This window comes from Arctopsyche grandis, chromosome 12 (genome assembly GCF_051622035.1).
Source record: "Arctopsyche grandis isolate Sample6627 chromosome 12, ASM5162203v2, whole genome shotgun sequence".
Taxonomy (NCBI): Eukaryota; Metazoa; Arthropoda; class Insecta; order Trichoptera; family Hydropsychidae; genus Arctopsyche; species Arctopsyche grandis.
The window spans coordinates 2,250,940-2,539,297 of NC_135366.1; the positions used below are offsets into that span (position 1 = coordinate 2,250,940).

The 288,358-nt window shown below is 33.3% G+C and overlaps 5 protein-coding genes across 5 annotated transcripts; 2 read left to right on the plus strand and 3 right to left on the minus strand.

Annotated features, from left to right (window-relative positions):
* The first annotated feature begins 10,625 nt into the window (after positions 1–10,625).
* Positions 10,626–185,544, plus strand: LOC143920195 (uncharacterized). Its single transcript, XM_077442934.1, has 16 exons — positions 10,626–10,778; positions 31,733–32,024; positions 40,369–40,594; positions 46,783–46,871; positions 56,679–56,823; positions 58,637–58,784; positions 58,861–59,060; positions 61,420–61,451; positions 79,374–79,564; positions 163,901–163,979; positions 174,988–175,141; positions 176,617–176,827; positions 176,907–176,974; positions 179,229–179,556; positions 181,193–181,404; positions 184,153–185,544. The coding sequence occupies exons 2-16, from the start codon at positions 31,839–31,841 to the stop codon at positions 184,428–184,430; spliced, it is 2,547 nt and encodes an 848-aa protein (XP_077299060.1). The 5' UTR covers positions 10,626–10,778; positions 31,733–31,838; the 3' UTR covers positions 184,431–185,544.
* Positions 160,561–163,010, plus strand: LOC143920196 (uncharacterized). The gene is made up of 2 exons (XM_077442935.1): positions 160,561–160,636; positions 161,716–163,010. Exons 1-2 carry the CDS (start codon positions 160,622–160,624, stop codon positions 162,775–162,777), a joined length of 1,077 nt encoding a protein of 358 aa, XP_077299061.1. The 5' UTR covers positions 160,561–160,621; the 3' UTR covers positions 162,778–163,010.
* LOC143920152 (D-threitol dehydrogenase-like) lies at positions 184,454–194,610 on the minus strand. Its single transcript, XM_077442870.1, is given in 7 exon segments — positions 184,454–184,494; positions 185,889–185,997; positions 186,722–187,116; positions 187,216–187,364; positions 194,147–194,365; positions 194,459–194,538; positions 194,602–194,610. Coding segments are annotated over 7 exon segments (1,002 nt in total).
* Positions 194,611–195,553: 943 nt separating this feature from the next.
* Positions 195,554–197,683, minus strand: LOC143919800 ((3R)-3-hydroxyacyl-CoA dehydrogenase-like). The gene is made up of 7 exons (XM_077442332.1): positions 197,503–197,683; positions 197,265–197,402; positions 197,007–197,191; positions 196,680–196,788; positions 196,526–196,610; positions 196,333–196,448; positions 195,554–196,262 (listed from the first exon to the last, which is right to left on the minus strand). The coding sequence occupies exons 1-7, from the start codon at positions 197,549–197,551 to the stop codon at positions 196,171–196,173; spliced, it is 774 nt and encodes a 257-aa protein (XP_077298458.1). The 5' UTR covers positions 197,552–197,683; the 3' UTR covers positions 195,554–196,170.
* Positions 197,684–198,518: 835 nt separating this feature from the next.
* Positions 198,519–201,112, minus strand: LOC143920617 (estradiol 17-beta-dehydrogenase 8-like). The gene is made up of 7 exons (XM_077443564.1): positions 200,914–201,112; positions 200,530–200,667; positions 200,259–200,443; positions 199,937–200,045; positions 199,782–199,866; positions 199,598–199,713; positions 198,519–199,524 (listed from the first exon to the last, which is right to left on the minus strand). Exons 1-7 carry the CDS (start codon positions 200,960–200,962, stop codon positions 199,433–199,435), a joined length of 774 nt encoding a protein of 257 aa, XP_077299690.1. The 5' UTR covers positions 200,963–201,112; the 3' UTR covers positions 198,519–199,432.
* Positions 201,113–288,358: the final 87,246 nt, after the last annotated feature.

Consider the following 288,358-nt stretch of genomic DNA (forward strand, 5'->3'; position numbering starts at 1 on the left):
CTTTGTCTTTTTGTTTTTTGTTATATATTATATTATTTTTATTATTTCATAATTTTTATCATATTATTATTCTTATTATTTTGATATTTTTATTATACTGTTATTTCTATATTTTTCTTTTTGTTTTCTCTAACTATCTTACTCTATTATCATTTTTGTTTCTTATTTTAAATGTTTGAGCTTTTCTTTTTTTTACCTATATGTGAAAATTATTAATGGTTTACTTAACATAATTATGTTTTTTTACTATCAATCTATGTAACTTAATAAACTGTAAATTTTCCAAATAAATAAATAAATAAATAACAAAATAACAACAAAAAATTATAAATCATCTTCCACAAAGGTATCCATAACACCCTTCAAGAAAGCATCAATGTTATTAGAACTTCTAATGCCTTCAGGAAGGGCATTATACATTTGAACACCTCTGTGAAAAACACCTCCTGCAGTTTTAGCTTTCTTAACTCTACCTATAATTAATTTATTCCTATTTCTGGTTTTATAATTATGTATATCTCTATTCCTAACTATATGATTATTAAAATATTTGGGTAATAGATTCTTATCTACCTTATATATAAACTTTAAAGTGCTTACTTTAAGACTATTTCTAATGTCCAACCATTTCAATTCATATAACATACTTCTTATATTCTTACGTTTCCTCACATTCAAAATTGCACGCATTGCTCTATTCTGCACTTTCTGCAATTTATCAATACACAAACCACTAAATAGATTGAGCACTGTAGCACAGTATACAGTATGAGGCCGTACAATACAATTATATATCAATATTTCACTTTTTATACTTAATAAATTTCTTAACCTACAAAGTACACCAACTTTTTTTGCCATTGTTTTAATAATATAATCTGCGTGCACCTTAAAACTTAATTTACAATCCAAATAAATGCCTAAATACTTAATATTATCTACTACTTCTACCACTCTCCCATCCATAATCACGTCACTCACAACTCTTTTATTATTCATCCACTTATCATCTTAAGTTCACTTTCAGTTTATTCTCTCATAACCAATCACTTAAATACTGTAATTCCCTAGATAAAATATCACTCATAACTTGCACATCATCACCTACAATATAAACTAACGTATCATCCGCAAACATATGAACTTTACATATATCAAATACTTTCACCAAATCATTAATATATAGAATAAACAACAGAGGTCCGAATTTAGAACCCTGTGGTACTCCAAATGGAACAATCAAGCTTTCAGAAACTTTTTCGTTGATTTTTACATTATGTCTTCTATTATTCAGATAACATTCAAACCAACTTAATACTTTCCCACCCAATCCTAACTTACTTAATTTCTCTATCAATCTTCTCCTATCTATGGTTTCGAACGCTCTTTTGATGTCCAAGAATACAGCTGCAACCACTTTATTAGAATCATCTATCACTCCCATCCAACTAGATATGATCAATTGAATGGCCGTTTCAGTTGAATGACGTTCTCTAAAACCCGATTGTCCTTCAACCTCGATTGTCGCCGACATAGTACCTGCAAATAGCCAATAATTTGCAGAATAGCCAATAATTTGAGACATTTTTCATCTGCGCAACATTGAAAATGGTATGATTTAATTAAACTTGTGCGTTGTTCTTATGACATAACACTGAGCGAATAAACGGTAATGAACACGGTCAATAAATATGACCGAGGCTGTTCTTGAATCGTTTGTGTATTCGTAGTCATAGCGATTTGAGGAATCCATCGATCGGAGCAAACAAAGATCATCAATCAGTATGGCCGAGCAAATATTTGCTCGGAATGTGTGTTTATCATCTTCGCACGGTGAATTGTAATATTTCTTCCATTGATCCGATCGAATCTGTCGGAGTTTGTTGTTGTTAATTTTTTCTTTTAAATAAATCCTCGCTCGTCGCAGAACGTCACGTAAATGATATTTTTTTCAATTTTGTGTATGTTATCCTTTTATAATCTCTTAATGCCGTTTCATTTCAATATTCGAAGTGTATTATTATATACATATACACACGTGTATTTGGAGTTGAGATTATAGCAGTGTTATGTATATCGATTTAGAGTTGTATTATCATTGTACGGCATGTACAATTGTACAAAGTCATATTGATAGTATCTCGATGATGATAATTTTGTCATTTACGAATGTTATATATCTTAATGGAGATCTCTACTGGCTAAGTATGTGCAGTTTTCCTGTTAAATTGATGGCTATTAATAGCATTACTTCACTCTTCACTTAACACTGTGCAAATATTGTTTCAAGGAATATATGTATTGTAAATTTAATATATAATATAAATACATGTGTACAACACGGTTGAAAAAATATTGATTTTTATAAGCATCTAATTAAACATTTTTGAATGTTGGTACTCAAAAATGAATTTTGATTAAATTATACTAAGCAACAAAATATATAAAACATTCATTAGACTTTTTTTTTGATCCAGAGACGATATATGACTTTTCTTATAGATATATGCCCAGTGAATATGAATCTGGTAATAAAAAATGTTGATTCGCTTGAGATTCGGAGATATATGTGTTTTTTAAATTGCGTGATTTTTCTATATCTTGGTGTTGTTCGGTCTATGTCTCAAAATATGTCAATTTCCTGTTCAAAATGAATATTGGAATCTATAGTCGGGTATTTTATCTTTCATTTTTAGTACTTTTCAGCTTTCAAATATCTTTAAGTAGTCGTCCAGTTCAAATCAAAAGTCAAAAGTACGTCTTTTCACTTGGAATTTTTTCCCACTGTTAATACTATTTTATATCGAGTATTTTCTATTGAAACACGTTTATTGGGATAGTGTTCTGGCCAAACTATTTTTTTTTTCGTTTAAAAGGGTTAATTGAAAGTGTACTGAATTTTAAAACAGTAAAATTGCGAGCTCAAAGCTCGTACTAGTATTTACTCGTATTTACACGAATCTGAATGGAATTAATAGGCATAATATATTAAATTGTATTTATATGAGAATTAAAAAAAATTCCACTTCAGAAAAATCATATTTCGACTCTTCTTGTAGATAACTATTCGTTTATTTTATCGAGGTAAGCCAGTTATCAATAGAATTTTTATTATTAATCCACAAGAATAGTCGAAATATGATTTTTCCAAGTGGAATTTTATTTAATTCTCATATAAAGACAATTTAATATATTATTTTTTACTAATTCAATTCAAATTCGTGTAAATACGAGTAAATACTAGTACGAGCTTTTACGAGGGACTTCGAATCCTTTGAATCGAAAAAAATCGAATCGACGCCTATGAATCGAAAAAAAATAAATCGTATGTGTTATCTACGAACCAACCAAGGTTACATACATATATTCAAAGTCTCTTTCGAAATCATCTATTAGATATAACTTTGTTTTAATTCGTGTATCAATTCCTTTCCGAAGTCACCCGTTGAAATCAACGGACACAACACTAGTATATTATATAATATTTACAAAATGCCTCTGTGGCTTTTAAACTGTCCTTTTCTTGCCGGGGCTAAATTTGATAATCTGAAACTCATTACAGTTTGTAATTAATTACATAATTACGTGACTTTGCGTTCTGTTATCTATCGTAATCGGGGCTTGTAATATCTACCGTAATTGAGGTCTGTAATTAGCTTGTAATGTCTGATCGATGTATGATTATTTCCGAGCTGTTCAACGTGTAATACCGTTTAGAGTTTTGGTTTTCAGGCAATTAGAGGTAAATGAAAAATAAAGTAAAAAACGGCATTTATTTCGTTTGGTTTCTAACCTAATCTTCTGGAGCGTATCGAACAAAGACTAAAGTTATGGGTCTATGCGCCTTTTTGTTGCTTATTCAAACAAATTGAGCAGATATTCTTATCCCTGGATTTTCATAGATATCGGTGGTTCCGTGAATTTGGATGGGGAAAAAATTCGCCTGCAGCATTTTTCCATTTGAACAAGTACAAGAAATTTATACATGATTCCGCGCTTTGTTTTTTTTTTTTTGTTTAATTCTACAGAAATTTGAAAGGAAGATCATTTACCACTCAGGGAAAAATGGCTACTTGTTTTTATAAATCAAATGCCCGTTTAATTATTTTTTTAAAAAGAAAAAAATCGCCTGTAGCATATTGTATTGTTTGATCAAAAAAATATAAGAAACTTTTACTTGTTTATAGAAAATTTCTCCTGTTGGACCAACAAGTGCTCAAATTGGGCGCTTGTTATTCCTTTCGTACTTTCGGAGTACAATAGATAGCGTTGAAAGAGGTGCAGCACCTATCTGCCGTACGAGATCTATAAAGTATGAGGTTTGTATTTTTATTTTATATTGCACATATTAACCGCGTAGCTGCCCAAAGCGCCTTAAGGCGCAAACAGCCGTATCTATTATACGCTCAGCGCGTCGGCTGGGCGTCTAAGCGGTTAAGGTCCATTTAAATATACCTATAAAACAATCGTGACATGAAAATGTCAGTAATACATATGTACATTGTCTATGGGTGTGTTCACGTTAAACTTGTAATATAGGGAATGCCGAGCATTGCTCGGTTAAGAGGCGATTTATTTGCAACGTACATAATTTTTGGTACTGGTGAGCGAAAAAGAACAACTGCTATTATCTAGACACGTTCGGACCTCACTTGACAGGTTCCGACATATCCGAATGTTACAATATTTTATTTTATTTTATTTCATAGAACATAAACACTCGCCTTAACAGATCGCTTCAAAATGACGAGTGTAAATATACATACAATCAATATACATGAGCATCTTATACAATGCAAATTCATCCACAGTGATATTATATGGAAATTTTTTTGCAGAATTTTATAATAAAATTGGCGAGCCTCAAGACGCTGAACAACTTGAGATTAATAAGAGAGATTGGAAAGAAGATGCCAATTTTTACAGGAACCATTTCAATGAAAATCAGGAAAATTTGAAAACTCTTATAAGAAACGACCGACCTGGAGTCACAAACTAAGGTCTCGCCAGCAGCGAGATTCGATAGTGGGATTCGAACCCGTGACCACTCTGCTCGAAAGCATAGTATGCTAACCACTAATCTACGCCGCTGGTATGTTATTAGATTAGAGCTGCCAGATTTATTGACATCTGAACCGGTACATTATTTTAATTTGTACACTTTTTACTAATCTCTTCTTAGTTCAGAATAGATTTTGTCGTCTGACGAAGTTTGGTTTCTTATCCGATCGTTTTCAAACTTTTCCATTTTGCTCGGTTTGGTCATCAATATAAGTGGAAATGACGTCCGTCATTACCATGGTGTATTTACAACTTTATAACTGTATAAATGCATCATGAGAGTTGTCATGATCAGCTAGCAGTTCATCTGAAACCGAGACTGTCCTATTACTACATGGCTCTTGTGCAGTGAAGTATTGTAGCTACTACTACTACTACTACTCAAAGCCTAGCATACCTTGTAAAAAGGAAGTGGGAAAAAAGTGGGGTAATATATGTATATATTTCCTCATATAGAGGCATCTAAGAAACTTTTTTTATCAAGAGAGAAAATTTAATTTCAGTGAGACTCCAAATTACAGACCCAAACTCTAATATGCTCCGGACAAGCTAACAATAAAGCAACAACATTATACTTGAATCATGGAAGTAGTGAGCATTGCGCAAAACAGCCAGCAGCATAGCTCGGTCGTTAACCCATTTGAACCCAGAGCTCGCGTGAAAACACATGTCCCATGTGCCCAGGACTATTTTTTCGTTTATTTTCCAAAATCTTTGAGTTATTTCATGGGAAATATTTTTTATAGGATAGGGATGGATAATTAATTGATTTTTCAACATTTTTAATTTTTTTCAAGGTGGTGTCGTGAACGACCTTTGGGGCTAATGAAACATGTTTTTTAAAATAAAACAAAAATCACAATGGAGTCACATAATCAGTTATAATACTTTCTCACTGGTTATTTGTAATTTTATTGTTAAGAAATTTATAAAATTAATTTTAAAAATAACAAACACGCATCTCTTCGATAAAATGATATTTTCAAATCGCATAACATAACACACGTAGGTAAATATATTGTGACATATACACATCGTCAACAAAAAAAAGGGTGCACCCTTTTAAAAGAAGAAATGTCATAAACGAGATTTTGGGTTCAAAAGTCGTAAAAACAAAATACATGAAGACAAAATAATTAATTATTATGATACGGTACAAAACATTTGTCATGCAATGGAATTTCACAGTTATCACAAGCGGAAAACGTTTTATTTTTACAGTGTCCACAATTTCTCCTTTTCTGTTTGACCAATATCAAATGTCTTCCAACTTCCTTTTGATTTTGATTAACTTTGCCGGGTCTGAATGGGACCAATTGTTTTCGTTTTTGACCATAACACTTGCACAACGTCTCTGTTACCTGTCTGATAAATCCTAATTTATCAAATTTACAACCAAAACTTTTGCTTAGAATCCAAGCGTTATTCACAGCTACATCGATGTTCCAAAACAGAATAGGCATGTACCATTTTTTCCCTCTAATACTTATGTTATAGTTAGAAATATGGTTATCCATTTGATCAACCCCACCCATATATTTATCATACATATTTATACTAAATGGTTGATTGATTTCCACCCTACTTTTTTCTTTAACCGAATATCAGTTTCCAGGGGTGGTAATATGTATGTATGTGGAATCCGGAAGTTGAGACTCGTCCCAATTATCAATTTCTTCCCGTATCTCTGCAGTAGTAAAATTGCATTCTCTGGAAAAAAATATGTGTTATTATCCCAAGGAGTCATATACGACTCCGTCGACTTTTGATTTTTTTTCCAGGAATATGAGATATATAAACGCAATTTCTCTTATGCATATTATACAATAAGTCCTACTGTATTAGAAACATAAAGATAAATAAAAAATATGTAAAAATAAAAAAACTTACGTATGTTTTCTCTTCGACATATCTGCAAGTCGAAAAGCGCTCGATGTTATTCCCTCAAAACTCCAAAAGGAACTGATTTAATTTCGTGTGACTTTCTTAAATTTCATCACCAACATCTAACCAAGCGTAACGAAAGGTTTTACGGCCGGCCTGAGTGATCCCTTTATTTTACGACGCAAAATTGTAAAATGCCGTGAATGACCGCGCTGTCATACATCGTGTAAGTTCATAACTGACCGCGTGGGTTCAAATGGGTTAAGCTTCTGCTTAACACCGAGAGGCGCCGTGTTCGATCCCATGACCTGACCTCTATTGAAACTAATTTTTCTGTGTACATCTGTAGTGCTTCTGGTCAGACTTGAATATTTGGGACTCCAGGTCGATCGTTTCCTATCAGAGTTTGCCAATTTTTCTGATTTTATTGTTGAAACGGTTCCAAATTAAAATTGGCTAAAAAATCCTTCCCACCTACTATGTATGTCACCACTATTTGAGTATGATGAATGTACAATAAAATTTAAGTACAATTCATAGATGTCTCGTTAATTTTAGAGTTTTTCAGTGTATCGTAATTCAGCAACTTGTATAATAAAAATGCTGCATTGTTTGTGATTGGCTAGGAAGGCACATTGAGGTTACCTGTAAGGCCTTCCTTGTATATGTATATGTTAAAAAAAAATATATATATATATATATATATATGTTTATATAAATCCAAGCTTTTTGGTAGCCCTACAGCACATATGGTAGCGTATATAATTAGCACCACTGAAACCGAAGGTTCGAGTCGTCAAACTGCTGGTTAGGTTTGGGGGTTTTGTGACTCCAAATCGATCGTTTCTCTATCAGAGTTTGCCAATTTTATCTGATCATTGCTGAAACATTCGTTTCCTGATAAATTGGTATTAGATCATTTCCTGTTGTCACAAAAATCTGTGTATAATTTGTAATAATTATGCACAGTAATCTGAAATCTATAGATATCTCTATAGACATCTCTATAATTTCGTATTTATTATTTGTATAAAAAATTGTACACAAAATCTGAAAATAATCCATAGATGTCTCTATGATAATTATTTCTGATTAATTGTTATATAATTAATTGTTATATGCTATGTATTCTGGTTGTATATGTATTATTGTATTTCTGATTTCTGATTGTATATGTATTCTGTATTTCGTTATAGTACACCCGTCGCATTGGAGCGATTTGTAATGACGAGTGTATATTGATTGTAACAATAAAATAAAATATCTGAAATGTGAGTTTCCATCATGCTCGCACATAGATAGTTTTGCGTGTGTGCAAGCAGGATGCAGGATATAAATTTCACAGTTATAATGTCGATTTCACCCTCTATATAAGGTTTCTCTAAGTTTATTAATTAAGTAAGAAAAAATAAGACAGCTGGTGGTGTTTTTCACAGGGGTGTGCTCATGTACAATGCTCATGTACCTGAGTGCGTCAGGTCTTCTATTCTTGCGAGGTGCGAGGAGACACCTCTGTGAAGGACAGTGCATATTAATTTATAAACCATTTTAGAGTTAATTAATTAAGAATATATTTTTAAATTAGCTAGATAGCCAGTGGCGGCTCGTCCATACGCACTGCGGTACTGCAGCACCCCCAAGAAATTTGAGAAAAATTTAATATTATTATATACATAAATGTATGTATATTATATGAAAATATCAATATTATTTAAGCGTGTACTAAGCTCGCCCGCACACCGATACACCCAATAATGATCATACATCGTGGTAATAATATCAGAAAGTGAGGCATCGTTTATGATTTTGTGCAGTACGGTTTTCGATGGAATATGCCGAGTGGGCGAAGGAGGGGCGCGGGGGCAGTTAGAGGCTCGGTCCGTACTGCACTCCCAACAGTATACACATTTCTTTTCGTCATTTCTTCTGAACCTTTTGCCTTTCCTTCTACACCTCTTACACTTTCTACGTTTCTACACTTCCTTCCACACGTCACTTTAAGTATTTAAGATGGTATCAAAATCAAGAGAAGCTGAGCCAATGTTTTCAAGAACTTAAATATTCTTCCGAAAATACTGATGAAACAATAACAGATTCTTCCAATATACTGAATACAATTTTTTATTAGTCAGAACTTTTTCCCAAGTTAATTCCGCATGTAGAAATTATTTATAACCAGATGCAATCTAGTAATATCGATGCATTTTCAATTAAAGAAAACTTAAAAAGTTTTACTAATGTCATTATACAAATACGAGATTCTTATAGCGAATAGAAACCAAAAATATGTGATGCATATATTATATGCATATATTATTGCACATATTATAGAATCCAAAAATATGTGCGATGTTATTATTAAGGATATAAAAGCAAGATATACTTTTTCTAATGAATGAAAATCTGTGATATTATTTAATAAAGAAAATTTTGAAAATTACTGTAAGAAAATGCCAATGGAAGATCTACTACTAACCGTTGAATCATCCAATGCTAGACAAAGAAAAACTTCAAACTGAATTAGAAGTGTTTTACTCAAGGAAAGAAATGCATACTATTAAGAGGGCTGTACACCTGAAACCTTAATTTTGTTACCATTCCTTTCTTCGATATATATATTGAGTGTATGTATATATTGAGTGAATGCGACAATATATATCAATATATATATATTGAGTGAATGCGACAGTTGCGCTTCGACCAGATAAAACATATTTTAAATTGACAAAATCGAGGTTTCATATTCTACTATTTTCTCCTCCAAAACTGGACCAATTTTTAAAAAAATTTCATCATCGGTATGAGAAAGATACTTTCTGTGCATCTATCGGCGTATTTTTTTTTAAATCGACCGTTAAATAAGCACGCTGGACTCGTTTCGTGGGTGTAAAAAAGAGGCGATTTTATAGATGTTTGGCGGCTCCTAGCTCATATAAAAAATAATTAATCAAAAAAATAAAACGATAGATGCACCCCAATGGTGGATATCCATGGCATATTAAAAAATAATTTCTCTAGTGCCATAATTGAGGAAGGGAGAAGTATAGTACGTTTGTATGGACAAGGCGCTGCTGTCCAGCCCTCTTAATGATTTATTAATATTTTTCAAACTTATTTGTGCAATCAATGTATGCAAAGTTCGTGTGGAAATAACAAAACTTATTCAAATTCTGCTTACAACTTCAACTACCTTTGAGCCAGAACGGAAGAATCAATTTTAAAATGAAATAAAATACATATAATGTTTAATTGTGATAATTTTGATGTTAATAGTAAAATATAATCCAAATAAACATTTTTTTTATTTTTAATCAACCGCAGCACCCCCAGATATCTTATCCACGAGCCGCCACTGTAGAAAGCTAACATTATATAAATAAATAATTGTGACTTTTAAGCCCGAATTGGGGGACGGGAAAATACTCGGCAAAATCGTTACATTCCGAGACAAAAACTAGAACCGTTTAATAATATAGGATAGGATATGATGTATGGAGCCATAGAACATATACGAATGTATATTTTCCAGACATTTAAAAAAAATTTTGTTGAAGAAGTCTGTAATAGAATATGTGTCAATAATGAATAAAGCAAATCCATTGCGACCGAGACCTTGGGATAGCAAAGTCAGACGTATAAAACCGGGGGCCAGCAGCCCTGATAAGAGCCGATCCGACCTCAGTTGACGTCGGGACGTCGCGAGGCCCGCACGGAAAATCGCGTCGCGGAAAATTCGGGAAAATTGCGAGCCATATACACGCTGGGCCGCGAAGTGAAAACTCGCCAACTTTGCACGAACGACCGTACAGTGCCGCTCATCGAAAAGCCAAAGGGTAATTTTCACCGAATGTGGTGTCTGTCAGAAAGCGTGAAAATATTGTTGTGCCGTCGCGAATGACACTTTTTTAATTGATTATTTATCTGCTTATATGATAAGAGTGTGATATCGGTCTGTGATAAGTGCCCGTTTGTATCGAAATAGATACAAACACTGCATATAATGCGTATTAAATATACGTCTATGCCGAAACGTACCTACATATGTATATATGATCAGTGTTATTGTTTGGATCAATTCAAATAGTAGCAAAGGATACGTGAACTATTTCGACACGTGAATTTATCAGTATAAAACTGTAGGCTTTCATAAAGGATTTCCTCAAATTAAAAATGATTTTTGATTTTTAAATGTTTAAGTGATCGCATTTTATACGTCTACATATATTACACATTTTTCTTGTTATTATTTTTTTTATATTTTTGTGTTGATCTTTAAAGAATAATAAGAGAACAATCTCAAATTTAGAATTTCATGTGATGATTTCCAATGTGAATCGTTTTGTTTGGAAAATTTAAGTCGCTTTTATACCATCCTTGATTTTCGCACATGCACCTGTTGCATCTGCTTAGTTACGGCTCTGCAACATCAAACAGTTTTCGTTTGATACATTTTCTTGTATTAAATCGACCTTATTTTCCAAATTGAAATATATTTTTCCAAATTGAAATAAGGTAATATATAAAATTTTTTTTATTTATATTTTTTAATTAAAATAAAGGCATGCTCCAGCAGTGAATAACTATTTGCATTTTAAATAGACTTTAAGCAAATAATCTAATATATAAATTTGAAAGAGACTTTGTATGTATGTATGTATGTAAGGTTTGTTGGTAATCGAAAAACAAATCAAAGTCTCTTCAATGACGATTCGATATGTATGATCAATTTAATAAAAAAAACAAATTAATATTATTTACTATTAGATTCGCCATGTTTAGGCTGTTTATATTACAAATACTGAGCGAAGCCGGGTGAAACAACTAGTTAAAATATAAATTAAAATAAAACAAACACGGCAACGGTATCATTCTTCGTCACGACCCAATCCAGGACAATATTTCCACTAAAATGATTTGTTTTTAACTTCAATTTAAAATAATTTAATAATAAATTTCTAAGCTAGCTATATTTTAGGCTAGGTGATAATTGCCCACAAAACGCTCGCACAAAAATCATTAAAATTTCTATAACGTAAAATCGAAAAGTCCATCATACTAACGATAACTATCACACTAACGAGAACTCGAGTGCCAAATATTCCGTATTCGCGATTTTCATGGCAAAAATTGTCTTTTGGACGATCGCAATGTGCGTAATAATCCAATTACCCTATTTTACTAAGCATTGAATAACGGAAGTAAACTACATTTGAAGTTGCAAAAATGATTCTACGACAAAAATAGTTTTCACAACTTCAAATTCCATTTATACCGGGTTGACACGATACCAATAACCCTAAACCAAGTCAATCGGACGTTATTCGTAACGTGGCAACGTCCGAGTAACGACTGTGTGAACAAATTAGCATTATGTACTCTTAACTTATTTCAATATCACTAATTCATAAGCGAAACTCAGGAGGTTAATCTTTTAGATTTCAAATAATTTCAAATAATATAATAATAAAGAGTTTTATTGTTATAAAATGTATGATTTATTGTTATAAAATAATTATATATGAAAATTGAACCACGACAATGAATGGTACTGTCAACGTAGAACTTATTTTTTAATTAATATTATAACTTAATTTTATCCAATATCAGTATGTATGGATTTTTTCTATATACATACATAGTACACTAGTGATTTTACCCGGCTTCGCTCGGTATTTGTAATATAAACCGCTTAAACATGGCTAATCTAATAGTAAATATTTAAAAAAATTTATTCGAATGGTTTTATTTATTTAAATTTATTTGACTATTCATTTGTTTTATCTACGAACCAAGAATAGTTACATACAAAATCTTTCGAAATTATATATTAGATACATGTAATATATAATTTGGAGAGAGACTTTGTATATATGTATGTATGTATGTATCCTTCGTTCGTAGAAATCCGTGACGTCATCGAAAAAATAATTCGCTTTTTTCCGATTCAAAGGATTCGAAGGTCCCGGGGGCGTAGGCACCGAGGGCGAAGCCCTAGGGCTCTGCCCCTAGAGGGCGAAGACGCCGGGGTACATATAATATTTTATAAGAGACTTACTATATATGTTTGTTTGTTTGTGACAGTCAATTTATTAAAAAAACCAAATGAGTTTTAAATAAATTTAAATAAAATAAAACTATTCAAATAAATTTAATAAAATGTTTACTATTAGATTAGTCATGTTTAAGCGGTTTATATAATATTAAAAATACCGAGCGAAGCCGGGTAATACAGCTAGTATACAATATACGTACGTACATATATATTTGATCTGAAAGGGAGGATTCTTCAATTCAATTCCCAGGCCGAGATACCATAATAAATAATAAATTTAGAGAACTTGAAAATAGCTGGAAAATAGTGATAAATTTATGATCTAAAGGCGGATAGGATATCTCTTACTAGATATAAATTTATACGGTTATAAATTTTATATGAAACGGTAGCTACAATATGTACATAGATATATTAATCACAGTAAAATCGTTTCAATCTGATGTTTTATAATCTGTTTCGCGTTCCATCCAAATGAAATATGTAAATTTTACACTTAAATCTATGTAATTAATTCATTGTTTTCGAAGACATTTCGGTGGTGCGAAAAGCAGTCGAGATATTTTCATTTCCAACGCCGTTTTTCATATTTTGTTCAAGATAAATATTTTGCTTCGCTGGATATAGCAGTCAGTACATATGTTGATTATTTTCGTACGCCATTATTATTTGATACGCACTCAATCAAAAAAACTAAAAAAAATCATCGAAACGTTCGGAAAATGTTTATGGAAAATTTGAATATTTTCCGTTGGTTTTGTCGAAGTAGAAATTTAATTATTTTACTAGAATTTGAAGTAAACGTCAACGTTGTTTTAATAAAAACCGTTGCAGAATTGAATCGGAGAATTTTCATCGGAGCGTTCATCGGATTGCCCGATCAATTAAGGTATATTTTTGACAGCTAGAAAATCATATCAAATATGCTAATACTTATTCGATGGCAAACAAAGCGTTATCAGCACTCAAAGCGATAGTGTACCTTTCAATTAATTAATTAGTGGCTACCTATTCACAGATTAACTCATCATATGCATAGTATAAGAATTTTTTTTAAGAACAACTGCGGAAAATTTTATTTTATTTTTACATAGATATATACCAGGAAGGCCTAACAAGTAAATCCCAATACAGCATTTTTTATTATATAAATCACTGAATTTTGAGATGCCGTAGAACACAAAATTAACAATTAATTAATTAATCCGTAGATACATCCATGGAGTTAGAATTTTTACATATTGTACATAAATTCAGGTATTTGTGATATACCGGGTTGGATGTTTTTTGCCAGTTTGATGGAGGAACTGTTTCAACAATGAAATCACATATTTTGGCAAATTCTGATAAGAAACGGTCGACTTGGAGTCACAAATATCCAAGTCTGACTAGCAGTATTAAAGATTTGTACTGGATCGAACCCGGTGACCTCTCGGTGCTTAACATAAATGCAACCACTGAGTTGTGATTATGTGATTATGATATTCAAAAATTTTATCTCGAAAAAACATCGAAATATGTATATATTTTTGATAGCTCTTTATATATTTATTATATGTACATAATAATAAAAATAAAATAAGGTTGAAGAATTGCCTCGACTGGCAGATTATAGTAAAAACCGCAAATATTTATAAAAGGCAAAGAGAATGAATTTTTAATTTGTGATAAATAATTGAAAAATTCAAAAAATTGATATGTCTTTAGTGCCTTACTTTATTGACTACATATAAACAGATTAATGAAAATAATATCGCTCTAGAATAAATCAATGGATAATTTTTTTTTTTGTATTGTTATATATTCCTAGGACATTAAGATGCCAAAACTTCAAGAAATTGAGGAAAACTGGACGATTATTATCAACAAGCAGAAAATGATTATATTTTTATAACATACATTTCTATCATAGTCAGGAATTAATCCAAGGCCACACATATGATAGTCGAAATATTTATTTAATTCTAATATAAAGACAATTTAATATATTATCCCTATTAATTCAATTCAGATTCGTGTAAATACGAGTAAATACTAGTACGAGCTTTTAGCTCGCAATTTTGCCGATTTAAAATTCAGCACACTTCCAATTAGCCTTTTTAAACGAAAACAAAAAATAGTGTGGCCAGAACACTATTCCAATAAACATGTTTCAATAGAAAATACTCAATATAAAATAGTATTAACAGTGAGAAAAAATCCCAAGTGAAAATACGTACTATTGACTTCTGATTTGAACTGGACGACTACTTAGAGAGATTTGAAAGCTGAAAAGTAATACAAATGGAAGATAAAATACCCGACTATAGATTCCAATATTCATTTTGAACAGAAAATTGACAGATTTTGGGACATTGACCGAACCACACCAAGATATTGAAAAATTGCGCGATTTAAAAAACACACATATCTCCGAATCTCGAGCCAATCAACATTTTTTATTACCAGTTTTGGTTTCACTGGGCATAGATCTATGTATAAGAAAAGTCATATCTCGTCTCTGAACCAAAAATTTGAGTAAGTATAATTTGAAATATTACAGTACAATTATACATATTAGCCAGCAGTATGGCTCGGTGGTTGCGTTTATGTTTAGCACTGAGAGGTTCCTGGGTTCAATTCCGTGCTATTATTTAATGCTGCTGGTCACACGTCAGGATATTTGTGACTACAAGTCGATCGTTTCCTATCAGAGTTTGCTCATTTATCTGATTTCCTTGTTGAAACGGTTGAACTATCAAATTGGCAAAAGCCATCCTACACACTATGTCACCAATATCTAAAGTTGATTTATGTATAATATGTAAAAATTTATATATACAAGTCTAAATGTATAGATGTCTATGTGAATGAATGAATGCATTCATTAATAGTTAATTAAGTGTTAATCAGCATATTAATGAATTAATCCATAGAGACATCTATGGATTTCGACTTGTGCATGAATTTTTACATAATGTAAAATTAATGAACATAGTGGGTAATATGGTTTTTGCCAATTTGGTGGAGGAGCCGTTTCAATAATAAGAGCAGATTAAATTGGCAAACTCTGATAGGAAACGATCGATTTGGAGTCACAAATATCCAAGTCTGACCAGCAGCATTAAATACTAGCACGGGATTGAACCCGGTATCCTCTCGGTGCTTCACATAAACGCAACCACTGAGCCATACTGCTGGCTATACATATATACATATGTACATATTTAATTATGTACTGGCTGGAGCGAAAAACGCGAATTTTGGATTTTCATCGAAGGACCTAATTTGATTTTTAAATGCTTTTTATTATTACAAAATTTTGTTCACAATACATCTTATATCTATTTTAATAGCTACTAATCTACTGATCATTTTCTATTTTACAATTTTAATTTAATTTTGTTAGTAATCATAGTATTATATTATTCTAATGTTAATGTACAGCATAATAGGAAAAAGAGCTCAAAAACCTATATACAATTCTTATAAATGCTCCTAATATAATACATAATATTAATTAATCTTCGTATCAAGGGAACGTTATATTTAAAAAATAATCATCGTTTTATACAATGTCCTGTGCCTCCGACCGATCTCTTTTTTTCAAGAATAGTTTACATTTAAATAATAAACACTCAATATTCACCTATTGAAGTTTATTTGAGTCGATTATGATAAGTTTTGATTAATTAACTAGAATTCAAAGTCACAGTTTCGCTCGAAGAGTCCCCATACAAAGCGCGCTGCGTTCGATATAGGTGTTCACTAAATCATAATTTTTTTCATGTATTCCGTAATTATTTTGAAAATAAAGTCGTTGAGAGTTTCCTTTAGTATATACCTTCAATCTTAAGATAAAAAAAATTGAAAAATATTTCAAATTTTAATAAAAGTAAGCAGGTCAAAATGACCTGTTTTGACTTAATACGTGACATTTTGCGTTAAAACAGATCATTTTGGCCCACTCATATTTCATGAACTTAGTCGATTTTTTGGGTGATTTTTGTATTAAAATTATAGCTATAACACCCAAGATAGTTCTCAATGACTTTTATTTACAAAATTATTACGGAAACATGAAAAAAATGACGATGTAGTGAAATAAAAACGCTTTCCCCATACAAACACCCATTGCGAGTGCGGCGGCGCTTTGTGTAGGGATTCTTTGAATTCTCAATCACTCTAAACTTAACATATTCGACTGAAATAAACTTCAGGATTTCAATATTGAGTGTTTATTTAATTAATAAAAAATCTAAACTATTCTCGGAGAAGAGATATATGACAAAAATCTACTTTTTCGAAATTTTTGTCGAGATTAATCGATTGGTTGGAGAGGCACAGGACATTGTATATAATCAATATTTTTTTATTTATTTAACATTTCTTCGATACGACGAAAGTTTTATTGTGTTTGTTGCTCTGGCTTAATATACAATACATTATATATTTAAGGAAACGGCCCCAGTCTCCGTCAGGTTACGACAAATTTCAACTTTTCTTTATTCGAAAAATTTCCTAGTGATCTGTTTATGGAAGCATTTGTAGAAAATAACTAGCTTTGTCTTTTTTAACCCAAAATTTTGTTTTTTTTTCATCAAAAGGCGTTCGAATGTCCATATCCTCGTCACCTATGTAAATCTACATAAATTGGTCGTCACATTTTTGTACGATTTTGTACGAACTTAAACGATCTTAAAACACTGAAATATGTACCACAAATCTGGATCATTTTCAGATAATCTTTTTTTCAGGACTTTTGCAGCTTCAGATAGAGATTACTCCCACTGTTCATTTTTTTATTTGCAATGTAGTACAAGATTTTTTGTTACTTTTTTATCCAACTTTTTCAAAGAATACAATTTGGCTTGTTTAAATAATTTTTTTAAAATTCAAATTAAAATTTGTTCTTTTGTTATTCTTTTCATTGTTCGCTTTTCTTCGTTTTATTTTGAGCATATTGTTTAGGCTACATATTTTACCTTTTATATTTACATGTTTAGACTTCCGATCCATTCAACAATATTTGAAGTAGTGCTCTGATTGATCAAGTATGTATAATATTATAGTTTCAAGTGTATATGTCTATAATATGTAACAGGTATTTGGTCTATTTTTTGTAACATACATACATAACCTCGATATTATGTTTCGTACAATATTTATAAAGTTCCTTTTCGTCGTTTATAATATCCGGCGACTGGAATTTTCCCGTCGCGAATATCGCATACTTCTTTTGCGCATTTGTGTACAAAAGAACGGAAAATCTACGTCTCCCATGGAAATAAGACGGTTTCCCGGGAGGAAGTTAATAGGGGAGGGGGTGAATGTGAAGCTCAGGAAAATATTCATGTTTCATTTGAAATCGTTCGTCCTTCATATTTATTTATTTATTTATTATTATTAAATAGAAAATTGATAATGAATTATTTCACAATTAACAGTTTTAAACTAAAACTAACAACTATAATATAGCATAGTTAACAAAATTAACAAAACTACAATTAGTAACCTAATAAAATAATATAATATAATTCCAAACAAAGCATTTTATTAAACTTACATTTATATTATAATTACGTCATCTTCTACAGAGGTATCCATTAACACCCCTCAAAGAAGCACCAATTTTACTAGCACCTTTAAGAGGGCTGTACACCCGAAACCTTAATTTTGTTACCGTTCCTTTCTTCGATATATATATTGAGTGTATGTATATATTGAGTGAATGCGACAATATATATCAATATATATATATATATATATATATATATATATATATATATATATATATATGTATATATATATATATATGTATATATATATATATATATATATATATATATATATATATATATATATATATATATATATATATATATATATATATATATATTGAGTGAATGCAACAGTTGCGCTTCGACCAGATAAAACGTATTTTAAATTGACAAAATCGAGGTTTCGTATTCTTCTATTTTCTCCTCCAAAATTGGACCAATTTTTAAAAAAATTTCATCATCGCTATGAGAAAGATACTTTCTGTGCATCTATCGGCGTATTTTTTTTTAAATCGACCGTTAAATAAGCACGCTGGACTCGTTTCGTGGGTGTAAAAAAGAGGCGATTTTATAGATGTTTGGCGGCTCCTAGTTCCTATAAAAAATAATTAATAAAAAAAATAAAACTATAGATGCACCCCAATGGTGGATATCCATAGCATATTAAAAAAATAATTTCTCTAGTGCCATAATGGAGGAAGGGAGAAGTATAGTACGTTTGTATGGACAAGGCGCTGCTGTCCAGCCCTCTTAATGCTCTCAGAAAGGGCATTGTATTATATATTTGAACACCTCTGTGGAAAATACCTCCTGCAGTTTTTGCTTTCTTAACTCTACCTATAATTAATTTATTCCTATTTCTGGTTTTATAATAATGTATATCTCTATTCCTAACTATATGATTATTAAAATATTTGAGCAATAGATTTTTATCTAGCTTATATACAAATTTTAAAGTGCTTAATTTAAGACTATTTCTAATATCCAACCATTTTAATTCATCTAACATACTTGTAACATTCTTACATAAATTTCCTCACATTCAAAATTGCACGCATTGCTCTATTCTGCACTTTCTGCAGTTTATCAATACACAATCCACTAAATAGATTGAGCACTGTAGCGCAATATATGTACAGTATGAGGCCGTACAATACAATTATATATTAATATTTTACTTTTTATACTTAAATACATTTCTTAACCTATACAGAGTACACGAACTTTTTTTGCCATTTTAATAATATATGTAATCTGCATGCACCTTAAAACTTAATTTACAATCTAAATAAATGCCTAAATACCTAATATTATCTACTACTTCTAACACTCTCCCATCCATAATCACATCACTCACTCACAACGCTTTTATTATTCATCCACTTATCATCTGAGTCTTACTTAAGTTCACTTTCAGTTTATTCTCACATAACCAATCGCTTATGTACATACTGTAATTCCCTACATAAAATATCACTCATAGCTTGCACATCGTCACCTACATACAATATAAACTATCGTATCGTCTGCAAACATATGAAATTTACATATGTACATCAAATACTTTCACCAAATCATTAATATATAAAATAAACAACAAAAAATATCCTAAATATCTTACGCCAATGGATTCTAGCCTTTTTTCTCTCACACACTCTTTAGCAGACGATTAAACAAGAATGTATGTAGTAGTTAAAGCATACAGTCGTTGGCCATGCTAAGGTCGTTGTCCACTTGGATTTTAAAGATAAATGATAAGAAACTTATAATATTATTGATTATCTTTTATAACGTCAATGTTTACCGCAAAGTTTGTGTTAATGCATTACTTGACTAGAAGCGGCCGACAATTTTCACATGGCCAATAACTATAGCATGTACTTTATTACCGTATAAAATAGTAAAACTACAGTGCAATACATATGTATATAATCATAATTGTATTAATTTCCATCAGTTTGCCCTTCTTATCACTCACTCTACCTAAGTTTGTACTGTAATATTTAGTTTTCCAAACAAATTTCTAATATTTCTATAAATTTATATATTTCGCAATTCACATTTTGCACCTAGTCATTTTGCACAATCTGTTATGTGAATTAAATGGATAATTTCATCCTCGATTCTGATTTTTATTGTGATTTATCTCAAAAGCTCGATAGCGATAATATTGGATTTCTTTTCGTGAATGGAAACATATTATAAACGACGCTATATATAATTGTTCCATTTGGATCGAAATTGAACTAAAAAGATTTTTTTTTTCGTCGTATTTTTATTCTTTATTATTTCCCATTGAGAAACGTCAAACGCAAATGGCAAACACATCGCTAAAAAATCTCTTCTATTGTTTATTTTACTCTTGAGAAAATTTATCCTCATATTTGTGAGTGTGATAGCGTTCGATTCGAACACTCGTATTGCCGAACAAACATTTTATCGTGATTTTAAAGATATTTTCTTTTCCAAAGCCTTTATTTTTCAAATTGACAAAGCCGTCAATGCCGCGTCGACATAGCCGCGCAGGATAAAAGTAAATTCCTACGTATAATATTTTGTTTGCAATGAAATTTAAACAGACTCATAATTAGACGCGAGTCACTTGATTTTTAGTAACAGGCGCCGACGAATGATTGGAAATTTAAAAACAACATTTAATCGGAATTAATTTTAAGTTTTTCATTTAGGGGAAATATATTTTCAAGGATGTATTTTCAGCCCCCTTTCACAAAAAATATTGCATATTATTTCAAGTTTTGAAAACCAGCTTATCAAATTTTACATATAACCTGTTTTTGAACTTTTGAAAATATAGTAGAAAACCCGATTTTCAAAAAGCAACGAACTTGAAAGTATATTTTTATTGATGAGCAGCCTGCAAAATCGAATAATACTAAAAAAAAACTTATCTTTATTTAATTTTGCATTTATATTCTGCGCGGCATTGTCGGCGCTGGTTTGTCGCTGCGACATTGACGGGTTGTTTTGCGCGGGTATTTAGTCGCGCGGCTTTATCGAGTCACCGCATAATAAGCCAAAATATGGAAATTTCATTTATCAAATATAGAACACGAATTTTTGCAAAAAAAAAAAAATTTTGCACGAGAATAACACAATTCTTTTTTTATTACAAGTGTAAAAGTATATTACAATATTTTCATACAATCTCATCGCATTTTTAGTATAAACATTAAATTTTAAGGTTTTACTTTTGAAACATTTTACACATATTTACTTTTTATTATAGGAAAATGCACATTTTCAAATTTGAAAGAAAAACATTCAATTGATTTTTTCGATTTGTTTTCTTTGAAATACCTACAGATGTCACTGATTCTATTTCAGTATTTATAATTAAAAATTCTTTTTAATAAATAAAAATATTGTTGATTTTTTTAGCATCCTTCACAATGACTTCTTTCTTTACACCCACACTTTGGGAAGCCTCTATTCCACCTTTTCTCATGGTAGAAGATCCACTATCAATTAATTCCTACCTGTTGTTTTAACCTTCGTCAACATGTCAAACCGAACTCGATATTTGGCGTCAAAATTGGCTACTTATATACATACACATTACATATGTACATATATATGTGTATGTTATTAAATATCTTATATAAGGGTCTTGGAAAATCTTCGTAGTCGTTTGATCTTCGAAATACTACCAGGTAGAATACACGTGTTTTATCCAAGATTAATACGGACAGAAGTTTATTAGTAATTGTCAAAAGTACTATATAAATTTATTTTTTAAGTCTTGATAAAGGTTATAGTGGAACTTTTTCTTAAATAAATTCATATTGCATGAGCAAACATCGTATTCGTTTACAAGCGATTGTATGAATTCACTTCACTGCCATTATTGATTTTCTTATGTGGCTTAAATTGAATGAAATGCATGTAAATCACATCCGGTTTCAACAAAATAGCGCCATATCACACACAAGTCAGCAAGCAATCATTTTATTGCGTTGTGAATTCATAGAAAAAAGACGAGGTCTATAGGCTTGGGATCATTGTTTATGTTTTTTTGATTTTTATTATTACGAAATTATGTTCACAATATATCTTATATCTATTTTAATAGCTACTGATCTACTGATCATTTTCCATTTTACAATTTTAATTTAATTTGGTTAGTAATCATAGTATTATATTATTATAATGTTAATGTACAGCATAATAGGAAAAAGAGCTCAAAAACCTATTTACCATTCTTATAAATGCTCATAATACATCTAATACATAATATTAATTAAAGACTCTCTAAAGTCGATGACCTAAAGCAGATTGTGTTTAGGTAATTTGTGTGTTATACCTGAAGGGTATAGACATTTTGTTGTAATCACCGAGACTCTTCACAAGTGTGTTGTATGTTTGGTTATTAGTGATTCTGTCATAGAATCTACTGGTTAGTTTGTTAGTAATGTCTGTAACAAACGGAATATTATATATGGCATGCAGTTTTTATATATGGGTGTATTATAAATTATTTATTGTTTATGTAAAGTGTATACTTAGCTATATATAACGTTTAAAATAAAGTTATAAATGAGGCCGTTGTGGTCAGGTTAGGTTATAGCTGCCATTACTCAATTTTTTAGGTAGATAAAGATTTTCGATCGCCACCAATAAAATGTGTGTTTTATCTGTTTGGTCACTGATTACATTAGAAATGATCATAGAAAGGTGTATTTTCCAATTTGTATTTAAATTTTTGATTAAACGGATCAAAAGCTACTGATCCATTAGCTGTTTATGGGACCACCTGTTACATATATATATGTATGTTTCTATGTATGTAAATATACATACAGGCCGAGTCAAATAAACCACAAATGTTAGAAATCGCTCGTCAATTTCACAAGCTCGTATGTTTTGCATTTTTGTAATATTTGAAAATAAATATACACCCCATCGCCGCACAGTGTTGCGAAAACTGAATTTAACTAGTCAATGAATGAATTTAACTAGTTAATGAATAAATTTAACTAGTCAATTAATTAATTTAACTAGTCAATTAACTGCTCAATTAGTAAATTATATTTCAAGTGAAAATATATTTTCACTGACGTTTCAGTGAAATCATAACTAGTTACATTTTCAGGGTTGTTTTTATTCATTTAGGATTAGATTTTTAGGGTTGGTATAGGTTTCGATAGGTTAGGTTAAGTAAGGGTTGGCCCTGTCTATTTAAGGTTGGGTTGTTAGGGTTAATTTTTTTGAGTTAAACGTTGTAAATTCATTGTTTTTGATACATTTTCACCGCTTGAATTGGTGAAAATACATTTTCACTAGTGAAAATATATTTTCATTTGAAATATGCTTTCACTGTAACATAACAGCATAGCTCGGTCGTTAAGCTTCTGCTTAGCGTCAAGAAGGTGCCGGGTTCAATCCCTGAATGAAAATGAATTTTTCAGAGTATGCTGTTGGTCAGACCTGGATTTGTGACTCCAGGTTGATCGTTTCCTATCAGAGTTTGCCAATTTTCTCTGATTTCATTGTTGAAACGGTTCCCGGAAAAAAAATTGGCTAAAAATCCTTCCTACCTACTATTGTCACCACTATTTGAAGTTTGATTGATGTACAATAAAATTTATGTACAATTCATACATAGATGTCTCGTTAATTTGCGAGTTTTTCAGTGTCCCGCAATTCAACGACTTGTAATAAAAAATGCTGCATTTGTATTTGTAATTGTAATTTGTAAATGGCCAGGAAGGCGCATTGGGATTTACCTGTAAGGCCTTCCTGGTATATATGTAAATAAAAAAAATATGTTTGTATGTTTGTTGTCTGCTATACAAATCCACCTGTTTTAATCTTGAGATACAATTTCATATAATATCTCAAGATACTCTAACTACGTTCTTAGAAGGGTTTTCGTAGGGTTTAGAGTCGGGGATCGAAGGACTCCCATACAAAAAATTCGGGCAAGTGATTTTATCATTGTTGCATCAAATATAAATTTTCTGTGAAAGTCTACATACATATGTACGTACATAGGTACATTAATTCGGTTTTCGCAACACTGTGCGCCAGTCCGATAGCCTCCACGTAGCCTCAAGGGGTGGATCAAATTCATTTTGGGAACAAACGCACGACATAACCTCCCCTAAGGCGGTACACGAACATAACGTTTTTCATTTGTTCCTGCTGACTTATATAATATGTATTATATTTATATGTACTTATGTGTGTGTAGGTATATTTATGAGGGATATATTGAGTTCAATGGGTGAAGGGATGAGGAAAAATGGAATTGGGGTGGGGAGGAGGGTGCTAATAAATTTCCCGAAGAAGTTATATCCTTGTCAATATGTACATACATATGTACATACGTACGTCAAGTGACTAGTTTTTATGAAAATATATACATTGTATATGTATGTATCGTTTCCTTAGATCGTAAAGGGGGAATTGAGTCATTAGTGCAGTTTTGTTTCTGTTTCATGAGCATATTGTATTAATGTAATCAATGTACTACAGTTTTAAGTTTTAGCGTTAATTTCAAATTGGATATCAATTCCTTTTCAAAACTAAGCACTGACTTTTAGCGGCCAAAATACTAGTAGAAAGCAAACAACGCACACACATAATTTTTTTTTAAAACGTGATCCGTGATAGATACTGCATACAAATCAGTCAAAATCACAAGGTCGCGATCACAAAACTTCATCTATTGATACTTGATCAAAGAAAATTTCAATTGAAAGATAGATAAAATTTAAATTAGCCAGCAGCATAGCTCGGTCGTTAGGCTTCTGCTTAGCGTTGAGAGGCGGCGGGTTCGATCCCTGGGCCCGAGCCTCGAATGACAATGAATTTTTCAGAGTATGCTGTTGGTTAGACCTGGATTTGTGACTTCAGGTTGATCGTTTCCTACCAGATTTTGCCAATTTTATCTGATTTCATTGTTGTGCCACGGTTCCCGGGAAAAAAATTGGCTAAAAATCCCTCGTATATGATATGTCACCTATAATTTGTTATTAATTAATGTCTCGTAATTCAGTGATTTATATAATAAAAAAATGCTGAATTGTAATTTGTAAATTTGTAATTGGCCAGGAAGGCGCATTGGGGTTTACCTGTAAGGCCTTCCTGGTATATATGTAAAAAAAAAAGTGCCGAGTATAAAAATGATAATTTTAATCTTTAACGATAATCTTTAAAACGCTGCCTTGAACATTTAGTTGTGATCTTTGCGCTCCAAGGACGCAACATATACATACATTAATATATGTATATGTGTTCTAGATATATAAGTATGTACATATATACTTAAAATTAATGTGTGTATGTTGTCTGCCATACAAAAGCACATGTTTTCATCTAAAAAACCAAATTACCCTAGCTTAGATCCTTGAAGAGTTTCAGACGAATTCGGAGCCAGGAATAGAAGAACTCTCAAATAAATTTATCACTTTTTATTGTACATAGATCCGCCAAATTTAAAATTGTTATATGATATTGAGCAGAGCCGAGCATTTTAGATGGCATACTGTGCATATGTATGTATGTATGTATATATTTTACACAGTCTTCGTACATGACATTCGATCAAAGATCGACGTTTTATCGTCTTCCGGTTGCCATGAGACGGAGGCCGGTAATCCTCACTCTTATGTGTTGCCATGTCTTCCCCCACTCCCTGACATTGTTGACAACGGCCGACTACCCCCCCCCCACCCTCCCCGTCCTTCCTCCCTCCTCACCCTCATCGCCCACTTGATTACGACGAAATTCGATATTGCGTGTTTATACGCCAGTTGTTTTCCACCTATAAGTGTTCTCGTCCCGTTTTCCAGCGCTGTACGAATTTAGCGAACGCTAAACTGTGGCTCGCGTCGATGACCATGGAGCCGCATAACTAGGCTAACGCTCGAAGGCATCCAGTCTAATATAGGGCGAAATCACACAGGAAGAAATGTGGCACATGGTTTTTTTAGATACTTTTAAACATGCGAAAAAATTGTGGAATTCCTTGCACCACACCGTCCCAAAATCACCCCCTGGAGTGTTTTCGGTAAAATTTTATCCTTGCTTGACAGTGATCGATAACGGTGTAACCCATATTTGAAGAAATGTAGGAGAAACCCCACAGCGAGGAACCATGCACAATACGTGCCGTCCTTCCCTGTGTGATTTTACCCATATATATACGGTTCTAGGACACTTACCCCCTGGACACTTACCCCCCGGACACATACCCCCGGTAAAACCCCTTGGTCATTAATTCCCCGTGCAAATAAAATAACCCCCCGCCAAGGATAAAAATATTTTATAAAAATTGACAGTATTTTATTTTATTTTATTTTATTTTATTAATTGAAAAATCAACAGACAGGATGTACATAGATATGTATAAAAAAACAAATAGTAAATAAATAATATATGTAACATCCGAGTCCAATAATAGATTTTTACAAAAATGAAAAAGATAAATATAAGGAAAACAAATTAAAAAGTAAAGAATAAAGGCATGACAAAATATGTAGAACATTGCATAATTAAACTATAGTATTAAAATATTTGGAAAAGGTTATAAAATAGAATATAAGAAGAAATTGAAATTTACAAATATTAAAAAATGAAAAAGGTAAATACAAAATAAACAAATGAAAAGGAAAAGAATGAAAGCTATAATATGATTAAATAGCACAATACATATATATTTACACAATAATAGTATATTTAGTAAAAAGTCAGTATCAATATCAATACTAATTTATTTCAGTCATAATACATACATATATCGGATTCTTTATAAATAATCAATAATCAATAATAAAAAATCAGTCGGATAAAAATACAAATTCATAAGTAGGTACAGATAATACTTTTATTAAACTTTACGTTCGATACCACAGAAAGCAAACGCCAACTGATGAATGAGATCTTTTAAATTTAAATTTACTCTACATATCTACAATAATAAATTTAAATTAAATATTGTATATAAATTGAAATCAAATATTGTATATAAATTGAAATTAAACATGCTCTACCACACTTAATTTATTCTTATTTATTACTTTTTAATTGTTTATTATTTATTACAATTTTTTATCCATGGCGGGGGCTATTTGCACGGGGGGTTAATTACCAGAGGGTTTTTGACTGGGGGTATGTGTCCGGGGGGTATATGTTCAGGGGGTACATGCACGGATACCATCTATACATGTGCATACATATTTCACGCTCAACGCTCACAACACTAAAAAAAAACACGCACTACTTGAAAGTCTGGGGGAAACTGACTTTAAAACTTTTTGGCAACAATACGTTGAGGTATGCTGAAAACAACTGTAAAAGTATAAAAACAAAATTGCCAGAAATTGAGATCCAATAGGGCAAAAAATGGGCCATTCCGGTAAAATTTGTGACTGATAAGCTTCGCTTTGCGCTGGGTGTACATTGGAAGCTGTTGATGTTAATGACCTAATTATGATCATCAGTTCATACTCACTCACAAAAAAATTACATTCGTATGTTACAGACTGTAATCACGCTGAGCTATCCAAATATATAATCGACTCTTTGAAGTTGGTGGCGTGAACGGAACAAGAAGAAGATTTAAATATAAAATCTGCGAAAAAAGGTGTATTTCTACAAATAACTATAATATGATTTTATAGAATAAACATTGAGCGTTTATACTACATATGTACATATGTATATTATCAAAGGTAAATAAACATCACTAAGACACGTGTCCCTTTGACCTTATTTTCAATACAGATAACGTAATATAAGATAAGATATGTGTATTAAAGAGCGTCGTAGTTTTTAGTCGTGGATGATTTTTTCAAGCATTGTATTGATTACCAAGGCTAGGTTCAGCGTTTTCAATAATCGTATTTTTACATACTTCCTTTACGTTTCACATGACTTTCGTGTTAGTGGTCATTTTTATCTCTTATCCGATCGTTTTCATACTTTGCCATATTGCTCATTTTGGTCATCAATACACGTTAATGTATCGTCTGCCATTACGTTGGAGATAAAATATCGTATACATAGCGTTTTAAAAACGAGGCCCGTAAACCTTCCTGACGTTTAATAAGCGTTCGTCCCGTGTCTTCCGACCTGTTCGCCTTGATATGGCCATATAAGATTTTAATTGTTTAAACGCCTATAATTCACTCTATATTTTATAAAATTTGCTCTATAGGTTATCTCTAATATTTAAATATTTATAGTTTTAACTCTCATATGTATATATAAATTTCAAATTTGGTGTCTAGCTTCATGTAATGTAATACACGATATATATATATATATATATATATATATATATATATATATATATATATATATATATATATATATATATATATATATATTGATTTTTGGCCAAATATGTCATTATTTTTGACTTTCACCGGTATTGATTTATTTGAATATTCGATTGAGAACCCTAGCTAAGTTACACTTTTGCATTACATTAGCAGGTTGTAATTACATTAGGGCTAAATTTTTACGTTGTTGTTCGTATCAAACTCGTCTGAATGAAAGTTCAACCACACACTGTAATTGATTTTTATTTATTTTAAAAAGTTTTTACCATTGTGGCATTACGTGTAATCCTATTGCGCTAAATTGGTCAAAGTAAACACATATCTACATACATACATACATACATACGTACGTTAAGTGAATCGAGTTTATAATAAATAAAAAGTCGAAGTCGATGGATAAAATTTGAAAATAAATTCCAGTGTATTATTTAATCGATAGCCTATTTATTATACGTAGAAAAAGTTATTCCAGTCTGTAATTGGTTCAAAATATTACGAATGTATCCAATGTGGGGTGGGATGTACATACATACATACATATTTACTCAACGGTTTGTAATCATCTTGTAACTAACACAATTTTATGGTTGACGGAATAGATACTTGGCCGACAGACATTTGGATGAACGGACATTTGGCCGAACGGACACTTTTAATTGCTTAAATTCGTCAAAAAAATAAAATTTCAATGATAAATCGAGGTGATTGTATTTGTTTTTAGTGAATTTTGAGTAATTTAAATACACGATCAATCAAATGTGGTTCGGACAAAAGTCAGTCGGCCAAGTTTCCATTCGGTTAAAGGTCTGACCGCACTATGCGACAACCGAACGATCCGACACTTCACAACAGTACGCGACCAAATATTGTTTGTATGCAATTGTATGAGACATAACGCACTGCGCGACAGTCGCATGACGTAGAACGACACCGTGCGTCAAAGTTGACTTTCCGACCAACTTTGACGCAAGGTGTCGTTCGCGACGTGACGCAAGTGTCGTTGAGTGGGGGTTGCCTTGCGACAATTATTCTCCTTCTTCATATCTTGACTTTGAAATAGCATGTAGCCATACATTTTTTGGTTTTTCTCAATTGTCCTTCTTCCTCGCATATCAAAGATATTATAATAGCGTCCGTTTCGTTCATCTTGCTCCGAGGTACTGAACGAATGATTGACACAATATACTCCGTAGTGTCGCATCGCTGTCGTTCAAGTGTGGTTTACCTAATATTGTCGCACACTGTTGTGCAGTGTCGGATCGTTCGTTTGACGCATAGTGCGGTCGGACCTTTAAAGTCCGCACAGACAATTTTATAAATTAGCCGTGCACGTTACAAGCTGATATTTTCGTCTGTTTACATCTTGACGTTACAAGTAACATATTTATTGCTTCAAAACGCTTATACGTATATAAAGCAATCACAGTTTGTAATTGCAATCAAGTATGTGTGTATTAATATTGCTCACATTTAACTATTTAAGAATAGTGCAATTATAGATTGTAACAGAATAGACTAGTGGTTAGCATGTAATGCTTTGAACAAAGTGGTCACGTGTTCAAACTCCACTGGTTACTGCTGGCCAGACCTTGGATTAGTGACTCCAGGTCGATCGTTTCCTATCAGAGTTTGCCTATTTATCTGATTTTCATTGAAACGGTTCCAAAAAATCGGCAACCTTACCCATTCTCACGCAAATCTCGAGTTTTCAGCAATCTCGAATTTCGCCGAATTGTATAAAATGCTGCAAATTCACAAATTTAACCATATACATATGTCTCTGTGGATGTTAATTGGTATGTATTTACTTTTTAATTTATTTATTTAACATATTTGGGGGAAGTGGCAAAGCCGATAGACCCAAGGTGTTTGATTTATACTTATTTTATCAATTTATACATATTTGTAAATTAAAATACATTTAAAATGATAATATTAAAATAAAAATAAGACGGAAAACAAAAGTAAGCAAGAAACAGACATAATAATAATAATAATTTGTATAATACTGTTACGTACGCCGTGGATTGAGCGAATTGCACATAGACCAACGGATATCTGTTATCGGATTAACTAAGTGCATGCACTTACTTCCAAGGATTATATCTGGACTCTAAGTGCATTTAGGCTAAACAATGACCGTTATTAGTTATTTCTCAGAATCGGTAAGGGGAGACCCAATGTCGTGGAAATACATATCCGAATACGTGACTATACAACAGGTAAACAGATTAGGCGTCCTGAGAGATCTACCCTTTATAAGGCGGTACGTAGGTGATATCATGTAATTCTGTACTGAGCACTGCCAGTGCGTGTATCTCCTTAATCATCAATAAATGCTGTGAAACGACTGTTGGCCTTTTACTGGAATCCTCCACCCACCCCTACGCAACAATACTAATAATATTTGTATCAAATGTGCAATGTTTTTGGCCAGGAAGGCGCATTTAGGCTTCCTGGTATATTAAATTAAACAGAAAAAGGGTTTAGTTTAACAGCTTCATTTTTAGTTGATGTCCTTATATGAGGCTTTGAATCTACCTATATTTTAAACAATAGTATAGTTACATTTTGAAGCCACGGAATTGTTTTTTTTTTTTTAACAATGGGGGCGTTAAATCATGTAGTGTTTGCAGAAAACTCTCACATCAGGTCGTCGACCCCTCGTATTATAAAACATATTATATAATATTTTTTGAAACATGTTTGTGAATACGCCCCATAACGGATTATATAATAATAATAATTTATTCATCGATTTTTGGAGATCCTTTGTGTTTGTGCGGGCGTTAGTTATGTCTGAGTCCTTATTAATGCTTCTATAGGTAGATCTTTATTGTATTCTAATTCCAGCGTTGCTAATTTGTTTAATAATGTATAACTTTCAGAATAGAAATGCGGTCGGTGGAAGTGAACTCGAAGATTGATACAATTCGAGTTTCGATGTGAACGAAAAGGTTGAGTTGCAAGGTGGGGTGTGCTGGCTATGTCAATATGGACAGTTTAATGGAGGCAATAAAAGCCATTACGGGTTTCAAGATGAAAAGGAAGAAGTTGGACAAAGTTTCGAGGAGAAGACGCTTCATCAGCGTCTGTCTGTTCAACTATATCTGCTGTCAAGTGGTGGTGTACGGCCACGCCAATATGGTCACCGGAAAATTAATGCACGAGTCATCCCCGGTGAGTACACCTGCCCATTTTTTATTATTATTAATCTTTTTTTTTGGTTCAGAGATGAGATATGACTTTTCTTATAGATCTACGCCCAGTGAATACGAATCTGGTAATAAAAAATGTTGATTGGCTCGAGATTCGGAGATATACATACATGTGTTTTTTAAATGGCGCGATTTTTCTATATCTTGGTGTTGTTCGATCGATGTCTCAAAATCTGGCAATTTCCTGTTCAAAATGAATATTGGAATCTGTAGTCGGGTATTTTAACTTTCATTTGTAGTACTTTTCAGCTTTCAAACCTCTCTAAGTAGTCGTCCAGTTCAAATCAAAAGTCAAAAGTACGTATTTTCACTTGGGATTTTTTCCCACTGTTAATACTATTTTATATCGAGTATTTTCTATTGACACATGTTTATTGAGATAGTATTCTGGCCGTACTATTTTTTGTTTTCGTTTAAAAGGTTTAATTGGAAGTGTGCTGAATTTTAAATCGGTAAAATTGCGAGCTAAAAACTCGTACTAGTATTTACACGAATCTGAATTGAATTAATAGGGGTAATACATTAAATTATCTTCATATGAGAATTTAATAAAATTGCACTTAGAAAAATCATATTTCGACTATTCTTGTGGATTAATAACAAAAATTCGTTTATTTTATCGAGGTAAGCCAGTTATCAATATAATTTTTGTTATTAATCCACAAAAATAGTCGAGTGTTTCTCAGAAACCTTTCAATGTATTGAACTAAAATTTCATATCTAGAAGTTTAATTTTAATATCAAGCTATTTTTAAAATTTGGTCAACATCCGTCAACCGGAAGTGGCAGTTTACTCTTATTCAATTTTTCTTCCACTGTTTTTTCGATCCATTAAATGTGTGTGTTCTTCACGAGAAAATTCAAGTATACATACGTAATCCTTGTATCAATGTGATGGAAATAATAAAAAATCTTATATTTCTCAAATATATATATATATATATATATATATATATATATATATATATATATATATATATATATATATATATATATATATATATCTTAATATATATATTTATATATATATATATATATATATATATATATATATATATATATATATATATATATATATATATATATATATCTTAATCAAAACTTGCAAGCAAATGTGCAAATATTAATAAATTCGGACTAGCCAAATTTGCAAACTCGTAATCACCCGAGATTTAGGCCCACAATCTTTCTACTGGTAAACAATTGCTCCGGAAGGCAACGAGAAACTATTGGAGATAATAATCTTCCCCAAAATAACTTCACCGCATGGCAAATAGTAAAAATCAAAGATGTATTTAAAATAAATCAAAAACAAACTTATTGTATATAAGAAAGGTAATTATTGAAACATTATCCAATTAAATAGAAATATAATTGAGTATATGTATGTGGTTTATCATACATATTTTCCTATATAAAGATTACTTTTTTTGTTTTCCTTTAAACAAAAATTTATTTTCGATAAACTGAATCAGATATCTTGGTTTTAATCTTAAATATTGTATGTATTTATTATCATTTGATGACTTTGAACGATAAAAATGACAGAATGTTCCATTTCCACCTTTTTCCTTAGTTGTTATTAAAATGCTTATCATGAATATTTATTATTTATACAAGATCTGATATACAGAAAATTGGTATAATAATATAGAAAATAATACATACGTATTGTTTTCTATTGATGGACATATCGAGTATCATTAAATAACTCTTTAAAGTAAATTAATTTTTCCTTGGGTATACGATACGTAGTCGTCAAATATTAAGTGGGTAATATCGAGCGCTCATCGAGACCCATCCCTCGACTGAGAAATCGCATTACATTTTCCGAAGCTGTCGTTATTCAATATTTTCTCATTAAATTTGAATTAAACGCGGCGGAAAGTCGACACGGAGTTTCTCCTTGAAATAAAATTTCATTTTATTTTCGTACTCATGTTTAAATCTCATTTGATTAATAGATCACTCGCAAACGTTTCATCCGGTTTTACGCCCACCGTACGAGACTTTGTATCGAAAATTTGCAAAATGTGTATACGTATTGCGCGATAATGTGCCTCTAACAATGCAAATATTCATTACAAAATGAATTGGAGAGCTCTTAAGATTTTCTCGATCGTTTTGTAAATATTTGAAAGCACTTATGGGAGTCTAAATGATCTATTTCGCAAAATATGAGAATAACCTTTGAACGAGGAATTCACTTTTCTATTAATAAATAACGTATTCAATGCTTAATAAAGGGGCTGTTTTTCGACCTTGTGAGATATCAAACAAAAATATTTTGTACGTATGTCTATTTGATATAGAATTAATGACAATATTATGGTCATTGTCATCACAGTTGGATTTTTCGTATCGAAAAACGCTCGTATATTTTCCTCGTTTCATTCAAAAGTGAACCAATACGGAATTGCGTGCACTCGGTTGTATTTGGTAACCTTCAAATTATGTTATTTGTAGTTAATTAGCTGAATCCGCTAACCGATATAATGCATATATTTAAGGCAATCAAACATTTGGAAAATAGTAAATAGAGCAAATACATAGTATTGATACAAATATGTATGTATGTACGTGAGGCAAATGGTCCCGGGGCAAATGCGTATTGTAGCAAATGAACATTATTAGGAAAAAATAATTATGGCAAATGCAAATGAACACCGAGGTTTATTAATAATATTGTCAAACATTAGTCGAGAAAATAAATTTTGGTACCAATATACATATGAGAAAAATGTATCGCGGGCAAATGGTTATTGTGGCAAACGCGTATTGTGTTTTTAGTAAAATTAATTTTGGGGCAAAACATAAGACTCATTTGGATATTGTGACAATCGGACATCACTTAGAGCTAACAAATACTGTTACAATTTAGAGTCACTAACGTAGATACATACAAATGTAGGTAAACAAATATATTCATATATGTACATACATATGTACATATGAGGCAAATGGGTATTGTCGCAAATATTCTTGTATTGTAGTAAATTAGCCCAGCTACGTACTGTTATTGCATGTATGGTATGAACACTGCTCTGTATCAAACGGACGTCCAGTTTCAAGATAGAGTTTATTTCATTTTGGAATGTTAATTTGCCTCAAAAAACAAGTTTTTCGTAAAAGTAAGAAATAAATTATATATCTACATATGAATTTTTTCGGCCAAAGCAAACAGTACTTAAATCACGACACGCTATTCATTCTCAGTAACAATCTCCTCATAAAGGGCACATTACCATTTATATCTGTGGAAAATATTACGGTGAAAGAGATTAGCTATGCTCGAGAAACCGTCGGCGCCCGGGCTATTTTAAGGAACGAATTTTCTTTGCGAAGAAAATGTCAAAAGCACAACATTTGTTGAAACGACGACTGGAAAAATATTACGAATTGAAACGGCGAAGCATGAACGATAAAAACGGGCAGGGGGGGGGGGGGTCAGATAAAGGATTAAATGCGGGATCATTGTGGTAGTAGACCCTTTACAAAGGGTAATTATTACAACGGGCGCAAAAGCTCTCCACTGCCTGGAATCCTGCCTTTACCGTTGAAAATTTTATAGTGGTAGGTACTAATTTAGTTGACAAATGACGATATGTTTTTCGAAAGTGTTATCTTCTTCTGTCTTTTGTTCGGTATGAATCTTGAAGATTTTTCTGTAAATATATAAATTACATACATACATATAATATGAAAATATGTTACCCCGATTTTTTCGTGACAGTTAAAAGCGCCCCGACATTACACTAATGGATTATGCTTCAGTTATATTAATCAAATCGAAGCAAAATTGATATTTTAATTTTTGTCGCCAAGCGCTTTTTGCTGGGGTGGTTTTGTCGCCGCGCTGTAATGTCGGGGCGGCTATGTCGGGGCGCTTATGTACCGAGTGGTTTTGATTGGCTACCGAAAATTATTAGCGCCATTATCTTAATTTTACAATATAATATGCGTTTTTATTAATAATGTTCATTTGCCTCATTTACTGTTACAACATTATTTGCGCTATTTTCCAATTTTTGTTTCAATATTGCCTGTTCGTCACAATATTACTTTGTGAGTTAAATAATTTAGCTGATTACTCACGGACTTGGTCAAAGCCAGGGGCTATGTGGGTGCCACCCCCCCTAAATTTAATAAATATTATATTATAATTGTGACAATTAACTTAGTGTATAAATGTTTCATCCGTTTAAAAATAAAGAATAATTTTTAATAATAAAATTTAAAAATTGCTATATTATAGCATAGATATCTATTACATAGATATCTGTAAAATTCATTTTGAAGAAAATCTAATTTCTTCATGAAGAGAATGGAAACATAAGAATTAGATTAAATACTCATATATTATATTCATTTCGTGATGTGGAGATTTCTAATGAAAATGTTTAAACTTTTTCCCTGAATCTCATGCCAGGCGTCTTCAGTGTCTTCAGATTTTTTAAAAGTAATTGGTACATTTTTAAAAGTAATTAATATATGTTTATAGGTGTATGGTAGGGTTTCAAACAGGTCTCTTTTCAATAGAACTTATACAATACTGTATATAATTCACGTTACACTATTTTGTAAAATAAAACGCTTCTCAATAGATAACATTATTCTAATATGAGATTTTCAGAACTAGTAAAAAAATTCGACTGCGACGAAATTAAACTGTACATAAGTACATTTTTCATAAATTAGAGTTTGTATTTAATTAAACTGGCACTTATCTATATTAAAACCTATTTTTTTTCATTTTTAAACTGTTTCGTGGTCTGAAAGGCTGGTGTTATTTGTTCTGAACGATTTAAAATATACATATGTATATGTGTGTTAAAACTTGAACTAGATCTGTATGTCGAGGATTTTTTAATAAAATTAAATATTTAAAAAAATGTCAGTTTAGTTTCCAGTGTCTCTCATTAAAAAAAAATGAATAAAATTATTATATTAAGGAAAAATCATCAAAATATAAATTTACAAATTTTTATTTAAAGTCAACGCTTTTTCCGAATTCCGAATAAAAAAGTATTAAAAAAACACGCAATTTTCGTTAAAAAACACGCTTGGGGGGGGGGGGGAGGGTGATTCTGTGTTTCAGCCCCCCATCTCTAAAAAATCCTGGCTACGGCCATTCCCACGGATAATATAATTTCAATAGAAGTAAGATTTTATATATTCTTATAAGCCACAAATTACAGAATTGGTTCACTTTTGAATGAAACGAGGAATATACATATGTAGTACATACATATACTAGGAATCCAGCTGTGATGTTAACGACTGTATATAATATTTTTTCTCTTTATATATGTGTGTTTTCTATTATAACTGTATATGTACATATGTTACAGTGAAAGCATATTTCAAGTGAAAATATATATTCAGTAGTGAAAATATATTTTCACCAATTCAAGCAGTGAAAATGTATCAAACAATGTATATACAACGTTTAACTTTAATAAATTTAACCCTAACAACCCAATCTTAAATGAATAGGACCAACCCTTATTTAACCTAACCTATCCTAACCCTAAAATAATACCAACCCTAACAATCTAATCTTAAATGAATAAAACTAACCCTGAAAATGTAACTGGTTATGATATCACTGAAATGTCAGTGAAAATATATTTTTACTTGAAATAAAATTTAACTGTGACATACATATACATACATATGTATGTATTGTAGCATATGCTCAAAGGGGCCGCCGTTTTAATTGGTTTTCGAGAATTATCTATAGTCTTAAGTGCAGTCGGCTAACAATGGAGACCCCCGAATTGACTGAGTGGTCGGTAACGGCATTCGGTCACTTCCCGGTAGAGTTCTCAGAACTGACAGCGCGAGACCGTGGGATTGCATATCTGGTACGTGACTATAACAATAGGCAAATAAAAAGGCTTCGAGGAAGATGCAGTGAGCGACCTGCCCTTTATAAGCAGGTACTTGGGCCTTATGAAGGGATTCTGTGCTTGGATCGGTGCTTGGATCTCCTTAATCACCCAATAAATGCTGTGAAGCGACTTTGGCCTTTTATTTGGATTCTCCATCCACCCCTACGCAACAGTATGTTTGTTTGTCCGCTATGTAAAGTACAGTTTTCAAATTAAGATCTAACTTATGCAGATCATTGAAATAGTTTAGAACCCTTTGTGGGCTTATTGTCTCAATGTTCAGCAACCACTTTATTTATGCTTCTTTCATAAATACTATACATTGTATATCTAAATTGATGGTAGCATTTTGATTATAAATCTGATAGTTTTATCTCATTCTGTTTTGAATTTGAGAGAAATTTGAGCATCAATTTATTGTACTTATCGTAATCACCATGCTTTGAATCTTTCATTGCTCGTTTTTCGACATATTTTTACCGTCGTTCAAATCAACATAGTCCAAAATCAATGATTGCTCGAGCGATAATATTTTATTGTTAGCGAGTTTTCCCCCCCACTCAAAAAAATACTCTCGTCCAATTTTCCACTTTTCCTTTACCCGGCCGAATTTCCACCGTCCGTTTCATTTTATTTCTGCGCACAAAGTTCATCAGTCGTTATCGAATTTGAATTTTTTTCGCTCGACATGACCGTAAGGACAGGACAGATACTCAATTCAACCGATCGTATTGATTTTTGCAATTACGGTTTTCCAGCCCGCCGGGCAAATCTAATTATTCCGTCATTGTCTCTAAGTGGTCACGGCAATGTTTGTTTCTCACTCTGTCTATTCGACGACGCCAGTGCTTCTCATCAATTTCTGATCATCCGTATTCGATCGATTTGTATGATGCATGTACATAGGTACATGTGTGTGCATGTGTATGCGCATATTCCAAATAGCCGTTCTATTAATATTCATCATGATTTTCTGGATCGTCAAAACAATGAATCAACCGATTCAAAGAATTCAAGATTTATCTAGTTAGTCAATAGGAAGTTTGCATACTAGATTTCTTGAATTTTTCATGGAAATTTATCAATAGTTTACCAAATGATGCTGATTCTGTTTTACATCATTTTTTCATACATCGCAAACCGGAAATCCTCCCATCGAGTCTTTTGACTTTAATGAAGCTCACAAATTGTTTAATTTGTCTTAAAACGGCATAGTTGCAATTGATTAATTAATTAATTGACCAACGGCGTGGACTAGTGGATAGCATATTATGCTTTCGGGCAGAGTGGTCACGGGTTCGAGTCCCACTAGAGTCCCGCTACTGGCCAGACCTTGGTCTGTGACTCGGACTTGAACTTGAATGAATCCACAAGAATAGTCGAAATGTGATTTTTCTAAGTGGAATTTTATTTAATTCTCATATAAAGACAATATTAATATATTATTCCTATTAATTCAATTCAGTTTCGTGTAAATACGAGTACGAGTTTTTAGTTGGAAATTTTACCGATTTAAAATTCAGCACACTTTTAATTAATCCTTTTAAACGAAAACAAAAAATAGTGTGGCCAGAACATTATCTCAATAAACATGTTTCAATATAAAATAGTATTAACAGTGGGAAAAAATCCCAAGTGAAAATACGTACTTTTGACTTTTGATTTAAACTGAACGACTACTTCGAGAGATTTGAAAGCTGAAAATTACTACAAATGAAAGATAAAATACCCGACTATAGATTACAATTTTCATTTTGAACAGGAAATTGACAGATTTTGAGACATCGACCGAACAACACCAAGATATAGAAAAATCGGGCGATTTAAAAAACACATATGTATCTCCGAATCTCAAGCCAATCAACATTTTTTATTACGAGATTCGTATTTACTGGGCATATATCTATAAGACAAGTCATATCTCGTCTCTGAACCATTTTTCGTGTCGAACAGTGTAATTGGTATTAGGTGTTTTAAAGATTTAAAATATCATTAAATAATGTATCGGAAGTCTTACGTAGATATACATTATATAGATGGTGCATAAATACAGGAAAAACTATACCGTTTTTTCAAACATGAGAGGGAGCAGTCAATTACATAGTTGAGCAATTTTCTAAGTAGATTTCTTGCACATTGATTCGTAGCTAGAAGCCATTAGGTAGTAGGATTTTCAAAGACAAAATGTTGAATAATGGACTATATATGTATATGCTTTAAGTTTATCAGACTTTTCTTTGAAATATAATATTTTGTAAACAGGCATTATTTTTATATTATACCGGTATTTTAACGCAAGCAATGCCAGGAACTTTCGCTGTTAGTTTGTAGGATTTGTTAGTACGTATTTACCATTTGGTAATATTGTGTGTGTGTGTGTGTATTGAATTAATTGAAATTTTTTTTATACAGGTTCCAGCGTTCATTCAGAACATCATCCACAGATCTTCGTCGAGACCACCGTATTCGAAAACTCCTGAAGACATTGACTTCAAATCCTTCGGCAGCGCTTCTGAAAACTCTGACACAGAGAAAGTGACTCATGCCGGAGTTGCGACCAATTTGTCAGCCGTCGCCATTGCCAAACCTCATTTTACGGATCTTTTACAACTGAACGTGTCGTGGACTCCTCCAAAAGGTGAGACATATGATACATAAATTGTCCACTTCATAATCGTTCTGAAGGAGGGTATAGTCAAGAGTATAATGCTTCTTATTACAAAAGTTCGTTTCATGTTGAGCGTCATTTTGTGTTTAAAAACCAGAGATTCTTAGGGCGAAATCAGACAGCGGTGAATGTGGCACGTGGTTTTTTTTAGATAGTTTTAAACATATAGAAAAAATGTGACGTTTATGGCACGCGTGCATGGGATAGTCCTTTCAAAACTACACACTTTTGAATATGAGTAAAAATGGCGGTGCATCAGAATTAAACGGTTGAAAAAAAATATGCGTGGACATAATTTTTATTACAAATAAATTAAAAATAATTAATTTTAAAAAGATAAATACATATACGGAAAAACTAACTCAAATTACCTTCAACAAAATGGAATTTATTTGATGTAAAATCAATTAATGTGATGCCCGGATTTTGCAGACTTCAGAAATATTAGGTCGAATATTTGATATAATATTTCTCCTTTTTTAGTTTTTATATTGGTTATTGTTGAGAAACCTAGCTCACACAAATGTGATGTTAAAAACTGCAACAAAAATTTGATGTAGATAACTGGATATTCCTCTTGGACAGAAATCCAAAATTCCTCCATACTCATTTTGGAAAATAGAATTTTTAATGAGACCAATTCTTCTGCTTCTGGGTACAGAAATCCACAACTGAATGTATCAATCGTAGCAAATGGATTTCGTATCCAGTCATAATTTTCTATATTTAAGGAAGGAAAATAATGTGCTATCTTTTCGTTTAAGTTAAATGATCTATTACAACAGAAATAATTCCCTCGGCAATGTTTTCGTTTCGTGAAGAAAACATACCTACTTTACATATATTTCTCTATTTTTCGATTTTTCCAAAGGGTTTTCCAAAATCCTCTCAATTTAGCGGTGGATGTCAAAAAAATAGTTTTTTTCTTGAACCCTTGTGTTAATGTTATTTAAGTAATTAAACATTTTATTTTAGCACACTAATCATTTTACAAAATCATCCATACCTTCATTTCTGAAAAATATTAACAATCCATTCTTAAATTCTATGAATCGGCATTAAACTTAGCCCCTAGGTGGTTGCCAGCTGACTTCAGTATGAAAAAGCAAACAGTCGTACTGTGTTTTTTTAGAGGTCTCAATTTGATGAAATTTACCATATTTACAACATGGTCTAGTACAGGTTTTGCGCGCACTTCTGCGCGCGCACATTAATACGGGAGGAAAAGCCTGTTCCTCTTGTTCCTGTTGTATCCTGCTCGCGCAAATTAAGTGAGTATGTACCGTTTACTATGCACCATTTTTTTTTTTGATCTTTCGACTTAAGATCTTTCGATTTTCGATCTTTGCCTTCCGATATTTGCGTTTTATGTAATTTAAAATTCTGGCTCGTCACGAAGACCGCTCTAAAGCACCTCTAATGCTCTCAGGAAGGGCATAATACATTTGAACACCTCCTGTGGAAAACACCTCCTGCAGTTTTTGCTTTCTTAACTCTACCTATAATAAATTTATTCCTATTTCTAGTTTAATAATAATGTATATCTCTATTCCTAACTATATGCTTATTAAAATATTTGGGCAATAGATTCTTATCTAGCTTATATATAAACTTTAAAGTGCTTACTTTAAGACTATTTCTAATGTCCAACCATTTCAATTCATCTAACATACTTCTTATATTCTTACGTTTCCTCACATTCAAAATTGCACGCATTACTCTATTCTGCACTTTCTGCAATTTATCAATACACAAACCACTAAATAGATTGAGCACTGTAGCACAGTATACAGTATGAGGCCGTACAATACAATTATATATCAATATTTTACTTTTTATACTTAATAAATTTATTAACCTACAAAGTACACCAACTTTGTTTGCAATTGTTTTAATAATATAATCTGCGTGCACCTTAAAACTTATTAACAACCATTTCAATTCATCTAAAATACTTGTAACATTCTTACGTATCCTCACATTCAAAATTGCACTCATTGCTCTATTCTGCACTTCTGCAGTTTATCAATACACAATCCACTAAATAGATTGAGCACTGTAGCGCTTCTAGTTTAATAATAATGTATATCTCTATTCCTAACTATATGATTATTAAAATATTTGGGCAATAGATTCTTATCTACCTTATATACAAATTTAAAGTGCTTAATTTAAGACTATTTCTAATATCCAACCATTTCAATTCATCTAAAATACTTGTAACATTCTTACGTGCATTTACTTGCTGCAACAAGCTGGCATATCTCTTAAATGACAGTGGGCCAACAGAAATTATTGTCATATTCGAATTCAGTGGATCAAACTTAGTAAAGATTGATTGGTTTCCGCTTCGGCAATTATTTTTTTTTGTTGCTCAGTGCAGTCCATCAGAAATGCACCCTTACAAAAGTGTGCAGCATTCACAAAGCATACCCATAAGTAGGTATGTGTGTATGTGTAACGGGAATTCAAACGGTCTGGAGAATGCTCCAAAGTTGAACAGCAGGTGGAGGTGGAGGCGAAGGCTTTGACGAAGGGAGCCCCGGGCTCGGAAATACCCTTCACTCCCCCCATCTACCCCCATCTACCAGCTACCCTTACCATCGTCCTCTCCGCAGACGGAGGAATCACGTGCCGGTAGCGAAGGGACGGGGAAACGGGTATGAGGGGGTCTCCGAGCCCCCTTTGTGCTCCGCCCAGCAGCCTACAATGTTTATACGTTTTTCCGTGAAAGACCCGACCATTTCCCATAACTGGGTGCCCCTCTACTCCAGAATTTCCACGACGGCCGCCTTTGACGGGGAAAACCCGCAACGACCCGCAGACAAAGGTCGATTTCAAACATCTCTATATACAAATATAGTACATATGTATATACGTGTGTATGTGTGTGCCTATACTATACTTGCTCAGCCACGTGTAGTATACCATAGGATTGATTATCAAGTAATAGTAAAGGATCGTGGTTCGTTTGCCAATGCGCTCGGAATTTTTATTACATTGTTGACGTTTGCTCGCGAGGATACTACATCCACGGAAAGTGTTGCCTTTTATTTTATTGTCACAATCAATATACACTCGTCATTACAGATTTCTCCAATGCGACGAGTGTACGATAACGGTCAGAAATAAAATAATACATATACAATCAGAATACATAGCATATAACAATTAATCAGTACAGAAATAATAATCACAGAGACATCTATGGATTATTTTTAGATTTTTGTGTACAATTATTATTACAATTTTTATGCATATAATAAACACGAAATTACAGAGATGGCTATAGAGATATCTATAGATTTCAGATGACTGTGCATAATTTTTACAAATTATACACACAGATTTTGTGACAATGGAAATGATCTAATACCAATTTTCAGGAACCGATTCAACAATGATCAGATAAAATTGGCAAACTCTGATAGAGAAACGATCGATTTGGAGTCACAAAACCCCCAAACCTAACCAGCAGTTTGACTAGGACTCGAACCTCAGTGGTGCTACCATTAAGCCAAACTGCTGCTTTTAAATGAAATATAAATTCGAGATAATCTCTCGAATCTTTCGATGTTCTTGAATAGAGCGAAAATATTGGGAATTCGTTGGCCTGCTGATTTACAGTCATACTGCTGCAGTGTCGCTTTGAAGATATGCGATAAATGTATGAAATTTTATATATTGTATATTTATTTAACGTTTTGGACCATTGGGGCATTACAGGAAGAACCTAATGCGCCACAATGGCCTACATAATAAAATAAGAGAGGGAGAAAACAAAAAATAAAAAAATTAATAGATAGAACAAAAAATTACAAAAAAAAGAAAGTTAAAAAATAAAACAGCATTTAACACAATCATAAAAAACTTTATAGTAATAATTAAAATTAAAATAAGTAAAAGTACAAAGAAGGGAATGTCTTGCACTTGCAGCCTGTTCCGATAAATAAGAACAAGCTACAAATACAAAACATCCCTGCGAGGCCCAAATAAGTATTATTAAAATTATATTATAATTATCTTATTATTTTAATTTTAATAATCAAATATACATTGTTTCTGGCTGGGAAGGCGCATTGGGGTTACCTGTTAGGCCTTCCTCGTATAAATTAAAAATAAATAAATAAATGTAAATATCTTTGTGAAAAGGTATTTTTTCGTTATTTTTATCACATCTATCGTATGATGAATGTGTCATCTCTTTATGGCGACTTGATTATTGATGTCTAAGACCTAAATTTTACAGACTATTAACCGTCAACAAGTTTTAGAAACTTGTACTCAAATATTTATTTATTTATACGGATAACCCATTTTTACTATTGTAAAAATAATAGATGAAGTTTTGTGATCATGCGAAAATTCGAACTCGAGATTTTGACTGATTCGAACTCAGAATCGATCACTGATCACGTTTTCATGATTTAGAAAAAATGTGTATGTGTGTGTGTGTTTTGAATGTGTCTGTGAATTTTGGGGAATTTTTGAACATCGTTCGTCTTATCGAACTGAAACTTCGGTTACTGTATCGTTACTGAAATTAAACTGAAAGTTACGGTTACTGAAATTCATATCGATACAGCACCTTGGAGTCATATATCCACGGTCTGACCGGCTTCAAAGCCAGGAATAGAACCCGTGACCACACAGTCGAACCACTGATCTATGTTTTGATTTTATCCATATCTGTTCACTAGTTGCTTTTGTCTTGGGATTTTTGGGTTTCAACTTCTTGACAAAGCGAAGAGATTTATTTATTGGGAAGCATATTACACTGTTCGACAAATGACGGCTATTTTTCTGGTTCAGAGACGAGATATGACTTTTCTCATAGATATGTATATGCCCATTGAACACGAATCTGGTAATAAAAAATCTCAATTGGCTCGAGATTCGGAGATACATATGTGTTTTTTAAATCGCGCGATTTTTCTATATCTTGGTGTTGCTCGGTCGATTTCTCAAAATCTGTTAATTTTCTGTTCAAAATGAATATTGGAATCTACAGTCGGGTATTTTATCTTTCATTTGTAATACTTTTCAAGTTTCAAATCTCTCTAAATAGTCGTCCAGTTCAAATCAAAAGTCAAAAGTACTTATTTTCACTTGGGATTATTTCCCACTGTTAATAATATTTTATATTGAGTATTTTCTATTGAAACATGTTTATTGAGATAGTGTTCTGGCCACACTATTTCTTGTTTTCGTTTAAAATGGTTAATTGGAAGTGTGCTGAATTTTAAATCGGTAAAATTGCGAGCTAAAAGCTCGTACTAGTATTTACACGAATCTGAATTGAATTAATAGGGATAATATGTATATTAAATTGTCTTTATATGAGAATTAAATAAAATTCCACTTAGAAAAATCATATTTTGACTATCTTGTGGATAATTAACAAAAATTCTATTGATAACTGGCTTACCTCGATAAAATAAACGAATTGAAAAAGCTCTTGAGAGCTGCCCGACTCCTTGACTTAATGGCACATTCCCTGGATCTCTTCAATGCCAGTAATTTTGAGGTGGTCGAGCACATTTTAATTAATTAGCATGATATTATTATTATTTTTTATATACATATTTGTAGATACTTTATGTATGTATTTTTTATTCTTTGTGTTTATGCCTTATACAAGTCACTGTGGTATTGATTTTTTTTAAAATAAATAAATAAAATAAAATGTTGCTGGTTAAATAGTAAATAGAAAACAGTATCTGTTTTCCAAGTCGTACATTCATATATAATTCTTCAAAGATCCAATTTTTTTATAACTCGTCCTTACTTCCATTGAATTTCACTTCTCTTCGGACTAACATGCGAAATGAAGCGATCGCAAATTTCCAGCTTTGAACCTATGCAAAGACTTCGAGGCTACAATATGCCAACTTCGCCAACTTTGGTCACATTGAAAATTAAATTGCCGACCTACAAACAAAAACGTCGAGGCTTTGATAATAATTTTCAGTTAAAGTTTTACCACTTGAGCGTGTTTGAAAGGAGCAATCAGCAAAGTCAAATTAGCGACTAGAGAAAGCAGTACAGCTAACTTTAAAATTTTTATTGAAAATTTAAACACAATCTAGCCCTTTCGATTCACTTGAAAACCCATTTTTTTCATATATTTCAAATGTTAATTTTGTATAAATTTTCAGGTGACACACTCCCGGAGGGGTACACGATTCATGTCACCGCTACAAAGTGCAACAACACGAAACCGTGCTCTGAAATTAGCGTCAATGGTGTAAGTAATATTATTTACTATCAATATATTGATTTTAATTTTTTACATGTTTTCAACTGTATCCTTGGAGAACTTATTCGTATTTTACCAGTCACATTTCCATTTCAATCTCGTCACTTACTCCACTATGTCAGGTACTCTATTCATATCCTTCACACACGTTTCGCTTTCTGTCTCTCCTCGTTATTTTATTTATTTTTTATTTTATTTAATAGTTTTGGACCATTGTGGCATTACAGGAAGAACCTAATGCGCCACAATGGCCTACATTTGAAAAGATATAAAAACATGATATAAAAACAAGTAAACTGTAAATAAAGGAAAAAAGCAAAAGCAGAAAACATGGTAAAATAAAATAATAAAAAAAAAGTAACAAAAGGAAAATAATACATCATTCAGAGAGAAAAAAAATAACAAAAGTGTAAAAATTAAAAATAAAATCCATTAATCCCATTCTTTGTTTACACTGAACAAAATTAAAATAGTATATAAAATTATACAAAGGAGAAAGAAAAAGTAAAATAAAATAAAACAAAATATAAATAAAAATAAAATCACAGCGAGGCCCAAATGGAAGAGAGTAGATTAAGATTCCACTCATTCATCACATTCAAATTAAGAAAGTAATGATGAGCGCAGATTACCAGATAAATATGTTCAAATAATATCCGATAATCTACGCTCCCCAAGGTGGAAAATATCACATTCAGGGACAGCAGCAACGATTTCATTGAGAAGTCGAATAGCTCTTGGAATAGGAGCCATTCGAAAAAGAACTGTGCGAGCAGCAGGTACAACCATCAAATGATGATGTCTACCACGAACATAATTATTAGGGACATAAAGTCCCAACTGTTCCAGCAACAACGGGCATGACGTATTACCACGCAATAGCTGGAGAACGAAACGAATTAACGAGAAGTTTCTGCGAAGTTCAAGGGAATTATACCCAAGCATGCCCAAAAGAAAAGGAGTAGGATAGAGATATGGGTAGTACCCATACTCTTTCTTATAAAGAAAACGAAGAAATGCTTTTTGCACTTTTTCTATAATAAGAGAGTAGTTTGCTTCATGCGGATTCCATACAATTGCATTATACTCTAGCTTACTTCTAACAAGCGAGTTGAAAAGCAAACGAGAAGACAAGGGGTTGGTGAATAATCTAGCATATCTCAAGACAAATCCAATTCGACGAAAGGAAACGTCAGCGATTGTCTTGATGTGGTTGTGAAAGGTGAATTGAGGATCAAAAGTGATACCCAAGTCGACCATTGATTCCACGCGCTTCAACAATACGGATCCAATGGAATATCCGTGACAATAGAGCGAATTCGCACGTCCATAACTCATAATGGCACATTTACTAGTATTCAGTTCAAGCCCTAAACTGGAACTGAACTCTAAAACAGCGTTAATATCAGCTTGAAGGTTACTATGTTACTATGTTATATCAAGGTTACTATGTTTTTTGAACGTAAATTAAATTTTCGACATTCAATGCAAAAATTTCACATCTGACTAAAGACATTGATCAAAATCTTTTTCCTTCGCATAATTCATTTGTCCAAATGCAATACATAGTCTATATGTAGTACTAATGCCTGATAGCATTTCATCAGATGATAAACAAGTAGAAGTAGTAAATCATTATTTACATTTAGGTCAAATAATAGACATGTCCGGCAGTAAAGAAGAAGAAATAAAAATACGTATGAAATTAGGGTGGAGTGCATTTGGACGAATGAATGATGTTTTTTTTGAATGATTTGAAGAAAAAGATCTTCGATCAATGCGTTTTGCCGTATGAAACTTGAACATTGAACGCCAAGATGCTACACAAAGTCCAATGCACTCAAAAAAGTATGGAACGCTGTATGATCGGCATAACGAGGAAAGACAGGAAGCGGAACACGTGGGTGACAAGGGTAATGGATAGAGTATAGAGACTGAAATGGCAATGGACGGGCCACGTGGCCAGATGAATGGACGAAAGGTGGACAAAAGAAGTGCTAGAATGGTACCCGAGAGAATGCAAAAGGGTAAAAGGAAGACCACAGGGAAGATGGGTAGACGAAATAAGGAATATGTTGGGTGTGAGATGGATGAGAGTTGCGCAAAACAGAGACGAGTGGAAGCATGTTGGAGAGGCCTTCGTCCAGCAGTGGATGGTTAGCGGCTGTAGATGATGATGATGATGATGACCTAGTACTCTCAAATGAGGCCGCCGACCCATTCACGTTCACGAAAGTATGCTTAAAAAATAAATAAAAAAGGGAAACGTCAAAATGTGGCGCTTCAATCGCGCGTCTTGGCCATAGAATGAATACTCATCATCTGCCATTTCACTTTATACATATAAACATATTTATATCATTCATTATTTAACCTATTAGTGAAGAAGAAAAAAAATATAAGCGATAATGAGGGCATATAATGCAAATTTTATAAGATATAGTGTAAAAATGATATAGTTGAAGACGCTTATAAAATAAAAATCTGACAAAACGAGTGAAAGTCAAAAAAACAGTCCCGTATTAATGTGCGCGCGTACATTAATACGGGAGGAAAAGCCTGTTCCTCTTGTTCCTGTTGTATCCTGCTCGCGCAAATTAAGTGAATATGTACGTGAGTATGTACCGTTTACCATGCACCCTTTTTTTTGATCTTTCGACTTAAGATCTTTCGATTTTCGATCTTTGCCTTCCGATATTTGCGTTTTCGGTAATTTCGCATTCCGGCCCGTCACGGAGACCGGTATGATACATATTACATTATGCAGTTGCTTCTTTTAGTACTTTGCGTTTTGCTTTCGAGTGATCCTTTTTCATTGTAAATATAATATATACATAAATAAAAGTACTTTTTTTTTTTGAACGAACCTTAGGGGAAAGCAACATCAAATATGAATGAAGTCAGAAACCCTCGTAAAGGAGTCTCACGTGTATTTTTAATGAACGCCTATTTGCCAGAAAAATATTAATAATTTCTATGTAGACACGGTCGGTCCGATGAAAACTCACAACCTTTCACTTTCAGCCCCTTTGAAGCTGGCTTATAATTTTTCGCGATTTATTGTGTCAATTTTTGCAATACTTGTCCGTGTACAATTCATTTGTAGCTGGTGTTGATCGAGCAGTGGAGCCAGCCATTCATTTCGATGAAAACTTTTGAAGCGTTCAATCCAAGTTGAAGGTTTGAATTGAATAATGTTTTCAGTACATTTCCTATTCACACTGACGGTTTTGTTTGTTTCGATTTAAGCTTTTGACCTGTTTAATGACAAGCTAAAAGTTATTTTGTAATTAAATTTTAATTTTAATAGCTTTGCTTATTTTATGATATTTAACCAAATTATCATGGTGTACTTTATTTTTAATTACTTTAGTATTTTACTTTTATTAATTTATCCACACACGTACATAACAACAATGGCTGATCATGCGAAAATTCAAACTCGAGATTTTGACTGACTCGAACTCGGAATCGATCACTGATTGGGTTTTCGTGATCTAAAAAAATGTGTGAGTGTGTGTTAGTATGGGTTCGCTGATTATTCCGCAAAAAGCAATCTCGCGCAGGTCACTAAAATCTCGATCACATACATCCGGCACCCAAAAACTCCATCAATCGAAATTGACTCACGCGAAATATTATACTACGGAGAACTCGAGTGCCAGATGTTCCGTGATCAAGATTTTAGTGACTTACGCGAGATCGCTTTTTGCGGAATAATCCGTTTACCGTTAGTATGTACATACATATGTCTGTGTATTATGGAATTTTTTTGGAAACACCGTTACGGCGAAAACACACTGAATAGTACGGAACATCACGTTCTTGACTCTAGTGGGTGTTCCCAAACCGAATTTGGGTGTTGTTGCACGTGCAGAGTGCATATGTTTCTCCTACATTTCTTCAAATATTGGATTCACCGTTATCGATAACTGTAAAGGAAGGATAAATACAAGGATAAAATATCACTGAAAACACTCCAGGGGGTGATTTTTGGGACTGTGTACCATGTATATCGGCTAGGGGTACTTCGCATGTTTGAAAGTATCTACAAAAAAACACGTACCACGTATCACTCAGTGTGTATTTGCCCTTAATCCTATCGAACTGAAACTTAGTATCGGTTACTTAAATGCTTATCGATACGAGATTAATTTTAAATTGACTAGAAATGGTACCTCCCTGTATACATATGTACATATGTAGTTGTCCTCTTTTTTTTGGTTTTGGATTCAATTTACTCCCAAACCGCTCAAATAATCAGACTGAAATTTTTTGATATGGAATTATAAATTTTATACACTAATATTTTTTAAATATTTGTACCTCAACTGGAAGTATTTCTTTTACTCTTGTAAGCTTCCCTACATTTGCGCTCAATTTGTGTCGAAAATGCTCTCAAAACCGGTATGTGTGAACGTGTATGTGTATTTGTTTCACTATCGAATTTTGTTTTTTATACTTCTTATATTCCTCAATATAAGAAGTATAAAGAAGTTTAGCCTAATGAGTCACACATTGAAGATCCTACTAAAGATAATACAGGGCAGAATTTACTCACGGTGTGAAGAGGCGATTAGCAGAGAGCAGTTTGGGTTCAGACAAGGCTTGGGTACCCGAGAGGCCCTTTTCTGTATGAAAACACTACTCCAAAGATTCAGAGAAGTCCGTAAACCTGTGTACATCTGCTTTATAGACTTTGAAAAGGCCTTTGACCGTGTCCAACACGCTCGCCTGATGGAAACATTAAAAAATATTGGCTTGGATGACAGAGATGTCAGATTGCTACGAAATATTTATTGGAATCAGACTGCAGTAGTACGTGTCGATGATCAATTCACTGATGAGATTCCTATAGAACGGGGCGTCAGGCAAGGATGCATCCTATCACCTACTCTTTTTAACACCTACACCGAATCCATCTTCCACGATGCTCTCCAAGAGGCGGAGGGCATCAAGGTGGGCGGCGAGACGATCACCAATATAAGATATGCTGATGACACGGCACTAGTCGCTGAAAATTTAGCAGACCTGCAAACATCTCTAGACCGTGTACATCAAGAAAGCAATCGAAGAGGTCTGCGCATAAATATAAATAAGACAAAATTTATGATAGTAGATAGAATGCAAACAGACACCGGGAATCTAACCTTGGATGGAGAGGTGATAGAAAGAGTAAAAAGATTCAAATACCTGGGTACCTGGCTGAATGAAGAGATGGACCCAGATGAAGATCTAAGAATCCGCATCGAGATGGCTAGAACAGCATTTGTAAAAATGAAGGCGGCGCTTACAAACAAGCATCTCAATCTTCATACGCGGTTGAGATTCGCGAAGAGCTACGTCTGGACAGTATTACTACACGGATGTGAGACGTGGACTCTGAAAACCAAGATGATCAGCCGAATTGAAGCTTTTGAGATGTGGGTCTATAGGCGTATGCTGAAGATTCCGTGGACCAAAAAGATATCAAACGAAGCTGTCCTCGGCATGATGGGGAGAGGCAGGGAACTTGTTCCTGTCATCAAGCGGAGAAAGATGGAGTACCTCGGACACATGATACGGGGTCCAAAATACGAATTTCTCCGTTTGATAACCATGGGGAAAATAGAAGGAAAAAAATGGATTGGCAGGAAAAAGTTATCTTGGCTTCGAAACATGCGCATGTGGACCGATATGAGCGCCGAAGAGCTGTTCCGAGCCGCTGAAGACCGATGCGGATATATTCAAATAATCGATGAGGTGGTCGCCAACATCCGGATGCGGACAAGGCATTAACAAGAAGAAGAAGATATTCCTCAAATACATATACAAAGTTGTGGATTTTTTGTATGATTTGAAATGCCACAATGTTTCAGATTTTTCAAATTAAAAGTTATTCTATCAATATTTAATGCTTGTTTATAAAACAATTCACTTCATACTCAATAGGACTAAATTTATCAAAGCAATTATTCTTTGTTATCATTTTGATTAAAAATGCAATTTTAGTATAATGAAAATTATAAACGCGTGCTCCGTAACAGCACCGCTTCTGATAAGATAATCGTTTGCGTAATGAAATTTAATTATTTTTTTGGGACGATTATATTAATTATTTAACATTTTGAATGATTAATACGTAGCTTCCCATCACCATTCTGGCCATCTGTCATTACCAAATCAATTAATGTGCCGATTGATTTGATTATACAATGTATTGATCGAGATTGATCGTCACCTGCCTGATTTTACCGATTTTATCTGACGCAATTACTGAGATGATTCCAAAACTGCAGTATCTGATCGTTGTCGTAGATTATTTGTATGTACATATGCATGTTTAAATCGTACCTGCCAAAAGTAAAATTAGTTTCGTTTGAAGTATTTTCAAAGAGAATATACTATGTTTTTTTTTAATATGGTCGTTTGTTTGTCTTCTCTCACTTTACTATCTAATTTAGACTGCGACTTCGATTTTTTTCGCATAGAGTAGGCGAAAGATTGTAGTGTTTCAATCACAGTGATGGTTTTAGATAATAATACGATATGATGAATTGAAATGTATACATCGGCAGGCGAAAAAGAACGAGCTTTGTTCGAACTCGCATATACATAGGATATATAAATAAAACTTCAAAACGTTTACAATAAACGAATTCCTGTGTAGCACAAACCAGATGTATATATTAGATGGACATGTTTTTGTTAGGCTTCGCATTACATACATACATATTTCATACCGTATGTATAAATCTTTTTTGGTGTGTAATTTATATACATATTTATATTGTAAGTGCATGGAAAACTGATGGAAAATTGTAGTTGTTTCAATTTGCCATACAGAAATCGATTTCCATCTGCGCCTTTTTTGAATCAGTCACTTTTCTTTTGTTAGGTATCAAATTTATTCTTTAGCTTATGTCAAATACATACATACATATGTATTTGACATAAATTGTGAAAATTTTCCAGATTTAATAGAATACTTGATGTACATAAAATGTCGATGTTTTTGATTTTGAAACATTTAGATGGATAGTAAATATCCTTTCCATAGTATTTTTATATTTATATCTTATATTTTTGTATTATTAATAGAGCTAATCTTCTAAAATTATAAATATTAAAAAATATCGGGAAGACTAAGCATTACTCGATAACATGTACATATCTATCTGTCAATCAAAGAGAATGCATATAGTTGTCAATTTTTTTCAAAACCTAGACTGATTACAATGACGACTTTTTTTTTGTTTGAAACGGGATATGACTTTTCTTATAGATCTATGCCCAGTGAACACGAATCTGGTAATAAAAAATGTTGATTGCCTCGAGATTCGGAAGATATAAGTGTTTTTGAAATCTCGCAATTTAGAATATATTCTATATCTTAGAAAAATTCGTTTATTTTATCGAGATAAGCCAGTTATCAATTGAATATCTGTTATTAATCCACAAGAATAGTCGAAATATGATTTTTCTAAGCGGAATTTTATTTTATTCTCATATAAAGACAATTAAATATATTTTCCCTATTAATTCAATTCAGATTCATTTAAATACTAGTACGAACTTTTAGCTCGCAATTTTACCGATTTAAAATTCAGCACACTTCCAATTAAACCTTTTAAATGAAAATAAAAAATAGTGTGGCCAGAACAGTATCCCAATAAACATGTTTCAATAGAAAATTACCAGATTCGTGTTCACTGGGCATAGATCTATAAGAAAAGTCATATCTCGTCTCTGAACCATTTTTCGTGTCGAACAGTGTTATTGTGCCAAATATTATCCTTATTCTGGCCTAAATAAGTAGCATAAATATCTCCTTATTCTGGCCTAAGAATCACAGTGGAGTCGGTCTCGACCTTGAAAAAGCTCATTTGGGTGTTTGAATAATAACACTGTTCGACAAATGACGACTTTTAAAATGTTTCAGAGACGGGATATGACTTTTCTTATAGATCTATGCCCAGTGAACACGAATCTGGTAATAAAAAGTGTTGATTAGCTCGAGATTCGGAGATATATGTGTTTTTTAAATCGCGCGATTTTTCTATATCTTGGTGTTGTTCGGTCGATTTCTCAAAATCTGTTAATTTTCTGTTCAAAATGAATATTGGAATCTACAGTCGGGTATTTTATCTTTCATTTGTAGTACTTTTCAGCTTTCAAATCTCTCTAAGTAGTCGTCCAGTTCAAATCAAAAGTCAAAATTACGTATTTTCACTTGTGCTTTTTTCCCACTGTTAATACTATATTATATTGAGTATTTTTTATGTTTATTAGGATAGTGTTCTGGCCACACAATTTTTTGATTTCGTTTAAAAGGGTTAATTGGATGTGTGGTGAATTTTAAACCGGTAAAATTTTGACCAAAAACTTCGTTTTAGTAGAGCACAAATTTGTGTTGTGTGCGCTGCATTATTGTACGCTGCATCATGTGCGTCATTGTATACAACGATATAGTGGTCACAAACTTTTTTCAATGTGTTTTTAAATAATTTTGTAATGAAATAATTAGAAGGATTTGAATTTAATAATATATTTATTGAATACGAATATGTATAGCGTAAAAATAAGTATCAGTACATTTTAAGCACCCGAATAAAAATAAAAATAGACATGGAAAATAAAAACAAAAATCAAAATGAAATTAAATATGAAGATAATGAACATTTCAAAGATATTTTTAAGTACTTTGTACCTACATAAAATACATAATGCTTTCGAAACAAAAATATTTTTTAGATTTTTGTTTTTATTTTTTATTTATAAGTTTCTCCTACATTTCTTCAAATATCGGAGTCACCGTTATCAATCACTGTCAACCCCAAATATGTCAATACAAGTTTAAAATCTCACCGAAAAAATTACAGGGGGTGAGTTTTAGCATGGATTGCTATAGCATAGATCAGGCGTGCTACTGTTTTTTTAATGCGCAAAACTAAAAAAATCAAAAAAAATAACATGTACAGCGTACCACTCTTTGTGTCTGTATGCACCTCAATATTATTTGAGAATCGCCTTTATATTTAAATCACTATAATCCAGTATAAAAAAAAATCATTATATTTATCTTAGTACATATGTACTTACTGCAATTTATAGTTTTAGAACCATTATATTTATCTTAGTACTTACTATAATATATAACATTTAATTTTAGAAAGAGGGCTCGAGTATTTTTAATCATAATATGCAGGTTTTTCACATTGAAAAGGGATCAATTCGAAATGAAAAACGTGCAATTTGGAATGAAAAACCTGTAATATCATGATTAAAAATACTCGAGCCCTCTTCTAAAATTAAATATTTATTATACATACATTTGAGCATTCTAATTTTGATCCTGAATATTATTCCATAATATATTACATTGTAAATATTATACTGCAACCGATATGTTAACGTCGTTTTAAATAGACGTTTTACTATAATAACAATCATATTTCGATGTACATTTACATACATAGGTACATACCGGTTAAATATTCGAAACTTTCCAGATACATTCGTCCGATGGCCGGGGGAAGAGGGGGTGGGTTGGGGTTACACGTGTAAACAGGCAATTTTCCAGATCGCGTACGTTTTCCTTTGAATTGCCAGAATTTTCCTGATAAATTGAGTCAGTTTATTCGGAAGTCGTTCGGCAAAAAAAGTAAACAGGAGTAAGCGGGCCCGTACAAACACGCGTGTTCGAAATACTAGTTGTATAAGCAATTTCGCTTAGTGGCGTGTGAAATTGAAACGTCTCGTATGTTTTATAATAATATTAATATTGTTTTTGTTTTTTTTCTTTCTGCTTTGCAGGTTGACACGTGGAGCTTGATTCCGAAGGAGCTGTCCACCATTCACAATGCGCACTGTGCCATACTACCCAATTGCACGTATAAAGTTGAACTATTGGCACACCCCTTCAATGGTTCGAGTGCGACTTATGAAGTCAATATTCCAGGTAAATTATAGTTGTGTACATAAATATAATTGGCTTTAGGCGTCATATTGTTGTCAAGTGAGGAATGTCCGAAGATCTTTTCAAATAATATTAGCATCAGTCGTATTTGATGTTTGGTATGTCCGATAAAAACTTCTCTGTTTTTTTTTTTATATTACTCGCAAGATGGGCAAGTGCATCGTTGAAAATTGCACGATGCATTCAAAATCACACAATAAACAACATGAGATACGTTTTCATAAGTAAATTGATCATTTAAGTAACATATTATTCAATCAACATCGTAGTTTGACAGTTTTTGAAAGTGTCATGGCGATCGCCCGCGTTCTACATAAAATTTCAGGGGTGCCACCAGAGAAATGTAAAAATTATTTTTAAATAAATGTAAAAGCATTTATCTTGGTGGCGCCGAATACTCAATTATATTAATAACCAATTATTTAAGTTTAATTAAAATAAATATCGTTTATTTTATATTATACATATTTTTGTTGTAACTATACATTACACATTAATTTAAGAGTTCCCAAGGACAGACAACTACAAAAAAAGTGGATAAAAATATTTCGCCAATCGAGGAAAGAAACGGATTGGCCACCAACGCCCATCACCACCATATACTCAAATTGAAAATAAATCTATATTAAAATAAAACTTTAATTTCTGTAGTGAATATGTGATGACCCTGATTATATTCCGTGCGTTATAACTAGAGGTAGGACCGGAAGCGTGCCGTCTATTGTTCCATTATTGTAAATGCTTTGTAAAAAAGATTCGGCAAACCTTTAACAATGGATTTACAACATGTGAACAATGAACAGCGCGCTCTGAGTCCGCTCTTTAGTTATAACATATTATAAACGACACTATCTATCAACTAAAAAGATTTTTTTAGTTGATAGATAGTGTCTATGATACATAGATAGTAAATTTTAAAATTTACCAGAATTTACCGATGGCGAAATTTTTTCGATATGCCGGTATTGCAATCGCTAGCCCTAACCACAAAGCATAGATATAATAAAATTTGATGTTTTTCTAATGCTGCGACTCCATTTTTTTCGCCGCTTTTAATAAACATCTGCCAGTAGCATATATTTTATTTTATTTTTACATAGATATATACCAGGAAGGCTTGACAGGAAGCCCCCGATGCGCCTTCCTGGACAATTAACTACAAACAATGCAGCATTTTTATTATTACATAAATCACAGTATTTGCAGAAGTTGAAGAACACGAAATAACAATTAATTAAATAATTAATTAGAGAATGAATCCATTGAGACATCTATGGATTTAGATTTTGTATGTAATTTTTACAAATTATACACACAATAAATTTTGTGTGTATAATTTGTAAAAATATAAAACACGCAGATTTGTGACAACAGGAAAGATGATTTTTTACCTATTTTGAGGAACTGTTTCAACAATGATCAGATAAAATTGGCAAATTCTGATAAGAAACGATCGATTTAGAGTCACAAATACCCCCAAATCTAACCAGCAGTATGGCGGATCGAATCCACTGATCACTTGGTGCTAAACATACATAAGCGTACTGCTGGCTGAATCGAATTAAAAAAAACTGTCGAATTTAGAATAATTCTGGAATCCATTGTCAACTGTCGGGTATTCGTCGTACATTTGCCTAAGTGTTTAGGCGTAGTTCGCCACAAGTGGAGGCGGATGATGCTGTTACCTAATTAGTGTTAATTATGGTGTTAAATTAATTATGTAATCATGTATCTAATTAATTATGGTGTTGTGGTATGTACGCAAAATATATACGATATGTTGATTTTGTTTCAGAATGTGTTAAACATGTATGCGCGTGCGAAAAACCAACTAATATTCCGAAACCCATTGTCAAGATGACCAGAATTAAAAACAGATTCAACGTCACGTGGACTTTGGTGGATAATACTACTACTCCTTCACACGTGCACTATGAAGTCACGTGAGTGTAATATTTGGTTTTAATTTTTTTTTTATTATTATTGTTTTTTTCGCTAATTCGATCGTCGCTTTTCCAGCTTTTGGAAGAAGAAAAAAATGGAACGGTATTTTATGAAAGCAAACACTACGCAGGTAAATTCGACGGGCACCAAATGGAAAGAATTTACAATAAATATGAGCGATGTGACTGCAGACAACACGTTTGAAGCTAGAGTCAACCTGTTAGATAGGAAAAATTGTGAAGGACCCTACGATAATTTCACTTTGCCGATTGAACGTAAGTAAACCTTCAATTTGCCGAAAAAAAATGATTTTGCTATCACTTCAAGTTATTTGATGAAAGTTTCGTGGTTCTATTTTGAGATTTAAATTTATATCTTCCCATGATGGCATTACGGGATGCCTCTGAGCGACACCTATGGAATTAAACTTGTTACATACGTATGTATATACATTTTGAAATCATATTAATATAGTGGTAGGATAGTTTTTACCAATTTGATGAGGAACTGTTTCAACAATGGAATCAGATAAATTGTGATTAGGGCAATATGCTTTTGGGGTGTTAACTTCTTAGAAAACCTTTGGTTTTTTGCTCTCTTGCATTCTGCACTGTTGAAACGTGTATTGTTATTTACCATTGCCCTACATTGACCATCCCCCGTATAGTTACAACACCAAAACTATACTTAGCTTAGGCAAATAAACTCGACACAAAAATAATACTCATTCATACGCTCTATCTGTATTCCTTTAGAACAGCGGTTGCCTAATTTTGTTATACGTCTTGGCATAAAAAAGTATGTAGTTGATTTTTTAAATTATTGAAGCTTATCAAATCCCCAAATAAGGAAAAAATCGTCATAGAAAGTTCTTAAAAATTCATATCGTCAATCTATTTAAGGCAATAGTTTGTCAAAATACTGCTAATTTTCGAATGGGGGGGCAAACTTGTGCATACAAAAATACATGCATATATAGATAATTTTTTTAAATCATATTCAAATAAGGAAGGTTCAAATAGGAAGGCCAATTTTTTATGTTTCTTTAGATGTAATTTTCAATTTTTTATCCCAAACGTAACAATGAGACAAAGTACTGTTACGTAGGCGTGGATTCGGGGATTCAAATGATCGCAGCAAATTCAGTTCACAGAATTTATTCTACGACTCGGGAGGAGTGTAGAGTGTAACTTGAGATTTGCAAGAGAGATTTGACAGGAGATGCCAATTTTTACGGGAACCATTTCAATGAAAATCAGAAAAATTGGAAAACTCTTATAAAAAACGACCGACCTGGAGTCACGAACTTAAGTCTGGCCAGCAGCGGGATTCGAACCCGTGACCTAGTGGTTAGCATATTATGCTCGAAAGCATAATATGCTAACCACTAGTCCACGCTAGTGGTATATGTACACATATGTATGTACATATATCTGAAGTAGAGTGAAAAAAGTAACTGTCACAACTGTTCAACTATGTAACCTTTGAAGTTAAATAGAGGCAGGCGAGCAAGCGCATCTGATAGCCAGATGTCATCACGTCGATGTGACAGTCGATTCTGATGATTCCGTTAACCCTTTGAGTGCTGACGTCTTTTCGGTATTAAAATTGAAGTCGGTATTATAATTGTAGCTTATCCAAACAAACTCTCGATCACTACCCTAGATAACTACCGACGAGGATTTTTTGTAAATGTGTGCTTAGACTCTCTAATATATCTCGCAACAATATAAAATAAACAAAAGAAGTCTATTAATGAATTTATTTTTACAAAACTAGTTCCATCTTCTTCATTGTTGTTAAAATGTAATGCTCACAATCTAAATGCCAAGCCACAATCTAAAATACTCAGCAGTTAGGGATTTCCATCGGGAAATCGAACATGGTTATAAATTCAGAAATTCCAGTATTTATAAACATTGACACGGATTACACGACCCATGTTCGATGCATTATTTTTTCAATGCTACCTGGAAAGGCTTAGCGGGTAGTATTCTTGATTATTTTTTACATACTCGAAAAACAACGCCCATTGGCCTTTTTTCAGTTCCGTGGATTTGTTAGCAAAACGCCGATCGGCGTTGGTCGGCATTCAAAGGGCTAATGATTAAATTTTGATTAGAGCTAACCCTCAGTTTGTGGGTAAACTATCAAAGTGATCTCAGGAGTGGAAGTGGTACAAATATTGCGACACGTGCACATAGTCAGTGAAACTTGTAAAAAAATCTTGTAAAAAAGTCAATGTCTGTTGAAAAGTCTCTAGTAATGTATGTGTTGTAGCTTTTTCCTTTTTGTTTTCAACTCGAAACAATCGATGGTATGATCCTAGGCGTATTATAATCGAAGTATTTTTTCAACAATAAGCTTTGATATTTCGAGGTATTTTGATATTGTATGTACTTACAATGTTACGGTAAAGTTTGAATTTTTTATTCGACCAAAAATTTCTCAGAAAGAAACCGAAACGTTTGTCTTTTGTTGGGTTTTTCGTCGCGTCTTTAACAACAGCTAGAAATCCCACAAGAGACTTGTTTGCAGACAAATCGGGCCACCAATTGTATATAAAATGTTCACAATTATCTACGATATATAATATATTCAATATTGTATTTTAATTTCGTGTATTTTTTTTAGTTTCAGAACCAGTACACGAAGACTATTTGCTTGTGAGTATCCCCTTTTCATTACCAAAGTCAAAATGTAGCATGTTGGTTGTAAATGTTGACAGTGTTAACGTTAAGTCAAACCGAGTAATGACCAGCTTTCGCCAATAAGGCCGAAAGTGTCGGTCGAGTTCGTGGAAAAACCTCATTTCCACGATTTTCTTTAAGCTCGAGCTAAAGCGAAAATGGGAGAGGGGGATATTTTCGTTGGTTTTATTCGTGTCGTATATATTTTTTACGTTGGATACGTATGTGTGTTACGATATTACGTTGTATTTGTTTCGAATTAATTAAATTCTTTCTTTGAACGCTGATATGTACTAGTCGATGGGATAAGTCAAGTTCAATTTGATCGAACGATACGTCTGTATTATTATTGTTATCGTCGAATACGTACGTGAGGTGTTTTATTTGAATGATATTATTTGAAGTCAATTTTTCACAACGAATCCTGTTGTAGATATATCGAGGGTATAATTAGTTTTGTTTGAAACAAACATACGTAAATTTATTTTTTATGTGAATAAATCGTTTCAATTCATTTGAATATGTATATAGTTTTATGTGGTGGACAAACAACTAAAAGTTCATATTTACGTACATTAGAATAAGAAGATAAATATTATTCAAATTAAAAATGATATACTCCAATAGATGGTTTGATTTTTGTTTTGAATATATCATGAGTCAATATTAAGTATTGTTGCGTAGGGGTGGGTTGAGGATCCAAGTGAGAGACCAAAGTCGCTTCACAGCATTTATTGAATGATGATCCACACGTAGCCAGTGCTCGCTCCAGAATATTTTGATATTTATTTATGTTTTTACATTTATACCAGGAAGGCCTTACAGGTAACCCCAATCCGCCTTCCTGGCCAATTACAAACATTGTAGCATTTTTTTTTATTATACAAGTCGCTGAATTACGAGACACTGAAAAACTCGCAAATTAACGAGATATGTATGAATTGTACATGCATTTTATTGTACATTAATCAATCTCAAATAGTGGTGACATAGTAAGTAGGACAGATATTTAGCCAATTTTACCGGGAACCGTTTCAACAATGAAATCAGAGTAAATTGGCAAACTCTGATAGGAAACGATCGACCCGTAGTCACAAATATCCAGATCTGATCAGCAGCACTACATATTTACTCAAAAAAAATATTTTCAATAGACGTCAGCTCATGGGATCGAACCCGGCGCCTCTCGACGCTAGGCAGAAGCTTGACGACCGAGCTATGCTGCTGGCATAAGTACCTCTTATAAAGGACCAGTTGCTCATCACAGCTTCCCCGATCCGTTTATGTATCTATTGTCTAGGTGCGTACAGTTTTAAGTAAGTCTCACGCTCTCACGCTCTCGGGTTCTGAGAATTCTAGAATGCACTTAGACAGCGGATCTCTGATGTATCCACGTTACAGTATTATATATAAACGAAGAAATATGGAACGCCGTATGCTCGGCACAATGAGGAAAGACAGGAAGCGGAATACGTGGGTGAGAAGTATGACAAGGGTAGTAGATATGGGAAGTGGATAGAGTAAAGAGATTGAAATTTTATTTTATTTTATTATACATTAATTAATCAAGCACACCCGAGTAACAGATTGCTCCAAAACGACGAGTGTGCTAAACACATTAAGAATGGAAATGAAATTCATGACATAAAAAAAAACTGATCTATGTAACTCAAATGTTCCAATTGGTCGCGACCTCCGTAACCGAGGAAGTGGTTCAGAAAATGACGAGAGATTCGACAAATGGCAATGGGTGGGCTACGTGGCTAGAAGAATGGACGAGATGTGGACAAAAAGTGCTAGAATGGTACCCGAGAGAATGAAAAAGGGTAAAAGGAAGAACGCTGGGAAGATGGGTTGACGAAATTAGGAAGATGTTTGGGGTGAGATGTAGTGCAGTTGCGCAAAACGAGACGAGTGGAAGCGTGTTGGATAGGCCTTCATCTAGCAGTGTATGCAGGTGATGATGATTATGATATAAATAAAAAATCACAAAAGAACTATATCAAATAGAACGTTCCAAATCAAACTTAATTCACAGGAAAAATTTCATTAGAAATACTTCACCAATACATCTTAATTTAATTAAGTTTATAAATGTTTCAATTTATTCTTGGAGTGATTATATACATAGATAGAAAAATATATCTATATGTATTTACATTTTGATATTACATGTATGTATGTACATATACATATGTGTACATAAAAATAACAAGACGAAAATAAAATTTGTAATTTTTATGTGGAAAGTGAATTTATTCGACTTTAATGCAAATGAAGATTAGTTCAACTTGTGATTTATTGTTGTTTTATCTTTATTTTTCTGTGTAATATTTCTATTAATTCTATTGAAATATGTTGGTAATTTTCGTTAAAAGGGAAAGTATGTTGAAAACGATTTATTCGAAGATCGACCACGTGGTGAATTTCATTATTTTATTTAAAAATGATGCAATCATTTTATAATACGTTGTATTTCGATGAATTATTTTTCTATTAATAAATATTATTAAAAAAAAATATCTACGTAATTTAAATTCAAATTTTAAAGTACATACATACATATATTCGTCTTCTTTTTAATGAGATTTAATTTAATTTTTTTGATTAATTCGAACTGGTACGCAATGAAATTATGTACGTTCAATTCATATGTCTATGCATTTCGATAATATTTCATTTTTTTAACAGTTTATATGGAATCATTTACTACTTATTCGTAACGAATGATTTATAATATTACATTGTTTATTATGTTATGATGCAATCGTCTTCAAGTGCATTTTTATATGTAGATACATATAATGCAGTTTACATTAAAAAATCTTAATTAATTTACCCGCATTATCAAATTTTGTATGGATGATTTAACGTTTATGTATGTAGGTCACTATGTGATTTTTTTTTTAAATAATACCTATATTTACTTATTATTATTCTCATACATCTTCAGTCTTATAAGTAATTCAATTTGACTAGCAATTCTTTTGATATCGAATCTCGGGAATTTTTTCCTCCGTGTAATATAATATTATATTTTACATTTATTAGGTGTACGTATATAAATATATTGTTCATTTCGAATTCCTGCGTCGTCGTTCATAAGTGGACGCTTTTTATTTTTAACAAAGCGAATAATAATAATCGTAATATGCTAAAGTAAACAGCGTCTTCAATATATTCAATTTTTTTAAATTAAAATTTATTATGAATTTATTATGATACACATAAGCTTGGAAATTTATACGAGATTGAACGAAAACAAAATTTGTGTACAAGATGAGTGAAAATCAGAAAATTATTATATATTTATTTTATAGTAATATAAACATTAAATGTATGAAAATATTTGTATAAGATTTTTCAAAATATACTTAAATATATGTACTTTTATAATTTTATTTGATTTTTTCCTTCGATTGCTTATTACATTGAAAATATTGTTTTGTTTTTAACCCTTTGAAAGCTGACGTCTTTTCTGTTGAAAGCCCACCACGTTGAAAATTTCCAACTAGAATTATTTAGAAAGCAGATATAAAAATTGTAGCTAATCCCAAAAAACGCTAGATAACTATTGCCGAGGATTTTGAGTTTTGTAAAGGTGTGTTTAGACTTTCGAATATATCTTGCAATAATATAACATAAAGAAAAAAAGTCTATTAATGAATGTATTTTTCCAAAACTAGTTCCATCTTCTTCATTGTTGTTAAAATTTAATGATCACAATCTAAATTTCAAGCCACAATCTAAAATACTCAGCAGTTAGGGATTTCTTGTATGCTTATAAATTCAGAAATTCCGGTGTAAGCAGGTTTTTATAAACGTCGACAAATTAATGACACGGATTACACGACCCAAGTTCGATGCATTTTTACTTTATCTATGTACGTAGTAACGATAGATGAAGTTTCGTGATCATGCGAAAGTTCGAACTCGAGATTTTGACTGATTCGAACTCAGAATCAATCACTTATAACATTTTCATGATTTAGAAAAAATGAGTGTGTGTGTGTCTGTGTATTTTGGGGATTTTTTGAACACCGTTAGTCCTATCGAACTGAAACTTAGTATCGGGTACTGATATTCTTATAGATACGACATAAATATTTTTTCAAATTTTTAAGTTCACCAGAAATGGTACCTCCCCTTATATATAGGTGTCCTCTTTATTTAAGCTTTGAATTCAATTATCTCCCAAACCACTGACTGAATCGTACTGAATATTTTTACATGTAATAGAAATTATAAATTTTATAATTTTTTGAATATTTTTACCTGAACCGGAAGTATTGTAGTACTTTTACTCTAGAGAATTGAGAACCTTTTGGTTTATTGAACTGAAATTTCATATCTAGAAGTTTAAGCTTAATACCCAGTTATGTATAAAATTTAGTAAGCATCCGTCAACCGGAAGTGGCAGTTTATTTTACTCTTGAATTGTTGATATATTTTTTAAATTCTTACCTTATACACATATGTAAATACATATTTTTATTCAAATATGTATGTATGTACACTGACTAAATAATGGTAAATATCCTATATATTGATATTTTAAATCTCCGTATAAAATTCGCCTTCGTGGGATAAAAACAGTGTACTTAAGGACATAAGCGGTTTGAAAGATGACGAACCTTTTACATTTACCAGCAATGGTGTACCTACGACACGTGTGCCAAATGTGGCACGTGCAGAGGCTCATAAGGGCTTGATTCCCACCCCCTTTCCTCTTGAACTCATAATTTATAATACAAATTCAATATCATTATGAAATAATCATATTTATTCGATTTATTTAAAATAGTTTTCATTTGCAAACACACTTCTTTACTTATTTGCTATGTTGCCGATTTCAATAGGTTTTTCTTTGTATAACATAAAATTAGATATTTTATATATATAAATATATATATATATATATATATATATATATATATATATATATATATATATATATATATATATATATATATATATATATATATATATATATATATATATATATATATATATATATATATAAATATATATATGTCTATTCACTTCAAAACTACCATTTGGGTGAGTACAATTATATAACTGACAATTATTAATTCCATTTCAAAACCCACCATTGATATGTACATATGTTTGTTTATCAACGAGTAAAACACTGGTTATAAATAGAAACATCCGGAATACGTACCTTGTATTTTCGATCTTGTCTTCTTTGTGTGGAAATGAACTACGCATTTATAATAAACTTGTGACAATTTTTCAACGGAAACGATTAAGTACGTTATTATATGTTGCAATATTTTATTCAATATAGACAGTTGCAATATAGACAGTTGATTACCAGACGCTATCGCGATCGCGTCGATTTTCTTTCATTTTTAAATTAAAATCATTTCATTTATTTTAATTTAAAATCATTTTAATTAAAATCATCAAAATTGAATTGCATTTCGGGAAATAAATCTCAGTGGTTTATTGAAAGGTGAAAAGTGATAAGGTTTGAATTGTGACTTTTTCACTATGAAGGTTTGAATTGTGAGCTTTATTTAGTTTCTTTTAGTTTTTATATTTTTTTCTTATTTTTAAAAATCAATCGCTTCGTACCAGAGAAATGTTATAATAATAGAAGTGCCTTTACGAATACATACATTGTATCAATAATATGCGGTACGTGTCCATAATTACGCTACAACGCACGGAATATAATCAGGGTCATCACATATTCAATACAGAAAATTGAATATGTGTATTTTGCTAGGGTAGCTCGCAAAAAAAATGGAGTCGCAGCATTAGAAAAACATCAAATTTTATTATATCAATGCTTTGTGGTTAGGGCTAGCGATTGCAATACCGGCATATCGAAAAAATTTCGCCATCGGTAATCTATCTATCGTAGACACTATCTATCAACTAAAAAAACTTTTTAGTTGATAGATAGTGTCGTTTATATGTTATAACGCACGGAATATAATCAGGGTCATCACATATTCACTACAGAAATTACAGTTTTATTTTAATATAGATTTATTTTCTTGCTTTTAATTAATGTTTAATGTATAGTTTCAACAAAAATATGTATAATATAAAATTAGCGACGTTTATATTAATTAAACTTAAATAATTGGCTATTAATATAATTGAGTATTCGGCACCAACAAGAGAAATGTTTTTACATTTATTTAAAAATATATTTTAATTTTCTCTGGTGCCACCCCTGAAATTTTATGTAGAATGCGGGCGATCGCCATGACACTTTTCAAAACTGTCAAACAACGATGTTAATTGAATAATATGTTACTTAAATGAAACAATTTACCTATAAAAATGTATCCCATGTTGTTCATTGGAATGCATTGTGCATTTTTTAACGATGCACTTGCCCATCTTGCGAGTAATATAAACAAACAAAGAAGTTTTTATCGGACATACGTCGACCACCAAGCATCAAATACGACTGACGCCAAAATTATTTGAAAAGGTTTGTGGACATTCCTCACTTGACAACATTATGACGCCTAAAGCCACTTCTATTATTATAACATTTCTCTGGTCAAATACTATAATCGAACCGATCTAGCATTAGACAAATGTACATGCTATCGCATTCACTCCCCACTCGACCCACGATGGACAACTATATTTCGTTTCAGTTTCGCATTGCATTTTGGTCAAGAAATATAACATTGTTATAGCGTATAGCCGTCGGTAGAATTCGACTTTTAATTTTTGTTAGTTTTGAGTTTGCACTTCGTATTTTGAAATATTATATTTAGATTAATAAAAGGTCATTGGGCGCAATCCGACCCGGTCGCGGACATGAATGAAAATGATATAAAATGAAATAATGAAATAAATTCACTTAACATTATACATATATAGTTATTTTATTTAGAATTCATGGGAGAACAAAGTTTGAACCAAAAATATATTTATTCAAAAGATCGAATACTACTATTAAATATAAGTTGTCGTTCTGTTAAATACATAGCTACTAAAGCAGCCATACTCAGATTTTTTTTTCTTCCGGGTTTGTTTTGGTTTCTTCTCCACGGGTAGCTACCCTTCGACGCTTACAAAACTTTAGCAAGTAAAGGGTTTGGCGAGTTGATGTACGTCCCGCGTGATGTTGATGTACGTACCCGGCAGGTATACGTTCGCTCCCTCTCTCTCACACGCAGGTATAGGGTCGCGTCTCGATCGTTGCAATATTTTTTCGCTCGTTTTTCAATATTCCCCCAACCCACAAGAAAGCGACCCTTACCATGATAGAATAGAGACATTTATCTATATTTTCCTCACAATTTCATTTCTGTCCGCCGTGGGTTTTTCTTCCATACTATTTGCCCATTGACCTTTAAATATAAAATACGTAAGTTGTTGATATTATTAATTTATATTTATGCAATGCGTATACATTTTATATGAATGGAACTTTATATTTTTAAACGATAAAAGTAATTGTCAACGTTATTTTATGGAATGCAAAACTTACAGTAATATTATTAAAGACCCTGCATTGAATTATACTATTTAGTTAAATAAGAAATAATTAAAAAAATACAAAGAAATTATTTTACGTCCTTAATATTGTTGCGTAGGGGTGGGTGGAGGATCCAAGTAAAAGGCCAACAGTCGTATCACAGCATTTATTGATGATTCAGGAGATATAAGTACTGACAGTGCTCAGTCCAGAATGACCTGATATCGCTTACGTACCGCCTTATAAGGGGTAGATCTCTCAGGACGCCTAATCTGTTTACCTACTGTATAGTCACGTATTCGGATATGTATTCCCACGGTATGAGAAGTGCAATAATTGTTTCATGCACTTAGCTTGTCGCTAATCCTTAAAACCACTTACCCCGGTCACACGGTCTCTCAGGACGCTACCCGGTCTAATCCGATCGCAATTACTCGGCGGCTCTGTTTAGTATACGTTACAATATGTTACAACACAAGGCGACAGTTCCACGCTATATCGGGTCGACAATGCATACATATGTATGTACATGTGATATTTTCTGAGCCATTGCCCGTTATAAATTATGACAATACCCCCCCCCCCCCAACCCCCTACTCTTATTTTTTTATTAAAAATGTAACATTCTCTTTTAATAATCAATATCCATTTCATTGATATATGTACTAGTGGTTTTACCGGGCTTCGCTCGGTATTTGTAATATAAACCGCTTAAACATGACTTATCTAATAGTAAGCATTTTATTAAATTTATTTAAATAGTTTTATTTTATATAAATTTATTTGAATATACATTTGTTGTTTTTTTTATTAAATTGACTGTCACTAACAAACAAACATGTTTACTAAGTCTCTTTCGAAATTATATGTATACCAGAATCCGGTGACCCCCCTGGCACCCTCCGGGGTCGTCGCCCGGAGTGAAGGCGCCTTCGCCCTCGGCGCCTACGCCCCCTGGGACTTTGCCTCCGGGGACTTCACCCCCAGGGCCTTTGCCCCCGGGGCCTTCGAATCCTTTTAATCGAAAAAATATCGAATCGGCGCCTATGAATCGAAAAAAAAAAATCGAATGTGTTGTTTCCAACTAACCAATCAATGCTACATATATGCATACATACATATATACAAAGTCTATTTCACAATTATATATTAGATTTATAAATGAAATACGTATAGTAATAATTTTAAATATTATATAATAATAAAATAAAGCACCACATTTTGAAATGCAACAAAAATAATATGTGTAATAATTAATTACACGTATGTACATATGTAAGTACACTTGAATAGAAATTAATTGCTATTAATAAAAATAATAAGTCGTGATGTTTTCTTGGGTAATTTTTATATTGTAAAAAATCTCCAGCTTGTTGGTTTTCTTTCTTCTGGGTATTTTCACCTCTTTTTTCCATATTTTCTCGGTGTTTTCCGACCCCTCCTTTCCATCCTTTCGCTTTCGCTAGTCCGGTAGCGTTCGCTCAGACTTTCGACTTGTTTTTCCTTATTAAATTTTCCTTGTTGCTCTCGACTACCTCCTACCTATTATTTTTTCCCCCAACCCCAAAACGTTTTGGTAATAAACGAAATTAATAAGCCTCCGACAAAAATTTACAAGGTAATTTTGATACCGTCATTTTCCGCTCGAAAACTTTTCACAGGAAAAGCTATCATTCTTCTTTTTTTTTTCACCCTCAGCCTCCACTCCATCTCATTCACCTTATCCCCACTCAGTTGAAGTATCTCGATGTTTGCGAGTGAATTTTACACTTCCTGGTTTTTCCGCAGGATATTATTTGTATGCGTACAACAATCAAATCAGTGTGAACGAAACTTGAATTCAAATAGGAATTCTTTTCAGATGTATATACATATATACGTATTACATGTTCCCCTATTCGTCTAAAAATAATGTGTTTACGACATCCCTTTCCCGTCACAAAGTCAATTAAATGTCACGTGGCATACAGATGTGCAAAAATAATACTATCGTTCAAATAAAATTTTTCCATTGATATTTTACATTCTAATTATATAATTACTCTCATCAAATTTACAATTCAATCAGTTGTGAATTTTTGGCGTTTATCGAAAAATCTAATTTTAAATGCATGGAAAATTCAACATCTAATACGACGTTGATATAAAAGGTAGCTTAAACGATATGCCGGCAGTTTCTTAATTGCGTACAGATATATTATGCAAAATTCCGAGTTTCAATAAAAGAAAAACCATAAAATGATAGGCTAGTTTTATTCTAAATGTAATTTTAATTATTATGTATGCATTTTATTTATTAGACGTATACAATATCTTTAATATTATATTATAAAATGAATGCGGCCCCACCCCTGTTATATGAAATTTTAAAGTGTTCATTTTTATAATGTTTTGTACTGATTTTATGCACGGATAATACATTTTGTAAAACATTAATAAACCCATATGAATAATTGTAAATAAAAAAATGTTCATTTGCAAGCCAATTTATTATGCCAATTTATTTTCAAACAGTATTTGAATAAACTTTTGAACAAACAAATTTATTTCATTATTACGAATTTTAATTTAATATAATAAAACATTAATTTCATCGCAATTCAAGATGAAATTCAAATATTCATATTTTATTTATTTTTACGATATACCAATATAAATAATTTTAAATCATTATTTTCGTAATTGAATGTGATCTATGAGAGTGGAATATTGATCCTCTCTCTTCCATTTGTGCCTCGCAGGAATGTTTTGTCATACATATATTATAAATTTTATTATATTCTTTTTACTTTTTTCCTCATGTTCATTTTTATGTACTATTTTTCTTTTGTTTGTTTTCATATGTAGGCCATTGTGGTGCATTAGATCCTTCCTGTAATATTTTTCTTCTTTTCAATGTCCTGTCTGCATCCGAAAGTTGGTGACCACCTCGTCGATTATTTGAAGATATCCGCATCGGTCTTCAGCGGCTCGGAATAGCTCTTCGGCGCTCATATCGGTCCACATGTGCATATTTCGAGCAAGGGCAACTTCCTCCTGCCAATCCATTTTCTACCTTTTATTTTTCCCATGGTTATCAAGCGGAGAAATTCGTATTTTGGACCCCATATCATGTGTTCGAGGTACTCCATCTTTCTCCGCTTGATGACAGAAACAAATTCTCTGCCTCTCTATATTATGCCGAGGACAGCTTGTAACGAAGCGCTTTACGCGCGGGTGCACTGCTCTCACGACGGGAGAACAGGTGGCGGAAAGCGTCGTCCTTCCAGGGTCGTGTTATAGGAAAACTTTGAATAACCTGGGATACAGTTTAAATAGTCGGGGAGGTTCCTGACTGCTAACTCGTCTCATCGATAACAGCTTCGTCGTGGTCGGGACTCTCGAGGCTCTCCGGTCCTCTGGTCGGTCCTCTCACGGTTTACGCTTCTCCAGAAGCTGCGTGAGGAATACAGGGGACGTTATGCTGGTACTCAGGGGAGGGAGTGCTGATGCACTCGAACTTGCTGAAAAACCGCTGTGAGGCGGTTTTTCAGCAAGTTTGCGGACCTCTGGGCTCCGTTCGCGATGGGAACGGGCACGGGGAGAGTTCGCGGGGAACACGTCTGTCCCCAGTGGTGATCGGGATGCAAGAGATCGTCTCTCGCATCTCGTGTGCTTTTACCGCCCGTTTTATGTGTTGCCACCCGAAATAAACGCAAGTGTGGCCCGATGGGACAGCGGGGAGAACGTCGCGTTACATCAGCTTCATTTGATATTTTTTTGGTCCATGGGATCTTCAGCATACGCCTGTAGACCCACGTCTCAAAAGCTTTGATGCGGTTGATCATCCTGGTCTTCAGAGTCCACGTTTCACATCCATGTTGTAACACTGTCCAGGCGTAGCTCTTCGTGAAACTCAAACGCGTACAAAGATTGAGATGCTTGTTTGTAAGCGTCGCCTTCATTTTGATGAACGCCGTTCTAGCCATCTCGATGCGGATTCTTAGATCTTCATCTGGGTCTATCTCTTCATTTAACCAGGTACCCAGGTATTTTAATATTTTAGTCTAGTCCTTTAATTTAGTCCTTGTTTACAATTTAGTATGAAGTGAATTGTTTTATAAACAAGCATTAAATATTGATAGAATAACTTTTAATTTGAAAAATCTGAAACATTATGGCATTTCAAATCATACAAAAAATCCACAACTTTGTATATGTATTTGAGGAATATCTTCTTCTTCTTGTTAATGCCTTGTCCGCATCCGGACGTTGGCGACCACCTCGTCGATTATTTGAATATATCCGCATCGGTCTTCAGCGGCTTGGAACAGCTCTTCGGCGCTCATATCGGTCCACATGCGCATGTTTCGAAGCCAAGATAACTTTTTCCTGCCAATCCATTTTTTTCCTTCTATTTTCCCCATGGTTATCAAACGGAGAAATTCGTATTTTGGACCCCGTATCATGTGTCCGAGGTACTCCATCTTTCTCCGCTTGATGACAGGAACAAGTTCCCTGCCTCTCCCCATCATGCCGAGGACAGCTTCGTTTGATATCTTTTTGGTCCACGGAATCTTCAGCATACGCCTATAGACCCACATCTCAAAAGCTTCAATTCGGCTGATCATCTTGGTTTTCAGAGTCCACGTCTCACATCCGTGTAGTAATACTGTCCAGACGTAGCTCTTCGCGAATCTCAACCGCGTATGAAGATTGAGATGCTTGTTTGTGCATTTTTCGCCTTCATTTTTACAAATGCTGTTCTAGCCATCTCGATGCGGATTCTTAGATCTTCATCTGGGTCTATCTCTTCATTTAACCAGGTACCCAGGTATTTTAATCTTTTGACTCTTTCGAACACCTCTCCATCCAACGTTAGATCATCGGTGTTTGTTTGCATTCTATCTACATACTATCATAAATTTTGTCTTATTTATATTTATGCGCAGACCTCTTTGATTGCTTTCTTGATGTACACGGTCTAGAAATCTTTGCAGATCTGCTAAATTTTCAGCGAGTAGTGCCGTGTTATCAGCATCTAATATATAATTTCGAAAGAGACTTTGTTTTAACTAAGTTTGTATCTTTGATTGGGAATTATACTAATATTTACTATTAGAATCGCCATGTTTACGCTGTTTATATTACAAATACTGAGCGAAGCCGGGTAAAACAACTAGTATTTTATATTGGTGATTGTCTCACCGCCTACCTTAATACCCTCTGTAATGCCGGTCCTGTAATCGTAATTTAATGGTCCAAAAACTATAAATATAATAAATAAAAAATTTCAATTGAAAGTCAATTTACTATGCCGCACTATTCAACACTTTGTATGAAGAAAAAGTTTTTCAAATCAAGTTTTTCAAGTTATTTGAATAATCTTTTGGACAAACAAAATTATCACATTAAAACTTATTTTGTTTTAATATAATCAAACATTAATTAATTTCATTGCAATTTAAGCTGAAATTCGTTATTTTTTTTCGGTTAATTTCTGTCTTTACAGACTTTCAAACCCATCACATCATTATGCCGCACTAATACCACAAAACATGACTTATTGAAAACGCGTTCGAAATTAATCAACCGGATTAAATATAAACGACAACTCGTAACATCGAACAAAAGCACCCTCCCATGCAATATATATTTGATATTATACACATATTTATGTACATATATATAATACTAGTAAATGAGTTGTCGAGGTGGGCAATTTCGTGATTGATGTGTGAAGGACGCTTCTCATCTTGGTATTTAATTTATAGCGTGCGTGCGCACACTTGTGTCGACAATACACATGGAATTTTCCCGGGCAGAGTTTTCCTTTTGAGCGAGTTTTTCCTTGTCGTCGGCCGATTCAATACGCGGGCACTATCCTTGCATATGCGAATCGGTCTGAATACAAATGAACCGCGGTGTAAAGTTTTGCACAATGAAAACCATTTCGAATTGTGTGTGTGTGTGTGTGTGTTTGTGGAACATTTTCACGATTCATTCGATGTGTGTATGTGCTTTTTTTTGCAAGTTCCAGCCGGGTTTCTATTGTTGAGAAGTTTCAGGTTGGAGAAACGCAGGTTAATTATTACACACGTAGGCATACCTTACAGAACTTGTTTGATTCCAAACAAAATTTGTAAACGTGTAGTTTTCTGGTATTTGTACATAATAATTTTAAAAGTTCTGTTTCTATCAAATTAAATCAGACTCACACTATCAATTGAATGAGACTTAGATAATTCAATCACGCATATAGTTATTTTTACAAACCTCCTTTACGTTTCACTTACGATTACAATTCAGGAAAAGATCTGCCTCTTATCCGATCGTTTTCATACTTTGCCATATTGCTCATTTTGGTCATTAATATAAGTAAATGGATCTTCCGCCATTACGATAGAGATAAAAATAAAGTTTAAGACGCGTTTCAAGTAGTCTGCAAATTTTAAATCTGGGCGACGTCTACGTAGTCTTTAGTTTTATACGTAGATGGCGGTAGTAAAATAAAATTATGGGTATTTTTATTCAAAATAATAATTTATTAGTTGTGATACGTTATTAAATCGAAGCATATGATTCACAATCCAATTTAATTTTTACTTTATCTATGTTTTTTCTTCAATGTACATATGTATGTACATATATATAGCTTAAGCATAGGACCTGTTTTGTCTGTCAATTTTCTGATACAATTCATTCATTTGTATACATTTTGATATGTAAGGTTTTATATGTAAAAATTTTAAGAGTGTCTACATACATTTTTTTTTCTCTTAAAAAAGCGATGATCTATCCTTTTTAGTAGAAAGAAATTTTACGTGAACTTTAAAGGTTTCTCGAGCCTAAAACTAAACAATTCAACTTGCATAACATTTTCCCCTCTTTTCTTGTGAAGCAAACTAAGGATTCCATTTCTTTCAAATGTGTATTTTTAAATCTGCTCAGATTATATAAATTATAATCTAAGCAAGTTATAATATATATGTATAATATTATATAAATAATCTTATATAAAACACACATTGTTTATTATTACGATCTAAACGTGAGAGAGGAAAGTCACATGAAAGCTATGGCTTTTTGTCGTAATGAATTTTGCTAAAAATACATGTGTTTATTTACAAAATAATTTGTTTACGTAACTTTAAATAGAAAAAAAGCATATTTTTTCCTTTTACATGATAAAAAAATACAACAATTAATTTTTAACACTATAGGTTTTCCTATTTTTACAAGCTTCAATGAAATTCCTGCTCGTCAAAGATTTGTGATTTGATTTTGAGCCACTCTTTAGGTCACTTTGATATTTTACTGACATATGTTTGTTCCAACATGAAGCTAGAGGAGTTTAATCATTAATTAACTGATCGAAACGAAGACAGCTAGCTATTCATACGTGTCATTCGACTGCTTATTTGTACCAAAGAATACTTTCCGTACATGCTGGTTACGTGCAATTTCCCAATCCGTGATGTGCTACTATGAAAACATACTGAAAGGCACGTGGCACGTATTTTTTTTTAGTTTTGCACAGTAAAATAAACGCTAGCACGCACAATCTTTCCTGTGAACCCCAGTCCCAAAAATCACGCCCTCAGTCTTTTCGGTGATATTTAAACCATGTATTGACATTATTTTTTAAATTTTATTTCATAGAACGTGAACATTCGTCTTTACAGATTGCTAAAGACGAATGACGAGTGCACCTATACAATCAATTAACATATGTAAGCATTTTATAAAATGAAAATTCATACAAAAACATCCACAGTGACATCTATGGAGAAATTTTTTCAGCATTTTATAATCGAATTGGCGAGCCTCAAGACGCTGAATAAATTGAGATTACAAAAAGCGTTTGAATAAAAATCAGAAAAATTGGCAAACTCTGATAAGAAACGAGTGACCTGGAGTCACAAACCAAGGTATGGTCAGCAGTGGGACTCTAGTGCGACTCAAACCCATGACCACTATGCTCGAAAGTATAATATGCTAACCACTAGTTCACGTCACTGGTTGATAGTGATCGACAACAGTGATTTTCATATTTGAAGAAATATATGAGAGACTTGTCGAAATAATAAAATCGTACAAATTAACAATGAACTAGGAACGCCCGTGCTTCTTTGTCTGGACGCCACGAGAACTAAAATAATTAAACACGTGTCACGTGCCTCGCAGTGTGTTTTCGCCCTAATCGTTTAAGCGTCACATGTACAAGACGACAACTCAACCATTCTTCAACTCGTGTATACCAACAATCATTTCTACAGGCATTCTTCTAGGCTAGAAAACTAAATCCCACATATATTTTTTTAAACTTTTTTCAATATAACTTGATTCCTCTATATTACTAAGAAGGGGTACATAGATCAAAAACTTAAAAAAAAAGTTTTGGATTTAATGATCTTTTATCATATTACCTTTTGGGCATCCTTGGGTATAATTCCCTTAAATTTAATACGCCATGCCCGTCGGTGCTGGAACAGTTGGAACTTTGTGTCCCTAATAATTATGTGCGTGTCCCTATCATTATTTGATAGTTGTACTTCCTGTCCGCACAGTTCTTTATCGAATGGCTCCTATTCCAAGAGCTATTCAACTTCTTAATGAAATCGTTGCTGCCGAGACTGAATGTGATATTTTCCACCTTAGTGATCGTAAATTGTCGGATATTACTCTAACCCAGTGGTTCTCAAGTGCGGCCACTAGTGGATTTTACTGCGGCCACCAGCGACTTAATAGTAAATAATACTAATATTTAAAAAAAAGTTTATATATTTTAAAAACTACAAAAAAGCAACTTAACAATAATATTATAGAAACCATGCTCATCATTGACAAACTAAAATTATAGCGAAAAGCCTTGTAACAGAAGTTGAAAATGACAATTTTTCAATTTTATCTTATGTTAGTGATTTCATAGATAAGATGACAGAAACAACTTCAAAATTAAAATTAAAACTTAAAATAATGTGTCTTAAATCTCTGAATCTGGAACTTGATAAAAGGTTCGAAGAATTGAATATTTTTTAAAACTATTTCGTTTGTATTATATTATGATGACAAATGAAAATTTCATAGTACTACAAAATTAATCATTTTCAGTATTGAGATTAATTAACTGGGCTAACGCAAAATATGCATTATTAGAAATTAGTCATGATCAAGTACTTAATAACCATTTTAATAATATTTCGGTTCAAAAATTTTGGTCGGAAATATACGTCGACAATGAAACAAACCAATATACAGATTTAGCAACAATTGCTTTATTAATATTGTCTATTTTTCCCCACTACCGTATATTGCGAAAGATCATTCAGTGTAATGCATTTTATTAAAAACAAATTTAGAAACCAGCTGACAGACGCAAACTTAGAAGCAGCAATGCGGCTTCTATTGGAAGAAAGGAGTATTGAGCAATTTCCATTTGCATTATTATTAAATAAATAGATACCAAAATGTTAAAATTTCTTTTATTTTATGAATAAATTGATCCACTTTTTTTGTAACTTTAATTTATTTGATTAAATTTTGTGCGGCCACCAGACATTTCCATGGGACCACTATTATCACCTGTGCGGCCACGGTAAAATTTTGCCTGAGAACCACTGCTCTAACCCATGTATCGGCTAGAGTAATATAGATTTTATTGGCTGTTGTATACAACTTGTTCATACGCCGAGGTCTTTTTGGCGCGAATGCGCGATAACCAGTGGTCCACGAGCACCAATTACCTAATCTCTACCCTACTCCTTTCCTATTGGGCATGCTTGGGTATAGTTCCCTTGAACTTCAGAGAAACTTCTCATTAATTCGTTTTGTTCTCTAGTTTCTACGTGGTAATACGTCATGTCGTTGCTGGAACAATTGGGACTTTATGTCCCTAATAATAATGTGCGAGGTAGACATCATTATTTGATAGTTGTACCTACCGGACCGCATAGTTCTTTATCGAATGGCTCCTATTCCAAGAGCTATCCTACATCTTAATGAAATCGTTGCTGCTGAGCCTGAATGCGATATTTTCCACCTCAGTGAGCGTAGGTTATCGCAGATTATTTTAACTTATTTGTCTGGTAGCCTGCGCTCATCATTATGTTCATAATTGAATGTCATGTACGAGTGGAATTTTGATTTTCTCTCTTCCATGTGAGCCTCGCAGGGATGTTTTGTATTTGCGGTTGATTCTTTTATATTGGTGCTGGCTATAGGTGCAACACATTCCCTACTTTGTATTTTATTATTTGATATTTTTACTTCATCTGCTATTATTTTTTATGATTATATATAAATTTATATTTTGTCTGTGTATATTGTATGTATATATTTTTATTTTCTTATCTCTCTGTATTTTTTCGACCATCGTGGCGCATTGGGGACTCCTGTAATGTCACAATGGTCCAAAATTAAACTTAAATAAATATTTTCAGATAAAACTGATGGTAGCCCTGTCGTTATCCGTGGTCTTCTTATGGTTTTTGATCGAATTCACATCAAAGAAACTTCGCAGCTCCCAGTGCTGTATCAAAATGCTGTTGGCGAGCGCCCGAGGCGATCAATCTCTCAGGGCTCAACCGTCTTGGCCAACCGGAACCGGAACCGGAACCAGAACCAGAGACAAGTAAGTGCCTAGAAATTATGTTTGAAAGAATGTCGCAACCTTTTGATATCAGCTGCTGCGTCGTAAAATCGACACAAATCTCAAGACAGTTGTATCGCTGCAGATTTCAACGTGATTGTGGTCCTTTACTGTTTGCACCATCGGTCGGGGGATCTAAATTTTAATAATAGATGCAAAATACAACTTTGCCAACTTCTAATTAAAAGTTAAACCACTTTCCAAACTAATTTAAACTTGCCTCAAACATCGAGACGCGCGTGTACGCAAGGTGAATTTTTAAATAGTCCAGACTGATACAAGTCGTACGCTTAAGTTGTCGACTCCAATTAATGATACATATGTCGTTATATCAGTAGCGTCATTAGGCCTGTGCGGGGGGTGCGATCCCCCCTGGAAATCCCCCTGGACATTAACCCAACCCCGTCAAGGATAAAAAGATGTTTTTTATAAAAATTGACAGTATCTTTAATAAAAAATCAATATCAATGCTAATTTATTTCAGCCAGAAAAATACAGATTCAGAAATACAGATATTAATAATACTGTTGCGTAGGGGTGGGTGGAGGATCCAAGTAAAAGGCCAACAGTCGTATCACAGCATTTATTGATGATTAAGGAGATACACGCACTGTCAATGCTAAGTCCAGAATGACATGATATCGCCTACGTACCGCCTTATAAGGGGTAGATCTCTCAGGATGTCTTATCTGTTTACCTACTGTATAGTCACGTATTCGGATATGTATTCCCACGGTATGAGAAGTGCAATCATTGTTTAGCTTATCTCCACTTAGCCTGTCGCTAATCCTTGAAACCACTTATACCAGTCGCACGGTATGCACTTAGTTAATCCGTTAACAGATATCCGTTACAGATAACCCTTGAATGGTCACACAGTCTCTGGGATTCTATTCGCTTAATCCGCGGCGTACGTAACAATACATATATCAGATTCTTTATCAATAATCAATAAATGAAAAATCAGTAATCAATAATAATAATTAAAAATATACAAAATCCAAAATCAATTGTATTTTATTTTCTTTTCCTTTTCTCGATTTTACAATTTCCATGATGGATAGTCTAAAAATATTTAAAATATAATAATAATAATAATAATAATATAACAATAATATATACTTTTGCTGAAATTTACTTTCAATACCACAGAACGCAAACGCTAACTGGTGACTAAAAGTCTTTTAAATTGATATTTATTCCATTTACTACAATAAATTGAAATTAAATATTATGTATAAATTGAAATTCAATATGCTCTACCACACTCAATTTATTATTATTTATTATAAATTATTACTATTTTTAAAGAATTTTTATCCATGACGGGGGCTATTTGCACGAGGGGGGGGGTTATTAGTCCGGGGGGTTTTTGGCCGGGGGTATGTGTCCGGGGGGTACGTGTCCAGGGGGTACATGTCCGGATACTATTCGTTGTATGACGGTTCTCGAGCGGCTACACGTCTCATTGCAATTTATGTATATATACAGCTATCTATATTTATACAGCTACCGTGACATTCGTCTGGTGCAGTTATATACATATACCAACAAATAAGAGTTATAATTGGTTTTGTTTGAATTACTGAGAAATCAGTGTATGCACCTAAAGGTAAGAAGGCTAACTGATTCAGTTAGACGGAGAAGCAATTCAGAAACAATCTATACTTGATCTATCGACTAAATATCAGGGTTCCTTCACAAATTTCATCCCGATCGGTTTTGTCAGTATGTACATATGTTAGTGGAGTTGTAAAAATACATAAAGGAGAACGGGAAAAAATAGAAAATAGGGATTGATTAAACTTGGAAAAATTCATCCACTTAAACGTTTTTCCCGGAAGTAAATTTGGAATTTTTTCATCCTTGCAAAAAATGATTGTGTGATGACTTGAGCCATAGCGATGCTTTTGGCACCATTGGAAATTATCAAGTTTGCCACCACTTTATTATATTTTGTTTATAATAAAAGAATTTATTTTATTTAAGAAATATATATTTATTGAAATATAAAAATTAAACATTTTAAAATAAAATTACAGATTATTTCTTATATTATAAATGTCCCACATTTGAATTTTTCCGTGAATTTGGTGTTAGTAAAGTTTGTTATTATATTATCAAAATTTATATTACCTGCTCATTCACTTTCCATTGATAATATACTTTTTCATTTGATTTGATAATCGTGTTTGACCGCTGGTCGATCTCAAATATCTTTTAATTATTTTTAACTAGTGTTTTTACCCGGCTTCACTCGATATTTGTAATATAAACCGCTTAAAAATGGCCAATCTAATAGTAAACATTTTATTAAATTTATTTGAATATTCATTTGTTCGATGACGTCACGGATTTATGAACCAACAATAGCTACATACATATGTATATAGTTACAAAGTCTCTTTCGAAATTATATATTAGATATACTAAAACTCCTTTCTATCAAAGCCTATCGATAATTCGATATTGGGATGGATTCTTGTGAATTCGATCTACCTACTATATTTAAAATATCAATGTGATACATTCTCCTGGGATGTTTGCATATCTTCGCAAAAAGTTTATAATTGATGTTTATAATTGAAGTTTATAATTGGTGATTCGTCTTCGGCCAATTCATATATTTATTCGGGGTTATATTCAATTTAGTGCAATGCTCAGTAACTTTTACAAAAATTTAATCTAAACTATATATGTATACTACATATTATATATGAGCGGTTATTATTATTCCGATTTCTATATTTCGAGGAATATTTCGCAAAAAATTAAATATAATGTTTTGCATTTAAAAATATTTGAAAATACTGGTGGCCTGTAATACGTTTATTCTGCTATTCCGAGATTCTGGACATATCGAATTAAAAGAAGTGATAACAATTTGTGAATTAAGTCGAATAGATATAGTGTATTTGGAACTTAAAATTGGACTTTCAAATATAACGGCTCATATATGTAGTATACATATACATAATATATATATATATATATATATATATATATATATATATATATATATATATATATATATATATATATATATATATATATATATGTATGTACATACATCGGTAAATATAATGTGTTATTGTTAAATTTCAATTTTGTTTTTGCCCGTGTCGAATGTGTAATATGTAATGTGATTTTTTTTGCATTTTATTTTAGCCGATATGTTTGCTTTCTATTCGCGGACGTGTAATTTTCATTTTCATTAATATTAGCATACAATCGGTTTTAATAGTGGGTATTTCCTTTTGAGAGTGCGTGCAATCGAAAGTTTGAGTTTTTTTTATTTGTGTCCTTAATGATGTATTTCAATATCTTACATTTTCTTTCTGTCTAAAAGATAATTCAGATGTTTTTATTTTTTTACATTGATCATACATATATGAGCTGTTATATAATATTTAAAAGTGACGGTCCATTTCCATTTCCAAAAACATTATTTCTGTTTGACTTAATTCCCAAATTGTTATCACTTCTTTTAATTGGATATGTCTAGAATCTTGGAAAAGCAGAACAAACGTATTGCAGGCCACCAGTATTTTTATATATTTTTAAACGCAAAACATTATATTTAATATTTTACGAGATATTCCTCAAAATATGGAAATTTGACTTATGCCACTTTCAATTATATAATCCATGAAAATATTAATGAAATTTTATTTTACGTTCATATATTTTAGTTCAATTACATTCCAATTTGTAAAAAAATTAGACATTGCATTGAAAATTTTCAAGTTACATAATCAAATCATACAGGTGGTACAATTAGGCGAGTTTTTTTATTTAAATATAATATTTTATTAAATATATTATCGCTTCATTTGGGTTGTGGTGAGTAAATAAATAAATATGTATGTATATAATGTATATTATATGTAATTATGAACAAATAATAACATATATGTACATACATACATACATACATATATGCTTAAAGATAACATAAAACTCTCTGAAATTGATGCTTTGAATTTGCAATGATTAATATACAAAAAAAAATCATTTTATATAGTCAAGAGGGTTGCATTCTAAAAAACAACTTTATGATCTCATCAAAGGAGACGAAAATTTTACAGAATATATACGTGGTTTCATTACGCATTTAACTGATTTGATAGAAATATAGGTTTAATTCATGTGATGGAGAAAAATATATTAAATTACATCTATTTAGTTAAAATATTTCAGCGTTTTCTGTTCTGGCGATATTTAAATGGAAATAAGCTTGACGATGTTTGCTTTCATTCAAACATATGTTTTGGCTGGAATCGGATTAAAATATGACATCATAAACCCTCTTAATTCATTTTCGTGTACACAAATATGTAATATATCTATGTACTTATTTTTTGGAGATGTAGCTCTGCTATGCCTTTTGAAAGCGTTTAAATTCCTCTGAATTAAACATGTATGTAGCCTATACATACATATATTTTAATATTTTATATAAAAAAATCAAATTGAAAAATCTTTTTGAACAAAAAAACAAAGCTTTCGATATTCAAAATTAAAATTTGAAATGATTCTGTTTCGAATATTTTTAAAGTTGAAATATTAACCTGTCTTTATTTTATGCATACAAGTATCAATATACGAGTATACAGTACATTAATTGCTTAAAAATATGTAATATAAATAAAATTTGGTGAATGTAGTTACAATCAAATTCAAATAAATTTAATAAAAAAACAAATGAATATTTACTATTAGATTCGTCATGTTAAAGCTGTTTATTTATTACAAATACTGAGCGAAGCCGGGTAAAACAACCAGTAAAATATAAATATAAAAAATATTATTTAGTATGATTAAGATTTCAATCAAAATTATGATCCCAGCTTAAATTAATGTAATTAATATATCAACGCACCTAAAAAGTTTCAGATGATCTGCATATATAATAAGAAGATGCTGTTGTGAAATATTTCCCTAATATCATTAATAAATAAAATGAATAACAAGGGGCCGAAATTTGAACCATGTGGAATACCAGAGCAGATCGGGTATTCAACACAAGAATAAATTCCATATTTCACAAACTGACATCGATCCTTTAGGTAATTTTTAAATAACTGAGAGAGACCATTCGAAAAACCATGACCAATTAGTTTATTAATAATGATGGAGTGATTTACTTTGTCGAAATCCTTTTCGAAATACGTGTAAATAACATCAGTTTGAACGTTACCATACAATAGTGCTTCCAATCCCGGAAGGTTACTTCAGCACCGGGATTGCGGTGCTGGGAATTTCCGATCCCGGGATCCCGGTGCTAGCACCGGGATTTTAAATGTATAAGAAAAAAAGTTCAATTGCATGTTTTCATATTTCAAAAACATTCAATTGCATTTTGCAAACCCCCCGATGTTTCACCTAAAAAAATACTCCCATATCGGCTTTGCCGCCTCCCCCAAGTATATTAAATAAATAAAAATATTGGCGTACTAATTTTGAGAGTTTGGCTACATTCTTTAAATTTTCGGTTCGCATCCATAAATTTCTAAGATTAAATAAAACACGTCCGAAAATGTAATAAAATAAAGTAAAAACATCGCTTTGATTCATTGATTTGTTTTTTACAAATACATATACAAATACAGTTGAAATAATCCACCTAATATAAAAAAAAACTCCAATTACATTTACTTTACGTAAAAAATTCGGATGTGACCAACCTACGACTTTATCTATGTATTTGAGGAATATAAGAAGTATAAAAAAATATAATCGAACATATGTATGTATGTACATACACGTTCTCACATACCGGCTATGAGCATTTTCAATACGAATTGAACACAAATGTAGGAAAACTTACACAAGACTAAAGTTCTACTTCAGTCCGATTTGATGTGGTTTGGATGATAATTTAAATCAAAAACTTAAAAAGAAAGAGAACACCTATAAGGGGAGGTACCATTTCCGGTCAACTTGAAAATTTGAAAAAAAATTACGGTGTATCGATAAAAATTTTAGTAACCAATAAATACTAAGTTTCAGTTCGATAGGACGAACAATGTTCAAAAAATCCCCAAAATACACTGACGCACAATAAACATACAGACACTCACACAGTAACACAAACACACACACATTTTTTCTAGATCACGAAAACGTGATCAGTGGTCAATTCTGAGCTCGAATCAGTTAAAATATACTTCAAATATCATTGCGGTTAAGCACAATATCTGCGACAAAATACAGGCCGTTCATACCATTTCGTGGAAACGGCAAGCCGGCGTCGAAACGGCTCATCCCACCATTATATAATGTTGTTTTATGTTTTTTCCATATTATTTTTGTAAAAATTATATTTTTAAAGACATTTCTGCCAGCACCGTAATCCCGGTATTCAGACTAGTTTCAGCACCGGGATTCACGGTTCCAGAAAACATCGGGATCCCGGGATCCCGGGATTGGAAGCCTTACCATACAAAGAATCTGTTACAAAAATATTGTTTTTTTCTTCACGTATTAGCCGCTTTCAGTATTCAGCCATAAAAGGATAACTTTGAGAATTTAGCTTAACAAAAAAGCGTCTTAGGTGTCAATATTCATATATGTATACATATGTACATAATGTGTGTAAATATAATAAAAATAAATAATAAAATATGTTTTATTTCATTTCAGTTTAGCTTGTTTTTATCCGTCCGCTTAGATATTTGCACTGTATTGTACTATTTAGTTCTACATTATACATTTTGAAAGGACTTCAAAGGGCTAAATCGACTATATATTCCCTTCCATGCGATTAACTATACGAAATTATTCAAAATTAAAACGAGATTTTGTTCGTTACAGGAAAATCCTCGTTACACATAAAACGACGGTCACTTATAAGCCGCTTAGCGTATAAATAAATAAGCCTGCGTAGAAGTACACATATTGAATCGTCTTAAGCAATTTGAATTTAAAACAAGGTTTCGGTTATTCATTATTAAGCGCACTAATTGTCTACCTGGCAGAAACCAAAACACACTAATATAAAGGTCTATCGAAATGTTTATATTATATTTACATATTTCTATTACGATTATTTTTCACCATCGTAATGGCGGATTTGTTTTCCACATATATTGATGACCAAACCGAGCAAAATGGCTTTAAAAAAAAGTTTATAAACGATCGGAAGATTGTGGATAAAGTACTTAATAAGCTTATTGTAAAAAACTAAATGTATGTAAGCTTATTGTAAATCATATTAACAATTAGATACAACATAACTTATTATTGAATACTTATCTCGCAGATAAAACCCAGTGAAGAGATATACTTTTAGCCGTGAAATGTCAAATCTGACATATTTGGCCAAAAATCAATATATATCGTGTATTACCCTACAAGAAGCTACACGCCAAATTTGAAATTTATATATACATATGAGAGTTAAAACTATAAATATTTATATATTAGAGATAACGAGAACCAATAGAGCAAATTTCATAAAATATAGAGTGAATTATAGGCGTTTAAACAATTAAAATCTGATAATGCCGTGTCATGGCGAACAGTTTACGCCTTGTTAAACGTCAGGAAGATTTACTTTCTCCGTTTTAAAAACGCGTTGTATACGATATTTAATCTCCAACGTAATGGCAGACGATACATTAACGTGTATTGATGACCAAAATGAGCAATATGGCAAAGTATGAAAACGATCGGATAAGAGATAAAAATGACCACTGACACGAAAGCCATGTGAAACGTAAAGGAGGTATGTAATAAAAATTGAACGCAAGCTGAGCACAAGAGCTACTCTTTTCTGATAAGGTATACATGACCAACGATGAAATTAAATATTATATCTTGCAAAATTGTATGTACTGATGTAACCCATTTATTTATATTACAAATAAAAAATAAAATTATCCAACCAACAATACTTCCAAAGTCTCTTTCGAAATTATATATTAGATCTCACGTACTTGTAGCAATTGGAAACACTATCAATGTCGAATCTCTAAAGAGAGATTTGATTTGATTCGAGTCGATTTATTTTACAAGACTTTTTCTACTTCAGAATCGAACGGAAAAAGTTATTAATGAATTTAGTAAGAATGTATGACATGTTTGTGATTTTTTTTTCTCAGACATGACCGTATGTGTTTTGAAAATCTCCGCACGCACGCCACTGGATAATACATTTGTATGTAACAAGTAGACGTTTTTGACCGAAAATATATAGCGTTCGATCAATATTGGAAGTTTTATATGTTACGTGTTGGGTTTGAATCGAAATATAAGGTCTATTATACGAAATTTCGCCACGATTACGAGAACGTGCTGTAACACCTAGCTCTGTGTCATTATATATTTCATATATAAATTTTATATACGGCTTAGATTTAAGCTGAATTTTTATCTCATAATACTATTACCAACGTGTCGAATTCAATGTTTTTCTTTCTTGTTGAATTTTCCTATTCCCCTAGGAAATATAGGATGATAATAATGACATAGATTGGGAGCACTGTGAAGACACATTATACGGTTGAATTTTGAATTTTTCTTTATATCATCTTCCTCATAAAAATGTTATCGGTGATAATAATAAATCGATGTATAATTTATTATATTCCATATCCCAATTTAAAATTTTCTCTATGTAATCGTCTTTCCGAGGAAAATCGTTGTAATTTTAGATTGTTCTAGCTCGTCAAGTGCAATTTTGAGATCGTATTGAAAAAACTTTCCTCAAGCTGAAGTGTTCGGTCTATTATTTTATAATATTCTAGATTGACATGACTATGAATTCTAGATTGACATTAAATATATTATTTTGTAAATCTTACGAGACAAACTACTCGTCGCTACAAATGGTATTTGAGTAAAAAGTTGCTAAAAAAATCGAGGAATTGGTTGGTAGACAAATTGCACAAACCACATCATATCAAATTCAAATAAATGTTTTTTGTATAAAAGACATGCCTTAGACTTCTATGAATGAGAAACTTTTAAAATATATTATAATACTAGCTGAACCATGCAATTCCCGTTCCCATTTGTCGGAAAAACGCAGGCAGCGAACACATTTGAAATTATTGCGTTGCAATGCCACTCATTCCCGTTTTTCCCGATTCCGTTCCCGTTTTTTCCCATTTTTTTTCACAGTAATCTTTCCGGACATACAAACCACAAATCCTGAAAGTTCCATTGCAATCGGTTCAGTGGTTTAGGAGCCTATTCGAGACACACAGACAAACAGACATTCATTTTTACAAATCTCCTTTACGTTTCACTTACGATTACAATTCAGGAAAAAATTTGCCTCTTATCCGATCGTTTTCATACTTTGCAATATTGCTCATTAATATAAGTAAATGGATCCTCCGCCATTACGATAGAGATACAATATCGTTTAAGACGCGTTTGAAGTTTGCAAATTTGAAATCTGAGTGACTTCTATGTAGTCTTTACTTTTATACATAGATGGCGGTAGTAAAAAAACATAGATGGCGGTAGTAAAATAAAATTATAGGTATTTTTATTCAAAATAATAATTTATATATATTATTATATTTTTATTTTATTTTATTTTATTGTTACAAATCAATACACACTCGCCATTACAGATTTACTCCAATGCGACGGGTGAACGTTAACGAAATACAGAATACATAAACAATCAGAAATCAGAAATACAGTAATACATACATATACAATCAGAATATATAGCATATAACAATTAATCAGAAATAATAATCATAGACATCTATGGATATTATTTGGAGACATCTATGGATTATTTTCAGATTTTTTTTGTATACAATTTTTATACATATAATAAATACGAAATTATAGAGATGTCAATAGAGATATCTATAGATTTCAGATTTCTGTGTATAATTATTACAAATTATGCACAGGCAGATTTTGTGACAACAGGATTAGATCTAATACCAATTTTCAGGAACCGTTTCAGCAATGATCAGATAAAATTGGCAAACTCTGATAGAGAAACGATCGATTTGGAGTCACAAAACCCCCAAATCTAACCAGCAGTGGCGAGGACTCGAACCTTTGACCTCAGTGATGCTAAATATATACGCTACCACTAAGCCAAACTGCTGGCTGTATATATGTATATATAGATAAATGTTTATTTGAAAGAGTTTTTGAATACAAATATGTAACTCAATAAATGGATAGTTTAATTTTGATAATAATTAATTATCAATACGCATAAATTATTAAATTCACAATACAATCAATACGCATAAATCATAAATTCACGTTTTCGGTTTACAGATTTGTCAGATTCGTTTACATACAACGTTTATACGATATAATGTTTAGGTTTGTGCCAAAAATTGGCGTTTCCGGCCAGTTAAAATTACATCAAATATGCATAGCGTCTTTCAATCAAGATCTATTTTCGTTGAATCAATTAAAATAGTTTTGAGAGTTTGTCATCCGATACGGATTTGATACCAGTACCCAAATTACCTCACGATGTAAACGAGAATTGGTTTTTTTACATAAGTTTATTCTTATATGGGTTTACTTGTATACTCGTGTGTTTTGTGCTTTTGAAAGGGTCAATATCTAAATATCGAGTTACAAATTGAGTTGATTTTATATGGAGAAAATAGCTTTTGATATACTACATACATTTGTATAAATAATAATATTCCGGCGAGAGAATATCGAACATTCGAGTATATTCAATTTAATTAGTATTGCGTCTGTGAGAAGACAAGATATACCGGTCGATATATACGGTACGGTGTTAGATCGGAGCGAAAAATACGAATTTTGGATTATCATTGATGGAACTAGTGGAAAACTTTTTTATGTACAAACATACATATATCAAGGGAACGTTAAAAAGAATTTCATTGATTTTAAACAATTACCCGTTTAACTTGATAAAAATTTCAAAATAATTACTGGAACATGGAAAATGACGATTTTCTGAAAATAACGCTTCCCAGTAACTTTTTAGCGAAACGGCTACTTCGAATTCTCGTTAATCGATTAAAAATTATCATAATTGACCCAAATAAACATCAATGGATGAATTTTGAGCGTTTATTTTTTTTAGCTGATAGCTAAACCCCGGCATGCGTTGCAATGCCATAATAACGCATGGAATTCCCGTTCCCGTTCCCGTTCTCGCTCCCGTTCCCGTTCCCGTCCCCGTTCCCGCTTTCGTTCTCATTCTCGTTGCCGTTCCCATTTGTCGGAAAAACGCAGGCATCGAACAAATTTGAAATTATTGCGTTGCAATGACACTCATTCCCGTTTTTCCCGTTTCCGTTCCCGTTTTTTTTCACAGTAATCTTTCCGGACATGCATACAACAATATATATATATATACATATGTATATAGAGAATAAGGTAATTTTAAATTCTTAGCCCGAAATACAATTTTAACAAAAATTTTCCACTTTCGAGCTCGTAAATTCAAAACTGCTGTTTTAATTAAATAATCATAATGTTGAAAATCAGAAAAATAAAACAGCCTCGATTAAAATAATAATAGTTTTAATGCTTTTCCGAACAAAATTTCATGTTGGATTTTTACATTACACTTACATTACCTCTTATACGTTACACTTACGATTACAATTATGAAAAAAGTTTGCCTCTTATCCGATCGTTTTCATACTTTGCCATATTGCTAATTTTGGTCATCGATATAAGTAAATGTATCCTCCGCCATTACATTACGATGGTGAAAAAATATCGTATTAGACGCGTTTGAAAATTCTCCTACGATTAAGTGCCTGACGTTTATCCAGCGTTTGTTTAGACTTTTCTCACTTTTCGCCATGTAAGATTTAAATTTTTTAAATGCCTATAACTTTTTATTTTTTCACTCTTTATTTTATAAAATTTGCTTTATAGTCTCTCATTATCTCTCATATATATTTTTAGTTCACTCAAAGTGTTAATAATGAATGTTATCGATATCAGCTCAACCATCGCTCAAACCAAATATCGCTCTTACGGCCAAAAAAACTCGTCACACATTTGACAGTTCGAGATTCTAACCTCGAACGTTAAGATAAACGTCACTCGATTTGGAACACGTTACTCGATGAATAAGTTATTAACATTTTACTAGCTAGTTTATCGATCTGGATTTGTGGCTAAAATTTTTCATAGGCCTTTTCAATACATATATTAAGTATATTATATTTATGTATGTATGTACTCAAGCTACCTAACATCCCAAATGTGTATATCTAAACATTCTACTATATTGTAAAATATTCCCGAATAGCCTTGTATAGTGAAATATGGTAAAGATACGCGGTGATAGACATAACGATTTAGATCTACATGTAAATGTGATAAGTGTGATAAAGAAATACAGGGAATATACATATACGGGTCTACGTGACGAGCCAGAATGTTAAATTACAGAAAACACAAATATCGGAAGGCAAAGATCGAAAATCGAAAGATCAAAAAAAAGGGTGCATGGTAAACGGTACATACTCACTTAATTTGCGCGAGCAGGGTACAACACGAACAAGAGGAACAGGCTTTTCCACCCGTATTCTGCGCGCGCACATTAATACGGGAGGAAAAGCCTGTTCCTCTTGTTCCTGTTGTATCCTGCTCGCGTAAATTAAGTGAGTATATACGTGAGTATGTACCGTTTACCATGCACCTTTTTTTATCTTTCGACTTAAGATCTTTAAGAAAATTAGATTTTTGGAAGCTGTGTATCAAAAATGATCAACCTAAAGTATTTGAGACCTGACATGATTTCTCATCTGAAAACAAGATTCGTTTATCTTGGGATATACGTGAAAAAATAAATAAACATTTAGTAGGGCTGAAATCGTATTTTAAGCAGTACTTCAAACCCTTTGTATAATGAAAATTTTCGGACAGCTACGTCATTATTAATCAAGGAAAAGGAGAACTTGACTTTTGAGAATTTTCAAGTGATAGCATTTTAGAATAAAAAATAAATATGGTAATTAAATTTTGGCTAGATATAAGTGAAGAATATGAACAGCTTGCTGACAAAGCGCTTAAATTTCTGTAGCCGTTTACTAATACAGAAATAGATTAAGTCACCTTCAAACTTAAGGCTATATCTTGAATCATTTGAATCGAATTTTAAAAAACTATGTTCCTCGAAACAATCATAAGGATCTCATTGAATTTATTTTGTAAGGAGATTTCATTGAGAAAAGAAAATATATTATGTACTTTGTAATTTTGTGTACTCGGCACTCCCTAGGGTTTCGTCCTTGGTGCCTACGCCCCCGGGAACTTCAAATCCTTCGAATCGGAAAAAAGCGAATTATTTGTTCGATGACGTCACGGATTTCTACGAACGAAGGATACATACATACAGTGGCGTAGCGAGGGGGGGGTCCGGGGGGTCTGGACCCCCCCCTTGGCGGAGCGCAGTCGGCGGCAAAATATCCCACTCATGCCATTTTAGTTTTTTTGGAATTGATAGAATTGGTAATGAAAGCATTAACAAAAATTTAATCATGGAAAGATCGAGATTCATCAATTAATGCGAATCATTTAATATGTGCCATGAAACAAATGGAATTCATTGTAGCACTTCATGTCTTAGCCAAAGTTTTTTCTATAAGTCTGCCACTGAGTAGAATTTTGCAAACGGAAAATATAGACTTATGCGCTGCAATGAATGTGGCCATAAACGTCGTATCAATAATAAAAAACCTTTAACAAAATAATGAATGTGAATTTTCAATTATATTCCGCGACGTTAAAGAAATATCGAAAATGTTCAATATAGAAAAATCTATTATTTGAATTTTGTTCATACCACATTTTTATTACGTATTTACTTTATTTTTATATGTTGTGGTTTTATATTAATTAAATATAAATTATATTGCCTTTTTTCCTGTCAAACCCCCCCCCCCTTAAAAAACCTGGCTACGCCAATGCATACATACATACATATATACATATATACCAGTGGCGTGCGCTGAAATTCTCTCTCTTTTTGTCGTACAGCCTTACTTAATGTGCACGAGCAGGATACAAGAGGAACATGCTGTTCCTCTTATATCCCGTTCGTGCACATTAAGTAAGGCTGTACGACAAAAAAAGAGAATTTCAGCGCACGCCACTGATATATACATATGTACATATATACAAAGTCTATTTCCAAATTATATATTAGATTCTGTATGTGTGTCAATTTAAATAAATAAATTACAGAATCGTTACGTGAACAATACGAATTTTCCAGTGGCTTTAGTTAGGCGATCGTCGATTTCACGCGGTGCGGGCATTCGTCGCACTTTTTGATCGCACCGTTCATTATTTTTAAATCGATCGAAGTCCAATATTTTAATATTCAAATCCGCGCGTTAAAATATTCAACGCCTAAAAGGCAGGTAGTAGGTGTTGCGCAAGGCGACGGCACGTGTACACGTGTTGCGAGTCCTATGTAGAAGCCGAGGACGAAACCTCGCCAAGGATGTTGTTTTTCCTCGCAAGATGGCACATCTCCCTTTCATTCATACATACATAGTCCTGACGCGAACGAAACAAGTCGCTTGATTCTTTGAGCGCCTGTTGCCTAGGTGACTGTCGGAGCTCGCGTGGGCGTGGGACGCCCCAACCCCCCTCAGTCTCATCCCTTACGGGGGTCGAGGGGTGGCTCAGCGCCCGGGCGGAGCCTCCACCCCCACCCTCCCCCTCCACACCGTCGACAGATAAATCGGTTTAATTGCTGCTTCGTGTCTGCCGCCGGCCCGCAGACAGGCCACATGTCAAACTTCGACCTCATACCCGCTGTTATTGTCGCGGTTAAACCTTCGACTTGACGAGTATGTGGGCTTCCTCGTAGTGGGTTAGATCACTTTTAGTTTCCGTTGACGAGCTCAGCGTGTGCTGTGCATATTGTTATGTTCCAAAGAAATAATTATTTAATTTTTAAACTACTTGGTTAACTAAATATTAAAATGTTACATTTTTCTTACATATATTTTATATTCGAAGAAACGAGATTATGGAACAATGATAATTTAATATGAGACACGTAGAACTTATTTCACTATCGCGAAATGCATTTGAGTGCTGATTCTCACCGCTTGCGCTGAAGCTAGTTGCTTCGGCGGATTTTGCTGCTCATAGTTGTGTGGTTTGCTGCTCATAGTTTGCTGCTCATGTGGTAGGATGTTACAACCTATGTATATACTTATGTATAATACCCTTTAACCTTAAGTTTGAACATTTGTTTCATTTTTAACTACTTATGATGTTATCTCTTAAAGTTATCCCTCATTATTTATTAGACTTTCAATATCTCTATTGCTTCCATCCTGTACAATCAACTATTCTGTTCAATCCTATCTACTTAACTTTTATCTATTATAATTTATGCGAGTTTCTAACACGATTGTTATATAAGACGACATAGTTAATGACCTGTTGAAATCCAAAGTATTACTTTTTTATAATCTTTATTGCTATAGCTGCATTTTGTCCCACGACACATGTAAACCCTCAAATATTATTATCACTATTTATCTCTATGATAAATTGTTTATCTACTCAAAAATGTCTCGATACTCTCAAAGGATACATAAATCAAATATTAAAACTGTCTTACACACGGATGTTGCTCTGTATCTTAATCACTTTGTTATTTACCAAAATTCTGTGATTGGTTAAAACTTATCATTCTTTTGTGTATAAATGCTCATGTTAGATTTATTGAACCTCACTTGCGATTAAACTGCCTTACTAGTAACTTGTGATTACTACATAGTTACTTGCGATCAAACAGTCTCACAATGCACTTGTGGTAGGACATCGAGACTAGTAACTTGTAATACAAACTTGTATATTAGTCTTGTTTATATTTACTGCTAATTAAAGAATATAATCATTTGACAAAATCTGTGACTATAATATTCTACACCATCTCCTACTTGTCCCCGTAACAGTTCGATGGTTGACGAAATGCGATGAGGGCTATTTCCGTCAAGCGCGGTGGAGCTTGTTGCTTCTGACAGTAGTGGATCCTCTTGGTTGATGCTGGAGTGTCCGTTTGTAGACGTGTTGCTCCATGTGGACTTCAGTTTGGCTGCTGAAGGGAAACTCAGTTGAGTTTGAAAGAGGATCATCCATCCTTGTTCAATTGATACGAAGAGGTTGGAGCTTCGGAGAAGTGGTCTGGTTCAGCTCCAGAAGTTCACTCTTCGGAGATGTGATCGGGTCGATCTCCAGGGGAATACTCTCTCGTGTTGGGGCTGGCGTATCGCTTTATATACATTTCCAGGACACGTGTCGTATGCAAAGAAGTCTTTGTTCTCGAGACGTGCAATGGCCTGGTTTCAGGTTATGCGTATTCAGTGCCGACCTATTTACGATGCGCGTCCAATCGGTCATGTGTGGTTTTATGGGTTCAGCGCCACACATAAATGCTTTACTAAACTATCGGAGTCTTGATGATGATGACTGTCATTGATAAGGAAGGTACATAACAATATGTACTGTGGCGGATTAGCGCACAGGCGCACGAAGCGCGGGGCCTCCAATATTTTTAATTTATTTACATCTTCTTCTTCGTGTGCCATGTCCTCCCAGAACGTTGGCAACTAGATGTACCATTTTAATTTTGTCCATTGCTGCTCGGAATAATGCTCGGGTGCTGAGGCCGTACCACTGCCGAAGATTCTTTAGCCATGATGTTTTCCACCTGCCCTCACTACGTTGGCCTACGATTTTCCCTTGGATTATTAAGCGCAGGAGATCGTATTTTTCGTTCCGTATCACATGTCCGAAATCGATGCGGTGCAAATGATCGACAAGCGCCAGACAGACTGAACCACAGATTAACTGTACGTGTACCTTATGCGTGCGCACTGCTCGCACTTACACTAAGCGAAATCTACCCGAAGTCTCGACATACCTACCCTGTATACGTTCTGTGCTTCTGATACTTTAGCTCCGAATTTCGCCTTATTAAACTCGCCAGAAAGATCCAACTCAATTTTAATAATTGCATGTGTGCACATCGAAAGGTTACTCGTCATCTGATGTGCAATCTATCATTCGTGAAGTAGAGAATTGCGTTTAAAGCAGCCATCCAGTTAATCTGTGGTTCAGTATGTCTGGCGCTTGTCGATCGTTTGCACCAAACCCGTCCGAAGTACTCGAATTTACGCCTTTTCACACCTTTGAGCACTTCGACATGCTTTCCCATCAGGGCAAACACCTCGGCATTGGTACGACGCGCCATCCATCCATCCATTATTTATTGTGTATAATACTGGTAGGCATTTTAAGTACTAAAAAAAAATTGAACAAAATCCGACCACCGGAAGTAGAACTTTTGTCTTGTGCAAGTTTCCATACATTTGCGCTCAATTTGTATCGAAAATGCTGTCATAGCTATAAGTATTTCATAATGCTGCCGGTATGTGTGAATGTGTATGTGCGGTTCAATATCGAATTTTGTTTTGTGACCTTCTTATATTCGTCAAATACATAGATAAAGTCATGGGTTGGTCACATTCGAATTTTTTATTTAAAAACTCTGTAAATTATTCAATAAATTCAGTTTCAGCCACGTCTTATATACAATATATTATAATACATATGTTTATCGTGTATGCATGTTTAAAACCTTCCCGGAAGTACTGATATATTGTATTTATAAAGTACTTCACAAGGTAGAACATGATATGTCGGTTTTCAACAAAATAAACAAACAAACAAACATACCCATTTTGTTATGTTTAAGTAAATATACGTATTCACAGAATGAATATTGTTTTTATAATAATTCGCATTAAAAAAAATAAAAATTTCTGCACATTTATGTATACGTATGTATGTATGTATGTACCATTCCTAAGACTTTTCTAAAATCACAAGTTCATTTACATATGTACATACATACTATATTTTTCGGTTAAATTGATATTCAATGAATTTTTTTTTAGCTTTTAAAACAAAAATAATTTGTCACCTATGCCGTTGCTGAAATACGATAATTTTTTTTTTTATTTTAATATTTAGTTGAATATATTATAGATATATGTATAAGTTTATGTACATATATACATATTTTTATAATTTATTTGCATAAATATATATCGGGAAGGCCTAACAGGCAAACCCCAATACGCCTTTTTGTCCAATTACATCGATAAACAATTCATAGAATAATTTTAAAGAGCATCATTGAGACATCTATGGTTATACATTTTGATAAATTTGCATTTTTTTTTTATAAATCAGTGAATTTGAGATGCTGTAAACTCGAATTTTGAAATAAATAGGACAGGGTTGCTAAATTTTTGGAACCACTTCAATGAAATCAGATAAATTTACATGTTTTGATGGGAAAAGATTGACTTTTAAGTCACATATCCATGGTCGGGCCAGCAGCACAGCCAGGAATTAACCCGTGACCATTGAAAATTGAAAGCATTACACGCTTAACATTGATATATGCTGCTATATGTATTTATAAATAATGCTTTTTTGTAATTTTACAAAAAACGTTCGTTCTATTACATTTTATGCTTTTCCGCTTTTTTACCATTTTTAAAGAAAATTAATATACACTGTATTAAATTTTTTATGCTTAGGAAAAGCTTCATTAAATTTAATTTTTATCTGAATAAAATTTTCTTTAATAAAAAGCTTAATATTAAGAAGTGTGCTCCAGCACACTTTTTTTAGTAAGATGTTGAAAATGAAAACATTATTTTTTTCTGCTATTGATTATATAATGTTAGACATTTCATTGAATTTTATTATTAGACATTTCATTGGAAGTCATTTCATTTAATTTTAAAATATTTTTTTATAAAATGACTCATTAAGATTAGAAAATTGATTTAAAAATATACAGATATGTACTAGAAGAATATACTAGTGGTTAGCATATAATGCTTTGAACAAAGTGATCACGGGTTCAAATCCCACTTGTTTCTGCTGACCAGACCATGGATTTATGACTCCAGTTCGATCGTTTCCTATCAGAGTTTGTCAATTTATCTGATTTTCATTGAAACGGTTCCAAAAAATTGGCAACCTTACCTATTTTTGAGCAAATCTCGAGTTTTCAGCAATCTCGAATTTCACTGAATTGTATAAAATGCTGCAAATTTACAAATTTGGCCATAAATGTCTCTGTGGATGTTAATTGCTGTGTATTTACTTTTTTATTTATTTATTTAACATGCTTAGAGGAGGCGGCAAAGCCGATAGACCCAAGGTGTTTGATTTATACTTATTTTATCAATTTATACATATTTGTAAATTAAATGAGAAAAAATTTAAATATATTCAAAATGATAATATTAAAATAAAAATTGATTGATATGTATTAACTGAATTTCGCCGAATTATTTAAAAAATGCTGAGAATTTATAAATTTTACCATAGATGTATCTGTGAATGTTAATAAATATGTATTATAAAAATACTTGTATCAAATGTACAATCTTTCTTGCCAGGAAGGCACCTTTGGGGTAACCTATTAGGCCTCTCTGGTATGAATAAAAAAAAATAGACTTCTTCGTATATAAAATATATTCTGCCACTAACATATTTGTCTCATTTGAACTGTTTCGAATTTCACGATGTTACGATTTAATAATTTTTGGGAATAAAATAAAAGAGGGGGGGGGGGGCAAAATTTAATTGGTCGCGGGCAGCCAAACTCCTAGACGCGGCTCTGCATATAAAAACTCGTTCATTATGTTATATTTATACAAATTTCAACATCGCCTTGAACGAAAACGTCTGAAAATCAGATTGGAAATGTTCGTGAAAGGAAATTCGAATAAATCAATGTCAAATCCGGCCCCGAGAAACATTCTCGCAAAAATTAAGTCGTTCTTTTTTTTTTTATAAAAGTCGGAAGTCTTCTCAAACAATTACAATGTGAACTTTTATATTATATATATATATATATATATATATATATATATATATATATATATATATATATATATATATATATATATATATATATATATATATATATATATATATATATATATATATATATATATATATATATATATATATATATATATTACATTTCTAGGTATTGGCGGATGTGGGTGTGAGGGAAAGGGGGTTGCAAATTTAGAAGTCCGGTCGTTGCTAAGATTTGTGTTGCCTGGTAGCAACTCTTGTATGGTTGCCATCACTTCATTCGATATTCCTGAAATGTTTGAATGGCTAAAATTCCGAGAGTTCTCCCCATTGTCGAGTGCTCTAATTTAATAAGATATACGAATAACCCTAACAGCTAGGGTTGTTATTAAATAAGATATAAATAATAACCCTAACAGGCAGCGAACACATTTGTAATTATTGCGTTGCAATGCCATTCATTCCCATTTTTCCCGTTTCCGTTCCCGTTTTTGGGTGATTTCTTTTACAGTAAGCTTCCCGGACATGCACGCAACAAATTCTGAAAGTTCCATCGTAATCGGTTCCATTGTAGTGGTTTAGGAGCCTATACGAGACAGACAGACAAACAGACATTCATTTTTATATACAGTACGTATATAATTTAAACACTCAACAAGTATGAGCGCGTTCGATATGTTTTTTATTACAAGGTTTTTATTATCTTCACTTCGCCAATCGGTCTCATAATATTCCTACATTCTTCTGATCGCTTTTAAACTTTGTCATTTTGCGAGGTTTGGCCGCAGATAGAGATTTCAATTGCTTCCGCTAGTTCGATGGTGAAATAAAATCGTTACGATAATCACGTTTAAGAATCTTAAGAAATTTTGGAGATGGTGGTAGCTAACCCTTTTCCACAATAACCTGTAGCCTTATATTGGCATACTATTAAGTAGTGACTTCAAATTTTTGACTAATTTTTCAGATATGTGCTGTAGGGCTATTCATTTATTTAAGTATACATACTTGGGAAAGCTGGCAAAGCCGATAGACGCAAAGGGTTTGATATAATACAGTAGTACAGAAATACAAATATTAAATATTGAAAAAAAAATAAAAATCAACAAAAAAACTGAAAATAAAATATTATCCACTCAAAAGAAACAAAAATAAAACAAACGAGAGTAAATACAAAAGATAAGCTTAATTAAAAAAAAAAAGAAGAACTACAAAAACCCAAGGATTGTTTTTTTTAATTATACATACATATGTATGTACATTTTCTATAACTTTATTATTCTTTCATTGATTATGATCGTTTTTTACAAGGCTCTTTTATGCTTCACTTCGCAAACGATTGATCTAAAACTCCTACAATCTTCCGATCGTTTTGAAACTTTGGTTTGGATGGTGAAAAATAATCGTAATAAACACTTCTAAATTTTCGAAATTTTTTTTACTAAGCGCATGTAATTTATTTATTATAAATATTTTAGAAAAAGCATTTAAAAAATTATAACGGGTGACTATTGAGAGAAATTAATTCTTCAACTGAATCTGACGCCCGTTAAAAAGTATTAATTTTTAATTAATTCTTTTCCGAAATTCTAGTGACTGGAAAAATACTTGTGAATATAATATAATATATATAATATATATGTGGCTTAATAAGAAATGACGACATAATTTTAAAATGAATTAAATGTAACATAATTTATTTCGACCATTTCCTTTTTGTACTTTTATAAGAAATATATATTTTACCGTTTAAAAAGACTTAAAAAAAAATGTCGTTGATTTTTCATTTTCTTTTGAGAATACAATTATGAATGATAAAATAATTTTGCCCAACAAAGTGACGTATTTAATTTGAAGAGTTTTTTTGTCGCTCTTATATAAATATTTTCGCATGTTTTAAGAATACTTTTGATCAATTTTTCTTTGAATTCTGATATAATAAAATAATATGTCGATAAGTAGGAAAAAAATCGTAATAATTACAAACTATGTATTTACATATGTACATACATAAATAGTACTATAATATAATCTCAAATGAGCGTTTCTTCCTTAATTTCATTATAATAAATATATATATATTTTATTTATTGAAATCAATTTTATTGAAATCAGCAATTTATTACAATGTAAAATTTGTATTCAAAATTCAAAGAATATATGTACTTGTAGGCAAATAAGCACTTCATTCAAAAACAAATTTCACGTTCAAAAGGCTTCATCAGTACTCATCAAATTTCAGTTGAAATTTATTCTATGATCGTAACAAATATAATTTTCTCATGATATACAAAGGGATGATACCACTATATTTATTTACATACATACATATATGTATATACATATCATTTAATCGTTCAACATCTAACGATTGATAATAAAACCCTTTGAAACGCGATCGTTCACAATGTTGAAATTATTTATTTATACGCTAATATACATATATGTATAAATGAATGAATAATTAAATCAGCATAACACTACATATGTATATTCATTCTAATAGATAGGTGGCCGGTATAAATTTGCAAAATTTATTTTAATTTTATAAAAACACTTTCAAAATTGCATATTTTCTTAGAAATTTCATCTCAAGATGAGTCTGTGGGAAATGTAAATAGATACGAAAAATCGTATATAAAATTTCACTCATTTATGTATGTATGTATGTACTTACTTATGTAATATTTCACCTACTTTTGTATGTACATATGTACGTACATAATCAAATTTTATTAAATAAATATTTTAAATATCAAACTTCAATATTGTAACATGTTATCATTGATTTATGATTATATTTTTACTTTATCTATGTTTTTATATTTGCGTGCTAATTTTTCTGTATTTAAATGAATAGAAACATGAAGTGCTCGTAAAATAATAAGGGGCTGTGGAAAGTATGGTGAACAATGTAATAAACTGGTTAAAGGAAATACAAAGTAACATACTATTATATGCTAATTTCTTGTACTAACTATACATATATAAAGTAAATATTTTGATGGATATACATATTATATAAATGTTATGCCTTTTTCGCCTTTAAAGTTTATCCGGAAATACATATTTCTCTCAAGCTGCTTGTTTTTAATTACACATATATGTATGTGTGATGTTCCCACATCTTTATATCCTACTAGGTTCTGGTTAAATGCTATTTGCGAGTGATGCTGTTTGAATGCGAAACTTTTAATTTTACAAGATTAATCAAATACTGTATAAACTATTTTTGCGTAGGGGTGGGTGGAGGATCCAAATAAAAGGGCAAAGTCGCTTCACGGCATTTATTGGTGATCCGGTTATTTCCCTATTGTTTAGGCACGTACCCCGGATATGCATTCCCACGGTCCAAGGCACTCCGTCCCACGCTATCGCGCTGTCAGTTCTGAGAAGGTACCGGGTGCCTTTACTAGGCCAATTCGGTGGTCTCCATTGTTTAGCCTACTTGCACTTAGCCTGGAGATAATCCTCGAAACCAATTATAACGCTTTTAGTATATGTTACACTATTGTCTCAAACAGATTAAGAATCGATGAGCGTTGCTAGTTTACTAAAATCGACTGCAGATTCGTATATATACAAGATTTAATACTCAGAGTTAGTGAAGAGAGGTTGTCATTTAAAAAAATACAGTTTATATTAACTGTCTCTAAGAGCAAAAAAAAAAAACACACTGAGTTGATAAGTAAAGTATGGAAAAGTAATAGTGGTATGGATAATAAGTAATAGTGTTATGGTAAAGATAAGTAATAGTGGTATAGATAATACAGATAAATACAAGGATAAAAGATCACCAAAAACCCTCCAGGGGGTGATTTTTGGGACTGTGTACCGTGTATATGAACTAGAACTAATATAAATAAAAACACGTACCACGTACCACTCAGTGTGTTTTCGCCCTTATTGTCTCCACGGCGTAGTTCATTGGGATAACTTTTGTTTACCAGAAGAGAGGTCTTGGGTTCAAATCCCGGCCAAATACGCCACAGGTCTTGGTGGTTATTAATAGTGAGCGGACCCAAAGCGCGCCGTGAAGCGTCAGCGAACCTTTTTTTTGCACTCTAACTTTGTAAATAGAGCCAAACCTCCCCGATTCCTGGAAAAAGCACGCTCTCTATCCGCGCTCTAGTTATTAAAATACAGATCCATCATCTCCTATTAGAATGTTCCGATTTATTTAGATACATTGTTGTGACAAAAAATGGGTATCCTCCCCCATCCAGTTTCTCGCATCTCCAGTTGATAATTATGATACCTGTATTGTTGATGATCGTTTCTTATCAGAGTTTGCCAAATTATCTGATTTCATTGTTGAAACGGTTCCTCCATCAAATTGGCAAAAACGATCTTACCCGCTACGTCACAAATATCTGAATTTATTGTTGTGTTCTTCCGCCTCTCGAAGCACAGCGATTTATGTAATAAAATATGCTGCAATGTTTGTAACTAATTGTCTAGGAAGGCGCATTGGGGTTTACCTTATTAGGCTTTCTTCCTGGTATATACATATATATATCTATGTAAAAATAAAATAAAATAAAAATTATTCAAATATATGAGTCGCTCAAGTCACTTAAGTATCCTTTTGATGTCGGTCATGCTCTTTTGATAACCGTGATAATTTTTCTGCACATTGGCCAATTAATTTCAATAGGTGTGCGTCTGAGGCCGGAAAATTTGTGGTCTTTGACCACAATGACCGGCCAGATGGATCTTCGTTTTCACAATCGATATTGACACACCTTTTGACCGGACCGATTAGCCAATGCATTTAACATTTGCATACCGGTTTCAAAGATGAGTCTCACGCTTTCAATAGATTACCTAAGTTTTTTCTCCATTTTTCCATTCTTTGAATGTGTGTGTGTGTGTGTGTAATGCTTTACTTTGACGAAAATCTATTGAATGAACCGAAAACGTGCCGGCATTCGATTAGTTCATTAGACAAAATTTGTCATAATATTAATTTCGTTATACATACATACATACATACATTTACAGCTTTTGAGTTATTATTTTTATAAATAATATTTAAATTTTATTTCTTTTAAAGTGGAATTCTAAAAGTCACATAGTTTAGGTTAACGTATTTTTGTAAGCATTATGTGATTCGCGATTTGCTACTCGTAAAAAAATCTGTCGTCTTCGTCTTGAGGATTATTCCAGCTTTGACTTTGTGACGAGACTGTGGTGTATTTTTTATACAGGGATGGTGGTAACTTATGTATTTTTATTCGTGTTTATTATACATAGAGTGAGTAGCTACGTGGAATAATTTTTTTTGAGCGTTAAATTGTATGAAAATGTTATTTAAATTGGGTGTGGGTGTTTGTTTTTTTCTACAAAATCTTAAGATTTTAGCATTTTTTATACTTTCTATGAATGAAAGTTGAAAAACCCTTTTAAGAGCTTTCTAATTACTTATATAGTATGTAACTGTGCAATGAGATATGGTCCTAAAGTAAGTTGAAAACTGTGGATTTGCATCATATTTTATCATACGTAAATAGAGGGAACGCACATTACAAAATATTCTAAAAATATCGTTTATTATCAAATTTTTATTCGCTCGAGCAACGCCAGCCAATATAAAGTTACATATATAAAATGGAATATTTATTTGTTTTAATGTTTTCTATGATAAGTGCAGATTTTAATTCAGAACCGCCAAATTTCGTATACTATCTCACACCTTAGACTACAAAAGTTCATTTTCTTCAACTCGACTCACCCACCTGAGCAACGCCGGGCAATTTGGCTAGTTCCTTTTTACCGTATTAGTTCGAATATACATAATGTGATGTTTCTTGCCTGTAATACTTTTTTGTAAAACATTTCGCGTTGTTTTAGAGCAGGGGCTCTTAACTGTTTTTGTCGCCAATTTTCGGGACCAATTTTGAAATTAAAAATATTTGATGGGCCTCATATTTTTTTTGGAAACTATTATTTTGTACATAATTAAAAAACATAATGCTTAAGGTAATACAAAATCATGAAATTATACCAATTTTTATTTTTATTACTTAGATTTTCATTAAAAACTAATAACACTGTTGGACACGAAAAATGGTTCAGAGACGAGATATGTTTTTTTTTCTTATAGGCCCAGTGAATACGAATCTGGTGATAAAAAATGTTGATCGGCTCGAGATTCGAAGATATATATTTTCAATCGCGCGATTTTTCTATATCTTCGTGTTGTTCGGTCGATGCCTCAAAATCTGTCAATTTCCTGTTCAAAATGAATATTAGAATCTATAGTCGGGTATTTTATCTTTGATTTGTAGTACTTTTCAGCTTTTAAATCTCTCCAAGTAGTCGTCCAGTTCAAATCAAGAGTCAAAAGTACGTATTTTCACTTGGGATTTTTCGTATATCTCCGAATAACGAGCCAAGCAACATTTTATTACCAGATTCGTGTTGACTGGGCAAAGATCTATAAGAAAAGTCATATCTCGTCTCTGAACCAAATAAAAGTCGTCATTTGTCGAACAGTGTAATTAGAGCCTAAGTACAAAACAATAGCTTAAGGTTTAACAAACTGTAGTTAATTTTTTTGTTTGTGTTTGTGATATTTTATCCTGATATTTATTCAAATCGCATTATATTCCGACATTTGGAAAAATCAACCCTTCATTTTACACTACACAGTATTAGCATACATATATACTTTCGAACATAGTGGTCACGGATTTGAGTCCCACTGGTTGCTGCTGGCCTGACCTCGGTTTGTGACTCCAGGTCGATCGTTTCCTATCACAGTTTGCCAATTTATCTAATTTTCATTGAAACGGTTCCAACTAATTGGCAACCTTTACCCATTTCTCGCATTTTCTAGTTTTCAACATCTCGAATTTCATTTATTGGTATAAAAATACAGCAAGTTTGTCCATAAATATATTGCAAATTTCAAATTTTTATAAAAAAAAAGCTATGAAAATGTAAGCTTATCAAAAAGAAGGTCAATTTATCCATAGATGTCTCTGTGATGCTTTGTTAAAATTATTCTAAGAATTGTACATATGTATATCGAAGTTTGTATTTGGCCAGGAAGGCGCATTGGGGTTTACTTATTATACCTTCCCAGTATATATAATATACCCAGTTGTTTTACCCGGCTTCACTCAGTATTTGTAATATAAACATGGCGAATCTAATAGTAAATATTCATTTGTTTTTTTATAAAATTTATTTGAATCTCGAAAAATTAAATCATAGAATATAAATTTTGACTTGTTTACGAAATTCCTAACCAAAGATACATATATACTTACATACAAAGTATCTTTCGAAATTATATATTAGATGTATGTATAAATAAAATAAAATGAAAGTAAAGCAAAATCGCACTTGAAAAATTGCGAGTGTTCTGGGACGGGCCGGGCATTTTTATAACCGCTTGTATTTTTTATGCAAATTGTTTTTAGCAAAATGTTTATGCTCTTCTAAAGTGAGGCAATGTTACACCAATGTTTGTATATGTATAATATTAAGTGGTACTACCCACTTTTTACCATTTTTAATTTGTTTATGATTTCTATTTTATTACACGTAAAATAAACGGCCACACCCGATTTAGAGAATAGGGTTAAGGTTGCGTTTATCTCGCGGTCGGTCGATCGAGTGTTTGTTTTATAATATAATATATATATATATATATATATATATATATATATATATATATATATATATATATATATATATATATATATATATATATATATATATATATATATATATATATATATATATATATATATATATATATATATATATATATATATATATATATATATATATATATGTGTATGTACATGTATAATGCTACCAGATAAACTTAACCGTTCTCGAGAGCAGTGCAAACAGTTGGTCCGAAATCGCGTCACTTTGTTTGCATTGAAAATCGACAGTTGGGGAATTCAAACTGTGTATCGAGTCCATGCTAAATGTATGAAAGTGTGTTCCCATCTCTACCCCGTCATATGTACATTAAAATCTAAGTATTAATTACTGGTGGTTTTACCCGGCTTCGCTCGGTATTTGTAATAGTAAACATTCATTTGTTACATTATCTATGTACGTAGTAAGAATAGATGAAGTTCAGTGATCGTGCGAAAATTCGAACTCGAGATTTTGACTGATTCGAACTCAGAATCGATTACTGATCACGTTTTCATAATCTAGAAAAAATGTGTGTGTGTGTGTGTTTATTTTGGGGATTTTTTGAACACCGTTAGTTCTATCGAACTGAAACTTAGTATCAGTTACTGAAATTCTTATAGATACGACATAGTTTTTTTTTTTAATTTTTAAGTTGACCGGAAATGGTACCTCCCTTTATAGGTGTCCTCTTTTTTAAGTGTTGAATTAAATTATCTCCCAATCCACAAACTGAATCGGGGCAAAATATTTTTACATGTAATAAAAATTATAAATTTTATAACTGAATATTTTTACCGGAACCGGAATTAGTACTCATTCTAGAGAACCGGGGTTTTTTTATGTTTTTCTCAGAAACATTTTGGTTTATTGAACTGAAATTTCATATCTAGAAGTTTAAGCTTAATACCAAGTTATGTATAAAATTAGATGAGCATCCGTCAACCGGAAGTGGCAGTTTACTTGCTTCGATTTTTCTTCCACTATTTATTTCGGTCCTGTGTGATCTTCATAAAAATAAAAAAAATGGAACAAAATCCGATAGCCGGAAGTAGAACTTTTGTTTTTTGCAAGTTTTCGTCAACCGGAAGTGGCAGTTTTGTATATATACATACATACATAGTTATATATTATATATACATACGTATACATGTATGTACATATATAATGTACATGCGTATAATAATATCGACAACTTTCGTATTTTATATTAAAATTTTATTAATTTAAATTTCAAAATACTAAACTCGTACACCAAAACTAATACAAAAAATAAAAGTCAAATTCTAAAGACCACTTTACGTACGAACAATGTGAAAATGAAACGAAATGTAATTGGCCATCGGGGGTCGAGTGGCGAAGTGAATGCGATAGCATATACATTTTAAGTCTATTATACATATATCTTAAGTCGTAAAATTTATCTCGACAAAAATTTCGTCATTTTTGTCACCGTCGTAATTTTGAAAATAAAATTTGTTGACAGCTTCCTTGGGTATATATGTATATTTATTTTAAGCACCAATGGTTTCCCATTACCGTATATATTAATAATACCACATAAAAATGGGAAAGGGATTGTATTGTTCCTTTCTAATAAATACTTTCAATATGACATGAAACAAATCATAAACGCGTTAACGAGCTTCGGTTACATTTTCCCCCACAGACAAATATGCTTAATTAAAATTTCCCTCAATGAAGCCACGACGGCCAATCTTGGTCGAGTTTTTCGGGAAAACTTTTAATTTTCCCATCGGCGAATTTTCCCCGTCGATTCATCCTATCCAATTTTGACTGAAAATTAATTAGTACACAACAATAATGCTGGCTTTTCGTAATGAGATGACGTCTTTCGGTCCAACGTGTACGCAAATAATTAATAAATAAAACGAGACGAACGATGAGAATGTGGAACAACGTAGAATTTAATAAGCCACCCTCGCTACCTAATTTTAAATAGCCCTAATTGTACTCGAACCCACCCTCGCCCCCCTATATACCTCTTTCACTTTCTCACTCAACTCTCATCTACAGGGTGTCTATTAAATTTTGCTATGAAAATGAATCGCAATCATCATTTGCAGCGTTATCCACTCCTGGACAAATTATTTCATTCATTCATATCACATAGCTATCCCAAAGTTGAACAACCCCTAAATTGTCAATTTCCAATCATTCTGAATCGTCCCGGATTGGAAGTCCTTGAAGGATCTCGGTTGGGCTTAAAAACGTTTCGAACATTTAGAGAAATATCACCAACATTATTTTATTCAAATAAACAGAAATTAAAAAAAAATGGACTTACGCCAATTTCAATTATAACGGCTCACATGTCGGTTAGAATTCGTCCACACGGTATGATCTTTAAGAAATTACTACATACATACATATACATATACATATGTATTGCTATATACCTTGCTTATCAATATAGTCGACTAACCAGTAGGGATAAGACACACCATTGATTTATGGGACACCTAATTTAATACGTAGCACCATTGATTTGTGGCGCACTTAAATTAATAAGTAACACAATTGATTTATAGCACACTTTAAACACTGACTAACCAAAATTGTAGGACACGTGTCTTCAACATTGTTTTAAAGAAGAGTATATAAACTCATTACTGCTATAATTTAAATTAGTCATCACCATCAAGACTCCGAGAGTGGTGGACTTCACCATCAAGACTCCGAGAGTTGTAGTCATCACCATCAAGACTCCGAGAGTGATGGTCATCACCATCGAGACTCCGAGAGTAGCAGCCAACACATCAGCAACAGAACAAAGTTAAATAGTGAAGCAAAGTTAAAGTGAAACAGTTCTACATACGTATCTCATTTAAATTATCCGTTCCATAATTAAAATCTACCAATAAGATAAATGTAACGCTATAATAATAAAAATATCTTGGTTAGTTAACCAAGTAGTTTAAAAAAAAAAAGAAACATTATTTAATCTTTCATTGGAACGTGACTAGGGGTTCCAAAAAACCACCCGAAATAAAAAGCCGGTTTTCGGTTTTTTTACAAATAAAAAGCCGGTTGGCCGGCTTTCACCGGTTTTAGAAAAATACAATTTTTTTAAGTTTAAAATTTTTATATCGAAAAAAAAAATGTAAATATGTATATATTTGCATAATATATATCTATATTATGCAAAAAAAATAGTTTTTTATAAATTAAATTAAGTTATAAACATTATGAACTTTCATAAGATCATTACTTTATATTATTATTACAAATAATAAAATCTGTATTAAATGTATATATATATATATCACAGTCGTAAAATGGCAGATCCTAAATACGCACATATAATTAAATGATTTAAATAAGCTAGATATATTATAGATAAAAATATCCAAAAATTAAAATAAAAAATCCAAAAGCAACCGTTGCAAATTTCGGAAACAAATTCATTTGAAACGGCAAATTCATTTGATCACAAACATTTTAAATCCATAATAAAAGTAGGTGTGTGGCCTCAATATTTAAAGGGCAATTCCTTCGAAGAAAAATCAATTATATGTATTATATAATTATATGTATTCAATTATACAATCATTTGACTACTTTTTTTGATGTTTTCAAGTACAAGGATTTGCGATAGATAAGGATGCTTTCTATACCTGAAGTTGGGTAGGCCATTGGAACTACATACTTTTAATAATATTTTATTGGTTTATGACCTGGTCCATTACTAAATCTCAAAGAAACCGCTCAAGAAAGAAAGTAGTGTAGCTTTTTTTTTGTTCAAAGAAATATACGCCTATACCTAAGAGCGTTTATACACATTTATTTTGATCTTTCATAGAAATTTAAAATTCATAATTGTTAATTTTGAGGAAAAAAACATGAATTAAAGAAAACCTTAAAAAGCCGGTTGATCGAGCCAAAAAGCCGGTTTTCGGTTTTTTGAAAAATGGTCAAAAAGCCGGCTTTTCGGTTTCGGTTTAAACCGGTTTGGAAGCCCTAGAATGTGACAGTATGTACGTATTTTATTTTATTTAAAAAAATCAATACTACAGAGACTTGACAGGTAGCCACAAAGCGTCACTCTGGTTATAATACAAATATAAGTATACATAAAACAAGAATAACAAAATAAAAAGCATGTAAGAAATATGTATAGTAAAAAAACAAATACATAATAATGATAATCACATCCTGCTATGTAGGATGTGTTCGACAATGCATTTGGCTCCGGGATATCATAGGGTTTTACGAAAGCATGATATCTTTTTGCCAATTAGGGCTAAAACAAACGTGCTCATGAAAGCCCCCCTCTCGAGAGCTGCTCGACTCCTCAACATAACTGGCATTGAATAGATCCAAGGAACGTGCCAGGAAGTTGAGGACTCGAGCAGCTCTCGAGAGGGGGGAGTTCGTGAGCACGTTTGTTCTAGCCCTAATTGGCAACAAGATATCATGCTCTCGTAAGACCCTATGATTTCCCGGAGCCAAATGCATTTTAGCATCTCCAGGATGTATATATGTACATATGTGTATGTAAAATATCTTATGTACATATGTATAAGCGAAGTTGTTAATAAACGTTTCGCCTATTCGATGGATTCATAATAAAAGTCACCCTGTACGTTTATAATGATGGATGGATGCGTGGGTCGACTCGTGTTCGACAATGATGTTGAAGGGTTTATATCCCTTTCTCTCATTCTATTCTCCGTCGCTGCTTCCAGATTAAATACCTCCTTACCTTGTTATCAACTTCAACAACAGATCGATAATGAGGTGTCAAGTTTTAGCCAGGTATGGCTTCCCACGATTCTATGTACACGTGTTTTCAACACTATTCACATGAATAGTGCGTATTATTCTACTTTTAACTATACATATAAAGTGTAGATGTATGTTTACGGTTTTGTCAGAAATAGGTTATGTAATGTTGGGCGTAAAGCCATGCCACACTAAGACACCTATATTATTAGAAGGTTCTTGAAATCTTACGTATTGTATCACGAAATTGGTATTAGTAATTCCCATTCCCGTTCCCGTTCTTGTTCCCATTTCCGTTCCCGTTTTCGTTCTCGTTCCCGTTTCCCTTTGTCGAAAAAATGCAGGCAGCGAACACATTTTAAATTATGCAATTGTTTATTTTACCCTAACAACGCAAGTCGCGACGTGAAAACATTTGAAATGATTGTGTTGCAATGCCACTAATTCCCGTTTTTCCCGTTTGCGTTCCTGTTTTAGGCCAATTTTTTTTCACAGTAAGCTTCCCGGACATGCATAGAATAAATCCTAAAAGTTCCATCGCACAATAACGCATGCAATTCCCGTTCCCGTTCCCATTTCTCGATGCGTTTCGATAAGTGAATGTTTCAATTTCAAATTAATAAAGTATAGTATCGCATACGTGGCAGACAGACAAACATTGATTTATATACATACATATGTAGGATTGTTATGAGTGGTACGTAATGTCAGGTTGGTATGAGTGGTACGTAATGTATTTGTACGTTGGCATATGTGCGAGCAAGTTGGCTACCAAAGTACACATTCCTTAACTACACGCTGGCGCTTCATACTTTCGCGTCGATAAAATCGTAATTACGAATATTATTATCAAGAGGTTTTATCCCGTTTTTTTTCACAGTGATCTTCCCGGACATGCATACAATAAATCCTAAAAGTTCCATCGCACAATAACACATGCAATTCCCGTTCCCGTTCCAATTTCTCGATGCGCTTCGATAAGCGAATGTTTCAATTTCAAATTAATACTTAGTAATCAAATTAAATTATAGTAAAGTATAGTAACGCATACGTGACAGACAGACAAACATTGATTTATATACATACATATGTAGGATTGTTATGAGTGGTACGTAATGTCAGGTTGGTATGAGTGGTACGTAATGTATTTGTACGTTGGCATAAGTGCGAGCAAGTTGGCTACCAACGTACACATTCCTTAACTACACGCTGGCGTTTCATACTTTCGCGTCGATAAAATCGTAATTACGAATATTATTATTAAGAGGTTTTATCCCGGTTTTTTTTCACAGTGATCTTCCCGGACATGCATACAATAAATCCTAAAAATTCCATCGCACAATAACGCATGCAATTCCCGTTCCCGTTCCAATTTCTCGATGCGCTTCGATAAGCGAATGTTTCAATTTCAAATTAATACTTAGTAATCAAATTAAATTATAGTAAAGTATAGTAACGCATACGTGACAGACAGACAAACATTGATTTATATACATATGTAGGATTGTTATGAGTGGTACGTAATGTCAGGTTGGTATGAGTGGTACGTAATGTATTTGTACGTTGGCATATGTGCGAGCAAGTTGGCTACCAACGTACACATTCCTTAACTACACGCTGGCGCTTCATACTTTCGCGTCGATAAAATCGTAATTACGAATATTATTATCAAGAGGTTTTATCCCGTTTTTTTTCACAGTGATCTTCCCGGACATGCATAGAATAAATCCTAAAAGTTCCATCGCACAATAACGCATGCAATTACCGTTCCCGTTCCCATTTCTCGATGCGTTTCGATAAGCGAATGTTTCAATTTCAAATTAATACTTAGTAATCAAATTAAATTATAGTATAGTAACGCATACGTGGCAGACAGACAAACATTGATTTATATACATACATATGTAGGATTGTTATGAGTGGTACGTAATGTCAGGTTGGTATGAGTGGTACGTAATGTATTTGTACGTTGGCATATGTGCGAGCAAGTTGGCTACCAACGTACACATTCCTTAACTACACGCTGGCGCTTCATACTTTCGCGTCGATAAAATCGTAATTACGAATATTATTATCAAGAGGTTTTATCCAGTTTTTTTTCACAGTGATCTTCCCGGACATGCATACAATAAATCCTAAAAGTTCCATCGCACAATAACGCATGCAATTCCCGTTCCCGTTCCAATTTCTCGATGCGTTTCCATAAGCGAATGTTTCAATTTCAAATTAATACTTAGTAATCAAATTAAATTATAGTAAAGTATAGTAACGCATACGTGACAGACAGACAAACATTGATTTATATACATATGTAGGATTGTTATGAGTGGTACGTAATGTATTTGTACGTTGGCATAAGTGCGAGCAAGTTGGCTACCAACGTACACATTTCCTTAACTACACGCTAGCGCTTCATACTTTCGCGTCGATAAAATCGTAATTACGAATATTATTTTTAAGAGGTTTTATCCCGTTTTTTTTCACAGTGATCTTCCCGGACATGCATACAACAAATCCTGAAAGCTCCATCGCACAATAACGCATGCAATTCCCGTTCCCGTTCCAATTTCTCGATGCGCTTCGATAAGCGAATGTTTCAATTTCAAATTAATACTTAGTAATCAAATTAAATTATAGTAAAGTATAGTAACGCATACGTGACAGACAGACAAACATTGATTTATATACATATGTAGGATTGTTATGAGTGGTACGTAATGTATTTGTACGTTGGCATAAGTGCGAGCAAGTTGGCTACCAACGTACACATTCCTTAACTACACGCTGGCGTTTCATACTTTCGCGTCGATAAAATCGTAATTACGAATATTATTATTATGAGGTTTTATCCCGGTTTTTTTTCACAGTGATCTTCCCGGACATGCATACAATAAATCCTAAAAGTTCCATCGCACAATAACGCATGCAATTCCCGTTCCCGTTCCAATTTCTCGATGCGCTTCGATAAGCGAATGTTTCAATTTCAAATTAATACTTAGTAATCAAATTAAATTATAGTAAAGTATAGTAACGCATACGTGACAGACAGACAAACATTGATTTATATACATATGTAGGATTGTTATGAGTGGTACGTAATGTATTTGTACGTTGGCATAAGTGCGAGCAAGTTGGCTACCAACGTACACATTCCTTAACTACACGCTGGCGTTTCATACTTTCGCGTCGATAAAATCGTAATTACGAATATTATTATTATGAGGTTTTATCCCGGTTTTTTTTCACAGTGATCTTCCCGGACATGCATACAATAAATCCTAAAAGTTCCATCGCACAATAACGCATGCAATTCCCGTTCCCGTTCCAATTTCTCGATGCGCTTCGATAAGCGAATGTTTCAATTTCAAATTAATACTTAGTAATCAAATTAAATTATAGTAAAGTATAGTAACGCATACGTGACAGACAGACAAACATTGATTTATATACATATGTAGGATTGTTATGAGTGGTACGTAATGTATTTGTACGTTGGCATAAGTGCGAGCAAGTTGGCTACCAACGTACACATTCCTTAACTACACGCTGGCGCTTCATACTTTCGCGTCGATAAAATCGTAATTACGAATATTATTATTAAGAGGTTTTATCCCGGTTTTTTTTCACAGTGATCTTCCCGGACATGCATACAATAAATCCTAAAAGTTCCATCGCACAATAACGCATGCAATTCCCGTTCCCGTTCCAATTTCTCGATGCGTTTCCATAAGCGAATGTTTCAATTTCAAATTAATACTTAGTAATCAAATTAAATTATAGTAAAGTATAGTAACGCATACGTGACAGACAGACAAACATTGATTTATATACATATGTAGGATTGTTATGAGTGGTACGTAATGTATTTGTACGTTGGCATAAGTGCGAGCAAGTTGGCTACCAACGTACACATTTCCTTAACTACACGCTAGCGCTTCATACTTTCGCGTCGATAAAATCGTAATTACGAATATTATTATTAAGAGGTTTTATCCCGTTTTTTTTCACAGTGATCTTCCCGGACATGCATACAACAAATCCTGAAAGCTCCATCGTAAACATTTCAGTGGCTTAGGAGCCTATTCGAGACAGACAGACAGACAAACATTGATTTTTATATATATATATATATATATATATATATATATATATATATATATATATATATATATATATATATAGATATATTGATCACATTATGTATGTTAGCTTAGATCTCAGAAAATTGTTATGAAAAGTGTCAAAATTCATGGCCAACTTTTGAAATATTATCTATCAAACTAGTATTTCAGTTAAGTTTGGCACTGTCGACCCTGAATACATATGTGGGTCATCTTTTTCACTGTTTCGTGGAAAAGCTGCATCGCAGCATTGGGCATAACATTATTAGCGATTTCAAAATCGACTCGCTTTTATGCACATGCGCTTTTGAATCATTGTGCATTTTCGACATTTTCCCAAATCGGGCAGACAGACCGTTCGTCAAAAGAACGTCCGAATAATAAATAAGCAAAATTGTCCTCACCTTTGGAAACGAGCCTTTAGAACGGGAAAGAGATGGTTAAGCAACTGTGTATATAAGTATTATATTGTACTTGACGCACGTGCGTGATTGAGCACGTACGCGTTTCATCCTCTTGCACATACATATATGTACACACGTGATTTCACCGATTTAACATTGACATTTTCACAAATAAAGAAAATACGTACACATGCTTGAATTCTCGAGGAGCACTCGTTATTGTGTCACGCGAATATTTCATTCATCGATTATACCGTTTCGTTGGCGAAATGCATAGTAGTAATAATTAAAAAAAAAAGAAAAAAAACGCTCGATCAAGTTTGCGCAATATTTATTTACGATATCTTCTGTGTGTGCATAATATACTAGTAGTTGTCAACACACCAGTGACGTGACTTGACTTTTCTACATTTTTTTTCAATTAATTTTCCTCTTGTTACGTAAAGTGACAAAGATGGATCGCTTTACTTTTGACAGAAGATTCCGACCTTAAGAAAAAATATCAACACCCATAACTAGGGGTCTTCCATTCTCGATTTTCATTTATGTATATATTAGCCAGCAGCATAGCTCGGTCGTTAAGCTTGTGCTTAGCGTCGAGAGGCGCCGGGTTCGATCCCATGAGCTGAACTCAATTGAAGATAATTTTTCCGAGTATATCTGTAGTGCTGCTGGTCAGACCTGGATATTTGTGACTCAAGGTCGATCGTTTCCTATCAGAGTTTGCCAATTTTCTCTGATTTCATTGTTGAAACGGTTCCCGGTAAAATTGGCTAAATATCCTTCCTACCTATGTCACCACTATGGGATCGAATCCGGTGCCTCTCGACGCTAAGCAGAAGCTTATCGACAAAGCTATGATGCTGGCTAAATATTAAATATTCATTTTATCTAATTCAATGTACCCCATGAAAGCACTGCTCTAACCACCGAAAAGGCAGCTTGCTACTCTTGAAATTTTACGAGCATTATCCATACGTTACATAAGAGAATTCTTATGTATGGAGTGTTTTATTATACACGCTTAAGCTGCCTTTAGATCGTAAAGGCGGCGCTAGTGTCGTTTTATGGACTCGGATTTACGATGATAAAATCGTAAAAAAAAGTGAAATGACACCTGTGTCACGAATGGAACTAGTATTTGGTAAAATTTCGATCTTCGGTGACTCGAATACGGTCCTTGAGCACGGATGTAGGTATCATATTATGTGTTTTTTATGTAAATATTGTGTAATATACGTAGCTCAAAGGGCCTTTAGATGAGCTCATCCCGAGTAAACATCCCGTGGTTTATCGGAAACTGTTTTCAAGTTTAATTATGCGTTATGTAAACGTTTCTTATTATTGTCATTGAAAAGTGTCAGATTCTATTCAGAAAATATATTGATATGTACACACATATGGATAAAGTAATGTAAAATAGTTATTGCATGCCTGATAGCATTTCATTAGATGATAAAATAGTAAATAATTATTTATATAATATTAAGGTCAAATAATTGACATGTTCGGTAGTAAAGAATAAGAAATAAAGAGACGTATGGAGTGCATTTGGACGAATGAATGCGGTATTTAAATAAAAAATGCCAATTTGAGGAAAAATATCTCCTATCAATGTGTTTTGCCGGTGATGACGTATGGATTTGAAACTTGGACAAAGTCTGATACCCTCAAAGAAGTGTGGACCGTGGTATGCTTGACATAACGAGGGAAGACAGGAAACGGAATACGTGGGTGAGAAGTATGACAAGAGTTGTGGGTAAAGTGGATAGAGTGAAGAAATTGGAATGGCAATGGGTGGGCTAGAAGAATGGACGTAAGGTGGACAAAAGAAGTGCTCGAATGGTACCCGAGAGAGTGCAAAAGGGTGAAATGTACACCGCAGGGAAGATGGGTAGACGACATTAGGAAAATATGTATGTGGAGTGAGATGGATGAGAGTTGCGCAGAATAGAGACGAGTAGAAGCGTGTTGCAGAGGCCTTCTTCCAGCAGTCGATGGCGAATTGCTGTAGATGATGATAATGTTGATGACATACAATATAGCGATTCCAATTTCGGCTCTTAGTAATAAATATTATAATTAAAAAAAAAAAAAAATATATATATATATATATATATACATTTTTTTTATAATTTATTAATTACATACCATGAAAGTTTTTCTTATTAATTGTTTAATCATTTTTGCAATTCGTTTTGAAATATATCATACAAATATATCCTTTTTAAATTTCAATCAACTTCAGATAAATTGATTCACCTTTATGATTTAAAAAGTATTGAATTTGAAACTTCAGAATATACCACGTGTTCTAAACCTTGCCTAGTACAGATATTAGATAGATCAAAAACCTATTTACAATATAGTACAGATATAAATTTTGAAATTGTCCTACAAAAATACCTAGTTCTTAGAAATTGGATATAATATATTTTGATTTATGTATATATAAAAATTAATATACAAATGATTTCTTAAATATATTATATTATATTAATTATAATTATACCACACCTAATATTCATTTTTATGTATAAAATAGTGCTATTTTGTTTGTGTTTGTGCAGTTAACTAATCAATTAAATTCTTTTTTCGAAAAATTGATAGTAAATTTTTTTTTAATATTAAAAAATTGATTAAATCACAAATTCATAACATTGAAAACATGTTTTTTTAATAAATTTAAAATTGTGCATATATGTATATATGTATTTATTTTATATTATCCATACTATCTTTGTTAAATTAAACTGAAGCTGTACATTAAAGATGTGCTGGATGGATTTTTTTTTAAACAATTACAGCTATTTGTATAATTAATTTAAAATATTAAATACATATAAAATACCTATTTTATAGTTTGGAAAAAGTGTCTAAATTGAAAATTTTATGTTTTGCAATACTAATCGACTTATTGCAAACGCTGTCTGTAGCTTGGAGATAAAAACTAAAAACTTTATTTGAAATTTCTTAATATATTACATATTTTTATAATAAAAGTAAACGGACAATATGAAACGAACTCTCAATTTCAATTGAAATATCTAATTCTTATTATACATGCATACATACATATGTAGGTACATACAGATCACTGACTAATCAAACCACTCAGTTACTTCTGGCCCACTCTGTTTTATCATACACATTGTTCAGCACACCTTTTAAAGAGGTCTGATTGAATTTTCTCGCCCACCCGTTAATTGAAAGGTAAAAAAAAGTGGTGTGTATATGTTTTAGAAACTTATTATTGTATCGGCAACCTTTCACCGATGAGGAGACGAGAAACCGAATTTGTCACACCTCGTTCTCTAACAATAGAATAACAATACACCACGAAAAGGAGAACGTTCACCTCGTTATACAGGTGAAAACACACACACACACACACACGCACACACATTTGTATATGACACTCACCTGTCACAAGTAAAGTTTATTTAAAATCAATTTAGTTGGGGTGCATTATGATTTTGAGACCATTCGTATACAATTTGGTGGTTTTACTATGTATGTATAATATGTATATTGACTCTCCATACGGAATGTAGCTCCAAATCCCTAAAAATAATTTATAATACACCCATATATAATAACTTGAAAAAATTACATGCCATAAATAATATTCCGTTAGTTACAGATATTACTAACAAACTAACCAGTAGATTATATGACAGAATCACTAATAACCATACTAATACACTTTTGAAGAATCTCAGTGATTACAACAAAATTTCTGTACCCTTCAGGTATAACACACAGATTATCTAAACACGATCTGCTTTAGATCATCGACTTTAGATAGTCCTTAATTAATATGATGTATTAGATGTATTATGAGCATTTATAAGAATTGTAAATAGGTTTTTGAGCTCCTTTTCCTATTATACTGTACATTAACATTAGAATAATATAATACTATGATTACTAACAAAATTAAATTAAAATTGTAAAATAGAAAATGATCAATAGATCAGTAGCTATTAAAAATAGATATCAGATGTATTGTAAACATAATTTAGTAATAATAAAAAGCATTTAAAAATCAAAAAAAATAAGGAGTGTAAATACTTCACGTGATTTTTTTTTTGTAAGGATGATATTCGTAAAATTAATGTTTCAAAAAATTATCATTATGATGTTAGTAATTTGAAGCACATTGCTGGAAAGCTGGAAAGTTTATACTTTCGCTATCAAAGGGTTCAAAGGGATTACAGATCTGTTGAATATGCGTATGTGTTTTTTCAGCGTGACTTGTTGATTACATTGAATGCTTATTTATGCCTCAAAATTATCTTATATTAGCATTTACTATGTGTATATTTTTTTTATTCACACGTGAGTATTGTCAGATCGGAAATTGGGATTGCTTTAATGGTATGCGTAAAATCCGGCAGATGCTCCGCGGCGAGTGAAAGTGTTTATGGAAAAGATATACCTGGTTGACATTTGAAACTTTTACCGCCATGTGCAGGTAAATCATCAGTCGGAGAAAGATGTGACATGAAATTAATTGGTCATGTCTAACGAGGGATAGGAAGTTGTCCGTGTTTGGTTAAGATGTGTCATAATAAACGATGACATGTTGGGCGATGTATTGATTTGCTTGCGTGCTTATCGGATTTGGTTTGATTGGAATTACATACGTAGATTGTAAATATGAAAATGGGGAATTTGAACTTTGGACTTCGTCAGAAAATACTGGAAAAATAATCGATGTTTAATGTAATCAACCAGTCATCATTATATATTCGGTGCTTGATATTGAATGTTGCTCATGAATATTTATTGCATTGTATTACAGTCTAACTCACATAGTCAAAAAGTAATATTTGACTGTTAAAGATATAGCCACATACGAAAGCTGATTTCAAGATAACAATCATGTCCAATATTGCGTTTATGATAATCAAGTCGGTTGCATGTGACGTCACATTGCGTAAGTAAACTGCGCGTGCTGTCATCGGCTTGGCTTGTTTGACCTTGAAACTAAATATTAGATTACTTAAAGAAAGCGATTAGCTATAATATAAGTAGTCTCATTGGCTTCATAACCTATTAAGAGTAAGGTCATATTTTTATTTTGATCAATACTGGAACTTCTGAAATAATGTTTATTTTTTTATACAGGTTTTTTATCCATTTATTTTATTTTACACGACATGTATGGTCAAACATTATAATATATAAGTATTATAAAATGCCAATTAAAAATATCGATTTACAATAATAGAGATATACATATGTATGTGAACAAGTTTGCAGCATTTTATAAATCAGCAAATTTGAGATGCTGTAAACTTAAATAGAACAGGGTTGCCAATAATACAATTGATAATAATTGGTAATTATAAACAATGCGAATTCATACAAACATCGTCCACAGTGACATCTATGGAGAAATTTTTGCAGAATTTTATTATAGAAATTGACGAACCTCAAGAGGCTGAATAACTTGAGATTTGCAAGAGAGATTGGAAAGAAATGCCAATTTACAGGAACCGTTTCAATGAAATCAGATAAGTTGGCAAACTCTGGTAGGAAGCGATCGACCTCGGAGTCACATATCAAAGGTCTGGCCAGCAGCAAAGCCAGGGATTGAACCCGTGACCCAGTGGCATAACTAGAAAAATTGGAACCGCATGCAAATGTTATAAAAAGGCCCCCTTTAGTATTTTTGTTATTAAAATTAAATTGATAATTAACTCACACAATTTAAATGTTCTTTTTCCTCGCCTTCAAAGACACTATGCAATTACGTATTTCAAAGACATTTTATTTTAATATCGTTTTTATAGATAATTACAGACAATTATTATTTCTGTACCTTAATGGAAAACTAATTAATGTCGTGAGAAGGTGTACAGATGGGTAAAAATTGACACGCAATGTGTTTCGTTTCAAAATTGGAGCATAAAATTTTAAATGTTGTTTCCTATTAGTCATTTGAATAGTTTTAAAATAACTTTCAAGATTTTATTTGAAAAATGTCTAATATTTTTTTCTTTGAAACCCTTTTGGGCCCTAAATCTAAAAGGTTCGCATGCACCGCATGCCCGTGCGGCATAGTAGTTACGCGCCTGACGTAACCACACAATTGAAAGCATTATACACTAGGCAATTCTTAATTTATTATCTATTATCTTAATTAATTAATTCGACTTTTCTTGTGGATTAATAACAAAAATTCGTTTATTTTAGAATTTTTGTTATTATTAATCCACAAGAATAGTCGAAATATGATTTTTCTAAATGGAATTTTATTTAATTCTCATATAAAAACAATTTAATATATCATCCCTATTAATTGAATTCAGATTCGTGTAGATACGAGTAAATACTAGTACGAGCTTTTAGCTCGCAATTTTACCGATTTAAAATTCAGTACACTTCCAATTAACCCTTTTAAACGAAAATAAAAAATAGTGGGGCCAGAAAACTATCCCAATAAACATGTTTCAATATAAAATAGTATTAACAGCGGGGAAAAATCCCAAGTGAAAATAAGTACTTTTGACTTTTGATTTAAACTGGACGACTATTTAGAGAAATTTGAAAGTTGAAAATTATTACAAATGAAAGATAAAATACTCGACTATAGATTCCAATATTCATTTTGAACAGAAAATTGTCAGATTTTGAGACATCGACCGAACAACACCAAGATATAGAAAAATCGCGCGATTTAAAAAAACACATATCTCAGAATCTCGAGCCAATCAACATTTTTTATTACCAGATTCGTATTTACTGGGCATAGATCTATAAGAAAAGTCATATCTCGTCTCTGAACCATTTTTCGTGTCGAACAGTGAAATGTGTTAATTGATATCAAATTGTTATCAATTATCGCAATCAAAAATGATTACAAACCGCATTTTCGAATCGAAGTTTAATGTGATCAGCACGCTTAATCAATACTTAAAATAGCGTATTCATCACTTTATATTATATAATCAATACTTGTGCAGTCAAAAATAAATACAATATAATACAATCAGCTTTTAATGTGGTAAAAATTTATTATAAAAAATCTATAGTATAATTTTTGTATGTATATTTATAATAAGCTGCCAAAAGTTGTGGTTAAAACGCTCGTATTTATGTATGTACATATATGTACATGGGCGTTTCAACCGCCTCATTCAAACCGCTTATTTATCCCGATCTACTGCATATACTGGTATAATATCAGAAAATTCAAATATAAACACGGTATTGTAACATAATATTTTGGCGATAATGAAGACGTCGGTGTTGACATTTCGTGCTTAAATACTCATTAGGGGAAAACGTTTGGGAACAGGTGAAATTTCCCATTGAATTTATCTACATATGTATAAGTATATAATACATACATACTTATGCCTATGCAAGGCCTGTGTATATATGTATGTATGTATGTATACCATTCGAATAATAGAGGTAAACGTCGTTACACACTGTGAGCTAAATTAGTTCCATTAGCGGTAATCTTTTTATATACACACAACGGCTAAAATAAACATTTACGTTTTTTCTTCGTGTACTTATTATTATTTTAACTTTTTTTTATGAAAACATGGATTAGCATAAGTATAGTGCGATTTATGTATGTATAATATAATATGTATATGGGTGTAACGAAAAAGTATGTAGTTGGATTTCACCATTGCACTGGTAAATCAGTCAAACATTTATGGCTGTTGAGTAATAAGGCATTAAAGACAAAATTATATATCTATATTTTTATGCAAAACGCTAGTGTATTGTATGAATAGGCATGCGTTTGTTTTTAAAACATGTTGCTTCATAAGCGGATGTGCTTCTGAATGGAATTCGAAGAGATTTTTAATATTTTCGTTAAGAAATTGTTTTGATTCTGTATCCATTCATATCATAGCTGTGTGTTTTCACAAACGTAATCGGTAGTATGATTTTTGAAACTTATAATAATTAAAAAATATTAATGTTTGTATACATATGTACATTTAAATATTATATACATATATAATAATCTGTGTGTGTCCTAACTCTAGCGGAACATAACGAACCCTCAAGCGAACACAAATATCCTCTTATATCTGAGTTCAGAGAGTTAGCGATGAAACCGTCGTAGAATATTCAAATGGCCTTTTTTTAAACATTAATTGAATTTTTTGCCATCGCCATATAAAAATACGGGGTCTACGTGATGAGACAGAATGTTAAATTACAGAAAACGCAAATATCGGAAGGCAAAGATCGAAAATCGAAAGATCTTAAGTCGACAGATCAAAAAAAAGGGTGCATGGTAAATGGTACATACTCAATTAATGTGCGCGCGCAGAATACGGGAGGAAAAGCCTGTTCCTCTTGTTCCTGTTGTATCCTGCTCGCGCAAATTAAGTGAGTATGTACCGTTTACCATGCACCCTTTTTTTGATCTTTCGACTTAAGATCTTTCGATTTTCGATCTTTGCCTTCCGATATTTGCGTTTTCGGTAATTTCACATTCCGGCCGGTGAGGTAGACCCACATTTTAGATATGAATAGCAGAACCCATGAAGACGGGCTTGCGAACCTTGGTCTAGAATCCGTTCATACGTAAGATTTTTTGTTGTCTATCCTGGTGTGGAAACTATTTTTAAGAAATATTTTTTGCGGAACTCAGTTGCGAAACCCGGAATACGTAGGATTTGAAAACATATTTTTTGGGGAAAAAATCGAAAACCAAAGATTCTCCCATTTTTTATCAAAAGCAAAGTTCATAATGACGATTTGCGAACCTTAATTTAGAAACCCTGTATACGTAAAAGTTTGGATAGCTAAAAAATTATTTGAAAAAAAATTGCTGCCCGGTTTAGAAACCGTGCTTAAAAATAAATTTTTGCGGCCGTAGTTGAGAAACCCTGCTTGCGTAATATTTCAAGGCACAAAGAGTATCAAATAAATTTATTTGCATTTATGAAATTATCATGTTAATATGGCCGAAAATTTCAATAAATTAATTATTTTCGAAAACACATTTAAAACGTATTGAAAAAATTGATTTTGCGCTGAATTATTGTTTTGCTAAATGGTCCATGCGCTGAATTGTCGTTGCGCTGAGCTGTATGCGCCGAAAGGTCGGCGATAAGTTGTTTTGCGCTGATTTGTCGTGCCACCATATTTTTAATTGAAATTAAATTATTTTTTTATTGCATAATTTATTTGGCATAACCGATTCCCGATTTCTGTTTCAGTTCCGATTCCGATTAATTATTACTATTCATATTGTAACTTTATTTTAAATCATGTATCAATCCGAAAGTACCCGTTGAAATTTCAACGGGCATAAAACTAGTAATATATAAACTGTATGGAACTCCCGAATTTTCGAAATTTCTCGGGAATTCACGAAAGTAAATTTATTAGTAACTAGTTGTTTTACCCGGCTTCGCTCAGTGTTTGTAATATAAACAGCTTAAACATGGCGCATTCATTTGTTTTTTTATTAAATTTATTTGAATCGAAAAAAATATAATATTCAACCAATTGAATTGTCGTCGTAGAAACTTTGTTTTGTTTACGAAGTTCCCAACCAAAGATACTTACATATATATGTACATACAAAGTCTCTTTCGAAATTATATATTAGATTAATTAATACATATATGTACAATAAAAAACACGTTGAAATACATACACGTTCCGTCCTTCAAAGGTTAAATCTGCAAATTTTACTTTTTGCCGACAACGTAGTGCGTGATAACACTGTGTAAATTGCTTAATATTTCCCAGGAATTTATCAAAGCTTTTATCGTGATTTTTCTATCGTTATGAAATTTTCACTGACGAGAAAAGTTTTCAATATTACCAGCAGGTCGTTGAAGCACCAACAAACCGACGATATAAAAAGTGCTAATTGCCGGACATTTTCCGGGAATGTTCACTAAAAAAATTCTCATTTATATAAGTACATATATGTACTAATATATGAGCAAATCGCATACTCACTTACTATAGAAAACTTAATGATTCCCTGTAATTTCTGGAAATTTATAACCGAGATGAAAGATCCTTCCGCGTGAAAAATCACGTCCTTCCGAGAATCAATTTAAGGATTCCCCGAAACAGACCGAGTTTTCGCAGAATTCGGGATATTCAAGGCCGCCCACTGGGATGATATATGTATGAGCGAATACGACACATCGTTTATACGTACAATATATTTAATATGTAGTTTTTATTAAAATATTTGAATTGGAGCTTACATTTATTTATATACCTATAAATATATAACAGAGGCCAGTTGGAGTTTGCTTTAATAAAATAATTGTATAAACAAAGAGGAGTCTCGCGTTACAAATTTGATGATGAAAGTTTTAAAGGGATGATGAAATCGTATCCTTCGACGAGTAATTACGAAAGATTTCTTCGTCTTGAGAAAAAGTTATCGATCGAGAACTTAAGACAATGACACGACCTTTCAGGTCGTACACGTGTAGCGAAAGCCATAGGTCGCCAAAAAGGAAACTTTTGCGCAAAATTTCGCCGTTTGACATTCACGAGACTGAGAAAATTTCGTATGAAAGTTTAATATCGCTATCGAAAAGTTCCGGAAAACTTAAGTAGGTTTTGAAAACTCTTGATTTTTTCCACAAAACTAAACGGAATAGAAGAAACAAGTACCCGACGAAAACTATGTCGAAGTTATGCTTATGTACCTGATAAACATCAATACCAAATATGTATCCAGGCCCGGCCCGAGTGTGTATGGCACCCCTAGGCAGATTAGTTTCAGCCCCCCTCCCCTCCCCTTAAATTTTTAAACAATAAATTTCATGAAAGTTCATGTTGATTGTAATTTAAATTCAGAATTTAAAAAAAGTTAAAATTTTTATTCCAAAGAGGAACGTTTTATGTATAAAAATGAATAAAATAAGATAAAATACGGATAACTATGAATAAATTCGGTAATGAAGACATTAATTTATATTCAATAATGAATTGAAGAATTTTATAGAGTGAAATGATTGGTTAAGACATTTAATTTCGTGAAGCAAATCCATCCATATATATGTATGTATGTGTACATATGTACACATACATACATATTTTTCAGTGCTTTTTTATATAAAATACAATTCCAAATTACCATTTGTACCGACGACAGTTTGCTGTTTTACAAGTTTTATTCGTGAGTCGTTGATATTTAACAGTCAACTTCCTGCGTTCCTCGTAAATTATAATATTTTACAATCAGTATTGTTACTTACCGAGTACAATAATTAAGTTGAATATGTAATGTTGTATAAGTTCAAAGAAAGCCAATTTTTTTTTCAATTTAATAATAAAAAAATTTAAAAAATGGGGCGCCTAGTAGCGCCCCTTTTTTATGGCGCCCTAGGCACGCTGCTGCATCTTTGATATGGCCCTGTATCTATCTAGAAGATTTAACTTTATTTTATTTTATTATGTTTGGAAAATTTACATTTTTATTGATTACAAATTTTTTTTTTTTTTTACATATATACCAGGAAGGCCTTACAGGTAAATTCCAATGCGCCTTCCTGGCCAATTACAAATACAAATGCAGCATTTTTTTTATTATAAGTCGTTGAATTGCGAGACACTGAAAAAACTCGCAAATTAACGAGACATCTATGAATTGTACATAAATTTTTATTGTACATCCATCAAATTTCAAATAGTGGTGACATAGTAGGTAGGAAGGATTTTTAGCCAATTTTTTTTCCGGGAACCGTTTCAACAATGAAATCAGAGAAAATTGGCAAACTCTGATAGGAAACGATCAACCTGGAGTCACAAATCCAGGTCTGACCAACAGCATACTCTGAAAAATTCATTTTCATTCAGGGATAGAACCCGGCACCTTCTTGACGGTAAGCAGAAGCTTAACGTCCGAGCTATGCTGCTATATGTATGTATGTGTACATATGTACACATACATATTTTTCAGTACTTTTTTATATACAATACAATTCCAAATTACCATTTGTACCGACGACAGTTTGCTGTTTTACAAGTTTTATTCGTGATTCGTTGATATTTGACAGTCAACTTCCTGCGTTCCTCGTAAATTATAATATTTTACAATAAGTATTGTTACTTACTGAGTACAATAATTAAGTTGAATATATAATGTTTTATAAGTTCAAAGAAAGCCAATTTTTTTTTCAATTTAATATTAAAAAAATGGGGCGCCTGGCAGCGCCCCTTTTTTATGGCGCCCTAGGCACGCTGCTGCATCTTTGATATGGCCCTGTATCTATCTAGAATATTTAACTTTATTTTATTTTATTACGTTTGGAAAATTTACATTTTTATTGATTACAAATGATAACAAAATATAATTATTAGAAGATAAACCATTTTAAAATGTTTGCATATAAGTAAGAAAAAAAGAAAAATAAATTTAACATTAAAAATAAAAAAAGAGATAACTTAATGTGATTATGAAAAAAGAGGATGTTGAAAATAAAATCGCTTGTAATATTTCCTTGAAGTAACTGGTTCAAAATCCATTATTTGCTTATTTACAAACTCTATTAAAAGATTCCTCAGCATCTAATTCGTTTCATAAAAATATATACCACTATCAAAACAATGACTGAATGAGGTTGACTTTAACAAAAGCTGAGTTGCAAATTTTGAAACATTGGTATGCCCAGTTGCAAATACAATCATCGCATATTGAGCAATACCCAATTGTATTCAGCGAAATCTATTTTTAATGTCTTTTTTCAAGCGAGTTTTGCGACTCGAAAAAGATTGAGAGCCTACGATTTAGAGAGTGCTGTAAATTCTTGAATTAATTTAATTTATTTCCAATCAAATCGCGCATCCATATTTAAGCAAATTACGATTTTCTTACCGTGAAAATTTCAACAAATAGAGGACGGCGGAATAATCGGCAGATTTCAAACAGCAATATTTTATCATAAATATTTAAAATATATATTATAATAATATAATTTCTAATGATATGCATCAAAAATTGTTTTCGATCGTAGCAATGGCATCTCTATTTCAAAATTGACGTACCTACGCGTCAATTTTGAAATTGATGTACCTACGCGCATAGTATTAGATTTTGATTTTTAAATGCTTTTTATTATTACTAAATTATGTTCACAATATATCTTATATATATTTTAATAGCTACTGATCTACTGATCATTTCCAATTTTAAATTAATTTTGTTAGTAATCATAGTATTATATTATTCAAATGATCATGTACAGAATAATAGGAAAAAGAGCTCAACAATCTATGTATTTACAATTCTTATAAATGCTCATAATACATCTAATACATAATATTAATTAAAGACTCTCTAAAGTCGATGAACTAAAGCAGATTGTGTTTAGGTAATCTGTGTGTTATACCTGAAGGGTATAGACATTTTGTTGTAATCACCGAGACTCTTCACAAGTGTGTTAGTATGGTTATTAGTAGAGGCCGGAATCTGAAGGGGCCGGAAACGTGCCGCCTATTGTTCAATTGTTGTAAATCCTTTGTTAAAAAGGTTCGGCAAACCTTTAACAATGCATTTACATTCTTTGAACAATAAACAGCCCCTTCAGATTCCGGCCTCTAGTTATTAGTTATTCTGTCATAGAATATACTGGTTAGTTTGTTAGTAATGTCTGGAACAAACGGAATATTATTTATGGCATGCAGTTTTTTCAAGTTAGTATATATGGGTGTATTATAAACTATTTTTAGGGATTTATTTTGTGTTATTTGGAGTTTGGAAAGGTTAGTATTCGAGGCGTTATTCCATACAGGTGAAGCATAGATTAATAGGCGAATAGTATACACGCGGCAAATAAACGGGTTTTCATTACGAATTGAATCTTAACAAGTCGATCTGCTCTTTGACCTTTGGCATCTCGTCTCAGGTACTATAATTAGGTATTCTTAGGCACTGAATTGATTTCACCTACTGCGGGTAAATATGTACAGTATGATAAGTGGCAGAAGTTCGATTATCGGCTACGATAAACGTTTTAGTGGGTGCTCGAGTAGGTTGTCTTGTTTACGGATTCCATTATGCCATTTAGAAAAGAAAACTACCGTTTTCCCAATTTCAAATGGTGTGTGTGTGTGTGTGTGTGTGTGTAGTTAAATTTGTTTGGTTAGGCGAGAGTAGGATTTTTCGTGCAAAATTCACTTTCTTCCCCTCACTTTTCCTCCGCATACAGTGTGACTCACAAATAAGTGCGCCAACATTAAACATTGCCAATGGTGAGAAATGCGAAAAAAACCTGTTTGTAGAAAACGAAATTAGCAAAATGACTAAAGTCGATGCATTTCAATTATCACTGTGATAAGAAAAAACTTGTAAAATGGCAATTTTTTTGACATTTATATACATAGAACATACATAGTATAGTAGAAGTGATAAATAAATAATTATTTATATTTAGGTCAAATAATAGTCATGTTTGGTAGTAAAGAAGAAGAAATAAAGAGACGTGTGAAATTAGGGTAGAGTACATTTGGACGAATGAATGTTGTTTTTAAATCAAAAGTGCAAAAAGATCTTCGATCAATGCGTTTTGCTAGAGGTGATGTAAGGATGTTAAATTTGGACATTAAACGCCAAGATTCTACACAAACTCCAATGCACTCAAAGAAGTATGAAACGCTGTATGCTCGGCATAACGAGGAAATACAGGGAGCGAAACACGCGGGTCAGAAGTATGACAAGGGTTGTGGATATTAAGTTGGGGTTGGCCCTATTAATTTAAGATTAGGTTTTTAGGGTCAGTATTATTCAGTCTCATTGTCACACGTGAGAACTGAGACAGTGAGACCGCATATTAAAGTAAAAACGTGAAGGTATATAGATATATATAGGCATACTAAAGTAGACATATGAAAGTAGACCGCATACTTAAGCGGCACCAATTACTTCAAACTTTTCAAAGGCGTTTCAAAATCGCACCACCATCCAAATTATGTAGACTTACTTCTAAACTGTAGTGATACTAAACTGAAAACATAAAATTTCTTCCAATGTTCATTTCTACTTTTTCAAGAATACAGAAAGTAATGATGCTTAATATTTAGCAATTTTTTCCCCATGACATATGTACATATATACGAGTATGTGACCTAAGTTGATTATCTACGTTGTTTGAATAAAGAACATTGGAATACAAACTATAGTATTTATTTATTGCATATTGCAAAAATGGTTGTGCCAATATTGCGCAAATTATTTGTGCATGATTTTTGGCACACCGTGCACGTTTGCCGATCAAATATTTGATCTTTCGGTTTGTCCTGGCTCATTATCCTTGTCGCTATCGCGTTCGAAGTAAACATCCTAGTCAAAATTCGAACTTTCTTTCCATTATTTGCATCACATAATATTGTACATGTTAGATATTCGCTGTCAGTACTCTTCGTGATACGAAACAGTTTTTAATTTTTGTTTTTTTTTTTGTAGAAAGTTTGCAAATTAAAGAACTTTTCAGCTTTTCGCACTTACGCTGTTTGTTCATGTTATAATTGCATTTTGAAATGCTACCAGCTAAGTTATGACTTATTATGAAATCGCACGCTGTCATTGTCAGATATTTTGGAACAAAACTGGATATTTTAAAAACAATAAAAAAATGCATTATTGCATTATGCATTAACGAATAAAAAAACTATTATTTAAACATGTCTTTACGTAGTCTGAGCAAATAAAAATGATTTTATTATTTATTTATAGTTAGCTTTGGACCATTGTGGCATTACAGGAAGAATCTAATGCGCCACAGTGGCCTACATTTGATAAAGAAAAACAAAAAATAAAATAATACATAAAATAAAAAGCAAAAATGCAAAGGCAGAAAAACGTGATAAAATGAAAAATAAAAATAAAAAAAATAATATATAAGAAAAAAAAAATAAACAAAGGTGTAAAAATCAAATAAATAAAATACTCAAATCCTATTCTTAGTTTCACAATGAACAAACAAATAAAAATATAGTACCTAAAAATATACATAAGGAGAAAGAAAAAGAAAAAGTAAAATAAAATAAAAATAAAAAATAGAATCACAGCGAGATCCAAATGGAAGAAATTAGATTAAGATTCCACACATAAATACATCGCATTCAAATTAAGAAAATAATGATGAGCGCTGGTTACCAAATAAATTATATGTATGTATGTATACCTTCCATGTACTGAATAATATTAATTGCTAATTGAAATACTGAATAATATTAATTGCTATTGTCTCGACACGATCGGACAGTTTCGACAGCTGTTGCGTTTAGGGATTGCAATTTACCGTCATATTTCATAAGCCGGCAAACGGTAAATGATTCTTCCTACTACCGGTATACTGGTATTTACCGGTAAATGAAAAAAAAATCGTGAATAACTTTATCGTGGATGTGGTTAATTTTTAAAAAAACGTTAACCTAGATTGAATTCCAAATAATCAAAAATAATAATGTCATATAAATGCATAAAAGTAAATTCGTAGTATTTAATAAATTTATTTTTTTATTTTTAACCAATCATATTTATTTGTTTAAAGTTTGGATCATTTGAAAGTTTCAATCACAATTAAAACAAACGTATGATCGCATTTAATACGATTTGGTTAGGCCAGTGAATTAATCAATTCAAAATTGCCACATTTAATACTGAAAATAAACAAATTGCAGACAAGCTTATCCACAATACGCCATTTCCATCGATTTTTAATGTAATATTATGCAATATGTACTTGATTAACGTTATAAAAGTTAAAATACCGGTAAATTTTAAAATTTACCGGTATTTACCGATGGTGAAATTTTGCCGATTTACCGGTAAACTGATATATCGGTATACCGGTATTGCAATCTTGTGTTTAAATGGACCTGGCTTGTATCTTGCATCCTAATCTCACATATATGTAGTCTTAATGAGTTTTCCCATTACCCAAGTCAATAATTTCACTGTTCGACACGAAAAATGTTTCAGAGACGGGATATGACTTTTCTTATAGATCTATGCCCAGTGAACACGAATCTGGTAATAAAAAGTGTTGATTGGCTCGAGATTCGGAGATATATGTGTTTTTTAAATCGCGCGATTTTTCTATATCTTGGTGTTGTTCGGTCGATTTCTCAAAATCTGTTAATTTTCTGTTCAAAATGAATATTGGAATCTAGAGTCGGGTATTTTATCTTTCATTTGTAGTACTTTTCAGCTTTCAAATCTCTCTAAGTAGTCGTCCAGTTCAAATCAAAAGTCAAAATTACGTATTTTTACTTGTGATTTTTTTTCAATGTTAATACTATATAATATTGAGTATTTTCTATTGAAACATGTTTATTAGGATAGTGTTCTGGCCACACTATTTTTTGATTTCGTTTAAAAGGGTTAATTGGATGTGTCTCCGAATCTCGAGCCAATCAACACTTTTTATTACCAGATTCGTGTTCACTGGGCATAGATCTATAAGAAAAGTCATATCCCGTCTCTGAAACATTTTAAAAGTCGTCATTTGTCGAACAGTGTTTTTAAGTCAAAATTATAAAATGGCAAATTATAATTATGTATGTTTTTTTTGTCCATTCAAGTGCATCTTTTCTGAGTTGTATAATTGAAAAATGGATTACATTTCCACAGGGGAAAATTGCGTGTTGGCCACAAGGGAGTATTTTCGTCGTGTTTCTCGCGTAATGAATATTTTATAGAAGAATAATAAATTCTCGAATTTCATATTTCAAAAAACACATTTTGCTACCCGTATAAAATAAATTAGCTCGTTGATGAGTGTGTACCTCTGGAATAAAATAACATAATCTGCACAACATCATCATATATACATATGTACATTATAATATGTATATTTATAAAAGATGAACGCTTTTATTATATGTATATAAAGGGGTGATGCAATTATTATTTTTCTCAAATTTTACATATTTTGTATCTGAATGTTTTTATACACACAATTCCATTCGTGTTTTTACGGGCGATCATTTAATTAATCGCAATGTGATCATTGAAACTTTTTGTAGCCTAAATTAACTGAAATGGATGTAAAATTACAAAATAAAACTTTAAAAAAAATGTACCACTTCCAGACACGGCAAAGACAATGGCTTCAAGGTTGATGGATAGTGGATTAAAAAAAAATACTAAATTAGTTTATAAAATGTGTTTTATTAAAGAAATATTTTCAACATAACCGTTGTTGGATCAGCCGTTATTCTCATTGTATATTATTTTGTTTGTGTACATATTTATATTTTGAAATATTATATAATAAATCGTCTTGTTTTCGATTTGATAAAACAATAGCCGAACGTTTTAATTACCTGAAATGTATTTTCAATTAAAATCCGCATTAATACTCATTCAAATCCATCATACAATGCTTACATATATGATGGACTCATTTCATTCATGTCATAATAAATCACGCTCGAAATGATTCTAGAATCCCCATAAACGCGCACTAATTAAACCTGTCCATTTTGATAGGTTTTCTTTGTTGAATTTTCTCGCTTTTATTTTCTCGACACGTATTAATATAATCTTTCGATTTGGATTGATCTAATAACAAAATTGTGTATACGAACGTGCCTTGAACGTTATTAAATAATAACGCATCACGTTTTATCCCTTTACGCATGCCTGATAATAAGTCATGTCTTTCTAATTTTAATCTTTCGTTCTGCAAACCTTCTTGCTGTATAGATTAAAGCTTTTCTATAAAAATTTTCATTCCCATGAAAAATATTGAAATCGGCTGAATCGTTATTTAATTTTAACGCGTCAAGACGCTGAATAACTTGAGATTTGCAAGAGAGATTGGAAAGAAGATGCCAATTTACAGGAATGGTTTCAATTAAACTCAACATCTGATAAGAAGCGATCGACCTGGAGTAACAAACCAAAGTTTGGCCAGCAGCGGGACTCTAGTGGGACTCAAACCCGTGACACAATATGCTAACCACTAGTCCACGCTGCTGGTTTATATGTTATCTAATATATAATTTCGAAAGAGACTTTGTATGTATGTATTTAAGGTTTAAAGGTTTGTTGGGAGCATCGAAAACAAATCAAAGTTTCTATGAAAACGATATATGTAGATATTTTTTAATATATATTTTTTTCGATTAAAAAAAATAATAAAAAAACAAATGAATGTTTACTATTAGATTGTTTTGCCATGTTTAACCGTTTAAGGACGGAGCGTCGAGATTGAACGAGTGTCCCGAACCGGGGTCGAGTAAGACCCCAGTATTTTTAAATCAAAATACAGCTTTTCTCAATACAAATGGGTTCAATATATATCTTATTAATCATTTTATACATCAACAAAAAAAAGTTTTAGTCCTATAGCATGTTTTTGACTATTTTGTATTAAAAAATAACGACAAGCATCAACACGCAAAAGCACATAGGTAAGGCCAACAGGTGACTGCATGACTCAATAGCCACGCGCCAAAAGCGACGAAAACAATAGCTTGTGAAAATATAGCTGTTTCTTTCTCTCGCATTGATTCATCGATCAACAAGAATATGCAAGCGAACAGTCAAAAACATGACTTATCGCTACCGCCTTTAAATCATACTTTGGAACGTAGAAATGTATAAATGTATTTTCATTCAATGTACCCCTTTTCTAAATCATACAAAATCTATTAAAATAAATTTCTTGTAGTTAATTCTGGGAATACAACAAATATAGAGTGTATAGACTTGAAAACAACATAATTATTACGAAAAACGTAAAAATTGGGGCACCTGCATACCCCACTTCGGTGAGGGAGAATTAAGCTGTTTATATTACAAATACCGAGCGAAGCCGGGTAACTAGTATATTTACATATATAAACTACGTGTCTATGGTAGAGAACAGTTGCACCGATTTTAAATCAAACATTCAAACTGAAGCACTTCAATTTAAATGAACGTGAATTCTGCAAAATTCTTACAATCCTTTTTATTTTATTTTAAAAATATTCGAAGACAGTCAAAGTTTCATAATACATACATATATAATCCAACGTTAAATTTATATTTGAATCAACACAAGTTTTCGACTATAATCATGCTTGACCAAAACAAACATAATACATTTTCCTCAATCGTTAAATTCAAACTTTCAACGGCTAATCTTAGATAAATCATATAAATGTAGCCGCCGGTAAACTTTTTTTAAAATTTATTCTATTGTGAAATTCACCTTTGAACTGTGACTTATCTGATAGTTATTATACAATAAAATGTACCACGCATTGTTAAAATGCCATATTGGAATAAAAAAATAACAACAATACTGTATGTACGTACATATGTATATTACACAATAGCGATGATTGTTTTCTTTTGTATTAATATTCTATTATTTTTTAAATATACTATTGAAATTGTATTATACAGAATGAAATTTCCGAATCGTTTCACATTACGTTAATGCGACATGACTTATTCATCGAGTATTTTAATGTAAACGAATTGAAACGTCTAAATGGATCGCTGAATTATTATTCTAATTAAATCGTGTTGATTTTCCCTTTATCGATGTGCCTACATATATTATTGTATTTAAATGTATGTACATTAAATCCCAGCCAATACGTAATTGAGGATGGCTTCTGTATTTTTTTCGTCTGCATGTATGTAAATATAGAATAAATATTTAAAAAAAATTTAAATTTGTATCTCAACCCAAAATGGGACTATATATTTTCTTTTAAGGCTGAGATGAAATTTAAAAATATAGATATTTATTATGTATGCACTCCCAACATAAACAATGAGCCTTTCGCCTGGAGACTTTAATTTTTTTTAAATCTTTTGGCAATATGAAAACCTCTGTAATGCATTACATTTTCCTCTCGAAAAGTGGGCCAAATTACTACTGGTATTTTTACGTTTGCTAACGAAATTAAATGGCATAAATTGGCGAACTGGCAGTTAGTAATAATCACGTGTCAATTTTGTGTTATATTAGCACTCGTTTACTTTGACACCGAAAATTCAAATAAAACCGGAAATTTTTCGAGATAAGTAAGAGAATTTCAATAAGACATTATAAAATTGTTATTAAAAATATATATATGTAACTTTATATCGAAATTGATGCAACGTCTCTCTATTGAATGAAACTATTTCATTATCTGTTACATCCAAGCTGATATTTAAAACCCTCAACAAAAAAAATCAAAAGTTTAAAATGCCCTTATTTTATTTATTTTATTTTTTCATCTAACCAGCGCCGTGAATTAGTGGTTAGCATATTATGCTTTCGATCGGAGTGGTCACGGTTCGATTCCCACTAGTAGCTGTTGGCCAGACCTTGGATTGTGACTCCAAGTCGATCGTTTCCTTTCAGAGTTTGCCAATTTTTCTGATGTTAATATTTCAAAATATGAAACACGAACTCAAAACTAACAAAAAATAAAAATTAAATTCTACCGACAACTATACGCTCGAACAATGTTGTATTTCTTGACCAAAATACAATGCGAAACTGAAACGAAGTGTAATGTAAGTAACCAGAGCGTGGCCTAGTTGTGAGTGTTGTTTTCTTTCGTCACGAGTTCGATTCCCACTAGAGTCTCGTTGTCGGCCAGACCTTGGTTTGACGAGGTCGATCATTTCTTATCAGAATTCGCCAAATTTTCTGAATTTCATTGAAACGGTTCCTATAAAATTGGCTTACCTCTCCAATTTTCTATTGCAAATCTTGAGTTATTGTTATATCTCAGGTTTCGCCAGATTTCTCGCCATAGATGTCTCTGTGGATGATTATTGAATGTAAAAAAAATCGTATTGTTACATGAGAAATGTTATTGATCTAATTATTTACGATGTTTGTAATAATTTATATGGTGCTATACCCAGATAAATGCTATAATAATAGAAGTGGCTTTAGGCGTCATATTGTTGTCAAGTGAGGAATGTTCACAGACCTTTTCAAATAATTTTAGCGTCAGTCGTATTTTATGCTTGGTGCTTGACGTATGTCACATTTTTTATATCCCTTATCTCTCATCCGATCGTTTTCATACTTTGCCATATTGCTCATTTTGGTCATCAATATAAATTAAGGTATCATCCGCAAATACGATGGTGAAAAAATATCGTATTAGACACGTTTGAAAATACTGCATCGTATTACACGGTGACGTTTATCTGTCACATTCATCATTCACATCGGTAGTTTCATTGCTTTTCGCCCTGCCATCTTGCTGTCAAATTTTAATTATTTAAACGCCTATAACATTTTCTTTTTTCACGTTATCTCTAATATATAAATATTTATAGTTTTGTGGAGGCTTGCTGAGCCAACGGTCTTGGGTGTTGCCACACCGGCCTTTATGCAGGGTGGCAACACTGTTCAGTGAATCTGACAGAATGACGTTTAACCCATAACCTCAAATCAAAACAAACTTTCTAACCAATACAGGCTTAATATATGTACACAAATCAAACAGTGATAGTTTTATTTTTAGTTATTAGTTATCAGCTGATTTAAAAGTTTTACTCCGGTTATATAACTAGTAAACTAAAAATTTTAAAATAAAAACCCGGTTAAAAAGCTTTTTTAAATACTAACCTTTTAGTTTTGTATATAATATTAAGACATATAAAATTATAAAATAAAAAAAAACTCAAGTAAAAAATAAATGTATTTATTATAAGTAAATTGATCAGACTGTATTCCGTGCGTTGTAGCGTAGTTATCGAGACGTACCGCGTACTATTGACACAATTTATTTATTCGTAAGGAGCCTTCTATTATTATAAAATTTCTCTTGGCTATACCCATAAGGAGAAGTGGGTAGATTGTAGATGCTATTTTCATAATCTATAATATGTAGTGTTGTATAATATGATTTTGAATGTTTTAACGAATGCTACTACTTGAGAAACGTTGAATTTTTCGTAAGCATGTGTTGTGACTCTTCACATATGTACTCGTATTCCCAATAGCCGCAAGCCGTCGATGACTTCTTAATTGCCGAACGTCTTATTGTTTGCTGTCAGGGAGTTGGAGAGGTTTTTCAAGGTACAGAAGACGACTTGTGACGCAATTCTTCGTTTTCTTCTAAAAAAGTGAAAGAGACAAGTGTGTGCGTGTGACCATGCGTCCGCTTTCACCCTAGTGGTTCTTCTGGTTCTTCACCAAAAATTCTAAAATTCGTCGCCTACTTATTCTACTACTACGATGCGATCACGACTTCAAATGTAAACACATTTACACATTGACGCCGCACTACCATGCTGCACACATAAAGCATTGGATTATTGTTCGGAAACTATTGTTCGACATTGCTTTGCAACATTAATAGTTGAGGTTTCAAATTTTGGAGCTTAAAATTCATATTGAAAATATATGTATAGTGTAGCGGCTGAGAGGATTCAGGTTAGACCACGATTGAGAAGAATCATTCGTATTTTATTTTACATAGATATATACCAGGAAGGCTTGACAGGAAGACCCCAATGCGCCTTCCTGGACAATTAATTACAAACAATGCAGCATTTTATTATTACATAAATCACTGTATTTCCATAAGTTGTAGAACACGAAATAGCAATTAATTAATTACAGAATTAATCTATTGAGACATACATATAAGCCAGCAGTTTGACTTGAATGGTAGCGTATATAATTAGCACCATTTGATTCGAACTTGAGAACCCAGGTTCGAATCCTCAAACTGCTAGTTAGATTTGGGGATTTTGTGACTCCGAATCGATCGTTTCTATATCAGAGTTTGCCAATTTTATCTGATCATTGCTGAAACGGTTCCTGAAAATTGGCATTAGATCTATTCCTGTACAAAAATCTCAAAAATCTACAGTCACAAAAATCTGCCTGTGTATAATTTGTAATAATTATGCACAGTAATCTGAAATCTATAGATATCTTTATAGACATCTCTATAAAAAAAAAAAATCGTATTTATTATATAATCTAAAAAATAATCCATATGATAATCATAATCCATCTCTATGATTATTATTTCTGATTAATTGTTATATGCTATATATTCTGATTGTATATGTATTACTGTATTTCTGATTTCTGATTGTTTTATGTATTCTGTATTTCGTTAACGTATACCCGTCGCATTGGAGCAAATCTGTAATGACGAGTGTATATTGATTTGTAAAAATAAAAATAAAAATAAAATATACGCATTTAGATTTTGTACATAATTTTTACAAATTAAACATACAATAAATACAAAAGATTTGTGACAACAGGAAAGATGATTTTTTGCCAATTATGAGGAAACATTTCAACAATGATCAGATAAAATTGGTAAAGTCTGATAAGAAATGATCGATTTGGAGTCACAAATAAACCCAAATCTAACCAGCAGTATGGCGGATCGAACCCACTGATCACTTGGTGCTAAACATATACACTACCATTAAGCCATAATGCTGGTATTTTTACATAGATGTATACCAGGAAGGCTTGACAAGAAGACCCCAATGCGCCTTTCTGGACAATTAATTACAAACAATGCAGCATTTTATTATTACATAAATCGCTGTATTTCCAAAAGTTGAAGAACACAAAATAACAATTAATTAATTACAGAATTAATCCATTGAGACATATTTGGATTTAGATTTTGTACATAATTTTTACAAATTAAACATATAATAAATACAAAAGATTTTTGACAACAGGAAAGATGATTTTTTGTCAATTATGAGGAAACATTTCAACAATTATCAGATAAAATTGGCAAACTCTGATAAGAAACGATCGATTTGGAATCACAAATACCCCCAAATCAATCCAGCAGTATGGCGGATCGAACCCACTGATCACTTGGTGCTAAACATACACGCTACCATTAAGCCATACTGCTGATATTTCTGCGGTGATGCTGGTCATATTTGAATACTCTAAATCGTCTCCAAGTCGATCAGAGTGTTGACCGTGCGCGGTTTTATCAGCGCGGCATTGTCGTATACAGCTTTGTCGCGATGCCATATTATAATATTACCATTACAGGTTATCCCAAATCAATCCCTATGACCGAACTTGTACTTATATATGGACTGTATATTATATATAAAAATTTACATTGTAATTTAATTTTGTTACGCGTGGCTATGTCGGCGTAGCATTACCGTGCGCGGCTTTGTCGGGCAACCTGCTAACTTATCAAAGTAACTAGTATATATGCATGTATAAGTAATTAAGCCCATACAATAGGCTACTGGTCTTTCAAGGATTCAAAATTTCTAAACAATAGATCAGATGCTTAAGCTTTATTGCGGTCAATTCTAAATCTTTTGTCAACCGGTTTCTATTTATTTCACTTGTCAATATTTTCTTAAAATTTCCGACAAAAACTTCTAGTGCACCAAAATAAATTACACACAAAATAATATTATATGTAACTGGCGAAGTAAAATCACTAGCCACGATACTAATACATACATATGTATGTAGCAAATAGTGATTTCTACGACAGAAAAATCATTTCGTCTATAGGCCACATTTCAACGAGAATCTAACTAGCTTTTAACCTATGTCGCGCTGTTTTTACTAACCTCTTCTTATTACAAGACCTCTTTAATCCAGTTTTGCGACGTGAAGGACCCTGTTCGACGTGGAGTTCTCCTTTAAGTACATTTACCAAGCAACGACATGATATTCTACAACTTTGCTATGACCAGAAATCGGCGGTCACATTTATTGACGAGTAGTAGTAGTAGTAATTTATATCATATTTTAATAAATTCATGTCGACAAAATCCAACAGCGAGTCCCAAACGCGTTAAAATTTATATATTACTAGCCGAACCCGGCATGCGTTGCAATGACACAATAACGCATGAAATTCCCTTTCCCGTTGAGTTCCTATTCCCGTTATTGTACTCGTTCCCGTTCCCATTTGTCGGAAAAATGCAGGCAGCCAACACATTTGAAATTATTCAATTGTTTGTTTATTTTACCCTAACAACGCAGGTCGCGACGCGAAAACATTTGAAATTATTGCGTTGCAATGCCACTAATTTCCGGTTTTGGGCGATTTTTTTTCACATTAAGCTTCCCGGATATGCATACAACAAATACTGAAAGTTACATCGTAATCGGTTGAGTGGTTTAGGAGCCTATACAAGACAGACAGACAAACAGCCATTCATTTTTATATATATGTATAGTAAATTTCTCGCTTTTATCCATTTTTTTTCATTATATACATTTTGACATGGAGTACATTTAGACGAATGAATATTGATGATGTTATTTTTAAATCAAAAATGCCACGAAGAAAAAGATCTTCGATCAATGCGTTCTGCCAGTGATGACGTATGGATGTGAAACTTGGACATTGAACGCCAAGATGCTTCTCAAAGAAGTATGGAACGGTGTATGCTCACAATAACAAGGAAAGACAGGAAGCGGAATACGTCGGTGAGAAGTATGACATGGGTTGTGGATATAGTGGTTAGAGTGAAGAGATTGAAATGGCAATGGGTGGGCCACGTGGCTAGAAGAATGGACGAAAGGTGGATAAAAGAAGTGCTAGAATGGTACCCGACAGAGTGAAAAAGAGTAAAAGGAAGACTACAGGGAAGATGGGTAGACGAAAGTCTGTCTGAACAAAAAGATCTTCGAGCAATGCGTTTTGCTAGAGGTGACGTAAGGATGTTAAATTTGGACATTAAACGCCAAGATGCTACACAAAGTCCAATGCACTCAAATAAGTATGAAACGCTGTATGCTCGGCATAACGAGGAAATACATGGAGTGAAACACGTGGGTGAGAAGTATGACATGGGTTGTGAATATAGTGGTTAGAGTGAAGAGATTGAAATGGCAATGGGTGGGCCACGTGGCTAGAAGAATGGATGAAAGGTGGATAAAAGAAGTGCTAGAATGATACCCGACAGAGTGAAAAAGGGTAAAAGGAAGACCACAGGGACGATGGGTAGACGAAATTAGGAAAATGTGTCGAGTTTTATGGATGAGAGTTGTGCAAAACAGAGTCGAGTAGAAGCGTGTTGGAGAGGTCTTCATCCAGCAGTGGATGGTGAGTGTCTGTAGCTGATGATGATGGTGATACATTTTGACACATGCAATTCTAGGTCGATTTTTTTTATATATGTAAATAGTAAATAAATAAATAAAACTAAGGCTGTAATAACATAAAAATATTGAACTATCAATATATGTATGGTCCGTCTGGCTTTTACTATCAAACAACATTTTTCGGTCGATCCGACAGCTGCGCAACTACTTAAGACAATATACCACAATTGCTTTTGTCATTTCGTCATCGTGTTAATTGTGAGATTTCATTCTGACCTTTGTTGATTTTTTTTGGTGTTGGGACGCACCGTGCAAAATGACGTGACTAATAAATCCGACACACCCACGCGCCAGCATAATATAAAATGATCGATCGATTGCGATCTCGAAGCTTTCTTTTGAAATCTCTCGACTATTTCCACCGTTTCAAACTTTGCCCTTTGGATATTCCAAAAATAAAAGTTAAAATCCGATCCCAAAGGAGCGCGAATCTGTAAATTAAATATTAATCGGCTCGATTAGTTACGCTCAACCTTTTTAATTGTGTTTTACCTTCAATATGCCCGTTTGATTTTTGTTGAGAGCTTTTAAGGCCGTCGTTAAATTGTTCACGGATCAGAGGTTGACGACCGCTGGATCGTCAGCAGTGCTTTTTATGCACCAAAAAAAAATGCATGTAATTAGATACCACTATTTTATAATAAATATAACCTACTTGACTACTGTATAATAAATAAACGTAATGTTTTTATTATTTTTCCCATTAACCTTTTCAAAGTGATAGTTCAAAGAAAGTCTATGTGTGATGAATGGCATTCTCAAACAGTGACAAAACATGCATTATTTTGCTTAGACTTTAAATATTTCGTTCATTCAATCTTGCTAAGACTAGCACTGCTCGGTAGTTATATTGTAGTATACTAACTGGCAATGCCCAGCTTTGCTCAGGCGAATAAAAAAAAATCTTCCAAAAACCGTCTACGATATATATATATATATATATATATATATATATATATATATATATATATATATATATATATATATATATATATATATATATATATATATATATATATATATATATATATATATATATATATATGTATATATACAATTTTTTTTTAATTAATTAATCTTATTTTATATTCAAATATTCTTCAAATATCAATATTTGTGTACATATATACACAATGTTTTAATTAAATTTCTAAATATTGTAATTTATTTTTAAATTAAATTAACTCTTACAATTTTAATTTTATTATAAATAAATAAATTTATATATATATATATATATATATATATATATATATATATATATGTATATATATACATTTTTTTAACAACATTTAATAACGTTGCATCTGTCGACGAGTTGTCCCCGCGATGAAATATGGTCGTGCGATCAAATGTCCTAGAGTCATATATTTGACAAATTGAAAATTAAAAAAAAAATGCATTTAATAACTGGTGTGAGTACAGCCATAATCACCGCAACGTATATATACATATATTCATTATGAGATGTGACAGGCTTTTTTGAAATCCCATTTCACGTTCTACACTCAATTTCATATAATAAATAGCAATAAGCAGCTTATATACTTTTCTGAATAGGCCCCCATATGTCACATGAAAAGATTACGAATTATGTACACATTTTTTTTTTTCATTTTGTATAATTTCGAATTGAGATTTTCGCGTCCTACAGTTTTGGGTCACTGGGTCATAAGTCCTCGACCTTTTTTATAATAATTTTCGCGCACCATAAACACTCGCCACACGTGCGTACAACCTTTGCCATTTTATTTGCAATGCAACCTTCACAATTATGGTCGATAAAAGTGTGCAAGTATGAACACTTTGCCATTGTGATGCTTGAGCGTGGTTTAAGTTTCACTTTCTACTATTATGTATGGAAGTTGTCATGAGATGAAGAAAAACACGGCAGAAATACGCACACATGTGATTTGCATTCGCAATAGATACGTCATTAGCAAGTTCTTCTGTGAAATATTAAACGATCGTTTTGATGTACCGCGGTTTAAACTTTTTTTTTTTTTTGCTTAGAATTAGTATGCGTGCAATTGCGCTACTAAAAAGTGCAAAGTACGTGTAAACAATCTGATATATAAAGCTGAGATCACCGAAGAATAAATAAAAGCTTTTGAAAAGCAGTGAAGCGACGCGACTCGACGCCACTAATTTTCATCTACATACGTATATGAGCTTTCGACATCTAAGTCATATGTTTATGTGTACACGCACTATGCTGGGTTTGAAAATGAAATTCGACATATTTATGTGTATGGTAAAATGCGAGTGGGTTTCTTTAGTCTTCTAGATCATAATTAATCGATCATGAACGAAAGAAGAAGAAATAAATGAAAGAAGTGATAGAATTGTACCAGAGAGAATGTAAAAAGGTGTACAGAAGGCTGCAGGGGAAATGGGTGAATGAAATCAGAAAAATTTGTGGGATGAGATGGATGAGAGTGGCGCAAAATAAAGAAGAATGGAAACATGTTGGAGTATTGGAGAGGCCTTCTTCCAGCAGTGGATGGCGAATGGCTGTGAATAATAATGATGATGATGATGATGGAATCATAAATCTTCCCCTCATTTCAACTGCTGAAACTAGGAAGAAAAATACAAGATTTCTATTGATAAGCTGATATGTTCTGACTGATATTTATTTATTTATTTTTATTTTTATTGTTACAAATCAATATACACTCGTCATTACAGATTTGCTCCAATGCGATGGGTGTACGTTAACGAAATACAGAATACATAAACAATCAGAAATACAGTAATACATATACAATCAGAATATATAGCATATAACAATTAATCAGAAATAATAATCATAGAGACATCTATGGATTATTTTTTTTTGTGTACAATTTTTATACATATAATAAATACGAAATTATAGAGATGTCTATAGAGACATCTATATATTTCAGATTACTGTGCATAATTATTACAAATTATACACAGGCAGATTTTTGTGACAACAGGAATAGATCTAATGCCAATTTTCAGGAACCGTTTTAGCAACGATCAGATAAAATTGGCAAACTCTGATAGATAAACGATCGATTTGGAGTCACAAAACCCCCAAATCTAACCAGCAGATGGCGAGTACTCGAACCTTTGACCTCAGTGGTGCTAAATATATACGCTACCACTAAGCCAAACTGCTGGCTGATATGAATCGGTAAACCGATGCAATCCCCATCTTCCATATAAATAATATATAGATAATACAAATGAATGAAAAAAAAAAATGTAATATAAATATAATAATAATATATGTACAAAGTTAATTTAAATACATGCCTACCTTTACGTATAAAAATAAAGTAATATTTATAATAATAATAACAACAATTATCGTAATCAGAATCGGAATAAAAAAATACATTTTTTACTAACCTCCTTTACGTTTCACATGGTCTTCGTTTAAGAAGTCATTTTTTTCTATAACGTTAACGTAAACGTCAAAGTTACAAACTTTACGAGGTCTCTTTCGAATTTACTTTTGTCCCGCGCGCTATTTTCGTGTCGTCAAATTTGAAACCCTTTACAATAAAATTTGGACGAATTATTAATGTCATAAAAAGCAAGAATAGTATTTATGAGAAAATATTAATGTTCATACATATATAAGAGTCTTCGGAATATTTCTCCGTACGCAACAAAAAGTTTCAAGACCAGTGAAATAGCGTTCGTGGAATATGTTTACTTTATCTATGTACGTAGTAGCAATAGATGAAATTTTGTGATCATGCGAAAATTCGAAATCGAGATTTTGACTGATTTGAACTCAGAATCGATCACTGATCAAGTTTTCATGATCTAGAAAAAATGTGTGTGTGTGTCTGTGTATTTTAGGGATTTTTTGAACACCGTTAGTCCTATTGAACTGAAACTTAGTGTCTGTTACTAAAATTCTTATCGACACGACATAAATATTTTTCAAATTTTTAAGTTGACCGGAAATGGTACCTTCCCTTATAGGTGCCCCTTTTTTTAAGTTTTTGAATTCAATTATCTTCCAAACCGCTAAATGAATCGGACTGAATTTTTTTTACATGTAATATAAATAATAATCTTTAAAATCTAATATTTTTTAAATATTTTTATCTGAACCGGAAGTATTACTTTTACTCTAGAGAATCGAGTTTTTTTATGTTTTTCTCAGTAACTATAAAAAAAATTGTCAACACTTCTCTGTCCACACCCCTGAACGTATCAATCTGTAAATTTATATTTGTTTTCTTTATGTACCAACTTAGAGCTGATAAGGTTTTGGTTAGAATTCGTAAACCGGAAGTAGTATTTTTTTTTAAAACAATATTTCATTATTTTATTTAGACCTTTTAAATTATTTTAATCTTCTATTTATTTATTTTTTATAATACTGATAGTGATTTTAAGTAATAAAAAGAAATTGAACAAAATCTGACAACTGAAAGTAGAACTTTTGTCTTGTGCAAGTTTCCATACATTTGCACGCGCAATTTGTATCAAAATTAGTATTTCATAATACTGTCGGTATGTGTGAATGTGTCTGTACGGTTCAATATCAAATTTTGTTTTGTGACCTTCTTATATTCCTCAAATTCGTAGATAAAGTCATGGGTTGGTCACATCCAAATTTTTGGGTTTGGTGCATCCGCTCTAAAATCGCCAGACAAACGAACGACAGATTAACAGAACGGCAGCTTTAAACGTAATTCTCGTTTTCTCGAATGATAGATTGCACATCAGACGACGAGTAACCTTTCGATATGCACATATGCAATTATTAAAATTGAGTTGGATCTTTCTGGCGAGTTTAATAAGGCAAGATTCGGAACTTATCGAATCGTGCCTTATTTAGCTCGCCTGAAAGATTCAACTCAATTTTAATAATTGCATCTGTGCACATCGAAAGGTTACCCGTCATCTGATGTGCAATCTATCACTCGAGAAGACGAGAATTGCATTTAAAGCAGCCGTCCGTTAATCTGTCGTTCAATTTGTCTGGCGATTTTAGAGCGGGTGCATTCAAATTTTTACTTTATTTTACAGTGTGATCATTTTTTCATTTTAAGCAATTCGTATTATACAGGGCTAATACGGTAAGCGGAGTCGTGAAGTCGTAGAGTCGTGGTATAATGTGTATAAAAATACTCTAAAAACTATTGAGACACACCTTTACAACAGAATTACATATACATACATATGTATATTATACAAATACCATCAACCAATTGATACAAGAACCAAACGAATCCAAAATGAATAGATATTACATAACATATTTGACACTGTCCCTTGATCACAACGATTTCGAGGCCTCTCAAAGGTTGTTTCGATTTCGAATTTTATACTTGCGGTATTTTTCTAATGTCGTTTTGGCGACTATGACGATGGGTGGGTCGCAGAATCTGCGGTCGACTTAAGCAAAGACATCGTCTTCAAACCGTACACACATGTTAGAAAGAGAAAGCCATTTTTGTGTATAAATTGGTCGAACGCGTGCCGTATGATAAATATTTTCTCGTCAAGAAGAATAACAAGAATATTTCAATATTTATCGTCTCGCCGTGCGGTTCACTGGCTCAACAAACAATAAGCTTTTCTTCTCGTTTCTAGCTCACAATTTCAAGTGCAAGTTAACACGTTTCGCTCCGGAAATTACCTCGCTCAACTTCTGGATGTGATTTTGTGCGCCAATTATAATATTATACCAACGAGTTTGTTTGATTTGCTGTCACGTTTGACAGTGTAAAATATAACACACAGGAACACATCGTTTGATATCGGAATATTGAACCCTCCTTCACAAAAGTGGTGTATGCAAGTGCCCCAATTTTTACGTTTTTCGTAATAACTATGTGGTTTTCAAAGCTATACACCCTATATTTCTTGTATTCCTAGAATGAACTACAAGAAATTTATTTTAATAGATTTTGTATGATTTAGAAAGGGGTTAAATCGTAAAAAAATACATTTATACATTTCTACGTTCCAAAATATGGTTTAAAGGCGGTAGCGATAAGTCATGTTTTTGACTGTTCGCTTGCATATTCTTGTTGATCGATGAATCAATGCGAGAGAAAGAGACAGCTATATTTTTGTAAGCTATTGTATTCGTCGCTTTTGGCGGGTGGCTATTGAGTCATGCAGTCGCCTGTTGGCCTTGCGGATTTGACTGACTATTAATGCGGATTTTAATTGAAAATACATTCCAGGTAATTAGAATGTTCGGCTATATTTTTATCGGAAACAATACTAATTATTATACATATAATATTTCAAAATATAAATATATAAACATAATAATATACAATGAGAATAACGGCTGATCCAACAACGGTTATGTTGATATAGACAAACGTAATTTATATAATACATATACTATGTTAGTGTTTTGACCCGACTTCGCTCGGTATTTGTAATATAAACAGCTTAACCCTCCCTCACTGAAGTGGGGTATGCAAGTGCCCCAATTTTTACGTTTTTCGTAATAACTATGTGGTTTTCAAAGCTATACACCCTATATTTCTTGTATTCCTAGAATGAACTACAAGAAATTTATTTTAATAGATTTTGTATGATTTAGAAAGGGGTTAAATCGTAAAAAAATACATTTATACATTTCTACGTTCCAAAATATGGTTTAAAGGCGGTAGCGATAAGTCATGTTTTTGACTGTTCGCTTACATATTCTTGTTGATCGATGAATCAATGCGAGAGAAAGAGACAGCTATATTTTTGTAAGCTATTGTATTCGTCGCTTTTGGCGGGTGGCTATTGAGTCATGCAGTTGCCTGTTGGCCTTACCTATGTGCGTTTGCGTTTTGATGCTTGACGTTATTTTTAGTACAAAATAGTCAAAAACATGCTATAGGACTAAATCTATTTTATGTTGATGTATAAAATGATTAATAAGATATATATTGAACCCATTCGTATTGAGAAAAGCTGTATTTTGATTAAAAAATACTGGGGTCTTACTCGACCCCGGTTCGGGACATTCGTTCGATCTCGACGCTCCGTCCTTCAAAGGTTAAACTACGGCTCGTGGACCAAAGTGTGGCCCGCAGACAAATTGCAATAATCTATTAGAATCATTAATATTAAAAAATCTAGAATTTTAAAAAATGTAGGATCTGATACAGCCTGGTATCTAAATTGTGAAAATTTTCAGAATTTTCATACTTTTAAAAATACATATACAGTAAACGGATCACTGATGAGATTCCTATAGAACGGGGCGTCAGGCAAGGATGCATCCTATCACCTACTCTTTTTAACACCTACACCGAATCCATCTTCCACGATGCTCTCCAAGAGGCGGAGGGCATCAAGGTGGGCGGCGAGACGATCACCAATATAAGATATGCTGATGACACGGCACTAGTCGCTGAAAATTTAGCAGACCTGCAAACATCTCTAGACCGTGTACATCAAGAAAGCAATCGAAGAGGTCTGCGCATAAATCTAAAGAAAACAAAATTTATGATAGTAGATAGAATGCAAACAGACACCGGGAATCTAACCTTGGATGGAGAGGTGATAGAAAGAGTAAAAAGATTCAAATACCTGGGTACCTGGCTGAATGAAGAGATGGACCCAGATGAAGATCTAAAAATCCGCATCGAGATGGCTAGAACAGCATTTGTAAAAATGAAGGCGGCCCTTACAAACAAGCATCTCAATCTTCATACGCGGTTGAGATTCGCGAAGAGCTACGTCTGGACAGTATTACTACACGGATGTGAGACGTGGACTCTGAAAACCAAGATGATCAGCCGCATTGAAGCTTTTGAGATGTGGGTCTATAGGCGTATGCTGAAGATTCCGTGGACCAAAAAGATATCAAACGAAGCTGTCCTCGGCATGATGGGGAGAGGCAGGGAACTTGTTTCTGTCATCAAGCGGAGAAAGATGGAGTACCTCGGACACATGATACGGGGTCCAAAATACGAATTTCTCCGTTTGATAACCATGGGGAAAATAGAAGGAAAAAAATGGATTGGCAGGAAAAAGTTATCTTGGCTTCGAAACATGCGCATGTGGACCGATATGAGCGCCGAAGAGCTGTTCCGAGCCGCTGAAGACCGATGCGGATATATTCAAATAATCGACGAGGTGGTCGCCAACGTCCGGATGCGGACAAGGCATTAACAAGAAGAAGAAACGGATTATTGCGTAAATTGCGCAAAACCTCGAGTTCTCGTTAGTACAGTATTTCGCGTGACTAAGTTTCGATTGATGAAGTTTGATTGAAGGGCGCCAGATGTTCCATGATCGAGATTTTAATGACGTGCGCGAGAATAATCACCGAACCAGTATATGTAAATGTACATTATTTTCTCAAGTAAACACTACTTTTATACCTATATATAACCAGCAGTATGGCGCAGTGGTAGCGTGTATGTTTAGCACCAAGTGATTATTGGGTTCGATCCGGCTATACTGTTGGTTAGACTTGGATATTTGATCGACTCCAAGTCGATCGTTTCTTATAACAGTTTGCACAATAAAATCGTCGTGTACCTCTATGTCTGTCTGCGCCTTAAAGATAAGAACACACTCAAAAGTGCGGCGCGAGATACACTCGTAGTTTCCAGCTGTAATGAGCGTGTCTTCATGTCATTGTGAATTTGTACGAAGTTCCTCCTACATTTATTCAAATATGGGAATCACCGTTATCGATCAATGTCAAGCTTGTGTCAATACAATGATTACATAGCCAGCAGTATAGCTCAGTGGTTGCGTTTATGTTTAGCACCAAGAGATTATTGGGTTCGATCCCCGGCTAATCTGTAATATACTGCTGGTTAGACTTGGGTGTTTCTGACTCCAATTTGATCGTTTCTTATCGGAGTTTGCCAATTTTATCTGATCATTGTTGAAACGGTTCCTCAAAATTGGCAAAAAAATCATCCTACCTGCTGTCTCAGATCTGAGGTTTGAGAAATTGTTTGCTGATATGTATGTATGTCACAGTGAAATTATATTTCAAGTAAAAATATATTTTCACTGACATTTCAGTGAAATCATAACCAGTGACATTTTCAGGGTTGGTTTTATTCATTTAAGATTAGATTGTTAGGGTTGGTACTATTTATGGGTTAGGATAGGTTAGGTTAAGTAAGACTTGGCCGTATTCATTAAAGATTGTGTTGTTAGGGTTAAATTTATAGAGTTAAACGTTGAAAATTCATTGTTTGATACATTTTCACTGCTTGAATTGGTGAATATATATTTTCACTAGTGAAAATAAATTTTCACTTGAAATATGCTTTCACTGTAAAATATTTGAAATTTCAGTGTGACTAAAGCAATAAACGTGTGTTCTGTACATTTTAAAATTTTTTTTTTTTACCACGTTAATAATAATTATTATAATTACTATTTATTCCAGACGATGAGGAGAATAGTGTAATCGCCATCGGCCATATAAATTGACATTGATATATTTAGTGTTACTTTTGGTTGGTTTATAGAATCCATTCAGAATATTGTGTTTCCTTAATTTTTACCATGTTTTCTGATTTTCTTTTTTTTTTCATTGTTAATTTTTTCATAAGATTTCATTATATGTTTTTATTATGTAATTTACTTAAATGGATATTTTACTATATTTTCTGATTTTCTTTCATTGTTAATTTTATTTTATCGAGGTAAGCCAGTTATCAATAGAATTTTTGTTGTTAATCCACAAGAAAAGTCGAAATATGATTTTTCTAAGTGGAATTTTATTTAATTCTCATATTTTATTTTATTATTTTATTTTACATATATACCAGGAAGGCTTTACAGGTAAATCCCAATGCGCCTTCCTGGCCAATTACAAATACAAATGCAGCATTTTTTTATTATAAGTCGTTGAATTGCGAGACACTGAAAAAACTCGCAAATTAACGAGACATCTATGAATTGTACATACATTTTTATTGTACATCCATCAAATTTCAAATAGTGGTGACATAGTAGGTAGGAAGGATTTTTAGCCAATTTTTTTTTTCCGGGAACCGTTTCAACAATGAAATCAGAGAAAATTGGCAAACTCTGATAGGAAACGATCAACCTGGAGTCACAAATCCAGGTCTGACCAACAGCATACTCTGAAAAATTCATTCTCATTCAGGGATAGAACCCGAATTCAGATTCAGAATTCAGATTCGTGTAGATACGAGTAAATACTAGTACGAGCTTTTAGCTCGCAATTTTACCGATTTAAAATTCAGCACACTTCCAATTAACCCTTTTAAACGAAAAATACTTATACTTATTTTTACGCTATACATATTCGTATTCAATAAATATATTATTAAATTCAAATCCTTCTAATTATTTCATTACAAAATTATTTAAAAACACATTGAAAAAAGTTTGTGACCATTATATCGTTGTGTACAATGACGCACATGATGCAGCGTACAATAATGCAGCGCACACAACACAAATTTGTGCTCTACTAAAACGAAGTTTTTGGTCACAATTTTACCGGTTTAAAATTCACCACACATCCAATTAACTCTTTTAAACGAAATCAAAAAATAGTGTGGCCAGAACACTATCCCAATAAACATGTTTCAATAGAAAATACTCAATATAAAATAGTATTAACAGCGGGGAAAAATCCCAAGTGAAAATAAGTACTTTTGACTTTTGATTTGAACTGGACGACTATTTAGAGAGATTTGAAAGTTGAAAAGTATTACAAATGAAAGATAAAATACCCGACTATAGATTCCAATATTCATTTTGAACAGAAATTGACAGATTTTGATACATCGACCGAACAACTCGAAGATATAGAAAAATCGAGTGATTAAAAAAACACTTATATCTCCGAATCTCGAGCCAATCAACATTTTTTTATTACCAGATTCGTATTTACTCGGCATAGATCTATAAGAAAAGTCATATCTCGTATCTGAACCATTTTTCGTGTCGAACAGTGTAATTTGAAAGTCAATTTAAACACGTCCTTATTTACATAGCTTAGGCTTAGGCCTGGGCCAAAATGCACTCTGGCTGACTCGAATAGTATCCATCTCTACACATTAATTTAGGATCACATTGGTTCTGAAAGGTTAACATGCCAAAAATATCTTATTTATACTGACAGCTCATACTGCCCATGTATGTATATGTATATATATATAAATCAAATCGTATGTATGAGTCATATTATTTATACTACATACTTGCATACTAGCGCATCGCTACAAGAAACAACGATAGCAAGAGATAGCTCAAATAAGCACAATGTCATGTCGTATGATGTCATGTCTACCCTCAAAGTGTCACTATATCCAGACATCTTTTCCGATATCGGCACTCAAATAAAACCCGCCTGTGATAAGCTATTCTTTGACGTAATTTATTGACATATTTTCGTAATTGACGTAAAATTTCCGTTCTTGCAAACATTGACGTTATGTAGTCCGTTCCGCAACTACACATAGTCGAATAATAAAATAGGATAGTCTCAAAAGAGTGTCACCGATAATTTAATTGCGCGCGAATGCCAAATCTGAAAGCGCATACATATATGGCAATTTTTCTATTTAAATATGCATTTTTGCGCAACGGAAATTTACAAGCGCATTTCAACCGATATTTGAAAATATTTGTACGCATTTTGAAATCTCCAATCCAAAATGGACATGGAATGTCGACACGTTTACACCTGCTTTGTTTTCGAGGACTAATTAATTTCGTGAAGCACATTGTTTTAATTAATAATTATGGTAGTAATATTTATTTAAAAATATATTCCTGAGAAGATTTTATGATTGACAAGCAAACGAATTCATCGGTTTCGCCTTGCGATCAGGTTATTTGAATTTGAATATTATTGTAATATTATACAAGACGGCTTTAACTCATAAAAGTTTTTTTTTCCGACAAAACAGTGGGTCAATGCTTATAATAAAAAATATAATATATTCGAACAGGCTCATCAATGAACAGATTAAAATTCGATCGTTTAAATGAATTAAATTACAATATATTTTATTTCGATATTGTGCGTTTGTTTCATTTGAAATTTAATTAAATTTTCGTTAATTGTTAATGTAATTATTTCTAAATGTGCAGTTGCTGCAATTTATTCATGAGAATTGTTATGAAATAACTCAATCGTTTTCCGTGTCGATATTATGGATTATTTAAATGAAAAAAATATTGTAATATTTATTATGAAAAAAATAAAAAAGTGAAAATATCATTTTGAAAATTTCTAATTCTAGTATTTATATGAAGGGTCATATGAAAGTGTTAGATAATTATATTTATGACGTATTTTTTTTATTTCTTTCCTCGCTTTTATAACATCGTAAATTACATATACGTTTATTTTCTTGTTGGAGTTATATATTTAAAAATAATAATTTAATCTTACTTTAAAGATGTATTTGAAAAAGGTTAACTATAAATAGTGATTTATAGTTTGTTTTACCAGGCTTCACTCAGTATTTTTAATATAAACAGCGTAAACATGGTGAATCTAATAGTAAATATTAATTTGTTTTTTTATTCAATTTATTTGAATCGAAAAAAAAATCGACTCGTTCTCATAGAATTTTTGAATGGTTTACAAAATTCCCAACCAAAGATATATACATACTTACATACAAAGTCTCTTTCGAAATTATATATTAGATGGGTCATCCTGGCTAGTCTTTTTTTAAATCGAAACTTAAAAAGTACATAATATTAATGAAATTTATTTTTCATACACTTAGTAAATCTCATTTTTACTAACCTCTTATTGAGGATAAACATTTTCAAAAATACGTTAGTTGAATAAAACAAACAATCCTAACCTTTCGGGTCGATATTAAATTAAAAATTATTTTTTCTTATTGTATGTTTATTCCAAATAGAGAAATATTATTTTGTTTTTTAAATCAAATTGGGTCATAGCAAAATGAACACAAATAATATAAAACAAAACAGTACATTATAATAATAATAAACAAACATAGTATATACACACAGTAACATAGAACGCTAAACATAAATACATACACATATAGACAAATATTTGTACACATAATTAAAAATAAATACAAAAAATAACAGAAGAAATAAGAAAGACAATCAAGAAAAATGAATATATTATATAATTAGACTTTGGAATACAAACATCGTTTTCCCACGATGATAGGAATAAAATTAGTTTAAAGACTCAACATAGATATATAATTAGTATTATGGAACCATCCCTAGTGAATACTTTTTAGCAAATATTTGAAAAAACTAATAGAAAACATTTAAAAACACTACTCATGTGACCTAGCTCTATTACGCCAAACTACTTATGAACACATATCCGAGTATATTATCCTATGAAACTTTTATACACATTTTATTTCTGATTTATCAACACAATGGTCCAAATTTTGTGAATAAACTGTGTGTGCCCTAAAAAAAATAAATATACCAAAAATATTAACATCACAAAAAATTAAATGAAAAATAATGCATCGACACCCCTAATATACGAGTCGTTAAAAAATGTCACATGCCATACATATTCATATTAGTTTCGCCACTGTTATCCCAATTTTGCTTAATAAAATGTAGTCTTGTTGCAATATTTTTATCGTGCATTTTGCAAGTCGTTGACAACTGACCTTTATCGACGATATTTCTAACCGTTTTTAAAAATCCTAATTCATATATTTCCCAATTTATGTAGTTTTCCTTCGTTTCGTGGGTCCATCGAATTTGAATACATTAAATGTATAAAAACCACATGTTACATGCATCCAGTAGACAGTTTTTGACAAGACTCTAGTGCCATCGCTTGTCCTTTGCTGAAAACCATTTTCAGCATGAAGTTCCTTGCGGTAAGAGACGTGTCATGAAAAAAAATGTGAATATTAAATACAAAAGTGCAATCAGTTGTGTGTACGTACAATCAAGTGAAAATCAATTTACCGTCGAATTGCATTATGCAGTTTAAGACGTATATTACATTACTGCTATTAGAATGTGCTTATCTTCCTCTAATTTACATTGTTGATACATCAGTGTTTTGATGTAATCGAAGTGCAATGAAAGTGAAAGCTTACTATTGTATATATGTATATACATATATATTTTTGATTTAAAATAGTGTACTTTATAATATGCATGTCGATACTTACCTTTATAGTCCATTGTAAAGTGGATCGTTTTGATCCGTATATAATCGTTTTTGCAATCACTTTCTATATAATAATAATAACAATGCAGTATGTATATAAGTACATAACGTTGTACATAGATAACATAAGATGTCTTATACAAAGATTAAAATTGAGATAAATCGATGAAAGTAAATACAAAAAATAAAATAGATAGGTAGATTAATTTTATTTATAATTAGCGAAAGGGATTGGAAATGTTAAATCAAGTTAAGTTCCGGGAATTTTGATAGTATTTGATAGTTTCATATTAAAATGTTAGTTCATTTTGATTTTTGATTACTCTAAAAACTACAACTTGGCTTCTTATGTATTTGAAGATATTATATCAGGCGAAATTAAGCCGTGCAATCACTTTGAGCTATACTCTAAACTTTACTGTTTATATGTATCATTGCAGATTTTTTTGGTGGTGACTTTAGCTTACGCTAAACCACAATACAAATACCAAATACCCCGTTTCGAATCGTCCGGATCGTCTTTAGGCAGCACCTTTTCAATTCCAAGTGGACTATCTAATGTAAACCAATTTTCTGCCACTGGTGGTGGACAATTGATTACCAATCCACTCCAATTTTCTGGAGGCAATGGAAATGCTGGCCTGTTATTAGGAAACGGTGGAGGTGGAAACTTCTTCGGAGCTGACAATAATGGCTTAAACTCCTACTTTACTACCGGAAATGGCGGAAGCTCGTTCTCTGGCGGAAATGGTGGAGGTGGTGCAATATTCCTCGGCTCTGGTCCTGCTAACAATCTCGGTTTCGGAAATGGAAATGGAAATGGAAATGGAAATAGTGGCTTATTGCAAGGAGGATCTGGAGTCAACTTCCAAGTAGGAGGAGGATTAAACGCTGGTTCTACATCTGGTGGAGCTTTCGACACAGGATTCACAGGACATACTACCAAAGAAATCAACTTGCAAGACAGCGGTGCAGGCGGTGTAGAGAAGCACATCTATCTCCACGTGGCACCTCCAGATGATGAAGAGTACAAAATTCTCGTTAAATCGCCACCACAACGGACTCAACACAGAGTCATCTTCATCAAAGCGCCCACTCAAGTCATCAAACCCAAGATTGTCCAATACGAGCAACAAGTTCAAGACAAGACTCTCATCTACGTCCTGGTCAAGAAACCTGACGTTTCCACGACAGCTCAGATCATCAAGAGTCCTCCTCCCAAGCCTGAAGTTTACTTCATCAAGTACAAAGCACCCAAGGAGGGCGGTACAGAGAATGTCATTTCTGAAACTATCAACAGTGTCAACGCTGGAGGATCTGGTCTGAAACCGGTCGTCACTATCAATAACCAACAGGACTTTATCAGCTCTGCAGGTTCTGGTTCCAGCTCAGCTATTAGTGCTGATGTCAGAGCTGATGATTCTAGTTACAACTCTGCTGGTTCTGCAGGTAGTATCAACTCTGCTGGTTCTGGTATCGTTAACTCTGCTGGTTCTGGTATCGTCAACTCCGTTATGAAACATTCAGAATATGGAGTACCCCAAAGAAATTAAATGCTGTTCACACTTCATTTGCCAAATTCTGATAGGCAAATATTTGTGAGGAAGAAGAATCTTATGTAAATATTATTATATAAAAATATACGCATGTCTATCATTTTTAATTAATTCGACGAAAGGAAAGCCGCAATAATTTAATACGAATTTCGAAAAACGACGTCTTTTGACCAAATTTCCTATGATAATTAAGTAATAAAACATTTTTTTAATAATATTTATTTTTTTTATTTATTTATACCCTTTTATTACACTGGATTTTCAATACCATATAAATGCCTGAAAATAATGATCTGTTTCCGTCTCCGAAAATTCAAATACATGACCATTTCGCACGAATAATTCCTTGCGAAAATACATACATACATACATATGTACATATTTCATATTTTGCATTGAAATAAATATGAAATTTATTTCAAATTCTTACGACTCGTGTCTACAAACTACCAAACTCTCAATTGCAAATACACACATTTTTTTACGAGATCTATCCGATGAACCGGAAGTAACACTTTTCTCTTTTGCGACTGTACGTACATATACAATATACGTGACCTTGAAAAGTATCACAAATGTCTACTGATATTCGCACTTTTAACTAAAAAAAAAATCAACAACACTCACGCATAAAATTTTTAAACCGGATTTTTCAACATCATAGGATATCAATAATCCACGTTCAAACCACCAATACATCAAATAAACAATAAAAATAACAGAATTGCTTCAATTGAAGATTCATTCTATTTCATAACTTTCACTATAATCTTGTACATTCGTTTAATAACGAACAGCTACAGAACTTCATTCAATTCTAACTGACTGTATATGATAATCAAACCAATTATTAATTTTACAAAGTGACATCTTTGCTCTATTAAAAAAAATATAATATTACTAGAGATAAATCTCAAACTTTTAATGATTTTTAAAGCTCATTTTATATATTGTTAACTTAATGTATATATATGTGTATAAATGTATTTACATACATATATACCTCAACGAATAAATCTGCGTCAAAAATCAAATAAAAATCCCTTAAAATAACGGATTACATCTAAATGATGACATAATCATTAGACGTATTTGATGTACCTAAGCGACTTCATAATGAAATGAATTTTAATATATTCCCAAACTTTCTATGTGAGAATTTGAGTTGGCTATTATTTTTTCTGCAAAATTTAATTCTCGAGTTTCTTCGCTAATATTATAATATAATTTAGAGAGAGATAGAAATAGGTGTTAAAAAAAAAACGAAGCAACGAAATTTGCAAATCAAAGGATCCGTGTATGATTGACCGAACGCGTCGCTAAAGAAAGTGTCTCTGACGAGCATTGGTGAGTCGTTGGGGGCCCCCGGGGCCTCCCATGGGCAAGTGGCGGGGGCCCCTTCGTATAAAGGCTTTCGAGACCCCAGCTGAAGCATCAATCGAAGTGTTAGAGGCCCTCGAACAAGACACAGCAAGCCGCTGATTGAAGCTTAAGATGAAAGCTTTCGCGGTAAGCTCCAGTCATGATCATATGTATAACGAATCAGTGCCAAAGTGACGTTCTGTGCGGTTCTCTGTGAAATTATGTAAAAGTGTTCAAAAGATAGCTCAAAAAAATAGATTATATCCAATGTTTAAACGGTATACAGTTCAAGTTCGTTTTTGTGACTGTTTTAAATAATCAATTTTATTCGTAGATTAGTTTCATCTTTTTTTTTTTCGCTTGAAAGAATCGCACGGTGCTGAATTTTGAAGTTTTTCATGAATAACTTTTGCTCCGATTTCATTGTAATATAATGTGGATATTTAAAGTATGGCGTTTGATGAATTCCTACGTACATACATAAAAATATATTATATCATTTTTGGCTATAATTTATTTGGACAGTTTTCATGTCATACTTTATTATTTTATATGTAGCTTAGAATCTTTTAAAATGATTGATATAAATATTATTTTTGTCTTCGAATTGATTAAATCTTTGAATATATTTTTTTGATCAGTATTTTATGTCTTTGAAAAATTCTGACTTAATAATGAAACATTTAATAAACTATATTTTGATATATTGTAAATGAGAAGCTTTAAAAATGATCACCATAAGGAATGCGTATTGAAATACTTTTGAATAATTTCAATAAATTTTAAATAATTCTAATAATTTCAGTAGCATATATTACATATATTTACAATACATAAAATGCAGAGTAGATTATGTAGAATGTTATTAATTTTTAGATTGATTTTTACTTTACATATTATAATAGTTCAAAATTTATTATAAATCATAATCTTTATTCAAATGGCTAAATCGGTTATTTGTAATAGATAGCCTAAGGAATTTCAACACAAAATACCAAAATGAAACTCCCTTGGAATTAATTTACATATATTGAAACTGTTCAAATCAATATTTCATCACTTAAAGAAGGTTATCCCAAGATTTTAACCAGTTCTTTAAAATTTTCATTTTAATATGCTTGATTTTATATAAGGAATTTTATAATTATTTTAAGTCATTTTATGTTCTCATTGGATTAAAAAAAATTATATGTACGCACACTTTATCATATTTGATTTATTTTCAGGTTCTTTTGTTGGTAGCTTTGGCTAAAGCCAGACCGGAAGCTCCAGGTGGTTATCACTACCATCAACCGGCTCCAGCTATTCCTATTTTCCCAGCACCATCACAATCCTTGCCTGTGATTCCTGGCAACAACTATGGAACACCATACTCGGGAGGCAACTTAGGAATATCTTCAGGAGGCTCTGGTCAATTCATCGGATCATCAGGAGGCTTTTCCCAAGGCAATGGAGGATTCTCAAGCATTGGAAACGGATTCGGAAGTTCAGGATCCGGTAGCGGATTCAGTTCTGGAGTAATCCAATCTAGCAACTCATTCGCATCGGGAGGATTCGGAGGTGGAAGTATTTCAAGTGGAGGATTCGGAGGTGGAATATCCAGTGGAGGATTCAATGGAGGAGGTATATCCAGCGGAGGATTCAATGGTGGAGGAATATCCAGCGGAGGATTCAATGGTGGAGGAATATCCAGCGGAGGATTCAATGGTGGAGGAATATCTAGCGGAGGATTCAATGGAGGAAGTGTATCTAGCTCAAGCGGATTCGGAATTGGAGCAGCTCAACAAGCTCCCATCGTCCAAAAACACATCTACGTCCACGTTCCACCCCCAGAACCAATTGAAGAACAACAGAGATTCATCGCAGCAGCTGCTCCAAGGACCAACTACAAGATCATCTTCATCAAGGCGCCTACCGCTCCAGCCGTATCCCAAGCCGTCATCCAACAGCAACAACAGAACACAGAGAAGACAATCGTATACGTTTTGGTGAAGAAACCCGACGAACAAGAATCCTTGCTATTGTCTGGCCTCGCTCCTACCAAACCGACCAAACCTGAAGTTTACTTCATCAAGTACAGGTCCCAAAAGGAATCGGGCGGAGATGCCGGCCTCAGCCTCGGAAGCAACTTGGCTGGATCAGCTCAGCAAATCGGAGGTGGATCTCAGCTCGGAGGTGGACTTCAGCTGGGAGGTGGACTTCAGCTCGGAAGTAGTTCTTCCTCATCTGGGTCATCTTTGTCTTCCGAATACGGACCACCCAAGTTGGGAGGAGGTGGATACGCATAAGTGCCATACATCATTGCGTTTAGTTGATAATTGTTAATTTAAAAAGAAATACAGCACAACGTACCTGACAGCGATCGCCATGCACTCAATCAAAATGCATTTCCTACTTCCTGAAGAAGATTATGGTACAGGAAGTTCATGCGAACGCACGTGCCCAACAACGTCCACTGTAAAAATTGTAAATAATGTAATAATTTTTATATCGTTTTTTTTTCACAAATAATAAAGCCATGAAAAATTAACAGCATTTTTTTTACTGTTTCCTCTTCCTCCAATTTTAATTAAAATACTATTCTTACACACAAACTTGTATGAATACACTTCAAATAAACTAGGCAATGACCTTCTATAAAATCATTCAATTATTTATATGCTTTATAGCAATACGACACACTTTACATAACGCCATGATCCGATTGACATAATATTTATAGCATAGTAAAAGTACACGTGGTTAGGAGTACACTCAGCCGATTTATTAGGGTCGGAATCAATACTTACATAACCCACTATTCAATTGTGAGAGTTTTATATATGTGTATAGGAATTTTCGGTTGTGATCCAATGACCGGTTTCTCTGATGAGATGTGCGAATATACGGCTCGTTGCGATTGTGGGACATGATTTGCACATTGCCGTCATTATACGGATATAGTGCTTTAATAAAAAGAGAAACTTGTCAGAGTGTGGCATTGTTGTGTGTGACAAATGTGCATCTCGCGGTGTCAACCAGTCCACTAAAAATATTAATATGTACTTACTTACCTGGAGCTGTGAACAGCTCAGAGACGACTTTTCACCTCACAACCGTGCTAATCGCATTCACAAACCGCCGAATTTCACATTAGCATCTGTGGACGTGGAGGTTTCCATTTGTTGACTCTCCTCATTCCCAATTTCTAAGATATGTACATAAAAAAATACATCTACACACTTTTGTATACACATATATAGAAAGAAAGTCGGTCCTTTGGTCCTTTTGCTGTTGTTGCGTATAACACTTTCGTGTTTAGAAATTTGTAATACATTATTATTTTAATATAATCAATCGGAATTTCTCTGTATTATTTATGTATGATAATTTTCGTCTAAATAGTGTTTTCTTTTTTTTTTCTGTTGACAGTAGACAACTTTGTTCGGTTTCGTCTGGCAATCAACGAATTGAAGAAAGAAGCCCCCTGTACGTCGAGAAAGAAATAGAGGTCAGTAATTTTATCTATCCATGTATGTAAATGTACGTTCATAAATAAAAATCAATGTATCTGTATGGATATTTGTTTGTCCACAATCCAAATCTACAATTTTCAAACCCACAATTAACAAAATTGATATGCATATTATCACATACATAGTATTTTACGGTCTCCGTAACGAGCCAGAATGTTAAATTACAGAAAACGCAAATATCGGAAGGCAAAATCGAAAATCGAAAGATCTTAAGTCGAAAGATCAAAAAAAAAAGGGTGCATGGTAAACGGTACATACTCACTTAATTTGCGCGAGCAGGATACAACAGGAACAAGAGGAACAGGCTTTTCCTCCCGTGTTAATGTGCGCGCGCAGAATACGGGAGGAAAAGCCTGTTCCTCTTGTTCCTGTTGTACCCTGCTCGCGCAAATTAAGTGAGTATGTACCGTTTACCATGCACCCTTCTTTATCTTTCGACTTAAGATCTTTCGATTTTCGATCTTTGCCTTCCGATATTTGTGTTTTCTGTAATTTAACATTCTGGCTCGTCACGTAGACCCAGTATTTTAACCGGACAGAATGCTTAAAATATTTTTTTACAAACCTCCTTTACGTTTCACTTCCGATTACAATTCAGAGGACAATTTACCTCTCATCCGATCGTTTTCATACTTTGCCATATTGCTCATTTTGGTCTTCAATATAAGTAAATGGATCTTCCGCCATTACGATAGAGATAAAATATCGTTTAAGACGCGTTTGAAGTTCAAATATCTGGGTGACGTGTATGTAGTCTTTAATTTTATACATAGATGGCGGTAGTAAAATAAAATTATTGGAAATTTTTTCAAAATAATAATTTACATATCTTAATATTATTAATTTTAAACATTATATACCTACATATATGTACAAACATTTACATTTAGGGTTATATCATATGTACTAGTGTTATGCCTAGTACATATGATATAATGTCAGTATATATTAAGTCATTAAATAAAAAAATTAAAAGAAACGTGTCGGTCCTCTTTTCGATCCGCACGCGGTCGTATTATTTTCAAATACCTTTTAAAATTATTTAATAGTTTATTATGAAAAAATACCTACCTACCTACATATAAACAATATAAAACACCAACAAATAGAAAAATTAATTAATTAATTAAATATATTTTCGATAGATGGCGCTAAATTCGCAGACTTATTTCCCTAGAGGAAAGATTGGTAGCAAACAGTATATATATATAGAATTTTTTTGTTGATCTGTTATTATGTTCGTACGTTTTGGTGGCAGTGTCTTAACTGTGACGTACATATGTCGAATCTTAACGACTATTATAGTACGACGAGCGTTATCTTACACAGATACACGAACACACACATTTTTTTCTAGATCATGAAAACGTGATCACTGATCAGTGATCGATTCTGAATATTGAATCAGTCAAAATCATGATCACAAAACTTCTATTCATCATGATACAAATCTATTGTTACTACGTATACAGAAAAAGTAATCAAAATAGCAACATAACAATACTAGCAATACAAATAACAAATACATTAAATAATTAAATTATCATTAAAAACGAATTTAATATTTAATTATTTATTTGTGTTGTTACTTGTCAGATTTGGATAATTGTCACATCCATGTGCGATAGTGTGCCTATTTATCTGATTTAAGGTATATTCATACTATTCGGCAGTTCACGGCTACATCACAGCACGGTAGCTAACGTAAACGACATTTTCTGTTCATACTATCCAGCACCTCACGGTAACGTCACGATCAGACAAGTTTTGGCTTATTGCATGGCAAAATCGGCTCACATATATATTACAGAGCGCGACAATACTGCGCAATATTGCTTGTGTCGTATCGTCGAGTCAATATTGTAACAATATGGCATTTCCGAAAACATTAATAAGCGCACCTTCGTTAGTACACGTGCACTCGCCACTATGGGTGAAATCACACAGCGGTGAATGTGGGACGTGGGTTTTTTTTTTAGATAGTTTTAAACATTTCGCGTTCATGGGATGCGTACAAGGTATAAGGTCGTTTCAAAACATCAGAGAAAAAGACCCCCTGGGTGTGTTTGGTAAAATTGTATCCTTGTATTTATCCTTGCTTGACAGTCATCGATGATGGTTTTAAGAAAAGTAGGAGAACTTTCCGACGTTCCACATACCACATCCCGCGCTGTGTGATTTCGTCCTATGACGTGACGTCGTGCGTGAATATTTCCGCAGTGGTAAAAAAAAACCGGTTTTGCTTAATACGTTACGGTGACATATACTGCTGCATAGTATGAATAGATTTCATCGGCTACTGCTGTTACGCCTATGCCACGTTACACCTGAATGTGTCCATACAAAATCTACCAAATAATACTTTTCGTACTGCTACATTTCTGAATCCGACTACAATACAATAATGAAAGCGCATTATACGTATGTATGTATGTATGTTCATACATCAAGTATGTTTGAGAAAGCATGAAATCATTACAACGCCGAGTGATCATAATTAGCATAATCAATCGGCCAGTATATCAACAGCAGAAAAAAAACAAGAAATCACACTCGCTGAACACATACATAATTATTATGTCAATTATGATCGTTCGATTACGGCAAATAAATAAAATCGAAAATGACGTCACGCGTTGATTTCAATTCGCACGCAGCTCGAAACGCACTGATTAATTACTGACGCGCGTCTGCGATCTGCTTTCGCTCGTTTTGCACGTAATTTCAGCACGGAGTCGACCATTTTGCATAATTTATGCCGCCAAAAGTTACGGCTCTGACAAGATTTTACTTCTCGAATAGTAATGATCGCTTGACGAGCACAGCGACCGTCAATGGTCGTGTCTCGGGTATTGCTTGGACTCGCAGAATCGCAAAATCTGTCGATTCTCCTATGGAAATGTGCGATTCCAGTTCGAGCAACATAATATTGTAGTAAATATATAATGGTAAATTGATTGAGCCGTAAAATTAAAATGAGCTGGTGTTGCAATAAAATCGCCGTGTGTATCTGCCTCTAAAACCTCTCTGTGTATCTGCGCCTTAAGGCAAACTGCTGGCTTATAGATAATAAATTTTTGAAATCATTCAAATAGCGGTGACATAGTGGGCACGATGGTTTTTTGGCAATTTGATGGAGAAACCACTTCAACAATCAAATCAGATAAATTGGCAAACTCTGATAGGAAACGATTGACTTGGAGTCACAAATATCCAAGTCTGACCAGCAGCATTAAAGATTATACTCAGAATATTTTTTTCCAATCGAGGTCAGCTCAAAGGATCGAACCCGGTGAACTCTCGGTGCTTAGTATTGTTGAGCGAATTGCACTTAGACCAACGGATATCTGTTATCGGATTAAATAAGTGCATGCACTTACTTCCAAGGATTATATCTGGACTCGGTACGGGGAGACCCAATGTCGTGGAAATACATATCCGAATACGTGACTATACAACAGGTAAACAGATTAGGCGTCCTGAGAGATCTACTATTTATAAGGCGGTACGTAGGCGATATCAGGTCATTCTGGACTGAGCAGTGACAGTGCGTGTATCTCCTTAATCATCAATAAATGCTGTGAGACGACTGTTGGCCTTTTACTTGGATCCTCCACCCACCCCTACGCAACAGTATCAACGCTTTCTCATCCTCAATTGTGTTACTGTATTAAAAAATCGAGTCAAGACACGCAAGGCACGCAAGGCACGCACAGACGAACATCATCTGCAAAACAACGGAACAGCTAGTGTGTCTGTGTTTATCGGTGCGCGCCTTGTGTGCCCGTGTTTGTCCGTACTCCCCTTATGTGTCCACGCGTGTCTTTAGTATCCTGGGTTTATATTAAATTAAATATAAACCCACGAGCAATTATTTTCTTTTTACTTTATCTATGTACGTAGTAACAATAGATTAAGTTTTGTGATTATGCGAAAATTCGAACTCGAGATTTTGACTGATTCGAACTCAGTATTTTATTTATTTATTTTATTTTTTTATTTAATTTACACCAAGAAGGCCTAACAGGTAAACCCAATGCACCTTCCTGGCCAAAGACAATTATATAAACATATATGTACACCATCCATATATACACAAATTCTTACACGTATACACAAATACAGATATATACATTCATAAATATAAAAATACACATATATACATATACACACCTACACACACATATATATATATATATATATATATATATATATATATATATATATATATATATATATATATATATATATATATATATATATATATATATATATATATATATATATATATATATATATATTCACATATACATACATACACATATACATATACATATACACATACACATACATTACATACATCCATAAACATACAAACATTATACATGCATATACACATAAATACACATAAATAAAGATAAATTACTCATATATATATATACATATATATATATATAAATAAAAAATAGCATACATATATAAATATAGATAAAACCAACATACATACACATAATGCTAAATAATAACATTACAAAATGAAAACAACATGTGTAAATATGTATGTAGCTAGAAGTCATTTAAAATATGCTGCCTGACAGAACTGTATGATGAAGTAAAAACATCAAGGCTCCCAGAAAGCAGGTTAAATAGTCGAATGGCTCTTGAAAGGGGTGAGTCATCAAGCACATTAGTTCTGGCCCGAATAGGTAGGAATAGAGTTCTGGAGCGAGATTCTCTCAGTTTCTCAGGTACTCTAAGTTTAAGATTACACAGAACTTCAGGAAAATGATATTCACCCCTTAGAATTTTTAGAAAAAGCTTACCAAGATGATTGTTTCTACGTGAAGCTAAGGAGTCAAAGCCCAAGGAGCCCATGACAAACTTACTGGGAAATAAGTAGGGATAGCGCCCAAACTCTCTCATGTAGAGATAGCGAAGAAATTTTCTTTGCACCCTCTCTAACATTAGCGTGTACCTTAAATGATAGCGTGTATCGATCATTGATCACGTTTTCATGATCTAGAAAAAATGTGTGTGTGTGTGTGTGTGTGTCTGTGTATTTTGGGGATTTTTTGTACACCGTTAGTTCTATCGTACTGCAACTTAGTATCGGTTACTGAAATTTTTTTCAAATTTTTAAGTTGATTAGAAATGGTTAAAAAAATTTTACATGTAATAGAAAGAATAATTTTTATAACTTTATATTTCTTAAATATTTTAATCTAAACCGGAAGTAGTACTTTTACTCTAGAGAATCGAGGTTTTTTATGTTTTTCTCAGAAACCTTTTGATTTATTGAACTGAAATTTCATATCTAGAAGTTTAAGCATAATAACAAGTTATGTATAAAATTTGGTAAGCATCCCTCAACCGGAAGTGGCAGTTTATTTTATAAGTTTTGCAAGTTTTTATACTATACTTCAACCATTCGGAGATAAAATACCCTCCCTATCACAAAGAATAAGATATTAATGCTCCAGAAGTTTCATTTCATCCTCGCTGATTTGTTTGGTTTATATTAATAAAGGCACGCTCGAATAAAACACCTTATCCATCCCTCGGTTTGAAAATCATCCCTTAAAATCAAGCATCATAGTAAAGTTTCATCCCAATCATGCTAATTTGTATAATTTTATTATGGTGTTTATCTTAACGCTCGATTAAAACACCCTCCCCCCCCCCACCCCCTTCCCATCTCACAAAACCCTTATTATAAACCAAAACCACCCTAAATCAATCCTTCTAGTGGCTTCTAATCGACACACTCCAAAACCACTTACGATTGTCTCTTCTAGCTATCGCTTTCACCTCGCTTTGATCCGCTTCTTTTACAGCTTCCCGCGAACGTCGAGGGTTTCCCGTCGGATATTTATTCGAACGTGTCGGTATTTATTCAAGCTATTTCCGGCCTGTTTACTTGCTGAGTGGAGGACAAGGGATAGACGATTCTAGAGACACTGACGTCGTCTCTAATGACGTTTTTACAAACGGCAATATCATCGCTCCCGCGAATTATTAATAATATTTATGTACGTTTGTCGGATCAAAAACGACGCCACCTGTAAGCCGCAAAAGAAAAAGAAGAACGTCTTTGATATTTAAAGCGATTCGCTTAGCTTGAATATATTAAAAAAAAAAAATACATTGCAACCATTTCTTTGAATTTATTCTTAGCACCTATACATACAAATATAGAAATAATCAATAATTCAAAAAAAATATTGCTCAAATCTTAAGTACAATTCACGCCTCTAGACTAGAATACCCCCTTAATACATTTTATTTATCTAAAGCCTTTAATGGAAACCGGTTTTCGCTGTTTTTCTTAGAGTAACCTATAATCGAAGCACCTTAAGCAGTTACTTACATCCTTTGTTAATGGAATAAAGTTTTTCGGTATTCGCTGATGTTAAAAATGCCTGTTTCACGGTTAATCCGGTTTCGGTATAACCGGTGTTCTAAGTACAGAAGCACCTGAACTTATCTTACAATTCTACTGAAACACTAAGGAACAAAAAAAAATTAACGGAGTGGACACTATCCAATCATTACTGAATTTGACCCATTAAATTCAAATATGACAATGATTTCTGTTGGTTTCGCAATTTTTGCGCAGCAAAAAATGTGCAACTTTTTTACAGATTTTTGGCTTTCGCAGTCTGTAGCTCAAAATCTAGTATTGCTGTGCTAAAAATGAGTATTTAAATCAATAATCGGATGTTTTTCTATAGATTTTTTTTGCTTTTAAATGCTTATAATTAATAATCAAAGTCAAAAATATACTTTTTTCATACACACTTTTTTCCATAATAATATGAGCTTATTTTGCTAATTTTTCACATAACCACGATCAAAAGACTGGTTTTTTTATCTCAATATTTTTTTATCATCTAAACGTATTAATTCGAGCAGTAAATGATTTTAAATTGAGCTAAAATTGCGGTGTATTATGACCGCATGAATGAAGCAAGAGTAAGATGAAGAATGGACAGCTCATCACTCCTTCTCACTCGCTCACGCTCACTTAAGAACGATGAGCGCCCCAATTAGAACATTTCGGATTGTAATTAAAAATCATTTAAATACGTTCAGATATAATAAAAAAAAATTGATATTGGAAACCAATCCTTGTAAACGTAGTGAAATATAGAACTGGTCCAATAAATGCATGATAGTTCGAGAAAAAAAGGTATTAAATAAAATTCCTTTGAGGTATAAAATAAAATAAAATTATAAATATTTCAAAGCAATAAAAAATCACAATCAATATAAAAAACATCTGACTATTGATTTTATTACTCACTTTTGGGTCAAATTTAATAAATATTAATTAATCTCCGCCCCCGGTAAGTAAATATCGTGATTTTTTGTAACTCGGAATAATATAAGCGCCAAATATCCAAGTTCTTTTAACGAGTTGAAGTATTTGTTGTATGTATAAACTATAAACATATGTGTACATATCTGTGTATAATCTTCTTTGATTGCATATTACCAATTCCAGAAATCAAGCATTCCACCACGTTTTATAAATATTCTTTGACCTTATCAATGTGTTTTTGCTTTCTCAAATTACGTAAAATATATTTTACATACATTTGTATATTCCCGTCCAAAAAAAAAATGAATTTTATTCGTGGTTTTGTAAGAGCAAGAATTTGAGCACGATTTGAAATTCGATATATTTGACGCAACGTAAAGCTCTCGAATAACGTCTGGACTATGCCATCAACCTTCTTTCAAATTAAGAATACATATAAATATAAGGCTTTTTTTATAAAAAAATTAAGTAAGATCACCCAAAATATTTCAACAATAAACCCTTATCAGTCCCATTTTTAAAAATTTTGCCGTTTAATTTTTTTTTTTACAATTTAGTAAGACCTCACCCCCCCCTCCCCCTCTAGATACGATAATATATATTTAATATCTATCTATTTACGAAAATCACTATAATCTCCTTTTAATTGAATTTATTATTTTGAATTTGAATTTATTTGTTGCTTTTATTAAATTAAAAAACGGAAATTTTGATACATTTTACTTATAATAAATACATAAAAAATTAATGAATAAATAATAACATGCTAACCACTAGTCCAGTGGCATGGACTATTGTTTAGTATAATATGCTTTCGAGCAGAGTGATCATGGGTTTGAATCCCACTAGAGTCCTGCTGCTGTCAGAGTTTGCCTTTTTTCTGATTTTCATTGAAACAGTTCCTTTTTTTCTATTTCTTTTTCTAATCAAGTTATTCAGCGTCTTGAGGTTTGCCAATTTCCATAATAAAATTCTGCAAAAATTTATCCATATATGTACATATGTATGTCACTGTGGATGTTTGTATGAATTCGCATTGTATAAAATGCTTATGCATATTGATTTTATTTATCTGTATAAGTGCACTCGTCGCTTTGGAGCGATCTGTAAAGGTGAGTGTTCCTGTTCTAGAAATAAAATAAAATAAATTATGGGGGGCACTCTTTTATTTACAGCTCTGAATACAGGAAACAGTCCCGTGCAGCGTTTGGCAAAAGGGAATGAAATAATTAATAATGCAGATTAAAAGTGATAATCGCAACGCTTTTCCATCATTGGAAATCATTTCCAAATTATCATTACATCATCTGAAAATATTTTTTACCAGTTAAATAAATAAAAAAATGTATACCAATTATAACAGTAATCATTTAGCTTTACCGAATTTATGCAGATCTGCAATAAACTTTAATATTATATGTAGATACGTAAATTAGACTCGGTTTCCACGTTATGAATTATATTATTATATATATATATTACGTTTATTATTATTCGATGAATTTGCATATGGAAAATTCGAACGTTTACGTTTGAAATACATATACATATAATATGTATGTTTTTACACGAATGTGGAAAATCACAAAATCGGCATATTCGCCCGTTCATTTGTTTATTTTTATTGTTTCTTGCCGCGAATATGAAATGTAAACAACGCTTTGAATATCTATCTGGATGAAAAGCGAACTCTTGGGGTCACCGAAGGGTTTATAAGTATCGATCCCTTATGTACATAATCGGTGACTCGATTTCCCAAAGTCCAACGTCGTCAGAATCTCTTTCCGGGAAAACGGTCTATGTAATTTATGGCTCAATATTTTATAAGAAAACTTTCAATGGATTCTTTGGCTTTGGCTTAATTTTTTTTTCATTTCGGTAGTACACAATAAAAAAACACGAAATAAATTGTGAATGACGTCACACAATTAAGCCCGTATTTTCGACATAAATTTCTTTCTATTGAATTTTCGTTTTATACTACATATAGCCAGCAGTTTGGCTTAGTGGTAGCGTATATATTTAGCACCACTGAAGTCAAAGGATCGAGTCCTCGCCATCTGCTGGTTAGATTTGGGAGTTTTGTGACTCCAAATCGATCGTTTCTCTATCAGAGTTTGCCAATTTTATCTGATCATTGCTGAAACGGTTCCTGAAAATTGGTATTAGATCTATTCCTGTTGTCACAAAATCTGCCTGTGTATAATTTGTAATAATTATGCACAGTAATCTGAAATCTATAGATATCTCTATAGACATCTGTATAATTTCGTATTTATTATATGTATAAAAAAATTGTACATAAAAAAAATCTAAAAATAATCCATAGATGTCTCTATGATTATTATTTCTGATTAATTGTTATATGCTATATATTCTAATTGTATATGTATTACTGTTTTTCTGATTTCTGATTGTTTTTATATTCTGTATTTCTTTAACGTACACCCTTCGCATTGGAGCAAATATGTAATGACGAGTGTATATTGATTTAAAAAATAAAAAAAATAAAAAATAAAAAATATATATATAGTCGAGCCGATCTACCCGCGATGGCCAATCATATTTCGTTTCAGTTTCGCATTGCATTTTGGTCAAGAAATACAAATATTGAGTTTTTGTTTTGAAAGATTTACAAAAATAAAATTATAATACAAAATAAGTAAGTTGTTGATATTATTAATTAAGTGATTGTCAACGTCATATCATGGATTGTTCGGGCGTATAATTTGACTTTTATTTTTGTTTTAAGTTTTGAGTTCGTGTTCCGTGTTTTGAAATATTTAAATTAACAAAATTTTAATGTAAAATACGTAAGTTGTTGATATTATTAATTTATTTATGGAAATAGTTTATATTTTATATTAATAGAAATTTATATTTAGACGATAAAAATAATTGTCAACGTCATGTTATGGGCAGCAAAACTTACAGCAATATTATTAAAGACCTTGCATTGAATTATATTGTAATAATATTATATAGTTAAATAAGAAATATAATTAAATAAAAATAAAGAAATATTTTACGTCCTTACAATGTTAAAACACATTACACGAATGCGACAGCATCTTGCAATTACAGCCGGCATTACTCGTATTATTATTCAATTTAATATTTATAAACGCTATTGATATTGATAGTAAATAAGATTAAAATATAATTAAAATAATATACAAAAACATAGCGCAACTTTGTTTTCTATTTTTTTCTATTTAATCCAAAGAAACATTTTGACAACGTTTGGTAATTCGTGTAGACACTAAATACATTTTCAATGTTGCGAAAATATATATAAACTTTTTTAATATAGCACGATCGAACGACGCTCACTTTCATTAGTAAACTTTCGGCATGCTTTCAAATAAGCTATTTGATCCAAATATTATACATGTATAATAAAATAATACACATATTTTTTCAACTCCTCGTGCTCTGAAACTTCTAATTGTGTCTAGTCTATGTATTTACGACTTTTCGCATTAGTATGTAAATATAATACCCGTAATTCGCTTTTAAATCCCAACAACGTCTCCAGACAGTTCAAAACGGTAGACTTTTAATTAAATTTAAAAGTCAATACTGAAGCAAAGTATCATATAACCATAAATAAAAGTTGTATTCGATTTTTTTTATAACACACCTTAATTCTTTTTTTTCAGGAGGCGAGAATTCGAGGCGAAGCAGATGACTGGGAGATGAGTCCAAGTTGTATCCAATATGGAAGTCTCATTGGAGAAGGTGCTTTTGGACGAGTTTTCATAGCTCGTCTGGATATTCCCAAGCATCCTATTGTAGCTGTCAAGAAACTTAAAGGTTCACCTCTACAAATTACATCCCAAATGGCAAAACCTATATAGCTAACCTAAGCACAAATATCTGATTTATTTATTTTGAAAAATCAATAATACGGTGACTTGACAGGTAGCCCCAATACGTCACTGTGGTTAAAATACGACTTTTTACATACATGTATATCTTAGATATAAAACCGAAAGTGTCTGTAATTCGTTTCTGATTAGCTGTCGTCAAAGCCATTTCTGATTGGCTGTCGTCAAAGTCTTTTCTGATTGGCTGTCGTCAAAGTCGTTTCTGATTGGCTGAATTGGTCAAGGTCACGCTTGTGATTGGTCGGTCATTAAATAATGTTATTTTTTTTCGATTCAAATACATTTAATAAAAAAAAACAAAGATTTTTTTCATAGTTTTGATTTAATTTCCATTTACCGTATGAATCCGGGTAGCACCATGTAAAGCATGAATAAAAATAATATAAAATATATAAAGCATGTACAGAAATGATAGTTGGATTAATAGTCACATTGCGATCCCCCAAGAGACAATTTTTGCCATGAAAATCGCGAATACAGAATATTTGGCACTCGAGTTCTCGTTAGTATGATAGTTGTCGTTAGTATGATGGACTTTTCGACTGCCACATGTTCCGTTACAGAGATTTTACTGACTTTTGGGCGGACTCTTTGTGACCAATAATCACCGAACCGTTAAAGAGTCGAACAGCTTGCGAGAGGAGGGAGTTCATCAGCATGCTTGTTCTAGTCCTAATCGGCAACAACATCTCACGTTTTCGCAAAGCCCTACGATTTTCAGGGACCAAAACTGTAGCTTCTCCAGAATAGATGGATTGTGAATCTCTCCCCTGATAAAACAAGTCTCAAAAAGCTTACACTCACATTAATTAAATAATCATCACTTTCTGGGAAGTTTTAAAATAAATTTTCAAAATACCAAATCTCAAGACATATATAGAATCGTAAAATACAGAAATGTTTAAATTTTGAATGATAATTCATTTAAATCCGTGAATTAAAGGTACATATGTACGTAGGTATCCCTGACACAAATGAACGCTAAATTCTTCACATTTTGTCATTTCCATATTCCACCATTCTGAATATCGAAATTTGGTAGCTTGATTCGTACTCCGTTTATATCGCCATATATGCTATTATATTGCATATCATCATCATCATCAATTGCAGCCATTCACCATCTATTGAACACATTCGTCTTTGTTTTCAGCAACTCTCATCCACCTCACCTTACATTTTTTACTAATTTCATCCACGTATATTACTTGTATCCTTTCTGGCTCCTTTTTGCATTCTCTTGGGTACCATTCGAGCACTGCTCTTGTCAACTTTTAATCTGTTCTTCTATGTAGCTACGTGACCCGTTCATTGCCATATTGATCATACTTCTCAACCATATATTTCGCTTCCTGTCAATGTTACATACACATACGAATTACGAATTTATTCCCATTTCAGATCACGCCACTCTGGAAGAAGTGAGTGAATTCCTCGGTGAGATAAACATGCTCAAATTAGCCGGGAAACACCCACACGTCGTTAACCTAATCGGCTGTTGCACAATACGACAGCCTTATGGCGTAATTTTGGAATATGCAGAAAGGGGTGATCTGTTAGCGCACCTCAGGAAATTGAGAGATGTCTACCTGAGACGATCGAATTCTTCGGGGTAAAATTAGATCAATCGATCGAACACTTGTTTTCCCGAGGCTTTTCTGTGCTCATACAATGTTACATAACGTTTTCAGATTTTCCATTACGTCATCTTTGATACAGCCGTCTCGTAATCCTGAGAACAGGCCGTCCGTAGCCGAAAGTGAGTATCGTACATGTTATGTTTGGTTGTTTAAGTTTTCCAAAGTGTAATGAATCGTTTAGTACCGTAACTTGGTTAGGTCGCAAATTATTTATAATGTGTGGTAGTTGAAGCCTACAACAATAATGTTATTGTAGCACTATTCCTGGAAAGCATTATACTTCTGTCCTTTGTTGTTGCTGCGTATCAATAAATCATAGTTATGTTTGAACAATTAAACTCGAGGGGATAAATGTACTCACCTTATTTGATTAGATTTGATTGTATTAACATTTTCTCGTGTTTGGCGTATAGATATTGACGCTAAAGTTTCTAATCCGAATATTCGAATATATTCGGCCTATTTTGAACTATTCTTTATTCGAATATTTGAGCAATTATTCGTGAAATTTTTTAATGAAATTTTAATAAAATATTTTACAAATTTATAAGTTTTTTAACATAATGAAATGTGTAACGCAACAGTGTATTGTGTGAAAGACGTATTAGTCGTCGACTCGGAGTCATTTAATCGCCTCAGTGCAAGGGATTCGTGGAACTTGACATTGGGATTCCTCGCTTTATGCTGCGTACGGACCAAACCAACGACGATTTTGGTCCAACGTTTTAACCAGCAGGATAAAACCAGTAGCGTACAAAATATCGAAATAAAAATTTAATTTTAAAATTGAAATTAAATATCAAAATTAAAACTATTATTACTATATTAAAATGAAATTCAAATATTAAAATAAAATTATAATCAATATATTAAAATTAATATAAAATATTGAAAGTTAAAACAGAACATGCCCAATTTAAATAAATTTTCGAGATTGACCTAAAATTAGATCATCAACAATCACATACAGGTAATCCTCGACTTTTGTTTGTCGAAGATGTTTTGACTTACGAAGATACGCACTAAGATCGAAAAAAAAATCAAAGAATTATTATCTTTACTTCCCCGTAATGTGCAGTTACTGAGAATATCTCATGTATAAGTATGGGTGACCGAGCGATAGTCCCAATCCGGTACGTTGTCGGCTTATCAAACGAAATTTTTTTAGTCTTCAATTGTTTCTCTCGTCGAAATAAATCAATTAATTAAATCATTTCAGAGGTAAATTTTATCGGATAATGTCTTCAATTGTTTCTCTCGTCGAAATAAATCAAATAGTTAAATCCATCTCAGAGGTAAAATTTATCGGATAATGTGTGATTATTAATTTTATTTCGACGAAAGAAAAAAAAACCCTTTGGCAAATCACCGACAGTTTTTTTGTTTAATGTCTCATCGGCGGCGGAAACACATTAGTATATCGTGACGACTTTTAATAAGAAATAACAAGGTTTTTTTCGCTCGTAATCAGAGAAATTATAATATTTCTCTGGTTGTAATGCGTATCGTCGTAATTCAAAACATTGTTGTAATTCAAAACATCAACGATGATCTAATTTTAGCTCAATCTCGCTCATTAGCTTAATTTTGAAATTTAATTTCAATTTTTTAATTTAATTTTTATTTCGATATTTTGTACGCTACTGGTTTTAAAAGTTGGCCCAAAATCGTTGTTGGTTTGGTGCGTACGGACCATTAGAAATTGAACTTATGTATTTTAAGAAAGAGAAAACTTATTGCAGCGTTTATTTGCAACGGAAACGAAAATACAGTCCGAAGTGGGAACGCATTCTTTATGGATAAGCAGAAATATTTCGTTTAATTTATGTTGTTTTGAACTTCAGCTGTGTTTTGTTATCGATCCGGATGTTTTTTCTCAAATTAAATACATAAATTGATTGAACGAGCGTGCACGTTATAAAAGTACGTTTTTCAAATTCCAAGATAATTCCAAAAGGTTGAAAAAAGATTTCAAGTTACTTGGATAACTTTAAAAAACAAACCGAAGCTTTAGATATTCTTTTAAAAACTTTATTAACAATTAAGCCAACGTCAACTGCTACTGAAAGAGTGTTCTCTACAGCAGGAATAATAAAAACAAAATTAAGGTCGAGATTAAATTTTGAAACATTTAACGCATTATTTTTAAAATATGTATTTTTAAATTTAAAATAAAGTTTATGTATGACGATAAATTTACTTTTTCTTTTTAATGTATGTGGACCCCACTCATTTTAATTATTTTGAATTAATATATTCGAATTTTAATATTCGATATTCGAATAGTTGATGAAGTCGAATAATCGGAAACTCTAATTGACACATTTCAACTTCTTCGCTTGGTCATTTCATTAAAACTTGTTTTATTTTCAGCTGAATATACCCTTCTGGAGAGTGAGATAAATGGTCCCACAAAGCAAACGTCTCCAGGCTCCAACGAAAGCAACTCGGACACTCCACCGACACTCTTAACCAACATTTTCAGATTTGAATCAGTCAACGGATCAATGATGGATAGTTTCTTGTCGAATACTACTGGAGCATCGTTGGAGAGTGACGCTTTTGCAAGCAGTTTGGCTCTGGTCACTGGAATGCCTATGCAGGATACCCAAAGAGTCCTTAACGCTGTAGAACTGCACAGATTTGCTCTGCAAATCGCCAAGGGCATGGAACATCTAGAGAGAAAGGGGATAACTCACAGGTATGTTTCTTTAGAAGGTAATTCAGAAACTTAAGAGCTTTTCTTCTATATACATATGTACATATAGTACAGGTTTGAACAGGAATAATTAAACAATAAATATTTTGAATGTTATCCTTAAATTAATAGGTAAATATTCACCAGCTTTATACAACCAAATAACATAGTATAATAATATTACACAAAGCAAAGATAATGAGCTTGGTTAAACCCTTTCACTTTCCTTGATATAATCTCTGGAATTAAAACTAGAATCGAAGTCAAATACATTTTGAACAAAATAATTGTTCATAATCTGATTTCAACTAAAATGGAATTAAATCTATTCATATTTGAGTTCTAACCTAAAATAGTCTTAAATTTATTGGTACATATGTACATATGTACAAGCTCAATAAGCCTTTAGCCAACAGATATGTTTATGATTGTTTTCTTAAATAAAACACATCTGTCGTATAAATATTAAAAATCTTAAATCATATTTGAACAAAATCTGACAACCGGAAGTAGAACTTTTGTCTTGTGCAAGTTTCCATACATTGGCGCTCAATTTGTATCGAAAATGCCGTCATTGCTAAAAGTATTTCATAATGCTGCCGGTATGTTTGAATGCATCTGTACGGTTCAATGTCGAATTTTGTTTTGTGACTTTCTTATATTCATCAAATAGATAAACTCATAGGTTGGTCACATCCGAATTTTTGTTTTTTGTTGCTCAGTATAATAACACTGTTCGACAAATGACGACTTTTTTTTTGGTTCAGAGAAAAGATGTGACTTTTTTTATAGATTTATGTCCAGTAAATATGAATCTGGTAATAAAAAATATTAATTAGCTCGAGATTCGGAGATATGTGTTTTTTAAATCGCGCGATTTTCTATATCTTGGTGTTGTTCGGTCGATGTCTCAAAATCTGTCAATTTTCTGTTCAAAATGAATATTGGAATCTATAGTCAGGTATTTTATCTTTCATTTGTAGTACTTTTCAGCTTTCAAATCTCTCTAAGTAGTCGTCCAGTTCAAATCAAAAGTCAAAAGTACGTATTTTCACTTGGGATTTTTTTCCACTGTTAATACTATTTTATATTGATTATTTTCTATTGAAAAATGTTTATTGAGATAGTGTTCTGGTCACACTATTTTTTATTTTCGTTTAAAAGTGTTAATTGGAAGTGTGCTGAATTTTAAATCGGTAAAATTTCCAACTAAAAACTCGTACTATTATTTACACGAATCTGAATTGAATTAATAGGGATATTGAGACATCGACCGAACAACACCAAGATATAGAAAAATCGCGTGATTTCAAAAACACATATGTATATCTCCGAATCTCGAGCCAATCAACATTTTTTATTACCAGATTCGTATTCACTGGGCATAGATCTATAAGAAGAGTCATATCTCGTCCCTGAACCAAAAAAAAGTCGCCATTTGTCGAACAGTGTAATCAATCATCCGAGGATCAAAATTACCGTCAACATAATCTTCGGATCATCCGTTCGTTACTTATAGAACACGTATACTTATATTACTGTAAGTATAATAATTCGAATACCAAACATTCCGCCCTTTATATTAAACTGGAGAGTTATGAAACAATTTCATATTGAGTATATGTGTATATGATTGTAGGGACTTGGCAGCCAGGAATGTGTTGATTGATGGCGATGGCAACCTAAAAATATCCGATCTGGGTCTTTCAAAAGCTGGAATTTACGTCACGAGCAACAGAAGGAAAGTACCTTTGAGATGGTTGGCCATCGAAGCCATCCGGAACAGTTACTACTCGAACAAGAGCGACGTGTGGTCTTACGCCGTGCTCCTGTGGGAGATTGGCACTTTGGGTAAATAAAACATTAAAAAATAAAAACAGTAGTTTATTTGTAGGTTTGAATTTTTATGTAAATATGTATTAAGGAAGTTTGCCGACGGGTCTGTGTGTGAAGAAAGTGTGTGTTGTTTACTCGAAACACACCCGGTTCAGTCGCTTTCTTCTCTCGTTTAATAAATATGTGCCAGATGGAGTTTACTGAAATGTAATGGCAGTCTGTGTTGTTTGTAATCTTCAGAGGAAAATTTATTGAGGTTCGATGTACTGTGTTTGATTTTTGAAATGTTTATATTTTCAATTGGTATTCTTATGTGTTGTCAATCCGATCCTATGGTGTGAGACTTACGAGAACCGAGCACGCTGTCGCATTCGTGCAATGTGTTTTTGCATTGTAACATTGTGGGGACGTAAAATTATTTATTTATTTTTATTAAATTACTAGCTGAACCCGGCATGCGTTGCAATGGCACAATAAGGGCGCGATCACACAGCGAGGGAGCGGTATGCTGTACGCGGGATTTTTTTTTTTAGATAGTTTTAAACACACACAAAAAATAGGGTCATACCCGGTATGATACGCCGGATCTTGCGACCTTGATACGCCCCCCCGACGAATAATATCAAATATTATTGGAATAAAGTATAATCTAGAAGTCCAGTTTTCGACCACTTTTTCAAGCATCTGGGGCCGTATATCAGCAATAACGCGGCGAAAGCTTCCAAGTCATCCATCGCCTCTGTTTTATGGGCGCAGACTAGCAACTTCACTTATCCTAGAACTTTAACCAGCAGAATAGACTAGTGTTTAGCTATTGGTTAGCATATACTCGTACATAATACTTTGAACAAAGTGGTTACGTGTTCAGTATAAATGGATAAGTGAGAGTTAAATATATTAATAAAAAAAATAAAATTAAAAATCCTAGTAGATCTTTGAATGAGAAATATGGATTAAAGGGAATTTTGTCAATATTTATTTTAATTCTAATTGGATTAGTTGATCCAAGTCCCACAAGTTTCTGCTGGCCAGACCTTGGATTTTTGACTCCAGGTCGATCGTTTCCTATCAGAGTTTGCCAATTCATCTGATTTTCATTGAAACGGTTCTAACAAATTGTCAACCTTACCCATTTTCTGGCAAATCTCAAGTCTCGAATTTCGTTATATTGTATAAAATACTGCAAATTTACAAATTTGACCATAGATATCGCTGTGGATGCTAATTGATATGTATCTACTTTTGTATAATACTAATAATATCAAATGTACAATGATTCTGGCCAGGAAAGCGCATTGGGTTAGGCCTTCCGGGTATAAATTAATTAAAAATAAATATCCCTACAGAAGTGCTTCAGAAGAAGATCAAAAAGTGCCAAATCATACGATCTTTGAGGCCAAATCGTTATTTCAAGCGTTGTTCTGACATAAATCTATTTATGATAAAATAGCAAACTAAACTCAGTACAAATCGGCTGTCAAATGTCAAATTGGTTGTCGTTACAAAAAGTTATGTCAATTTAAAAAACAAACATCTAAAAAAAACATTTGAAATATAAACTCTACTCGCATATTGTTTATGAATGAATCTGTAAGATTGAACTATTTAGAAAGGTAAAACGTACGTTAAAAACTACATATCTTAATTTTTACATACCTCATTTACGTTTCACTTACGATTACAATTCAGTAAAAAGTTTGCCTCTTATCCGATCGTTTTCATACTTTGCCATATTGCTCATTTTGGTCATCAATATAAGTAAACTAGTGAATAGCCCGATGAAATATCATCACATGGGTATAAAATTATTATATACTCGTATAAAACTTAAAAAAAAAATCCGGAACCGGAACCGTTATTTTCGTAGACTCTCATAGATAGTTTTCAATTCTTTATTTGTAATAATTTTCAATTCTCAAAGTTAACGTTAACAAAATGTTAATTAAAGTTAACAAAATGTAATATTTTCCGATTATACACAAACGGTCATTGACCTCGTAACGTTGAATATTATTATTACACATAACAAATTACGTGCATATACATATGATGTGTATTTACAACACATTTTCTGGGCGAGGATATGGCGTGCAGCGCGGGCTCGTGAGAACATTTCGTTTGGATCGGAGGGTCCGAGGTTCGATTCCCAGCGCCCGCGGTGAATGAAATCAATTTTTTTCTCGAATATCGTCAAAATATAAATAATTTTAATTTTAATTTAAATTTAATTAAGAATAAATCTTTAAAAAAATGGTTCAAAACCTCGCTAAATGAAATTATTAAAATTACGTTTTTTTATATGGCGAGAAGGAATATTTCAATTAATGTTTAAAAAAAAAAAGCGAAATGAAGAATTGGATTTGACGTGATGTTCGTGACCATTAGCTCAATTTAGACCTATATTCAGGCTATTTGGGGTGATCGGTTCGAGTCGCGACAAAGTCGTCTCGTCGAAAAATGAATTTATCGATTCATTCAATATGTTCGGCGAGAGTTAGGACACACACACACACACAGATTACCGTCTTTATATACATATATGATGGAGCCTCCGCTATTACGATAGAGATAAAATATTGTATAAGAAGCATTTCAGACATTAATTTTATACATAGATGGCGGTAGTAAAAAAAAATATTTATGTTTTTATTCAAAATAATATTTTTATTATAATGAATCATCTTAATTATGTCAATATTTACTTATACATTTGCTTTTAATTTAGAAAGGAAATTGTGAAACTAATGAGTTGATTACTTTAAGGTGGATTTCCTTACCCGAATTTGAGCGATCATCAAATCCTACCATACCTTTCCGAAGGTAAACGACTGGACAAGCCAATAATAGTATCCCATGAATTATACTCCACCATGATAAGATGCTGGACGGAGAACCCTGACCAGAGGCCTACTTTTGGCGAGCTGGTGACGCTCTTGAACGCAGACGAGTCCAAGAACAAAGCCTACGTAGACATTGCATCGCTGAAAATGAACGTTTCGTTCCCACCGACCGAGGAAAACAAGGCTTTCGATAGCAAATGAGTCTTCAGCTTTAATTGTAAACGTTACATGATCATATCATGAATAAAACACAAGGATGAGTGAACTGTGAATATAAATAATGTGTACTTAAGTTGAAACAAAACCACGACCAATCAAAAATGGTAGTTTTGAAAGGAAAACATTTATAATTTAAAACAACTATTTATATAAAAAGATGGACCAAATAGGTCGTTTACATATCAAATATAAAAAAAAAACTTTCATATATTATTGATAAAATAGACAATGAAAACGATCATTGATATCGTCTCGGCGTGTATATTTTTGAGGCCGTTGCTGATTTTTGAGCCGGCTTTGTATATAAAATATTATGTATTTCAATGTGTCTTATACTGTGTATGACGAGTTCAATTACATTAAGGATATGTATTAGTTTATTTAAAGACTGACAAACTTAGTGAAATTAAGTCGAAACATAACTGAACCGAAATGGAACGAAATAAATGTGATATATATGTATATTATATTAAATTATATTAAATATTTCAAAACAGAACAATATTTTGATATGGTTAATTTGCAGCATGAACACTAATTTGTGTGGAAATTGTACAACAACGTTTCCTATTTACAGTATTAGTTTTTAATTCACAAAAAAACATGAGAAGAAGCTTTAATTCAATATAAAAATAAAGAGACTCGAGAAAATATCCAGATGAAAAAACTATAATCACAATCGGGTATGAAAATTTGTACATATTATATTTAATTTGCTCGAAATGTGATTATAACGAGTCAAATATGCATTGTATGAATGTTCTTTTTTGTATAAAAAAATAAATAAATATACGTATTATATTTTTAAGCGAAATATACATACATACATGTAGTGTAATTCAATACAAAATTCACAAATATTATATCTACATACATTGGAGGTTATATTATAGCTAATAAAAAATTGTATGCACATACATATGTATATAGAAAACATTGTTTAACCGAATGCTAAACATTTGATTCTATGATAACATTATGTGCTGTTTAACATGCTATGTATGCTTATGTTAAATACTACAATATGCATTCTTTAAATAATCCCATAATTGATTGATAATTGAAAAAGTATATGAATTCATAAAAATTTTGTACGAATTAGCTGCTTTTTTTTTCAAATTATTCATCATCAAATGTTTAACTTTAATCGAATATTCATATTTAACCAAAGTTACAGAAAAAACCATACGCATCAGATCGGTCTCCATGACGAACCAGAATGTTAAATTACAGAAAACACAAATATCGGAAGACAAAGATCGAAAATCGAAAGATCTTAAGTCGAAAGATCAAAAAAAAAAGGGTGCATGGTAAACGGTATATACTCACGTACATACTCATTTAATTTGCGCGAGCAGGATACAACAGGAACAAGAGGAACAGGCTTTTCCTCCCGTATTAATGTGCGCGCGCAGAATTTTATGAGCTGTGATGTTATACCGGCAATGCCAATTTTCCCAAGGATACTAGATATATTTATAATACAGCCTTGAGATACTTTAGCTTCCACCATAGCTTTGGCTGTGGCTTGCATCATTAAAAATGTACCCTGAAAGCAATGAAATGAGTGCACATAGTTTCAGAGCAATTATTATACATATAGGTTGTGGCTATTTGCAGGTACTATATATGCGAATTATTGGCTATTTGCAGGTGCTATATCTGCGAATTATTGGCTATTTGCAGGTACTATATCTGCGACAGGCGCAAAGCCTTCTGCGCATGCGCGTGAACTTATAATCCGATTATAATTTCTTAAATCTAATGTTTGCTAGACTTGTTTAATCAATCGTTCATTATACATGAGGCAAATAAATTTCGCACGTTATTATAATAGATTTATATCATTTAGCTAGTTCGTGGCTTTTACTTGTATGCAGTTATTATACGTTGTATATGTTAATAATTTTCTAACAATTAATATTATTAACTAATTTGGATTATATTTTTTACTCTACGTAACTTTACGAGTTCGAACTAAATTCTAAGAGGTTTAAAACAATATTTTAATAGTAAACACGCTGACAGTGACAGTTCACGCGCATGCGCAGAAGGCTTTGCACCTGTCGCAAATATAGTACCTGCAAATAGCCAAAACCATTATTATACATAAATAGAAATCCGACTAAAAGATTGATTGTAAGTGGTTGATTTGCCTGCTTTGACACCAATAGAATTAATCTAGAATTTAGGCTCACGTTTATTAACGCCGTTCACTTACGTTTTTCATAGACAAATTGGAAAAATATATTAAAATCAAAGATAAGGAATACCTTCAAGTTCACATTTATAACATAATCGAATTCCAATTCAGACATTTCTAACAACATATTATCTCGGGCTATGCCACCAGAATTGACAACTATTGTCGGGGGACGTTTGTATTTTTTCAAAATTTGCTCCAAAGCATTGTTGATGGACTGTGCTTCTGCCACATCCATAAAGACAAAGGAATGGTCTGAAAAATATATTCACCAGTAAGTGAAATCGTAAGTGAAAGAGTAAGATCTACATATACTTGTTGAAAAAACCTAAATCTCTCGAAGAAGGGGATGTAAAATTTTGATGGTCTCTTCAGCAGCTGATAGATTCTTATCAGCGGCAATGACGGTGGCTCCTTCTCGGGATAAAATTTGACAAGTGGATCTACCGATTCCTGAACCGGCTCCTGGAATTTATCAATTAAGCAATGAAATAATTGACACTATAAAATATAAGAGTGATATGTTTTAGTAAAATTTAAATATTCCCAAAAAGGATACATCACCAGTAACTATGGCCAATTTTCCAGCCAGAATTCCGTTTAATGAAACTCGTAAGAACTTCTCGTGAGTTAAATGGGTCCTATGATAAGACTGCGACCAGGGCTGTGGGGTTGGAGTCGGAGTCGCAGAGTCATAGCATTTCAAACGGACACTAAGTTGGAATCAGAGTCGTAAAAAATCAACTAACTCTAGCTCCTTTTTATTTTATTATCTAATCTATAATTTGGAAAGAGACTTTGTATGTATGTATGTATCCTTGGTCGTCGTCGTCGTCTTCGTCGTCCGTAGATCGGTGACGTCATCGAACACGTGATTCGATTTTTTTTTTTTTTCGATCCATGGGCGCCGATTTTTTTTTTCGTTTCAATGGATTCACCCCCGCGGGGGCGCAAGGCGAGTAGCTTCATGGGGCCCCGCCAGGGGCGCCACAAGGGGCGCAGCCCCGAAGGGGGCCCGGGGGGCGCAGCCCCGTGGGGCCCCAGCCTCATGGGGCGCAGCCCCATGGGGCTCAAAAGGGGGCGCCACAAGGGGCGCAGCCCCGTGGGGCCCCGAAGGGGGCCCGGGAGGCCCAGCCTCATGGGGCGCAGCCCCATGGGGCTCAAAAGGGGGCGCCACAAGGGGCACAGCCCCGTGGGGCCCCAGCCTCATGGGGCGCAGCCCCATGGGGCTCAAAAGGGGGCGCCACAAGGGGCGCAGCCCCGTGGGGCCCCGAAGGGGGCCCGGGGGGCCCAGCCTCATGGGGCGTAGCCCCATGGGGCTCAAAAGGGGGCGCCACAAGGGGCGCAGCCCCGTGGGGCCCCGAAGGGGGCCCGGGGGGCCCAGCCTCATGGGGCGTAGCCCCATGGGGCTCAAAAGGGGGCGCCACAAGGGGCGCAGCCCCGTGGGGCCCCGAAGGGGGCCCGGGGGGCCCAGCCTCATGGGGCGCAAGCCCTAATAGGCATTAACTAAGGGGGGCGAAGCCCTAGACGACAATTAATCATGGGGGCGCGGAGGGGCGAAGCCCTAAAAGGCAACTGATCATGGGGGCGAAGCCTTAGACGGCATTTAATCATGGGGGCGCGGAGGGGCGAAGCCCTAAAAGGCATTAACTAAGGGGGGCGAAGCCCTAAACGGCAATTAATCTTGGGGGCGCGGGGGGCGAAGCCCTAAAAGGCAACTGATCATGGGGGCGAAGCCCTAGACGGCATTTAACCATGGGGGCGCGGAGGGGCGAAGCCCTAAAAGGCATTAACTAAGGGGGGCGAAGCCCTAAACGGCAATTAATCTTGGGGTCGCGGGGGGCGAAGCCCTAAAAGGCATTAACTAAGGGGGGCGAAGCCCTAGACGGCATTTAATCATGGGGGTGCGGAGGGGCGAAGCCCTAAAAGGCATTAACTAAGGGGGGCGAAGCCCTAAACGGCAATTAATCTTGGGGGCGTGGGGGGCGAAGCCCTAAAAGGCAACTGATCATGGGGGCGAAGCCTTGGACGGCATTTAATCATGGGGACGTGGAGGGGCGAAGCCCCAAAAGGCATTAGTTAAGGGGGGCGAAGCCCTAGACGGCAATTAACCATGGGGAAGTGGAGGGGCGAAGCCCTTATCGGCAACTGATCATGGGGGCGAAGCCCTAGACGGCATTTAATCATGGGGGCGCGGAGGGGCGAAGCCCTAAAAGGCATTAACTAAGGGGGGCGAAGCCCTAAACGGCAATTAATCTTGGGGGCGCGGGGGGCGAAGCCCTAAAAGGCAACTGATCATGGGGGCGAAGCCCTAGACGGCATTTAACCATGGGGGCGCGGAGGGGCGAAGCCCTAAAAGGCATTAACTAAGGGGGGCGAAGCCCTAAACGGCAATTAATCTTGGGGGCGCGGGGGGCGAAGCCCTAAAAGGCATTAACTAAGGGGGGCGAAGCCCTAAACGGCAATTAACCTTTGGGGCGCGGGGGGCGAAGCCCTAAAAGGCATTAACTTAGGGGGGCGAAGCCCTAGACGGCTTTTAATCATGGGGGCGCGGAGGGGCGAAGCCCTAAAAGGCAACTGATCATGGGGGCGAAGCCTTAGACGGCATTTAATCATGGGGGCGCGGAGGGGCGAAGCCCTAAAAGGCAACTGATCATGGGGGCGAAGCCTTAGACGGCATTTAATCATGGGGGCGCGGGGGGCGAAGCCCTAAAAGGCATTAACTAAGGGGGGCGAAGCCCTAGACGGCATTTAATCATGGGGGTGCGGAGGGGCGAAGCCCTAAAAGGCATTAACTAAGGGGGGCGAAGCCCTAAACGGCAATTAATCTTTGGGGCGCGGGGGGCGAAGCCCTAAAAGGCATTAACTTAGGGGGGCGAAGCCCTAGACGGCTTTTAATCATGGGGGCGAAGCCCTAAAAGGCAACTGATCATGGGGGCGAAGCCCTAAGCGGCAATTGCTCATGGGGCGTGGAGGGGCGAAGCCCTAGAAGGCAAAGGCTCAGGGGGGCGCCGAGGGCGAAGCCCTAGAAGGCAAAAAAAAATTTTGATTTTTTTTTTTGATTTTTTAAAAATTTTTTTTTGATTTTTTTTTTATTTTTTTTTTATTTTTTTTTTTGATTTTTTTTTTATTTTTTTTTTATTTTTTTTTTTTATTTTTTTTTTATTTTTTTTTTATTTTTTTTTTTAAATTTTTAAATTTTTTTTTTATTTTTTTTTTTTTTTAATTAAATTAGCTTAGTCATGTTTAAGCGGTTTATATTATAAACACTGAGCGAAGCCGGGTAATACAGCTAGTACTATATATAAAAACGGACTGTCGCTAAATATATTTGTATATTTGTATATTTGTATATTTGTATGTGACGGACGATCAACCATCAACCAGTATGGGGAACAAAATTTTTTTTTTTCATATTTTTCATTTTTTTCATATTTTTCATTTTTTTCATTTTTTCAGTTTTTTCATTTTTTTCATTTTTTCAGTTTTTTCATTTTTTTCAGTTTTTCAGTTTTTTCATTTTTTTCATTTTTTTCATTTTTTTCATTTTTTCAGTTTTTTCATTTTTTCAGTTTTTTCATTTTTTTTATTTTTTCAGTTTTTTCATTTTTTTCATTTTTTTCATTTTTTTCATTTTTTCAGTTTTTTCATTTTTTTCATTTTTTCAGTTTTTTCATTTTTTTCATTTTTTCAGTTTTTTCATTTTTTTCATTTTTTCAGTTTTTTCATTTTTTTCATTTTTTCAGTTTTTTCATTTTTTTCATTTTTGCATCGGGGCGCTGGGGGCGAAGCCCTCGGGATGCCGAAGGCATCGGGGGCGCTGGGGGCGAAGCCCCCAGGGTGCCGAAGGCATCCGGGGTGCTGGGGGCGCCGGAGGCGTCGGCGGCGCTGGGGGCGAAGCCCCCGGGGTGCCGAAGGCATCGGGGGCGCTGGGGGCGCCGGAGGCGTCGGCGGCGCTGGGGGCGAAGCCCCCGGGGTGCCGAAGGCATCGGGGCGCTGGGGGCGAAGCCCCCGGGGTGCCGAAGGCATCGGGGACGCTGGGGGCGAAGCCCCCGGGGTGCCGAAGGCATCGGGGGGGCTGGGGGCGCCGGAGGCGTCGGCGGCGCTGGGGGCGAAGCCCCCGGGGTGCCGAAGGCATCGGGGGTGCTGGGGGCGCCGGAGGCGTCGGCGGCGCTGGGGGCGAAGCCCCCGGGGTGCCGAAGGCGTCGGGGGCGAAGCCCCCGGGGTGCCGAAGGCGTCGGGGGCGAAGCCCCCGGGGTGCCGAAGGCGTCGGGGGCGAAGCCCCCGGGGTGCCGAAGGCGTCGGGGGCGAAGCCCCCGGGGTGCCGAAGGCGTCGGGGGCGCCGGAGGCGCCGGCGGCGCTGGGGCCGAAGGCCCCGGAGCGACGGAGGCATCGGGGGCAAAGGCGTCAGGAGGTCGGCGATGCACAAAACGTAGTTCGTAATTCGTAATCACTTCGTAATTCGTGCATCAATTTCTTTCCGAAACCAGTCGATTCAATATCTTTAACTTTATTTTTATTCGAGTTTCAATTCCTTTTCGAAACCACCCGTTGAAATCAACGGGTCCAACACTAGTCTAATCTATAATTTGGAAAGAGACTTTGTATGTATCCTTGGTCGTCGTCGTCGTCGTCGTCGTCCGTAGATCGGTGACGTCATCGAACACGTGATTCGATTTTTTTTTTTTCGATCCATGGGCGCCGATTTGTTTTTTTCGATTCAATGGATTCACCCCCGCGGGGGCGCAAGGCGAGTAGCTTCATGGGGTCCCGCCAGGGGCGCCACAAGGGGCGCAGCCCCGTGGGGCCCCAGCCTCATGGGGCGCAGCCCCATGGGGCTCAAAAGGGGGCGCCACAAGGGGCGCAGCCCCGTGGGGCCCAGCCTCATGGGGCGCAGCCCCATGGGGCTCAAAAGGGGGCGCCACGAGGGGCGCAGCCCCGTGGGGCCCCGGGGGGGCCCAGCCTCATGGGGCGCAGCCCCATGGGGCTCAAAAGGGGGCGCCACAAGGGGCGCAGCCCCGTGGGGCCCCGAAGGGGGCCCGGGGGGCCCAGCCTCATGGGGCGCAGCCCCATGGGGCTCAAAAGGGGGCGCCACAAGGGGCGCAGCCCCGTGGGGCCCCGAAGGGGGCCCGGGGGGCCCAGCCTCATGGGGCGCAGCCCCATGGGGCTCAAAAGGGGGCGCCACAAGGGACGCAGCCCCGTGGGGCTCAAAAGGGGGCGCCACAAGGGGCGCAGCCCCGTGGGGCCCCGAATGGGGGCCCGGGGGGCCCAGCCTCATGGGGCGCAGCCCCATGGGGCTCAAAAGGGGGCGCCACATGGGGCGCAGCCCCGTGGGGCCCCGAAGGGGGCCCGGGGGGCCCAGCCTCATGGGGCGCAAGCCCTAATAGGCATTAACTAAGGGGGGCGAAGCCCTAGACGGCAATTAATCATGGGGGCGCGGAGGGGCGAAGCCCTAAAAGGCAACTGATCATGGGGGCGAAGCCTTAGACGGCATTTAATCATGGGGGCGCGGAGGGGCGAAGCCCTAAAAGGCATTAACTAAGGGGGGCGAAGCCCTAAACGGCAATTAATCTTGGGGGCGCGGGGGGCGAAGCCCTAGACGGCATTTAATCATGGGGGTGCGGAGGGGCGAAGCCCTAAAAGGCATTAACTAAGGGGGGCGAAGCCCGAAACGGCAATTAATCTTGGGGGCGCGGGGGGGAAGCCCTAAAAGGCATTAACTAAGGGGGGCGAAGCCCTAGACGGCTTTGAATCATGGGGGCGCGGAGGGGCGAAGCCCTAAAAGGCAACTGATCATGGGGGCGAAGCCCTAGACGGCATTTAATCATGAGGACGTGGAGGGGCGAAGCCCTAGAAGGCAAAGGCTCAGGGGGGTGCCGAGGGCGAAGCCCTAGAAGGCAAAAAAAAAAATTTGATTTTTTTTTTGATTTTTTTAAATTTTTTTTTTGATTTTTTTTTTATTTTTTTTTGATTTTTTTTTTATTTATTTTTAATTTTTTTTTAAATTTTTTTTTTAAATTTTTAAATTTTTTTTTTTTTTTTAATTAAATTAGCTTAGTCATGTTTAAGCGGTTTATATTATAAACACTGAGCGAAGCCGGGTAATACAGCTAGTTTTCTTTAATTAATAGTATTAAGGCTCGTGTCAACTAGAGTCTCCTTTATTGAAGTAAATCAGCATGTGGACTAGTGATTAGCATATATGCTTTCGACCATAGTGGTCACGGGTTCAAATCCTACTGGTCGGTGCTGGCTAGACCTTGGTCTATGATTCCAGGTCAAAGTTTACCAATTTATCTGATTTTCATTGAAACGGCTCCAAACAAATTGGCAGCCTTTACCCATTTCTCACAATTTTCAAGGTTTCAGCATCTCGAATTTCACTGATTCGTATAAAAATGTTGCAAATTTGTCCATCAATGTCTTGCAAAATTTTCAGCATCTCGAAATTTGGCGATTTATATTGCTAAAAGGAGCCGCCGGTTAAGTGCAATAGGATTAGGCCGAGGCGCATCCCTGACACTGTGCGACCGTTATAATTGGTTTCGAGGATTATCTCCAGACTAAGTACAAGTAGGCTAAACAATGGTCACTGAATTGCCGTAGTAAGGGCACCCAGTCCCTTCTCAGAAGTGACAGCGATAGCGTGGATCTGAGTGTCGTGGGAATACATATCCGGGTACATGCCTAAACAATGGAGGAAGTAACCGGACGTCAAAGATGCCCTGAGCGACCTGTCCTTTATAAGGAAGTACTTAGACCACATCAAGACATTCTGGACGGAGCACTTCCAGTGTGTGTATCTCCTTAATCACCAATAAATGCTGTGAAATGACTTTGGCCTTTTACTTGGATCCTCCACCCACCTCTACGCAACAATATAAAAAAATGCTCCGAAAATCTAAGTTAATCAAAAGCGTTATTCTTTTAAAATTGTTCTCAAAATTTTATATCGGTTTTTGTAATTGATGAGGAAGGCGCATTGAGGTTTTCCTATTAGGCCTTCCTGGTATGTATGTAAAAATAAAATATGTTTAATGTCCACTAATTAATTAAAATTCAATAATTATGAAAATAAATAACATTATAAATAATATTGTTTTCTTTACATATGTATACCTACATATTCATTACCAATAATTCAATAGTTTTTTTACATTTTGAAAATCGCTATTGTTTTTATTATTAACAATTGACGTTGGCAATAAAAGTTGATCTAAAATCGGTCAAATTTGGAGTCGGTGTCAGATTCGAATCATAAGATAAAGTTGGAGTCGGAGTCATTAAATTTTGAACCGATTCGATTTGAACACTTGTTGACGTGTATCACAGCCCAGTAATACACGTCAACAAGTGTAGTTAAGCAAAAATGCATGAAATTAAAATTGCATGTTTATGTAGAATCTACATTGTAGATAATTCGAAAAATTCTGAAAATAAAACGATTCTTGGTCATAAAATTAATCTTAATTTAATATAAGTTTCTTCTTCGTACGGGTTTTTTAAAGACTTTGACAACAATTTGTATATATCGATGGCTTTGTGCACAGATATTGTATTTCCATTTTTTAATTTTAAGTTTGTTGATAGGACCGCCCACACTATCGGTGGGAAAACATAAGAATATACATAAGTATAGCATTGACAGTCCAAACGATCGCCAAACCAACACATCTTTGATAATAAGTATGCGAGACGACACTCGTTAACATTTCTAAAGAAATACACATATATTAAGTCACAATGCCTTTTGCATAGGGTGACCATACGTTCCGTTTTGGCCGGGACAGTCCCGTTTTTTACGTACTTTGCGTTCGGCCCACCATTATCCAAAATTTGTTTGATTTGTATCGTTTTCTTCTTGTTTTTCCAAATCAATTTGTATCCCTAAAGCTAATATTATTATATACAATATATTCATTTCAAAGCAATTTTTAAATATTTTGTGACATGATTCATTTTACACGTTTCTGAAAAAATATCGCTTTGGGCTATTACTTTTATCATATGTAATTATTTTTGAATGACTGTAAAATACAATATTATATTGTATTAAATTTTTATCTTGTTTTATTTTCTTCTTTTAAAGTAGGGCTGTGGAGTCGGAGTCGTAAAAAATTAACCGACTCTGACTGCTTTTTACAAACCTCCTTTACGTGTCACACGATTGTATTTCAGAGGACAATTTACCTCTTATCCGATCGTTTTCATACTTTGCCATATTGCTCATTTTGGTCATCAATATATGTAAGTAAATTGATCTTCTGCCATTACGATAGAGATAAAATATCGTTTAAGAAGCGTTTCAAGTTCGAAAATTTTTAATCTCGGTGTCGTTTCGGTAGTCATTAATTATATACATAGATGGCGGTAGTAAAATAAAATTATTGGTATTTTTATTCAAAATAATAATTTATTATTATTATTTTTTAATTAATAGTATTACAGTACGTGTCAACTAAAGTCTCCAATTTTATTGAAGTAGATCCGCTAAAAAATTTTAGTTTAATAATTTCTTTATAAAAAAAATCATCATTTTTTAACTACATTATAAATAAAATCGTTGAATTGCAGATATTTTGATGTTCTTTGGCCAAAAACAATCTTCTCGTCGGTCTCATGCTATTTTTTTTTATTCTCATTTTTGGCATCGATTTATTTATGTATGAAATTCATACACTTATATACACTATTAATGTACTTGCTTTTTATTTATACCTATTTCATTACCAATAATTAAATAAATTGGGCTAAGCGTCAATTTGTAATGACTTTCTTAATTCTTTAAATTTTTATACTCAGAAAATCGCTATTATTTTTATTACTAACAATTTTATACGCTTGCAAGAAAAATCGATCTTACTAAAAATTGCAATTAAAAAGAAACCGAGAATATCTTTTTGGAAAATTTGTAGTAATTATTTTATTTGTTAATTTAACACATTTCAGAAAAAAAATAAAAATTTATATACCAGTCCATAGATGTCTCTACAGATTAATTAATTAATTATTTAATTGCTAATTTAATCAAGGAGCATTTTGATTTACCTGTTAAGCCTTCCTGGTATATATCTAAATATGTAAAAATAAAATAAAAATAAAGAAAAGATTGTTTAATCAAATATAAACACTTTGATTTTATGATAACTCCATTTTGTGCCGTTTAACATGTTATGTATGCTCATGTTAAATACTATATGCATTGTGTAAATAATCTTATGATTGATTGGTAATTGAAAAAGTATGTGTATTAATAAAACTTTTGTACGAATAAGCTGCATTTTTTATTTTCAAATTATTTATCATAAAATATTTATATTTGGGTATGTATAGCAACTACAACAACATGAAGAACCATAAAAATTAGTTAAATACAAAACAATACGATAATAATTACAAGCAATTAAGAAACAGACACTCATATTCAGAGACTGTTTGAACTACAAGAGCTGTAACTTTCAATTAATGACTGTATATATGTAATAAGTTAACATAATCATTGTAAACAACGGTTCAAAATTACATTCCAAAACCACCGCTGACTTCAATAGAAGCACCGGTTACAAAAGAGCTTCTCTCAGAGCATAAAAATGCTATAACTTCACCAATCTCTAAAAAGAAAAATAGCATAAAACATTATATTAAACTATCAATAAAAAATAGCATGTTAATCAATCAAACCTTCTGGTTTTCCTATGCGCTGCAGCGGAGTCTGTCGAATAACCAAATCTTTGATTCCTTGAGGAACATGTGCAATTATGGGAGTATCGGTCAAACCTGGCAGAACGGCATTTACACTATAATTCAAATTACACCCCTAAATTAAATCGCAAATCAACGAACAACTGTTGTTAAACCAATAATTGAAACATACCGGATATTATATTGACCCAACTCGCTGGCGGCCGCCTTTGTAATGCCGATCACACCAGCCTTACTTCCAGTATAGTTAATTCGGCCTGAAACATAAATAACATGTTAAAATGACGCGTTCAAAGGGAATTAGTTTGTGAACTGTGAAGATGTACCAGAGGTGCCAATTTTTCCAAGCATACTAGATATGTTTATAATACAGCCATGAGAGACTTTGGCGTCCACCATAGCTTTGGCTGTGGCTTGCATCACTAAATATGTACCCTGAAAGCAACCAAATAAGTGCAAATAGTATAAAATTGGAGCAATTATTATACATGAATAGAAATCCGACTAAAAGATTGATTGTAAGTGGTTGATTTCTCTGCTTTAACACCGATAGAATTAATCTAGAATTTAGGCTCACATTTAATTAACGCCGTGCACTTACGTTTTTCATAGATAAGTTAGGAAAATATATTAAAATCAAAGATAAGGAATACCTTCAAGTTCACATTTATAACAGAATCGAATTCCAATTCAGACATGTCTAACAACTTATTGTCTCGGGCTATGCCACCAGAATTGACAACTATTGTCGGGGGACGTTTGTATTTTTTCAAAATTTGCTGCAAAGCTTTGTTGATGGACTGTGCTTCTGCCACATCCATAAAGACAAAGGAATGGTCTGAAAAATATATTCACCAGTAAGTGAAATCGTAAGTGAAAGAGTAAGATCTACATATACTTGTTGAAAAAACCTAAATCTCCTGCCGAAGGGGGTGTAAAATGTTTGATGGTCTCTTCAGCAGCCGCTAGATTCTTATCCGTGGCAATAACGGTGGCTCCTTCTCGGGATAAAATTTGACAAGTCGACCTACCTATTCCTGAACCGGCTCCTGGAATTTATCATTATACAATAAAATAATTGATATTATAAAATACAAAAGAGATATATGTATTGGTAAAATTCAAATATTCTAAATAAGGATACGAAACCAGTAACTATGGCCAGTTTTCCTGCCAGAATTCTGTTTAATCCTGACATCTTGATATAAAATTAGATGATGAAATCTAAATGTACAATGAAACTCGTAAGAATGACTAGCAGTTTAAATAAACTATTGTAATCATTAAATAGGTCAAATGATAAGACCAACTAGTACACGTCAACAAGTGTAATTTTTCAAAAATGCATATAATTTAAATTAAACAATTATGTAGATAATTTTAAAGATTCTGATAATTGAACGATTCCTAGTCATAACATTAATCTTAATTTAAACCAGCAGTTAAATAGATAAGCATATATGCTTTCTAACTTAGTGGTCATGGGTTCAAATCCCAATGATTTCTGCTGGCCAGACCTTGGAATTGTGACTCCAGGTCAATCGTTCCCTATCAGAATTTTCCAATTTATCTGATTTTCATTGAAATAGTTCCAAACAAATTGGCAGCCTTTACCCATTTCTCACAATTTTCAAGATTTCAGCATCTCAAATATCGCTGATTCGTATAAAAATGCCCATGAATGTCTCGAAAATTTTTCAGCATCTCGAAATTCGACAATTTATATTAAAAAACTGCTCCGAAAATGCAAGAATCAATAGATGTCTCTATGTTGTTCTGTTAAAATTATTCTAAAAATTGTATTTATCTGATTTTTATTGAAAAAGTTCCAATAAATAGGCAAACTTACCCATTTTCTCGCAAATCTCGAGCTTTTAGCAATCTCGAGTTTTGCTGAACTGTATAAAACGCTGCAAATTTACAAATTTGACCATAGATGTCTTGATATGTATTTACTTTGTATAATTTTAGTAACACTTGTATCAAATATACAATGTTTCTGGCCAGGAAGGTGCATTGGGGTTACCTGTTAGGCCTTCCTGGTATCAATTAAAAATTAAGATAAAAATAAGTTTCTTTGCACAGGTTTTTTAAAGACTTTGACAACATGTTGTATACATATGTATACTTGTTATAATTAAGAATATATAAATAAATAAAAACATTGTATAAATAAACTGTATATTTCCCAAATCCGTGTATAATTTTTTAAATATATAATTTGATAACAGAAAAAAGTCGTATAGAAAAATATGTAACAATAATATGTATATAATAAAAAGAAATCAAAACTACAATAAAATCATAAGTATCAGTTACAAGTACAAACAAGGCCACATACCCAAAGACAAAAATCAGTCAGGTATGCTTTAATATATACATATAGTAATGATCATATGGTTTAAGAGGTGATAGGACCGCTCACGCTGTCGGTGGGAATACATGAGAGCATACATATAGCGTTGACAGTCCAAATGATCGTCAAACCAACAAATCTTTGACAATGCTATGTGGAACGACACTGTCGTTTACATTTCTAAAGAAATATACATATATAAAAAATCACAATGACTTCTATACAACATATTCAGTTCTACAGTTGGACCCGTGTAATATATAAAGTATAAAAAATATTATTCATTTAGATATAAAACCATCGAAAAAAAAAATTACATATACAATATCTCATCTTACAATTAAATATAAAACATTAAACATCAACAAAGCTTAAAAATTAATCAATGTCAATCTATTTTCAATATGATTTATAAAACACCTTGGAAACCTATTGATATAACAGTGCATTTGATAACATGTGCTTGATTTATATATGTATGTAAATATAATATATCACTAATTTAAGGCTATTCCATTTAAAAAAGCACAGTTAAAGCTTTTTATTATACAAAAAATTTTGACAAATCCCAACACTTACACATGTTCGGAGTTAGACTGATTCTAAAACTTTAGTCTAATATACTGGCAATACAAAATAAAAATATATAAGTATTACAAAGAAATTTTATGATCCAGAATAATATACAAATAATAAATAATTTTGAACAATAATAGTTCAAAATTACATTCCAAATCCACCGGTGACTTCGATAGCAGCACCCGTCACAAAAGAACTCTTCTCGGAGCACAAAAATGCTATGACTTCACCGATTTCTATAAAAAAAACCATAAAAATTACATTAAATGCATGCCTATACATATAAATATACATGTCAATAGATCAAACCTTCTGGTTTTCCCATACGCTTCATCGGAGTCTGTTTAGCGATCAATTCCTTGACTTTTTCAGGAACATTGGCCGCCATAGCAGTATCGATCATACCCGGCAAAACAGCATTCACACTAAAATTAAAATTACAATATAATCAACATACATATAATCCCACTTAAAACCAACACGCGAAACATACCGTATGTTATATTGGCCCAATTCTCTGGAGGCTGACTTTGTCATGCCGATTACACCAGCCTTACTTCCGGCATAGTTGGTTTGTCCTAAAATATTCAAAACATATTAAAAACAAATTGGTCAAATGCTTATTTACAATGAGTTTCAATCATATACCAAGATTTCCCATTTTTCCGATGATACTAGATATGTTTACGATAGAGCCTTGAGGTACTTTAGCTTCCACCATAGCCTTGGCTGAGGCTTGCATCATTAAAAACGTACCCTGAAAGCCAAGAAATACTACGTATAAGAATGTTAATTGATAATCTTTGACTTCTCAGCTATAATTTAATAGGAATCGATGTAAAATTATTGCCAAGTTCAATAGTAAACTTCGTGTTTTTATGTTTCTAAAAGAAGAGTCTAAAAGAAGCCTGATAAAATCAACGTTTTAAGTCAATGTTCAAGGATAGATCCGTATGAGTATGAGTGATACCTTCAAGTTGACGTTTATGACGGAATCAAAGTCCATTTCGGACATTTGTAACATAAAATTGTCTCTAATTATGCCGCCTGAATTTACGACTAATGTCGGAGGACGTTTGTATTTTTTCATGGTTTGCTCCAAAGCATTGTTGATGGACTTCGTTTCTTCCAAATCCAATAATATGAAGGAGTGATCTGAAAAATATATGTAATACAAGTGTGTGAAAATGTTTTCAAGTTTGAATGAATTCAATATATTATATATATTTATAATTAAAAACCTAATTCTCCTGCCGAAGGGGCTGTAAAATTTTTGATAGTTTCTTCAGCAGCTGCTAGATTCTTATCAGCAGCGATGACTGTGGCTCCTTCTCGAGATAAAATTTGACAAGTAGATCTACCTATTCCTGAACCAGCTCCTGGAATTTAATATTCACATAAAAATGACATGTTATGTTATATAAGGAATGGGGTTTGAAGCTATTTCAATATTTTGTTAAGACAGTTATATTGTACAATTTATAATACAATACAAAAAAATAATTAAAAATTGAAATAAAATCATTTACATAACAGGTAAAGTATTGGTGACGTTGCAATGATCTTGTATAATGATATCGATAAAATTTAAATGTTTATAAAAGAAAATGTATAATAAAAATAACCTGTAACTATGGCTAATCTGCCGGCAAGAATTCCGCTAATTCTTGACATTTTGATACAAAAATTGATTCCCAAACGAAAGAATAAATACGCTAGTATATCTTGTCGATTAAACAAGTTGATGTAAAAACTAGATAGGTTGTGATAAGACAGTCCAAAATCGGTAAACGTCAAACAGGTGTTGCCATTTTGAATAGTATTGTTACTGCATAATTCGAAATAATAATAATAGAAATGAAATAATAATTTGGTTCGATGAAATATTGTACTAACGAGAGCTCGAGTGCCAGATGTTTCGTGATCGAGATTCTAGTGACGTTTGCGAGAACGCTTTTTGCGGAATAATCCGTTTACCTAATAGCACTGAGCAACAAAAAAAATTACCAGAGCGGAGACTAACCAATCTTTACTAAGCTTGACCCACTAAATTCGAATATGATAATGATTTTTGTTGTTTGGGTCTCATTTACGAGATATCAGGGCTTAAAAAAATGCGCAATTTTTACAGTTTTTTGGCTTTTGCGATCTTTAATTCAAAATCTAGTATGGCTGTGCTCAAAGTGAGTATTGGAATCAATAGTCAGATGTTTTTGTTATTGATTGTAATTTTTTATTGTTTTAAAATACTTATAATTAATTTTCTAGCGAATTTTAAAAGTCAAAAATATATATTTTTTTGCGGATTTTTTCTCTATGCTATTTTGCATTTGTTTGGTCAGTTTTTTATTTCAACACGTTCAGAAGGATTGGTTTTCTATCTCCATATTTTTATTTTTATCTAAACGTACTAACTCGAGCGGTAATTGCTAAGAAAGACTTTCGTTCAGTTTCCGTGAGCGTACACTAGAAACGTTGGTGCAAGCAGGATGGCAAGTCCGCCACTTACGCGCGTAAGTGGCGGAGTCTCACTTGCCTGTAAAAAGTGCGCATTTTTTTAAACGCTCATATCTCGCAAAGGAGACCCAAACAACAAAAATCATTATCATATTAGAATTCAGTGGGTCAAACTTAGTAAAGATTGGTTAGTCTCTGTTTTGGTAACTCAAAAACGTGATTTTTTATTGCTCAGTGTAATTTATAACACATATTTCAAACTGGGAAAAATTGAAGTAGTTATTTTCAAATAAATAAATAATATTTCATCTCAATATAAAAAAAAAACAGACACGTACACTAAAAATTCCAAAAATATGAACATTATTGCTTATAATTATTTCGGTAAACAGATTATTGCGCAAATTGCGATCGCGCGTACAACAATCATTGCCACAAAATCGCGAATATTCCGTATATCTGGTTCGGTGATTACTGGTCACAAAGTCACTAAAATCTCTATAACGGAATATCTGGCAGCCGAAAAGTCCATCATACTAACGAGAACTTGAGTGCTAAATATTGTGTATTCGCGATTTTAATGGCAAAAATTGTCTTTGTGACTAATAATCCAATTACCGTATATCTGGCACTCGAGTACTCGTTATTACTAGAGAACGGATAGCCAAGGTGCCGCTCATTGTTCAATGGTTCGGCAAACCTTTAACAATGCATTTACAACATTTGAACAATGAACGGCACCTTGGTTATCCGGGCTTTAGTTATTACAAGCTTTCAATTGATGGAGTTTTTTGGGTGTCAGATGTTGCGTGATCAAGATTTTAGTGACGTGCGTGAGATCGCTTTTTGCGGAATAAGTAACGAACCAAAAAAAAACCGACACGTATACAAAAAATTCCAAAGATATGAAAATTAAATTATTACTGATACTTATTTTTTAACCTATGGAAAAATTTAAAATATATTTCTTTATAATAGTTTTGATAAATTTTCATAGATGTCTCAAAACCAAAATCTAGTTTGATACACAACAATTAATATTTCAGTTTTGTTATATTTCTAAAGATGTCTCGGCATCATATTATAGAAAATTTGTTTTATTTTTAATTCAATATTATTTTGATTACATATATTGCAGGAGCATCATTTGGGGGGGTAGGAAGGGAATTAGCCTCTTCGCTTAGATCTTGCCACGCCAGGAACATGCATATGATTTGATGAAATGTGTACTATGAATTTAATCAAATCGATTATTCGTTACTAAAAGTTTAAGCCGGCAGAAACTGCAACAAGCAACATGGACATCAGAGCTTCCTCCAAAAGAACAATGGTCTTATAAATTTATGAAATACAAACACAAACTAGCCAAATTTCCCTACCCCCCTTGGAAAAAGCTGAAATGACGTCTCTATTAGGGCGAAATCACACAGGGAGAACCGCGGCACATAGTTGTTTTAGATACTTTTAAACATGCGAAACAAATGTGGCTCCAGCACACACCGTCCCAAAATCAGCCCCTGGAGTGTTTTCAGTAAAATTGTATCCTTGTATTTATCTTTGCATGACAGCGATCGGTAACGGTGTATCACATATTTGAAGAAATGTTGGAGAGCCCCCACAGCGCGGAGCCAAGCACTCGACGTGCCATTCTTCCCTGTGTGATTTCGCCCTTATACTGTATATGACTTACATACTGATTTAGAATAAGTGTTTATAATACGTACGTATTTCCTAACGCATGCGCGCTTTATGTGTCCATGCGTTGTTGTTTATTTTGTACTTGGTTATATACAGTGTGGTTTTTTTTTTATTAGAACAGTGATGTGCAGTTGTTCTTGTGCGATATTCATGAACAACCGTCTCGTTCGTTTAGACTGTATTCGTTGGGGGGGGGGGGGGGTTGCCTCATGTTGAGGGCTTTAAACTTTCCACCGCGTACGACTACTATACATGTCCTAGCGAACATGCCCTCAGCGCGTGAGACACGCATAGATGTCTTGGAAGTTCCAACCTGTATAAGAGCTGTCTATTGTGTTAAAATTTTATAACTTGGTTGAAAATATTACTAAATGTATACTTTACCAAATTCAATAGATGGCAGTAGTCAAAAAAAATTCAATATAGGCTAAAATAATTTATAAAATATTACAACCTATATTTATAGTCGAAAACGCGATAACAAAATCCGCAAAAAAGCAGCCGCGTACAGGGCATGTTCGCTAAATTTGGTGACGCGGGCAAAGGGTTAAGAATCAAATTCCTTGACCTTTAAAGCGGGCTTAGTATAATACGTACTTTGAACTCCTCCATATTTCGATCTTCGGATGCAAATGCGAGCAAACTCTGTCAAATAATGATGAATAAAATATGGCATATTTAAAATTAAACAAATAAACCGAAATATACATTTGAAACAAATCACCTAACACAACTAGCAAAAACCACCCACGGTAGCAACCGATATCAAATCCAAACACACCATCAAATATCAAATGTTCGACATCACAATATTTCTATGTAAATAAATGGATGTACACATACATGAAACATCCAAACGCATACAATACATGTACGTATAACCGGCATTATGCGGTTGTTAAAGAGCGGGCCTGTTATATATGTATGTATGTACCTAAGCAAATAAGCCGGTAATATATTATTGGAGAACAGCGTTGAAGGGCCTGATTATTGGGCCGGCATGAGGCCCTTAATAATAATAAAGAACTTACCTGGATCATCGAAACCCGGGAATAAAGCAGGTGATCCGATCAAGCATTTCACTATGGAATTACAATATACATATTTAATGCAAATTTTAGCATTCATTTCAAATACATATGTGTGCTATATTTACAATCCACAAATTTATTTATATAAAATTAAACCGGTATAATAACCGCGGATTGAAGTTTTAAAATAAAAAATTCACTTATCGTTTTATATTATTAAAAAAAATAATAATAACTAATAAACCGACGCAATCTTCATCATATCAATGTATTATATTTGATGATACCATATTCTAAAAAAAAAAAGAAGAGGAACACTCAACATACATACCGCAACATAAACAATTTTCCTGCATCAAATGATCGAACAGGGTTGCCACATTTATAAATTGAGTAATTAAAATTTTTATATATTATTATATGATCAAAATTATACCGCATTTCATAGCAGTGTTGTATATTTTTTTTGGTCTTATGATGAAGTTGCAACTTTATATTTTTACAAGGTTTTTATTCCTTCCTTAAATTCTTCCGATCCCTTTGAAACTTTGCCATTTTGCAAGGCTTGGCCCCCTATATAGATTTCAATTGTTTCCACTTAGTCGATAGTGAAATATAATCTTCATAGACATGTTTAAAAATTCTAAAATGTTTAAAACAGTGACAGGTAACACTTTGCCAAGGGCCCGTTGCCTTGTTTGTTTGACTTTCCGCCCCCCACTCGTTTTGTCAGATTTTAATTGTTTAAACGCCTATAACTTCAACTTTTATTTATATAACTTAAACTTAAGCTTGCATTGTAGGCTCTCATTATTTGTCATATATATTTTATATATGCTTCACTAATAGATTATATAATGAGTGATAAAAATATGTTTTCATAAAATTTAAATGGCCGATGCCGTGTTCGTTATTTGGCCAAGGCGCACTTGCTCTTTATTTAACGTCTCTCTTTTTGATATCGTCTATTTTTTTTTTTTGTTTTAACTCTCTGATTTCAAATTTGCGGATTAATTTTGTTATTATATTCTCCCAAGAAATCAAAAATAAAAATATACTAAAAAACATGCACTTTTCAAGGCAGTTCATCTCTTAACTTATGCATATAATTATATCCCTATACATATGAACCTTTATTTCACTTAAAAATACAACTTAATTTGAGCTTCCCGGTTACCGACGAGTAAAAAAATGGGTGCTAATTAATTAAACTTTAATTTCAACTATTTACTTTTATAAAAATAATTCACACTCATAACAAATATATCGCATGAAAACAAAATATTCCACTTCAGTGAATCGTATTCAAAATTAAATAATATATTCCAATATTTAATGTTGGAATAATTAATTTAATGCTGAATACATTTTTAAACTTTTATTTTTTATTTGTGACAAATGTAATTTTTTATTACAAGGCTCTTTTATATTTCACTTCGCAAACGATTCAGCTGAAATTCCTACATCCTTCTGATCGTTTTGACACTTTGCCATTTTGCACGGTTTGGTCAACGACAGATATTTAAGTCAATTCCGCCAATGCGATGGTGAAAATAATCGTAATAGACACGTTTAAAATGCAAATATTTTGGTCATCTTGACGTGTAGTGGTCATTTTGACGTTCCGCCACCCTCTCGCTTTGTCAGATTTTATTTGTTTAAATTGTTAAGATTTAATTGTTTTTTTATATACTTTCATACATTTATCTATATCAAATACATACATATATGAAGATCAATTGATCGTGAGAAAATACAGGCTCAAAATTTTGATTGATTTGCACTCAGAATCGATCACTGACACAAGGTTTAAAAAGGTGGGTTAAATGGGTGTTAGTTAGAGATGATTCAAACAGCATCGTGCCGGGCCACATCGTGCGACTTGCGAGCGACTTGGTTGAGGGCGACCAGACCAATGCATGCAGGTAGATGGGACATGCTACACCCGTCAACTTGTCTGTCGCACACATTTCCATACATTGTTTCGTGTCGCTCAACTAGTCGGCCGACAAAGTTGCGCGGTGCGGCCCGGCCCTTAACACTGAAACTTTGTATTGTTTTATGAAATCTAAAAGTTACGCTGTAATTTTTTTCAGGTGTTTTTCCTTTGTCATGATATGCCAAAATATGGCATTTCTGGTCAATACTCCGGCATATACACTTAAAAGACAGGATTTCTATAATGGAATAGTATTTTCATTGCAAAAAATAATCCGTGAATCGACTTTGGGTCGCATACTTTGGAAACGGGTCTTGAATTACAAATATTAATTTTCTTTTCCAAATGTAAAAAAAAAGTTATAAGTTCGTTATTAGCATTATATGTAACGATGATCGTAATTGATTTGTGAGATGTATTCGGGGTCCCACAGTTGGCCACAGGACCCCGCGGCCGCCCCAAAACAAACAAAAGACGATAAATCATGTCCATGGCCGCGGTCCCTCCGCATTTATAATACACCGGGATCCTGTTGTTTCAACCTTTTTTATTGGCCGCCCGTAAAGACCTCTCCTGTGTCTTTTAATTTTTGTTTGTCTTAGCCGGTGAGCTCCGACCACAAAACAAACACGACGCAACAAAACAAAACGACCGACGAAATTGAATACTCGACCCGATATGCACGTCATATTTTCGATGGGAGTCGCTGTGTACACTCACCATGGGTCCCGAGGGGTATTACATATATATTTAAACCGAAAACGATACAAAAAACCGCGTTTTTGATACTCGTGTCGTTCCGTATTGAAGGGTAATTAATATTCGAGCCGTATTAATGCACGGACGTGACCCTGCCGACATTATTACATGATTTTTCTATCGAACGCGCTCGATATTTCACCGAAAGATGATAATGATTCATTTTTATCGATTCGTGCGTTCGATGATTCGTATAAACACATATGTATGTCACTTTTCAAATATGTATGTACATTGTAAACACACGTGTCATCGATCATCTGGTAGTTTGAATCCAACTTGTCAAATGTTTCCCCCAAGGATTGGGACTAGTGTTGGATGTGTCACTCAATCGCGACGGACTCGATCTGTAAAATAAGTGACAGATTCTATCATACACTTGTGTTGTGCCCGTTAATGTCAACGGGTGGTTTAGGAAAGGAATTGATACACGAATTAAAATAAAGTTATATGTTATCATCGGGTGACCGTGAAAAATTCGAGAGTGAAAAAGTCGAAAATATTTGTTTATCATGCATACATATGAAAAACGATTAATATATACATATATATATATATATATATATATATATATATATATATATATATATATATATCATCATCATCATCATTTACAGCCATTCGCCATCCACTGCTGGATGAAGGCCTCTCCAACACGCTTCCACTCGTCTCTGTTTTGCGCAACACTCATCCATCTCATTCCGCACATTTTCCTAATTTCGTTCACCCATCTTCCTTGCGGTCTTCCTTTTACTCTTTTGCCTTCTCTCGGGTACCATTCAAGCACTTCTTTTGTCCACCTTTCGTCCATCCTCCTAGCTACGTGACCCGCCCATTGCCATTTCAATCTCTTCACTCTATCCACTATGTCCACTACCCTTGTCATATTTCTCACCCACGTGTTCCGCTTCCTGTCTTTCCTTGTTATGCCAAGCATACAGCGTTCCATACTTCTTTGAGTGCATTGGATTTTATTTTGCATCTTGGCGTTCAGTGTCCAAGTTTCACATCCATACGTCATCACTGGCAAAACGCATTGATCAAAGATCCTTTTCTTCAGGCAGAGTGGCATTTTTGATTTAAAAACAGCATTCATCCGTCCAAATGCACTCCACCCCAATTTCATACGTCTCTTTATCTCTTCATTTTTACTACCAGACATGTCAATTATTTGACCTAAATATAAATAATTATTTACTACTTCTACTGGTTTATCATCTAAGGGGATGCTATCAGGCATGCAATAACTATTGAACATTAGTTTAGTCTTATCTACGTTAATTTTTAATCCTACTTTTCTACTTTCCCTGTCCAGCTGTGTTAGTCTGATAAGTAGGTCAGCTGAATCACGAGCTACTAAAACTATATCGTCTGCGAACCGAAGGTGACTCAAAAAGCGACCATTGATGCTTACTCCGGCTGTATCCCAATCCAATTTCCTGAAAACTCCCTCAAGCACCGCATTGAATAACTTGGGCGAGATTGTATCTCCTTGTCTTACTCCTTTTCCTATGCTAAATCTATCTGTACCTGAAAAAATTTTAACTGAAGCTGTGGCATTCTTATATATTGTAGCTAACAGTCCCACATAGGGTTCCGGCACTCCCTGTGTTTTTAGAGCGTTAAGTACTGCATTATGACTAACTGTATCGAAGGCTTTCTCATAATCGACGAAACCTAGGCACAGTGGCCGTTGATATTCGTTGGCGCGCTCGATTAGTTCGCCAACTACTTGGAGGTGGTCCATTGTGCTGAAATTTGCCCTAAACCCTGCCTGCTCTATAGGTTGGTTCTCGTCGAGGATATTCTTCAGCCTTTCTGTAATAACCTTCGTGAAGAGCTTGTAGACCGCTGAAAGTAGAGGCGTCTCACGATAAAGATCTGTAAAAAAGTAGTATAACAATTGCTAATCTATTATTATCATAACTAACTACTTTCACTTACAAAGTAACCCTGTTAAATGGCATGTAATAACTCATATATATATATATATATATATATATATATATATATATATATATATATATATATATATATATATATATATATATATATATATATATATCATCATCATCATCATCATCATTTACAGCCACTCGCCATCCACTGCTGGATGAAGGCCTCTCCAACACGCTTCCACCCGTCTCTGTTTTGCGCAACACTCATCCATCTCACCCCGCACATTTTCCTAATTTCGTTCACCCATCTTCCTTGCGGTCTTCCTTTTACCCTTTTGCATTCTCTCGGGTACCATTCAAGCAATTCTTTTGTCCACCTTTCGTCCATCCTCCTAGCTACGTGACCCGCCCATTGCCATTTCAATCTCTTCACTCTATCCACTATGTCCACTACTCTTGTCATACTTCTCACCCACGTGTTCCGCTTTCTGTCTTTTCTCGTTATGCCAAGCATACAGCGCTCCATACTTCTTTGAGTGCATTGGATTTTATGTAGCATCTTGGTGTTCAGTGTCCAAGTTTCACATCCATACGTCATCACTGGCAAAACGCATTGATCAAAGATCTTTTTCTTCAGGCAGAGTGGCATTTTTGATTTAAAAACAGCATTCATCCGTCCAAATGCACTCCATCCTAATTTCATACGTCTCTTTATCTCTTCATCTTTATTACCAGACATGTCAATTATTTGACCTAAATATAAATAATTATTTACTACTTCTACTGGTTTATCATCTAATGGGATGCTATCAGGCATGCAATACCTATTGAACATTAGTTTGGTCTTATCTACGTTAATTTTTAATCCTACTTTTCTACTTTCCCTGTCCAGCTGTGTTAGTCTGTTAAGTAGGTCAGCTGAATCACGAGCTATTAAAACTATATCGTCTGCGAACCGAAGGTGACTCAAGAAGCGACCGTTGATGCTTACTCCGGCTTTGTCCCATTCCAAGTTCCTGAAAACTCCCTCAAGCACCGCATTGAATAACTTGGGCGAGATTGTATCTCCTTGTCTTACTCCTTTTCTTATGCTAAATCTATCTGTACCTGAAAAAATTTTAACCGAAGCTGTGGCATTCTTATATATTGCAGCTAACAGCCCCACATAGGGTTCCGGTACTCCCTGTGTTTGTAGAGCGTTAAGTACTGCATTGTGGCTCACTGTATCAGTGGCGTGCGGTAAAAGTCTCTGTCCCCCCGTCGTACATCCTCACTTAATTTGCGCGAGCAGGATACAACAGGAACAAGAGGAACAGGCTTTTCCTCCCGTATCCTGCGCGCGCACATTGAACAAGGTTGTATGACAAAAAGAGAGATAATTTCATCGCATGCCACTGATATATATTATATATACATATTACCGTTTATCATGCACCCTTTTTTTTGATCTTTCGATTTTCGATCTTTGCCTTCGAATATTTGCTTTTTCGACCTTTTCACTTTCGGTGCCGTGAGGTAGACCCGTTATCATCATCATCATCATCATAGCCATTCACATTTCACTGCTGGATGAAAGCCTCTCCAACACGCTTCCACTCGTCTCTGTTTTGCGCAACTCCCATCCATATCCCCCCACACATTTCCCTAATTTCGTCCACTCATCTTCCCTGCGGTCTTACTTTTACCCTTTTACATTCTCTCGGGTACCATTCAAGCACTTCTTTTGTCCATTCTTCTAGCCACGTGCCCTGCCCATTGACATTTCAATCGCTTTACTCTATCCACTATGCCCACTTCCCTTTTCATACTTCTCACCCACGTCTATATAAATATAATGTTAAGTAATTAAGGCATTACACGCTCACCGATCCAACCCGTTCGAAATGATGAATGAATGTGTGTGTGTGTCTTTGTGGATGTGTGTATGTGTCACTCATCGCTCGGCCTAACGTCGCACAGTTCTAGCGTGCTCTGTCATTTGAATCTCCTCTCTAATGAAAGTCGCACATTCCTTAAGTTTTGCGTATAAAAACGATAATAATTTAAAAAATAAAAGACACGAAAATCATTACCTTACACATTTTGCATACAATCGAGCTTTTGTTACAATATTAGATCCGTTTTGAAATAAAAATTATGAGCAAAAAAGACACAAGTCACCAAATGAGAGTCGTGTAAAAATTAACATACGACTACTACACAAACGTATATCATCAGAAATGTCAGCGAAAATGACGCAAATATATAAAATAATAAATATAGTAATGGCAAAAGTCGTCGTAATGAATCAATCTGTGACAATTGTTTCAACATGGCATCGAAAACATTTTTCCCACATGCATCTTGTTTGAGCATAATTTATGCGCTTGGGCATTCCGATGTTCTTTGAACGCCCAAAATAGAAAAATCGAACAGACATCAAATATATAGGCATGCTACTACCATTTCCGGTTGGCGTGTGCACGTTTTTATATTGTTTTATTATATTGACTAATTATGTTTTTATCCGCGTCTCGTCTTCATATCATCAATATGTTAGAGATCGAGGCAAAATCTTTTCGCTTTAATAATAAAATTAATAAAACAAATGAAAAAATCGAATAAAACAAATGGTCAAATCTTTTATTCAACGAAATTTTGGCGTGAAATGTCGTCGGGTCAAAATTTTGATATTTAAACTGTGCATTTATTGTCTATCTGTTACAATATATTTTTTTATTTCGATGTATATCAATACGTTTTGTTAGTGGTGACGTATGGATGTGAAACTTGGACATTGAACGCCAAGATGCTGCTCAAAGAAGTATGGAACGCTGTATTCTCGGCATAACGACGAAAGACAGGAAGCAGAACACGTGGGTGAGAAATATGACAAGGGACATAGTGGATAGAGTGAAGAGATTGAACTGGCAATGTGTGGGACACGTGGCTAAAATAATGGACGAAAGGTGGAGAAAAGAAGCGCTAGAATGGTACCCGAGGGAATGCAAAAGGGTTAAAGCAAGACCGCAGGGAAGATGGGTAGACAAAATTATGAAAATGTGTGGGATGGAATGAGAGTTGTGCAAAACAGCGACGACTGGAAGCTGGTTGGAGGGGCCTTCATCCAGCAGTGGATGGTGAGCGGCTGCAGATGATGATTATGATATTAAGAGGGAAACGCTGCGTTCTTAGGTCAAGGTATAGTTATTGACCGCTTGAACTAAAAAAATAAGTACACTAAAGAAGCTACATATGGTTAATATAATTTCGAAAGAGACTTTGTAACTATGTAAGTATGTATGTAATGTTGGTTGGTTACATCGAAAACAAATCAAAGTTTCTATGACTACGATTCGATATATATTTTTTTCGTTTCAAATAAATTTAATAAAAAAAAAATGAATATTTGCTATTAACTTCGCCATGTTTAAGCTGTTTATATTACAAATACTGAGCGAAGCCGGGTAAAACAACTAGTCTATTATAATATTACTATGAATTTTTGTTTCGTTGGAATAATGCTTATAGAAAGGGTGGTATTTTCAACTGCCAAGTCTTTATTTCTCAACTTAACAACTCAAAAATTGTCAACTTACAAGTGTAGCGATTACCCTATCTGTGGAATTTTGTTTCTTTCACAAAACAAGATATTTTTCTAATTTATTAAAAAAATTTGCTCTTCTTCATAGTTCGCATTTATGGAGTTATGCAGTGATATATAAGGTTTATATTGTATTGAGAATTCGAAGTGGAGGGGTGCAGAGATTAATAGGGCTGTACAGTGGCGTAACTACCGCGCCCGCAGACCCCGCAATGCGGGGGGGCGCCGAGGCTTGGGGGGCGCCGAGGCTTGGGGGGCGCCGAGGCTTGGGGGGCACCGCAAAGCGGCGTGCCTTTTTTGCAGATTTTTGAATTTGTTCTGTAATTTCTTTGCAATAATTTTTTTAAAAACCTGTGCTATTTTTTAACCTATTTGCATCTCGTTTTATTGTATTTACATATAGCTGACAATTCTCTCTTATTCTTGTATATATTTTTGTTAAAACAACGTGTTAAAACAATAAAATAAAATTATATGAGGCGTAAAAACGTAAAAATTTATAAATTTATAAATTTTTAGCTGTCAACATTAACAGGTGGGAAGTTTTTAAGGAAAATTCATCATCAGTTACTTTAAACAGATTATGCACTGCTTGTTGGTCGTCCAGATTAGACTCTATTAATGCACTTCGATATATATGTAGGTACATATGTATATGTATATATGTACAGATGTTTTAAAATTTCTTACAGAAATAATTTTAAAAAGTAAAAGAAATGATGAACAATCAAAAGAAAAGTGACTAAAAAAGAAAATGGAATGTTTCGAATTTATTCTCCTACTCGTGCTTCTTGAAAAATTCTTCGGTTTCTCAACTTTGTTTCAAAGTTCCTTCAATCAAAACACGCTGATGATATCAGTGATCAGTCTATGATTAGACTGAGCACTGATGCATATTGAGAGATCAGTAATTTTAGAAATAAATTTGAAGGATTCGTAACAATTTCAACAATATTAGGGTTGAAGCCAAAATTGAATCTAAAAGCATTTCGATGAACTTAGTAATGATATACGATTCCAGGATCCATTAAAAGAAATTTAAAACAATTTTTAATGCGGCACTAAACGTAACCTAAGTGCAAATGAAGGTTCGTATCACGTTAATTAAACATTGTTTCAAAGTTCGCTTTCCTGCAAAACAATTATCAGATGACGATTTACGTATATGTACATACATATGTATATCATGAAGCTATGTCTCTAGCCAACTAATATGTCAATGATTTTGACAAATCATTGCCTGATCTTGATTTCCGTTCGTGCTTAAAGAAAATAAACCTTTATAAATAAATAAAAATAAAGAATGATCTTCTTTACGTGTTCATAATTTGGCAAAGCTCTTCATTTGTAATTTTTATAATTTAAATTCATCATTTAAATCATCTTGTTCCTCACGCTTCCGGTAACTGTAGCCACTACGGAGCGCTCGTTCACAAGTTGAAACTTATTTAAAATTACTTAAGGTCAACTATGTCACAACATCGTATTAAAATATTAGCAATGATTAGTATTAAATTTTAACAAAATAGTCGTGTTTGCCAATGAGTCCAGAAAAAAGTTTTTCTACGTAAAAAAGGTATGAATTATTAATTTGGAAAGTTATTTTGCTGTAAGGAAATAATATGAATATATGGGGGGGGGGGAGAGGGGCCTTAAAATATTTTGCGGGGGGGCGTCTGGAATTCACGCTACGCCACTGGGGCTGTAGTATTATACTTAATCGAGCTGTAGTACTATACTATAAAAAAAATAGCATGCGTATGTACATACTATACTGGGAGGCTGCAGCCAGCAGCCCAAATGGACGACAAAAATAGCATGAATATGCACTATACTGAGAGGTATGAAACGATATCAGTCAGCCTACATATCAGTGGCGTATCGTGGAAATTTCCCTGTTTTTATCGCACAGTCTCACTTGCATGTGCGGGAATAGGATACATGGGGACTCGGTTTGACGTCACCTAGTCCCCTTAAATCTTTATCGTGCACACGCAAGTAAGGCTGTGCGATAAAAACATGCATGTAACAACAAGGCAACTGAAAGTAATATGTGTAGAGAATAAGGTGACCATTCGTACTGATTTTAACAGGACAGTGCTGATTTTTTTGGTATATGTCCTGATAAGTCATAAGATAAAACCAGTTAGTACACTTTTTTATCTAATAGAATTTTTTTATCAAATAGATAGATAAATATACAAAGTCTTGAAATGGCGAAAGTGACGAAAATGATGTCTCCTACAAAAATATTGGCAGTCAAATGTTGTTTCCATTTATCAGGAACAAATGCACCAACCAAAGAGACGACATACCAATAAATGTTAACCTTACCCTCCATTTTGTGTGGGGATTTGTCAAAATTTCTACGATTTAATTTTTATATGTTACAGTAAGAGCGTCATGGCCAGAGAAATGTAATAATAATAGAAGGGCCCTTACGAATAAATAATTGCTGTCAATATTACGCGGTACGTCTCTATTAATACGCTACAACGCACGGAATACAATCGGATCAATTTACTTATAAAAATGTATCCCATGTTGTTTATTGTGTGTTTTTGAATGCATTGTGAGATTTTTACCGATGCTTGCCCATCTTGCGAGTAATATAAACAAACAGAGAAGTTTTTATCGGACATATGTATGTATGTACGTCGAGCACCAAGCATCAAATACTACTGAGGCTAAAATTATTCATATTGTCATATTGTTGTATAGTGACAATTGTCACTTGACAACAATATGACGCCTAAAGTAGGGTTGTCAGATTTCATGCAAGTCAAACCATGAAACCACCCAAAAAAAAATCAGTTCTTTGACTTTTCTATAGATATATTTTCAATCGAAGTGATAATATTTAAACTATCTATAGTTAATTTTATTCCCTTCTATTTTAAATATATGTAAATGAAAAGTGCTACAATTTCAATGAAGAAACCAAAGAGACTTCACTGAGAGGAGTTGTGAAAAAATCTAATAAGGTTTTTAGTGCCTTTTTTCAGCTAAAAAAAAGCTTTTAAAGCTTCAAATAGCTTTAGAGTGCGTTCTACATATTGCAGGTAATAGTGATAGCAGATTTTTATATTCAATATTAGCAAAATCACAGAAATATTTTAGCCTTTCTGTTCTGACGGTGTTTATTCCGCGTCAGCGTGTGATTAATCAATCTGAGTGTGAGAAAATTATCGATCCAAGATAGATTAATTGATGCCTGATACACATTTTTTGTCTCCCTTCTATAAGACACAGAAAAATAGTTCATTGTTGAATATTGCTGCAGTTTTTACCAGACTGTCCGGTCCAGACATTGACTTTTTGTTTATAGTTTATGTTAATTCAGAGTTAAAAACTTATGTACGAATTTAAAAAGTAGTAAACCTATGTTAGAGATGTTTGTTCGGTACACCGGGACACGAGACATCAAAATGGTGACAATCCCGATTAATCGGGACGCCTGACAACCCTACGCCTAAAGCCACTTCTATTAATATAACATTTCTCTGGTCATAGTATGATAGTGTTGATGAGCGACATAGCATGATTTACGACCAAAATTATCGCCTGTCGTGAGCACGAAAACGTGAATGTACTAACTCCGATAAGACGCCAATTAGAAAATTAGATGGCTAAATAATCGGCGACATTAGTAAGCAGACGCGCGCCGCAGTTTGACAGGCGGGTAGTACACGAGAACGAGTGCACGACCTTCATTGCAAGCGGGCCGTTGTGTTGGCAAGTGTGGGTGCGGATGTATTTCGGTCGCGTAATTGGCGGGCGCCACCGGGTGAGTTGGCGCCACTGACGCGTCTCTCGAATAGTGGGAGAATCGCCATGTGCTGCGCGTTTGACAGTTGGCCGCCGGCATTCGTGCGAGAGTGTCGTGTCTTTGGCTTCCATGACCCGTCGATGCTTTATTTCACAAACCTTCCTTAGCAACTGTTATTATTATTTTAAAAATATTTATATCCGTTTCTTTTTTTTTTAAACGAATAAACAAATGAATTGAATTATTATGACTTTAGTTGTATCCTTATGGATTGTGTAGTACTGATGGATTAGTATTGTTGTTTTGCACCGTCAATATGAAGTTTGACGTGTTGTTGTTGTTGTTGTTGTTTGGTGTCTTGGGGATGTTTTGGAGTGGTGCAGGTGCAGATTCCACCACGTCTCTGCCCTATTCGGCAGATGTGAAAATTAATCCAGGTGAGGTATTGTTATTGCTATTTGACAGGTGATTGTGACTGTCGCAATTTTATATATGGCTGTATTTAACATTTTTAGCAGGGCTGTGGAGTTATTTAAGAAAAACTATTTTGATTTTTTTGATATGTGAGAACATTTCCACGTAAATACAGTCGTAATTTCAACAAAAAATGTGATGAATACTTAAATACTAATAACTAGAGGTAGGATAACCAAGGTGCTGTCTTGAAAAAAACGGACCCGAAATTTTACTAAAATATTGTGTATATATATACCTATAAATATTGATATTTGAAGAATATTTGAATATAAAATTAGATTAAATAAATAAAAAAAAAATAATTTAAGAATAAATTGTAATATCTAGAAAGGTGCTGCGTATTGTTTATTGCATTGTTAAAGGTTCGCCGAACGTTTTTTTTTTTGGACTCTAGCTTTGTAAATAGAGCTAAACTGCCTCAATTCCTGGAAAAAGCACTGTGTCTATCCTATGTCTACGTAATAACTAGAGGTCGGAATCTGGAGGGGCCGGAAACGTGCCGCCTATTGTTCAATTGTTGTAAATGCTTTGTAAAAAAGGTTCGGCAAACCTTTAACAATGCATTTACAATCTTTGAACAATAAACAGCCCCTTCATATTCCGGCCTCTAGACTAATAACTAGAGGTCGGAATCTGAAGGGGCCGGAAACGTGCCGCCTATTGTTCAATTGTTGTAAATGCTTCGTAAAAAAGGTTCGGCAAACCTTTAACAATGCATTTAAAATCTTTGAACAATAAACAGCCCCTTCAGATTCCGGCCTCTAGACTAATAGCCCGATAGGCTTTGTATTTTAAGCATGTACAAAGTAAACAAGAATACTACCCGTTTTCCAGTCTTTCCAGGTAGCATTGAAAAAAAAATGCATTGAACATGGGTCGTGTAATCCGTGTCAATGTTTATAAAGACTGGTTTACGCCGGGATTTCTGAATTTATTACTAGAGGTAGGATAGTCACAGTGCTATCCATTGTTCCATTGTTGTAAATCCTTTGTTAAAAAGGTTCGGCAAACCTTTAACAATGCATTTACAACCTTCGCTACGCGGCACCTTCTGGGTCCGGTGACTATTTATAACCATTTCGATGGAAATCCCTAGCTGCTGAGTATTTTAGATTGTGGCTTGGCATTTAGATTGTGAGCATTACATTTTAACAACAGTGAAGAATATGGAACTAGTTTTGGAAAAGACATTCATTAATAGACTTCTTTTGTTTATTTTATATTGTTGCAAGATATATTCGAGAGTCTAAACACACCTTTACAAAACTCGAAATCCTCGGCGGTAGTGATCTAGGGTTTGTTTGGATTAGCTACAATTTGTATACCTGCTTTCTATTGGATTTCCAAATAATTCTAGTTGGAAATGTTGGCGAAATTTTCAGCGTGGCGGGCTTTCAACAGAAAAGACGTCAGCAGTCTAAGAGTTATAGGAATAAACCCTGAAATTGCCGCAATTTTCATCTTTAACTAGTCAGGCTCATTCGAATATATTTTCCATCACCTTTATTAGGATAAAGGATTTCAAGTCTTAAATATCGTTTTATCTATTTCCAAATTGAATTTAGACCAGTGGTTAACAAAACAAAAAAATAATATGGATATGTATTTACGTATATGTTACAGTGAGAGTGTAAAGCTCGAATCAGTATACACTGACTAGTAAGTGCATGCATCATCAAAATCACCCAGTAACAGACACGGGAGAATGAATGATCACGTTTACTAGTAAATTCATACATTAGCTATCCGTACGCAGTAAATGTTTACGAAAGGAGTAACAAGTTGACATTCTTAACAAGTATATATTATATATATAGTCGGACTATGACGTATTAAACTAAAAACTGAAAGATTGCGACATTATATCGAAGAACATATTATTAATGAACAAAATAAAATGTACGTAATTGTAAAACTTCTACAATATGTATATTTAACCTTGTTAATTATTTTCTATTTCTTATCAATTCAATAATAGATTAGTTATTTGAACAGCACCAGTTATATTATTGAGCATACAATTCATTAGAAGAACAACGTCAAATGTTGGTCAGCTGTCAAACCACCCAAATTTCATTCATATTTACGCGTGTATACTTTGTCTAGTAAGAGTACCTGCGGAATCTAGCGTCGTAAACTTTAGCTAAAAACCAAAGCTACTAGCTTTGGTTTTTACTTTAAACACTGTACACACTTACTAGTCAGTGTATACTGATTCAAGATTTGTACATACATATGTATGTATATAAAAATTAAATCGTAGAAATTTTGACAAATTCCCATACAAAATGGAGAGTAGTTAATATTGATTGATATGTCATTGAGGTGGCATAATTAGTCTATTCTCCAATGTCAGTAATGAGAAAAAGAAAAAAAAAACACCTTTGTCGTAAATATAAATATACATTATTAAGTACATAAATAAAAGTGCGATTTTACTGCCCTTATTTTTAGTGAACATAAAATTCAGATGGAAACGATGACTTGATGAGGAAAGTACAGAGTTTTGCACAAGCATTAGAAATATAATACATATATTTGCACATTGTTTTTGTATAATGTGAATGAAAGTTTGGCAATCCTAATACAAAACAATAGCAATGATTGTTATCACTTGTTGGAAACTAACGCAATATTTAAATAAATTCATTATTGAAATTTTTTCAGTCATGTACATATGTACATACATCTGTACATATATATACATATGTATATAATAGTTCAATCTTAATAGTTTGTGGCTTATTTAATTTAATTGGAATTGGTTTTGATTAATATTTTATGTATACTAATTAATTTTCAAATTAGTAAGTGTATGTATGTATGTACATACAATATATGTACATATATGTTACAGTGAAAGCATATTTAAAGTGAAAATATATTTTCACTAGTGAAAATATATGTTCACTAGTGAAAATATATTTTCACCAATTCAAGCAGTGAAAATTTATCAAACAATGAATTTACAACGCTCAACTCTGTAAATTTAACCCTAACAACCCAATCTTAAATGAATAGGGCCAACCCTCACTTAACCTAGCATATCCTAACCCTAAAAATATAATCTTAAATGAATAAAACCAACCCTGAAAATGTAACTCGTTATGATTTCACTGAAACGTCAGTGAAAATATATTTTCACTTGAAATATAATTTCACTGTGACATATACATTCTATTTATTCATAAGAAATAACAACTTAATTTTTTTTTAATGCATACGTAAATATAATTATTATACAAAATAAACAAAGGAATAATACGAAATAAATAATCACTTTTTTTAACAATCGTTTGAAGCTGTAATCAAATGTCACATAATCTATTTTTACAATGTCGGATGTTGACCTTTTTATTTCCCGGAAAAATCATATCGTCACGTAAATAAATATATGTATCAAATATAATTGCAATTTTCCTTTGAGCAGTTATAAAGGTCAATTTTTTTTTGATGTATCAAAAGATCGAATATTGATCAGATCAAGAGCGCAGATCATCCAGATTAAGGGGGGCGCCAAAATACTTTTTTTAAAATGATTTTTATAATGTTGATTAATATAGTCGATCCTATGTAGCCTATGACTTACGAGAACCAAGCATGCTGTCGCATTCGTGTAATGTGTTGTAATATTGTGAGGACATAAAATGATTTATTTATTTTTATTAAATTATTTATTATTTAACTATATAATATTATTACAATATAATTCAATGCAAGGTCTTTAATTATATTACTGTAAGTTTTGCTGTCCATAACATGACGTTGACAATTACATACTTCTATCGTCTAAAATTTATAAATTTCCATTAATATAAAATATATACGTATTCCATAAATACATTAATAATATCAACAACTTACGTTTTTTATATTAAAATTTTATTCATTTAAATATTTCACAACACAAAACACGAACTCAATACTAACAAAAAATCAAAGTCAAATTATACGCACGAACAACGTTGTATTTCTTGAACAAAATGCAATGCGAAACTGAAACGAAATGTAATTGGCCATGGCGGGTCGAGTGGGGGAAGAATGCTACAGCATGTACATCTTACACAAGTCTCGTCGTTTCAACTTTGTCTGAAATGTTATAATTGATGTTTATTTAAAACTAGTGTTGTGCCCGATGAAATATCATCGTATGGATTATAGCAAATTAAGTATTTAAATTTAAAAAAAATGTGTCGGTCCTGTGTTCAATCCGCACGCGGTCGTATTTTTTTCGAATACCTTTTAAATATATATTTATATTTAATTGTTTAATATGAAAAAAATGTTAAAAACTTCCTGCCTTCCTACATATAAACAATATAAGATACCAATTGAAAAATTAATTAAATTCATTTTCAATAGATGGCACTAAATGCTCTGAGACTATTGCCCTAGAGGAGAAACATCGGTAGCAAACAGTATATATTTTATTTTTTACTTTTTTATACATAGAAGTTTTTTCTTGATCTGTTATTATGTTCGTATTATATTCGTATGTTTTATTGGCAGTGTTTTAGCTATGACGTACATATGTCGAACCGAAACGACTATTATAATACGGCGAGAATAGCGCTATTATATACATACATATATGACTAGCTGAACCCTACATGCGTTGCAATGACATAATAACGCATGCAATTCCCGTTTCCGTTCCCGTTCTCGTTCCCGCTCCTGGTTCCCGTTCTCATTTTTAGGAAAAAACACATTTGAAAGTATTGCGTTGCAATAACACTCATTCCCGTTTTTACCGTTTCCGTTCCCGTTTTTTCCCGGTTTTTTCACATTAATCTTCCCGGACATGCATACAACAAATCCTGAAAGTTCCATCGTAATCGGTTCATTGGTTTAGGAGCCTATTCGAGACACACACAGACATTCATTTATATATATATATATATATATATATATATATATATATATATATATATATATATATATATATATACATATATATATATATATATATATATATATATATATATATATATATATATATATATATATATATATATATATATATATATATATATATACATACATACATATATATGTATATAGATAGATGATGCAGACATTCGCATTTTCTATATATTTACAAAAATGATAATATTCTCCCTTGAATTGAATTTATCTGTTCCTCGTATTAAATTAGAAAACGGATATTTTGATATTATACTAAATGGATGCGTTCGAAAATTGTAAATAAATATACAGAGATAAACACATAATAGGGGGTGCTAGAATCATGTTTTCTCCCGGGTGCAAACTACCCTAGCAGCGGTTCTGAAGCGTCTCCTATAATATTTTACGTTGGACTTTTTCTTTAAGCTCACATTACAATTACATATTACACCTGCCGACATTTTTACATGTGTGTTTTTATTGCATCCAAAAGGAAAACGCGAGGGATCGTTTTGTGAGCAGTTTTTTGTATTGGAGCGTGGCGCGCGCACCTGCACTTCCCGTTCCGGTGCAAAATAACTGGTTTGTCGGCCATGACGTGAATGTACATAAATGGCGACGGGCGCCGGCGCCTGCGATAACGGGACATCCACACTCTAATTGCGAAAACTATATGTATAAGTGTAATATAATATAATCGGACGTATTTTCGTATCACAAAGGTTTTGCCGCACCTGTCAAAAGTGGCAGCGGTCGTAACATCGCGCCGAAATCGACCATGCAAATAAAGAAAGGCTGACACATCTGTCGTTTGCTGGGTTCGGTGATTACTGGTCACAAATTACTCGTCACAAAGTCACTAAAATCTCTATAACGTAACATCTGGCAGCCGAAAAGTCCATCATACTACCGATAACTATCATAGTAACGAGAACTGGAGTGCCAAATATTGTGTATTCGCGATTTTCATGGCAAAAATTGTCTTTGTGACCACCCCAATGTGACGAATAGTCCAATTACCGTTTGCTGCGCGTTGTCGCTGCTCAATATGCCTACTTTGATTTGCACGTTTCTCGGCGTCGTTTGCTCGGTTTCTCTTTAGCACGGTCCAATGTAAATTTTTCGTTGAATGTAGCTTTTTAAACAGTTATGCATTTTTTGTTGATTAATTTTAAACGAGTAAAGGTCTGTTCATACTTAACAGCACTGCACGAATTCGTTTCAAATATGTCATTTTATTACATTTCTATTCATATCTACCTACACGTCGCGGTCACGTCATGCTTACAGCACTTTGGCCGAGTGCAAGGCAAAATCGGCTTACTTATACATTAGAGGCCATGACGATACGGCGCAATATTGCTTACGTCGTATTGTCGAGTACTTACAATATGAATGCATTCGTAGCTACGCGTCAGAATACAAGTCAGCAAAAATGTTTCGGCGTTTATCGAACGAAAAATTAGGTATAATCGCGTTGTTGTTGCAAGAAGAAGCTCAAGAAGGCAATAAAAAAGCACAGAGGCGTTTTGATGTGCATCCCATGTTAAAAAATAGAAAAACCGAAGGAGAGTTTTGGACACTGTATAAGGAGCTTGTGGATGATGGACAAATTTTTTTTAAATATTTCCGTAAAAAAAATAGTCTGTGGGCAATATAGGGCAATATAGTCTGTGGGCAATCACCTCTGTGAAAGACACCTCCTGCAGTTCTTGCTTTATTAACTCTGCCTATAATCAATTTATTCCTATTTCTAGTTCTATAATTATGTAAATCCCTATTCCTAACTATGTAATTATTAAAATATTTGGGTAATAAACTCTTATCTAGCTTATATACAAAATTTAAAGTGCTTAATTTAAGACTGTTTCTAATATCCAACCATTTCAATTCATCTAACATATGTACTTCTAACATTCTTACGTTTCCTCACACTCAAAATTGCACGCATTGCTCCATTCTGCACTTTCTGCAGTTTATCAATACATAATCCACTAAATAGATCGAGTACTGTAGCGCAATATTCAGTATGAGGCCGTACAATACAATTATATATTAATATTTTACTTTTTATACTTAATATATTTCTTAACCTACAAAGTACACCAACTTTTAATATTATCTACTACTTCTAATAGCCTAAATACTTAATATTATCTACTTCTACCACTCTCCGATCCATAATCACATCACGCACAACACTTTATTTTTCATCCACATCATCTTAATCTTACTTAGTTCACCTTCAGTTTATTCGCACATAACCAATCACTTAGTGTAATTCCCTACATAGGATATCAGTCATAACTTGCACATCATCACCTAAAATATAAACTAACGTATCATCCGCAAACATATGAACTTTACATACAAATCATTTACATATAAAATAAACAACAGAGGTCCTAATTTAGAACCCTGTGGTACTCCATATGGAACAATCAAGCTTTCAGAAACTCTTTCGTTGATTTTTACATTATGTCTTTATTATTCAGATAACATTCAAACCAACTTAATACTTTCCCACCCAATCCTAACTTACTTAATTTCTCTATCAATCTTCTCCTATCTATGTATGGCTCTTTTGAAGTCCAAGAATACATCTGCAACCAACTTATTAGCCTCATCTATCACTCCCATCCAACTAGAAATGATCAATTGAATAACCGTTTCAGTTGAATGTCGTTCTCTAAAACCTGATTGTTCCTCAGTCAAACAATCATTCATAACAACAATTTTTTTTGATTGATTTATAAATTCATACTTTTCAACAGCAGGTAACATATTAATGGGTCTCATTTCATTGGCCTTAAAGGTTCCCGGTACCTTTGGTACTGGCACAATCGTGGCCACTTTCCAAGCATCTGGGACAATACCGTAATGTAATGATACATTAATTATTTTTGTCTCTTTCGAAATTATATGTATACCAGAATCCGGCGCCTGCGCCCTCGGCGCCTTCGCCCCCGGGGACTTCGAATCCTTTGAATCGAAAAAAATCAAATCGGCGCCTATGAATCGAAAAAAAAAATCGAATGTGTTGTCTACGAACCAACGAACGAAGGTTACATATGTATATGCAAAGTCTCTTTCGAAATTATATATTAGATTTGCATCAAAATTATATTTAATGTATCTTACATAAGGGAACCTCTCAATAGAAAGCAAATCTTTAAACCAAGTTTTAGTTCAGTTGAGATCTAATTTTTGTATGAACTTTCACCGTTTTTTTTTTATCTACATATGTATTTTTTTTGCCATTCGTAGCAAACTACATATAGTACATAAATTAGTACCTCGTATGTGCGGTTCTATTATAGTAAGTCACCCCGAAGCTAAAGCACCAAAGCTTACTCGGTAGTTAGCGTGTTAAATGAAAGATTTATTTTCATGAGCACGAATCGTGCTAATTTGTATATGGCGTTGCGCACACATATAATTTTTCAAAAACAAAAAACAAAAAAAAAAGCCGACCATAGTTTATTGGTATTGTTTTATTTATCCATTTCTTATACATAAATACGTGAGCCATAGTTTTCGGCTATCGCTAATTATAGCGCGGGAGATTTGAAATTTAAATATGTGTGTACACACAAAAAATATAAATAATAAAGAAACATAAAACGTATTTTATTGTTGTGGCAACGAAAAACAGCGGTGTTCTTTTGTACTTGTGAAATTGTGGAAAAATATATATGTATGTATGTATATATTTTTTCTAGTATTATTTTTTTATGTTCGAACGCGTACGTATTTATATTGTATATTTATGTATGTATAAGCTTCGGAAAAGTTTGCATAAATTCGGGTTTTTATTTTCGAAATAATTAATGCGAACATAAAATGTAAATTGAAAATCGTACAAATTCGTGAAAAGAAACAAAAAACCGACGATAAATAACAGACGAATTTTAACTGCACTGTTTTATTATAAATCAAGTAATAGGCATTATGGACTGCGGCAAAGAAATGGGAAAAATATTATACGAATTTTCTCGTTATTTATTCGGTCGAAATAAATTCGAATTATTTAAACCTCACGTGTACAATTATGCCATTTTTGTATAATTTAGCATCAGTGCCAATTTTCGTTGAAATTGGCGGAAATTGGACAATTTAAAAATAACCATAGCGAGTTGATGCAATTATCTTGTGCAATTTGATGTTAAATATAATATTTATACAATATCGAACAGCTTTTTCATAGTGTTTTGGGTCCCTGATATTATTTTATAAATTAAAATGTATTTAAATTATAAATGTCATGCGTAAGATCAGATGTTGATTAGGGCAATGACAATTCACGATACATTTTCCAACAAATCGTGTTAAATGTAATAGATCAAAATGTTTTCTACGAATCAAGTAAAAGCCATAAGGGCGCAAATAAACAGAGTGGTATGCGGTACATTTTTTTTTAGATAATTTTGCATTTAGTTTGGCATCCAGGTCAAAACTCACCACCCCCCCCTTCCCCCGAGTGTTTTCGGTGATATTTTATCCTTGTTTTGACATAACATATTTGATACTATCATATAATAATAAGTTCGTACGAATTAACAATGGCATGAAGATACGCCCATCCCAACTGGAGTTTACCTAGGCATACCGTGCCGTACGATTCAGTGTGTCTGCGCCTTAACGTCCTAAAAGCATATTGCCCTAATCGCCATCCGCTGTCTAGTCTAGACTGATTTGGTACAACTTTTCGAGACGATTGATCGCTTGCAAGCTTTTTCCACACACGATACAATCGTCCGAGTAACACTATTTACTACTATTTGATGACTTTTTTCAGTAATCAAATAGTACATACATAGGTATACACAGACGCCCTATATTTTTTACGCTCAATTATACGGTTAACTGTATTAAATTTAAAACTTTTATCATCATCGCCTTCATCATTCACAGCCATTCGCCATCCACTGCTGGATGAAGGCCTCTACAACACGCTTAGATTCGTCTCTGTTTTGAACAACTCTCATCCATCTCATTCCACATATTTTTCTGATTTCATCCACCCATCTCGCCTATGGCCTTCCTTGAACCCTTTTGCATTCTCTCCGATATCATTCGAGCACTTATTTCGTCCATATATCGTCCGTTCTTCTAACTACGTGACACGCCTATTCCAATTTATTTACTCTCACCATTACATGAACCACACTTGTCACACTTCTAACCCACGTATTCCTCGTTATGCCAAGCAAACTTTTTTGAATGCACTGGACTTCAATGCCCAAGTTTCGCATCCACACGTCATCACTGGCCAGACAAGTTGATCGAAGATTTTTTTTTTTTGAGAAAAGACATTTTAGATTTGAATACGCCATCGCGCCGCGCCGCCTTGGTTAGTGTTGACAGCTTTGATTTTTTGATTTTTAAATGCTTTTTATTATTACGACATTATGTTCACAATACATCTTATATCTATTTTAATAGCTACTGATCTACTGATCATTTCTATTTTACAATTTTAATTTAATTTGGTTAGTAATCATAGTATTATATTATTCTAATGTTAATCTAAATCATAATAGGAAAAAGAGCTCAAAAACCTTTTTACAATCCTTATAAATGTTCATAATACATCTAATACATAACATTAATTAAAGACTCTCTAAAGTCGATGACCTAAAGCAGATTGTGTTTAGGTAATCTGTGTTTATACCTGAAGGGTATAGACATTTTGTTGTAATCACCGAGACTCTTCACAAGTGTGTTAGTATGGTGAGAGTTTTGATAACTTTCGCTTAGCGTACCAGAATATGCTAAATTTTTATAAACTCAAAATTGCATTTTCATTTGAATAAAAAATAGCTTAACTTTATTTATTTTTTTGTCTGAAACTAATCTAAACGAAGCAAGACATCCGAAATTAAGTACGTATTAAAATACATTTGTTAATATTTTTTAACTACATACATACATACATACATATGTAGCTCAAATGTCTAAGCAGCCATTTGTAATTATTGTCCATCTTCGTTACTATGTTCATTTATTGAATGCCATCTTTAACAGTAGGATTACCGGGAAGTATGAGAGGGGGAAGGAAGAGGGGAGGGGGTGAAAAAATAATAGCAAATTGTTCGCAATTATTCGTACGGCCGCGGGCGAAACAGACAAAAAGTGCAATTTTATCCGACGTCTCTAAATGAAATATGGTAGGTACTTGTCATGGACGCCTTGGCCCGGCCTCTATTATTTTCTCGAAATTGATCTCTATTGTGGAAGCCATTTGCTTTCGCGGCGGCGAATAACTACCACGAAATGGACACTTGATGACACGACTGTTTGAAAAATGGTATGTATGTAGGTGCCCGTCTAAAAACCATGATGTAGCCAATCAATTTGGCTAATGTTCTAAAAGTACCTACTACATGTACTCTCGGTATATCAGTGAAGAGTTTTGAACTATTATATGTGCATTGTAGTCAGTGGTGTAGTCGGGCCAGGTCGTCGACCTGATATTTCTTTTTGAGCCAGGTCGCCGCCCTGGCACTTTGATTGATATAAAATTTGTTTTTCGAGTACAATTAAAAAATATTTTGACTAAAATTTCATATAAAATTTTGTATTCCAAATATTGTGAGCAGACTCTTGTTCTAACACTCGATGACCACAATCGAATAGTAATCTAGGCACATTCAAAACTTAAAAGACGTTTAATGAATTTTATTGGATTTTTTTTATCTAAAATTAACGAAAACTTCGAAAGAAAAATTTTTTTGAACTATTGACCATACGCACTTGAGGATAGATAAAATGAGGGGACTATTTGTTAATTATTACTTGATTTTTTTTATGAATATTTGGACTACCAATAAGGATACAACTTTTTTTTAGTAAGGAAAAAGCGGGGGGGGGGGTGGGGTCGTAAAAATTAAACACCGACTTGGCTCTTTTTTATTTAGCACTACACCACTGGTTACAATCCTCCTTTTTCCGGGTTTGGGACCGCCAGAAAAGTAGCTAAAAAGGTTTTCCAACCCCACTGGTGGATTAACTAATAAATGAACAAATTAATAACATTATATTTCAGAAGTGAACTTCTCGTGCCGTTTTTTCTGCAAAATCTTTAATTAAAGCTGAAAAATCAAGATTTTCAGCGATCATTTTCAATGGAGATAGAGTTCCCAAACTGGAAAGTCTATTTTGTGACATTGTAGACCGGGGACGACTTTAAATTAATTTAAGTTTCGAAAAACTACGTTATCACTTGCTACAGTTATAGGCAGTGTAGGAAAAATTCATATAGCAAACCAAATGTTCGGATATAATTCTTGTAAATGTTGTTTTATGATATTTAATACAATGAGTGGATTAATTTCAAGTTGAATTTTATTTGAAAGATAGGCTTTTAAACTAATTTATCTAAAACTATTAATTTAAACTAAGAGATTTTGAATTCGCGGTGAGCTTATTTTGAAGATCGGCACAATATTTTCGAAGTTCGTCTCTCTCTGGTAGATTATGTGCAAAATTCAAAAAAACCCCACGTCTTTGAATATTCGTTCAACTGCTCGAATCTTTCTTTCATTGATACTTATGTTGTATCTAAGAGAGGATTAGAAAACTATTTCTTGAGACAAATGATGAACTCGTTTTGTGTACATATTTTCGTCAAATTGACGTTTCACGGGTAAAACCCCTAGTATTGTATAAAGCCAAAGCGTATCTCGCTGATTGAGCGATTGTATGAGCTTAATGAATTGACACAAAAATTTATATAATATATTATTTTTATCGATTCGATATCCGTATTTGTAAAATATGAGCATCTGCCACTTTTTTTAGATTTCTTTTCGATTTGCCTAATTGTTTTATTATTATTTTGTTGGTACTTCGAGTCTCGTATCGTCGGAAATAAAATTTTTATCACTTTATAACGGCCTTTTTATCGTCATTAGTCCACTAAACTTTTTCAATCGGCCATTTTACGTACTTTATTATTGTTATTATGCTGTTTTCATTTGATGGTGATTTTTTTCTTCTCTTTTGTAAAAGCCGGACGTCTCTCTTTTATTTCATTTCGAACGTTCGGACGTTTTAAAAGAGAGATACGTCGCCAGTAAATATTGAATAATATCTTCATTAATTTCCGAACAAAATAGTCTCATCAATAATTATTTACAAGACACGTCTAAGAAATAAACATCTCTCATCCGGGGAAAAAATAAACGTTCGGAAAAATTACACGCCGGGCCAAAGTTGTCGTCGTGAATCAGATTGACAATTTTTACTTTGCATTTTTAATGTGCTCATTAATCAGTATTAAACAATGCTTTGTTGATGATCATTTGAAATGGTAGAGATCCGGCTCAGAGGACCGTTTATCCCATGCGTTTATATTCTGTATATGAGTATTCGATTTTGACATATTTGAGTCAGCTCAAATTTCGAACTCAAAATAAAACGGTTTGAACTTTATTATTGTTCTTTTACTTTAGTTATTTAACTCTAAGTTAGACTGAGCATATACTGGTTAGAACACGCACAAAATTATGGCACGGGACGCTCTCGTGGTTTTCAGCTGTGATGGGCGTTTCTTCGTGACGTTATTTAATTCATACGATTTTAATATTACGACAAGTTTCTGATACATTTATTCAAATATGGGTATCACTGTTAAAACAATGCAAGTAAAAAGATAAAATATCACCGAACACATTCCAGAGGGTGAGTTTTACCAAGGATCGCAACGGTATACACATATAGATTAGGCGTGCTGGCGTTTTTTTTGCATGTGCAAAACTATGTTTTAAAAAATACATGCCACGTACCACTGTGTGTCTGAACCTTTACTAAAATAAATCGCTTCTTTTAAATTGTAAATATAATTACATACATATAATCAAAAAAAAATAATTTATCCCCTATTATCGGACTAAAAATTGCAATGAAATAGGTTTCGTCTTTGGAAAACATATAAATATACATAAATGAAACATATTTTATTAACCAGCAACATATCTCAGTGGTTAATGTATAAAGCCTTCAACTGAGGGCTCGTGGGTTCAACCCCTGGTCTGGTGTTGCTGGCCAAATCTTGGATATATGCGACTCCAGGTCGATCGTTTCCTTTTAGAGTTTGCCAGTTTATGTGATTTCACTGTAGAGACGGATCCAAACAAATAAGCAAACCTATCCTCATTGCTTGTTACCATTATTTGAATAATTCCAAATTTATAACAATAATGTAATACATTTGTATAAATTGGTGACACCACTTTTGGGGTGACTCCAAATTATTCAAATTGATAAACGCCAATTCGACATATTCGTTGTATGACGATCATCTAGCAGCTAAACGCCTCATTGCAATTTCTGTATATATACAGCTTTCTTTATTTATACAGATATTAATAATAATGCACAACGCTTACTGGCCGCTAATACATATATGATTCACGACTGCGCGAACTGTTTCAGTCCGCTGATATATGTTTCGCTTACAAAACATACATACATCAGACGAAAACGTTATACAAAATTGTATCATCGGCCACAAAAGATTGACGAAAACTTGATACAAAAATATATCAGCGGACTGAAACAGTTCACGCAGTCGTGAATCATATGTATATGTGTCAGCGGCCAGTAAGGGCCGGGCCGCACCGTGCAACTTTGTCGGCCGACAAGTCGCGCGACACGAAAAAATGTATGGAAATGTGTGCGATAAACAAGTTGACGGGTGTGGCATGTCCCATCTACCTGCATGCATTGGTCTGGTCGCCCTCAACCAAGTTGTTCGCGAGTTGAGCGATGCGGCCCGGCCCTAAGCGTTGTGCACGCAACATGATACAAATATGAGTCAGCTGCCGAAATTCCCTTTTACAAAGCTTTTATTAGCTCCACTTCGTCTTTTAGTCTGACACTATTTCCTACATTCTTTCGGTCGGTTTGAAACTGTGTCATTTTGCGGGGTTTGGTCACCGATAGAAATTTAAATCATTTCCGATAGTTCGATGGTGAAAAACAATCGTAATAAACACGTTTATTAATAGATGCAAAGTTTTCAGATTCTTAGGGGGTCGCGACTCATGAGTAGACTTTGGCTAAGATTCGGTGCTATTGCAAATAACAATAGACCGTTCCATTAGTGTTCAAAACAAGAGAGCAAAAATAAATTAACAATAGTGCCCCTTTTTATGCACCCATGAGTTCAGAATCCGTGCTTTAAACCTTGTACATATTTTCTCGTCATATTTGGTGAGTTCTCGTAATGATAAGTGTTGATAAAGAAGAAAAGTTGTGTATTATTTTTTTGTTATTATTTATATTATTCATACGTATTTGTACATGTATACATATGTATTTCGTGTTGTAAATAATTGTCGTATTAAATCACGAATAGAATGAATATACCCAAGTTACACCCGGATAACGCTTTGTACGTACACTTCATCGTAAACATTTACATATAATAAAATATGTAAAGTTTTTTATATTGCCAATAATTTTGAGGATTTCTATCAAATTTTGATTTGTGCTCATTCAACAGGTTTCGAGAGCGGATTATTTTATTTTTTCGATTCTACATATTTGGATTTTTCCCTCGCATTTAAACGGCGATTAAACATTGAATAATTAAAAACCACTTAATGGCAAATTAAAGCTTGATTTTTTTTTGTGCATATTATTCTCGTATCGCGAGCCACCACAGCTCGCTCCAGCGTATTAATTATCAATTCTAATTTTCTCCCTATCATCAGCATATTTACAGCTTGTTTATATATGTATGTATATTATTATGCGCGCATACGTTCTCAAGTTGTATCTTTATCATAAATTTATGTAATTTTTTTTTTTGCCTTTTTAAAATCAAGTGTTTCTCTTTTAGCGCAGATTAATATATTCTTTTGTGTCCATATATATTACATAAGCTTGGAATGTTGGGATTTATAATGGCGAAGGCCGTACAAAACCAACTATGCATACATTGAATTTTTTGTGGTAGATTATAATGCTCCGTTTGTTTTGCATATCATTCACTAATCGCGGTCATATTTCGAAAAAAATTGCTAATTTTTTTTTTAGCATTTGCGTCTTTAAAAAGCTAACTCCATATATTTATCAATTATAAATGTTAATGATTTTTCCATCAATATATGTATAACAGGTTGTTAATATTATGATTGTATGACTGGCCACAGTGACGCGCTGGAGATCTCTGTAATTTTACTGTGGCTAATATGTTAAAAATAAAATAAAATAAGATAACCGATTGTTCAGAGTTTTAAAGGCTGCAATTAGGATTGCAATTTACCGTCAAATTTCATAAACCGGAAATGGTAAATTATTTTTCATAACATGGGGATACCGGTATTTACCGGTAAATGAAAAAATCATGGATTGGATAACTGTATGGGGTCTACTTTTTCCATAAACAACCAATGTAGATTGAATCATAAATAATTCGAAATAAATTTCAGGTGAATAGTGTTATATAAATGCATTAAAGTAGATTCTTAATAATAAATAAATTATTATTTTTTATTTTTTATTTTTAACCAATCCATTTATTTAAAGTTTGAAGAATTTGAAAATTTCGATCATAATTTAAAGAACCGTCTGATCGCATTTATGTGTTACGATGTGTTGCCAGTGATTTTGTCAATTTGAAATTGACACATTCAATAATGAAAATAAACAAATTCTAGACAACCTAATCAACAAAACGTCATTTGCATCGATTTTTGATGTCATGCTATGCAATAATATGCCTATATATTTTATTTTTATTTATATGTATAAATACCGGTAAATTAAAAAATTGCCGGTAGTTATTGTAATTTATTGGTAAATACCGGTAAATTAAAAAAATTACTGTGTCTGCCTATGATGAAAATTTTCCGATTTACCGGTAAACTGGTATACCGGTATTGCAATCCCTAGTTGCAATAAATCAAGGGGACTAAATTTAAAAACGGTTTTGATTAACCGTTTTTCGATTGTAAGTTCCCTTGACTCTTATTTTCTACAAAATACATAGGTTTTTAGAAAACGGTTCCCGGAAAGTTTCGAGAAGTCAATTTTCAAAGGAGCTCAAAAATAAATTACGCAATAGAATTCCACAAAAAAAGGTTAACACCCTTGGATAATATACAAACACCCCTTGACGCTTTTGTGTGGAATTATATTGCATTATTTCTCATTGAGCGTGTTTGAAAGTTTGGATATCTCGAGAGTGCAACTATTTCGAGTGCATTTTTCCGGTCACCTTAGAAAACAGCTGATACGTGGTTTGAAATTTAAGCTAAGACGTAACGCTATTTTGAAAAGTTACTAATAATAGTGTGATAAAATAAGAACAACGCTATATATCTACATAATATACATTGATAACTCAATTTAGACAAATTGTAGAGTTAGCTCTTTTATGCCATATACGATGTTTCAAAGGGTTTCATATAGAATCTAGCTTGAAAAGTTGCTAAATTCAGATCAAATTATTTTAAAATTTCATAATGCCAATTCAAAAGTGAATCGAATGTACCACAAAAACGCGTACATATGTACATATATATATAATCGTGTAATTCAAAAAAAATTGTATAATGTGTATTATATTATGTAGAATTGACCCGTCACGTCTCTCGAACGTTGAGCACATCCCGCCGTGCACATCAAAGAGCTTTTGCAAGACTTCTAAGATAATAAAAAAAAATTGTTAAACCTCTTACTGCCGTCGTAATTCGCGGACTGTGATTTTTTTCGATTTTTTTTTTTTGTTAAATTTCGTTCGCTATGCGGTCTCGAATATTATTAGTAGTTGTACTGCCGCTTTAGATTGCATCATTCGCGTCGTGACGAAATTCGAGGTAATATTTTATTATGTTCTACGTCTGCTGCACAGCTTCTCAAATTCGGTTCCGGGAGTCTTCAGTCCATTATCATTGTATGTACTCGTCTTTGCGGTTTTGCAATATGTGCGACTCAATTTAGAAACTGATATTGTGGCGATGAGGGGTATATCCTCAATATACCCAATATTTTATCGCCATAGTTCTTTATCAACTCGAAATAAAATAAAATAATATCGCGCGCTCATATTACCATTATTAACCTATGCTTCACCTGTATAGAATAACACCTCGAATACTAACCTTTCCAAGCTCCAAGTAATACAAAATAAATCCCTTAAAATAATTTATAATACACCCATATATACTAACTTGAAAAAACTGTGTGCCATATATAATATTCCGTTTGTTACAGACATTACTAACAAACTAATCAGTAGATTCTATGACAGAATCACCAATAACCATACTAACACACTTGTGAAGAGTTTCGGTGATTACAACAAAATGTCTATACCCTTCAGGTATAACACACAGATTACCTAAAAACAATCTGCTTTAGTTCATCGACTTTAGAGAGTCTTTAATTAATAGATGTATTAGATGTATTATGAGCATTTATAAGAATTGTAAATAGGTTTTTGAGCTCTTTATCCTATTACGCTGTACATTAACATTAGAATAATATAATACTATGATTACTAACCAAATTAAATTAAATTGTAATATAGAAAATGATCAGTAGAGCAGTAGCTACTAAAATATATATAAGATGTACATATTGTGAACATAATTTCGTAATAATAAAAAGCATTTAAAAATCAAAAATCAGAAACTGATATTGTGGCGCTTTGAAATCTCGTTCTTTTATAAACTATTTTGTTTCAGTTCAAATGTCAATGTCAAATTTTAGGTGAATTGAAGCGCATTTGAAACTTTCATTCGTCATAATGTCAAATGTTAAAAGATTGGATCAGTTAATATAGTTTGTTAGTAGGTTGCCAACTATCAAATACTGAACTGTAAAAAATATTGTTTGTAATGCATAATCTAATTGAACGTCTGTTTGTCTGTCTGTCTCGTATAGGCTCCTAAACCACTCAACCGATTACGATGGAACTTTCAGCATTTGATGTATGCATGTCCGGGAAGCTAGCTGTGAAAAAAACCTCTTAATAATAATATTCGTAATTACGATTTTACCGACGCGAAAGTTTAAAACGAAATTGTGTAGTCAAGGAAATGTGGTCGTTGGTAACCATGTTACCAGTTGCATCCCTTATTCTGGCATTGCAACGCATGCCGGGTTTAGCTTGTTCTTTATAAATAAAATTTAGTTTCAATCAATATCTAGTTCTCATCAAAAAAATATACATATACTAAAAATCCGATAAATGAGATGATGATTACCTTAAACATTTTGAAAATGTATTTCTTTTTGCTTAAGACGCGTTTCTATGTAAGTGCCCAATGATGTGACCTCGCGTCATTATAAAAGAGCCGTTTTTTTATTTTTAAATGCTTTTTATTATTACTAAATTATGTTCACAATACATCTTATATCTATTTTAATAGCTACTGATCTACTGATCATTTTCTATTTTACAATGATCCTGAAAAATATAGGATAATATTTCAATATGTAAGATAGGCCTTATTATATACGTAATTTGCTTCTGAAAATATTGCTTTCGTATAAAAAAAAGCTATGTAAAATAATTCAACACTTTACTTATGCAAGTAGTTCGTTTTATATTTACTTATTTATTCGTTCTGACATTTTGGATCCATTAACGTCGGAAATGGGAAAATTTCTACAACAAACAAACACACGAATATACTGCCTATTGTTTTCTCGGTTAGCCGTTAACCTCTTCGCGTCGTGTGTCGATAATAAATCGGTGCCACTTTTGCCCACTTGGATTTTGGCCAAAACCACTAGGAGGCGGTTGTCGAATGTTTTCTTTTTATCATTATTTTTTTCACGGATCCCTATTAGAAATCGTACACCTAATCGTTCGCCCGAGGGGAGAGAGTCCACTCGTTATTTCGGTCTAATTGCAAGCATAAATCTCAAACAATTGTGAGACCAAATAAACTGTGCTATAAAATAAACCGTTCGAGAAAAAAAATTGAACCAATTTATATTCGAAAATGAAGCATTACAGTGGCAAGAGTTCGGTGCAATAAAATAAATCTTTTTTTTCCTCTCTATTATATATTATGTAGGTAATATTTTCATACATGGTTCATATGGAAATATAAAACATTAAAAAGTTGTATGATTTTATTATTTTCTTTATTAAAATTTATGAGAGATGAGAGGAAAGGGGATGCCAATTTTACCGTTTCAATGAAAATCCGAAAAATTGTCAAAATCTGATAAGAAACGATCGACCTGGCCAGCAGCGGGACTCTAGTAGGACTCTAAACCGTGACCACTGCTCGAAAGCATAATATGCTGTTACACTAGTCCACGCCGCTGGTTTTTTTTTTTGCGTTCTTGAAATACATTATATTATTTTTTAAATATTTAGCCCGGATCATAACAATAAATCAGCTGATAACTAAAAATAAAACTATCACTGTTTGATCTGTGTACATATGTAGCTTGTATTGGTTAGAATGTTTGTTATGGAGGAATAAATAACGAAATTTGAGGTTATGAGTTGCTGCCGGAAATATGTATACTCATTTATGCCGGGAACCTTACAGTTTAGAATAGTTTATTAATACTAAGATTGCTTTAATGATTTGCTTTAAGAATAGTTTGTCAATGTATGATTGTCCATAAATGAGTTTATGTATTTACAGAAATGAACTTTTCAATTATCAGATAAATTAAATCAGCTGATAACTAAAAATAATTGTATGTGATGTATGTATGTAAGCTTATTGTAAAAAACTAAATGTATGTAAGCTTATTGTAAATCATATTAACAATTAGATACAACATAACTTCTTATTGAATACTTATCTCGCAGATGAAACTCCGTGAAGAGATATACTTGAAGCCGTGAAATGTCAGATTTGACACATTTGGCCATAAATCAATATATATCGTGTATTACCCTACAAGAAGCTACACGCCAAATTTGAAATTTATATATACATATGAGAGTTAAAACTATAAATATTTATATATTAGAGATAACGAGAACCTATAGAGCAAATTTTATAAAATATAGAGTGAATTATAGGCGTTTAAACAATTAAAATCAGATATGGCCATTTCATGGCGAAAAGGTTGGAAGACACGGGACGAACGCTTGTTAAACGTCAAGAAGGTCTACGGGCCCCGTTTTTAAAACGCGTTGTATACGATATTTTATCTCCAACGTAATGGCAGACGATACATTAACGTATATTGATGACTAAAATTAGCAATATGGCAAAGTATGAAAACGATCGGATAAGAGATATAAAAAATGACCACTAACACGAAAGCCATGTGAAATGCAAAGGAGGTATGTAAAAAAGACCCATCGTCACTCCTTAGGGCGAAATCAGACAGCGGTGAATGTGGCACGTGGTTATTTTAGATAGTTTTAAACATATAGAAAAAATGTAACGTTCATGGCACGCGTGCATAGGATATTCCTTTCAAAACGACACATTCGGCCTATGTCGTTGAAATTGTATGGTGGGTTTGTTTGCACTGTTTTGATGATACATTTGATGCATTTATTGCATAATGAAAAAAAATCTTCCGATTTTTTTTGTATGGTCACCAGAAGTCACGCAATAAATTAAGGAGAAATGGGTTCATACAAAAAAAAAGCATTCAGTTGATAAGGGTGTTCTCAAATAGAAAAAAAATGTGAAAGTTTACGCATATGGCAAGTATAACAAGCAATATGGCCGGGTACTGTATGTACATATGTACATATGTATCTCTTCGTCAACGGGTCGCATTACATATAGCAGACGACACTCAACCGATTTTTCTAGCAGCAAAAATGAAAGTAGCTGACAATAGTTTTGACAATCAATTGATATTTTTCGACGGGTGATTTCTCACAATGGTATTGGATAAAATTTGTCGGTGGTCCATTCTTCGAATTCACACACACGATGTATGTAATGAGGCAGAAGTAGACAAGGTTTTCGTCGTAATTGAGCAACCGCGTATCTCAAATAACGGATTGAATAAATATCACCTGTCGAATCAGCATACCTGACCATTGTGAAATTACGAAACATACCTACCTAGGTCCACATGTGTAATATGCAATATGCATACACGACACGCTAAACGTCTACGGTGAGAGATAGCATTGTACGATACGTGGAAAACTAACAGTTTATTCTCCGATTGGATCTCGTGCTCTTTTCGTTAATGGGTTCGCTTTTTATTATTTTTTCGTAATGACGCGTGTGCCACATTACAGTTATTATTTAACTCTCTGCATTCCGTTGTTGCATTCGTTTTGGAATCGGACCGTTCGAATTGCATTCGCTTTGCTCGGTTTTTTCGCTCTCGGTCTGTCGATTGAGATGTGTCAGGTCTTTGTCTTTTGTGGGCACGATTTCCCCGAAATGAGTTTGAGTCTTCAGTTTGGGATTGGTCACGGAAAGTGTTTCTATTGTTTGTTGATATGGAGTTTGTAGAGGACTTTGAACAAACAGCTCTCGATTTACTTGGATTGATCGTTGATGAATAGTCGATTTTTCGGTTGATTCGAACAGTAATCTTTCCGTATTGATCGAATTGCTTTGGTCTTACAACTTGTTGTGCCAATTGTAGGGATGATTTGTCGCTCGAGAAGTTTATCTGCACACATTTTATTTAACAAGTACAAATGTAACATAGATAGATATTTAAATTTTAAATAAAAGATCAAACATTTGCATTTTTCGTAATTTTTTTGCTACCGGCAGTTAATTTTTTTCCTCAATGAGGTAAAAGAATTGCTAGAAGATTTTCCAAAACGGATTTGGATGATTTTCTCTTGATTTAATGTACATATAGTGTATGAAAATAATCTCTCCGATCGACAAATCGTACAGATTAGGTATATACAGGCCCAGATCGAGGGTATATGGCGCCTGATTTTCAGTGCCCCCCCCCCCCCTTAATGTTTTTAAATAATAAATTTTATAAAATTAAAATAATAAAAAAATTATTCAAAATAGGCACGTTTTATTTTCAATATATAATTTGAATTAAAATGAATAAAACAAAATTTGTAAAAATATCATACATACATATTTATGTGAAACATGTGTATTTTAGGAAATACTTAAAATTAAATTTAGACACTAGGTATCTTGCATTCCATATTATTTTGAACTTAAAATTTTTGCAATATAATATAATATTTATGCAATAATATACATAGCAATAAAGTATTTAAAAACTATTAAAAAATGTTTCAAATAAAATGTTTGTTAATTTTTAATCAATCAATATGGAAGAATTGATTACAAACTTTCAATATTCAATACTTCCAATATTTCGTTTGACGTCATGTTTCAGCAGTATTTTATTCAAATATAATAAAACTAATTGTACCAACGAGTTTATTAATTTACAAATTTTATTCGTGAGTAGTTGATATTTGAGCGTTGATTTCTTGCGTTCCACGTAAATCATAATATTTTATAGTTAGTACTGTTACTTTAAGTAGAACAATTAAGTTGAATATAAAATAGTTTATAATCTGCATCTTTGAGCCGGCCCTGTGTATATGTATATATTTATTTTTATTAGATTTTGAACTTTTTTTGTGTATATGTATGTACATATGTGTATATGTACAAATTATATGTAATATCATATTTTAATTTCTGATTACAAGTACAAATTCCTGGATTACATTATGAATCATTCAAAAATACAATTCATATATCTTTTATTAATTTATATTTATAAAACAGTTTATTTCTTCGCCCTTTTAGAGCTGGTTCTCAAGTATATGCACATATGTATACGTAATATATTCATAAAATCGTACGTTGATTGTTCATACGGGATTCTTTTAATATAAAATGTATACATATTCAATTGATGCAAATTTTTTGTCACACTTTACGCACATTCATCAAATACAAGAGCGCTAATTGAAGATAAAAAAAGTAACAATTTTATTGAATTAAAATTATTTATTCCGTTCCGATAGAGGCGATAGCGAAAACTAACGAGACAATAAAAATATTTATCGTATTTAAATATTCACAAGAATATATCTGAATATTTTTGGAGATAAATTTAATTATTTATTTAATGCCCGTTTAAATCGCAATACTATACTCTTCGTGCTAATTTTTGTTTTAAAAATTATTTTGTTTATGAAAATAATATTTTTAAGTGTGTTAAGTATTGTTCAAATAGTGTAATTGCAAGTTGAATGAAGGCAATGGCGCTTATTTTCAAACTTTGTATTGCACTTGAATTTTTATTGTATTTAGTTTCGTTTTGTATCATGTATTTGAATAGAGATACGCCTAATTGGATAGATATTAAACAATAATGAAAAACCCGTCGTCGTAAAACTTAAATCAAAAGCAAAGATATCGTAAAATTTATTGCTCGGAAACGTTGACTACTTAGCACGAATGCGCGATTTTTTTTCTTTTAATTTTTGATTTTGATTTTAGCCGACTTTTGCTTTTTTGTAAAGCTGAAGCTTTATTTTTTTTTTTGAAAATGTGACCGCAAAATTTCGTCATCTTATTGCGTATGTGTATAGGTACTTTGGTTTGATCGTATGTGTGAAAATCTTCTGTATTGTAGTCGTTTGATTATACTGGTAGTGTTTTAAGAATGAACAGGTAATAAGTTTGCTTCAATATCGTTATTTTATTTAATACGTTGAAATGTGTTTTTTTTTCTCTTAATAAATCATGATTTTGTTATGAAACCCCTCCTCGTTCCCACTCTGCAATTTGTTCTAAAGATCATGGGTTCCCAATCTTTTTAAATCGCAACCCTTTTTTCAATATCTAAGCTAGATACAACCCCTGCAAATTAATAAGATTTCGAAAACACTTTAAAATTAAACGTTCATTGTATAGTTGCACTTACATATATCTGGGTAATCTACATGGCCCGCGATGGCCAATTACATTTCGTTTCAGTTTCGCATTGCATTTTGTTCAAGAAATACAACATTGTTCTTGCGTATAGCGGTCTGTAGAATTTGACTTTTATTTTTGTTCGTTTTGAGTTCGTGTTTCGTATTTTGAAATATTTACATTAATAAAATTTTAATATACAAAATATTTGTATTTTTTAGACGATAAAAGAAATTGTCAACGTCATGTTATGGACAGTAAAACCTACAGTAATATTATTAAAGACCTTGCATTGAATTATATTGTAATAATATGACATACAACAACCCTCCGTCACCGAAGTGGGGTATGCAAGTGCACCAATTTTTGTGTTTTTCGTAATAACTATGTGGTTTTCAAAGATATACACCCTATATTTCTTCTATTCGTAGAATGAACTACAAGAAATTTATTTAAACAGATTTAGAAAAGGGGTACATCGTAAAAATATATATTTATACAATTGTACGTTCCAAAGTATGATTTAAAGGCGGTAGAGATAAGTTATGTTTTTGACTGTTCGCTTGCTTGCATATTCTTGTTGATTGACGAATCAATGCGAGAGAAAGAGACAGCTATATTTTCGTAAGCTATTGTTTTTGTCGATTTTGGCGCATGGCTATTGAGGCATGCAGTCGCCTGTTGGCCTTACCTATGTGCGTTTGCATGTCGACGCCTTTCGTTATTTTTTAATACAAAAATAGTCGAAACATCCTATAGGACTAAAACTTTGATGTATAAAATGATTAATAAGATATATATTGAACCCATTTGTATTGAGAAAAGCTGTATTTTGATTATAAAATACTGGGGTCTTACTCGACCCCGGTTCGGGACATTCATTCGATCTCGACGCTCCGTCCTTCAAAAGTTAAATAAGAAATAATTAAAAAATATATATATATATATATATTTTATTTTATTTTTATTTTATTTTTTATTTTACATATATACCAGGAAGGCCTTACAGGTAAATCCCAATGCGCCTTCCTGGCCAATTACAAATACAAATGCAGCATTTTTATTATAAGTCGTTGAATTGCGAGACACTGAAAAAACTCGCAAATTAACGAGACATCTATGAATTGTACATAAATTTTTATTGTACATCAATCAAATTTCAAATAGTGGTGACATAGTAGGTAGGAAGGATTTTTAGCCAATTTTTTTTTCCGGGAACCGTTTCAACAATGAAATCAGAGAAAATTGGCTAACTCTGATAGGAGTCACAAATCCAGGTCTGACCAACAGCATACTCTGAAAAATTCATTTTCATTAGGGATAGAACCCGGCACCTTCTTGACGGTAAGCAGAAGCTTAACGTCCGAGCTATGCTGCTGGCTATATATATATATATATATATATATATATATATATATATATATATATATATATATATATATATATATATATATATATATATATATATATATATATATATATATATAAATTATTTTACATCTTTATAATGTTACAACAAATTGCACGAATGCGACAGCATGTTCGGTTCTACTTTAGTATATACATATGTAGTACAAAATTACATAGCGAAGAATTATTCTGCAAATCCAATAATTTTATTGATTCAGTATTTTATTTATAATCTTGGCTACATTCAGACAAGCAGATAATTAATTTTGTAGCGTATTTTAGATAAAATACATTTTTAAATAATTATAAAATACATTTTTAAATATTTATAAAATAATTTTAGATAAAAGGCATATTTTACAATTTTTACTAAGCTGATTTTAAATAAATGTATATATGAAAAAAAAATAAAATCTACATGCACTTAAGAAACGGGTTAGGTTTGTGAGGTAATTATCAAGATAGAGGCCTTTCCAGCTTCTACCTCAATGGCGCAGAGGAATGATTCATAACACGTTCAATTCAATTCACTCTACTATACATAAAGACGTTTTATTTCAATAAATGTATTTTGAATCGGTATTAGTGACGTATCCAGTTCAGATATACAATGTACATATATTGAATATTCAACTACTTTTTTTCATTTTGGTATTCAGTAGAAGGTTCTTAAAATTTCTTGAAAATTTGATTCGGGAACTGTTAGTCAGTAAGTTCCTCAAAAATTTCATTTATTTTGATTTTATGAATACGTTATTATGTAATGTACCGTTCGGCCAAAGTCTTGGGAATCTGTCCGTCTCGGACAATTAAAGTTTAATAAACGATGGGTTAATTTATGTGTCGATTATTTTACATCGATGATATCTTGCCATCGAAGCCCATTAATGGCGCCCACGCATTCGCATAAATCACGACCTGTGTGTGTGTTTATATAACGTTATTAATTAGTATTATTCACCGCCAGTGATTCGTCTTGTAATTATCATGAGATGAGAATAATTCTATGTGTTTAGTTAAATAAATGAAAATGAAAAGAAACGACAAGCACGATTATGTTGTATTTATTTATACGAAGCGTAGACATTATCGAGTGGTGTCGATCAGTTTTTTTTTTTTTTTAATTTAAAGCGTTGTTGTTGTACCATTTTTTTTCTAGATAAGTGCAATATGTCGACGAAGTTTACCATAATGATTGTTTTTGAAAGTAAATTTTTACATGCTTTTGCATATTTTTGTTGTACAAAAAAAAAGTAAAAAGATTCAGCACAAGAAATATTACTGGGTTAATTCCGTTTAGAAAAGTGATTTTCATTAATGAAAATCGTGTTAAATATCTCATGTATATATATTTTTTTGCCATAATTTGTTACAATTTATCATCTCTTACACATATGGATGTATCATAAAAATTGATTTGAAATGGATTAAACTATTTGCTAAAATTTGCTCAACATTTAACATTCTAGCTATCTTTTTTTCGATAATATTATGCACTAGTGTTTTTTTACTCGGCTTCGCTCGGTATTTATATAATATAACTGACCATCCGATATCTAATGATAAATAATAGGGGTAGTTTTGTTCTGTTTATAATGGAGGTCTACAAATAGAGCAGGCTATTATATTATCGAACACTAGTTGTTTTACCCGGCTTCGCTCGGTATTTGTAATATAAACAGCTTAAAATGGCGAAACTAATAGTAAATATTCATTTGTTTTTTTATTAAATTTATTTGAGTCGAAAAAAATAATATTCAACCATATATCGATATCATCGTCATCGAAACTTTGATTTGTTTTCGATGCTCCCAACAAACCTTACCGTTAAACCGTACACACAATTCAACCGTAACACGTAATTAAACCGTACACACAAAGTCTCTTTCGAGATTATATATTAGATTATAATTAATACCTATCTCTAGCTACGAAAATTGTCTTTGAGAGATCATCATTATCATCTACAGCCGCTCACAATCCACTGCTGGATGGTGAGCGGCTGTAGACTGTTTTGTGCAACTCTTAACCATCTCACCCCACAAATTTTCCTCATTTTTCCTCATTTCATCTACTCGTCTTCCCTGTGGTCTTCCTCTTACCATTTTGCATTCTATCGGGTGCCATTTTCTTCTTTTGTGCACTTTTCGTCCATTTTTCTAGCCACGTGCCCATTGCCATTTCAATCTCTTCACTCTATCTACTATATCCACTACTCTTGTCATACTTCTCACCCACGTATTCCGTTTCCTGTCTTTCCTCCTTATGCCAAGCATACAGCGTTCCATACTTCTGAGTGCATTGGATTTTTTGTAGAATTTTGGCATTCATACGTCATCGCTGGCGAAACGCACTGATCGAAGATCTTTTTCCAAACGTAAAAGCTTAAACATTCTCGATTTTGATTTTTAAATGCTTTTTATTATTACGAAATTATGTTCACAATACATCTTATATCTATTTTAATAGCTACTGATCTATTTATTTATTTATTTATTTATTTATTTAATATACTTGGGGGAGGCGGCAAAGCCGATAGGCCCAAGGGGTTTGAATAAACATAATTTTACAAATTATACATATATGCAATAAAACAATGAGAAAAATTAAAATACATTAAAAAAAAACAATATTAAAATAAAATAAAATAAGAGAAGAAAAAAAAAAATATAAAATAAATAAACAAAAAAAGATAAAAATACAGAAATATGATTATGGGAAAGAAGAATCACAAAAATCCTTTGGTTTTAAAAAAAGTATCAAGTTTATTCTTAAAAATATTAATATTAATAGAGGTTACTAAATCGTTGGGAAGACTATTCCAAACTGAAACCACTCTGTTAGAAAAGAATGTATCTCTGATCAATTTATTAGATTTATCTTTTTGGAGTCTAAGCGTGTGACCTCTGAGGTGAGTGTTTATGTTGAATGAAATAACATTAGACATATGACAATTATAGTGATTATTAAGAATTTTATAGACTTCGATTAAGTCACCTCTAGATCTTCTCGTCTCCAATGTAGTGAGATTCATTATTTTCAATCTTTCATTATAAGAAAGTGATTTGAGTTCAGAAGGAATCTTTGAAATTCTCCTTTGAACCCTTTCAATACATGTAATATCCTTTTTAAAATGAGGATTCCATATGCAAAAAGCGTATTCAAGTCTAGGTCTGATGAAAGTTTTATATATTTTTGTTAAAATAGTTAAATTTAGAAAATTGAATACCCGCTTTATAACATACAAAAATGAGTAAGTTTTGTTGACAATATGATTTATATGAGCGGACCATTTTAGGTCGCAAGTGGTGATGATACCTAGGTCTAATTGGTATTGGACGCAATTCAGGAAAAGGCTGTTTATTTTGTAGGAAAGATTTGGGTTATTATTTCCTAGGTGGAGAACAGAGCATTTCTTAACATTTAAAGTTAAAAGCCAAGTTTTAGACCACGTGGCAATTGTGTCCAAATCGCTTTGAAGGGAATTTCTGCCATCTGAGTTGGCAGGACAATAAAGTTTAATGTCGTCAGCGAAAATAGAATATTTACAAGTGAGGTCATTTGCTATATCATTTTCTATTTTACAATTTAATTTAATTTGGTTAGTAATCATAGTATTATATTATTCTAATGTTAATCTACAGCATAATAGGAAAAGAGCTCAAAAACCTATTTACAATCCTTCTTCAGTACCTATTCAGTCTTTGAAAGACAGCAAATATACTATTTTGTGAATATTTTTTCCCAAACACTCAACAGATTCAATAAGTATTGTAATCAAAAGTATAAACAGTTGACAGACAAGTTTTTCATCGCTGAAAAACAACTACAACAACATATTTGCTATAAAAGATCTAACTTTTCCATTAATTCTTGCATAAAAATGCAACTCTATCACAATTTTATTAAATTCAGTATTTAAATACAGTTCGGAATTCTTTTTTCAACTGAAAACAATTAAATCTGGCTCTTACAAAATAAAAATATGCACTAAGTTATTCATAAGTGTTCGATTTCAGTGAACGATTTACGGCCTGCATTCATTTCGATTTTATTTCTTATAATGAGCACCGAGTGTAAAATATAACCATCGATTTAACAATTTATTGCCGGGCACCTAATTAAGTGCAAAATTTATTTATCATTGCTTTCGTGCAGAACGCAATATCATTTACCGATCGACCTCGGTTTTAATTTTACACACCACCGATGCACTTTTACAACTGCACCGAAGTTAACGATAGCAATTAACATTTACATATATGTATGTATATACCCAGAGATGCTGTTATGTGAGACTGAGATTTTGTAACGAAAAACTCAAACTTGTCTGTGAGAAAGTTTCGAGGCATGAATATAGATTAGTGTTGTTGTTTTGTTTATTTGTTTATGTCTAATTATGTGTCTCGTTTATTCCGATAGTATTTTCAAACGCGGTGGTTGTCGGTGTATCAGCTATCTCAAAAGGAATGTCTTCGGTGAGGAAAATTACCAATTCAAATGTCGCCATCTAACTTGGATGCTTCTCCCCGGGGGGGCCTCCTTGTCCTCCTCATCGCTCGATTCTCATTTCCGAGCTTCTGATCTTTGGAGATTCGTCAATGTTAAATTTTGTCCGTCGTCTTCTTTTCTTGTGGCGATTTGTTTGTGTTTTTTTTTATTTGGGTTGAATCAAATTTATCGGTTTATACTTAGGAATTTGTTTCTTTTTTACAGTGCAAACGTTTCTGTGTGCAAACATAGTCGGTCTCCGTGACGACACAGAATGTTAAATTACAGAAAACGCAAATATCGGAAGGCAAAGATGGAAAATCGAAAGATCAAAAAAAAATGGTGCAAGGTAAACGGTACATACTCACTTAATTTGCGCGAGCAGGATACAACAGGAACAAGAGGAAGAGGCTTTTCCTCCCGTATTAATGTGCGCGCGCAGAATACGGGAGAAAAAGCATGTTCCTCTTGTTCCTGTTTTATCCTGCTCGCGCAAATTAAGTGAGTATGTACCGTTTACCATGCACCATTTTTTTTTGATCTTTGGACTTAAGATCTTTTGATTTTCGATCTTTGCCTTCCGATATTTGTGTTATCTGTAATTTAACATTCTGTCTCGTCACTTAGACCCGTACACATAGTACATACAGTTGTTAAACTTCAAATTCGTCATTTTACAAATCGAATTCGTCATTTTACAAATCAAATTATTCGTTTTACAAATCGAATTCGTCATTTTACAAATCAAATTCGTCGTTTTACAAATCAAATTCGTCATGTTGCAAATCAAACTGAGCAATTCATTTTATTATACACTAGCTGGCTGAACCCGGCATGCGTTGCAATGCCACAATAACGCATTCCCGTTACCGTTCCCGTTTTCGTTCTCGTTCCCGTTCCCGTTCCCATTTGTCGAAAAAACGCAGGCAGCGAACACATTTGAAATTATTGCGTTGCAATGACACTTATTTCCGTTTTTCCCGTTTTTGGGCGATTTTTTTTCACAGTAATCTTCGCGGACATTCATACAACAAATCCTAAAATTTCCATCGTAATCGGTCGAGTAGTTTAGGAGCTTACATGAGACACACAGACAGACATTCAATTTTATATATATATATATATATATATATATATATATATATATATATATATATATATATATATATATATATATATATATATATATATATATATATATATATATATATATATATATATATATATATATATATGTATAAACATATATACATAGATAGAAAACTTTATAGAGAATATTATAGAGGATCTGCCAGCAAATTCCTAGCAAAAAATTAAATTTAACTTTACATATGTATATCTATTGATACGCATTTTCAAATCTTCTATCGTTAGTAATGTCAGTAATTTTATTTATTTATTTATACAGGTATACACCCATTTATTTATTAAGACGTAATTTTTGAAAAATCAGCTGATAATTAAAAATAATTGTATGTGATGTATGTATGTAAGCTTATTGTAAAAAACTAAATGTATGTAAGCTTATTGTAAATCATATTAACAATTAGATACAACATAACTTCTTATTGAATACTTACCTCGCAGATAAAACCCAGTGAATAGATATACTTTTAGCCGTGAAATGTCAAATCTGACATATTTGGCCAAAAATCAATATATATCGTTTATTACCCTACAAGAAGCTACACGCCAAACTTGAAATTTATATATACATATGAGAGTTAAAACTATAAATATTTATATATTAGAGATAACGAGAACCAATAGAGCAAATTTCATAAAATATAGAGTGAATTATAGGCGTTTAAACAATTAAAATCTGATAATGCCGTGTCATGGCGAACAGTTTACGCCTTGTTAAACAACGCTTGTTAAACGTCAGGAAGATTTACTTTCCCCGTTTTTAAAACGCGTTGTATACGATATTTTATCTCCAACGTAATGGCAGACGATACATTAACGTGTATTGATGACCAAAATGAGCAATATGGCAAAGTATGAAAACGATCGGATAAGAGATAAAAATGACCACTTACACCAAAGCCATGTGAAACGTAAAGGAGGTATGTAAAAAAGGATAAATTTCAATATTTTTTACTTAATATATAGGTATTTATACAATTTGGAGCTAACATAATAAATAAGGAAATAGTATGAAATGACTATTATTAGGTTAAGTTATTATAATACATAAAAAAATAATATGAAAAAATATTAATAATAAAATGTTACATCCGATTGACATTTATTAAGTGCCTCGCGTATCCGTGTTCGTTCTTGTGCGCCTCGTGTGTCCGTGTTCACTCGTGCGCGTTTTTTCCGAATTGTTTTTATGAATATATTTTTTTTTCTATAAGTTTTTCGCGTGTATATATTTTCGACATAAATCAAAATCACACAATTATTATTCGATAGCGATAAATTATGCACAAAAAAGTATTACACACGACAAATCACGTTCCGTTATTGTCAATTCGGGTTTAATTTGTCAAATATTTTTCGACGTTAATCCCGCACAATTATACACATATATCTTCACGTGATGAATTAGCGAATGTCATAACATAATATAAGTGGCCGGGAAACTATTCTCAATTTTAAAATATACGGTGAAAATCGACCATTAAAAATCGGCAATATATTACGGAGCATAAAGCGCTCTCAATAGAATTTCAATATTGAATTTATCATTCTGTTAGTGCTTGGTTTTTTTTTTTTCATCTTTTTGTAGTATTATTTATTTATTTATTTTTCATTTTAGCATTTTATCGAAGAGTCAGACGTATATATATATACGTACATATATTTTAAAACTTGACAGGAGATATTTTATGCAAAAACCGAGCACCGGCTTTGCTCTAATCAGCGTAAATGCAGACAAGAGTCGCCCGGTCGTCAAACTCGCAATCTCGTTACTTGCATACTTTATGCGATGCTGCGTTTTAAATTATTCGACATTTCGTATCGGAGCAAATACGACTATATCTTATTTAAATTTCGCAATCGAAAATGTAGGAGGGGGGGGAGACGGCGGACAGGAGTTAGGGCGAAAACACACTGAGTGGTACGTGGTACGTGTTTTTATATATATATATATATATATATATATATATATATATATATATATATATATATATATATATATATATATATATATATATATATATATATATATATATATTTATTTATTTATATGTATAGATGCATATTGGTTCGTTGGTTCATAAACAACACATCCGATTTTTTTTTCGATTCATAGGCGCTGATTCGATTTTTTTCGATTCAAAGGATTCGAAAGTCCCGGGGGCGAAGTCCCCGGAGGCGAAGTCCCCAGAGGCAAAGTCCCCAGAGGCGAAGTCCCCGGGGGCGAATTACCGAAAGGCGCTGAGGGCGAAGGCGCTGGGTGGGGGGGGGGTGCCAAATTCCGGTATACATATAATTTTGAAAGAGACTTAGTATGTATCTGTTTGTTTGTGACAGTCAATTTAAAAAATATATATATAAGAAGTACATAGAAGCATTTGAAAGTAAAATAGATTTAACAAAAACCTATACATGTACACAGAGTCACCGAGAGGGGGGGGGGGGGAAGTTGGGGTTAAAATTTCAGGGCTCGGACTACTCGAGGGACCCCTTGTTGGGACGTTCGACTGATCGATATTGATATTTTATATCTAATATATGTATTTGTAATTTCGAAAGAGACTTTGCAAATATGTAACCTTGGTTGGTTAGTTCGTAGACAACACATTCGGGGGCGCAGGCGCCGGATTCTGGTATACATATAATTTCGAAAGAGACTTAGTATGTGTTTGTTTGTTCGTGACAGTCAATTTAATTAAAAAAATAAATGAGTATTCAAATAAATTTATATAAAATAAAACTATTCAAATAAATTTATATAAAATAAAACTATTCAAATAAATTTATATAAAATAAAACTATTCAAATAAATTTAATAAAATGTTTACTATTAGATTAGTCGTGTTTAATCAGTTTATATTACAAATACCGAGCGAAACCGGGTAAAACCACTAGTGTATTATAATTGAAAAATTTATATGAGGTGCTATTTATAATTATATTGTGAAAAAAATTTGATTGACTTTTGCAATAAAGTGTTGAAAATTTAGGTTGAATTCTTGTATCGAAAATGTGTAATATTTTTGGGTGAATGTTCCACTTTCGAAATCAAGGCCCTAACATGATGTATTGTTCGGTTTTTATTTTGATTTCTTATTTGTTTTGGTTTTTTGTGCTGTTTTTGAGTGTTATATGTATGTACGTAAGTATGTAGACTTGACCTACCTTATACAATTCCGATACGTATACAGCAACAGGTGGCATACATTCCACATTCTTGTATGAAATATAGTGTAGTTTTAAGCTGACTGGCACATTTCAGTATGCTGTACTGTCAGCTAATTAATTGAGAAATTTATTTTCAAATTAAATATCAAAATCAAAGTCAGATTTTTTTATATGGTCATTTCTTACTTCTATATTAAACTGTTTTTGCTTTTGGTTTTTACATACATATATTTTCAATCAATCATGCACACTCGTATTATAACTATATAGATTAAGAAATATCAATTATAAATGCATAATTATTATACATTTTGCATTAAACACGACATCTAGGGTCAAACATTGTACAGGAGCATTATAAGCATTATACAAAACATCCATAGAGACATTTGTGGAGAAATTTCTAGCGTTTATAGCATTTATACAGTTTTGCTTGATGCGTTACGATGACATGTACTGCCGTATGGTATGAATAGATTTTGTCGGCTAATGCTGTTAAATCTACGCCACGTACCCATAACGGAACATATTAATATACCATAAAATACTTTTCGTACTGCTGTTTACGTGCAGTTACTGGTACGCGTGCTAGTATGATTAGACTTTCAGCCGGCTTTTTGCATCTACAATTATCTACATCATCATCATCAATCTATCTCCAGGCACTCGCCATCCACTGTTGGATGAAGGCTTCTCCAACACGCTTCCATTCCTCTTTGTTTTGTGCCACTCTCATCCATCTTCTTCCTTCACTTTTTTTCAGAAGAAATTTGGGTTATTTTCCACACTCTTCCGATCGTGTTCAAAGTTTGCCATTTTGCTCGGATTGGTCATCAATATATGTGACCAATACGTACTCCTACAAAAGTGTAGGGATTTAAAAAATACGATATACGTATGTTTCATCGACTTTGAAAAAGCATTTGATAGAGTGGAACATGATAAATTAATCCATGCACTAAACCAAACCGGTATAGATGCAAAGGATATCGCCCTTTTGAAGAACCTATATTGGAACCAATCTGCTGTCGTGAAGGTTGAAGACTTGGAAACCGAAAAAGAAGAAATTAGTCGAGGGGTACGGCAGGGATGTGTATTGTCGCCCATGCTCTTCAATCTGTATTCGGAAATGGTGTTCAACCAGGCAGTCGATAGTCGAATAGAAGTAAAAATAGGTGGCGAAATTATAAATAATATCCGTTTCGCTGATGATACGGCAATATTGACTGAGAGTGCCGAAGACCTACAATCGTTATTGATCGCAATTGATCATTCATGTCAAAAATGGGGTCTGTATATTAATATCAACAAGACAAAATCAATGGTAATATGTAAAGAAAAGACGGATCCATTAAACCTGAGTGTGCGCGGACAAGTGATTGAACAGGTCGAACAATACAAATACCTAGGAGCAATGATCAATACGGACGTCAGTTCCGAAATGGAGATAATAAGAAGGATCGAAATAGCGAGAAATGCCTTCGGCAGCATGAAAAATATTTTATGTTGTCGAAGGTTGTCTATGAAATTGCGTTTAAGAGTCCTGCACTCCTATGTTTGGTCGGTGTTGCTGTACGGATGCGAAACGTGGACACTGTTAGTGGCATCCATGAACAGGATAGAGTCCTTTGAAATGTGGTGTTACCGGAGAATGCTAAAGATCTCGTGGAAGGAGCATGTAAGAAACGAAACAGTCCTCCAGCTTCTTCGTGAAAAGAGAGAGCTTCTTGACACGGTGAAGCGCCGTAAGATGGAATACTTTGGCCACATTATTCGCGGCCCCAAATAATCATAGAAGGGAAAATAGAAGGCAAACGGTGGCTTGGGAGAAAGAAGCTCTCTTGGCTCCGGAACATCAGGTCATGGATGGGACTCGGTCTCGAAAAGCTATTTCGGCTTGCCCATGATAGGGAAGAATTCGCACGGGCCATAAACGATGTCTGCCCATGGTAGTCGCCTACGTCTGAATACGGATTCGGCATTAGAAGAAGAAGAATATGTGAAAATCAAGTCCGCCATTACTATGGTGAAAAATAATCGTAATAGACACGTTTGAAAACACTGCATCATCTTTCACGGTGACGTCTATCGTCCACATTGTCGCATATGTCTACACTGTTTTGATCGTTTTTATTATTACTAACCTCTTCTTAGTTCAGAATCGATTTTGTCGTTTGAAGTTTGGGTTCTTATCCGATCGTTTTCAAACTTTGCCATTTTGCTGGGTTTGGTCATCAATATAAGTGGAAATGACGTCCGCCATTACCATGGTGAAAAATAATCGTAATAGACAAGTTTGAAAATACTCCATCTTCCTTCACGGTGACGTATATCGTCCACACTGTCCCATTTGTCCACACTGTTCTGATCGTTGTTTTTCTTTTCGCCCCCCTCTCGCGATGGCAGATTGGCAGATTGAGCCATACTCATGATCAAAGTTTACGCAGAGTATTATTGATTTCTTAATTAGGTTTTTTATATATTGTCTTAATTTTAGTTTGTTAGTTTTTCAAAAACATTTTTTTTTAATATAATTTTTTTTCCCTTTTCGCCACCACCATAATTGTTTAAACGTCTATAACTTTTTATTTTTTACATACCTCCTTTATTCACTCTATATTTTTTTTCGGTCTCCGTGACGAGACAGAATGTTAAATTACAGAAAACGCAAATATCGGAAGGCAAAGATCGAAAATCGAAAGATCTTAAGTCGAAAGATTAAAAAAAAATGGTGCATGGTAAACGGTACATACTCACTTAATTTGCGCGAGCAGGATACAACAGGAACAAGAGGAACAGGCTTTTCCTCCCGTATTAATGTGCGCGCGCAGAATATGTATGTACGTGAGTATGTACCGTTTACCATGCACCTTTTTTTTTTTGATCTTTCGACTTAATATCTTTCGATTTTCGATCTTTGCCTTCCGATATTTGTATTTTCTGTAATTTAACATTCTGTCTCGTCACGTAGACCCATTTTTTTTTGTAATGTACAGAAACTTTTTTTTCATGTACAAAAATTTTTTTAAATGCACATTTATTTTATAAAATGGACGTTTAAATTGTTCCCTATGCAAAATAGCTGCTATTGACTTGGACAAAGTTGAAATTGGCCGGCCGCACAGGACGATGCATTAAACGGCTGTCTATATTTTATAGAGGACGGGCAGGAGAAGAATGGCGAGTTCTATCCCAGGATTAATTATTCCTAGACATGCATATATGTGCATATATGTATGTACATACGCGTAAATTACTGGAATTATAGGACTGAAAGAGATAAAGAGGAAAGAGAGAGAGTCGCCTTATTATCTCCGTTCGCGATCGCAGCTCGCGCTTGAATAATTAAGCGACCTCGAGAGGATATGTGCGCTCATAAATATACTGTTTTGCCCACCGCTTGAGTATTCGCTCTCCTCGGCATAGTTTAAGACTGAAAAATAAAAACGGAAAAAAAAATACCTCGAGAGATACCTCTGAGCGAATACGACAACGTCAGACACAAGATGAATAGTCGTAGCCGCTATCGTACGTTCTGGATCAATAGGCCACGCTTTGTGAAGGTAGGTAGGTATGCACAGTGTCCACTTCTCGATCGTATTTTTATTCAGATGGTATAGATAGATGCGTTTTCTTATATATCAGATCTGGATTCGATAGATATTTTCCCGCAGAGCTTCCCCGTGCTTACCGATATACAAGTAGATATTCTGCGACTTAGGGCGAAAACACACAGCGATGCACGTGGCACGTGGATTTTCTTTAGATACTTTAAAACATGCGAAAAAAATTAAGCCATAAGGAAAATGAGGAGATGAATTCGAATAAACTAAGTCCGAAAAAATATATTTTTTAAAAAGGATATCGATTTAGCGGATCTGTCTCTTCTTCTTGCTCCTTCTACACCAGCATTTTAGAGTTTAAACAGTTGCTTTTTCGGTTCCACTTTTTTACTAACCTCTTATACGTTTCACATGGTTTTCGTGTAAGCGGTCATTTTTTATATCCCTTATCTCTTATCCGATCGTTTTGCTCATTTTGGTCATCAATATAAGTTAAGGTATCATCTGCAATTACGATGGTGAAAAAATACCGTATTAGACAAGTTTGAAAATACTGCATCGTATTACACGGTGACGTTTATCTGTCACATTCATCATTCACATCGGTAGTTTCATTACTTTTCGCCATGCCATCTCGCTGTCAAATTTTAATTATTTAAACGCCAATAACTTTTTTCTTTTTTCACTCTATATTTTATAAAATTTGCTTTATAGGTTCTCGTTATCTCTAATATATAAATATTTATAGTTTTGTGGAGGCTTGCTGAGCCAACGGTCTTGGGTGTTGCCACACCGGCCTTTATTCAGGATGGCAACACTGTTCAGTGAATCTGACAGAATGACGTTTAACCCATAACCTCAAATCAAAACAAACTTTCTATCCAATACAGGCTTAATATATGCACACAGATCAAACAGTGATAGGTTTATTTTTAGTTATTAGTTTTCAGCCGATTTAAAATTTCTACTCCTGTTATATAACTAGTAAACTAAAAATTTTAAAATGAAAACCCTGGTAAAAAAAACTTTTTTAAATACTTACCTTTTAGTTTTGTATATAATATTAAGATATATAAAATTATGAAATAAAAAAAAAACTCAAGTAAAAAAAACTAGTAAAAAATAAATGTATTTAATAAAACTGTAGTAATAAAATAATGTACTAAAATATAAATAAAATAAAAAGGCAATTTAAACAATATTTCAACAACAAATGTACAAATATGTGGGATTTCACGATTAATATTTCAATCAAAGAGTTTTCAATGATTGGGGTTTCAATCAAAATTATGATCCCGGCTTAAACTAATGTCATTAAATATATTATTCAAATCAATAAATCGAAAGTTTCGCTCTCTTATGCTCGCGATTCCACAAAGCTATCAGTATAGCTATGGTAAGTAAGTTCTGTCAATTTTGATGAAAAAAATTGCCCACTGAGTGTACCTACTCTGAGTCGCATTCTGAAGCTGCTCCACGTCTAGGATTACGGAAATTGAACGTGTAATTCGAATATGTATATCTTAAGTATGTACCGTGTAATAATTTATTCTGTGCATATGAATCAAGATCATGCTACATACCTATATAGTACTTGCGCGCAGAGAGAGATCAAATACTCGCGTATAAATTGAGAATTACATAGCCGTGTGTATATCTTATTACTGTTTATAAATGATTTATGTTTGGAATTAAACGTGGCTGCAAGTGTATTAAATGCGTTTATGTCGTATAAATCAAAACTCTCTCTCTCTCTCTATTTTTCTCTTTCTCTCTCACCTTATCCGAGTTTGTGTATGATTGGTTTAAATTGAAATTTCTAGATTTGTATTGATTTACTTGTATAACTTGCGGTTTTATAATGAACGGTCGATCCCTATCTGATTTTGTTTCGGACAATAAATAATACCAACTGATAAAAATACATCGTATAGGGATCAGGGCAGAAGATTTTGCTATTGTTAATTTCGTATAAAAATCATTTTTACAAGCTTTTTTGCTCACTTGTTTTGAACGGTGTGTTGTTATTTGCAAAGATCGGCGTTAGGTGAATGCTTTTTGCACAAAAAATAGTTCACTATTGCCAATTTTTTAGAAAAACCATGTTTTTCTCTCTTGCTTTAAACACTAATGGAGCGGTCTATCTTTATTTGAAAAACATCCATTGAGCGCCGATCTTTGGTTATTTGCGATCGATGACCATCCGATATCTAATGATAAATAATAGGGGTAGTTTTGTTCTGTAATGGAAGTCTACAAATAGTCGCCTTAATAGTTTTTAGTTAAGTTAATTGAAGTTCCCAGCACATTTTTTTTAATATATAAGAACTCGGTGATACAATTTATCTTCCAACTAGTTGCACAACTTGTTGCGACGGTTTGTCGCGCATGATAAAATCTTTAAAGAAATAAACTAGTAGGTAGTAGGTAGTAAGTACGCCTCATATTAATGATTCAAAATAAACAACTTTTTAATTTTATTCGGGTATATATGTGTCATAAAAAAATTTTCAACCAAAGTTGGGCGATTTATCTTTTGATTTTTATTAGCAGGTACTTTGTTTTATTTTGCAGGCATTTTTAATATATTTTTTTAAAGAATTGTATACATATCTTTTTTAAGATAGCTTATTTCGTTACACTGATTGTTCATAAGGTTGTTACGTTAACAATTCGCATGCACAGTCTGTCAAATGATTATTTTTTAAGTGTTGCTAGTGTTTTTATAAAGCCTGGGTACATAACTAGAATTTATCATAAAGCTTTGATACAAATATATTAAAAATATGTATATATGATTTTCTTTAAACTTTTTTTTATCATCTAATATATAATTTGGAAAGAGACTTTATATATATATATATATATATATATATATATATATATATATATATATATATATATATATATATATATATATATATATATATACATATATATATGTATGTATGCATGTATGTATGTATGCATGTATGTATGTATGCATGTATGTATGTATGTATGTATCCTTCGTTGGTAGAAATCCGTGACGTCATCGAACAAATAATTCGCTTTTTTCCGATTCAAAGGATTCGAAGTTCCCGGGGGCATAGGCGCCGAGGGTGAAGCCCTAGGGGCTCCGCCCCCTAGGGTGCGTGGACGCCGGGGGTGTACATATAATTTGTTATAAGAGACTTACTATATATGTTTGTTTGTTCGTGACAGTCAATTTAATAAAAAAAAACAAATAAATTTATATAAAATAAAACTATTCAAATAAATTTAATAAAATATTTACTATTAGATTAGTCATGTTTAAGCGGTTTATATTACAAATACCGAGCGAAGCCGGGTAATACAGCTAGTATTATATATACAAGATATATAGCTTAATAAAATATGTATTAACTTATTTGTATATTGATTGATTTTAAAATAGTTTCGAATAATTTAAATGTTCAATATATTTCTGGCAAATAAAATCTTGGTCAATTTACACATTAACCTGTTTCGTATACCCACCTTTCATTGCAAATCTGATCAATCGCTTTTTAAGATTTATACATTTTTCTTTTCGAATTTTTTAGGCACAAGGCTCTTTTATACATACATACATACTATTCATAATTTTTACCACATTCTCCACGAGTAATTTATATGGTTTATAGTTGTTTTTTTTTTATTTTTGTTTTTTGCCAGAAGGTCACAAGTTTGCGGTGAACGTAAACTCTGGCGTAACCACGCTCATGTGCATTGAACCGAAGATAGAATCTAAATACAAAAAAAATAGCACGTTTTAATGATTTTGCCCTAAATTTCGCGAGCGCTGTATATGTAATATATCGATGGAAATGTTGTAATCTCGTACACCGACATGTGAAATTATTTTTATTGTTGTGTGCTTCTTTTTGTTGCACAACCGTTAAGGTGAGGCATGCGGATCCGATGATTCAGGATGCACTTTTTGTTTCATTTCGGCTTAACTACTCGTTTCACAATGAAAATATGTATGTATATTATACCGTTGCGTATTCATTCATTGCGCTCCTGTTGTCGATCAATTTGGAAAAAGACTACATTAAGCTTTCATTTATTTCATTACTGTATTACACATAGGTAGTGACTCTACGACAGAAAAATCACTTTTAACCTTTGAAGGACGAAGCGTCGAGATCGAACGAGTGTCCCGAACGAGGGTTTAGTAAGACCCCAGTATTTTTTAATCAAAATACAGCTTTTCTCAATACAAATTGGTTCAATATATATCTTATTAATCATTTTATACATCAACATAAAATAGTTTTAGTTCTATAGCATGTTTTTGACTATTTTTGTATTAAAAAATAACGACAAGCATGAACATGCAAACGCACATAGGTAAGGCCAACAGGCAACTACATGACTCAATAGCCACGCGCCAAAAGCGACGAAAACAATAGCTTACGAAAATATAGCTGTCTCTTTCTTTCGCATTGATTCATCGATCAACAAGAATATGCAAGCGAACAGTCAACAACATGACTTATCGCTACCGCCTTTAAATCATACTTTGGAACGTAGAAATGTATAAATGTATTTTTTTTACGATGTACCCCTTTTCTAAATCATACAAAATCTAGTAAAATAATTTTTTTGTAGTTCATTCTAAGAACACAATAAATATAGGGTGTATAGCTTCGAAAACCACATAGTTATTACGAAAAACGTAAAAATTGGGGCACTCGCATACCCCACTTCGGTGAGGGAGGGTTAAAATACATTCTATAGACCATCCAATCCAGGTTTTAAGCCAATTAAAATATGATTATATTAATGCAGTACGTACATATATGTATATTATAAATTTATACACATGTTCAAATATCTAATGTATTCTTCCAACAAACAAAAAAATTCGGACTAGCTTGATTTGCGATACAGAGAAAGTGTGCCGATTTTATTGGAACTGTCACAAAATCAATTTAGACAATTTGACAAACTATAACAGGAGACGATCGATCTGGATTTGCTGATCTTTCAAGACAAAAAGGTCTGTTCGTACTGGCACAGCAAAGACCGGCAGCTACACGTTAACAACAATATGAAAAGTATTATTTCGTACATTATATATGAACACATTCACATGTTCCGTAATGTGTACGTGGAGTAGACGTAGCAGCAGTAGCCGGCACAATCTATTCATATTATACAGCAGTATAATATGAATAGAACAGACGTTACGTCATAGTAGCAAGTGCACGCGTACAAATTAAATTGCGTAAGTCTATTCATTGTGAAATTGCAAACCAAACTGAGCACAAATCAGCTATCAGCTGTCAAATTTGCCGTCACTGGAAAAAAGTGTTTACAATTCGAAAAACAGACTTTATATGGAAAAATTCACATGTTTCGTAATGTATATGTATACATGGCATAGATGTAGCAGCAATAGCCGACAAAATGTATTCATATTATACAGCAGTACATGTCACAGTAACGTATCAAGTAAAACCAGTTTTCTTTGGCCTCTGTAGAAGTATTCAAACGCGCGACGTGACGTCATAGTAGTGAGTGCACACGTACTAACTGTAATGTATATGAGAGCCGACTTATCTGAAAACTTATCTGAATGTGCGCTGCTATATTGTATGAATACTAGAAGTCTTTTCCGTACACTTTTGTTCTTTTCCGTGCACTGTGCTGTATTTTATACAATTCAGCGAAATTCGAGATAGCTGAAAACTCGAGAAAATGTGTTGGCAATTTGTTGGCACCGTTTCTATGAAAATCAAATAAATTGGCAAACTTTGTTAGAAAACGATCGACCTGGAGTCACAAACCAAAGTCTGGCCAGCGGCAACCAGTGGGATTCGAACCCGTGACCACTTTGTAAATTATTATACAAAGCATTATATTCTAACCGCTAGTATATTCTGCTAGTTGAACTTGATAACAAATTAAAATAAAAATCTTTCATAAAATTTTAGCATTTGAGTGGCGCCGATTTGCATTTTTGTTCAGAAATATACTGCTTTCGCATTTGGAGTCGAGACTGGAACTCTTCTGCGTACTTGACCGATTTACTGATGTAACCCTACGCAAATTCCAAACTTTTAAACCGGATTTGTATTATAAAATGCAATCATGTCCACGCTTCTTTGCTCTTTCGATTATCTCCACTCAATACTATACATACACATACATATAATGTCAACGGCCTCCACTTTCGCGTTTGTTTACATTCTTTAGAATATACAATTTCCTAATTGCAAGTACATATGTAGATACATGGATGTATGGAATGCTCATTGCCTCTCTGAACATCTTTCTCTTCTATATATAATACATATTTACTTTTGTCTTGTTTATCGGTCGTGCGTTCCCGCTTTATTCAAAAGGTTCCACTATTCTTCACACTAAATGATTTTAAGTATAGTATTTACATAGTTTATATGAATGTTGCGAGACTGCTAATTTCACTGTTCGACAAATGACGACATTTTTTTTGGTTCAGAGACGAGATATGACTTTTCTTATAGATCTATGCCCAGTGAACACAAATCTGGTAATAAAAAATGTTGATTGGTTCGAAATTCGGAGATATATACATATGTTTTTTAAATCGTGCGATTTTTCTATATCTCGGTGTTGTTCGGTTGATGTCTCAAAATCTGTCAATTTCATGTTTAAAATGAATATTGAAATCTATAGTCGGGTATTTTATCTTTCATTTGTAGTACTTTTCAGCTTTCAAATCTCTCTAAGTAGTCGTCCAGTTCAAATCAAAAGTCAAAAGTACGTATTTTCACTTGGTATTTTTTCCCACTGTTAATACTATTTTGTATCGAGTTTTTTCTATTGATACATATTTATTGGGATAGTGTTCTGGCCATAATATTTTTTGTTTTCGTTTAAAAGGGTTAATTGGAAGTGTGCTGAATTTTAAATCGGTAACGTGAATTTTAAATCGGCGACTTGTGTTATTAAGAATGTTACATTGTTTGTAATTGGCCAGGAAGGCGCATTGGGATTTACGTGTAAGGCCTTTCTATTATAAAATAAAATAATAAAATAAAAAAAATACTATCCAGCACTGCACGACAACAGTCCAAAACATGCAAGTGCACGGAAAATAATACAAACTTCTATTCATACTACTATACAGCAGCGCATCTTCAGACAAGTTTTGGCCGAGTGCAAGGCAAAATCGGCAAATACATTGCAAAGCGTGAAAATACGGCGCAAAATTACTTTCGTCTTAACATATTAATATTCTTTGATAGTACTATCAAATATATGTATATACTATCAAATATATTAGTTAATATTCTTTGATTGTATTTTGATTCCTTATTTATTAAGCAAGATCATATTCCAATGTCTAATCAGATGCTTCATCAGAATCATTTCCATCCATTTTATAGAATCATTTCTTGCTTTCAATTCCTACTGTTTGATCATTTTCCTTAGTAATACATATTAACATACATATGTACATCCCGTATCTACCATTATTCAATGTTTTTCTTCTTTATTTTATTTTTTATTCATTGTTGTTACAAATTTTTAGAAACTTTTTTGAATGTTTTATCAAAAATTGTTAATGTTATATACGTTTTCATGGCGTTTGTTTATATTTTTTAAATAAATAAATTCCTTGTAGTACCGACTATCAAATAGTTTATCGCTACGATAAACTGTCCAACAGATCTCTGCCTCCCTCTGCCCACTCTTTAAACTTTCAAATATTACAAGTTCAGAGTTACATAAAAACGAATACATATAACATGAAATTGAATGGGTTTCAATACATTTTTGATATTTCGAGTACTTTTTGAAAATTCGTATGTGCACATACAGATTTAATTTAAAAAAAATACCGTGCGACATTAGATGAAGCTTTGTAGGGGTTGGTTCGTATGCCATCTTTGGCAAATATATATCTTCTTCTTCTAATGCCGAATCCGTATTCAGACGTAGGCGACTACCATGGGCAGACATCGTTTATGGCCCGTGCGAATTCTTCCCTATCATGGGCAGGCCGAAATAGCTTTTCGAGACCGAGTCCCATCCATGATGTTCCGGAGCCAAGAGAGCTTCTTTCTATAAAAAAAAAATACCAAGCCACCGTTTGCCTTCTATTTTCCCTTCTATGATTATTTGGGGCCGCGAATAATGTGGCCAAAGTATTCCATCTTACGGCGCTTCACCGTGTCAAGAAGCTCTCTCTTTTTACGAAGAAGCTGGAGGACTGTTTCGTTTCTTACATGCTCCTTCCACGAGATCTTTAGCATCCTCCGGTAACACCACATTTCAAAGGACTCTATCCTGTTCATGGATGCCACTAACAGTGTCCACGTTTCGCATCCGTACAGCAACACCGACCAAACATAGGAGTGCAGGACACTTAAACGCAATTTCATAGATAACCTTCGACAACATAAAACATTCTTCATGCTGCCGAAGGCATTTCTTGCTATTTCGATCCTTCTTCTTATCTGCATTTCGGAACTGACGTCCGTATTGATCATTGCTCCTAGGTATTTGTATTGTTCGACCTGTTCAATCATTTGTCCGGGCACACTCAGGTTTAATGGATCTGTCTTTTCTTTACATATTACCATTGATTTTGTCTTGTTGATATTAATAGACAGACCCCATTTTTGACATTAATGATCAATTGCGATCAATAACGATTGTAGGTCTTCGACACTCTCAGTCAATATTGCCGTATCATCAGCGAAACGGATATTGTTTATAATTTCGCCACCTATTTTTACTCTTATTCGACTATCGACTGCCTGGTTGAACACCATTTCCGAATACAAATATATATATACTATCAAAGAATATTAACGAATGCCGGGTTTAGCTAATATGTATATATAAAGTTCAACATCCCTATTAATTAATTCCAGAGATTAAAAAGTTATTCAGCGGCTCTTGGCTTTGAATATCGCAAAACTCTCTTATCTCACTCTACCGATCTGTCGTTTATCTTTCTCTCCGCGCAGATGGGATGTGCGCAATGAGCAGACGCATCCTCCGTGTGCCTCTTTTAATAAATATCTCAATTGGAGGCTGCACAAGTGCATGCACTCGTATGTAGATTGCTGCAGAAATACATACATACATATGTGCATATATATGCAGTTCGGCGACGTTGCGGCGCGTCTTGCAGTTCACTTCGTCAAACAGGCAAAGATAACGATCCGACAAGTTAACCCGGCTCTATAGAGCAGATTCTACTCGCCGATATGAAAAACCGCTCGAGAATGCGCTCTAGTAACGACACCGACTCCAATTTATCTCCTCGACATGCTCGTCTATCACCCGGTGTAAATTCCCCTTTAGTTTGTTCCCAGCCGGAGCGAAACGGACCGTAGGAATTCGAATATCTACTAATTACTATGAACTTGTCATGTATTCTTCTTACATACAAACAATAGATAGTTCGGTTAGTTGGAAATTAGTCGCTTATGGATTATTATAATTATTGGGCTTGCAGATTGTGCAATTTAAGGTCTGTTTAGACAGGCACAGCATCAGCAACTGCACATACGAAAAATTTTCCTTAGTTTGTGACTCTGTCGATCGTTTCCTATCACATTTTGCCAATTTATCTGATTTCATTGTTGAAACAGGTCCTCCATCAAATTGGCAAAAACCATCCCACCCACTATGTCACCACTATCTGAATTTGATTTATGTACTGTTAAAATGTATGTACAAGTCTAAATCCATAGACGTCTCTATGGATTAATTAATAGTTACTTTCGAGTTTTTATTTTATTATATTATTTATTATATTTAATAAAAAATGCTGCAATGTTTGTAATTAACCAAAAAAAGGTACATTGAGCCCTCCTGGAATTTATCTATTTAAAATAAAATTAACTCGAAATTTGTCTAGAACGGGGGTGCCAATTTTGATAGAGACGGGGATGTCAATTTTGCAGGAAGCGTTTCAATGAAAATCAGATAAATTGGCAAAATCTGATAGGAAACGATCGACAGAGTCATAAACTAAGGTCTGGCCAGCAGCAACCAGTGGGACTCAAACCCGTGATCACCATGTTATATGCTGACCACTAGTCCACGCTGCTAGTTAAATTATGGTTGGATATGTTGCCAATTCAAAAAACAAACCTCTAAAAAAGCACTCTTTATATGGACACATTCACGTTCTATATAAAGAGTAACCAGCAGCGTGGACTAGTGGTTAGCATATTATGTTTCGAGCAGAGTGGTCACGGGTTCGAGTCCCACTAGAATCCCGCTACTCGCCATACATTGGTTCGTGACTCCAGGTCAATCGTTTCCTTTCAGAGATTCCTTTAAGAAACGATCGATTTAGGGTCACAAATACCCCCAAATCCAACCAGTAGTATAGCGGATCGAACCCACTGATCACTCGGTGCTAAACATACACGCTACCATTGAGCCATACTGCTGGTTACATATGTACATATATTGAGAGTATACGTTGATATTTTTAAATAAACAAATTTTTTTTTTTTTTTTTTTTTTATTTTACATATATACCAGGAAGGCCTTACAGGAAAATCCCAATGCGCCTTCCTGGCCAATTACAAATACAAATGCAGCATTTTTTATTATAATTCGTTGAATTGCGAGACACTGAAAAAACTCGCAAATTAACGAGACATCTATGAATTGTACATAAATTCTTATTGTACATCCATCAAATTTCAAATAGTGGTGACATAGTAGGTAGGAAGGATTTTTAGCCAATTTTTTTTTCCGGGAACCGTTTCAACAATGAAATCAGAGAAAATTGGCAAACTCTGATAGGAAACGATCAACCTGGAGTCACAAATCCAGGTCTGACCAACAGCATACTCTGAAAAAATTCATTTTCATTCAGGGATAGAACCCGGCACCTTCTTGACGGTAAGCAGAAGCTTTAACGTCCGAGCTATGCTGCTGGCTTGTACATACATTGTACATACCAAATGTACATACCAAGAGCGTGGACTAGTGGCTAGCATAATCACGGTTCGATTCCCACTAGTAGCTGTTGGCCAGAACTCGGTTTGTTACTCCAGGTCGATCCTTTCCTATCAGAGTTTTTTAATTTTTTTTATTTTCATTGAAACGGTTCCTGTAAATTGGCATCTCCTTTCCAATCTCTCTCGCAAATCTCAAGCTATTCAGCGTCTTGAATTTTGTCAATTTCTATAATAAAATGCTACAAAAGTTTGGCCATGAGTTAACAACAAAAATTCCAATTTTAAGTTCTGGTTTTATATTACTACGTTCTTACGCAGAATTTCTTGAACTTTCTCGAAGTCTTTTAAATCATTGCTGAAAGTTTCATGAACTTTAAAGTGTAAGGTCACAACTCTTGCAGATAAATCTCACGTACCCACTTTTCTGTAAGTCTCATGCGTAGGTACATATGTACATACATTCATATATTGTATATATTCATTTCAATAGAATGTTGGAAAAGCTTTTAACGTTTCAAACCTTTTCAAGTACCTGCATTGAATTTATTACTATCATTAATTTTAATATCACCTCAAAACTTTATGCAGTTAATATTAGTACACACGTCGAATGATTCTGCCCATTCGCAATCGAGTCTTGTCATAATATTGTGATTATAATATTTACACTTTGCATAATTAATCCTTCGTAATTGTATATGTATGTATGTAGATCTCGGATTGTGCAAAAGCCGGTTTTCCTGTCTGTTTAAAACTGTTGAATATGCCTGATTTTGCTGTTGCATTAAAACTCTCAGTGCTAAATGATTGCACACCGAGCTGTTCTCAAGTTCTCTCTGGATTGGAAAGCACTTCCTTGATCTTTGTGTGCGGATTGTTAGAAATTTAGTACTACACATTTGAGAAATATAGATTGAAGCATTTGATATTCAATGTGGGAAAGCAAAGCTTATAGCATCGTTTTTTGAATCCTCGAAAGACATACTACCTATTAGTTTATTGCGACGATAAATCGTCGAGACTTCTCCTGCGACAAATTGCCCAACCGATCACTACTATATGTCTATATGTATGTAAATGCATTTTATTTTATATTCAATCATTCACGTACACTCGTCTTATAGATTACTCCAATGCGTTGAGTGTACTTTCCAGATCAAGTAATATATGTAAATTATATAAATACATATTTATTATGTAGTTTTTACGTTAAACACGATATCTTTACATTGTAGGCATTTACACAAGACAAATAAGATCAACATCTATAGACATCTATGGAGAAATTTGCAGCATTTATAAAACCAGCGAAACATCGAAATGCTGGATAGCTAGTAAGCAGCGTGGTTCGATGGTTGCGTTTATGTTAAGCACCGAGAGGTTGTCGGGTTTGATCCCGTGCTAATCTTTAATGCGGCGGGTCAAACTTTGATATTTATCACTTTAAGTCGATCGTTTCCTATCAAAGTTTGCCAATTTATCTCGTTTCATTGTTGAAATGGTTGCTCTATCGTATTGGCAAAAACCATCTTACCCACTATGTCACCAATATCTGAATTTGATTTATGAACTGTCAAAATTTATGTACAAGTCTAAATCCATAGATGTTTCTATGGATTAATTAATAGTTAATTTAGAGTTTTTTCGATTTATGTAATAAAAAATGCTGCAATGTTTGTAATTAGCTACGAAGGTGCATTGGGTTTTACCTGTTAGGCCTTCCTGATATATCTGTGTAAAATAAAATAAAATAAACTCGAATTTTGCCTAAAACTAGAGATATAGAGACGGGGATGCCAATTTTGCAGCAACTGTTTCAATGACAATCAGAGATATTGGCAAACTCTAATGGGAAACTGGAGTCACAAACCATGGTCTGGCCAGGAGCTTCCATTTTCGTAACCATAAACTTACATTTACATAATCATACACATACATTTTCGGAGCATTTCATTTATATATAAATCGTCATATTTTGAGATTTTCAAAAACCCGAAATTTGCGAGACATTTATGGACAAATTTGCAGCATTTTACATTTCAAATTTGTCGTTCTTCTTTTGATTATACATACAATTACATTTAAAATCAGATATGCTTCTTATAAAATACATATCTATATTATGGTCATTTTCGTAGAATTTATGTAGTTCTGCAGGTCTTCCATAAGTGCGTCATAAGTTAAAAAGGCGTTGCAGATTTGATAAGCAATTAATTTTCCACCATTAAAATGTGTCTTCGAAATGGGCGTATGTTACGCCATTTTAGCGGCTAGTTATCTTAAAAAAGACAACACCTGTGGCACATTTAAATAAATTTTAAAAAATGGCGTGGAATCGTTTGCGCTGATGGCCGTGCATAAACGGTGAAAAGTTTACTTGGAATTAACAAATTATGTAGACACATAGACTTTTCCCTCGTTGAGCTCTCCTATACATATGTATATAAAGCCTCAATTAATTTGCCACGCGGTTAATTTTTAATTTATACGGCTGAGGAAGATTTACAGTCGGCGTCGCAGAGAAACGCTCGTTAATTTCACTAGTAAAAATTTTCGATTTATTATACAAAAATTTATCGCTTTGTCAGCGATTTTATTTTTCCGTGTGAAATTTACGACGTCCACAAATTAGCGGTGGTGTACATGAAAGGTTAGAATTTATCGTGGCGAAATTGGTAATTTTGTGTGCAAACACGGAACATGTCGCTGTGTATATATTGTATGTTTTTAATAACGTAATGGCTTATTGCTTTCTTCGAATTAATTTGCATGTTCTTTCCGCGGTCGACATCGATATTTTATGAATTTAATTGCCGACTGCCAGATTTATATGCGAAATCAATTTGTCTTTGTGGGGTTTGAGCGATATTTACACAATTTATTCACGTTGTTGATTTATCGCGTGTACACGTGTGGACACAGCGAAAGATTGTAATTTTTAAAATAAACGTTTATATTTCATATATGTTGTGTGTGTGTATATTTTTATTAGTCGACGGTTTGTATTTTTGTTAATTAGTGTCTGATAGGATTTCTCCAGTGCGGAAAGTTCACTTTTGGCTAGGGTGGTCTTAAAGTTTCAACATTTGTTTGTCTATATTTACTATGTTTTTTCTAAGCCCGGTTTAAAGGTCAAGGAATTTGACCCTTAAAGCCCTCAACATGAGGCCACCCCCCCCCCCCCAACGAATACAGTCTAAGAGACCCTTTCGTCATGAATATCGCACAAGAACAACCACATATCACTGTTCTAATAAAAAAACCATACTGTACATAACCAAGTACATAATAAACAACAACACATGAACACATAAAGCGCGCATGCGTTAGGAAATAGTACCCGAAATGTGCCGTGTGAATGCACGCACCCTCAAGTAAACTTACTATGTATGTAGATATACATATTATGTATTTTGTAAAAATCTATAATTGAGCTCAGATGTTATTTTTTTATATTTATTCTTTATTTTTATTTATTGCCGATTACCAATTGCGATGAAACTTTCAGGATTTTTTGTGTGTATGTCCGCAATGGTTTCTGTAAAAAAAATCGCCCAAAAACGAGAACGGAAATGGGAAAAATGGGAATGAGTGTCATTGCAACGCAATAATTTCAAATGTTTTCGCGTTTCCACCCGCATTGTTAAGGTCTGACCGCACTATGCGTCGACCGAACGATACGATCCGACACAACAGTACGTGACAAAATAATGTTTGTATGAAATTGTATGAGACAGCCGCATGACGTAGAACGACACCGTGCGACAAAGTTGACTTTAGGACCAAATTTGACGCAAGGTGTCGTTCGCAACGTGACGCAGTGTCGTCGGAGTGCGGGTTGCCTTGCGACAATTATTAAGTTCAAAAGTAAATTAAGCTTCCTGAAGCCGTGGCAAAAGTTTATGGTATTTTCTTTCTTCAAAGATACTACAATAGCGTCCGTTTTGTCCATCTTGCTCCGAGGTACCGAACGAATGATTGACATAATTTACTGCGTAGTGTCGCATCGCTGTCGTTCAAGTGCGGTTTACCTAATGTTGTCGCACACTGTTGTGACGGGTCGCATCGTTCGGTTGACGCATAGTGCGGTCAGACCTTTAGTGTAAAATAAACAAACAATTGAATAATTTCAAATGTGTTCGCTGCCTGCGTTTTTCCGACAATCTATCATTACTGTAATAACGGGAACGGGAACAGGAATAGGAACGGGAACGGGAATTGCATTCGTTATTGTGTCATTGCAACGCATACCAGGTTCAGCTAGTTAACAATATAAACAACTTTCGAATTTTGTATAGGTAACTCTGATAGGAAACGATTGACTTGGAGTCACATATGCAAGATCTGGCCAGCAGCACTGGGCGAAGAAATTAACCCATGACCACTCAGTTGATGGCAGTAAACGCTTATTACTGAGCTATGCTGCTCGTTAAATGCATTTTGACTCTAACGGAGAATTGTGTAGTATACAAACCTACCTTTAAATATCTAGCTACAAAGTTTTAGGTTCAAACCTTAGTCACAATTGAATTTTTTGTGTATTTCTGTATTTTTTTAATTAAAAAATAATTGAATATAAAAATACGTCATTTTCTTTTATACGTTTCATTTGGCTAATAGTTCAAGCAATACTCCTACATTCTTCCGATCGGTTTGAAGCTTTACAATTTTGCGCGGTTTGGTCACCGATAGAAATTGAAATCGCTTCTGACAGTTCGATGGTGAAAAATAATTGCAATAAACACGTTTAATGCAAAAATTTTGGAGACGTTGAGGTTTAGTGGCCAGTAGCCTCTAACTTCTAGTAACACTCGTTTTGTCAGATTTTAATTGTTTAAACGTCTATAACTTTATCTTTTTCACACTATACCTTATAAAATTTGCGGTATAGGCTCTAATATATATTTTTAGTTCACTAATATGTTATTACTTCTCTTTTGAGACGTTCGTTGCAAGACTTTTTTACAGACGCGACGACAGATTCTACTAGAGGCAAACCTCTCGACTTGAATGTTTTGATCTATTTTTATATATTTTGAGTCCTTGACAGTAATACTCTTTTGTGAATGTTTCATTCGACCAATGTATTGTATTGTGAAAGTCATATCAGTTGGCAGAAAATTAGCTCGTTGCTGAAAAACAGCTCTGACAAACAATTTGCTAGAGACAAATCTTTCTTAGTTAGAAATGTATCCCCCCAATGAGCTTCATAAAATATGTACATTTCACGTATTGACTTTTGCCATTTCCCCATTCGATCAGCTTCTTCACATCCGCATGGCTACTCTTCTTTTAGCACACATTTCAAGATTCTCGCAATTGTTGCAGCGCATTCCATAGTTGGTACCGGTTTTCAGATTTTGCATGTGTGTTGGATCATTTCGGCATTCCAATTTAATTCCTCTAATGGCCTCATTGTGTTGGGATCTTATCTCTACCGGGTCGTTGCACGGACGTGTTTATGCGTTTTTCGACTTGTCAAGTCTTCTAGAGAAGTCGATAAATTATCCGGGGTATGTGTGTTCAGTCTGAACTAAATCCTCTTTAATCTCATTATGCATCTCTAGGCTGATGTGTGTATGTGTGTGTGTGTTTGTGGTTCTTGGTCTCGAACAAAGCCGTGTAAAAAAGATCGTTAAATGTATTTATATGATGCATATGTATAATATGTTCATAGCTTCAGTCTGTGACTGTAATCTCTGTGAACTTTGGTGTCGTGGACTATTTTTTTTTATTATAATTTGAATCATATTAGCGAATGCTAGACGCGTTCAAGATGTGTGCATTTGCCATGCTATATGCACTTGTGGTCCGGTCAAGGTTGGTCGAATCCCTCTGATGATTGTTGATGTATTATTTCAGCGTGTAGTTTGATGATTAAGAATAACGTTTAGAAAGACAATGTCCTATAGGACATTGTTCAAAATCGATTAAACTTTTTATTTAACGCCTTCGAAAGTCGTACACTAGGTCTTTTCGCTCCGGCCTAATTTGCGTGCATAAGATTTATTTTAAGTTTAAGTTTGGACCATTGTGGCATTACAGGAGTTCCTAATGCGCCACAATGGTTGAAAAAATACAGGGAGATGAGAAAAATCAAAATATATACATATGTATATATGTAAACAAACGAAAAAAAAAATCGGATGTGACCAACCCATGACTATCTACGTATTTGAGGAATATAAGAAGGTCACAAAACAAAATTCGGTATTGAACCGTACAGACACATTCGCACATGGTGACACGACAACTCGTTCACAGATTTTCCGTAAACCGAGGATGCGCTCCAGGCATTACGTATACGGCCATCTCTCTCTCACCCCGTCTGTTCACCAAGATCTCGTTTACTATGCCATTACGTATGCAGCCATCTCTTTCACAAACCGTCTGTTCACCGATAACGGACGGTCTGTGAAAGAGATGGCTGCATACGTAATGGCATAGTAAACGAGATCTTGGTGAACAGACGTTGTGAGAAAGAGATGGCCGTATACGTAATGCCTGGAGCGCATCCTCGGTTTACTGAAAATCTGTGAACGAGTTGTCATGTAACCATTCGCACATACCGGTAGCATTATGAAATACTAATTTTATTTTTATTTTATTTTTTTATTTTTTTATTTAATTTACACCAAGAAGGCCTAACAGGTAAACCCAATGCGCCTTCCTGGCCAAAGACAATTATATAAACATATATGTACACCATCCATATATACACAAATACTTCCACGTATACACAAATACACATACATACATACATAAATATAAAAATACACATATATACATATACATACATACACACCTACACATATATATATTCACATATACATACATATACACACATATATATATATATATATATATATATATATATATATATATATATGCATATACACATACACATACAATACATACATCCATATACATACAAACATTATACATGCATATACACATAAACACATAAATCATTACAATTAGTTATTGAGTTCAATTGACCCATATTAAATAGTTCCGACATAAAAATTTATTCATTAGGAACAAAATTCAAGCTCCTAAGATTAAAATCACCCAAGATCATGACATTCCTGCCAGCCAAAACATTAAAATTATTTTGCAAATTTGAAAAAAATGAATTTATAATTCTAATATGTAGCTATGACAGTATTTTCGATACAAATTGAGCGCAAATGAATGAAAACTTGCACAAGACAAAAGTTCTACTTTCGGTTGTAGGATTTTGTTCAAATTTTTTTTTATTACTTAAAATCACTATCAGTATTATACACAATAAATATCAAGAAGATTAAAATAATTTAAAAGGTCAAAATAAAATAATGAAATATTGTTTTAAAAAAAAATACTACTTCCGGTTAACGAATATGCTTTTAGAAGAAAGGAAGAAACGAAGAAATGCACTTTCTTAATCAATAGAGAGTAATTTTCTTCAGCATAGCATATACCTATATATGAATGGAAGATCAAATATGAATGGAAGATCCATCTACTTTGTCTATTTTATCAATCGTATTCTTCATGAAAGAGAATCCCATCACAGTCGCGATACAAATACCAATTCTCTGCAAATTGCCACAAAATACGCTTATCTACATAAATTCTACAAAAAATCAAGTTGGTCAGTTCTAAATATGTATATATACATATAAGCCCGTTCGTTGAACGGACACGGTTGCATTTTGAAACGAAATGGAAATCGTCGCGACACGAATACGCAATTAAGACGTTAATGAGCATATTCACACGGTTTTCAATGGACAATTTATGCCAATCATGAGAGCCGCGTTGCCCCGCCATTTTGAAAACATTGTCTCTCGGCCGCGACTCCTTGGCGCCACGATTGCGAAACCGCATATAAAACGATAAGATCGCACTGAAAATCGCCTACTCTCTTGTGTTTTTCAGATAAAACCTTGCATAATTATGTATATTGCCATCTACATACACTTACGAACGGAGGCCTCTCTAATCCTCTTCCAATTCTGGCGATCGTTCGTTGCACGTGATTCTGAATGCTTGATTCTGGAGTATGCAAAAATCATACGAGTACATAAAAATCATACGAGACTAATACTAACACTGAGCAACAAAAAATTACGTTTTTGAGTTACCAATCAAATATGACAAAGATTTTTATTGGTTCGTGATCGTTTACGAGATATGAGCGTTTAAAAAAATGCGCGATTTTTACAGTTTTTTTTTGCTTTTGCGGTCTTTAACTCAAAATCTAGTATTTCTGTGCTCAAAGTGAGTATTGGAATCAATAGTCAGATGTTTTTTCTATTGATTGTGATTTTTTATTGTTTTAAAATACTTATGATTTATTGTCTAGCGAATTTTAAAAGTCAAAAATATATATTTTTTTACGGATTTTTTCTCCGTGCTATTTGGCAAGTTTTTTATTTCACCACGTTTATAAGGATTGGTTTTCTCATTGATCTCAATATGTCAATACTCGATTAAGTTCAAAACTTTTTTATCCGCCAAATTTTAGTAATAACACTTCATTAAATGGTACAATTGCCCGGATATACTGTAAGACTATAAATTTTTGAAAATCATATTCAAATAGTGGTGACATGGAGCAGAATGTTTTTTGCCAATTTGATGGGGAATCGTTTCAACAATGAAATCAGATATATTGGCAAACTCTGATCGAAAACGATCTATTTGGAGTCACAAATACCCACGTCTGACCAGCAGCACTACAGATAATACTCGGAATAGATTATTTTAATCGAGGTCAATCCACGGGTTCAACCCGACAATCTCTCGGTGGCTAGCGTTAATGCAATCACCAACTTTTTTTACACTGTATCATATCCTTTATCATTGTTCTAATTTTCATATGTATAACATCTTTCAGTATCTTTTCTTTAACTTATGACCTTTTGAATTTTTAATTATGACTGATAAAAAGCATTCATCAGAGCTTTCAAACTCCTCAAACATGTATTTATACAAACCGAAAAACGAGATTGGAAGAACCCCTAGTTGTAGTGTTTTATTGCAATCAAGACTAATTATGATCAACACGTTATGTGATAAAATATTATTGTGTGAACGCTTAATGTGATATTAATCGGCGTTTAATATATTATAATCGACATTTAATGAGATCAATAAATTAATATAATCGATGCAAATTAGAATCTTAAGTTAATATAATCAACACTTATGCGTAATCAAAGTTCAATGCATTCAACGCTATATTATCAAAATATACATACATTCATACATATGTATGTAAAGTCGGCATACAATGAAAAAAACCATTGTTATGAATAGATTGTGTTTCAATACATTATTAACAATAAATCATTGAATACCGATAGCACGTTCGTTCTTCTATAAACACTATTCATTTTGATTTTCATTGAATTATATCCACAATAACAGTACTTCTCTTTGTCAACCATTTATTTGAAGATTTATTTCGAAATAATTATTACTACTAAATAATAAAAAAAATGACACTATTTACTTACCGGAGCGGAAACTAATCAGTGTTTACTAAGTTTGACCGACTGAATTCGAATATGACAATCATTTTTTTGTTGGTTTACTCTCGTTTAAGAGATCGTCATCATCTGCAGCTACTCACCATCCACTGCTGGATGAAGGCCTCTCCAACACGCTTCCATTCGTCTCTGTTTTGCGCAACTCTCATCCATCTCACCCCCACACATTTTCCCAATTTCCTAATTGATAATAAAAAATTATAATCAATATAAAAATATGTGACTATTTATTTTAATACTCATTTTTGGTATAGCATTACTAGATTTTGAATGAAAGACTGTAAAAGCCAAAAATTAGTAAAAAAAAAAAAAGCCCATTTTTTACTAGCCTCTTCTACATATACATATGTACTTCACTTCGCAATCGATTCAGTAAATTTTCCTACAGTCTAAGGACCGTTTTGATACTTTGCCATTTTGTGTGGTTTGGTCAATGGAAATTTAAATGGTTTCTGATAGTTCAATGATGAAAAATAATCGTATTAACCACGTCTAAATTACCATATTTTTTTGGTTACTAATAAGTAGTTACCGTATTTGCTTGGCTTTTCTCCACACAACCGTCTTGTTGGAGTTTAATTGTTTAAACGCCTATAACTTTTTCATGTTCACACTACATAAATTGCATTACACGTTCTCATATATATTTTTACTTCACGCATAATGAATGTTAAAATGTTTTTAAACGACAGTAAGTCAACAAAAATCATTGTCATATCAAAATTCAGTGGGTCATACTTAGTAAAGATTATACTCAGTGATATTATACTATGTATTCTTGTAGCATTTTTAAACTATGCTGATTCAATCATTTCATATCAACACTGTATTCTAACACTTTCTAGTTTCTAACTAATTTTTTTTATCTAACCTTTTAACTGTTTTTGCTGGCTCTACAATAAAGCTACATATCCACCACACATTGCCATATTTTACTGTATAATAAAATCACTATCGAATAGAGGTACAAGCCCAGACTTTATACATGTAGTTTAAATTTATGGCATTCGTTTTTTTCTTTTACATTTTTTTCATGTCGTAAAAAGCAGTTTTGCTGCGCTTCTCGAGCATCTCTCGAACACATGCCGTGCAGATTCATTTCAATTGAAGTGGTTCAACGCACGATTACGAGTACCTCGGTCAGTTCATGGAAACTTACAACGCATACAAATACATAATTATATAGCAGTATTTTTAAATTTTACCCAGAATTCATCGTTTACTTTATCTGGAATGCTGATTACATTCAGAAAAGCATGAGCTTTGTGCGTGTGCAACTTCTCTTTCTTCTGTGAGCTCAGATAAATACCACTGAAACTCCCATTGGAGTCTTTTCAACTTCTCAATATGTTCAAATTCAGATTTCTCAATACACTGATAAATTATTAAACAGATGGTTTAGTATTTGGTAGTTGGCGACACGTCGTCTTCAGGGATTCATATCGTCTTCAGGGATTCCTAATTCTTTATCCGAAACGTTAGGGTGGAAACACACTGAGTGGTATGGGAATTCACGTATCCTTGGCTTCTGGCTGTGACCCTAAATAGTGGATGTTTGGGAGGTTTCATGTGTATGCATATCATAGGTTTTTGAGCTCTTTTTCCTATTATGCTTTAGATTAACATTAGAATAATATAATACTGTGATTAATAACCAAATTAAATTAAATTGTAAAATAGAAAATGATCAGTAGATCAGTAGCTATTAAAATAGATATAAGATGTATTGTGAACATAATTTCGTAATAATAAAAAGCATTTAAAAAAAAAAAAATGTGTATGCATATCCATATGCAACCGAAAAGTTTCTCTTACATTTCTTCAAATATGGGATTCACCGTTATCGATCACTCGATCACTCGTCGTCTCCACTGGTATACTGTTTACAATTGTTTTTGCGACAGTGCCAGATAGCAAAAAACCGTAGATAGATAGATAGATAGCAAAAAACTTCTTGAGACTAGCATGTGTTCACACACGAAAGTTGGATTGCAAACGTTTTCTACCATTTTAAAGCAGAAACAAATACATACTTAATTGTTCAGTGATTAAAACCCGAATAGGATACGATGATCACACAAACGTAAGAATTTTTCTCGCAAAATTTTGAATACATATTATTATTATTTTGCGTTCTTTCCAATTATTATTATTTGACCGTAGTAAACCCCGCCGTGTCAAAAAATCGCCAGTGGAAAGATGATTTACTTGTAAAACAGAAAAATATGGTACACAACGACCTCAATGCATCTGATGTTCCAAGATGTTTTCAAACTCCAATCTAAAATCATCAAAGTTGTTAAAACATTTCAACAGTGTGCAGGTCATAGTCTGAACATCTTGAAGTCAAAGAAGGCTCGATTTGATGCCAGTGGTACAATCACAAAATTATATGACGCAACAATTCAAAAGTCCTAGTCAAAAGTGACATAACTGTGCGCTGAGAAAAAAAAGCTTGCGGAAAAATGTATTTTTCTAAATTAGAGATTCCAAAACTCAGTTTTCAATGGGGGTGCGGGAACATATTTCCAGATTTAAAGGGATGCGGCTCACTGAAAAGGTTGAGAACCACTGCTCTAGATATTGGAGACATTGCCAACATATTTGTGCGAACCACAGGAGGAGAAAACAAATCAGGATTCCTCTGATCCCTGAACTTTCTAGGTGTATAAAACCCATTTAAAAGTATCTAAAAAAACACGTACCACGTACCATTCAGTGTGTTTTCGCCCTTACGTAGCTAGTTCTACTCACGCGAAAGTTCTTAATTCTGCAAGTAAGTGCAAATTGACACAATCGATCCGGAAACGTTTGCGCAGTGTTGTGACAGTTGTCCGAGTCCAGGGGCTGCCAAATCGGAATTATCGTCGGCAGCTGTCGACCAGCATCCAATTATAAACGGTCTCAAGCGACAGATGCGCTCGATTACTTCCAATATTAAATAGGAACTGTCATCGAAATTGCCCATACGTAAGATATTTAATGACATTAGTGCACGGCCGATGACAGACGGATGACGAACGACCACGACGACACACATTCTTGACAAATTTTATTATATTATTTATTCGTTTGCTTCAATCCCCTTATCCAATATTGGATTGAGGTCCAGCTTCTTCCGGATCAATTTTTTAAATCTATTTTCGTACCAGAAAGTCCTCTTACTGCACTGCATGTAATTTCAACCTTTCATTGATTGGGCTCAAATTTAGATTGGACAATCTTCTTTCATTATCCACTGCTGGATAAAAGCCACAGAAAAAAAATTCATTCGTCTACATCAGCGTTTCCCAACCTGTGGTACGCGTACCACTTGGTGGTACGCTGTTGATGGTTGGTGGTACGCGAAAAAAAATCAGCAATGGCGGACATGCAGGAATGAATGATTTACAATCATAAAAATAGAAATATTTTTTATATCTAATACATAATTTCGAAAGAGACTTTTAAGTTTGTATCTTTGTTTGGGAACTTCCTATTAGATTCGCTATGTTTAAGTTGTTTATTTTTATTTTTTATTTTACAAATATACCAGGAAGGCTTAACAGGTAAACCCCAAATGCGCCTTCCTGGTCCACATAATTATTACGTAGATACATGTAAATCTAAATAATATCTGACATCTATGGTCAGTATACATATATTACAAACATCGTATTAATACGATAAAATAACGACGAATAACTCTTATGTAACAATACGAATTTTATATTCGATAAACAACCACAGAGACATCTATGGTGAGCAATATGGCGAAACCTAAGATATAACAATAACTAAAGGTTCGCAACAGAAAATTGGGAAGGAAACGCCAATTTTACAGTAATCGTTTCAATGAAAATCAGAAAAATTGGCAAATTCTGATAAGAAACGATCGATCTAGACAAATCAAGGTCTGGCCAACAGCGAGACTTAGCGGGGAATCGAACTCGTAACATCAAGTACGAAATAATTCAACATTCACCACTAGACCACGCTGCTGGTTATATTACAAATACTGAGCGAAGCCGGGTAAAATAACTAGTAATTAATAAACAATATCTTAATTAGTCATCGTCGACGTCAATATGTACAGTTGATGATCGAAAATCTGGCAATCGATACGTTTTCCTCAGATCCGGCATGGATTTTGGAGTGCATTTTTAAATTTACCGCGTTCACGCTTCAATAAATAAATAACTTGAATTTGACACTTGAGAACAGTTCTATAATAATCTTTAATGTTGCAGATAAAATTGAAAGTACATATGATTAGAAAATTAGAATTAGACAAGATAGTAGATAAATATATTAAACTTTGAGCATATTATAATTGTGACTCCGCAAATAACTTTTTTCCACAAAATTTCTTAACAAAACAGATCTACATATTACGTGTATCCTGTCTTCTCATTCCTTACCGTGCAAGTACTATATATAAAAATTACACTTGCAAAAACAAATTTCATGAAAAACAATAATTTTTATATGGTGGTACAATTTAGCGTTATGTACTACCAAGTGGTACGCGAGTCAAAAAAGGTTGGGAAACGCTGGTCTACATACAGTTTTGAGTAACGTTCATTCAAATTCAGTTATCTTACCTATACAGGTGGCCTTTCTTGTATCCTTTTACACTTTCGTGAATACCAATTGAGTACTTATCTTGTCCATCATCCAAGGCCCGTTCATTGTCACTTCAATATCTTCACTCGTTCTACGATATCAGCTACTTATCTAGTCAAACCTCTCATCTAAGTTTCAAGTACATTGGACTTTATGCAACATGTTGGCAACCAAAGCCCAAGCTTCGCATCCACACATCATTACTGCCAAAAAAACTCATCAATCATTTCAAAAGAAGAAAATTTTAACTTAAATCAGTACTCATTCACTCAATGCAACTTATTTTCTTGATCTTCTCTTCCTTATATCGCGACATATTGATAACTTGTCCGATACATATTATGTGATTATATAGCTGTAAACGAATTATACAGACTATATTATTTATTGTAACGCTGTCAGACATGTAATATTTATTATGCACTACCTGTCGTTACCTAGCGTTGCTCGGAAAAATTAAAATTAAAAGAGCCCTGCCATATATGGTAGAAGTTAGGTTGCCGTCAGATAGTCTAACGAATTCGATGATCCCGAATTGAAAACTTGATTTTCAGAGTTGACGAGCATATAAAATAGTAAATACCAATCATTTATTGCAATAAAAAGAGATAAACAATCGGTGCCATGGTTGCAATTCAGAATTCCAAAAATACTGACATTTGTCATTATTATTTATTATAATACTATTATATACTATTATTATTTATTATAATACTATCATCATTTGCTGGCTTTACCTCCTGCCCGCACAGTTATTTTTCGAATGGCTCCTATTCCAAGAGCTATTCGACTTCTTAATGAAATCGTTGCTGCCGAGACTGAATGTGATATTTTCCACCTTAGTGAGCGTAAATTGTCGGAAATTACTCTAACCCATTTATCTGGTAGTCTGCGCTCATCATTGTTTTCATGATTGATTGTGATTTATGAGTGAAATTTTGATTAACTCTCTTCCATTTGGGCCTTACAGGGATGTTTTGTATTTGTAGTTGTTTCTTACATATTTATTGGAACTGGCTGTAGGTGCAAGGCATTCCTTATGCTATATTTTTTATTTGATATTTTTACTTTATCTGTTATTATTAAATGCTATTTTTTATGTTTATGTATGGATGTATTTATGTTTATGTTCAAATGTATTTTTTTATGTATAATTGATGAGTATATTATTTTCGTTATGTATTAATTTATGTTTAATTGTTATTTTGTTTTTTTTTGTGTTATATTTTTTGACCATTGTGGCGCTTTAGGAATTCCTGTTATGCCACAATGGTCTGTTTAGAATAAAATAAAATAATAAATAATATATTACTTATTATAATACTATATAATTATATTATTTATTATAATAATATAATTTAATACTTAATTATATTATTTCATACTTAATAAAAGTATGAAATTAATAATGGTATTAATTAATAAATTAATACCATTATTTATTTATTAATTAATTAATGAATAAATGAAAAGTCTAAAATTGTCTGCAGCTACAGCAAATTAATCTTTATAAATTATAAATAATACATTCTCTTTGTCTAATATATTCTGTATACATACATATTGTATTAAATATTCTCTTTTTCTCTATAATATTCTCTATTAAGTTCCCTATGAATAATAAAATGAATATTAAATAAAAAAATACATCCAAGTGTTTAATTTGATTTGCAACATGACGAATGTGATTTGTAAAATGACGAATTTGAAGTGTGAAAACTGTACTGACGGTTGAGAATTATTGCATTTAGTAAACTAGCTAAATTTCGAGCTACTAAAATCGCTACATCATCTGCAAACCGAAGATGATTCGAGATTCTCATCCTCAGACTCTCCCATTTCAAGTTTATATACATACGTAGTCTATAAATATTCCCCCAAGTACCTTTTTTAACGATTAGAAGATAGTATCACCTTGCCTGACCCATTTATCAATACTATACTATTTTTTGTTGCGAAAATTGAGGTTTTTTATTTTGAATATTGCCTTTTTTTTTAATCAAGTGTTGATTATTAGTATTACGTTACGTTTACGCGGAATTTTCCGCGTTACCCAGATTTCCTTTATAAATAGACCGACTGGGGCCGTTGCCTTCTCCAACACCACGTGTTTATACAGTCGACCTTCATTGTGGTCCATGTTTTCTTATTATCTCTATTTTATTCCTATTTTTTTTTTACATCTTCTCATCTCCGCTGAATAATGGCGCTCAACGGTAATAGACGTTCGCACAAATGGATTTTCTTTACCTGCCAGGTAGCGTATCAAAGCGCCACGGTGCAAAGTCATTTTCGTTTCATACGATCATCGTATCGCATATAATTCAAGACGTATTTGTAAATGATATTTTATAATATCGTGTCCGTTGTATTGTCGAGGCGATGGGAATAGAAGCATTTGTACGTCATCGTCAACATCATCATCATCATCGGAGATTTTCTCGTTGGAAAAAGCGTTTCGGCTAAACATGAAAAGAAAAATCGGAAAGCCAACATTCGTCAACGTATGTGTGTGTGTTTTATTTTACTTTCTGAAATAATTTTCAGAGTCATCTTTTAAAATAAATAAGAGTCGGCCATTTTTTCCGACGCTCGTTTGTTATGGAAAATTTCCACTGTCTTCTTTTTGAATGTGTTATTATTATTATGCGATTTTGATTGCTTTTGCAAATTGTTTTTAATTTAAATTTTTGCCCCGCAATGTTGGACATTCGTGCCAACAAATTATTTTTTTTATACAACAATCATTCATTCAAATTGTGTGAATTTTTTATATTTTGCTGAGAATTCATATGTACATATTTAGTAATATTTAAAAAAAAAAGACATTACAATTGAATTAAATATTAAATGATATATTATTGGAGGATTCCCATTTTAATAAACTCATAAATAAATTCGCATAAAATTATAAGTAAGAACTGTTTGTCTATCTGTTCAGGTCAAATTTCGATAACATTTATTTATTTATTTAAGTTTAATTTTGGACCATTGTAACATTACAGGAGTCCCTATGGTCGAAAAAATACAGAGAGTTGAAAAAATTAAAAATATACACATAATACATATATACACAGACAAAAAAATACATTTATACATAATCATAAAAAACAATAGCATTATAGTAATAAAATATAAAGTAAAAAATATCAAATAATAAAATACAAAATAGGGAATATCTTGCACCTATAGCCAGCACCAATATATTATATAAGAACCAGCCGGAAATACAAAACATCCCTGCGACGGCCAAATGGAAGAGAGAAGATCAAAATTCCACTCATACATCACATTCAATTATGAAAATAATGATGAGCGCAGGCTTCCAGAAAAATAGGTTAAAATAATCTGCGATAACCTACGCTCACTGAGGTGGAAAATATCACATTCAAGCTCGACAGCAACGATTTCATTGAGAAGTTAGATAGCTTTTGGAAAAGAAGCCATTCGATAAAGAACTGTGCAGGCAGGGAGTAAATGCAACCATCAAATGATGATGTCTATCACGCACATAATTACTATTTTTGTATTATTTATTTTTAAATTTCTTAACCCTGTGAGTATTTTATGGGCATGTTTCAAATGAATGTCGGATTTTTTATTGATCGGAATAGCCGGATAGCTCCAACGTTAATCAACTTAATGATATCAATTGCACAAGTTTACTTTAATGTGCATAATATTCCGGAACCATCTGGGTTTTGGTTCAGAGACTAGATATGACTTTTCTCATAGATCTATGCCTAGTGAACACGAATATGGTAATAAAAAATGTTGATTGGCTCGAGATTCGGAGATATATGTGTTTTTTAAATCGCGCGATTTTTCTATATCTTGGTGTTGTTCGGTCGACGTCTCAAAGTCTGTCAATTTCATGTTCAAAATGAATATTGAAATCTATAGTCGGGTATTTTATCTTTCATTTGTAGTACTTTTCAGCTTTCAAATCCCTCTAAGTAGTCGTCCAGTTCAAATCAAAAGTCAAAAGTACGTATTTTCACTTGGGTTTTTTTCCCACAGTTAATACTATTTTATATTGAGTATTTTCTATTGAAACATGTATATTGGAATAGTGTTCTAGCCATACTATTTTTTTTTTTTTCGTTTAAAAGGGTTAATTGGAAGTGTGCTGAATTTTAAATCGGTAAAATTGCGAGCTAAAAGCTCGTACTAGTATTTACTCGTATTTACACGAATCTGAATTGAATTAATAAGGATAATATATTAAATTGTCTTTATATGAGAATTAAATAAAATTCCACTTATAAAAAAATCATATTTCGACTATTCTTGTGGATTAAAAACAAAAATTCGTTTATTTTATCGAGGTAAGCCAGTTTTATTTTATCGAGGTAACCAATTTTCCAATTTCGATTTTCTTCCACAGTGTTCCAATTCACAAGAATTCCATATATTTCTATAATCTACGTATGTATGTATTTACAAATCTTGAATTCGTAGGGCGGCATTCTTGGCGTGCCAACTGGAGATGTTTTCGTGTAAATATCTTCTCGTGGAGGTCTCTTTTCGGCGGTCATTGTTTATGCAACAGCTACAGCCAAACTGGCCACTTCAAAGGCGGAAAGCTTCCAGATATTATCTGGCTCCTCTTGGAAACCGGACCCGGATGTGTAGTGTCGATAGACTTGAGCCAAACACCTTTTGGACTTCACTACTTCAGACTTGAAATTTATTGAAATTGCACTGCGCTTTTTAAAGAAACTCGTCTTCGATCAAGGATGCTACGGTTAATCGTACGACACAACATCGCTAATATGAAACTTGTATTAATATACAAGACTATAATTTACAACTTAAAAATTATAATTCATTGATAAAAGCTTAAAAATTACATACATACATATGTACATATGCATATGAGCCGTTATATTTTAAAAGTTCATTTGTTTAACAATATTTAAAATACTGATGGCGTTCATTCTGCTTTTCCGAAATTCTGGACATATCGTATTAAAATAAGTGATAGCAATTTGTCAATTAAGTCAAACGGAATTAATGTTTTTGGAACTGAAAATTGAACTTCCGCCACATTCTTTTTTATACTTTTTTTGATTTTTAAATGCTTTTTATTATTACGAAACTATGTTCACAATACATCTTATGTCTATTTTAATAGCTACTGATCTACTGATCATTTTCTATTTTACAATTTTAATTTAATTTGGTTAGTAATCATCTATATTAGTAAATTAAGTTTTATTGGATTTACTTATAATCTTGTTGGTCTTTTTATTTCTTATTTACAGGATCGACGTCAATTCGTTAAGTTTGGGAGTTGCTTTTCTTATGAGTATGTTGCCACTTCTGGGATTCCCCAAGGATCAAATCTTGGCCCTTTATTATTCCTAATATTTATTAACGATATTCAATCTTCTATTCACCATTCTAAATTTTTATTATATGCGGATGACTTAAAAATCTATAAGAGAATAATTGATTTACCTGACGCTCTTTATTTGCAAGAGGATTTGAATTCTATTTATGAATGGGCTAATGTTAATAAACTTCCCTTCAATATCCTAAAGTGTCGGGTCATTTCTTACTCTCGTTCTCGTTCTCCTATTAAATATCCGTATAAATTTCATGATTCTCTTCTTCAGAGAGAATTATTTATATCTGATCTGGGAATAGTCTTCGAAAATAGTTGGAGTTTCAACATTCACATTGAGAATATCTGTGATAGGGCAACAAAAATCCTTGGATTCGTAATCCGTAATTCGTCCGAACTAGGGCTCACTGCCATTCGTCTCTTATATTGTACATTAGTTCGCAGTGTGCTCGAGTTTGGCTCCATTATATGGTCTCCCTATCAACTTCGTTACTCTCTAATGTTGGAACGAGTCCAAAGGAAATTCCTTAGATTTTTATATCTGAAGACATTTGGATTTTATCCATATCTGTTCCCTAGTGCCTTTGTCTTGGGATCTTTGGGTTTCAACTCCCTGGCAAAGAGAAGAGATTTATTTCTTGGGAAACATTTCGTAAAATTACTTAGAGGAGAGATTCACAATCCCACTATCCTGGAGAAACTAAAATTCTGGGCCCCGGAAAATCGTAGAGTTTTAAGAAAACATGATATATTTTTACCAATTAGGGCTAAATCAAACGTGCTCATGAACTCCCCCCTCTCGAGAGCTGTTCGACTCCTTAACTTACTGGCACATTACTTGGACCTATTCGATGCCAGTTATGTTGAGTTGGTGGAACACATCCTAAATAGCACGATATAAATTTTTCAATCTTATTTCTTTGTTTTTATTTTGTGTACATATTTTTTACTTGATTTTTATTATTTTTTTATGATGTTTTTTTTTATTTATGATTTTTATTATTTTCTTATGTTTTTTTTTTTATTTATGATTTTTATTATTTTTTTTATGATGTTTTTTTTGTAATTTTTATGATTTTTATTATTTGTATTAAAATCACATTGACGCTTTGGGGCAACCTGTCAAGTCTCTGTGGTATTGATTTTTTAAAATAAAATAAAATAAAATAAAATAAAATATGTGCAAAATTTAATGTCTGTGTGTGTGTGTCTCGAATAGGCACCTAAGCTACTGAACTGATTACGATGGAACTTTCAGGATTTGTTGTATATTGTAATAATATAATGATATCATTATCATTATATTATTCTAATGATAATGTACAGTATAATAGGAAAAAGAGCTCAAAAGCCTATTTACAATTCTTATAAATGCTCATAACACATCTAATACATAATATTAATTAAAGACTCTCTGTCGATGACCTAAAATATGTAGATTGTGTTTAGGTAATCTGTGTATATACCTGAAGGGTATAGACATTTTGTTGTAATCACCGAGACTCTTCACAAGTGTGTTAGTATGGTTATTAGTGATTCTGTCATAGAATCTACTGGTAAGTTTGTTAGTAATGTCTGTAACAAACGGAATATTATATATTAGCCGCAGTTTTTTCAAGTTAGTATATATGGGTGTTTATAAATTATTATATCAATCTTCATGATAAGCGATTATTGATTGTACCTATTTGTATGTCGGTGTTTAAATTAAATTATTTATAATAAAGATTACATTATCTCAATGAATCGATCGTGAATTATGAACAGGGTCTGCTTCCAGTATCGGACTTCATCGGTATATTAAATATTTCAATAAGTTATAATGTTCAAACATATTATATTATATTAACAGGGCTACAATTTGTTAAATATCTGTATTTTTGTCATTTTGATTTTAAACTATTTTTATTGTTCAAACATACATATATCTACAATGTTAATAATACATCTTAGGTTTTTTCTAATAGCCACTGATCCAGTATTCATTATCTATTTTACACATTATTTTTCTTGTTTGTATTTATAGTATTATCTTACCTATTTAAATGTTAGTGTTTATAGCATAGTAAGAAAAAACCTATTTAGAATTCTTATAAATGTTTATAGTATTTTTAACTTAACATCTTTATATCGTGTTATGACTTATTTTATATACACTCAGGTCTTTTTATGCGATAGATGCGTTCAATGGGATACTAGATAATTGGCTTACATAGAAAAAGTAGGGATGCGTTCCATAATTTTAAAATAAAGTAGGAATGGCTTGGTATAGCATGGTTTGGGCCGTTTGTACTGGCCGCGGCCCGAATTTGCATCAAACAAGGCCGGTTGGGCTTACCTTTCAGCTTCTTCAACATCTACACGGACACATGTTAACGTCACCTTGCGAAAAAACGCGGGAAACATCGCATTTCACACTTTGCGTATTTAAACAACTAATACAAACGTCTGAGATTATGATCCATCGTTATATTTTCAATTTATAACAAATGTATATATTTAATGAAATATGTAAGCAACTT

Coding starts and splice junctions, on each gene's coding strand:
- LOC143920617 (XM_077443564.1), bottom strand. CDS start 200,962: ATGTCAAGAATTAGCGGAATTCTTGCCGGCAGATTAGCCATAGTTACA. Junction 199,867..199,936: donor CGGAAAAATGGGAAATCTTG/GTATATGATTGA, acceptor TGAATATTTTAG/GACAAACCAACTATGCCGGA. Junction 199,714..199,781: donor TTGGGCCAATATAACATACG/GTATGTTTCGCG, acceptor TTTTAATTTTAG/TGTGAATGCTGTTTTGCCGG.
- LOC143920195 (XM_077442934.1), top strand. CDS start 31,839: ATGGACAGTTTAATGGAGGCAATAAAAGCCATTACGGGTTTCAAGATG. Junction 40,595..46,782: donor GTCGTGGACTCCTCCAAAAG/GTGAGACATATG, acceptor ATAAATTTTCAG/GTGACACACTCCCGGAGGGG. Junction 181,405..184,152: donor GTGGGAGATTGGCACTTTGG/GTAAATAAAACA, acceptor GATTACTTTAAG/GTGGATTTCCTTACCCGAAT.
- LOC143919800 (XM_077442332.1), bottom strand. CDS start 197,551: ATGTCAGGATTAAACAGAATTCTGGCAGGAAAACTGGCCATAGTTACT. Junction 197,403..197,502: donor AAAACTGGCCATAGTTACTG/GTTTCGTATCCT, acceptor GATAAATTCCAG/GAGCCGGTTCAGGAATAGGT. Junction 196,789..197,006: donor TTATAAATGTGAACTTGAAG/GTATTCCTTATC, acceptor GGTTGCTTTCAG/GGTACATATTTAGTGATGCA.